General features: G+C 40.7%; 2 protein-coding genes across 2 annotated transcripts; both read left to right on the top strand.

The window, feature by feature from the left end:
- The first annotated feature begins 51,495 nt into the window (after nucleotides 1-51,495).
- On the top strand, nucleotides 51,496-68,038 carry b3gnt2b (UDP-GlcNAc:betaGal beta-1,3-N-acetylglucosaminyltransferase 2b). Its single transcript, XM_083898077.1, has 3 exons — nucleotides 51,496-51,582; nucleotides 64,266-64,390; nucleotides 66,653-68,038. Exon 3 carries the CDS (start codon nucleotides 66,679-66,681, stop codon nucleotides 67,870-67,872), a length of 1,194 nt encoding a protein of 397 aa, XP_083754203.1. The 5' UTR covers nucleotides 51,496-51,582; nucleotides 64,266-64,390; nucleotides 66,653-66,678; the 3' UTR covers nucleotides 67,873-68,038.
- A 24,285-nt stretch (nucleotides 68,039-92,323) lies between these two features.
- On the top strand, nucleotides 92,324-232,216 carry ehbp1 (EH domain binding protein 1; the record flags this gene model as incomplete). The annotated part of the gene is made up of 25 exons (XM_083898167.1): nucleotides 92,324-92,427; nucleotides 110,519-110,576; nucleotides 110,666-110,761; nucleotides 114,305-114,358; nucleotides 133,524-133,705; nucleotides 135,633-135,772; nucleotides 137,793-137,909; nucleotides 140,890-141,027; nucleotides 141,592-141,856; nucleotides 144,527-144,773; nucleotides 160,667-160,845; nucleotides 161,788-161,836; nucleotides 168,298-169,107; nucleotides 170,457-170,498; nucleotides 170,770-170,916; nucleotides 183,962-184,112; nucleotides 186,366-186,620; nucleotides 189,196-189,353; nucleotides 194,632-194,770; nucleotides 195,230-195,330; nucleotides 197,916-198,039; nucleotides 220,051-220,150; nucleotides 221,138-221,211; nucleotides 230,528-230,642; nucleotides 231,273-232,216. 25 exons carry the CDS (start codon nucleotides 92,324-92,326, stop codon nucleotides 231,361-231,363), a joined length of 3,936 nt encoding a protein of 1,311 aa, XP_083754293.1. The 3' UTR covers nucleotides 231,364-232,216.
- Between the last annotated feature and the right edge of the window lie 824 nt (nucleotides 232,217-233,040).

Here is a 233,040-nt window from a genome sequence, read left to right as displayed (position 1 = left end):
TATATCAATACCTCTCCTGCTATTCTATTGAGAAGTTTGACAAGGTGAAATGAGCAGATGCATTTTTGTTGATGCTGTTGTGATCTTTCTTTCTGAGTGAGTGAGTGAGTGAGTGAGTGAGTTTCCCCATGAAACAAATCAATTTAATGTCACTCACAATGAACATTTCTAATTTTATAAAAGTCTAAAAGATTTTTTCATCAAGCTTTTCTTTTCTACAGCCAAACATGTCTTACTGTATATTTTTTTTTTTGTTTGTTTGTTTTGTTTTGGTAGTGGGGGAAAGAAAAAGCGTATTCCAGTATATTCTACAAAATATTCCAGCGCATTTACTCTGCTGAAAAAAAAAAATCTTTTAATAAAAACACCACCAAGGTATTTATCTGAAAGGTCAAGGTATGAAAATGAGAAGATCATTTTGAGAACAACAGGTGATGGAGAGAGCACTGTTATGAAAATACTAATAAATATGATATATGAATAAAAACAAGTTGATGAGTTGCTCTTTGTCAGCACTGAAGAAGTTGTCGTCCCAGGTTTTGTTTTTCTCACTACTACACTATGACAACACATTTTAGTTTTATCAAAAAACACTTGTGTTCTGTGAAAATAAAATGCTTGTTTTTTTCTTTCCTGGAGTGTTTTCTTTTCCCTTTGAGTGGTCACTCACATGGCTGCAACGCATGGCTCCAAAAGCGCTCTGTGTAAAAGTCTTTGTGAAGTGGTACAAAGTAGACTTAGATTAATTAATATGATATTTTCAGTGGAGAGTGCAGCACTGCACTGGCTCTAAAAATGAATCCTGGCAATGTTAAAGTAAAACAAATAATAATCCAGTGCTCTTTGAGGATTGTGCATGTAGTCGATTAATTATTAAAAACAAACTGTCCTGTTTACTGTTTGAAGATTGCACTCGCTGTTATTCGACAGCCTGCTGAGAATATGAGTCGCTTTGATCCTGAGTTAAAAATCATTCATTCAGTTTAATTTGTTCATCTGTAATTGAATCTCTGTTAAACATGAAACAACAACTTTAATGCACACAATTTAATGGTTGTGGAAAAGGAGGCTAACAATGAATTAATTGTTCTTTGCCGTGAGGCATTTTTGATAAATATGAAGAGATAAAATCAACCTTTCTTCTACTTTCTGAAATGTTTAGGTGCTGGGGATGTCAAGCTAATTCCTGTCAAAGGCCGACAGACTCTTTCCAAGCTGGAGAGATAGTGTACGGACACACAGGTTCTGCCTGCCCTTGCAACAGCCCATTGTACACACACACAAACACACACATTCTTGTACTTGCTGCATACTGAGGACTGGGTTGCTGAAAAAGTGAGGACCAGCATTTCCACTTTATAAATCAACACAATTACAAATATCTACTTCATGAATGACATCTATATAGAACTACGGGTTGCAGTACCATAAAATGTCTGCAGGTGGAGCCCCAGAGCAAAAAGGGCTGGAAAACTTTTTTGATTTCTTTTAATTTTTGGTCCAAAATTTTACAAAAACATCATACTTATACTATTTCGACCAAAATTTAAAAAAAAATTGGGCCAAAAACGTCATACTATACTGTTGTCCAAAATTTGAAAAAAAAAATTTACCCAAAATTTTTGGTCCAAAATTTGACAAAAAAGTCATACTATACTATGTCATCCAAAATTTGAATTATTTTTTTGACAAATTGAGTATAGCATGATATAGCAACCTAAGGAAGTGATTTCAATGAAAACAAAGTGAGGACCGGCCAAAATGTCCTCACTCCGTAAAAATGACCTCACTTTGTTGGTTAAAAATCCTCACTGGTCCTCAGTATGCTGCAAGTACAAGAACACACACACACACACACACACACACACATCATCCCGATGACAGCAGCTGTGTTGCTGTCACTGGGTATTATTTACACAGAGACGCATCTGTGCATCTAATAACACCTCATTAGGGAGAACGAAAAGAGGACTTGTTGTAACGACACACGAGGGAGGGAAACAACACAGATCATGAGTCAACATCATCTTCACCTCACTTATTTGAAGTGAAGACAATAACCGTATATGATTATTACGTTCCTGCAACAAAACCCAGTGTGTGTGTGTGTGTGTGTGTGACGGCGTGCCACCATAAATTATGTTATTAAAATTTGATTATAAGGCGGAAAGAGACACCAAAAATGTGGGCTTCATTTGTTATGATTAATTGTGTTCAGTGTGACAGAAAGTCTGAGGTGAAGACAGGCACCGCTGCCACAGGGTTGTGGGTAAACAGTATTTACATTTAATAAAAAAAAAAAAAAAACACATTCATCTGCATTTTGATGCATTTGTGTTTGCATCATGCCAACATGAACCTGATGTACTGTCAATAATACCATAACTGAAGGAATCAATGCAATGAAATTGTAGAATAAAATATTAAAACATCTCAGACAAAGGTAATATTTGCCTAATTTGGACCAATATTCACATTCAAATCACTGTGTTTAAAATACATGTAGGTATAGGTGTGTGTTATTGTATGGGAGGACCAAGAAAAATATAAACCATGGAGAGTGAGGATATTTTGGCTGGTCCTTGTGTTCTGTCACCCCTTCAAAGAGCTTTCTGAGTGTCAGGACATGGGTTAGAGGGGTTAGAGTTAAGCATTTAGCTGTGATGGTTAAGGTTAATGTAAGGAGCTAAAGAATGTATTATGTCTATGAATGTCTCATGTTGTGTGTGTGTGAAGTCAAAAAAGATGAAGGTTAAAGGTTGTACCGAGAAGTTTAAGACTTTCTGCATCAGCCTGTGGTGCTCACAGTGAGCATTTCTTTCTTTCTTTACAGCCAAACATGACTTAGATTTTTTTTTTCTTCGTCTGGTTTCTTTTCTTTTTTGGTATTTAAAAGTGTAGACTACAAAGTATTCCAGCACTTTTGCTCCGATGAAGGCATTTTATCTTGTCTTTGTCTGAAAGGTCAGGGAAAGTGAGAGGCACATCATTATCACTTGAGAGAGAGAGCAGAGCATTGTAATGGGAAATGGCCACACTAATACATATAATATTGTAAGAATAAAAGCAATGTATAATAAAATGTTGTGTTGGCTCACTGAGGAGCCGCGTTGTACTGTGTGGATTGTTTACTCAAGAGGGTTCCATGTTTTTAGTGGAAGATTTGATGATAACAATGGTATTTAATACAAATACTGTTTGGTGACCAAAAAAAACGATGATGGTCTTTTTTTCTGAGGTGGTTTTGTTATTTATTTTTTGCCCCCTGTAAGTATATGTAATATGTAATATAACTTAGAAATATAATGTTTGTATGTCTCCAAAAAAAACGAGACAGAAATCCTGTCATTTGGCAAAGATATTGAGGTTTATGAATCTGCAGTTTATCATCACAATTTATCAGTTTATCCTTCTTATTGACATTTAAGCGGCAATATACCTTTAAGTGTTTCTCTTGGGATGACTGGTTAATTAAAGCTTTACTTTAGAAACATTATGACTTTTGAAAATATGCACTCACTTTACAGTTATCTTAATTATTAATGGTGATAAACTGAAAGCCAAGCCTGTGTGTGTGCATGCGTGTGCGTGTGAAAGAGTTCATCATAATAAACATTGACTTTGGGCTAAGGTTGAGATAGAAGGGCCCAGATTGGACTCAGTACGGCATCAGACAGGATTATGTGTTAATGAAATGTAAATCACAAAACAGCACAAATAATCCAAAATAAAAATCACTACAGCAAATGATAAAACATACCAGCAAATCAAAAAGCCACAGATTTATGTTGGCGTTGTTTTGTGATTTATTTTGCCTCTTTACATGCATAGGAATGACACTTTAGGTAAAATTATTTTCAGAAATGGAACATAATAATAATTACATGTATGTTTTCTGAAGTGTACAATCACCTAGTTGTTTGTATTGCTGTTTTTCATTGCCCCAGAATGAGCCTTAATGTTTATATCAGGAGCCAGGTCAACTCTACGACCACCATGTTTCTACAATAGTCCACAACAGACAGTTTTGATGCTACCTGAAGGCTACATAGATTATTCCCTGATGCAATTTGGACATTTTCAAAACTCTTACTATTTGATTAGAAATCTGCAGCACATCAAACAGAAACAGCTCTGAAAGTCACCAAGAGATCATAAACAACAGCAGAGGTCGCTGGGTCTGTAACGCCTGCACATCCATCATAATCATGCAGGCACTTGCATCCAGAATATGAATGTGATATTTATTGACTTTAAAAGACTTTTCACCCAAGTGCTGCTGCTCTTGACTGTGTTACGGTGAAGGCTCTGACCACCCCCAGCCTTTGCTTGACCGAGCTGTTAAAAAGCCCTGCTGACAACATGTGGACACCTCTGTGTGCAGCTGCCTACAGGCCACAGGTTGAGCCGCTCACACCACACTCCGGCCCGGTAAATTGCTGCCCATGGAACTAAAATGGGAAAGGTCATCGTAGCAGTTTTGCAATTTGGCCTGTGCCGTGTTGTTTTGTGTCTTTCTTTGAAGACTATATTTGCATGCGAAGAACGAACAATAGAGTGATCTTGGCGAGAAGTGACAGGATGGATCTTCATGAGAAACGGCAGGTCATAACGGGTGATAAGTGGCTACCCCTTAAGCTACACGTAAAACCTAAAGAGTCACTTTGATCCTGAGTTACTCTTGTTGTGCTTCTGCCCATTTCCTTCAAGTTTGTAACGTGTTGTGAGTCTTCTGCATACCGTGGTTGTAATAAGTGGCTATCTAAGTTACTGCTGCCTTTCTGAACTCTCAAACCAGTGTGTCCATTCTGTTCTCACCTCTTGCATCGACAAGGCAGAGAGCAGCTTTTAAGTGGATATTTTCCTGGAGATGTTTGTGCAGGAACAGATCAGCACTTTCTGAAGCACTTAGACCAGCGTCTGGCATCAACATAAACGCCACATTCAAAGTCACTTAACTCATCTTTCTGCCATTTTGTTATGCTCAGTTTGAACTCCCGCAGCTCATCTTGACCATGTCTGCGTGTCTACACATCTGTCTCTACCAAAATCTACAGACATCTGTCGTAAAACTTAATTGTAGGGCATTGTAAACCCCAGTTCACAGAGCATTTGAAGCCACAGAATTATAGTAACATATTTGCTGTGTTAAAGTGTTTAATACACTTCACTGACTCTAAATTACGGACTACAATTGTTGCAGGTGTGGTTTATCTCATAAAAATATTAACTGTGCAGTTTTAACCTAATTTACACATCCTGAAACCTTCGACGACAGAACATTATTCACTTCTGACCGAACATTCATCTTTCTCCGCTGCTGCTGTTTGTCTTTCTCACCAAAAGTTTTAGAGCAAAATGAAGTGCAGCTCCACAGCTCCGGTATTAAAATGATGTACGCTGAGTCTCTCTGCCTGTCCTCTCTCACTCAGCTCCATCACTGTGTCATACTCATTGACACACAATTCTTATTCAGGGTTAATTTAAATGGCCCTTCACGGAGAACTCCGCTTTCAATGGTCCCAGACTGCCACGGGTCTGTTGGGAATAATTATGAGGTCATTGCTGTCTCTGAAAACACTGTCTAAAGCTCCTAAACTGAGATAATACTGAGCCTGATGATGAACGAACACACCCAGAGGATACCGCGTTAATCTGTAACGCCTCATTATCAATTCTAGAGGGTGTCTTTTAAACCCACACTCCCTGGAGATGCTTAAGAGGCCTATTTTCTGTTTTCAACAGTTAAGTAGATTTGAGGTCTCTCATCAATTGTTGCACACAATATTAATTTCTTACAAAAATTAAATTGTCCATGTGATTACAGAGCTTTTCTTAAGTGTAGAAATTAATCTGTCGAATTTTTAATTACATTTAAAATATTCTTCAAGCATAGAGGATGCAGAAATAAGTCCAAACAAAAAAAGGTAGTGTCGTGTCGAGTGATTCGTTCGAAAGTACGAATCATTTGAGTGAACGAACTGACTGGGATCACTTCATGAACTGATTCGTTCCTTTCTTAGTTCAGTTGAGCTCAGCATCGATCGTGGCGGCCCGGGAGTGGAACTGACGCGTTCTGTGAATCACTCATGAAGTCGTTCGCCGACGCCGTCACTCACTCGTGAATCTTCGGCAAGCGACGCCAGTCAACGTGCGCCGAGCGGGGAGGGAGTGAATAGTAAGAAGAACTGGTGTCTGCCGTGCTGCTGTGATTCGTTCGCGCTGTCAGTGCACCGACTCAGTCATGATTCGCGAACGAACTGACACACAGAGAGCTGGTGAACTGTTTGCTGAGGAACGAACTGACACACAGATCATTTTAATGAATGGATTCTAGTGATTCGGTACACTCAAATGAACTTGCCGATCCCATCACTATTCTGAGGTGACATTCTATCACTTGTTAGAGCCTGAAGCCTGACCCCCGTCAGCTGAGGCGGTGTCACAAACTTCCCATTGTTGTTGTCAGCAGAACTTCAATTACAGAGACATTCACCTCACCTGCTGCAGCTGATGCACCTGACTTGCATCACCTATAACGATCTCAAACCTATAAATATCCCCCTCCATCACCGCAGCACCTCTCTGCTTTGTATGTGTAACAGAGCTTTGCTGTCATGACAAAAAACAAATGAAGAAAGTATTTTTCTGACGTTTGACTCGGGGTGTGTGTCATCAGACTGATGTTTAAATTAACTAATGTGAACCTCAAACATCATTAGAACAAAGGTGGTGAATATTGATTTGTAACGGCGCTTTAAAATTGTCTTTTTTATTCTGACTGCAAGGGGAAAATGTGCACACCCCACTTTCACGCTTATTACTGCAGCTTCTTAATACATTTTATGTAATGAATTAAAGATGGGGCTTGATTTATTTCTTAAAAGCTGTGGCACCTGGGGAATATGATTAATACATTTGCAAATGGATCAATGTGAGCTCAGATGGATTTTACGACTTTTGACAGCTTGCAGCAGACAAGTTTGATAGCTGCGGTGTGGATTTCTGTCTGCCCCTCCTGGTTTTGTGGCTTTGTGAGGACCAAAAATTGCATAAACCATGTGTTTTACAGTTACTTAAAGGGACACTGTGTAGTATTTATGAGTTTATATTACCCAAAATCCACTTTTTTATACATATTATGTGCTCCTGCATTGTCTAGTCGCTGTATAATATTCTTTGTTTCATTTTCGTAGTGTTTCAAAAAGTCATGTAAAATAACATGGTCGTGGGCTGCATTGCTACGACACCATGTTTCTACGGGAGCCTGTATAGACAAACGCGACAGAACAAATGAAGCATCGCTTTACTTGTAGCGGAAGTCCCGCCTCCACTACGACATTTGACCGGCTGAGGATACCGTAGCGCTCAGGGAAGGGAGGGGGTGAGCAGAGGAGCAGTTCTTTGTTGTAAATTTCAGCCTCTCCTCTAGATGGCAATATAAACTAGTTACTTCACCTTTAAGTCAAGTCTGTAGAGCACATTTAAAAACAACCAAGGTTGACCAAAGTGCTTTGAGTTACAGTTACATAAAAGGTATAAAACATAAAATCAGTGAAAATATTAAAATAAAACAGTAAAATAGTGACATAATAAAACAGTAAAAAGGTTAAATCTATATAGAAGTATCCAGATTGACTATTCTTATCTGAAGTGAAGGCCAAAGTAAAGAGGTGGTTCTGATTTAAAATGTTCAATAGTGGGGCCAGATTTAATTTACATAGGTAACTCGTTCTAAAGTTTAGGGGCAGCTACAGGACATTTGGAGGGTTAGGTCTTAAAGGGTTAATTCAAAGCCAGTCCATTACACATGTACAACCAGTGCCATCGAGTGAGAAATAATTCATTTCAGTGGTGTCCCTGTTCAGATTGTACTTCTCCATCCATATTTATACCCATCTAGTATCAGGCCAGGCCATGTGCTAAAGGTCCTCAACTTTCCTGTAATTATTCAGTCTCAGATGTTGTAATACATCAGCAATGCTGGTTTTGGCTCAAGGTCAAAGCCAAGGATCCAGAGAGTGGAGGCAATGATGGATTACTGTTTTCCAGAGCCTTGAAGTCAGCAAAACAGTGACAGATTTCAGCAAATCAAGAAAAATACCTTTTTCTCTGGGTCTTTATTGACACCTCAGAGTGCCGAAAGGAAAAATGGCCTCAGTTTTCCTGTGCGTGATGCTCTGATGTGGACCCTTATCATCCTGTGGGATAAATGAAGTGTCTCCCTCTGAGGATACAAACGGTGTCAAGAAGGAAACTTAGCTGTCAATGTTCAAGGAAAACTCCTTCACCCGCCTGCTCTTGCTTCCTCCTTATCACTCTGCTTTGCATTTAACTCATCAGTCCGAACTCAGCACTGATGACTTTGCTCACTGGTGTAGAAAATGGACGTCCAAATCACAATATACATGACTACTACGTTTTAGCCTCTTTTAGCTTGTTGTTTGGCTCACTAGTGAGTTATGGGCTAGAACAAACACCAGCCAAGGCTAAAGTGATTAAGAGTCTGACTTAAGAGAGAGAGATGTTTGCAGACTTTCAGACTATAATGGTCATTTTATTTTCTACAGCTCATCTGAGTAGCCTGAGTAGACATCCAGAGTTCTTGGTGGTGTCATTTTTGTCCATTCAAACAATTTGTCTTCTGATAGACAATTAAGTTACTATTAAATCATTAATCGCGATTAATAAACAACTAATAAATGTGTGTCAGAGATGTGTCACAGAGAAGTGTGTGTGTGTGTGTGCGAGCGTGTGCGTGTTTTTGTGTGCGTACGTGCATGAATGTGTGCATGTTAGGCAACATCCTCAATATTTGTTAATTACGGATGCTTGGCATATATACAGTTCTAGCAATTGTTTAAGCAATGCTATAGCGACAATAGAGGATAATTATTTCTATTTCACTTTACTGGAACACATCCAGAATATATGTATGCAGTTTTGTTGTTTAAAATTTTTTTATTTTTTTTTTTTTAAATCTAACCTTACACTTGAACAACAGCACAGTTCTGTTAATACTGGAGTGGAACCTTAATTAATGTTACTGGTAAATCCTGTGTTTGTCCTACTATTTCATTTAAAGAAATATCTGCTGTAAAAAACATCTATTACACCAGGTTTAGTCAAGACATGCTTGAGCATTACATACACATGTTGCTCGAGTTAAACTCATTGACAGCTCGCTCATATATAAGACCAGCTTTCAATCACATCACGTCATTCCAATTGCCAATGATCACAGAATTTGGCAGACAGAAAAAACAACAAAGCTAGTGGTGCCTGAAACTTTTACACAGTACTGTATGTGCAGTATTTCTGACAATGGTCAGAACTAAAACTACCCAGTGATTGAGAGTAGTTTAATATGCACCAAGATTTAGACAAAATGTCAACATTTCTCTGGAAATGTTCATACATAGTATGTGTAGTTTAAAAGTTTGAAGTTCTAGAAGTTCTACAAACCCACTTGGCTGTTTTCCAGTTGCTCTGATTGCACTGGGTTGATTGGATTAGGTTGATTACACTCTGATGAGTAGGTTAAAGTGGGGCAGATTTAAACTCACTGATCCAATCAGACATAAATATCACCCTTCAAGTCCTATATGAATCAGTGTGTTTCTCTGACTCTTGAGAACACACTTGTCGATTTGAACGTTCTCTTTTGTAACTTTCAACTCTCAACTAGATTAATGAATATGACATTTGGTTGAACCATTCAAATCGGTTTTACACGATGTAGACTTGATATGCCTCAACTTGAGCTGGAGTGGATGAATTGGTCTCTTGTTGAAGTGAGTAAACTCATCTCATCCAGAGTTTTTCTAACGCCCTAATTATTCTTAGCCTTGTGCATGTGATTGGCCCATTTTCCATCAAATGAATAAAGTGGTTAAGAAATGCCTTTCTATCAACTTTGAGCTTGGATGTGTGGACAAAAATTGTTACTACCTGCACAATTACTATCTGTGAAGTGGGTTGTGTGGGTTTGTGAACATGAATTAATTTGAACATAAAAGATTAGAGGAAGAAGGTTAGTGAGCTTTTTATGTGAAACTTTTAAAACAAGATTTAGAGACATCAGAATATTAAGGCAACCATGATTAAACATGTAGTATTGTTAGTTTCCTTTTTCATCGCTCTGATTACATCTTTAAAATAAGATTCAGACTGTCAATCATTTCATCTGAGCATCATTTGTTTATCTCTCGTCCGTCTCACTCGTTGGGCTTTTCATTATGTCATGAAATGCATCTCGACATGATCCTACAGCCCCCACCATTGTTGACATTATAGATTGCTGAATTTGGAACGGCTGTTTGTCCTGTAGAGCTCTGGTTACTGACGTCATGCAATCCTGTCAGAATCAAAACACCAGGCTGTTTAAATCCATATACTAGGCAATGTCAGGCACCTCACTGGCTGTTTTTACGATGATGACGATGATGGTGGTGGATAGCTGTTGGATACCAAAAGAAAACTTGAGGACAAGCAAAGGCTTAACAAATGTGAGCATAGAAGACGGAGCGATAGGAATCCACAGGCAATGGATTCCACTTGTTTAGTGATCACTTCATATCAGGTACAGAATCCACCACTGACATTAAAACGACTAACTCTTACTGTGATGTTAAAGCATTCTCCACAGTAGGATGAGGAATACTGGAGGTCTTTAATAATGTCCACTCCGGCTGTTTCTATACCTGTGAAAAACACCTTGGGGACATTAGAAGGGCCAGATATATTCAGTCTCTCAAATTCAGCGATATATAACTGGATGTTTGTGGATTTAAAGTGCAGTGAACTCTGACTTCTTGAAACCTGCACTGGTGCTCGGAGGCTTCTCCTGCCACCATGCAAGGGTAAACAACTGGAGTCACATGACATATGGAGCTCTATATACACTCCTCAACTGTAAAACTGTCAGTGTTAGCATGTTAATCTATTAAGATGAACATTTGTTAAAAACCAAAATGAACAGTTGGTAACCCCAATTCAAATTCCGAGTTTTCAGTTGTCCTTTGAACCCATCACACGTCTTGCGTTACGTGTTGCATCTTCCCGCCGCAAGGGAAAAAAATCTCACAGATTTTCAAGCGCAAGCTACCATATCAGCTATATTTTCATTCAGAATGGGCAATCGCAAATGGCTGAAAAAGCCAGAAACTACACCGTTAGCGTCCCTGGAGCCTGGCAGCAGCTGCAGGAGAACCGGAGAAGCCATCCATCGCTATCAATAAGAAAACTTATACGCTGCCGCTGCCGAGGAGCACCTGCCGAAGCTCGGCAGCATATCAGTTTTCTTATACTATGCCTCACGTCAGTCGACTGGCAACGTTTCCTCTCATCTTTTACCTTTTTCACACAGTCCTCTGCCGCTCAGAGAGGTTCAGAAACATTATGTGCTGGCTGTCAGTATTGAATAGCCTGCTCTGATTGAACCTATTTGATCATTTGATCATAACAAGATCATTAGATTTTAACAGTTTATGTATCATCCGTTAAGTTGCATCCATCACTATCAAGGGGGGTATTCCCCACCGGAGATCAAATTAATTTAGCAGAGATAGGGATAGGAAAACCAGAGGTGGGGAAATCCCCCCCATCCCTCCCTACAAATTGTACCCTAACTATAAGTATGCAGTGAATGACCCAAAATGACACTGTGCGTAAACTTTGACTTTGTTTTTATTGTGGACTCACTATCTGCTAACATGGAGTACAGGCGCTCAAGATGGTTTGGCTTCACTGTCATGGTTTCCATCCTGATATGCAGTCACTGGTGTGATGTGATACCATCACCCGAGCAGCTGTTCACTCATCAGTGTTTGGATTGTTGAGGTGTGTCCCTGGAACCCACTCAGCATTCAGTCCATCATGGCATCCTGCTCCCCCGAGGGCAACCAACTGAGAGCTTCCCACTTCGTCAAATCTGCAGACACTGCCATGGCATCTGCGATCCAGGGCCCAGTCCCAGAGGCTCATGGGCAATCTTCCATCCATTGACTCCATGTAAACACAAGTGTCATGATCTGACTCTTGATTTCTCGGCCTCAGCAGCGCAAACTTTGCTCCTCCGCTGTCTCTGTGTGACAGCTCGGCTGCAGTGCTCCACTTTTTATTTAAATGTCACACCAGTGTTGACTCCTGCAACAGTGAGAGACATACAGTTCACATCAAGAAGCGTATGACAATATGCATGAATATTCTGAGGGGAAGTGCTTGACCTGCTTAAATGGTACTGATTAGATTAATGTGAATATATTCTCACAAATGTAAGTTTGAAAGAGGACTCGGATGTTCATGTTTCAGTTGAAGATTTATCTGTGTTTTTTCTCATAACCTTTGGGCTTTTTCTTATGTTTGTACGGACCTTGGAATTTTAGTTATATTTTATATTGATTCCCTGTCTTTGTGCTCTTTTCCTGCTTCTGTTATTAGCTGTTGTGTTTCACCTGTGTTCCATTATCCCTGCCTCCCCCATGTATTTAGTCTCTGTGCTCCCCCTCTCCTTTGTTGGTTCATCTGTTTAGTTATCTGTTCTCCTGTGCTCCCAGTGTCCCAGCCTTTTCTTTGGGGTTTTTGCTTTGCCGTGTTCTGCCTTATGTTATATTTTGCTCACTGCAGGAGGGGAGCCCTGCATTTTGGTCCTGACCCGCCTGCACCGTGAAATTGGATAAGGTGTAAGTGTGATACTGGATACATTAATTCTCAGAGCCCTGAGACTGAAGCTGCTTTCAGACGGAATTCCAGGGATTCTCTGGAGTTCGAGCAAAGGAGTTGTATGTGTGAGTGTAAATGTCTGCAAAGAAAAGTCTCAGAGATCCTCCTGCGAGCTCTATAGTAAATAGACTGAGGGTAATAGGAGCTCATGCAAGAATGCAGAGAGGAAAAACTCCACAGCACGTGATTGAGAATCCTGCTTCATGCATGCTCAAGCTACATGCTCCTGCTGTTGTGAAAGTGTCTCCCACAGACACTATTTCCTCTAACTATCTTTGTTACTCGTTACTACCAAATAAAATCAGAAGAAGAGTTGGTAATGGTCTGTATTTATATAGAGCTTTTCTAGTCTTGATGAAATGGTTTACAGTATAGATTTGCCATTTACCCAGTCACTCTCTTCAACGTGGGGTTAAATGTCTTGCCCAAGGACACATACAGACTAGCAGGGCCAAGAATTGAACCTACAGCCTTCAACAACTTGCCCTACTGAGCTGCCATAGTTCAATCCTTACTCCTCACTTTTTTAATACTTCTACTTCTAAAACTGAGTCATTTTCAAGTCAAATCAAGTCATTTTCTGTTAAGATACTTTTACTTTTACCCAAGTATCCATTTAACGTACATTATACAAGACTTTGTATGTTGTGAAAGTGGAAAACTGAAAAATGCCCAACTTGTTAAATTTAGCTGAGAGGCCATGTCTTAGATCTGTATCATTGACCAAACATTCTAGCTGTTGGAATACAGAGTTATTTAAAGTGACAGCAGATTTACTATTTAGACTCAGTTACAAAGTAGTATTTGTATAAATGGTGTAACAAACAGGGTTTGATTTTGTGAAAATCTAAGGGACACAAATGAAAGAAGCCAAACCAACCACCAGTGCTATAGCATACTGTACATCATTTCCAGCCTATTTCACATTGATGTGTGACAGCAATAACGCAAAACACTGCCGTTGCTGTGCCACTGTGTGCTGAGTACATGGGCTTCTCCTGAGTATCAATGTGTGAAGTGAATCGCAGGGAGTTGTGCTTTTTCTGAAGAGAAAAAAGAAAAACAGGAAATGGGGCTGATCAACCGCAAACCATATGGCGCAATACGAGACACTAAACTTTAATATCAAATTATTTGAAACCTGCCTTCACCATTAGCATGAGGATCAAATAACCACTGTCTGTTTCCCAATAAGTGCTTGTTCCATTGCACATGTGGGGACCGTGTCACTCTTCAGCTCTGACTACAAATTAACGTAGGGAAGCTGATGTGTTGAGCAGAGTGTTGTCCATGCTACAATAGGCAACGAATTAAAGCAGCTATGATCAGACCGGAGCATGGTAATTATCCCGTGTCACTGTTTATTACAGTAACTTGACAACACTGCATTTAAGAAACTGCTGAAAGTTTGGCTCTTTGACAGCTTCTACAAAAGTTCTATTGTTGGCTAATGAATTGTGTTTTGCAAAGAGACAGCGGGATAAGTACAGCAGGGATACTCCACAGGCTGCTGTTAGAGATGCCATAAAGCCTGTGTGGCTCCCATCTGACTCTCAGAACCGATCAACAGATCAATAGATTTGGCAGCTGAGGCCATCCATCAAAATCCAGCCGTGTGTGAGCTGACTAGCAACGTTTCCTCTCATCTTTTATCTTTTTCACACAGTTCCCTTCCCTCTGAGAGAAACGGCCGATCAAACACATGATAAATCCCTGCTGGAAACACAAGCTCCGATTCCTGCACTCGTTCATGAACATCATGGACACAAACACTTTGGATACGTTGCTCACATTCCACAGATGTTTTTTTTTCCTCCGTTTGATGAGGATCAGATCTACTTTCAACAGCTAAACATCACTATCTTCACCCCCTTCTTCTCCTCGTCACTAAAACACTGAGCTTTACATGAGTTACCTGCTGCTTTACAATGATATAAGCAAAGACGAGACTCTGAAATAATCTAAAATACCTGATTAACTGATTCCTTAAAGACATGTTACATGATTGCTGTAATCCCGTTTTAATTAACTTATTATTATAATTATATAGCGGCTTTAAGCAAGTGCATATCTATAATTTTAAATCTTCTCTGTTTGCTGCAGTGGTGCATTTAATGTTATACACCATTATGTACTGAGCATATAAATACAGAAAGATGGTTTAACTGTAATTTTGTATTCAGACACTAAGCCGATCGTGCACAGTGTACAATAACCATTTGCAAGCTGTTTCATTAAAATCCATTGCACATTTTAATCAATTTTTCAAAACCTTTGTAAAAAAGAAATGCACACAAATGTGTGTGTCCATCAATTGCTGTTAAGTGCATACAATAGTTCACAGAGATAAGCAGTGAGTGGTGCAACACTTCAAGTCATGGTTACCACAGAAAATAAGAATTTGAAGGTGCAGCTTGACATAAAGGAGTCCAGTAAATGTTTATTTGTAGCTATTTATATGCAGTCAATTTTCTGTTTTGTTGCTGCTTCTGCATCTATTACATAATGTTTGCTTCTTGTACTAAGCTGAGGAATGTTCAGGCACATATTTAATAAACATCGTGCTTTTGGTCAGCTGGTTATCATGCACATGTATAATGTTGCATATGTTATGTTATAAAACCTGTAGCTGTGTCTGTGCTATTCATAATAAGACAATAAACTATATATAAGAAATGAAAATAGGTCTGTATAGTACAGCCAATGTGCATAAAAGTCTGTTCATATGTAAATCTGAATGAATGAATGAAAGAAGCTCAATTTTGATTTCCTTCAATCAGCAAATGATACTCAATACTAAATACTACACGTGTTCTTCAATAGAAATATGACGTTTATTTTGAAAATAATGGTCCCCTTCATTTTTAAAACGGTTGCTCGCCAGAGTTAATTAAGGTTTTGTGAGGAGGGGGCGTTAGAAACAATGCACCCCTCTCATCCAAATATGGTTTCTCCTGGTTTAAAAACAAAACAAACAAAAAAACACAATGTCGCTGGCCAAACTGGGAGAGTATTATTTAGGAATTGTTGTACAGTCAGAAAGAACTAAGGCAGTCTTAATCTTCCTCCCTCTGACTAAAAGTCTTTACATTGACATTTCAATGTTGGAGGAAATGTTAGTTGTATCTCAGCCTTTCATTTTATTTCTTTATACCTGTGCATGTGCCCTGTAGTGTGATTGGATACACAGACACAGTCGGCACAGTTTCCCACACAGCTGTTCCTGTAAAGCCTTGCGTTTTCCCTAATGTGTGTGCGTGTGTGTTTGTGTGTGTGTGTGTGCATCTTTTTTTCAGGATTATGCTTTAAAGTTGTTAAGCGCAGCAGTAATAAACTAAATGCAGACAGGTATGAACTGCTAAGTGAAAATAAATCAGTGTAATTGATGGGGATAAATTAGTTTTTCTCTTTGACTGACTCCGAGTATTCCATTTGTTTCCCTCCCATCCTTCATAAAGACATTACCAACTTAAAACTGCAGCACCCCATTCATTAAAGCCATTAATCAGCTGAGAACTGTTACTCCAGTGGGGATATAACAAAGTGGACGACTCATTGGTAATGTTGTGATGTTCAGGCTCTCCTGAAATGAAACTTTTTTCCTCTCCACTGAAGCTATTTGTAAATGTTTTCAACTTGTTCTGTTACATGCACCAACACATCATCAAAATTCATATACTGTACATAGCACACTCATACATAGTTATTTAAATGTAAATTCGTTTGAAGATGCCTTTGAATATTCAGACTTGGACAATGGGTTAAATTATTCTTCTATGCAACGAAATCTTTGCCAGCAAACATTATTATAGTTTAGTTGTATAGAAACGAGTAAATAAATTACTATAATCTTGCAGGGGGGAAAGAATGTGAGCTAAAGGGGAGTTTATGGGTGGTTGAAATGCTAAATAATAACCGTAATAAAAAAAAAATTATGAATATATTCTGGAAGCTTTCTAAATGGTGTCAGCGTTCACCTTTCTCATGATTTCAAAAGAAAGAGAAGAACACAGATAGACAGCAAAGGTGAAAGTAGAGACATTTGTTTAATCTTCTTGTCCTTTGTCTTCCACGACGACTCTGATCTTTTTCTTCATCTGTCACTTTCTCTCTGCCACTTTCTGCCTCTTCTTTCGTCTCACTACAGAGAGATTCCCTGGTGATGATTCAGTCCCATGATACTCAGTAATTCTTCTGCCTTTTGTGTCATCGCCAATGTGTCACGACCCCAGCTTTTTCCTTGTGTGTATGTGTCTGCATGCCAGAGTGAGATGGGTTGCAGGTGTGCAGGTTTTGAGTGAATGGCATTTGTTTGTGTGAGTGTTGAGGTGGACCCTGGGAGCCGATTGGCACAGAAGGTACCAGGACAAGAGGCCTGATCATCCCAGCTGCAGTGGACTTCCTTGAACCACTCACAGTCAGACCGCCAGCAGACAGTTTGATTTGTTCTTAATAAACCTTTAAAATGGTGGTTTCTTGAGGGTTGGGAAGTGGGAGTCTCATTATTCCTGTTGCGATCAGGTTTTCCCCTATAAGCCTGGTCTAACAGTGTGTGTGTGTCACTGTGAAGAAAGTGAGAAGAAGAAACACAAAGCTTTGCTGACATCTTGTGGCAGCAATACATACTCACTAAGGAGGGGTCAATAAAAAAGGTGCTGGTCTGTACTTGCAGTTAGTTTAACATGTTCATATAAATGTGTTCATATGAAATAAATAAATACTATGACGTGAGGATTATTGTCTCAAGAATTGTATCACTCACTCTTTTGGTTTAGGAGTAAAAGAAAATTGCAAAGATCAACTATCAAATCACAATACTTTACAAGAACCATGATACAATTTATGTGACAAAACAACATTATCCCAGCAACAACCAGCACTATCTTTCATGCAGACTTTTGTGGCCACAATGTGATTGTCTATATATATATATATATATATATATATTTTTTTTTTTCATCTGTAATGTTTCCTGAGTTGCAGAATAAAGTAAGTTTGTAGAATTTTATTTCAGAAAACATTGCAAGTTTTATTTCTGTGGCCAAAATAAGGGGGACCACAACAAAAGAAGCCCCAAGTTACAAGAACCTCAAAAACTGTACATACATACAAACCATCTGTGTTCACCCTAAACATGTAGTGAGGCTTGTTAAAGTTTAGCATACAGAAATAGCAAACCATGATGACAAAGTCACAGTCTAAAACACAAAACAGAGCAGTTGTATGTCCTGTTATTCTCTTATTGATTTTTTCAACACTGTACGGCTGATGCCGTCACCCCTGTTAGAAGGAAACAGAGGTGAGCAGTGGGTCAGTGTCACTACATCTCCTTCACCATCTCAACAGACAGCTCTACCTGCTTCTTCACTGGCTGAGAGGAATGGCATTTCTGAGGTGGACAGTAGAAGTGTCTGACTTGGACTGGAGCGAATCAGGCTCTTAGTCAGAGTTTGGATCACTTTCACCCTCAGTGGTCTCGCTCTCCTCTGTGCATGTGGATAGAGACAGGCGCTGGCGGTTTGTGGTCTTGGGTCCGGCTTTGTGTCTCGTACCATACACAGCGCTGGGCATGGGCCGAGCCTTAAAGGCCTGTCGCTTCTCTTTCTGACCAAGGTTCACAAACTCTGCCAGAATCTTTGCCTCCCTCTTCTTCTTCTCCCTCTCCAGGAAATGGAAAGGCTGGGGCAAGATGGCAGCAGAGTCCTGGGTGAGTTTGGAGCGGCGGTCACAGTTATTACCGCTGCTTCTGCTTTGGTTTGACCACTGATTAGTGCGACGGCTGATGATTTCATAGAGAGGCAGGTGAATGTGGGCCGGAGCAGGTGATGCTCTGAACTTTTTCTGGCATTCTCTGAGTTCCTCCAGCTCACGTCTCAGTAGCATGTTCTCCAGCTCGATCTCTGAGCGCGTCCGCACCTTGTGCCTCTTCCTCTCCTCCTCTCTCAGCATCATCTGGAATGGTTTGGGCACTGTGACTTTAAAGCCAGATCGAATTCTCATCCCAGTCTGATAGGACAGTCGTCTCTGGGGTTTTGAACACGGGGTCTTAGGCTGGAACGGAAACTGTTTCTGGATCGTCATTTCTTTCGGCCTCACCAGGATGGCTCTAGGAGAAAATAGCAGTTTGGTTGAGCTTCAATTAAACTTTCTCCTTGTGGGCTTCCCTCCAAAAATAACTAGATATTTTCTAAACTTCACCAACCTCCCAAAGGAACGACCCTGGGCAGATGTCCTGCATCGACTGTCCAGCTCACTGATGGTGTCCTCTGCACAGATCTCTGATTGGTCAGATCCACTGGACGTCTCATGGAAGTCCAGTTCCTCCTGAGAGTTAATCCTCTGCAGTGTCCTGGAAGGGCAATTATTGCAGATTTGAAAAGAGATTGTCAGGATGAGGGCAACATTAATGACAAAGCAATCATTGACACTTACTCACATGGACAAGGACAACTTTTTATCATCTAAAAATATATTACACACGTGACCTGCATTTCTGTCAACAACGGATTAACGACTGCAAAAGCTGAACAATTAATCGAAATTTGATCAAAATCGCAACATGGCCAACTGCAATTTTCAAATCTTAGGACGCGCAATATTTGTTCATGCCAAAATTTGTGTCAAAATATAATTTTTTCGATTAATTATTGTCTTGCCATATATACATCTTATCCTACAGACTGAAGGGATATTTGGTTCTCTTGCACAGATCTGTACAAATACCGCACACTAATCATTAATATGTTTTTTGAATGAAAATACAGAGATTAATAATATAAAAATGACCAAACCCTCTGATATCACAAATCATATCACAGTCGTAATGCCTGTCAAAATAATCTAATAAAGTTATTTATTCAAACTCATTCAGGCCTAATTTCCACTACAACACCAGCACGGTGGGCAATAACAATGGACGCAATGCTTTTGTCAAGGTTCCACCTGTGACTCCAGGTCACTTCCTTTTTAGTTCTTTTATTTTGGTGTATTTACCTGTTTTGTGTGCTCTCCCTGTTGTGTGCTTCATTACAGGGAGGCACGTGCAGTTTGCTGAGCAGCTGGCAGGGCTGCACACCTGACCTTCATTTTCACTCAGCCACAGAACTTAAGCCTAGTCCACTGCTCCACTTACTGCCAGATTATCCCTACCTTCCACACGTGGTAGAGCTCAGCCAATTCTACTGAGAACTATTGTGAGTCAAATTGAACAAGATTTTTTTTGATTCCTCTTCCAAAAGACTTTTCAAACCTCTGAAACTCCATAGTCCACGTCTGAATCAGCCACTCACAACAGCTTTATCAATACAACCAACACTTTTCTAACACTGCAGAGTTCATGATTGCAACAGTTGTCTATACAAGCATTAACGTCTTTAATTTCAGTGTGTGTTTTGCAGAGCTGATATGAGCACTTGTTTTTCTTTAAATGTATCATTATTATCCATATCATTATGTTGCAACCTCCAAAAGGTTATTTATTCATTTATTTATAATGACTCACCTCTGTATTACAACATACAACAGTGTGATTTTCTGCTTTATTTTTTATTTTTATAAATAAAACAATTATTTACTTATTACAAGATTGTGTATAATTCTAGATTTGTAACTCAAAAATCTGTGCATTAGATTTTAAACAACTGATTTGGAGCATGTACCAAGTTCTTTTCCCCTCCTCCTCGTATTACTGTAATTTAATGTAATGTAATCGCACCCTACCTGATTGACCGTCCGGCTTCTCTGTTTCTGCCTCGTGCCAGACCTCCATCATCTTCCTCTCCTCGCCACTCCATGCCCTCACTGATGTACATCCTCTCCAGCTCAGCCATGTTCCTCAGGTGGGTGTTCTTCAGCTCCTCCAGCCTCCTGTAGTACTCCTGGTTGGAGAAGTAGACCTGCTGCTCCCTCTGTAGGCCGTGGATCTCCAGGGACACAGAGCTGCAAATCCCTCTGTCCCTTTTACCTTCATCGCTGCCTTCTGAATCCAAGTCATACTCCTGAAATGTGAAATTGGCTCCATGTTAGGACTTTATTTAGACATAAAACAACAAGTAATATGATGTATGTGAACATTTTGCAACTTATTCAAGAAGCATTAGTGTCACATGATTTAATTCTTAGTTATAATCAAATGCAATTGTAACACTGTTTTGCCCACAGTGTTCTTTAGTCTCTGTTTTTCTTTTTTTTTGGTCATTATGGAGGCTACAGTCAATATGATAGTGCCGTGTATTGATAATAATAATGTCTACGTGTACAGTAACAAAGGTCACATAATCATTTGAATTGTCTTAAAATTGAAAAAACTTAATCAAGATGGATTTTTCACGTTTTGTAGTTAGTTTTAAATATAATTTGTTAACTTATTAACTATGGAGTCTCTGAAGTCTCACCTCACTGGAGCAGTCCTCCTCATCTCTGACAAAGCAGTGGTCTCTTTCTTCTCTGCAAAGATAAATTAAGTCCTTGTTTTCCAGAGACTGTGATCTATACATTGTTGACACCCCCCTTTACTTATTAACCAAGGAACAAAGTAGAGCAGAGCTGCCGTCTTCTGACACCTCAGTCTGCACACTGACCTGCAAAGCATGGCCGGAATAAGATACACTGAAACACGGAAGGAGAGAGGGGGAGAATCTTATCCTCTTATCACCACCAGTTGAAACTTTACAGCTGTCAGTGGTGTGTTTGAGCCAGATGGTCCATATGGTTGAGTGGATTTTCGCTTTCTGGAAAGGAGCCAATCTAATTTACAGATTAACTTTCTGATCCAGGTATTCCTGCACCTGTTGCACTTTACAAAAAAAAAATTGCAGCAGGAAAAACTATGAAATTCACATAATGAATGAATTAATACAGAATTATTTAACTACATTATATTCAATTGTATTCTAATTATTTTAAGATAAACTCCATACTAAAGGAATTCACATATTAGTGAGATTTATGCAAAAACTGTATTTATTATTGTTACCCATGCATGTTATATTATTTTAACATATATATTTGAAAAGTTTGTCAAAGATTGTGGACAAAAGCACGTCTCAGTCTGCACTGGACATAGGGTCAGTGTTGGCCGTCTGACACCCGCTCTTCCCTGACACTGTTCACCACCTCCCTCTTAAAATATTGACGTGATTTCCTCCGAGTGTCCAGCACAAACACTGCTGACCTCTGTGCTGCAGCGGTAGACATGGAGCACCTCTGCTCCTACGGGCTGAGGTCAAGTGAAACGAAGCCTGGCCTCAATTCAACTGTGAGATTGTTGGGATTAGAGAGATAGAGCTGTAGAAGAAGAACGTTACCAGAGCCAACTATTTTAATCTGTTTACTCTGGTTTCTCAGCCGAGTTTTCACCTCGCGCTGCCACGCCTCTCCCCATCTGTCCTCTGTCTTCTCCTATTACTTCTCCCATCCATCTACCTAAGGATTGAGAGACAGCAGACAGAGATAATATCTCACTTTGAGTGTTTCTTTAGTCTATCCTTATGTGACTTTTATCCAAAATATATATCATTATGTGAAGTATGGTATTTCATTCTTATCAATTCAATTACTTTGTGACCTCTCAGGTTTATCTTTCACATTAGATCAACACAGTTGTGTAAATTAATGAATATTTTCACTCGGATCAGTGAGAATGACCTTTTGAAGGATTAAGTTTCTTCATTTATATTGATTTAAAATCAGATCATGTATCCATTATAGAATATGCCGGATCAGATTTAGGCTTTTAAACAACCGAGATGGCATTAGACTTTTCATAAATTTAATTTATATCCAATTTCCTGCAGTTGTTTAGTAAAAATCCTCATTTAAATCTATTATTTATATAATTGTACTGGAAAATCCTTAGAGTTTTACTTAAGATGTGTTCAGACATAGGATATAAAACGAAGATAATAATAATAATTATAGTAATTATAATAATTATCGTTATTATTATCATTATTATTATTATTATTATATTATAGCATGATTATTGTTATTATATATGAATGTGACATGTATGTGTTCACACTCTTCAATGAAAAGATATGCAATCCTCGTCTCATGCCAGGACATCTGTCCACAAGATGGAGCTATTGTGCATTTTATTCCTACTTCTAGGCATCATGGTTTAATATGGATACACAAGTATGTATGAAATGTTCAGTCTGAGCATGTTTAACCTGAACAATATCACCTGGAGCAATTGCAATTTAAACATGCATGTATATAGTTTTAATGTAGTTCTTTTACTTTGGTGGGTTTTTGTTTTCCCCTTCTCACTCTGGATATGGTAATGGCAAACACAATTTCGCGGCACACCTCACTCACAGAACTTTGTGTGTGCGTGTGTGTGCGTGCGTGCGTGCGTGCGTGTGTGTGTGTGTGTGTGTGTGTGTGTGAGTCTAAAACAAGGGCCTTAATTACAGCTGTGAAAGGTCACTGCACAGATAGCGTATAATCTCAGCATGCACTGGGCAAAGGGGAAAACACCTATGCCAGGTAACCAGGGCTTATGTAATAGATATTTGTTTCACATTCATACAATCTTCCTTGGTGCCCAGTACTACTTGTGGACAATATATGGGACATTTGTGTACATTTGCTGTGTGTGAGCTCAGTGCGTTGGTGTGGGATGAATGGTGGCAGTGTTCAGCCAGAGAGGGGCAGAGTAAACAGTTATCACAAGCTTGGCCGCCTTGTGCAACACAGAGCAGCATGTGGCTGCACAAAGTCATGGTTCTGTTCTGCTTGTTGTGCAGCAAGTGGTGTTTATTAACCACCAGGGTTTTGTGATTTAACTCCCAGACAACATTGATATGATGTGATGCATTATCGGTGCCTAGTTTGCTCAGTCAGTGGCACTTGCATACTGAGTTTGAGCTTATTTAGAGTCAAGATTAAGTCTGTTTGCTATCTTATCATAAAAGTGAAAATTAAATGTTTGTGTTATTATTGTGCAAATTCCATTTAAAAATAAATAATTATATGTATAACCTGTGCATTTTCCACAGAAACGTAAAAACCCAGGGCTTATCAGACATTGGTGCAGACCTTTGACAACCAAGACACACACACACGTGCGCGCACACACACATACACATGCACACACTCAAACACATTCTGCTACACGTTACATATTATTTTTGATATTGTCATTGTGTTATATTGTCTCCAACATGTTCTCTCTTTGGTGCTTGTGCTTTTTGTCCCTCTCTCAGTTTCTCTGTCTTTCTCCTCCCTGGGGCTCATTCATGTCGGTGCTTTTTTAGCCACATCCTTTTTACATAGAAGTATGTGTGTATGAGGAAACCCCCCTCACCTCACCTCAAACGACACCTCACATATGATGACACCATAAGGTGGACATGATAGGAGAAAGACAGAGACATGTAGTCCTCGGCAGGAACAAACACTGGCGTGGATGTGTGGAGAGGCTCCCTCTTCTGCTGGTCTTCCACATTACAACCTGTTTGTTTTGTTTTTTTTGAGTGGGATACTCCACCCTCTTGTCATCAAGCCCTGCTCAGTAACTTAGTTCAACCCACTTCTCTTGCACAGTCTGGCCTTTGAATGGGAGGCTGATTGCAGCCTAAATATACAGTGAGACTCAGACAAACATGGCTACCACCCGTAAGACAGAAGTAATAGATGCAAACGCTGTATCTGGAATGAGCTGCTCAGTGTCGCAAATGAACATGTCGCTGTTGTGTAACAATTCCTGGTGTAATGTTTACGTTTCCTCTCATAGCTTATGTAAGAAAGTGAACCAAATACTATTTTGACAAAGTCTTTATTTAATCAGTGGGTATGTAATGTTGCCGTGTGATGGACCAGGTTGTACAAAATTCATGTATGTAGCAACTTTTACTCCACTACATTTCTTTCTTACTCCACTGCTTTTATAGTCTTGATGAACTGCTTTACACTAAAGTTTTGCCATGCACACGCGTCAACATGGGGTTGAGCGTCTTGCTCAAGGACCCATTTAGACTACCAGAGTCAGAAATTGAACCCACATCCTTCCAGTTGAAAGACATCTCGCCCTACCACTGAGCCACCATGGCTCCGTCCTAACTCCACAGTTTTTTAAATACTATTACTCAGTGTGCAGACTGAGGTGTTGGAACATTTCTTTTGATACTTAAGTACAGTAAATGTCATGCACGTTAAGACATTTACTCATGTAATATTATAAACTAGTGACTTCAACTTCTACCAAAGTAATTTTCATACTTGTACTTGACGGATACTCAAGTATCCCTGTATGGTACTTGGACTGGCGCCTCTCAGCCTGTGTCAGCTGGGATTGGCACCAGCACCCCCCACGACCCTCATGTGGATTAAGTGGGAGAAGATGACGAAGAAGTTGATGAAGATTTTTCCAGAGAGCTATATACATATATGTAAATATATTGTTTTTTAAATGGGATTACAAAGTGTGAGTAGATACACAGCATGTGTCAAAAAATCCTCACCTCATCCCCTGGGTTATCTTTCTATGTGGAAAAGAAACCCTTTCAGTCTCTTTTTGTTTTTTCATCAGATCAGATTGCAAATACTTCTAAAGCTTGAATCTGTGTTATAGCTTTTTTCAAACACACATAAATGTTGTGTGTGTGTGTGTGTGTGTGTGTGTGTGTGTGTGTGTGTGTGTGTGTGTGTGTGTGTGTGTGTGTGTGTGTGTGTGTGTGTGTGTGTGTGTGTGTGTGTGTGTGTGTGTGTGTTTTCACAATGTTCTTGTACTTGCAGCATACTGAGGACCAGTGAGGGTTTTTAACCAACAAAGTGAGGTCATTTTTACAGAGTGAGGACATTTTGGCCGTTCCTCACTTTGTTTTCATTGAAATCACTTCCTTAGGTTGCTATAACATGCTATACTAAATTTTTGGTAATTTTGGACCATAGTATGACGTTTAAGTAAAATTTTGGACGAACATTTTTGGGTCAATTTATTTTTTCAAATTTTGGACGACAGTATAGCATGACGTTTTTGTAAAATTTTAGACCAAAAATTAAAAAAATAAAATAAAACAAAAAAGTTTTCTATGAAGTAGATATTTGTAATTGTGTTGATTTATAAAGTGGAAATGCTGGTCCTCAGTATGCAACAAGTACAAGAATGTGTGTGTGTGCGTGCGTGTGTGTGTCCCTGACGCACAATTTTCTCATGTTCCCGTTTCCAGCAGCTTTGCCACAGGATCTGGTGAGGGTGCAGTCTGCGTCTGTGCGACAGATGTTAAACTTGCTCCTGCACTTTCGTGTCTGCAGCGAGATTCTCGAGCTACATGATTCATCTGACCTTTACCTCGACACAGTATGGGGAGGAGCTGCCGTGTTAGTGCATGGGCTGTATGTTCAGACTGTATCAATGACGAGATGGGGATACTTTCAGTTAATTTCTACATGTTTATGGGAAAAGGTCAGACAAACACAGACAATGTTAAAGGCGAGATTAAAAAGTCCATCAGTTCGCCAATATTCAATATTCTTATCTGTAGTGCTAAATGCATTCCATGAATTCTTCTCAGGACAAAATATCGAACATTTCTGATTTATCTCTGTTTCAACGGCTTTTTCCAATATCTCCCACAATGCACTTTAACAGCTCGAGAAGAACAAACACAACCCCTGTTGAAAAAAACCTTGTGGTTTCAGAGTGAAAGTGCTAATAATAGCAGAGAGAAATTCCAGTTGCAACATTCAACTGAATTATGAGTAACTGAAGTTTCGCTTCTCTTTTTCACAAACAGTAGATTTTTTTTTTGTAATTGTTACAATCTTTAAACATCATTATCCCAGCTTCAGCACTGTCTTCTGCTCTTAAATGAATGAACATCAGGGTGTATGTCAAGTTTACAGGCTCAAAATGTGCCTCTTATTCAGGGTTTCACACTGATCAGATATAACATTATGACCAACTCTTCTTTTCCCACAAAAACAGCTCTGACCTGTTGAAGCATGGACTCCACGGACTGTGTTGTGGTACGACATCCAGGGGCAATGCAACAGGGAAGGTAAAGTATGTACAAACAAGACAGCTGAGACCCCCATGCCACAAGCTGGTTATTAGATTTCAGATTGGTGACGTATGAACCATGAAGCACACATGCTAAGAGAATTTAAAAAGTGTTCCGGGGTCTGCTTCAGTTTGATTTGGCCAATAACATCATATCGAGCCCCAGTACGCAACTTCTATCGCCCTCTTAAGGAATTTTGTGTAATTTCCAAGGCGCTGTCCATGTAGTGTACTGTATACACCATACCACACCGTTTATTGGGCTGCATACAGCTCTACTCAGCAATCGAGTGTTGTTTTTCTCAACTTCTCTTTATGCTCGCTGTTATGGAGGAACAAGCACAGAGGAGGCTCGTGCTTCTGCTGCTGCAGTGGCTTCAGGCCAACGCACTGACTTTATGACTTAAAGGTATCAGATACACAGCTTTGGTCTCATTTCGTCTCACAACACTTCACTTTAATGCCTCATTATCCCGACTATCTGTGCTAACTGTGATGTTGGAGAGCGAGAGAGACGTCTTGCTCAGCAGTGATTAGAGTGTTGTTTCCAGGGTCTGTCATGTGTTGTATATCAGTCTTTTAATGTAACGTGACTCACCCAAACTGTACGACATGAAGTCGGGCGAAAGTTTGTTTTGCTTCGAGTTCTACTGACGGAGCACAGTCACTTTCATTTAACTGTGAGAAGCCAAAATTGTGCTGGTGATTAAAATGCAACTGCGCATCCAGGTTTCTTTGTGGCATTAGAGTCCACATCTGAAACTGAATCTGTGGGCACTTCTTGGCATTCCCAGCCATTGACCATCTGTATGTAGCTCTCTCACTTTGTTAGCTCATAGTAGCTGTTGTGCTTCCCCATTTCCTCCAGCAGGAGTGATAGAACACATCACTGTCTGTGTTCAGCACAGGCATGTCATTGGGCAATCCAACAACAAAACACTGCTATGCTGAGAAACACAGAGCAAGTCACATGGAGGGAGTAGGCTTATTCAGCATTGTGTGAACTAATTTGATTATAGTTTGAATGCAGCATATATTTGTAAAGGAGTCATACCTATTTTTCCAAGTTAACTTGGTTCCCTGGTGTCCTAATGAACATGTCTGTGACATGCTTTGGTCACAATACCATAAGAATGAAGCACCAGAGCAGCTGGTGGTTAGCATTTGGAATTTGCAGGCTCTTGCAGGTCATATATAACATGTATCCACTGGACAGATAAATCCTCTGAGGCTGGAAGTTTGTGTAGGACTCTGTGCTGCACTGTGGAGCCAAGAATAGAACATTTCGCAAACTTCCGGTACTGTTGACCTTGCCAGCACTCTTGCGTGTTTTATGGACAAAGCGGAGCTCCGCGAGACAACAATTCCAGGAATTTAGCGCACTGTGGCGTCCTCCAAGAGTGCGGAAGGCATCGCATGTTTTCTGATCTCCTGTACTGACTGAGGAGGACCACGAAAACATGAGTGAGTCATCTGTTTTCCACACTTTCTCGACTGATATGACCTCCAGAGTCCCAAATATAAGGATTTAAATGATTAAAAAGTTGATTTTGCATAATATCCTGTTGAATTGAGACTTAAAAACTTCCCATTGATGAATCATCACTATAAGCTCAGTAGATGTTTTCCTTCATCCACTTTTGGTAGATTCTTAACTGTTCACTTACTGCCATATATCCCAGCCACTGCTTGGTGCCACTGTTAGGGCTGGACCATACTAACGACATACACACATAAATTCATGGGTATTTTCATACTAAATGCCATACTCAGTTTCATGCTCCATCCCAGTTGCTGCAATTTCTCACCAAACCACCCTCATTTGTGCTTCCTCATATTCTTAGAGTGCTGACTTGTACATATTGTATGTCTTGTGGAAACTGCTCTTGTACTTTGTATGTTGCTGGGATGGTGTGAGAGTTGTTTTTTTTCTCACCCCTTCCCTGCTCAGAGCTCTCTCACTAGTGGAGAGTTTCACGACTTGTTGTATGGTACCTGTACTGTATAATGACAAATCCCCCCCCAGGGATTAATAAATATTCTGATTGGTGATTCTGATTCTGATATGTTACTGTCGGACTCTCTCATACCTTCAAGCAAGTTTCAATCTTCATCTTCGTTGTCTCAACTGACCAAAAACTGAGCACGCCACCACCTGGAAAGTATTGTGCCACAGGGCGTATGCACGTAATCAAAGAGACACATCACAAAATGTAAGAACCTCAGAAAGTTTTGCCTATTGGTCTATATTGTCCACAATAAAGGATCAGCAAAAATGATCAAGTGATCAATTTGAAGCAACAGAAAACCTCATTACATATTTAAAAAATCAACATGATTTGAAGCTGAAGTGTGACTTTTCTTCTTCTGGGGATCGGAAATCTAAAAGTGTGAGTTGCAGGGAGGCTGCACCTTCCTGTTTGTGGGTTGCAGGTTGTTTTTTTGCAGGTTAACCTACATTACAACGTCTGTTCTTTCGCAGCTTCACACGTCTTTAAGTCCACTTTCACCACCTGTGAAGTTTAAACCGTTCCAAATTAGTGTAGAAACTACATTTATGCCTTACACACCAATGATCTAGTAGAAGGAATGAAACCACTTGTACCGGCATCTACTTCAAGTGGGTGTGCGTATCTGTACCACAGGCTTTTTCACTATATCTTCCTCTTAAACATCTCCCACAAGACAAGAGGAAACCGATTAAGGCTTTTTGGACTGTCAGAGCTCTGATAAAACGGGTGATAAAAAAACACGAGGTCTGACGGGAAGAGACAGAGACACACAGACAGGCACACACACACACACACTGAAGAGGAAACACTGTCATCCAATAGAGAAGTGATACAAAGTGTACAGAACAATGTTGTAATGTATCTTGTGTGGGGAAAAAAACATGTTTGTGATACTCATTGTTTCATTATTATATTCTATCAAAGGTCCAGTGTATAACATTTAGCAGGGTCCACTGGCAGAAACGGAATATACTACTCGTGTGTTTGTGTAAGTGTAATGCATGCTTTCTCATCTTGAGCTGATGAGATTTCTACAGCAGCCCAGCGGAGGCTTACGACACAAATGAAGAAGAATGACATCCTCTCTGGTATGTGAAGGCCACTATATTTAACTGCAGGAAAGGGAGGGGCGAGCCGAGAAGTGCTCTGTTTTGTTACAATCTGCAGTCTCACCCTTAGATATCACTAATTCTCACACACTGCAATGGGCCTTTTCACACATTGAGATGAAAGATAACACTGTGAAATCTCAAAGCTTACATCATAGCTGTAATTGGTTGACGTGAATATGTTTATGCACCAAATTCCTACACTGACACAGCAGAGGCTCAGCAGAGCTCATGGGAGATACCATGAATCGTGATCTCTACATAAACTATAGCAACTTTAAGGCAACCAGAATACACTTCCTTCTTTATCACCTGATTTGCCACAAACACTCAAGTTTTATATAAAATACCCACACACCAAAGATATACATATTCAACATGTTCTGGTGCAAGTTATTGCTACTGTTATGTTATTTGGGCAGATTAAAACAAAGTATTAATTGTGTATCCCCTTACCCCACAGCAATCATTTGCATTTGACAGTATGACGTGCATCCCTCCATGACGCCTAAAGCAAGATCTTGCCAGGTTAAAGGAATAAAAAAGGTGGATCTGCTTGTTCATGTGAAGAAAATGTCAGACATTATGAGTCAGAGGGAGGTACAGGAAGAGCTCATTGCATATCTGCTTCTGCTTTTCATACTAGACTGAGCGGATTCCTCGTGTGAAGCAAGAAGATGAAGAGAAATGTAAATATGTTCTGCTGCAGTCCTGAGTCTTGGCTCAAACAGATCGTAAGTGTGAGACAAAGGCTTCTCTGTCACTCTGGTTGATTTGGCGGCGAGGAACCCTCTATGACCGTAGTTGGCTTTTACAGTGAGGGAAGAAAGTGATTTCCTCTTCCCTTTTACAGGCATTTGCAGTAGATTTTCCAAACAAGTTGGGGAGTCAGAGAGAAATGTATTATGCAGGAGCATTTGTGTCCACGCTTTTCTCCCTCTCACCATGAGAATGTTTGCTCTGCGCAGCATTTGTTTACATATCTCGGATTCACCTCAATCCACGAAATGCCCTCACAGTGTAACGACTGAGCAGCAAATCTGTTTTTTTTTTTTCCCCTAAACTCAAAATAAGACCATGTGAAAGTCACAATTGTTATTTTTAGTATCAAATTATCCAGAGATCAGGGATGATAATAACTCTGACATAAATGGTTCCTTTGTATGTTTGTTTTTACTTATTGTAGGTAAAAGTATTAAAAACAATGAACCAACAATACCAACAGTTCAGCATAGAAAAATGGAAACTAAAATATTCCTCAGTAAATGCAGTATTTAATCTTATATGGGATTTTCTAGGAACTACCAGCCATGAATAAAGATACTTTTAAGTCTTTATTCTTCATCCTCACGTATAATAGTGAAACACCTGTTTGCTGATTTGGAGCATTTACAGGAAGGAACTTACATAAAGTGGCTTGAACCCACTTTTAACCAGCTGCTGCCCATGTGATTAGTGTCCAGTCCTGTGACTGGAAATGTAGGCTAACAATGTCATTACAGATGCTATCGTGTCATGTCAAAGTCAGAACCAGACGGTTAGTTTAAACCAAATCAGTCATTTATATTACAGTATATGGATTGTTTGGTGTTGAGGACTGATCCCAGGTGACTGGGGATGAAAAGGAAAGGAAGGTTGCTAGTGGCCAACAAATAAAGATCAACAAGCTTTTCCTTCACATTCACACAAATGAGTTAATACAATTTGGTAACGCTTTCTTTTACAGTCCCCTAATTACCAGGTATTTACCTGGTAAATTCATAGTAACACAAAAGCGTTACTAGGTAATTACCAATGGTAATAAGAAAGTAAATACAGTGAAACCGTAGCCAAAATACTGGGTAATGCACGGTAATGTACTCGGTAAGTAAAGTAAAACTGTACTGTAAAAGAAAGTCAAGCTTGTTTCCATGTAATTACCATGTAATGAGTTTGGGTTAGGGTTAGGTTACCCCTAAGGTAAATAGCTAATAATTAGGGGACTGTAGGTACTTGCTTATTACCAGTTTATAACCCAATAATACACTAAAATTTACCATATAGATACCAGCATTTAGGCCATAGTTTCGCTGTACATACCTTCTTATTAACAGCAGTAGTTACACAATAACACACTATAATTTACTATATAGTTACCAGGTAAATGCCCAGTATTTTGGCAACAGTTTCACTGTATTTTCTTTCTTATTACCATTGGTAATTACCTAGTAACACTTTTGTGTTACCATGAATTTACCAGGTAAATACATGGTAATTACGGGACTGTAAAAGAAAGCGTTACCTACAATTTAAATCTGATCTGCACCTACTCAGTGTGAAAGAAGAGACTCCACACACACACACACACGGAGAACATTGAAATTGTAGTGTCTAACTTGTCTGTTTCATTCAAACCAATGTCAAATGAGTTCACACAGTCCTGGTTAAGTCTACAGTATCAGCTCCATATGACTCTCTCTCTGTCTATCTCTCTTTGTGTTTCTCTGTAAAGGAACTTTGCTCTGGAAGAGTCACGTCATGGAGCCACATGCATAGGTTTGTGTGGTTTGGTCAAAATCCAAGTGTACTGACACCATGGGAAACCTTGGCAGAGGTTTGTGCTCTCTTTATTTTATACTTTTATCTGCCCTATGTCATGTCTGTGTCTATGCCCTTTATGCATAGTACAAACATTCAAACTCATTATGACACACTTCACGTCATCAAAGCTTATGATGGTTCTGTCATCTACAATATCAGAAGCATCGTAACGGTGCAGGACGTCCTGGAGACCTGATACTGTGAGCGTGATGATGTCACTACATTAATACACACTCTCTGCTCAGATACACCCACAAACATGTTGATAACAGACTTGAGAGAGGAGGAAGTGGCTCATCATAGCAAGTTGTATGGTTTGAAATAGATTGTGCCTGCAGCTCTGTTTTGTGTGTGTGTGTGTGCGTGCGTGTGTGTTTTTTTTTTACTCTTGACAAAAAGACCTTGATGTTGTTCCAGCAGTGGTGTGCTCTGTGGTCCAGTCTCGCTGCTCCTCTCATCTCTTCCTCTAATCTCTAAAACACAACCTGACCATTCTGTTCCTTTTCTGATTAGACTGCCTGGCTCCTCGCTATGTGTCGCTGGCAGAGCCACAAAGTCTAGGCCAAGGCGCAGTGCATGGACATTTATTTATCTGTTACAGTGCAGTATCAACTGTGCCTGGCATGGGTCATCCTGCCTTCACAAACCATCTGTGGGTGAGTGGAGTCTGTCAGATGTATCAGAGGAGTCATGCTGTCTACTGTTTAATTGTATTTAAAATACATTTACACTTCATTCAACGGTCAAAGATGCATTCCCATGAATTGAAAAATTAGTTGTCCATGTAGTTTTAAGTGGGGCCATTTCCTTTTTCTGCTTATTATACACTGACTGTGCAGATTTGATATTCTGGCTTTGATGGAAACACTTTGGGGAAAAGGGGACACAACAACTGGTGAATGGATTAATCACATTTGTATTGTCATTCTTGTCTTTCCTCTGAGTAATATTCCCCAGTTCTAGTATTTCTGACGCCATGGAATTTACACTAACCTCTGTAGGAGCAAACATTTGCTCTCAAAGTCACATCACTGTCTCTTGGCCTCGTGTGATTGTCTTGGAAAGAGGTTGGTGGCTGAAATTGTCAGGTTTGCCTCAAAACAGGAAAGGTTCTCAGTTTGCATCCCAATTCAACTGCAGTTCAAAACCATTTCCCAGCTTAAGACATGAAGTGTGGGCTCAGGGTTATATACAAAATCTAATCTGTCTACATAGAAATATATAAATCTAAGCGTGAGACCATGTGGGCACTGTCAAATGGAAAGCAGGATGGATGTATGAACATTCTTTTTCATTGAGTCGAGATCTGTTTTGTGTCTGTGTGCCTGACAATATACATGCAAAATAACTTCAGATTACGTCATATATCAAATTAAAATGTGGTTCGATGATATTTATTGATTTAAAAGGTCAGTAGGATGAGCATTCATAATTGTGCCAGATTGTATCCATAAGCTAATTGTATAAATCACACAATGATATAAGTGTAATATAGAGTGCAATTGAGGATTGCACATTGCCCTGTGCAGTGCAGAGTATGTTATTTATATTGTACATTGTCCGTTTATCTAGTATAGATATGTTGTGTGTGCATTTCATGTGCATGAAATCAAGCACTCAAGTGAAATACATATATTATATGATTCATAAAAACCAAACTTCCCCTTTTCTATTGGGTCAATACAGAGTGCAGCAAAACCTTGGACACAAAAAAAGGAAGTGCTTCAAAAGAGCACATTTACATTTAGTTCAGTGTTTTTCAGTTAATGCAGTCGATTCCACAAATGATTTCGCCTTAGCCACTGATGTTGAGAAACGGGCATGAAATGTGTCAGCAGGGAAAGTGGCAGTGCAATATCCATTTGTAGTAAGCCCTCCATTATTAAATGTGCCTATGCTTTTATACTACTTGCACTTGGTTTAAGATATGTAGGCCCAGGTCTATATTTTATCCTATTTATCACATTTTGGCAACATTTATTGTTTCTTAGGCCCAGGTCATGTTTTCTGTGTTCAGCCACTTTGCATTTAGCATGTCCAAACATGCTTGCGGTTCCACGTTAGTCTAGCATTTCACGCAGATTTCAACCAATCGCACATTCCATTCCAGTAGTGGCAATTTCTCACCAGGAGTTTGCCCTCTTTAGTATGTCCTTGTGTTCCTTCCCATGCTAATGTGTACATTTGTGGGTACTGGCAGACCCCCTTGCATTACTTCAAGGAGTTTCCATAGTTGCCGTCCTCTTTGCCGTGTCTTTTCACCGCAACAACAGCATGCCACCAAAGTGTTACAGGGAGTGTGCACAGGTTCACATTCATCCCTGTAAGGTCCGTGCAGAGCAAAGTGGAAATGGATAGAAATTACATCACAATGGCCTTATTGGACTTCTGCTCACATGTGGAATGCAGAGAATATGACCCAGGCATTATATGCTGCATGCATTAGTTACATGTCACTACACAACAGTAGATGAAATTCATTGAACACCAGACAACTTTATCAGCTTTTCCAACACACCAACAGCCCAGTCACTTTCTAACTTTACACTTCACATAATAGTTTCAGATTAACTCATATCCACCAATATTGGAGTACCCCAGGGCTGTATAAGCTCCACTGTGCTGTTTACCCTGTACACATCACGTCATGATAGACAAACACCTCTCATGGACCCCTCATATCAAATTTACCTGTGAAAAGATACAAAAGCGTATCTATTTCCTACGGAGATTAAGATCCTTTGGAGCTAGCACCCACATAATCTCTCTGCTCTTTACATCAGTGGTCCAGAGTGTAATGCTTTGTTGTAGCACAACTTGTTCCGAGTAGCCTTTTAGTCAAAGATAAGGCAAAACTACATCATCAGATTAAAAATGTGTTCAAAGATCATTGTGATACCTGTAGCACACCACTTCCAGGAGGCCCACTGGCCAGATCCACTGACATCTCACATGTTACAAACAGAGAATATCAGCTGCTGCCCTCAATGTCCTTTATATACTGTATGCATAATGTTTGTCTATTGATGCTATATGTCTTACATGTATGTACTGTCTCCTCCTATCCTTAAACGAGTTGCCCAGGGATGCAAAAAGAATTTCAGCACAAACTGACAAATAAAGTTGTATTGTATATTGTATCGTGTCGTATATGCTGCAGTGAATCATCATTTTCCTGAAGAACATTCAGCACCTTTCTGCAGCATCACCCTCACATCACACTTGTGTCGGTTTCATGTTTCTGATTCAGTATCAGGCAGATATTGTTGCGAGAGGTCACCAGGAGGGCGTGCGGAAGGGGTGATAACGCTGTTTGATTTTGTCAGAGTTTTTCGTATAAATATCTGTCTGTTTCTTTCACGAAACACATTCCTTTATGGTGATCACACATTCCTCGGCCTCATAGTTGTTCCTGTTGCTCCTCATGTATGTAAGGGTATCTGCTTTACAACACGTCTCTTAGCTGTCACAATTTGTCCTCTTGTCCTTTCAGAGCTTGTGTTACCCAGGACGTCATTTACATGATTCAAATATGTTAAAACATGAGGAAGTTTCCAAACGTGAAGGGCTTCCATCTTTCTAGGTTCGACTGCGGTTTCAGTAAATGTGCAATAGTTTAAATGAGGGAAACAGGTCTGGTTCTAAGTTTTAAAAAAAATAAAATAAAAATAGCACATTTGTCTTGCAGCAAAAACAAGGGCCTGGACTTTTGCCCTGGTTCCCTCCCACAGTCCAAAAACATGCAGATTTGGGGATTAGTTGAATTGGTCACTCTAAATTGACCATAGGTGTGAAAGTGTCTCAAAAAGTCATGTAAAATAACATGGTCGCGGGCCGCTACTGCATTGCCACGACGCCATGTTTCTACGGGAGCCTGTAAGGACAAACGCGTGAGAACAAATCAAGCGTCTCTTTACTTGTAGCGGAAGTCCCGCCTCCTCTCTCTCCGCTTCGTCTGCTACGGCCGCGGTAGCTCCGCCCTCTCCCTCGCCTCACGAACCTCATCTGCTGACACGGAGAAAGACGACGAGGACGACATTTGACCGGCTGAGGACACCGTAGCGCTCAGGGAAGGGAGGGGGTGAGCAGAGGAGCAGTTCTTTGTTGTAAATTTCAGCCTCTCCTCTAGATGTCACTATAAACTACTTACTTCACCTTCAAGTATAGCTTCTGACATTTTATCCCATTATTTATCTTGTCAGCACAATGACATGACAGCACAGAGCAAAGATAAATGATTAAACTTGTGTGTATTTGGTTCTCTAATAGTGCCAAGTACACATATTATGTGAGCGAACATGGCCTTGGCGGTAGTCATGAGCTCTGAGCTGCCAAAATCCAAAAAACATATGTGATAACCACGCTGGAGGGCCCAGCAGGGATAATTGCAGCACTTTCAGGAAAGAAAAGAGACCGCAGATACAAACATTCGTCGTTCAGAGTGGTGGTCACAGTAGGTGGTGTCTGAGGAATTTTCCTCCATGAGGAGGAAACCTACTGGCAGCATAAAGATTGTCATTTATGGTACGATATGATAAAAGTGGAACTACTTCAAAGGTCTTAGGCCGTGGGAGTGATTCTTCTATTCACAGATCTGTTTGTTGACAGAATAAACCGTCTGAATGAAACAGCTTTTGTTGAGCTGCATGTTGTGTAGTGTGGGAACAATGACCAGTATTTGATTTCCCAATTTTGCATAATTCATGTTTTTTGTGTTTCTTTTTTTTTTTTTCCTTTTAAGGGGATGTAATTAGACTTGTTTTTCATGGAGATATTTGTGGAGTATATAATTACAAGTGTATTGGCTTTTTTTTTGTGGTAGCTTCACAAAAAGCCACGCTGTTTTTGTGTTGTTGTTTTTTTTATCCAGCTCTTAATGTGAAGGAGGAGCAGCAGTGGGAAACGTTTCAGTGCACATTAGCAGTAATCTAATACAACTATGTGAACAGAGGCTGTACTGAGACGCTCTTATCAGTGATATCAATCATCCTTTCCTGTAACTCACTCCAGTGTGTGTTTCTAAAAACAAGTTAGATCCTGCACAGGTAAACACTAAACAGTAACAATAATTATGACTGAATACTGACTTGTAGAAAAATAAATGTAAAAAGAATCAATAATAGGTTTTGGTTTAATATAGACAAGCCAGTTATTTTTAGAAGAAGACTTAAAATGTATCTTTTTACTCTTCAACTGGTTCCTTTTTATTCCACCCTGTGTTGTGTTTTCTTAGCATTTTTAAGTTTATTTCAAAGTTAAAGCAGGGTTTCTACTTTTTGACTTTAGACTTTTCCTTTCCATTCCACCTGTGTTGTTGGTGTTTTATTGTTGCATTTGCTTTTTAAATATTATTTTCCTTTTATTATGAAGCACTTTGAACTGAAATCCTTACGAAAGGTGCTATACAAAGTTGTTTATTATTTTATTATTATTATGATTATTATTATATACTGTAGATTAGTAGTAGTCGTATTGAATTACAACTTTAAAGACTTTGAATCATACATTAAATAACTGTAAATGATTACTAAATATGACAGGATCGATGTAACAAAGGGGAGGGGATTTGGAGTCCTGGAGCAGTTGTCTGGAGGATAAACTGATGAGAAAATTGTGTATATAAGCTTTATTTTTACAAGATAACTGACATACAAATTGAGCCAATAAAGAGAGGCCTTTGTAACTTGTTTGTGTGTGTTTGTTTGTTTGATGACTGTTACCATAACCTGGAGACAAAGTGCAGTCTGTCTGCACAGTAAAGAGGCAGCAGTTTGTCACCTAACACTGACACAGTGACCGTCCCTCAACCCTTGAGGAATAACTAAGTAACTATGGAAACTGTTTCCTCTTGCCTACCCATCAACAAAACATGAAAAGCTCTGACCTGATGAACACACACTCTGTTCTTTATAAATGGTGACATTTGAGGTCTCCAAATTGGTCCAGACATGCTTGACAGAGCTAGAGAGAGGGGTAGCTCAAGGACATGTATCTGCCACAAAACAAATTTACAAAGGCCTTTGTCTTAAAAACATTGTGTATTTTTCATTTAATGTCTTTAATGCTTTTATTTCATATGTTGTGTTTTGTGAGGACTTTTCTCGATGTAATATCGAGGCCCTGGCTGTTTTTATCTCTGTCTTTATTTGTCCGTCTTTGTAACGTGAGAACAGGCATCCTTTTAACAGCGTCACGTTCACAGTTAAAAGTGTCTCCCACATAATGGACTAACCGCAGTCTGAGAGGATGAGTCACTGCACATTAGTCGAGTTCAAATGGGAATGTGTCACGAGTATAGTGTAAAGTTTATGCAGATGACTCGAAACATGAGGGCGGTGAACTGAAATATTAATCAGCACACTCCACTGGCTATATATGTACATATGTGTAACAATTTATCTACACTTGTAATTAGGGTGTTGTTTTCCAGAATGTTGTATCCAATGTACATCAACACACCAGATGCAAAACACTAAAATCACACAAATGCATGAGGTGACACTGCAGACTTTTAGGTTTTGAACTAGTTGTTTTTATTAGAGGGCATATTGTGAGGAATATGAACACTTCCTGGTTCTATTTCATCCACCCACATTGCACACCTGAGCCTCATCAAATGATCACCATGTCTGTGACTCTGCTGCATTGCGGACCAGCCAGTGTAATCATCACAGGTAAAATGCACTTTGCCCCAAACCTCTGTTTACCCTGGTGTTTGTGTTACGTTGTGTGTGTCTCTGCCAGATCCTAACCTGTGTTGCCTTTGCGTGTTCACTGGATCATTTACCTGTGCAAACAAAAAAACAGTCATGCTCAGCCAGGCAGGCTCCTGCTTCTCATGCTCCTTTGCCTGGCTGGTTACTTTCTTTAAAAGCACAACATCAAACAGTGACAGCCAGACATGAGTAAATCCTCAAAGCAAGAGACTCTCGACCTCCTGCTTCTTGGCAATATCATTACCTTCTGTTGTAGATCATTCAAAACTGTCTATTTGCCTTATTCTGCCATGACAAACATTGTCAAAAATATAGATAAATGTGATTTTAATTATGATTTTCATCCCTAAAATCACATTTATGCAGCACCCAATGTCGTCTTCTGCTGGTTTCAATGTCTTTTTTGGTCTGAGATGGTCTTTTGTAACAAATGGTTATTGCCAGACTGCTTCATTTTGAAGGCAATTATCCTCTGACTTCTATCATCAATTAGGCATTTGAGAAATGTTGGCCACTGAATATTTATTTGACTTTATTTTTATCGATCAAACACTCAGTTTGAACTTCAGCAGGTTGTCTTGGCTGTGTTCACATGCCTAAATGCAAAGTTGCTGCATGTGAGTGGTTGATTGAACTGGTGCACTTAATAAAGTGGATGTTTACTGTACAAAGCTTACTGAAATGTTAGTCTTATGTATTTCTGTCTAAAATACAAGCAAACATAAATGCAATGGAATAGTTACACATAAAATTATTATATTCTCAAGGGGAATTGTGTAACTTTACATAATTTCAGGCAGCCGGCGAATCAACGCCTTTGTCACCAGAGCGGAAAGAGTTGGAAAAACGCCTGTACATAGTTTCCATTGGACATTGAGACAAAGACTCAAACAAATGTTATTTTAACTATGTGTTATACTGTTCAAATTTCAAATTTAACACAAAAAAATCTGGTGTTCATGTATGTTGTTTCTCAATAAAACTTTTTGTTTTTCTCCATTTTAAATTATTTTTGGAGTAAATTGTAAATAACTGCCAGATATTAAAAGTTATTCTGGAAAAATTGGCAAAAGCACTTACTCACAGGACACTTCCTGGCCCTTTCATAAATATTGCACGTTTCTAACGGTAAACTTATTTTCCAAAGTGTGTTACTATCTGTTTTATAAGTCAATTAAACACACAGGTGAAATATAATCATTGACTCATTGTGTGCAGTGTGCAATAAATCTTTGTTCCACCAGTTAAGTATTGCATTTTTATAAAGCTGCCAGAATCAATGCTGTGAAACCACCACCCACATTACCCACAATGCTACTCATTATCAAACTTGGTAATTTTCACTTTGCTTAGTTGTGCACAGGCTACAGACTAGGTCTAATATGCTAACTTGTAAGTGCAGCCACTGGTGCCAGCAATGATCTGCAGGGCATGAATTGAACGCATGGCTCTACTATTAACTTGACTTCCCTCTCTTTCATTTCTGCCTTGTCTGAGCTGCACCTGCCCCCCGACCAGACTGTGGTTTCAGCAAAAGGGATGTGTGCAACAGTGAGGCAAAAAACACCCTTGCATTGTGTGTGAACAAGCAGCATTTCAACACTTGTCAGAAGTCACACATCGGGTCATCTGATTCGTCCCATGACACTGTGGGTCAATGTGAGGCAAGAAACACTCCCAGTTTCATATTTAGCCTCAGCATTAAAGAAGTAAGATCACAACAGCAGATATGTCCAAACATCTTAATCCCTTGTGAAAATGATTCCAGTAACCATCTAAAGTTCCTCCAGTCATAGCTAATGTTTAACATTTTAATTGCTCTGGGAAGAGGTTTTTATGTCATATGTGGACCTTGGGTAATACTTTCCTCACCGTCTTTCACAGTGAGTGCACAGCTAAACAGCTCTGGTGAATACTGAACTACCTGCTCACTCAGTCTGAAAGGTCTATTATCGCAAAGCTTAAAATGATTAATAATGTATAGATGAGGAGTGTTGTCCTGACACACTTAGCCTAACTGAGCCATCCCAAAACTTAAGAAAGCTGTTGTTGTAAAGACCACAGGTGGAGGCAGAGTTTCAATTCAGAGTTATGAATTTAATGATCTTGAACAGAAAAAGAATTAAGATCACTCAGGTAGGTGAACTGATGGATTGGGCCATTGGAGGGAAGGCTGTGCTGGCTGGAAGATTAGAGGCAAAAGGCAAGATGGAGGCTTTGGTGTGGTGGACCGTGGGTATAGGGGAAAAACATGTTAGTCACAGAAAGAAAGAAGAGAAAGGAAGAGAAGGAAAACTCCCAGGGCCATGACAGCTGTGGCTTAATTTAAAATCTCAAAACGACAGTATCTGCAGTCCACAAAAACCCTAAATAAAGTCAATAACTTTCATGTATATATTTGTTCAATACAAATAACATTTGAACCTATAATTAGGCTTTTGCAATCAGACAACTTGTTTAAAGACTAAATGACTATTCATTTATTATTGGTGACATCTCACGCCCCAGCAGTAGTACCTTCACAGCCCACGAGGGAACCTTCGCACAAATTAGAGAACAAACAAGAAGAACCCAATAGATAATTCATTAATTATCTGTCCACATAAATGGAGCAATTTGCCAAACTACTTTTTAAAAGATAATTCCTTTTTTTTTTTTACGATTATCTGAAACTTGTTTATGTTCTCCACCAAACATTGCACCCAACTATGTTCTCGTTCTTCTTCTCATGATTTCTGGCAGTCTGCACACTGAGAGGTGCAATAAGGTTGCCCTCCATAGTTTAAAGTTCCCAATCCACAGTTCAAAGTTCTTCAACTGTTTCCACAGAAAAGTCCTTCAACACAGTTCAAAGTTCCTCAACACATGTCAGTAATTCTGATCAAGAATTGTTGAGGTAACTTAATTCAATTCCTGACAAAGCAAATAAAGAAGAATGGCATTTCAATGCTCTCCAAATCAAGTCTGGTCACTGTGGCAATTGATCTTCCTGTGCCTATTCTGGACCTTAAGTCACAGGACGAAAGGACATCACTGCCAGGATCTGGGCAACAAAGCTGCTATTGTTGTTGGAAGAGGACAAACAAATACACCAAATTTTAGCCTCCCCTCCTTTTATATCTGAATAAAGCTTTATTGTTAATACTGTAGCGGGGGTTGCCAGAGGTGTAGCTTTTTCTGTTAAACCGTTGCCTGAAGCCCAATTTATACTCCTGCGTAAAGTGCTCTGCGTAGGTTACGCAGAGACTCTGTGTTGACGTAGAGCCTGTCTTCGAGCCTCTGCGTCGTCTCCGACTGCACAAAATATTTTTTAAGTGTCCGTCACTCCGTCAATGGAGACGGCAAGAGCTGCGATTGGTCCTCAGGACAGGCCGAGCTAACGCTGCTCTGTGCCGGCTCACAGTGAGCACCGAGCGTCCACAGACGCGGAGCTGATCCCCGCCGACAACGTCGATGCCAAACTATAAATACGTCATATCTTAATACACAAACCACATGTTTAGACTCTAAATGGCCAATTTTTCGCCTCAAATTATCTTAAAACTGCGTTCCGGGACACAGAAAAGTGACAAACGGCCACTGTTTCAACAACAACAGTCTTTCTCTCTCTTTCTCTCTCGGACGCCATTGCTCACTGTAGCCAGAAGCACAACAACCTTGCGCAGCGACCCCTACTGATCGGGCGGGAAATTGCAGCGTGTATCCGTCACCACGACGCAGAAGTATGAAGGCTCGATTGGTCTCCGTGTTTACGCAGTCGGATAACGCATACGTAGTCGGAGAAGTATAATGTGGCCTTAAGGAGAGGGTTGTTATCAACTTAAATTACCCTCATCAGTGCAGTAATTTGTGAAGAGCCCCCGGTGTTTGTAAATGTCTAACATAAACACATCTGCTGGGGAATAATTAACTGTGAGGGTAGGACTTTATTTACAATTTATTTGGAAAACTGCCTGAACCAGTTTGTGGTGACACATTATCTATCCATCCATCCATTTTCTACCATTTTCATTAGTGGTGGGAACGGCAGTTCATTTGACTGTACTGAATCACTAGAATCAGTTCATTAAAATAATTTGTTCAAAAGATTCGTTCACCGAATCGTTCAGTGCTTAGAAGGAGCCCTGTCACGTCACTCACGTCCTCCCTGAGTGCAGATTGATTTTTTTTTGTTTGTCTGTTTGTGTCATTACGTCCGCGAGAATCACGTCCTCAGTCTCGCAGTTCAGTGTGTCAGTACGTTCGCGCGTGAGTGACTGCACGAACTCTCGTGCCCTGACAGACTTCACCTCCCTCCCTGCCCTCACGGTGGCGGCGTCATTTGCCAAAGATTCACACCGTCATTCGCTGAAGATTCCCGTGAGTGAGTCACAGGACGCGGCAGTTCCACTCCCGGCCACCACGCTCGCTGCTGAGCTCAACTGAACTAAGAAAGGAACGAATCAGTTCATGAAGTGATCCCAGTCAGTTCGTTCACTCAAAAGATCAGTTCGTTCGTGACCGACACAACACACATTTTCATTCCATTCCATTTTCTTTATCCTCCACATTCACACCTGTGACCAATTTACCTAATCCCCATTTTGCATGTTTTTGTACTGTGGGAGGAAGCCGGAGAAAACCCACACACACACACACACGGGGAGAACATGCAAACTCCTTGTTCCAACCGGGGCTCGAAGTTGTTCCAACTGGGGTTTGAACCCAGGAACTCGGGTCTTCTTGCTGCAAAGGCGTGAGTGCTAATCGCTACACCAACCGTGGGCCCAAACTTGCGAAGGATTCCAGAAAGATGCCAAAAATAATATCATTTATCATGGATCGAATATCAATAAATAATCAATATCACTAACATAATGTTTATTACATTATACTGATTCTGACATTATATGTTTCTTATTATATCAGTGAATAATTGAAGCATTAATCCCCCTAAATTACGAAGAAGACGGTGTCCTCACTGTCCAGATTTATTTACAGGCCTGTTAATCTGTCTCTGTCCATCAGACATTTTTTGGAGCTCAACACTTCAACACCCTCACCCTTGTGCTTTAATGCCAAAGTTAATAATAGAGTTTGTGCTCGTGGCCTGGTATGTTTGCACAATTATAGTTAATGCAGTGTGCCTGCTGACCTGATTGAATTAATGTGAAGATTTTTTTTTTTTTTTTTTTTTAAATCATGCAAAATTGATGCTGAAAATAAAAACACTATGATAGAATTTCAGTTTTAAATAATTATCACATTTCCTTATTCTAGTTGTTCGTTTGCAGAATGTAAGCATAAATAACTAGGCCTGAAATGAGCTTCGCCTGTTTCAAAGACCACTGGTACAAAGGCTCCTGTCTGTTGCCTCCTTGTCTGATTGATAACTAACAACATTTGAATGCATATCTAATTGGTCGTCATGGTAATAAATGAGGTCTGTACAAGACCCACTCAGACAGCATTATTCTGTAATTCTGCATTTCATAATTTGTTTGTTTACATTATATCTCATTATAACAGATGTTATGCACTGAACTGCATGTTGAGAGGCAGACACTTTCATTATGAATGAAATAAAAAGAGAAAGCACATGCTATTGTGAAAGACTATCAGAGCTGTCACAATGGAGAATTTTTTTTGGAGGAGGAGGTTCATGTCATTTTTTTTTTTTTTTTTTTTTATATTCAAATTATCAACCTTGCGTTTTCAGAAATGAAGTCAGGAAATGACTCATCTTTCACCCCCCTGCAACAAGGTTTAACATTCATTGTTATCATGTGTTGTCACAATAAGCATTTTATTTTGTAAACAAAGGGTTTCTGCTGCCATTGCACACATACTCTCTCTCTCTGACACACACACACCCACACACGCACACACACATAATTTATATTTATATTAGCTATTTAGCTAACTCAAGCATTTGTAATCAATAATTTACCAGTTTTGACCCTCATGTCAAGCCATCGTGAGATAAACAAGATACTGTAGGTCTGTTGTACTTTATCCCAGTGAAGCTGTTTGTATGTTTTGTCAATGAATAAAACCTTTGTACTTCTGTAATAGGGAGAAGAGTATAGTGCATTAATCATAGTGTGTTGTGTGTTTTTAAGGAAAGCAAAGTTAAAGTGGGTGTGGATGTGGGTGTGTACCTGGTATTCCTTATGTTGTGGGGACCTAAATCACGTCTTAAATTATTACATTTTAAGGTGAAGATGTGTTTTAAAGTTAGGCCAAGGTCAGGGTTAGGCTAAGGTTAAGGAGAGGATTAGGCCAGTAATTGTGGTGAAGGTTAGTAAGTCTCCAGGAAATTAATTTAAGTCATTACATGTAATGTACTCTGTAGTCATGGAAACCAGTGTGTGTGTGTGTGTGTGTGTGTGTGTGTGTGTGTGTGTGTGTGCGTGCGTGCGTGCGTGCTTGTGTGTGTGTAGGTGGGTGTGTGTATTGACATATTGACTGTGGTAGTAACGCACTAGTTTTAGGTTCAGTCTCCCTGGAGGATGGCAGCTGGGATCATTCATCTCATCTCAGACCGGCAGCATTACACTATATTTGCATATAAGATCTAGGTCAAATAGCCTAATTGTGTTTTATAACGCTGTGACATTTGGAAATGTTTTTGTTTGAGTGATGTGGGAGGGGAAATGTGGCTTTAATATCCGTGTGGCTACTAAAGTCAATTCCACTTCTTACTAACCATGTCATCAATCTCCATCACAGAATTATTCCCATTGTGTATCTCCTATGAGCAAAGAGCAAATCTGTCAGTTGGTGTTGTTGAGTTAGTAGACCATAAGCACACCCTGAACACACAAATGAAAGTTCAACTTATCAGAACTGTTAAACCAGTTGTTGTGTGTAGAAACCCTTTCATGCACTGTGTCTCTTTGGCGGTAGCATGTATTGGTCCTAGTTTGATTAAACCTGATGCATGAGCACCTGGGTGGCAACAGTGACTACAAGTGCCAACATGTGCTCCTCAGACACCCTTGGGTGATCACATACTCAGCAGACAATGCCCTGGTGACCACCTGAGACTCAGGGAGATGCATAAAATCGACATCTGAGTCCTGGCTCTGCTCCATGGTCATCCAATCCTTCCTTGCTAACGTAGTTAGCCAGCGAAAGCCTGTCCTCTCCAGTGATTGGTGGACGGCCCTGAAGTACATGTAGCAATTAATCCAAAGCCACAGCAGAGTGTGGGCCATGTGCATCCACCATGTGATGTCACAGTAACGTGAGATAATTATAGTCAGGAAAAGTATGAGCTGAAGGCAGCAGCTGGAATAATTTTCCATAGAGGAGAATGTCATTTGATTCCACAGTAAAACATCAAATCCTGAATCCTTAAAATATTCATATGATTCAGTCAACAGAGATGCAGCAGCCACGTGGATTAAATGCATTACTCTGCTTTTGTTGCCTATAACATTTATTAGAACAGGTTTTCTTCTAAGCAGGAAGTTGTCAATTCAAGCCATGGCTCATCCAGTCTGTGAATGATGTGTGAAATAAAATAGCACTGCTTAGAGATGCACTTTATGGGTGTGACTATGAATAGGTGAATGGCAAAAATGTAGTTTGCAAGAATGGAAAGTTGTACAAACATACCATTTACAATGAGCTAAATAGGAAGGGAAGAGTTGAATGGGGGGAAGGATAGAGGTAAAGGTTTGGTGGTCTAGAAATCTGAAATCTAAAAACAGTTGGGTTGTTGTGTGCTTGGTGTTCGGCCCTGCTCTCCAAGATAGCTGCGTTAACATTATTTGGTGTAATAGGGATTATTTCTTGTAAGACAGTGTGTGGAACTGACTCAAAACAGTGGCTTTGTTCAGGTTAATAAAGGAACATGTCCATGTCCGTGAATGTTCAGACCATAAAACACAGGGTCATGCACTGTTGCTATCAAGACAGTACCCTGCTCAATGAATGATTGGTCTAATCTGTGTCCTTTCATAGAATTTGTTTACAACAAGACTACAAGAAAAATGCTGAATATTACCAAGCAAATCATCTAAGCATTTTGATGATTGCGGCTATTTCATTTCAGCAAATGGAGCACTGGATTTATAGCTGAGGAAGATTTGCCTGAAGGAGCTGGTGATGGGATGGGAACAGACAGCACTTTCTGTCTTTGCCCACTGGCACAAGTACAGTTTCAGAAGGAAAAACACTTAACTTTTTCCCTGGAACTGTAACAAGAATATTATCAATCTCACCACGCCCTTTCTCTGCAAACAGACCAGATGTCTCAGTGAGTAAACACAGAATTGAGTTTATCTAAACTGGTTTAACTGTGTGTAAGAAGAGCAAATAAAGTACAGTAAATGGCCCTCAGATAGAGGAAAAACAATATCATGTCAAAGAGACAACTGCAAAGACAATGCTGAGTCAGGCTTGTGGGGTTGTACATGATGACCAGCATAATCAGATGCAAGTGTCGGCTGGTGTCCATTGTCTCCATGGGGGTCTCCAGTCCTCGTCACAGCAGACAGCCTTTGTCCTGGCCCACTCATTAGGGTCAGAGTATGGGGCTCCTGTTTGTTTACACACACTGCAGATGCACGCAGCGCGGTTGCAGAAGGGCTAGGTTCTAAGCTAGGTAGTTTGACTTAAACTTGAGTTTAATTACGCTGTTGCTCTCAAACATTGTTTTTTTTTTGGTTTTTTTTAATTGTTATGCATAGTAATAATAACTTCTTTCATGTTAGCTTGTTACCTGATGCCAAAAATGAACGTAAAGTTAACTGATATGGAGTGAGCACAGCACACTCTTGCTCCTTTTATCATTTGCTCGCTCCAGTCGCAACTCCTGATGTTTTGCAACCAAAGACGTCTCCGGTTAACCTTGAAAGGGCTGCAACTCGGTATCCGGTAAAACTTCAGGCTTTTGGCTTGTTTTGTTAAAACGATTAGTGCAACCGACAGAACAATAACAACATGTTGCAGTAGAGAGAAGGTGACACGCGTGACGTAGGCTGCCAAGGGGTCTATAGGCACTGACCCCCCCCCCCCCACCCCCTGTTTGGAGACGCCTCACACACTCACACATGCATCTAAATGCTATGTGGGTGCCTCGTGTCTGGTGAAACAAGTGAAAAAGTCAGTAAGGAAATAAGAAAAATACTGAGCATTTTGTCAGAATGAAATCGACCGGCCTAAATTCAAACCCACAGATTGGTGACAACACAACACATAAAAATCAGTTTGCGTTCAGCTTACTACAGCTTGTCTTTACTAATAGTAATGGTGATGGTGCTACTTGCAGAAGATTCTGTGTCAATCCGTTCATTTATGAGACGTAATTATTGTGTTAGTCTGACTAAAACTGGACTCTTAAGATACGTGTACGTGTCTTAGTCTGAATGAAATGTACTAAACTGACAAAGACACCCAGATAATGCAGTTGGGAGTCCAAGTGCCTACTGCATGTATACATTCAACTGAACTGAAAAAAATATTTAGATGAATTCAAGAAATTTTAAAGCAAAATGTTCCTCAATTCTCACCCATTTGGGCGTTGACCTTGAAATAATGGATGAAGGTGGTACACAGAGGAAGATGACAATTAATTAATTGAATTAAAGCGGAACTAGACCGGAAGTTCCTATTATCGCTGTTTTTTTTGGTGTGTATCTGCGTCATTACCTTGTTTATGAAGCCTGACGGTTCGAAACAAACAGTTCAGCCATTGCTGAGAACGTTGTGTTTTATTGTAATCTCGGGGCTCAACGAGATCACTGAAAATCCCGTTATAGTTACGTAAGCAGCGGTTCTCCTGAACAACCGATCGTCCTGCTCTGGGCGGTAGTCCGGGAACATCCGGTTGCGTACATTGAACCGCAGAAGAAGAATAACGTCCGTTGTGGAGGTGTTTCACGAGCAACAGTGTCTTCTGACTCTGGGTCTGACTCCGGTTTAAAGTCATAAAGGGACTGCGGCGGGGAGTCGTGAAGAAGCTATTTTTAAACACTGTTAAAACAATGTTTTGATAATGAGTAGCAATGCATCCACCGCTCCAGAGGGGGGAGCTGCGCTTCTGAGAGCTGACGTGATAGATTACGTCACTTCCAGATACCTGGCCAATCACAACACAGGTGGGAAGGCTCTACGCTGGCTGGCCAATCACAACACACTCTGTCTTCTCGGGCGAGATTTATGGCTGAAATAGCGCGAAAGACAAGCGCTTCGAAAAGGACAGATTTCAATCGGCTCGTTTACATCAACTAGGAGGATTTTGACCATAAAAACAACTTAATATATGTAAGTAGACCTCCATAACTCACATATATGTGCAACAGGACCACTCTATGTGACCTTTAATGCTCTGTCAGCTTAAAGAATAAAGATTGTGAAATGAATGAATGGTAGACAGGTGTGAAAAGGCATTGTATATGGAACTGACTAGCCATCAGCTAAAGTTGTTTTGCTCTTTGTATTTGGCTATAGGCTATAACCGTATCTTGAAGTAACTGTGTATGCAAATGTACCAAGTCACTCATCAGTGCGGGATGAGTGACTTTTCCTTCAGTTTAATTCACTTGTCCTGCACCTCTCCCAAACAAGAGTTATGGAAACTTACCAGCATTTACAAATGACTTACCAAGCTTTTTTTTTTTCTTGCAGAGCAGGAAAATGCTGTGTTGTCTTTCCAGTTCCTCTTCACTTCACACATGCTTTGGAACGGCATGTTTCTTTCAACATGCATCCAAAGTCAAAAATTAATTTGACTATTTTGTTTTGAAATTATGACATTCTCCATGTGTGTCTTTTTCATTACAGTATGCTTTTAGTGTGACCAGTAAGACATACAGCCTAAAGCTATTTGTTTTCTTCCTGTTGACAATTACTTAACTAAAGTTGTTTGTTTTCTAATGACAATAAAATGTTACTGAATGAAACACAAAAATTCAAAAATGATGTGTTTTCATTATAAAAAATATAGATTGGTACATGGATGGGAAAGGTGGCCTGAGAAGAAGTCAGACCCACTTTTTGGAGGTACATAGTGGCAGTGGTGTACCAGGGCTAAAACTCTTTAACGGGTTTCAACACGATTGTTTGTGCACACAATTTGCATGACGGTAATGGAATGTGTCAACATTTACCCCAAACCCCAACTGCCGCTTCGTGTTGTAACAATATTTGTACAAAGTACAAACACTTTTCCAGCAACTTTTACTTTTACTCCACTACATTTCCTTGAACTATCTTTGATACTTGTTATTACCAAATAAAATTAGAAAAAGAAGAGTTTTTCCAAGGTGTTGTATTTATATAGAGCTTTTCTAGTCTTGATGAGCTGTAGCCACACTACAGTTTTGCCATTCATCCATTCACACGTCTTTCCATTCCCACGAACTGAACCCAAACCCTTTCCTTTCATATTAGACAGGCCCCCTCACTGTCCATTTTTAAAACTCATCTTAAAACACATTTTTATTCTTCTGCGTTCAACTCAGCATGAGACTCTGCTCTTGTTTTAGTGTTTTATTGTTTAAACATTTTTATTGTTTTATAGTTTTATTGTTTTTTATTATTTAAACATTGTTACTGTTTTATAGTTTTATTGTTTTTATTTTGTCTCCTATGTTTTATGTGCCATGTTTTATTTATTGTACTGTTAAGCACTTTGTACCAGCTTTAGCTGCCTAAAGCGCTCTATAAATAAAGTTGAGTTGAGTTGAGTTGAGTTGAGTTGAGTTTCCGTTGAAAGACAACTCGCCCTACCACTGAGCAAGCATGGCTCAATCCTTACTCTGCACGTTTTAATCATTTTACTATATAATATTATATATTATATGTATCATACTTTTACTTATATTATTGTGTACAAGTGACTTCAACTTCAACCAAAGTAATGTTCTGGTAAGATACTTGTACTTTTACTGAAGTAGCCCTTGTAGGCATGTTTTATACAACACTGCTGTTACTCATAAAATCTTCATAATCCCAACTTCCTGACGTGTTTCAACAAATCTGCGTGCACAAACTTTAATTCCGAAAAAGAAAAGTTGTTTATAGCATCATTATTTTGTGTGTGTGTGTGTGTGTGCGCGCGCGAGTGAGCGTGTGCGTGTGCGCGTGTGGTGGAGGTGGAGTTGCTCCGCCTACAACTTCCGCGTCACCACTGGACCAACCCTTTCCACGGTGAGTTTCTGTGCGAGTCTCATTACTTACTGGTGTGTCCTCAGTCGTCAACGCTGGAGAAACGCAGGCGAAAAGACGACGTTTAGCTACCGGAAGTAAGTCGCATGGATTTATTTCGCGTCTCCGTCCACACTGGGACTCTGGGGTAAAGAGTGGGAAAAAAAACTGAAAGTGAGCTTAGCGGGGAGAGCTGCCCGGAGCTCGAAGGACGTTTTTGTGTTCGGTCAACACGTTAGAGGAGCAACAGCGTCCATATCAGGAGCGACCATCGAACCGCTGACTGAAGTAACCTTGTGAGTAGCCTCCATTTCTCCATCGCGTGCCACTTCCCGTCTCAACACAATGGCTTTAAATGAAGAGGAGTGTGTGGTTATACATTTCTTTTTTTTTTCACCCTTTTAGCTTAACAACAGTTTATGGATTAAAAACAGCCCCAAGTTCGGGCTACAACATCTGTCTTTATGTGGACTAATCATATCAGTCATTCATTGAGAAACCATTTCTAAAGAAAAATGGTTAATTAAAAATAATTATTGGGGTTTTGGACTTACCTGTCTGTTTACAAGCGTCTCATTGACACCTGTACTTATAAAAGCAGTCGATTTCTCTACGTATAGCTGCATTAATATTAGTTGGCGTCCTGTTGACGCCATACAAGATACAAAGTCACACACATCAAACACCTGATGTTAATCCACGAGATGAACGTGTTCTCCTGCTGCTCTGTCGAATTCTCCGTCTCTCTGATGTCATGTTTGCTCTACATCACCACGATAAAAGTTTTATCCACACGAGCAACATTTTCCAGAGCTGCAGTTCGGGAGGTGTGTGTGTGTGTGTGCGTGTGAGTGTCAGCTCATGGCTCTGCTATGTTTACTCATTCAAGGATGAGTAGCCTCCATCCCCAGAGTTCGTTAAATCCAGTCTTGCTGGTTACTATGACTACATAATGAAACACTGTTCAAACACACGATAACACGAGGAATGAAATCATAAACTTCACTCAAGGAAACGGCTTTAAGATGTATTAATTTCCTATCAACATCACCACATGTGCTTGTATTGGCACTTTGACTCTGCTTCTTGTATCACACATACCACAGATGGTGTCTTTAATTAAAGTAGTTTAGTGTGTTCATAAGTGTCTCATTGTATCGCAGAGGATCAAAACAGTAACACAAGACCTTGTTTGATGACATCGCAAAGAAACATGGGACAGGGAAGAAGCACAGCAATGGCAATGAGTATAGTCATGACCGATTGGTCACAAATACACAGTCAAATGCGTAAATAAAAGACAGCACACTTAGCCAATTTGTAGTATTGAATATTTCCTTACTGTGATTTCATGTGGTGTTTCCACCTGAAGTTATAGCTGTCATATATGGGGTACTGTGCATTGTAGTTGTGCATTTGCTACGTGCTTTACGGTAGACCTGTAGGTAACCAGAAGTCATGCAGAGAACTGTGAAATGCACAGGAGTGAGTCAGAGAGAGCAGGCTGGAGAGGTGAGAGTGTGTGTGTGTGCTGTACACGTTTGCTTGTTCTGGCACTGATTCAATTGAGTAAAAGTTCTGTAAATCATCCATGGTCATTTCACAATAATAAAGATAGGTGAAGTGAATGGTGTAACTAATATGTGATCCCTATTAAATGTGTTTCCTGGAATATAAATACAAATTTCTATAGAGGATTGGAAATATTTTGGCGTATGTAGGTACAAAATACCATATAAACATTATTAAAAAAAAGAACTGTAGTCTTGTTATTTTCTGGTGCATATATATTTGATAAGAATCAAGCTGCTATAGTAGAGATATTGGGTATTGATTTATTTTTACTTCCCATAAGGTCAAAGTAATAACCATGGCAGCAATTATTAGTCTTCCAATCTGGGTACATCAACAAAGCATTACATGATAGTCAATTCAGCAACAGTTGATGAGCAATAACCTGGTCCACTTTCCTACTAAGATCACCAACATAACCATCAGGCTGTTGACACTTGTTGATTACATCAAATTGGTGAAGTTTTTCAGAAGCCATTCAGGACCATTTCTTTACCACCTCTGTAAGATGTGGAGTGAACAGTGATTATGGTGTATTTACTTTTTTGTTCTTTCGTCAGTGGCTTTTCATTTCTATGGATGTGTGTGACTTTGCGGATTTTTTTTTGTACGCAAATGAATGTAATCCTTTCTTGTGCACCGCACTGCAGAGAAACATAATTATCTTAAGAGCATCCAAGACGTTACTTGCAAAATACATTTGGTTTTTCTGAAATGTTGAAAGAAGCACTCCAAATTTTGGCCGGATGGGTTCACTGACTCAATCTGATTTAAAGATCTGGCCCTTTGCCACTTTTATTTCAAGGATTTTAAGGTCAGTAATTCCAGCACATCCTAAATGGGAGGCTGCTGTTTCCCAGTGGTGCTGCTCGTAATGAGGACATCTCATCAGCTTTGCGTAGCCACACTGAGGCTCATTTAGTCATTTTGACACAGATATCTGCTCTGTCCTGTGTGGAGTAGGGATGTCAGATTCTAGTGTCACAATTACTTAATCCATCGCTGTCCTAAAAAACACAAAACCAAAACATGCTTTTTGCCAGGAGCATTAAAAACTGGTTTTCTCATTAACGCTGTAAAACACTGTATACTAGACGCATTAAAGACCCGAAATGAAAATCTATATTCAACATGTTTAATATTTAACATGGATATGTGCTTAGGGACACACAGAATAGGTAGTTTGAGATCTCTTTTTTTCCATTCAGACCGGTGTAAAAAACATTGGTCTGTTCACAAGACGAGAGTTGCACCGGCTGTGGACCTGGATACATTACGTCACTGTGTTTCATCATAATCTGTCCTTAACTTTTTTTTAAGGACAGACGGGAATTATGCCACATATTTAAAATTAAATACCAACACATTCCAGTTTATGCTTGAAACTACGCTACGAAAATGACTCCACCGTATACATGCGTTTTAACCTACCTGCGTCCGTGGGTTATTCAAAAGGTAAACATGGCTGTATTTTAAAAATCCTGCAGTTGTTCTGGAAAACAAATGGCTTTGACTAGCCTGAGGCGCATTTTACTGCTGCAAGGATACATCTTAGTACAACACGTCTCTTTAATTATCATGTTAATCTTTGAGCATGCAATATTAGACTGTGAATAATGTTGAACAATGATGACTAAATGAAGTGAAACTGGTTTAATCAACAGTATTAATTAATAAAATAAAAATGAATACATAAAAATGGTGTAAATAATCCACTTGCCATTCACATTAAATGCGATGTGATGAAGCAGTATCAGGACTAAAAAGTGGTGTCCAGACACTGACCACACTGGTATTTAGTCTATTCATGTTTAAGTGCACCGTAGAAGGCTTGGAAATCCTTTTGCAAACACTTCTTCAGCTCTTGTATGTGTTTGAACTAAAGCATTTTGATTTTTTTTTGGATGGATGTGTGGAGTGGGGTCAATGTGCTCACTCTCTTCATCTTCCTGAAAAATGAGGTAGGGTTCATTTGTCTGAGTGGAGAATCTCCTCTGTGCCATCCACGTTGTACAGAGTAGAAAGATAGATGATTGATGGATGGAGGGAAGTGTCATTTTTGTTTTGTTAGAGATTATGTTTAGAGATAAGATTCTATCACACATACTGCAAGGCTTTGTTTGCAGGACATTGTTATCATCTTCATATTTGTTCCAAATGTGTGATCTTATCAGATGCTAGTGTAGTACAGTTATTAAATGTAACGGCTTTAGGAAATCATCCATGTTTTTTTGTTTTTTTAATTCTTCTGGTCATATTTTAAATGATTTTACTCTATGTGGTATCTGAAAATTAGAGTCAATATCTGTTTGAGAATGTACAGTTATGTACATGACAAAGTACCTGATTGTTCTGAGGTAGGGCTGGGTTTTTAAATGGGATATGGAATTGGACCATATCGCATATATCGATATAGTTCCTTACGGAGCTTTGATTTCAAAAAAGGTACATTTTATTATTTGAACATCTGAGGGTTTATTCATGAACCAGGTGAAGAAACCTGTGTTTATTCTTTATTCACTTGATTTTCCAACTGTTCACTGAAATAGCCGGGTTCCGTAAAACTACTTGTGACATCTCATGTTTGGCTTTGACTTTGACTGAACATTTCATTTCACAGCTCTCACCTTGTGGAAAAAATATCGGGATATACATCTTACATTGATGATCAGCCTAAATATATTGGGATACACTTTTGTTCCATATCGCCCATCCCTACTCTGAGGTCATACACTGTACGATCTACAGAAGTTTGTCTGAGAAGTAGGTGAGGTCCACATACCTCACCTGGCATGTTCTGGTATTGGAGAAAGCCCTCCAGATCACTGAAGCATATTAAACCGGAACGCTGATGTCTCTGTTCCTCAGTCTTCTCTCTGTTACACTGTGCACTGAATTACTCTCCATTTGTGCTTGACCTTTCTCCAGATATTTCTGTGTCACTGGCTTCTGCTTTTCAATAGCAAACCTGAAAAGGATATTGCTTCAGAGCAGGTTTCAGTTCTGGTCACCACAGCCATCGCTCCACAGGATGTTCTCCTCATAATGTGGAGGTGCTTCAAGATAATCCACAATACATGAAGCAAACTCTTTGGCAGAAAGACCAGCTTCACACTCCTGCCATGGGTAATTGGTCACGTCATGCGATTTCATGTGAAAGAAGTTATGAACACAGTGCTTGGGTTTGTAGGAGAGGGCGGAGGCTTGCAGCTTGGGACAGATCCCATGCAGATCCATGCACACTAAAGGCCACATTATACTTATCCGACTGCGTAATGCGTTATCCGACCGCATAACCATGGAGACCCCTCGAGCCTTCATACTTCTCCCTCGTGGTGACGGATACGCACTGCAATTTCCCGCCCCGATCAGTAGGGGTCGCTACGCAAGATTGTTGTGCTTTTGGCTACAGTGAGCAATGGCGTCCGAGAGAGAAAGACTGTTGTTGTTGAAACAGTGGCCGTTTGTCACTTTTCTGTGTCACGGAACGCAGTTTTAAGATAATTTGAGTCTAAACATGTGGTTTGTGTATTAAGATATGACGTATTTATAGTTTGGCAGCGACTTTATCGTGGTGATCAGCTCCGTCTCTGTGGACGCTTGGTGCGTACTGTGGCCGGCACAGAGCAGCGTTAGCTCGGCCTGTCCTGAGGACCAATCGCAACCCTTGCCCTTTTTTTTAAGTGACGGACATTTAAAAAATATTTTGTGCAGTCGGAGACGACGCAGAGGCTCTCCGACAGGCTCTCCGTCAATGCAGAGGGCTCTGTGTAACCTACGTAGAGCACTTTACGCAGGAGTATAACGGGAGTATAAATTGGGCTTAACAAGGTCTTCTCACCTGCCTCTTATTTGTCCTGCTTCATGGCTTGTGCAGTGTCCTTTTTCAGGCAGTGCTCCTCCCATGTTGCAGCATCATTGTTCCCAGTCTTGAATGCACAACAGGTATCACATTGGTCTTTTGTGGGATGACAAAGAGACAGATTTAATTCATGGAAAACGCAGGTAAAAACTTGCCTTGACAAAGGCCAGGAACCATGTTCCATGGACTTTAGGTAGGTCCAGCAGGAACGTCTTCTGCACCCTCACTCTTTTTCTCACTCTGCCAGTCTGCTCAGGATTCTTCCATCTTCTCCCCAAAGACCACTTCAAAAGACACTACTATTCAATCCCCAATGTTGAAGGGAACATTCTGCTAATGGATGCTGACCTTTTGGACTCCTCTGCGTCCACCACCGCTTCACATCACTAACTTCCACTGAAGACTTGACATTTGACATGTTCCACTCTTTCCAGTCTAATTTCTCCCACAAGTATTTTAAGATCTCCTTTTTTTCTTGTCTACTTCAACTTGTGTTGCGACAACCAAAACTGGTTTATCCTGACATGCCTAGTGTAGAAAGAAAACACCTTGGACCGGTACAGTTTCCAGCCCGACTATGTTTGCTTGGCTGTTTGCCTTAGCTTCTTATTGTGTATGACTGGAAGCAAGCTCACTAAAGAAATGTGCAAAGAAAACAAGCACTTTCTGCTCATTAAAAATACAGAGGAGCATTAAAAGAAGTGCATTTCAAAGTGACAAACCTGGCTACATATCAAACACTTGACGTATATAGCATTTAGTAGTAACAATAGTTTGACAATATTTAGTCAAAATATATTAAATAAAATATAAAATACACATACACTTTTTCTCCGTCGTTGTCCCTGTGTCTCCACTAGTTAAGCTAGAGGAGAAAGTTAATTAAATTCACCTTAATTCAGCCCAGTTACAGTTGACATCAGTGGGAAATCACAGCAGAAATCCTGCAACTGTGTCACCACCACCTATCAGCCAGCCACGGAAGGGGGCGCAATTCCAGATTATGGACAATTATCCCAAACCCCTGTTTGTTTCTCTTTGGCTTCACTAACTCCACTCACGTTCATGTAATTTTCTTGGTGTTTTACCCAGATGTGTCTACATTAAATGATTGATAACAATAGAATTTAGTAATTCAGTGGAGTGATAATGTAACCTATGCTACCAACTGGAATCGGGTAAAAGAAATAATCAGTCAAAACTGCCTGCCTTATGCATTGCTTTCACTAGCTGAGTTTACTGTGTGAACTGCTCTACCGAGCGTGTGTTTACTCCAATCACAGCTGCTGTTGGTCAAGAAATGATTCCACTGCACACTAAATGGTACACCATGATACATGTGCTACATTTTATTTATGACAGCTATTTGAGTCGCAAAAATTCCGCTCCGTTTTCCCCCCTTCAAGTGTTTTTGTGCCGAGCTAGGCTAAACACATCCTAGATCTCCCAGGCACAGAGTGCATTAGTATAAGTACTGTATATTATCAATCTCTTCTGAATATAAACAAGTCAACAAACGCATATTTCTTAATAACAGGGACTATTTTGGACACCAATAGAGTGTTGACCTTATACTGAATAATACATTAATGATTGGGATGTTTGGATGAGAATGTTGCTGTGTGATGATGAGTATGAATTATGTCAACATTACCCCCTCTCTTGTGAAAACAATATGATATGTAAGGCATACAGGACTACATAATGCAACTACAGTCAGAGTTCTCCACAATGTCTTGTTGTGATTATTTATGATCATTAAGTATGACCATATTCACATTAAGATAATCACAAAATTCTGGTCACCCAGTAGTATCTTATCCAGACCATTGTCTCAATCCATTTAGAAGTAACAAAGGTGTAAATGAGATGATCATCAATGTAGAGTTCCATACCATATGTGTGGGATCTCTCCAGGTACTCTGGTTTTCTCCCATAGTGGATACTTTAAATTGACTGTAGTTGAGAATGTGAGAGTGAGTGGTCGTTCGTCTCGTGCGTTTTCCACTGCGATGGACTGGCGACCTCTTCCAAGGTGTACCCCACCTTTTGCCCTACGTCAGCTGGGATTGGCTCCAGCTCCCCCATGTCCCTGTGGAGGATAGGTCCAGCAGGAGGATAAAGCGTTTGACAATAAATTATTTAAAACTTTTATTTTAACCCCATACACAAAGAAAGACAATTTGATAACTGCAGTGTTCTAAAAACCCATGATCAAAATACAATATGTGATTGCCAGAAACAGAAGCAGCTGCTGTTATGTAAGTGCTTTGCTACATTTTTCCAAGATCCATTAAAAACAGCTTACAGGGATATACTGCTGCCTGTACACAGCTAATCCATATTGTTACAGCCATTTTACCGACATCAGTATCTCTTGACTCTGATAAATACATCAGAGGGTTTAATACCTTTAATGGCCAAGAGGAAAAATGAACTGACACCAGTGTTGTCTCTGATGGGCAACAAACAAAGCTTTTATTGTATATGATACCTTGCATGTAGACAGCACTTAGAGAAAATTCTCATGTACATTCAGACAATACAGGTCAGTGTGTGCTTAGTGGCTGTTGCTGCCTGGAATTAAAGTTGCGCATTGTATGATGTGACGCCAGCAGTAGGCTGATGTGTTTAACCATCACACATGAGCAAATAGTTGGTGGTGATGCCAGGCCTGTACTGCAGCCATCTGCGGCACTTTCTTAGTTTCAGTCTTGTCTTTGATGAATGACACGTACACGTGGTCAGTGCAACTAAGGTCAAATGAGCATTCAAGTGTTGAAGCTTTAAAAATAGACTTGTACTTGTCTTGCATTCGTAGCAACTATACTATGTACAATATAGTGGGCCTTTCACGCTTTACAAAAGTCAAAGTTCAAACTATTAATATTTGGATGACGTTAATTCCAGTTTTGCACTCTCTCTACCCTCTGCTGGACCATGTGATATTTACTTGGATGTTTTGATGGGCTGTATATTTTGAATGTGAAAAAGTTTTTAAATTAAATTTAAAAACTTTTTCACTGTATAATGTTCAAAAAGAGATTCAATAACAACAAAACCATGTGACAGCTAAATAGATTTTAGTTGTTGCATCTCATACATCTTAGATGTAGTGGGAGCTTTTATAATTCATCAAAGTTATATATTAACACCAAAGAATCATGTCATTAGTGTGATTCAGTGTTGTGCATTTGCTTTCCAGGAAAGGAAGTGTACTTGGGGATTAGAGTAGCTGGAGGAGGAGGAGGAATTTAATGAGGGGAAATGAGCTAGAGTGGTACATGACCATTAAAACAAGTTATCACTCAGAGCAAACTGGGAGAAGATAATGGCTACATCCAAGCATAACGGAGACGGATCTCTTTGCGTGCTAACTTTTTATCTTTTGTGAGGCCAACAGTTTTTCCTGCCTTTTCTAATGGTGGGACTTGACATGTGGTCATTGGCATGGACTCTGATATTGTTTCCATGGTTCTCCAACCACTTGAGTGACACGTTCCTGAGATTACATTTCAACAGTGTTTGGGAGGGAGTACTAAATCCGGTGTCTGTGTGCACCCTGAGGGTGGGAAGAGTATGACACATGTTTCATCTACAAAATTAATATTGTACTTTATGTACTGGCACTACAAGGACATTGGGATGCGTCTTTATACGTTTGTAATCCACTAATACACAGTTGAAATAAGAAGTTATACAGTTATAATTTATATTTAAAAGAAATAACCAATTAAAATTAATAACCATACCTCTTTCTTTTAAAAGGGTAGCTATGATGCATCTTTGTCTGAAGTTTTTTATTTTTTTATCCATGACAATGAAAGCAGCACACTGTGTGCTATGATCATGGGAGATAATCAAGACGATGTTTGCATTTCTCCTTTCTATAAACTGTTCGGCAGTGATGACACATGGGTTTGAGCAGCAGGATGTGAATTTTGGGGACATGTACGTCACGGTTCCTTTTATGGCATATATGTTCATGCACAGAAATTAGGTTTTATATTTGACAGAAGTTTTGAGAGTTGACTCTCTGTTAGCAGATTGAAACCTGGTGCACTATTGTATGCACTCTTCCTCCCTCTTGTTCTTCCTCCACACCGTCTTCCTGCTGTCACATCCTGAGGATGTGTAACATACTTATTTATCCTTTCATAGTTCATAAGAGGTAATCGGCGATAATACCGGAAATACCAGTTCCCAAAACAGGAATCAATCTGATTTCCTTAACCTGTTACCAAATTACTTCTTCTTTCGCAGTTTTTCTTAACACATTTGAATGCAAGTGTGAGAAAATCCTGAAGGCAAAAATGCTTTGCACCACAGTGGCGTTTGACTGTCGTTTTACCAGCGCACTGTGTTTTGCTCGGAGGATAGGTTGGCAGTAATGCTGCAACACATTGAATGGCACCCAAGGCACATATGGCGGAAGAAGAAGATGCAGAAACACTCAGTCAACTACGTTAATGTATCCTAAGGAATGTTCTTGGATTGAGTTTAGTGAAGACACTTTACCTCCTGTAGTCCGGTAAGGTAGGTTGGTATCTTCGAAAAGATATCACCCTCAGGAGTAGGTTCAAGATGCCAACTGTCAGCCATCTATGATGCTGTAATTGCTCCATTTACTGGATGTCGTAAAGTCTCACCTATTCCTGTAAAGGGCAAAATAAGGAATATCATTTTGCTGTATCTCATTATTTTGCACTGAATCTGAAAACTTTGTCAAACTGTATAAAATATTCTCGCGATTACAGTTTACTGAACATGGTTTTCAGTGTGTCACACTTTGAGTCATGGGTTAGAGTTACGCATGGCATGTGTCTTGCATTAATCAAACATTGACTTGGAGAGGGACAACACTTATCACTACACGTATACACACTCACTTAAAGTTTAGATTACGTTCTCTGTGAGTGATGTGGAGCATGTGGTGTCGGAGTGGAATGTGATGATAATGGGGAATTCCATTCTAAGTATCTGTCTGTGTGTGTGCCTCCAATGGAGTCAAACTTTCAAAATGATGAAACCAAAAATTTAATCAGGATATGATGCTTAATGGTTCTTAGAAGGTTGTATAACAAATCATGACCTTGGAAAAATAAATCATGGCTGTATGTCAAACTGAAACCAAGAATCACCAAACTGTTTGTTCTAATTGAGCACGAAAACAACTATAAGGACCAACTTAAAAAAAAAAAAAAGGAAATCTTCAGTTAAACCTGTGTCTGTTACTATCTCCAGCCTTTTTGAATACTGGTGACGACTGTTGATATTTGGTGGGCAGGCTCCAGTTCAGGAACCACCTTTCTCCCTTGCTGCCCTTGGGCTATTTTTGGTAAGTTTCTTTTCGCACCACGTCGCCATTAGGCCCAGATTCCCTCGTGCCGAAACATCCTCTTATGCATTTCTGACCTTGGTCGAGTTGTGCTCGGGCATGGCTGTTTTAACAACAAATTACTAGACACAAGTGGAACAAGTTGAACCTATTTGCATCGCACAGTTTATACGGACAGCATGTTGAAGGCGCTTTGTGTAATGCTTGAATGGCATGCAAATTGAAATGGAAATGGATGTAACATGTTGCAACGCAAAGCTCTGATGAACCAGAACAGCGAAACCTCTTTAGTGTTCCTGATCAGGGAAATGGATGTCAATTGTGTAGCCAAAGATTTATTCATGGTCCGTCTGTGGGAAATACATACGCTAAGCCTGTGACAATATTCCAAGCAGAAGCAGTTTTAGCTGGAGCACATGGCAAGTGGCTCCTGCACTTGATATTTCTCTCTGAAGACCCACCATTGGTCCAGCCTGTGGAGTTTAAAAAGAGAGAAGCATGTCAAATTTAATAGGGCTGTCTGACCTAAATCCTGATGATTAAACTATGATTGCTTGTAATTTGATTTTGGTTGTGTGACACCAATGTACACGAGAGACAAATAACATTGGCTAAATGTGTTGTACATAAGTGATGAAATAGTATTTATTTTCTGTATTCATGATTTAGTTGACAAAAAGTTATTGGAAAATGCTCTTGGATTCAAGGAGATGGCACTAAATGTCTATTGTTGTTTGATATATTTGCTTGGAATTTTCTTGTTCTCAACTGTCAGTTCCTCTTGTTTTATTGCACACCCCAGTAAAGCCTCACCTGCTGTAGTTCACTGTGACTCACTCTCTCGGCTTTCAGTGTGAGCTGAAAACCCGAACCCTCTCCCAATTCTCCCACTGCTTGTTAATACATGTTGTCAAGAGTAAGAGGCTGCAGAGGCATTTAATGCCACACACATCAATTTCACTCCATTTCCGTTATGTTCCCATTCAAACAAAAGTCGAGTCGAATCGCTGTGTCGTCACTCTGTCGCCGTTCTTCCTCCATACTGATTTGAGAACTGAACTTTGTCCATCGGACCTGGCTCCGCTGGTTGTCACTTGTCTGCTTTGTTGCCTCCTTATCTGCTCTCACATGCGCAAAGCCTGTCGTGTCTACACTGGTGACCTCTTTCACGCTAATGTCTCTGAAAAGGTCTTTTTTGCGGCACACTGTGTGCTAATGTGATAAACTGACTGCAAGATTTCTTGTAAGTTATTTACAAGCTTTATTGTAAATAACTTTTTGACATAAACATTTTTTTTAAAGATCATTATTCAGTTTGAATACAAACTAGTACACTACTAAACAACAGCTTTTTCATAATGATGCACTAATTGTGAGTGCTGGGTTTGCACTTAGATGGCTGTCCATACAATTCACTATTAAACTTCCCTTGACTGAATCTCTTGAGTTAAAATGGCTCTCGGGATTTTAGCCATATGCATTAAAGTAGGACAGGTATCGGCAAACCAAAATGTCTATGCAAACCACTAGTGTGTTAATTTCAATGATAATAACTAAGTATAACTTACTGCTAGGCTTATTGCTTCATTTATATCATCTTATATACCTCCCATATATAGCCTTCTTCTTCACAAACACAGCTGACCGTTAACTACCATCCACTCATCTGTTTTCCTGAGCTGCTTCTTTTCTTTTAATCCCTGCAAACATGGTGGAATTCAGAGTTTGCAGGTCATCTTTGAATCAGAACTGGTCCTGTTTGTTACCATCAAGTCGAGCTATGGTTCTGGCTCCTCTATGATGTTTAACTGGACAGCTGTCCTTGTCCCATTATACAAGTACTAACAGGGAATTTATTTATTTAATGAAGTGTGTCCACCTCAGCTACTTAAGGTGGCAATGTGCTCCCTTTCAGCTTGTGTAGTATTAGGAGGTTTCCAGTTTTCTGGTTGTATGCACAGAGCACCTAGTCCAGTTTGTGTCAGGTGCCAACAGTAGTACATGGATCTCTAAGGACAGATGTTTATAGCAGGTCTGAACGTGGCCTACCTTATCTGCTGAGTTGCATCTGTGGCTCATGTGTTAACTTGGACTCCTCTTTGTTCCCCATTGTTCCAATTTATTAGATTTCCAGAGAAAAAGGAAGTTTTTAGTACAAAGTTCCCCATCGTTGTTGTTGACACACTGGTTGTTTCATCTGTTCCCAGGTTCAAAACTCCTTCACATTTCAAGCTGGCTCCTCTTCCACAGAGGGCAGAGTTAAATATGGGGTAAGAGTGAACAGGAGACGCAAAGACAAGTCAAGTTGAGGGAGGCCCACTCACCTGCACAGGTAAGATTACAGTTTGAACTTGCACCTTCAGATCGACAATGGATCCATCATCAAATATTGCAATATGCCAAAAGAAACCTGCTGCTATTGTTTCTCTCACCCGCCAACCTCAACAAACTGAACATTTTATCAAAGACTGCCTTCAAGATCTAATCATTTTGCTACATGTCTGCTTTCTGTGCTGATTAGTGACTCTGCAAACAACAAAGTCCAAAGATCAGAGATCTGAGATCTACATTTTCATTTATTCTACCAGCCATTAAGCACTAAATGAGTTAAAGTAAGCCAGTCCTCCAGCTGGTGTGGGTAGGAAGAACATTCCCTATGTTGTCTGTCTGCTCTGTCATATATTTTGTGTCCTGTAACAAAGTGCCTTGTGATTGCCCCACAGGCATAATTAAGTTATCTAGTACTACTAAGCTCTAAGATCCACTCTGCACCAGCTATACATTTTAAAGATCCAACCAAGATGTTGTGCAAAATCATGCCCATGATAAATTAAATAAAACCCAATACAACAATGCATTTGCAGCAGTTATACAAACAAGATTGGTTCTGGTCATATTCCAAATGCACTCACTTCTTTCACCTTAGACAATGCTTTGTGGGATTATGCTTAATAACAATTTAATAAACAAATTTAATGCCATGAAGTCTAATGTGAAACCCTGCTGTTTGGCTTGATTGCAGGCTGTTTACAGGTCACTGCTTATGTAAACATGGTAAACCACACCTTTAGCTAAACTAATGACTCATTCAGAACTGGTATTAACATTCATCCAGAGTGATCCAATGTGCACATCACACAAAGTCTAAATCTAAATGTTCCTAGTCCACCCCGAACGCCTCCTCAGACCCAATAACAAAACCGAATTTGGACATACGATGGCCAATGATACGATATGATGGCTTCTAGACTTTGTTAAAAGGACATAGGGTGTCGTCAGAGGTCCGATTATGTTGCTGCCTTTCATCATTCTGTGTCAACTATGCTTGCTTTTAACGGCACAATTCAAGGGAGGGGACAAAACTACAAGGAACTGGACGAAGAACGGACAGTAAAAGTAGGAGAGGGAAAATGGTGTCAACAAAGGACGGAGAACAAACAGGAGTGCAGCAGTTGCTAGGATGCTGAGAAAGCAACATGATACAGAGGCAATGATACAGCCAATGGTTGAGAGGAAATAAAATAATTCATTGTATATCAGATTTAACTTGACAACTTTACTTTGCATACATTTTAATTTACAGTTTACACTTGTACAATGCCTTCCCTTAAATCTATATTGCTTTCTCTCGATGTCTCTCCAGTTTCATATTCATAAAACTTTATTTATCCCTATGGGTAATTCAGGGGGCAAAGAGCAGCCCCATTGAGGGATACAGTAGTTTGTATCTTTATAAACATCTGTCCAAAATCACTCAGCTGGACCCTAACTGCAATAATTGGTTGATTAATCAAGTTGTTAATGGGTGAAGTTCATTATTAACATAATGAAAACTCTCAATGTTGTACGGTTTATGTGGCTGCATCCCCGTCGTGCACAAAAATCAGGTAGATTTAATGAGATGCCCATAGACTGATGGAGGAAAACATTTTTTTTTAATCAATGAAAGGCGAGATGTGGTGAAGAGAATGTTATCAATGAGTATGTGTGAGTGTGCCAAAGCAGAAACCTGAGGTTGACTCAAACCTTCTGAAAGACTGCATTGTCTGTTCAAATCTACTCCTCGGAGGGATTAAGGTTCTCCATTGCTGTGACAGATTTCTGTCAGTTAGATACCAAAGTGGCCATATATGAGTCGTAAAAATGTGAAGGAGAAAAGGCAAAGGGAATCAAACATGTGCAGTTCCATGCTCCTGAGGAGACGGAGCCTTTTTTTTTTATTAGAAACAAACTCTGCCATCTTGTTAGTCTGCCACAGGTAATTCCTGGGGAGTTGGGCTGCAAAAAATAATAATAAAACCGATTAAAGACACTCGAGTTGTCCGCCGTACTTGTTCTGGTCGCCCTTTCCAGAGGGTAGTTTATTGAGCTGTAGGAAGCAGCCGGTAAAAATCTGGACACACATGTTGCACGAGTTAAACTCATTGACGGCTCGCTAATAAGACCAGCTTTAAGTCGCATCACTTCATTCCAAATTCACATGATCACAGAATTTGACAGACAGAAAAAACATCAAAGCTAGTGGTGCCTGAAACTTTTGCACAGTACTGTGTGTGTATATACATTATATGTCTTTTTTTGTGTGTCTGCTCAGGTGGTCACAGGTGCAGGACACTGGTCATGGCGATGCAGCGGAAGAGGATGAAGCTTGTGGCGACAGTGGTGATGGTCAACCTCTTTGTTTTCATCCTCATTTTTCGACACAGCAGTCAAAAGAAAAACGGACGTCATAAGGTGCTGATCCCCGCCAGCCCCTTCTGGAGCAAAATGGCTCCCGTTGCAGCCTACTGGAACCGCCAGCAGCAGATTGTGGACTTTCACAACAATCCAGTCTTGACTTTCAACGACAGCACCTCAGACCTGCCTAAGTGGCTGGCTGACACCCGCGTGTCCTCTAACGTCTGCGAGGCGAATGTCGGTGTTCCCACTCAGGTGAAAGACTACAATTCCCTACCAGACCGCTTCAAGGACTTTCTACTCTACATGCACTGTCGTTCCTATCCAATCGTGTTGGACGAGCCTGATATCTGTAAGGAAACACCGTTCCTACTCTTAGCTATCAAATCACAGGTATCACACTTTGACCGCCGCCAGGCTATCCGTCAGTCATGGGGACAGGCAGGTGTTATAGCCAATCAGACAGTAGTTACGGTCTTTCTTCTAGGCAGCGCCACAACCTGGGATTACCACCCAGATCTGTCCGAGAGTTTGCGCGATGAGAGCGCCCGCCACCGAGACATCATCCAGTGGGATTACCGGGATTCGTTCTTCAACTTGACTGTAAAAGAGGTTCTCTTCCTGGACTGGATCCAGAGTCGCTGCTCTGATGCCCGCTTCATCTTCAAAGGCGACGACGACGTGTTTGTCAACACCTACCACATTATGGATTTCCTCAAGGGCCTCTCGGAGTCCAAAGCAACCGACTTATTTGTCGGTGATGTGATCACTAACGCAGGGCCGCACAGAGACAAGAAGGTCAAGTACTTTATCCCAGAGAGCTTGTACGTCGGGAAGTACCCGCCATATGCAGGAGGTGGAGGGTACCTCATATCTGGTAACCTGGCAGCTCGTCTGCAAGGTGTGTCCCACCGTGTTCCACTCTACCCAATAGACGATGTGTACACAGGTATGTGTCTGAAGAAGCTAGGACTCGGCCCAGAGAAACACAAAGGCTTCAAAACATTTGATATAGAGGAGAAGTACAGGTCCAACCCCTGCGCCTATAAGAGCTTAATTCTTGTGCACTCAAGGAGCCCGCAGCAAATGATCCAGATCTGGTCCTGGCTCAGTAGCTCTGACCTGAACTGCCAGTGACGACTCCACCGCAGCCAGTTTGGCATCGAGTGAACCGTCATTTGTTGGGGGAACATTTAGGGAATGTTCCCAAAATGTCAGTGATGATTTACATAATCTTTCACATGGTTTAAAGGTTGGCAGCTTTAAGTTAAGATATTATTATAAAGGTCACTTGGAGCCTCTGCTTCGTTCAATTGATGCATTATACCTCTAAAAGTGAGGACCAGTTTAGTGTTGGCTCCGTTTCTTAAATTGACCACCATAGTATTTTGACTTGTTGTCAGACATCCATAGGCGAGCTAATCCTGCTTTTCTGTGTCAAACGAGCTTTACCCAAAGTGACCGCGACTTTCTCTGTGCGCACATATTTATATCACAACTATTTATGGCCTTTATAATGCTTTAACACTGTCTCAGCTCCGGGATGGAGTGTCTAAATGCTGTATTATATGTCTATGAACTGGGATGTGTCTATCTGCGATTCTGTTGCTTATGTAAGGGAAGAGGCTGTTTTTCAGCACGGACTGTCTAGAAACATGGAAATGTGGGTATTTGTTCAAAGACTGGTTCCCACGTACAGCAGATAAGCACGTCTAGCGTTAGGCCCAGCTTCCTGGTGAGCACATCCTGGTAATAGCTGCTGGAGGCTCTGTGTGTGCTGCTTTTCCCCTCCTTATTCCCAAAAGTATTCATTTTTGACTCAATCCAACTTGGTCTAAAGACTTTTCTCCTCACAACTTAAGGAAACTTTTTTTTATATATATATATATATAGTTTGCAGTTCTCAAACCGTTTAGTAACTCTCTTAAACGGGTTCATTTTGTTTCTAAAAAATTATACCAATGATGGTTTATCCGATTCCTGTAACTGGTGCTGTCTGAGGTTTTTTTTTTTCTTTTCTGTTCTTTTGATACTTTAAACAGTTTGAGTAATTTCATATGTTTAAATTGGGGAGTTTCGGTGGAGTAAATACACACTTTGTTTTTTAGGAAATACATGGAGTAGGAATCTTTTTTCTGAACAGCTCAGCAGGTCTGGGCTTGGCTTGACATGGGTGGAGAAATCTAAATGCTGTCTTATTCTGCTTCAGGTTATCGGCTTACATACAAAAAAGCTCTTTTGAACCCAAAGTGCATTTCTGACACACACACACACACACACACACACACACTTTGCGCTGCCACAGTAGAGTTTCAGTACGAAATGTTCACTATAACTTGAACTTGTTGTGATGTGTCTTTCCTGTGACGTCAGAGACTCGGAGTCGAGCGTGCTTTAAAATACAGGTGTCTAAACATGTTTAGTGCTTTCATTGTTTGACAAATTGGCTCTGTAATGTAGCCTCAATGAGGCTTCATTTCATTTGTTCAAGATCATGTTCGCAGGGAAAGAGCTGTTGGCTTCTTTAGTCCCTGTGAAATAAACTGCAAATTATTTCCTTATTCATTTCAGGACTTTTACTAATTCATATTCCACAATCTGAAGTTGTTTGTTTTTAGCTTCCTGAAAGGATGCGTTTGTTGGTGAGAGGTTCTAATCGGTCGGAAACTGATTGTGGGATTAATGTCCTCATTTTTTTATTTATTTATAAGAAGCTTGGCCCACATCTTTTTGGCTTTAGTTCACATGCTGTCTTTTACCTGCTGTACGAGAGAAGTGCTGCACATATTCACTTTTCCTTCTGTCTTTTATGACAATTCCTGTCTCGCAGAGGAGATGCTCTTTGTTTCTTTTTTACCCAGGTGAACGGTCAGTCCATCTCTGATTTATTTCACTAATGTCAATACAGAAAGTGGATTTCCTTCAGTATTTATATACAGTTTAACTGGCCTCGGTCCCATCAAGAATGATATAAAAAGACTCTGTTGACTTCACGAGTCCAAATGAGGGAACATGACTCGGGGAAAACCAGCTGATGTCACAGGACTGTGTAGAGACTCACAGCCCTTCCTTACAGTGGGGCGTGTTGGTTTAAAAAGAGGAGCCTGACCTCTGGTGGTGAAGTCATAAATGCACTCTTCCTCACAGCTCACCACCACAACTTTGCATTCAGGAATCCCCAGCACTAAATAAAAATATCAATAATGATTGGGTATCTATTGTAACGTTTAACAGTTGTCATCCCTAGTTTTCAGAAGCATTTATTACACTGTCCACAGTGAACACTCCACACACAGACTAAAATAAGTGCCCCTCCCATCCCCACCAAACGAAAGTAACATACTGAGCCAGTTAATACTCGTGATAACAGGACATTTTAGTGTCTGAATGAATGTATCAGCATGGGTTGCTACTTAAAATGAACGGGATAACTGTTGGTTTTGTTGGGTTAGGGATTAGACCCTTCTGATGTGAGTGAAAATGCCTCCCTGTTAGAGCTCCTCCTGCTGGTGTGATGGTGAAGTTCCGCTTGTTTGACTCAATGAACCCCCAAAAAAATACAATATGACGACTCGTTTTCTCGACCCTTGATGTTTCAGACACCTTCGGTTTGAAACTCAACAGCTTTACTGTTCGATCATTATTCGTAGCGTCCTCGTAGTCGTGTCAGAGATAGCTGGCAACAAAGACAATCAGGAAAAAGGTGATTAAACTACTAAAAGGTTGACTTTTTTATATATATATGTTTTCTTGCGATTACCAAATTACTAGACATTTTTGTTAAAAGGCATATATTAGAATCCCGGTCTCTGGAGCTAATTTATTTATTTATTATTGTTATTTTATTTTATTTTTGTAAGTCAAGTCTTCTCACCCGTTCACTTCCTCTCTGGGTCCTGTTGTCATCTTCACTTCCCGCTCTCCTTTTAACTTAAATTGCATTTATTTCTTTGCTGCACATCATTTGTGGCTTGTGGGTTTACATTTTATTAAAAGCCATCCCCTCACTTCTTTATTATTATTTCATTGTTGCTTCTGTCTGATGGTTGTTTCCCCCCCCCCCCCCCCCCCAGTTGTCCAGGCTGGTGTAACTTTCTTCATTTTTAATCGTCACGCGCTGTGTTTTCCGACGGTCAGTGTTTCTTCTGCTCTAGTTCTCTGATCTTTTTGTGTAGGATGGCTTCAGGATGCTAATACTCGGGCAGGGTGGCGTATTTGTCAATGAGGAAGAGATGTCAAGGAAAACCTTTCAAATTGCCTCAAGTCATTTTGCTTCAAGCTGATTAGGAAAGAGTAGAAGGCAGTTCTGTGATATTATGGCTGCTAGCTGCTGTAAAACACCAAGAACAAACCATGTGCTGTAAAATCTATGACTGTTTACTGCAGGTATTTCAATCACACAACCTTTGTCACCCAAAGAGTTTCATTAGCTCCCGTTATCAGTTCGGTTAACGCTGCAACTACATGGCTTCATTATTCTTCTACATTCCCAGACACCTGCCGTTATTGTTATACAACACATGCACCAGACAGAGATGGAAAAATAGATGAATAAATGAAAAATCTGTGCCTGATGTTTACGTACTGTATGTTTTAAGATTATCCTTCAGCCATAGTAAGTGTGATCGTGATGTTTTATGACCTAGAATGACTTGATTGTTTGAATAAAGTTATGTTTTGCTGTTTTTGTATATACTGTTCTATGCATTCTCACTGTTGTACAAATAAATTGTGTGGCCTAAGCATCATCGTTCATTTGTTTTGCTTCATGAGAAGTTTTGTTTTAAAGGTGTCGATGAATGTCTGTCGAGTTCAAACCACTGACGAATGGTTTTGCATCATCAGCTCTAGGACTGAACGACTTTAAATAGATATCCAATTGAAAATCGATGAATTGTTCAACTCTGTCTGTGTTTTTCAATGCAACATTTGTTGTTTGTTTTTTCGTGTCTGTGATGACATACAGTACCAGGCGAGTACAGCGTGAGCACCTCGTACACCGCTGCTATGGCTGAGAAAGAATCGGCCATGACAAGTCTCAGAATTTGATTTTGCAGCTAAAAAATAAACTTGGACATTCACTAAGGAGTTCTTAAGTGAATTTTAATCCTGATTTTCCATCCATCCATTATCTACCGCTTTATCCTCCACCATCGCAAATCGATGAATAATTTTGAGTGTTGTTTTTTCTATATGGTTTTAAAAAAATGTTAGCTTTTCTGGGGAGGGGGGTTGGAATAATATTGTTTGTGAACAACACTTAAATGGGATAAATCTTGGTTGTTAACACTCCGGATATGAGTGAAGGGCAATGGTCCTGCACCTCTGCCAGAGCTCCCCCTGCTGTTGAGATGGTGATGAGACTCTTTGACCAAATACTGCATAATTTTTTTTTTTTTTTTCACAATCTCTCCATTATTTCATCATATAATGTAATTTCAAATTTTTCAAACTGAACTGTTGTTTTTGACAGATTTATAACTTGGTGTCATTAAAACGACTTGTGTATATCACCAGCAGAGGGCAGCAGTGTATAAAGTCCCTGTTCATTCTGCTGCACTGCTCCATTTCTGTTTAGTTCAGCTGTATTTGCAGCCTTAAGGCCTTTTTTATAATGAAAATATAAAAACTCTATATCTGTGCAGCTGCAGAACTAGTAAACACTGGTGAACACTGATGAAAGCATAAAAATTCACTTATCCGGCTCATTCAACCAAAAGATTTGTGCATATGAAAGGATACAGCATAAATAAATGTTCTTTGTTAAATGCAAGTATTTTTGGCTATTTGTTTTTGATAACTGCGTATAACTCTAACATTATTACAGGATTACTGGGATTATTTGAAAGGCAAAATATCTTGCGAGTAGAGAAATTAGTCTAATGTGTTGTTTTCCAATCTTAGCATATTTGTCTCGTTTGAAACGACCACTGGGGATTAAAAATTCTAAAACGCTGCACGCTAAAAATACAACAAATGTATGTGAGCAATTAGGGTCAGACAAACAGATATCAGAAAACAGCTGCTGAACGGTTTGGGGGTTTTTTTTCACAGACAACTCACAGTCCTTCCCTCTCAAGGGTGTTTACTCTCCACACAAGGGTAAGGGATGCATGGGACAAGGTTGCCATGGTGACCATATTCCCAAGGTGGAGGCCATCATCCTCTTGGGCAGGATGTAGGTGCACAAATAAAAAAAAAAGGTGTGCATGAGGGATATGCAGCAGCAGTGTCTTTAGACATGGATTAGATATTAAACTAATGTTTGTTTTTACATCACTTGTGTTATAGCAGACAAAAATCAAATATTTGAAAACAGACCTTCCAGCCTTCCAGTGACACATTCATGTCATAGATACTGTAAGAACCTCACCAAAAACTCCTCAACCGTTTACAGTCACACATCAAGGCCCGAATCTTCTTTCTCAGTTGTCACGGTGACTTCAGTGGCGCTGTGGTGTTTTCGAGGCGTCCACGTTTGAAAATGGTTTCCTTTTCCTTTCAGACTTGACAGTTGCTTCCTGTCGACATTGGATGACCTTGGCGCTCAAAAACCACCTCGGTAAGTGAACCTGTGACGACTTTGAACAGTCTCTGTTTGTCTCACATCCTGCCACGACATCAACTCAGAGATGCATTCATTTACTGTAAAGGAGGCTTTACGTCATATATCAGGTCTCAAACTGAGTCATCGGTGTCATTGTGGCAGATGATGACATGTATATAAGATTTTATTAATCTGATTATGGCCATTTAGGGAGCATCTATGGGATGAGTATATTTTATACTTTGATATTCAATAAACTAATCCTATTAACAGGATCGATCAGTAAAAACTGTGAAGATGTAGACAAAGTGGATTAAATATAAATGTAGTGCAGATACTTTCAGTGCTGCTGACGTTCAGGTTTTGATGACGTGCTCAGTTTCTCTCTGCAGGATGTTCCAGATGAGAAAAGAGCTGGAAAATGAAGCCGTAGCCGATTTTCTGATCCAGGTTTAGATGAGACTGAATCAGAGAGCGAAAGCTGAGTCATTCTTCCCACTGAGCACTTTTCCACTCTGTTTCCAAGCGCTCTCTCTTTCGCCGTGTTTAACTTACGACTTCATTGAAACAGTTAAAAGGTCACATTAAATCTGATTATGTCTGATTGGTTGCTGTAAAGTGGATTCAAATTTAGAAAAATAGAAAGCTCATCTTAGCTGAGCCTGAAATACTAAAATACTATTATCACAACTGAGTGAAATCAAACCACTTCCCATTTCCCCATTCCATTTAATTGAATGTGATTCTTTAGAAGTCTTCTGTTACAACAGCACAGGGTAACGATCAAGTCTGAACGGAGGAGCGATGACTACATCCTGACTTATGGCTGACATAATCAGCGCGCTGCCAGGAAGCCGGGATGATAAACTGGGTCCTCAGTTCTCAGAAACGAGAATGGAAGCAGCAATTTTCTGCTTGTCATGTGCACTAATGAGCTGATCTGTACTCCAGGTGTCCCAGCAGGTTTTTACTGTCTTCATCTGTCATTCATATGAATGTAATCTCCCTGGGACTGAAGCAGCAGCAGCAGCAGCAGCCAAATCTCATTCATCTTCACACTTTAGCCACACTTTCATACAAATAAGAGTATTGTGCACTTGTGCGTGTTCCTGGTGCTGTATGTCAGATTTGAAATGTTTGACATAGGAACATTCTTAGTCTTATTACAGGATTCCTCCAACCAAAGACCTGTGGAAAGTTCCTTCTTTTCTTTTTTTTCCAAACGGATGCCAGCAGCCCAGTTGAGGAAACAGTTGTTCACAGTGAGTGTGGAGCTCTGCTGGGTGAAGGATGTGACACGGAGGGAGTGACTCATCACCCTGATCCAAATCTGCCCACTCTCCAGCTAAAGGAGCGACATGCAGGAAACGGTTGTTTGCTCGATGTTGAAATGGCACCGTACGACGTTCGACAGGTACGGGCTCGTCTGAGGGGAGCCTGTGTTTTAGGAACACCAGCTCGAATGAACGGATGAAATTAGAGTAACCTGTCTTTCTGTAAGCAGTGCGTGTTTGTTCATGCAACAGAAACCTTTGCTTTCTTATCAAGGGGCTTTGGGGGCAAAATGGACCCAGGGGGCCCCTGCATCAAAAGCAAGCGCGTACAGTTTCAACCCTGATCTGGCATTTCCTTCCACTAGATGTAAAGGCTGGATGGCGATAGCTGCTTCAGTTGAGTAAATAGTGGGACATTATATTGGGAACGCATAGATAAATTCAACAAGGAAGAAGAACGTGACATCGTAAACTGCTGTGCAGTGACATCATTCATTAAAAAAAAGAAACACGAACAGCTTTGAATCCTCTCTTTTGCAGTAACGCAAGGTATATTTGACAATTGAAATTGTAAAACTGAACAAGATTGTCGTTCAGCCAAAGTAGTCGCTCTCCAACCGTGTTGTCATTGAAGTATCCATCATAAAATTAGTTTGAGGTTGTCCCAGAATGTTTGTTTCTGTGGACGAAACATAATCAGCAGCTCTCTGCAGAGCCCACGCACACTTCAGGGCCTCAGGGAATTACCTTGCTTTGCATTCCCTTTGCATTCAAAACCCGCTGTATTTAGTGTTTACCGACAACTTATTTGGATACGAGCAAAACACGCTCTGTAAACAACACTGTTTTTCTGTGTCAGAGCGTATGAACATGCACAGGATAAAAATAAATATGCATGCAAATACACGGTGACACAAAAGCTTGTCCAGTAGGAAAATGTGGTTCTTTTGAAAAATATTTTAGGTTTCAGTAAACTGTGCCTAATGACATAATAGAGACCTAAATCATCACCAAGTTGCAGACAAACTCTGCTGTTGCTGGTTTAATGTTCAACCTTGGTGTTTATAGAATAAACCAAGGGGTTTGGTGCTTTTCTCTGCCCACGACTGCTCCCCTATCTGCAGCTGAGCACTGGTCTTTTCCACAGGACCACAGTGACCGACCAGGGAACACACTGATTACAGTAATAAAAATAATGATCCTGCTTTAACAGAAACCCCTGAGAGGTAGTGTTTACCCAAAAGAGTCGGTACCTGGCACTAAACATCAGCAGTCTCTGCACAAAGGGGGGAGGAGGAGGAGGCAATGCTGCAGAAAGGGTTGCAAGACAAGAGGGAATGATGGAGCCTTGGTGTGAGGAATGCAGAGACAAAAGAGAAGCAGTGGAGAAAACAAGAGAAAAATGATCTGAAACAGTCATTCGCAGCAATGCAGAGTCGAGAAGAAGATGTTTAAGGAGGAATGGAGCCTCTGGAGAATTGGAGCAGATGAAATAATTCAGTGAAAGGGCTGTGAAAATGCAACGCCAGCACACAGGAGAGGAAATACCTTGACCCAGCACATGTATGATGTATGCATAAAACCTCTTTTGAACATGTGTTAACGATCTATGATTCATTGTGTTCACCCAGAAACAATATAGAGGTGAAACTCTGAAAAGCATGTGGGCCTTTAATGGACCATAAATGTAAAATATGATGAAATGCCAGGATCCGTCACACCTTTAAGATACTGCGACTTCAGAGACAGACAGTGCTCCTATTGGCTGATCTACTCTGCAGCAGCAGCAGCAGCAGATATAGTCCAGCAACAATCGCAGACACTGCAAAGCAACCCAAATTAGATGCTGTAGAAGGCATCTCATCTGTCATATGTCCTTTTTCACAGCCCAAATTAAAATAATATCTATCTATCTATCTATCTATCTATCTATCTATCTATCTATCTATCTATCTATCTATCTATCTATCTATCTATCTATCTATCTATCTATCTATCTATCTATCTATCTATCTATCTATCTATCTAAGTTTGTGTCACAGTCACAGAGTCATTAAATTGAGCAAACTGTTAAATGAACTTACAGCGCAGCAGTGTGTTTGTTAGAGTAATGAATTGAATTATTCAGATTGAGTTACTCAGGAGGCTCCTGTTGTTTGACGGACATAATCGAGCCGTTTGGTTGTTTGCGTAACATCAAGTACTCAATTCCCAAAGGAGCGCGACCTGAGTTAGAGAAGTCATGCAGCTCGCTCACAAGTACCAGTTGAGAGGATTTGATTTCATCACGCTGTAAATGTCAAGAAGATGACGACATGAGCAGTAACATTAGAGCAATTCTGGTTCATTGATTGTGAAACTTTAATTTATGTTGTTCTGACTGACATGACATAAGCAAAAAGATAATGTTATAAAACAGCAGATAATTGTATGAAAGCTGTCCAAACGTCCAAATTAATGTCCAAAAACATTTGCAGTTTGTTCAGAGGAAGGAGAAATTGCTTCTATGATGAGCACAAATGACTAAATATTGTGGAGGTTGAACTAATAGAATATTCATTCTGAAGCACCAAAACGACAGAGAAAACTGTAATTAGTTCATGTTGATCCTTTGTGTCTCTTTATGTTTAGTTAAAGTCACTCATGTCCAGTCTCGTCATGCACTTCCTGTTTCATTCTGTACTCATCTTTTCCCTCTTTCTTCCGATCCTGACTTTCTCCCTTTGTGTGATTTTTCCCTCCATGGAGATTGCCAACCCCTCCCCTCATTGGCTTCACCTGTGTTACCCTATACCTCCATGTATCCATGCATCCATGTGTCAGTCTCTGTCTTGCGTCTCAGTCCTGTCGTCCAAGAACCACGTCATCGAGTATCAGTTAAGTTTTTGATCCTCATTATGTGCTTCTTTTGTTTGTGGGATAAATTCCTTTTACCCTACCTTGGAGTTGAGCCCTTGTTTGTGTTCAAAGACATTACATATATGGTCTGTGCATTGGTAAGCACATTGGTCAATTAAATGCTGTGTTATCCTGGGAGTGCATGCTTTTAAAATACAACCTGTTGTCCTGCAGGTTGATGAAAATCCTTATTTAGTAAAAGCACTACTATGATAGGAGGTAGGAATTCATTAACTCTGGGAACCAGATGTGAAATGTGTGCCCACAGTGACCCAAAGTCAAGCACCATCTGGTTTCAATTTCCTTTAGTTCACTTTACAAAAGTTAAGTAATTGTGTTCTTATCTGATTTGAGTCCAGTTGTGATTCCTCGTGCCTGAGTGACTTTGAATAGCAGAAATTACTTAAAGTATAGAGTTTGTCTTGTTAGTGCAGAGAGAAGCTGGAGAAAATCAGTGACAAAGAATAAAGATCCTCACATGCAGGAAGTGTTATTTATTACTGGACGCGTTAACCGACAAACAGGGATCCAAATAGACAGATAGTGTGTGTGCTACTGAAATGTTTCAAACTCCAAACTCTTAAATCTGACCTGTGATCTGAGATGAAAGAGGGAATTTCCCTCCCGACATCAATCAACGAGGAATTTATAACAGAGGAAAAACTCATATAACAAAACACGAGCGGAGGTTCTGTGTGTGATATCTGTGTCCTTATAACAACAGAGAGATGGCAACATGAGACACTTTTACTGGCTGACCTGCTTCGACTGCCTCACATTTACAGTGAGCTGCTGTTTTTCCAGGGGAGAGGGAAGAGAAGGGTGTAGAAGAATGCATTCACACAGAGCTGCAGCAACAGTCCATGTTATTACACCTGCAAGCAATAAGTGGGCCAACAAGATCCTCTACGCTGGAGATCAACGGCGAGGAATATTAGCCTCTCACTGCTGCTCCAAACTTCACTCTCTTTTTTCTTTCGTTTGCACACTGCCCGCTTAAATTTTTCTGCTTTTAATGCTAAACCTCATCAAAGGAAGTTAACTGAGCATGAATTCACAGTTCCCCGAATGTGTTATCACATGAGTTTGACAATAAAGAAGCCTCCACTTCCTACATTCCCCAACTTTTATTTCTAAACGTAATTTAAGATATCCTCCCTTTAATACTTCTTTCTTCTAATCTCTTCCCTTTCATGAATTCTTCAGTTTCAGCCCATGTGGAAACACTGCGAACGCAATTAAGTCTTATTGGCTTGAATTATGTTTGGACAGCCAGGCAGAGAAAGTCCTAATAATAAACTCTAGAACAGATCCATTATCCGTGCGACACAGAGCTGGGCTTTCACGAGAAGATCAGCAAACTTTGAAGTTTTCACACAGCAGAGATGCTGTTTCACACATGAACTGCATTAACAAGTTCAGCCACAACTTATTAAACAGCAGAAAGCACTCTGAGAGGGTGAACCTCTGCCAATGCTGCTCAGTTTCATGTCAACACACTCCACTATCTCGCAAGGTCAACTGTTTTTTTTTTTTAAATCCTGAAACTGGATCAGTATCCAGATCTCCACTCAAATATAATCATTTGTTCCCTTGGCCGTGACTTCTATTTACATAGAATTTTATCCAAATCCGTTCTTTTTCTCTTCACTGTTAGAGTTACGCTGCTCACTTACAGACAAATGCTGGTAAAATCTTACATCGGTGTGAGCACTGAGTATAACATGACTTATTGTTGTTGATTATTATCATCCCATATGTGGAATTCAAGCTTTGTTTTATATATATATTAGGGCCTAATTCGAAATTGTCTCTGTAAGTACTTAAGTGATCAAACGAGAGCTGAAATTGTAAGTGGATTCATTAGTATAAGTATATAGTCTGATTAATCCCTTTTATTAAATTTTTTCTCACTCACTTTGGTGCTTTTCTCACATCACTATTAACATGTGCACAGCAGTTAGTGCATTTCTCAATACAACGAGACAGAATCATCACATTTACAGCACAACCCCCTCCTGGTCTAAGCTGTCAGTGAGACCACACCTCTCTGAGCACAGATACTATTGTTGTGAGCTACACTGCTACACAAAACAACAACAATTGTTTTGTGTAGCAGTGTAGCTCACAACAATAGCAATAACAATATTGTATATTATACAATACATAAAAAACTGGACCTAATATCCTCTTAAGATCTGAAATGAAATAACCTAAAAAGAGCAAATATCATGTGGTGCGACCATTGCAGCTAGCTTTCAATGAGTTGTATACTTATTTTAAAGGGAGTTTTTGTGTTTTAATATCATTTTAATGGTTTATATATAATAAAGGTAGTAAATTGTTATATTATTTAAAAGATAAACGTGTGCTTTTTCTTCATTGTTTCGTGAATTGCGGAAACAATGCTTTATGTTAAATCCTTATTGATAACATTGAAGAAAAAAAAACGTATTTGGAGCATGTCAGTTTGCCATTATGTCCTCATTTCTAAAGTTTTTTTTTTGTTTTTTTTCTATTTCATCAGATGCCGCTCTCAAGCAAAGAAGTTTGTAAAACATTGTTTCGATGCTCTTGTATGATCATCAGGACCTATGTGCTTTATCGGTTTACAACTGTCCAGACTTTTACGGTGAGAACAACTCGAGTGTCTTTACAGGTTTTTATTTCTCACACTTCTTAGCAGGTTGTAAACCGATAAAGCGTAGGTTCTGATTGATCGTACAAATTTTGAGAATTTGATACCTAGTTCAACAGCTTTGTATGTAATGACTCAAGCAATGAAATAGAGACTATTAGTTTTATTGGGAACGACTATTCAGCATCTATAAGTATAGTTCATTTTGACTGACATGACATAAGCAAATGATAATGTTATAAAACAGCAGAGAATTGTATAAAAGCAACTGATTCATGTCCAAAAACATTTGCAGTTTGCTCAGAGGAAGGAGAAATTGCTTCTATGATGAACACAAATGGAAATGTTGTGGAGGTTGAACTAATAGTTATGAGAATGTTCATTCTGATCTGAGAAAAGCACCAAAGCAACTGAGAAAAATGTTAACTTTTCAAGAAAAACATGCCAAATATTTGAGGGACTGTTGAGTTAGCACGGTGTTGCAGTGAAGAAGGTTCCTGGTTTGAATCCCAGTTTGAGAGTAGCCTTACTTTGCAAACGTTGCATGTTCTCTCCTCATGAGGACAAAGTAACATATGACATGAACCTCCATCTAGAGGGATATTGCCATACTATGTCAACTATATGGTGATATTAGTATCACATACTGAATATAAAACATTCATAATAAACCTTATATATGTCGATAGAGTATATATAATATGTTTTATATTTTCCTCCTCCCACAGTCCAAAGACTTGCAGATTGTGTAAGTTAACTGGTATAACTGTGACTTGTTTGTCTCTGTATGCCAGGCCTTAGAATAGAATAGAATCCTGCCTCTCTCACCTCTCAGTCAAAAGACACTGGCATCACTGAAAAACCTTTGTTTTGCCAAACTCACATCTTCACATCTGGATGCAGTTACAGATTAACCCATAATAGCTGATAATGAGGTCAGACATTTGTCCAAATGTCAGTTTGTCCCACCACAAAATGCTGCCCTGTGCGGGAGAGGATCTGGCCTGTTGCAGATCAACACTGCAAACACACTGTCTCACAGACAATAACATCAATATAGGAAAAGAATGAGGGGGAAAAATCCCAGACACAGACTATGTTTAGCAATCTGACTGTTAATCTTGACATTTTTGAGATTATGGTATTTACATGACTTGCTAGAGGAATGTGACATTCATTTCTCACACGTTACAGAGCATAGTCTGGATTCTCACATTAGCCTACATAAATCTACTGCTCTGACAACTCTGAGTGGACAAATAATCTAAGATGTAATGTCTGCATAATGTGACCATAATTAAATATCCCAAGTCTTTTTCTTGCTTATTTAAAGACCAGAGAATCCTGAAGTGTCTAATTCAGACTGTTTTGTTGACTGGGTTATTTTTGGGAGGTGCCACCCTGCGCAGGTATAGCCTGAATTAAGATGATCAGATCACTCTCAGATCTGAAGGGGGTCATATGTTGTTCCCCTCCATTCGAATATGTATTGTACCTGTGGCATTGACTGTTTGTATGATTGGAAACGATTTGTTTAACACATGAATAGATGCACAGCCTTTCACCACTTAATCCAAATCAATACATTCAAACCATGGACGTAATAGTTAGGCCTTATCCAGAATGTGGGAGGGTGGAAAAAAAAAAGTCACTCTATAGTATTAAAGTGACTTTTTTATAAGTATATAAGTATTCTTCAAAAAGATGCTGGTGTGTGCACAAAATAATAATCTGTCCAATCACAATTGAGTCATTTTACCACACATGTCTGACTCATGATGATAGAACAAAGTACAGCTGGTGACTACAGTCATTAGTGTTTATCCTCTGGGGACCTTAAATCACATAAATATTGAGACATTCCCCTCTGGACTCTGTAAAACATTGGTTCTCAAAGTGCGGCCCGGGGGCCAATGGCGGCCCGCAGAAACATTTCTGGCGACCCGCAATAAATTACAGTTGATAGTTTTAATCCAGGAGGTACTAAGCTTGTAAAATGTTTATTGGACATTACTGGATACAGACCAATAAGTGTAAACAAAAATACTGGGTATTTACCTGGTTTCTATATGGTGAATTTTAGTGTATTATTGGGTTATAAGCTGGTAATAAGCAGGTAGCTACAGCCCCCAATTACTAGCTATTTACCCAGTAAATATATGGTAACAGAAATGTGTTACTTGGTATTAACCTGTAATTAGAAGGTAAGAACAATGGCCAAAATACTTGGTAATTACCCAAGTAAATTATAAAGTGTTATTATATTAATGCTTAAATTACATTATATTAACGCTTATATTACTTAACGCTAAACTGTAGAACTGCAATCTGGTCATTAAAATGTTTACAAATGGGATTTCTTTCTGGGTTTTTTTCTTTGGCGGCCCTCAGTCCAATGTTGGGTTCCTAAATTGGCCCTCAGGTATCAGAACTTTGAGAACCCCTGGTGTAGAACAACAGAATGAAAAACACTGGCATCGGAGAGTGAACAGCAGATCTGCTTCTGCATGTTACACGAGCAGGACAACATTTAAGGAACACCAAAGAAAGACAAAGACTGTATTGATTTCAGCATATTCAACTAGGGCCTGCGGTGTTGATTAATTACATCCTGCTGTGAACCCTTTAATGACTGTCTGTGCGGCCGCCCTGCAGCGAGTTAAAGAGGAAGGCAGTGGCAAATTTAGACTGGTGGAGGTAGAGCTCACAAAGAAGTCATTCTGCACTCAGTCTGTCTAAGTGAGCTCCCAAAAGCCCCCGAGAAACACATCCGAGCACTCATTTGGCCTTTGTTCAGGCTGTGTGAGTGGAAGTGGAGTCTGTCTCTCTGGAAGAGTGACCATTGAGCTGATAGTGGCTGACGCGTGTTCACTAATGATCTCGCAGCAGTGTGCTGATTCCATCTCTCTGGGTTGTTCCCTTTCTGTCTCGCTCTTCTTTTTTTTTGAACCAGCAGAATGAGGGTTTTACTGCTGCAGCAAGCACACAATTATATTTGAGGCATTTCTCTGACACTGTTTCGCATCCATGGTTTTCACAGGAAATTATAATTTGTAACTAAAAGCTCCATGCATTCTCCTATGTTTTCTTTTTTCAGTGTTACATCTCCATGTAATAAACGATCAATGTCCATACTAACGCACTTGTAAACGTACATAACATGACCAATTTTGATCAAAATTATGCATTATTCAATTAGAATGGAGTAATGTGGATCAAATGTTTAAGTTGTCAGTGTTCCTCTAAAATTTCAAATCTATACCATTTCTCTTTTCAGGGTCACAGGGAGAAGATGGAGCTAATCCCAGCTGACAATAGGTGAGAGGCAGAGTTCACCCAGGACAGACCACCAGTCCATGACAAGGCCAACATACAGATAGAAACAACCATTCACACTCACATTAACATCCATCCTCCTTCTACCACTTATCCTGTTCAGGGTCACGGAAGGAGCTGGATCCAATCCCAGCTGACTCCGGGTGAAAGGTGGGATTTGTTCTGGACAGGTTGCCAGTAAATCAGGGCCAGCGTACACTGACGTAACAACTATTCACACAAATCTACATTCGATTAAGGCTAGACAAGAAAGTTTAGATAAGTGAATATGCTGAGGGCTCCATTTCATTTTGAAACCCCTAAATCATGGCAGTGTTTTAGTCTGGATGAGCACAAATGAAGAACTTTCCTCTTCCTGACTTCATATCAGCCAAACTCCACAGTCACCTGTGAACAAAAGGCACCATCAACACTTAATTTCAGTTTCACCTCAGGAATTAGAAGTAAGAAAACTACAGAAAAGTAGTACTTTCTGAGACGAAGTATTCAAATCGCAGATTATGTCTGATATTCATCTTAAACGCGCCACATTCTGCAAATGCCATTTTCAAACTTAGTAGTACATACTGTATGTTGAGCCTCCAATTAACCTAACCTCAATCCGCATGTCGAAGGAAGCTGGAGAACCCAGAGAACACTCGAGCAAACATGAGGAGAACATTAATTATTACATAAATAACTATTACTAATTCCAATTTCCAAGCCAGGAATGCAGTTATTGTGCCTCTAGAGTGGTAATTATCTCGATTAATGTAAATGAGAACATTCACACTCAGCTTTGTGCAGAGTCATTACAGAAAATGTGTACCTTCATGGATTTCATCAGTATGTTTAATTCCTCATCACAGGTCGTTCAAATACTCAAATATACTCCTGATCCACTACACCGAGCAGATGATGGGATGTCGAACCATGACAGTTCGAGTGGACAATTATTTTTGTAACCACCCCTGCATATGTGTGTTGCCCTGACCCTGTACTGATCTCACCCTCGGCATAATATGGGAATGTGATGGCTTTTGCTATCAGCAGCTAGCAGGCTATAATGTATGTAATCGGGCCCCATGTTTCTCTGGGAGGAAAGTGATTCTTCAAACCAAGGATCCTTGTGCAGTCAGAGCACAATCCAAACTCTCTCGGGTTGAATGCGGGCTTAATTTCACGCAGACGGCGATCTGATGACCCGACAGATGAGTGTCAGTGGGTGAATTGCTTCCACTGAATCACAATTCTTTGGCAGTTGCGAACCAGTTTAATTTAATTCTAATTTCAGCACATACAGCAGAGCAAGCTGCTGTGACTAAGACTTTTGTAAGTACACTGTGTCTGTAGCAGATGCACTGGCTTCACACCTTAATAGACATTCTGGACATGAAACGCTATCCACTGTTGATTGCTTTTTCAGTAGCATCTGTTTTTTTGTAGCTTGCTGTTGCCCCTGTTTCTCTGCAGGCTCAGCATGGCTACTGGTCCAGTTCTTCTAAACACTCGCACCTGATCATCTTACTCACCATGCTGCTGAGATTAAGGACCAGATTTAACACTACTGCTCTAGCAGAATGTCATAATACAGAGTCACATTTCAGCTAACCTCTGCAATGCCTAGTGTTTCTAAGAAAACCTTCATTTTCTTCCTGCTACAATTATAAACTGCCCTTGTTTCACCTCTGCCCCAGGACCTGCACACCTTTAATTTCCAGTCACACTCCATTTCCCAGCCATGCAACCTCCTAACGCCAAGGTCAGACCACACATTTCAAGCATGATTATATGCTTTATCTGAAAGATGTAGGATGTCGGGACCCATTGGCCGCTAAAATCGATCATGTTATCAGGGAGACGCCTCACGACCTCCTGATAGAAAGTCTGGCCCGTTGACAGATGGGAACACAGAGCACTCTGCACATGCAAAAGTAACAGTGTTCTGTAACAGTGCCTCACAAAAAGTGTTCACAATGGAGTGATGAAGTTATTTCAAGTTCTCTTTGAAGAATTAAAGGGACACTGTGTAGTATTTATGGGTTTATATGACCCAAAATGCACTTTTTTATACATATTATGTGCTCCTGCATTGTCCAGTCGCTGTATAACAGTTTTTGTTTCATTTTCGTAGTGTTTCAAAAAGGCTTATAAAATAACATGGTCGCGGGCCGCTACTGCATAGCCACTTTTACCAGCGAGACGACATGTTTCTACCAGAGCCTGTAAGGACAAACGCGAGAGAACAAAACAAGCGTCTCTTTACTTGTAGCGGAAGTCCCGCCTCCTCTCTCTCCGCTTCGTCTGCTACGGCCGCGGTAGCTCCGCCCTCTCCCTCGCCTCACGAACCTCATCTGCTGACACGGAGAAAGACGACGAGGACGACATTTGACCGGCTGAGGATACCGTAGCGCTCAGGGAAGGGAGGGGGTGAGCAGAGGAGCAGTTCGTTTCAATTTCAGCCTCTCCTCTAGATGGCACTATAAACTACTTACTTCACCTTTAAGAGTCCAAACTCTGTTGCTCTTCGCTCAACCCAATACAGCAAGTATCACACACACACTTCAGACGACATTGTATTCTTTCCAGGTGTCATTTAGCCCCAAGGTCCAGCCCCTCATTCTCTTAAGGTCATTACATCAGGTGTGATGATTTGCCGAGTTGTGTATCACCGTATAATCACAAATGTATGGCTCTATATGGTCTCCTACTATAGCATATAGTGACCATTGTAACAGACTAAACATTGTCTAGTCTGACCTCAGACTCTGGCATCAGTTTGAGGGAAGATTGAGTGGGTGAGTTGTGAGCAGATGAGAGGGTGGTCGTGCCTGGCTTGACCATATTTGACTCTTCCTCTTCCTACTCAACCAATCACTCTGTATGGATTATCTGTAGTTTCACCTGCTGCCTTCTCACACAGCTGATTTGGAGATTAAAGATTGGCAATTAGACGGTTGATTAGAATGGTGAAAGTGATTCTATAGAGACATTTGCGTTTCATAGAACTTCTGGTCTGAATTGCATTGTCTTAAACCAGCTCTGGATCACCCTTCTTTCCCCTGAACTGGCGACCTTGTCCCTGCCTTTCGCCCAATGTCAGCTGAGATTGACAGAGCACCTCACCGTGACACTCATGTGGAGGATAAAGCAGAAGATGAGTGAGTGATTCTGGGAAGTCCCACCTCTGTGAATTCCTTAGACCATTGCTGACCTTTCCCCAGTCCTTGTCCCTGTGATTCCACTTTCTTTCCCCTCCAGTTATGTGCAACTTGTTATTTCGTCAACTTTTTTGTGTGAACAAACACACTGAAATCTGCCCTTGGGGGTAACCTCTGTGCTCTGCAAATTGATTCAAGAGCGTCACCATATTTCCCACCTTGTCCACTTCATGACTCTCATCACTAAACAATCTCTTGTTCACTCCTGGAGAATCTTATCGATGATTACATTGCTTTGTTCTCTATTTCCCTCCAGCTGACTCATCTGTGCGAAATCAAACCAGTTTCCCATGACTGATTTTGGCAGTTGCCACGGTGCAGGTGAGAACTTGTTGCTTTTTGGACGGTATTTTTGTTTTTATGACTGCACCTGTATCACTAACTCAAGTGCAACATGTCTTGTGGCTGCGTGGCATTTTGGTCTGTTGTTGAAGGAGAAGCTAATCTATCTGTGGATCAGTCAGTGTAAAAATGGCATCTCTAGAAATAACTCTTTGTTATTGATACTGAGAGACTGATGTTAATAAAAGTAATATATTTTCTTGACCCTTTGACTCATGGTCTCCAACAAAATGTATGAACATGTTTGTTTTTTCCTTATTAATTGTTATATATCAAAACAGCATATTCAATAACTTGAATCAACCAAATGCATGCTCTTTTTTAAAATTATTTGTCTGTTAATCAGTAAGTTGTTGCAGGTCTAGCTGGAATAATTATGGGTAACTGACCTACATGACAACCTATTTTAACAGTGAAACAAAAACAGACGTGGGTGGGCTACAGATAATTCAAACATTTCTTGAAAACAGATAATGGAAAAGAGATTAAACGGCCTGAATTAAATTTGCCATATCAGCCTGGAGCCATATCAAATACTGTATAAATCAAATCCATATTTAACCCAGTTGTAGCTCGGATGGCAGTGATCCAAGAAGTGATCGCACTCCTCGTCCATCTGAAGATCTACTCATCCTCCCAGAAACACTGAGGCTTCCTGTAACAGAGCGGAGGATACCATCAGACTCTCTGCCATGACTCAGGATTGTACAGTAAAAGATGCTTATCTGAAGCTGCAAGCATGGCACTCATGTTTGGACTGGGACCCAAGCACAAACTGAAGGGGGAAAAAATAGTATGACCCAGCTGCATTTGTGAAGATACAATCTGTTAGTTTTGTGTTTGTGTTTTGGGTTTGCCCTGTTTATAGATAGGAGCCACATACCCTGTATATTTGCCACTGTAGCACTTTGCAGCACAGGCCCAGGACTATGACGCCATGAGATTACAGCAGAATCCCTTGTGGTCTCTTCTCTTGGATGCATTAACTGTCACATGAATGTAGACGATCACCAGACACCAAAGTAATTTGCCAATAAACAATGGGCTTGGTCAAGAAGCTTTTGCACTTGAATACATGGAAAGTTTATTTGGTTTTATTTGACTAAAACAGTTGATAGCGATCAGAGACTTCAGAGTTTTTATATGGGCTCTTAAGAGGAACTAAATTAAACTTGAGTTAGTTATGTTGCATGCAAATAGAAGCACAGTGAAAATGTGTGGATTACATTGCTTCTTCCCTGAAGGAATAATGTTTTTCTGATCTTCCCACAACACAGGCGGTAGTGATACATTTGGCTATCTTTGCTGCACTGAAGTGGTTCAGACTCACTTGGCTTATATCTAAAGGACTGGCTTTGTTAACAGGTCTTTTCAAGTGGTTGAACACCAGAGACCATGGGCTTGAAAAGGCAGACTGGAGGATGTGTTTTCACTGCAGGAAAAAATAGGTGAGGGAGATTTTAGGTGTGAAACGAGTGCTGTTATAACTATATAAACTATAAAATATACTAATTCCATCTGTGTCACAGATGCTTCAGAAGCAAAGCTGCAATGTGATGTATGCAGGAGGTCACGATACAACCTGTGGAACAGGAAAACACAAATCATGAGTTGAATGTTCAGCAGGCAAGTTCACTCCTGAGCAGCAGACATGGCCTGATTTTAAATCAGGTAATCATTAGTGATCACAGTGTTCTTTGTGCAGCACATGTTTAAAACTCTATAACTCTTTGGTTTTTTCCTCTGGCTAGAAAAATGTCACTATTTATAAACAGAGCACACTGTGGACACATTTAGCTCTGTTGCAGTGTTGCTATGGGACTGCAGTTGCACATAAAAGCAATCCCTTTTGTTGTATTAAAGTTGTTATAGAGAGTAAGGGATGAATTGGCTTTTGATAAATAATATCATGTTTTTCCCTCAGTCTTTAAGCCATTACGCAGCAGAAATGTGAAACAGAACTCGTTGTTGGGCAATAGGGGGTGCACATTACCATTTCTTTTTGTTTTCATGAATCACACATGTAAAAAGGAAGGGGGTTGGGGGCTCTACAGGACTCTACTTGACCTTTGCCACTCTCGCTCACTGTCCTTCTATAATACACCCCATTCATTCACACAGACACACACACGCAGCCCCCCCCCCCCCCTTCGTGTTATGCATGAAATAAGGCCCTCGCTGACATGTGGGCAGACACACAAAGTGCCATTTAGCATGGGGTCATTTGTCACATCAAAGCATTCCTTGACACATGGAGGGAGACTCTCTGTATTCTGTCAGGGTAAAATGTAAACAGGCGACATGAGCAGCAGGATCAGCAGGCGCCCTGCTGCCAAATCAGCTCTGACCCTAAACCCCAAATTGTTCTCCATTACTGCACATATCTGGGCGAGAGCTGAAGTGAAATACAGCTTCCAGTCATGGTGGTAACAGAGTCATGAGGGTGTTGTATCATAAGTCACACAATCATAAATCCTCGTCCACACGTTTCCAGAATTCTAAAAGAAAAAATATATGTATTTATTGTTCAGTAATACAAACCACTCCATATCCAAACACACTTTGGCACAGCCTTACTGTGCATTGTAAAAGTGGCATTTTTTGACAGCAGGGTTTGAGAAACCAACACCTTTGTTATTATGAACCCAAATGAATCCAAACCTGATCAGCGATCCAGTTTCTTTTGAGGTTAAATTGTGGGTTCACTGTCGGGTGGAGATTTATCGGAATATAAATACTGTCACTGAGTTATTATTGTATTTTCTGTTGTATCACTCTGATGATTTGACTTCAACTTTTAAAGTATCTCAACCTCAGCAGTCCAACCCTTTCCCTCAAAAGAGAGAAAAAAAAAATCCACACTTTTTCAACTGATAATCTTGAGTGGCATAAAGTGGAGTCATATTATTTTTTATTTTATTTTTTAAATTGAATGAGCACATCCCTCTTTCTCTCTGTTCTCCTCTGTCTGCCCTTTTGCCTTCACAAGTCTGTGGTTAACAAGGAAGTGTAAAAGTCTGTCTGCCTGTCTATGTCTCTGTGTGTGTTAAGGAGGAACTGATGGATGTTAGGTGTTTTATTTCCCCTCGACATGTGAAAAAGACCCCCTGCATGCAGGAGTACAATGTTAACACTCACTTATTAATGTGACAGGACCAGGAAATGGAAGTGTTGTCCTCATCACAAACCTGAGACATACACTGCTATTAAGTCTTAAACTTTAAATAAGTTATTATTTCGTTTTAAATGCATTATTTTGGTAACTTTAAAACTGTTTAAGCATGTCATGGTAAAATTACATATGTTGATAATTAAACATATTTTACTTAACAGGCATAATCACTATGATTTATAGCATTTTATACTATATTATAATATTAGCTAAACATGCATCCAATAAAACACTGTAAAATATGCAAGCAGTCCAAACTCTTCAACACAACTGTATAATTATGAGATATTATTATCAATTTTATACTTCAGTCAACAGTTGGCTGGTGTATGTGGAGTCCTCAGGACAGTGGTGACCCTTTAAATAAAAAGGATCTGCACAGGATTAAATGCCCATGACGGATGTTGGATTTGACCTGTGTCATAATTACACAACAAGTCAGAAGTGGCTCATGAATCAGTAAACAATCTGAAAATGGCCCCAAAATTCCACCAATGGCTGACGCCCGGGGGCGTTTCTCTTCTCCAGCCTCTCACTTATCCAGGCGGTGGTGAAACGATGGAGAGGCGAAGCTGCATCAAGCTCACAATAATGGCCAGAACAAAACCGGAACACCAAAGATTTGCCTTCAAAATAAGATAACAGCTCTCGCACCGTCACAACGAGATTGAGTGCTTTTATGTTGCACTAGTCGTTGTGATAAAAGAGAAGTTACAACTATAATATATATAAATTGTAAGACAGTACATATTTGGACTGGTTTAGCAAGATTATCTATGGGTCAAAGTATTGGTTTGATTTAAATACCATTAACGGAAGTTGTTGAGAATCTCGGTTAACTTCACATAATTCAGTGAGGCAGAGCGGTCAAACTCTCGGTAACTACCACCGTACTTTGCAGTGGGAATCCCTGCCTGGTGGCTGGGATACTTTTGCTCAACTTAATTTTGCGACAAGCTCAAAGAAATAACGTATGTGACGCGGCGCTGGGTCCTAGAGCTGTAAGCATTAGCTCTGGGAACACTGTGTAAACTGGCAAGCCACGGTATCTACTCGTACGCGCTTGTGTTGTGATGGCTAGCCGTCGTCGCTATCAGGCTAGCTAGCCGAATGACTGGTGGTGGTACCGCCGTGGAGAAGGCGATAATTAGATAGCGGTTGCTGGGTTGTTCTGTATACTTCTCCGTCTCCTGACATTCCACATAAGGCCACCAAACGGATAATGCTTTGCGTGTCATGGTGAGGTAAGTGTCATCCATGCTGCACCGTTAACCTAGTTTCACATGTTAGCATCCTAGCAGCTGAATCACTCCGGTAGCGGAGCAGGCTGGGTCAGGCTATTCCCTGGATTTAGATACATTCCATCAGATATTAAATCATTTTTTGAAAGTCTTAAGGTTTTTTGCTAGTGTCTCTCAACGCTCATCCCCCTCCGACTGCCTCATGAAAACGACTGTTTTTTTCTCTCTAACGTCATAGCTTCTATGTCACCATTTGTATCTTATTTATTTTCAAACACCTCAAGATAGCTGGTATGGACACTAGTATAGCCTCAACCGGTACGCCGTGTTGGCAGCATGAGTAGAGAACCATAGTCTTCATCACTTTCTTACACACCAACATCGTTTTTATGATAGCGATGCAGAGAAAGTGTGTTGTCGCAACACATGCAGCGCGACAGCCAAAGGAAACAAAGCATCTCTGAGTTACTAGATGTTAAGTGTTGAAAATGCAAAGATCCTCAAAGAATGCATAAGTCTTACAGTCTGTTTATCTTCTGACTGTAGCTTTTTCTCTTTATTTTACAGGAAGCCTCTCGGATGGACGGGTGATGTTTAGACCCAGAGGATTACTCACCATGCATGTCAAAACAATGGAGCTCTTTACTGCATAAAATCATGCATCCTGTCAAAACTGATCTTGCTTGCTGCTGCAGAGATTGCTGTTCCTTACATGTGGACAAATCTGCCAGATTGTAAACATCAGCAGCTACAACTGGATGTGCACTCTTATCTTTTATATTTTTTAGTAGAGCTTCCAGTGAACTATCGATTGTGTGTCTATGTGGCTTGGATATGCTTGGATACATTTAAACATTAGCGTGAACGTTTGCAAAGGAAGCCGAAAGAAGGAAGTCCAGGACGGGATAGGCATACAGAAAATTCCTGCTCCCGCAGAAACATGGCCTCTGTTTGGAAGAGACTGCAACGTGTGGGGAAGCATGCCTCCAAATTCCAGTTTGTTGCCTCCTATCAGGAACTGATGGTGGAATGTACTAAGAAATGGTAAGTTTTTTTTTTGTATATAACCTGTGACCACAGTGTTGTCGTTTGACCCCCATGAAAACTGTGCGTCTCTGTCTGTGCTGGAATGCTGTGCTTGCTCCTGGTGGTTATAATTCACATACAGACACACTCACACACACAGTCTCTTGGTGTGTAGGCATGTCTGCGTGTTGGGAGGGGCCCGGCTGCCTTGTAAAATTACAGTTTTTTTCCTCTCTTGTGCACCAAGCTTGGATTTGTTTGGTTGGAGACTTCCAGAGGTTGGCAAGCGGATGGGGTTCCCTTCAACCTGATGGGCTGAAATGTCCTTGTTAAAACGACTTAATCCCAAGAAGCTCTATAGATGTTAAGAATCAGATTTTGACCTCTGACCCCACCATAAGAAGAGAAACTGAGGATATTGTATGTGGTGTACTTTCAAATTTGGATTACACCAGCAAACTGATAATGTCATGTACTTTTTGGAAAAATCACATTCTTGGCAGTTTAAAGAACGCAAATATCGTCATTGTTGACGTTAATTGAATGACCCTGATTTATGAAAGTTCAAATTTTGTTGAAAACAAATGCCATGAGCCCATTCCTTCCTCTTTTTCTCACAAGGATAGGACCCACACACGGACGTGCTACATTTTGGAGTCAAATATACTGTATTTATAAACATGCACATCTGTGTAGTCAACACTTGTTTTTAACAATATGTTTCAATCCTCTTCTTTACTCAACTAAATATCAGGACTCTTCAGTATGAAACTGCCCATCTGTTGGTCTTGGAATGCCTTGCAACACTGTGATGTGAGACGTTGAAACTGTGATGAAAGATGAAATGCGAGTGGTTTGCAATTAAAATAGACAGGAGCTCTAATACAAAACAAAGAGTGAGGTGTGGCTGCTGATACAATGTGACCTGAAAATTAAGCAAGCTGTTCAGTGATGGAGATGCTGCGGTTACGCATCCAGTTTACTGATATGATTGGCTGATTGTTGTCGTGTGGTAATTTACAGCACATCCTCAATGGTTTTTTGATTGTGAACTATATATCGTTCCATATAAAAACATTTTTATTTTGAAATTGAATATTTATCCAGATATGATTGATTTTTCTGCTCATATTTCCGACCCCCACTTAACAGAAACATTTGTTTTTTCACTTGACCAGCCTTGTCCTGACCAGACTAGATGCTCAGTGGCCCCCAGGTCATTTGAGTTTGAGATCCCTGCTGGAAAAGCTGCTCCAGTTAAAATACAACTGTCTGTCAAAACATGTCAGTTATCCATGATTTATGTTAATAGCTGCAGGTCTGGATAGTATAATGTCTGCTTCCAGACAGTGTCATAGAGTCCACAATAATATCATGCATTTTATGTTTTGTTTATTTATTTTGATTTAGTTTTGTAGCATTTCCTCTAGCTTCAGTGTTCATCCACATTTCTTTTCTGACAAATTAATGAATGGTATTCAGCAGAAGGAGAGCTACTAGCTGTGTTATCAGAGGTGAGGAAAGAGCACAGAGTTGGCTGTATACAGTATGTTACACTTCATCCTGCTGGTATGTGTCCTTTAATGAGTGATAAGAGGGCTCTTGTAAAGCATAGATGTAGCCTGCAGTCATTGGATTCTCAAGGAGATTGCTGTAGGCGTAACTAATACAGCCCTACAGAGCCTCAACCTGGGACAGATGTTAACGTGTTGGAGAATGGAATGAGAAAAATGTACATCTCCTCTCAGAGCTAAGGGTGGGTGGGCTCAGCACACAGTCGGTAATATGCTTTGTTTTGAGATCTGACCAGGGCTTATTTTTATTTTTCAATAAAACAAAAATGTGCACATGTACATTTTTTGTTACACATGTAATTCTCTTCTATAGTAGTTTGAGATGATAGTGACTTATTACGATGTAAAATCCAAATTCACCCAAACATGGAAATTATTCAGTTTTCCAATTTTCGTACGCCTCTGGGCTCAAGATGATTTCACAGCCTGTCTTTGTCTTTTACACCATTTCCATTTCATGTTGCCATTAGTGTTAAATAGTATTTAAATGACTTGTGGTGTAAGAAGTGTCTGCTTTAGCATCTCATGTATTGCATCTAGGTCTGTTTGTGTGTGTGTGTATGCATGGTTTGCTGAAAGTGTGGGAGAACGCATTGGCAGAGTTTCTTACTTTCTCAGACTTCATCGGTACGGTATGTTATTGTTGCAGTGGAAACTTTCCATCGACACAGATTGGAAATAGTCCACAAAGGTCAGATGGATCTCAAATCCTAAACCTCCTGATTTCTGGAATTAATAACGGGAAGAGAAACTTTCAACATTTATACGGTGTTCTTGTATACTGTATATGTATGCACATAGGAGTGCAGGTGCTTTCAATCTACATTGTGTAAAATGTAGAAACATACTGTAACACTTGGCTGACACTCGGGCTCAGTAGGACAATCTCAGGTGTTGAAAATTTAGGAGAATACTTCAAGATGCGCATGTGTCTGCTCTGCCTTGTGTTTGGTTCTCAGTCGGTATTTTGCCATGTGCAGTTGAACTTAGCTACAGTTGTAACGTTACCATTTAATTGGCAGCTTTCCTTGTCCCAGTATATGAACACTAGCAGAGAAGCCTTTTTTTGAATTAAGTGTGCGCAACTCTACTATGCTATGTTGAAATATGCTAAGATATATATATCTTTTTAGTAGCTGGTGGTTTCCAGTTGAGCCGTTACATCACAGCTGTAGCTGGTGTCTAATTGGTAGCATTTCAAGTGTCATTGCTTGTCTACCCTCCATTAACTTCAAAATATTTCAGTTTTTAAGCTGACCGACCATAAATCATTTTCCTCATCTGTCCAAAAATGCACTGGAGGTGCATGCTGGTGGGAACTGTGGAGCGTAGGTCCAACTAAATGAAAACATGTGATAATAAATTGATTCCCAACTTCAGGATCAGGGTGTGTTAGACTTCGAAAGATTTGATTCAGTAGAATTTTAGTCCTACTAACATGTATTTTAAAAGTCTGGTTTTAGTCAGAGCACGTTTATCTTTGCAGTAAGAAGACCGGAGTTCGCAACTCCATCAAAACAAGGGCCTTTCTGCATGGCGTTTGTATGTTCTCCCTTTGTGTGTGTGGGTTTCCTCCAAGTTCTCTGGTTTCCTCCCACAGTCCAAAAAAATGCAGATTTCTCCATTAGGCAATTTGGACACTCTAAATTGACCGTAGATGTGAATGTGGGAGTGAATGGTTGTTTGTCTCCATGTGGTCCTGTGATGGACTGGTGACCTTTCCAGGGTGTACCTCACCTTTCACCCTATGTCAGCTGGGATTGGCACTGGCGCCCCCCACAACCCTCATGTTGAGGATAAAGTGGTAGAAGAGGGATGGATGGGTTTAGTCAGGCTAACCCAATAACAGTAAAATAGGTGAGATCAGTTGCTTGATTCCTCATATGAAATGCACATTGAGTTTGCATGAGCATTTTCATCTGGCCACACTAAAGGATTTTGTACTTCAATCATAAATACTGTGGCTACCCACTCAAAACTGCTGCCTCTTATTATATTTGGTTGTTTTTGGTGGTCCTATTGCACATATTGTATGTTATGGAGGTTTACTTGCATACATTAACTTGTTTTTATGGTCAAAAACCTTCTAGTTGCTGCAAACGAGCCGATCGAAATCTCTCCTCACTGAGGCTCTAGTCAGCCGCGCCGTTACAGACCGAAAATCTCACCCCCAGAAGACAGAACTGTGTTGTGACTGGGCAGCCAACGCGAGCTTTCTCAATTGTCTTGTGGCCAGGTACCAGGAAGTGAATTAATTGGCACATCAGTTCTCAGAAGCGTAGCTCCCCCTTTGGAATGATGAATCCACTGCTACTCATTATCAAAACATTGTTTTAACAATGTTGAAAAAAATGGCTTCGTCATTACTCCCCGCCACAGTCCCTTTTACACCCTTTGACCCGGAGTCAACAGATGTTCTTCCTCTGTGGTTCGCATGTACACAACGACTTGTGCCCGGAGCAGGAGGATCTGCTGTTCAGAAGAAGTGATCCTTAAGTAATGATTCCAGGCTTTTTAAGACCCACTTGCAGAGCCCGAGAATACAGTAAAACCCAGCGTTCTCCAGTGGTGGAACTGTTTGTTTCGAAACTTTAGGGCTTCATAAATGAGCTAATTAGCTAAAACAGCGTTAAATGAAACTTCCAGTCTATGGGAGCTTTAAAGGAGTGCTGCTGGCAAAACATATTCTTATTTCAGAACCATGATAGTAGTAGTAGATAGAGTTTATTTATTTATGCCTATTAACTCTCCGAGGTGTTACACTGGACATTCAATGCAGAATGTACACATGATGCATAATGATGTAAATTACTGTGCAATCCTCCAAAGCATGCTTGTCATAAACCATTTTGTCGGAATGCAGTACCACCTGGGAATGTCACCTGTACATGTAAGTTTATGGAAATTTATGGGCCCTGAAACACAAGTCGACAGTCGCCCTTTGGAAATCGTTGGCCTGTTGTTCAGTGCCAGTTTTTGAATGTTAATCATAGTTTTTACCACTTGTAGCATTTGCCTGGTAACCGACATCGATGGCTGTTGCACTGAATAGGCCTGTTGAGCCTGTGATGGAGGCCGTCCATATTCTTGCCTTTTCTGTCTACTAACAAAATGATTGATTTCTACTAGCACCATGATTGATTTCACCTTTTCAGGGAGGTCTCACCTTATTTTCCCTTCTGCATGTTCTCTTACAAGCTTAGAGTCTTTTTTCCCTTGAGCAATTTGCATAACATTATTATTTCCTTTCATGAGACGAGGGGTCAAGGACTGGGGGAGTTTCCTGTCTTTTTCTTTATTCATAAAGTACAGTTTTGCTCTTTTTCTCTAGCATAGTTGACTCTTCTGGAGCAGAGGGCCTTAGCATTCCACTCACACACCCATTTCAGACTGCAGAATCACTTCAGACTAACCATTTAAACTTTAATGAGTTCCCCGTTTGTGTTTAGCAGTGAAATAAAGCACCATACATTTTGTCGAAGCATAGCCAATGTGAAAATCAATTTAAATTTCCTTTTCAAATTTATAGTATAGATTTGTGGTATAGCAGAAGTTTATTTGGTTTATCAGACACACCGGTGGGTAATTTTCACAGATGTGCAAGTTATTCCAGATGCTTAACTTTTCCGACATCTTTAAACATTGTCGTTTGTAACCTTTTCATGCGATCACGTTTCACTGTTCTGGTGTCACTGCTGGTAACGTTAGATGAGCGCTGTGACACAGAAAACTATCACAAAGATTGAATTTCCTTGTGTGGGAATAACTAAGAATCATTAATATCAATCCATAATTAATCACATTTCTAAAAAAAATATTTGGTATTATTTGAAGCCTCACTTCAAATGGTGACCATGTAAATAATCAAAGCTTCAAGGATTTAAGGAATTGGTGTCAGCCCTAATAAAATAGTTGTCTTATGTTTTATTGGCTTGTTGGCTTCTTCATTACATGACTGCGTAATAACTGAGATCTAGTTATTGGCTGTCATATCTGTCATTAATTGAGACAATTATGGATAATTATCTTTCCATAAATCCTTTCAAAAAAGGTAAAAAGAAAGAGGATGACAGTTCATAATGTAGAAGTCAAATTATCAGTAAATGAGAAAAGGAGTTAAGTGGCTGCGGGTATGTTCAATTCTGACCACCATAGCAAATTCATTGCTACAGCAGGTCATGTTGTGTAAAATCAAGTCTAGAACACCCCATCCCAATCCAACATTTCATCAACTCTCGCAAGTGTTGTCAAAGCACATGCATCTACAATCAGTTATAGGTTGTTCCAGTTTGACCCTCATGGGCGGTATGACAGGAGAAAGCCTTTTCGGTCCAAAGCAAACATCAGAGCGAGACCACAGTTTCCCAATAAACATGGAGACAGGGACTTGGCCTTTTAGGATGTGTTGGGACAAATAAAATGAAGGACTAAAAAGTTGGGCCACACAAACAGTCGATGTGTCTGATGCATACCAAAAACAGCCTTTCAGGTGAAGAGTGTGTTTGTTATGGGACACTTTGCAGTCCAGAGCATGGAGAAAGATGACTATCCACTAGTTCCTGTAGATCCCAGCATATATAGAAGCCAGTATAATACTCCTGCTCTTACAAATACTGCTTATAGATTTGGTATTGTTCAGAAGATGGTACGACCATTTTCACAATCAGAATTGGGTTTGTTGGCAGGTAAAGCTTAGCATGATACGAGGAATCTGTTCTGGACTTTGTTGCAAAAACAAGAGCAAAAACCAAGCATATATTAGTGCAAAATAAAATACAAATATAAGAAAATAAAGAGTAGCATACAATTATTTTATTTCAAAAGAGATAAATGACTAAAAATATCGTCCTGTGTCAGCTGAGATTGGCACATTACCCCCTGTGACTCGCCTGTGGAGGATAAAGTGGTAGACGATGGATGGATGGATGGATGGATGGATGAATATATGACTAAAAACAAACCAGTGCATTATTTTTACAAGTATTGCAATCTGAAATAGTGCAAAGTGGCAGTATAAAATGTCAGTGATACAACAGTCTGAGTCTTTATTCCTGATGGATGTGGGGTGTCTGCTAGTGATGGTGTCACACTCTGCACTGGTGACAGATTTTGCTGTCACCGTAACTGGTGTTGCATATGAACATGCACATGGTTTAAACACAACCACACGTAACACTGGCATCATATAATAATCAGATCTGATATATTCTTATGTGGTTGATTTTTCAGGTGCTAAGTCAACAGGTAGGTCTGCAGCAAAATCTGATCATTAAAGGCCACATTATACTTCTCCGACTGCGTATGCGTTATCCGTCTGCGTCACCACGGAGACGCCTCGAGCATTTATACTTCTGCGTCGTGGTGACGGACACTCGCTGCAATTTCCCGCCCGATCAGTAGGGGTCGCTGCGCAAGGTTGTTGTGCTTCTGGCTACAGTGAGCAATGGCGTCCGAGAAAGAAAGAGAGAGAAAGACTGTTGTTGTTGAAAAAGTGGCCGTTTCTCACTTTTCTGTGTCACGGAACGCAGTTTTAAGATAATTTGAGGCGAGAAATTGGCCATTTAGAGTCTAAACATGTGCTGTGTGTGTTAAGATATGACGTATTTATAGTTCGGCAGCGGCGTTATCGGCGGGGATCAGCTCCGCCTCTGTCAGGACGCCTGGAGCGCACTGAGAGCCGGCACAGAGCAGCTTAGCTCGGCCTGTCCTGAGGACCAATCGCAGCTCTTGCCGTCTCCGTAGTCCCTTGACGGAGTGACGGACACTTAAAAAATATTCCGTGCACCCGGAGACGACGCAGAGGCTCTTCGACAGGTTCTGCGTCGACGCAGAGGACTCTGCGTAGCTACGCAGAGCACTTTACGCAGGAGTATAAATTGGGCTTAAGAAACAGTCATGGGTTAAATGAGACGACAGCAGGCTGGCACATGGTGAAATAGTTCTGCCAGAACTACATGGGCTCATTGGGGGCTCATCCCCTCTGTTGTATTTGCCTCCTCTGTTTTAGCTTCATGCATATCTGGCAAAAATGTATTGGCTGAGATACACATGTTTAAATATTCAAATGTTGACATCATGAGACCAAGACAACATTACAATTGATCAAGTTATTGAGACATTGAGATTTGTTGTTGTGGTATTGCCACCACAGCTCTTGTTTGAGATAAAGAAATTACCATTGCATCCTTCTACTTAAAGGTGAAGTAAGTAGTTTATATTGACATCTAGAGAGGCTGACATTTACAACAACAAACTGCTCCTCTGCTCACCCCCTCCCTGACCTGAGCGCTACGGTATCCTCAGCCGGTCAAATGTCGTCCTCGTCGTCTTTCTCCGTTTCAGCAGATGAGGTTCTAGTATTTATTCAGACAACGAGAGGGAGGGGGAGAGGGCGAGGACGAGGGACAGCTCTTCGTAGCCGAGGTAGAGCTGTCAGAAGCCGGCGAGGGAGAGGGCGAGCTACCGCGGCCGTAGCAGACGAAGTGGAGAGAGTGGAGGCGGGACTTCCGCTACAAGTAAAGCGGCGCTTGATTTGTTCTCTCGCGTTTGTCCTTACAGGCTCCAGTAGAAACATGGCGTCTCGCTGCTAACAGTGGAAATGCAACAGCGGCCCGTGACCATGTTATTTTAAATGACTTTTTGAAACACTACGAAAATGAAACAAAAACTATTATACAGCGACTAGACAATGCAGGAGCACATAATATGTATAAAAAAGTGGATTTCTGGTCATATAAACCCATAAATACTACACAGTGTCCCTTTAAATGCCCTGCTTTCATGGTAGAATATCACTGTAGCATGAACTTTTCATAGGGATAATCTTGTTGAATATCCCTAACTTGGTGTGAGTAGTATATACAACCTGCCTCATATTATTGCAAGTTTTTCTATATTTCTTTGAAACTCTTGCTGCAGAAACCTGTTGTAAACAAAGTGTTCCTTTTCCCTTTTCCCCCTTACGGTGATTTAATACAGTTACCTTGGAATTTGAAAAAACAAACAAACAAAAAAAAAACATTATAGGTCTTATGCCCCACCATTTTACAATCCATGTTTGTTAGATCTAGTTTATCATTAAAGGTCCACTGTTAAAAAATTAGGTGAAGTAGGTTTCATTCAGCAGAAATCTAAGATAAAATAATTATACTTCATTTTCAAGTCTAAAATCATTGTCCCGGAATGAGCCCTGTATTTATACCAGGGGGTTGCAAATTTTAGACCACCATGTTTTTACAATAGCCCACAATGGACAGACTAACTATGTTTTGAGTGTTGATGCCAACTGGAGACTACATATGGTGCTTTCCCACTATACAGTTTTGGCACAGGTAGACTCCAGGCAGTTTAGGTTATTTCCATTACTATAGCATCCGCCCTAACGTTGGCGTGTGGCATGTGACGTCATTTTGTACACGACACAAATGCACAATAGTGACAAGCAAAGCAGTTGGATATTCAGACGGGTATTCAGCTGGAACATGCAACTTCACCAATAAATGATGCTAATTTTTACTCACTGTATTTGTATTAAATATTTTTTTCCGCTGCTGTTAAGCATAAAGCTACCAATTTATTTCACCACCTCCTTTTTTTGCATTATTTATAATGGTGTCCAATGACTGTGCTTGTTTATTTGCAGGCCCTCATTTGTTTTTACATTCACCAGTAGGTTGTACCTGCAGAAACACTGCCCATGCTAGCTATTCTGCATCGCTTTTCCATGTCATGTTTACTGTATTTTACACTTGGCTATATCTTTGAGTTAGAGTTGCCTGTTCAAACTCTAGTACAGAGAAAAACGTGGGTAAAATATAGTTGAAAAACATCATCAAAAGTCTTAGAGTGTCATTGCTGTTGACAGACATGTTGACTCTTGTGGCAAGGATATAAGTTTTACGATGGGAGCACAGAGGCTCTATTGATAACATGGTAATTCTATCTGTCCACATCCAAGTGTGACTAATCAAGACTGCTTCCCTCTCTGCCACATGGATCAAGATGTCATTCAAAGGCTGTACTGAAATCCTCGTAGCACACTGTTACACAGACATGACACCAGTCATTTTTCAGTCAAAACACACACTTTCACGATCGTGTCAAATGTGCAGATTTAAAGAACCAGTGTAGTTTAGTGGCTTACCAGCTGTATTTTTTAATGCCTCATTCTTCCAGTTCAAGTCTATATGAAAAACTATGTTGGCTCTCAAGTAGCATAAAAACAAAAAAGCCCTCTCTGTTGCCACTGTTAAATTTGTACATTTTGTGCTCCTGTACAAACATGGCGGTGCAACATGGCAGACTGTGTCCAACTGTTCTTCATTCTCAGGTGAATTTAAGTATGTCAGTATTTAGTACATTTCTTTTAGATTCTCTTTGAATTCTTCTCACCAGTCCGGTGAGTTAAAGCAGATGTATACTTCTTTTTCAGTTTTACAGCCTGGGGGCCAATTATCAAAGCACCGTGCCAGCACTCGACAGATGTGTCTTACATAATTGATCCACACGTATTCACTTATTCAATTTGGAAGATTCAATGAGAATTTTACCTTTGCTGATATTATATGAATGAATGGGAAGATGTGGTGTGATGCTCACTTATAAATCTGCTGTTTCTGTCTGCTCTCAGAAATAATAGCTGGTCAGTGACCCCACAAACGGTGATATGCCCGTGCAATGTGACGTGACGGTTGTTTTACTGAGAAGACACTGCCGGGCTCTGTCTTCACAGCTGCTATGTGTAGTTTGCTACATGCACTGCAAACTGCGCTGAGTGTTGTAAACAATGGAGTCAGCGTACTCTCTGCTTGGCAAACTATGTGATGTTATAATTTCTAAAAGACCCAAAGCAAACATGTTTTCATTGCTTTATTATTTTGCATTTAATTCTGATGCATGTTTGTTCTCTCATGTTTTTAACATGATGATTGACATAGTGAACCTTGAAGTTTTCGTGTCGGTGCATATGCAGATACTGAGATATCTAATGAATTAGTCAGGCTGTCAGTTGACTGGTGGCTCACTGTGTCAGTGAATGTGACCAGCATGTGGCAGGCTGTGACATGTTTTCTTCTGCTGAGCATGTGTGCGTTATGGCAAGCATTCATCGTGTCTCTGCCAGAGAAACATCTTCGTGCCAATTTGTCTGACGTGGCTCTCCATTCTATTCAAATCTGAAGTTCTCGACACGTTCCTGAGTATAAGGTTGGCACCAGGGGATGTTTTCTCTGCCAGGTGATCGTATGGACCCCTCATATCTGTTGTGCAGAAATTCTTTATTCCCGAATTGGGATTATCATTACAGCACAGTGTTGGAGAGAACATTTGTTTCACTGAGTTGAAAAGGTTCAGTCACAAAACTGACTTTCTATTATTCTTTCATGCGTTTTCGTGCAGTGGAAAGGTTGTGTGTTTAATTATCGTTTGTTTATTTCTTTGCTAATTTAACTCAGATTATTGATTTGTTGTCTCTTCTAGAGCTTGCAAATATTTATCTGCACATTTTGTGACTCTATATAATTATTTTCATGCACCACCCACTGCTTTCATCAAAGCTCGTCTTTCATTTTCTTACATCTGTCTCTGGACCCCTCTCCTCACTTTTCCCTTTTTTTTCTTCTTCTTCGTCTTTTTTGATTGCCCCACCTCTTTTCACTCTACCTCCCCTCACTTCATTCTCCTGTTCCGATAATGTCACTTTAACTGCTTAGTAGTGGAATCCACCCAAGTGTAATGGTCTGTGCTGCAGTTACGGTCACAAACAGGCTTTTAAACACAGCCCCCCCCCACACACACACCACCTAGAGCAGGGGTTCTCAAAGTTTTGATACCTGAGGGCCAATTTAGGAACCCAACATTGGACTGAGGGCCGCTAAAGAAAAAAACAGAAAAAAAAACCCAGGAAGAAATCCCATTCATACTAATTTTAATGACCAGATTGCAGTTCTACAGTTTAGCGTTAAGTAATATAAGCGTTAATATAATGTAATTTAAGCATTAATATAATAACACTTTATAATTTACTAGGGTAATTACCAAGTATTTTGGCCATTGTTCTTACCTTCTAATTACAGGTTAATACCAAGTAACACATTTCTTTTACCATATATATTATTGGGTAAATAGCTAGTAATTGGGGGCTGTAGCTACCTGCTTATTACCAGCTTATAACCCAATAATACACTAAAATTCACCATATAGAAACCAGGTAAATACCCAGTATTTTTGTTTACACTTATTGGTCTGTATCCAGTAATGTCCAATAAACAATTAACAAGCTTAGTCGCTCCTGGATTAAAACTATCAACTGTAATTCATTGCGGGCCGCCAGAAATGTTTCTGTGGGCCGCCATTGGCCCCCGGGCCGCACTTTGAGAACCAATGACCTAGAGAAATGAAACATTGCAGGATTATGAAGCAGTCAATGGGGTGTTAAATGTGATGAAATCTTGGCCGTGTCCTTCTCCCTGCTGTCAGGCCTTGGAGACTGCTCATCATTTATCAACCTGCAGCCCTAAAAAACACGGTGGTATAAAATGGTAAAATGGAAAAACAACATTTCATACTATCCAGGTTATTGTACAGTAATAAAAAAATGGATGCCATCATTTTATATTCAATATCAGTCAGAAAATACTTTCACCTCCATTTTACACACTAGACCTTTAATGTGGTGAAGTTGGAATTAAGGATGGGCAATGTGTAACAGCTGTTGAATACAATGTGCTTTCTTGTCTGATTTTATACATGACTGTGTTCAGTGACCCTTGTTGTGGTAAGAAATCACCGGTGTGGTGCTTGTTTTACCCGAGAGTGGTTTCTCTCAGGTAAGAGGAGCACAAACACTTTAGATCAGATCAGCTTCCGGCTTGATGATAAGAAAAAACAAAACAAAAACAGGAAATGAAATCATGCAAAAACACACTTTGATTTCCCAGCAAGTATGACTGTCATTGATAGCAGCCTAGAAAATGAACCTATACTTTCCTTTGCCTTAAGAAATAGATGTCCTCACCAGTGCTCCTTGTTTTTCTGCTTGCTGTCAGTGCTCTCAGTCACATGGTTCCTACTGTGTCACTCTCTCCCTTGGGTTGTTAGCAAGCTGGTAAATGAAGCGTTGCTAAGGGGAGATTAAGAAAAAGAAAAAAAAATCCTGAAAAACTCATAGAGATGCTTCCAAATGCATGATTTAACTTTTTCTAGGGTTGATCAGTATGGCAGAGCATTTTATTACGATCATCTGTGTTCCCATATTGATTAATATCTTATCATATCCCAGTTTACTTTTTTTTTTTTTTTAAAGTTTTTGCTGATACCGGCAGTTTGAAAAAGCAGTTTTACTATTGTAACCTTTATTTCTTAATTGTATTTACCTCTCATCAGTGTCACACATTCTTGAATAAAATGTGTCGAAATGTTAAGCCCAACACTGCTAACATCATTAGCTGTGTGTGTGAACTTTTGGCCTCATGGTGGCATTAATTCAGTAGGCTACAGTATGGTTTGGAATGGTAAAGCCCTTACTCAGGCTCGCTTTTTCACTGAAAACACAGTACCTTTACTTGGTAGGCGACATCAACCGAGACACAACGCAAAAGGAGTGGTTGGGGACAGTTGTTTTGGTACTGTTTCTAATGGAAACGCAAAAAAAAATGCATACTGAGCTGTTCCACTTGGCACAAAAATGACCTGAGGTTCATGTGGGCACTTTAAGAACAATTTAAGGTGGTGGAAAACATTTATTGTGTTTGGCACCAACCACTGATTGATTTTACAGATCGACTTTTATCTCCTCCTCGTCTTTATTGTACAAACCAATCTATTTCCACACAATTGACTTTGCATAACAAGTTGTTTTCAACTTGTTCTCTCTCTTCACCTTCTCCCCTCGCAACTCAGACAAACTCTGCTCTGCTCACAAAAAATACAAGGGCGAATCCTTCATGTAAGCTCATCTAGCAGAATCTGACTGACAGATGAAGCATTAATTTGTGCCACGTGTTAACGAGTGAATTTGTCCGAAGACTATCATCGTAATTCAACAAATTATTTTGACATATTGAGATAATTTTTCACCCAGTCCTGTGATTCCCTCTGGCTGAATGTACTGTATGCTGATTAATGTTTATACTTCTGGTAGTTCATCAGGAAAAAGACTCTGCAAGTTTTCATTGAGAGTGAATTTCTTTGACCTTGCCTGCTCAGTGCCTCAGGGGCTTTCTCACTTCTAAGTGGACTCCCCCAACTTTGCTGAAAACTGGTGGAAGTGATAAGAGAGGAATGCAATATTTGAGATCAGGGAGTGAAATAAAATAAGACCAAAAACACATCACACCCATTGAGTACACTTTTTGTAGCACCCAACACATGGACTTTGTGGGTTGTTTGCATCTCAGCTTGTCACAAACTGTCTCTAGTATCCATTTATGGTTTTATGAATATCATTTAGAATTTGGTCAACTCTTACAAAATCTTTCTGTGGAGATATCCACCAGGTCAACCCTAGCACTCCTGTCAGCAAAGAAATCAATTATTTTCTCCTCCTGGCTGTCCAGCATCTCATCATAGTACTCGCTTGTTCTGTCCTTCATGTCTGTGATCTCTCTGAGGGAGTTACATTTAAACAGCTTTCACCTGACTTCCATTCCTCTGGGCACACATAACCTCTGATCTTCACTTTCATCCTATCAACCCTCCTACTTAACTTCTTGTAAATTCCTCTCAACTAATCTCTTGTCAGTACCACATCTTTGACAGATACATAACTGGGCTCTAATATTCAAAGCACGCTTGTTCATTTTGTCTCCATGAGATAATATGCCAACCACTGGGTCAAACACGTGATGCCTAATGTTTTTGTCTATTCTAGGAAGTTGAATTTAGTTTTACAAAATTGTGCAGTCAAGGAAAGTAGTAATTCCAAAGAATTTGCAGCAGAAATTAACTAACATAGATATATGAATTGAGATATGAAAATACAAATAAAACATGCAGTACAAAGTGAAAAAGGTCAAGCAAGCAGATTAGTGTAAATGCCTTGGCTTTCAGTCCAGACACTACTTCTGATCATTTTCAGTTCCAAGTTCCTCCAGTTCAAAGTTCCTAAACACAGTTTTTCAGCACAGTACTTCAACACTGTTTTTTTTAAATTTTTTATCACTGTTCTTCTCATCCTCTCATCTCCTCAGTCTCTTCCTATTCTCATTCTCTCCTACTTTGTCGTCTTCTCTGGCGGTTTTTGTGGTTGGTTCTCTTCTTATTCTAATGGTGTGTTTTTCAGTTCTGGCACAACTATTATATTTTCTTGATCATACACTGAACACTGCTTCATACAGTTTTTCGTGTAAGTTTAAAATGCCACTCAGGCCCGTGTGTTTGTCTGATTTAGATGATAAGTCAGTCTGAATTATGACAATCATACATATTGTGCTTGTGCCATTTTGTCTGCTTTGACAGCAAAGGCCACAATCTGAGTGATGGCACAGCAATGTGGGATCAATCTTGCCTCTATTAATTTATCCATCTTTCTTCTTCTGCCTCTAAAGTTCATTCATCTACAGATAGTATGAATTTGAAAGTGGTGTGTGTACATGGCATATTTTTAGTTTTCAGTGATTTCTTTGATTTCCATCTAACATTCACAGAAGGCTTTCTGCACTGCAGATGTGTGTGTAAACGCGGCCATAGACACATTTTGGAAAGCTCACTGATACAGTTCTGTTTCTTGTGTGGCATTCCTCTCAGATGGATGCCGTATTAAGCGGTTCAATATTATATCAAGAACTGTGGCATCTCCATGGGCAAGACACCTAACCCCAAGTTCCTACCTACCCTTCATCCTGCTCACATTCTTCTTAGGGAAACTTTCTGTTCTTTTAAAATGCCTAATAGTTTGCTTGCCTGCTAAATTTCAGCACACATGTACACACTCATGCATTGCCCATAGTTTAATCCTTTGTTTTGATTTCATGTCTCTCTCTCTCTGTCTCCCTCTAAAATGCACACATTTAAAGTATGAGGCACAAAAAAGCTATAATTTCATAGAAAATTACTTTCATTTCCTCCAGTTCTATTATCAGTCTTACAAATAGTTATCCAAACTAAACATCAAACCCACTGTGAAATCCCTAATTATTAAAATAGTTGAGTGTGAAAGGGTTGATAAACACACACTTAAGATGCCGACATTCCTCTCAGATGGCTCATCGCTCATACTCGGAAGGAACATGCAGCAGTGGATTAAAGGCTGAAAACAAGAGACTCCAAAAAGTGTGCACAAGTCATGTAGCCTGCAGACAAATTGTTTACATTTTTCTCATAACGCAGCAAGTACTGTACAAAGGGGAAAAGTGTGGTGTGCTTGTGTGCATGCTCTCTGATATGGCCTGCGTTGTTGGACAATAGTTTCTCTGTGTGGCCTTGTCTCCAGACTGAAGTTGTTGCCTGTCATTCTCCTCCTCTCCTCTCTTCTCCTCTCACTTCACTGTTCCTTGTGTCTTTTTTCTCCGTGTCAAACAGTCAGGCTTTATTTTCCAAGAGCAGCTGCTCTGCTGTTCTTCCTCAAGTATCTTTTAACCTAAGGGCCAACATACTCAGCAGCCCCGATGTTAAACTTTCGCTGTTAAACAACAGAATCAGAATCTGCTTTATTGGCCAAGTATGTGTAGACATACAAGGAACCCTGACGCCAGTTTGACATGGCTCTTAATATACTTGCATGTACTGACATAAAGGTAGGAATGAGGAGTTGAAAGATGGCACGAAATAATAAATAAATATTATGAATATAGTGCAGTGAAATAGATGATAAATATTGAAAAAACAAAAAAACAAAAATAGAACCAAAGATGGAAGAAAAGAGGTTGTCATCCATGTTGCCATTGGGGAAAAATGTACTTGTCAGAGCTTCCTGGTGCAGAATTACGGCTGCTGAAAATAGAATAAAGTGTTTTTAAATGATCCTTGTTGCACATTTTGGTTTGTCTTCTCTTTGTACTAAGCTCAGAGGTAAGCAATGAACTGGAGAGCTGAAAAAGGCAGCATGTGGTATTTTCTTGCTACCCCTTGTGCTCCACATGACTCTGTGTTTTTAAGTATGGAGGTGTTTAGATCTTGTTACCTGTTGACCTACCTATGCTGCTCACAGGAAGTGTTGTTTTTTTTATATCAAGGCAAAGGGAAGCTACATTGAAGTGAGACAGCTGCAAACAGGAAGGTGTCTGAAAACTTTCAGTATTCAGTTCTACCGCTCGTAAAACTGTTGTTCAGCAGTTTTAATAAACACTTCTTTCTTCTGTGCCATTGGTGTATTATGCTCAAATGCGTCCTCAGTCAGGTCTGGTAGTATTTGCTAAGTTGACGGAGCCTTTTTTCAGATGAAGGACATATTTTCTGTTCAAGAAAACCAAACGTAGGCAGGAAATAACATAAATCACCAACACAATCATTACACACAGCAGCTTAAAATGCATTATTTTTCCAAATGTTTTTGTTTTTCATCAAGATGCATAATCTATTTATCATTGAATCATAGCCATCTGAATCGTGTGGTCCCTAGAGATGAGATTCTCTCCTTGATTGTGACACCAACTATCATTAAAGCGTCTTTTGATTCTAGTCTTGTCCTGTATTCTATATCTGGCAACCTCACTGCTACACAGGACATGGAACTGTTGAGGCTGTTTAACTTAAATGCAATGAAATATTGACTGCATTATATCTGCCTCCTGACTTTTACGAAACAGTTCCAGCAGAGTAGTTGTCACCCTCCACCACTCGAACATGTTTTACACGATACTCACACGAGGAGAGACAAACAAGCAGGTCCAGACTTGTCAAGTTGCCAGATAGGTTTCTGCTCAGGTCTTTGTTTCAAATTATTTCTCATACCAACTAAGTCCTGTGCACCTATATTTAACAGTCTCACAGTACTTGCATTGAAGTTTTAAGAGTATTATTATGTAAGTGTTTTTCATCCTCTATCATGTGTAGCATTCCTCCAACATTTTATCCCTCTTTCATAGTAAATTTAAAAATGATTAATGAGCCACAAGATATTCCATTGCAGTTATTTTCCTTTACCTGTCCCTTTCCATATATTTTAAAGTATTTCCGACTGTTGGATTAGTGTGTGCTGCTGGTGCAGTAGGACTCAATTTGGTTAAGTTGTTGTTTCTTAACCTCTCTTATTTACCGGCTTTTCCTGCCACACTAACCTCTAAATATGCTTGCACATGTATACCACTGCATTATTGTTTATCCTGAAGTCTATGCTGCACTCCACAGAGACACAACCAGGGTTTAGCTGTTTCTCATGATTTATTCATACTATAAGAAACTGTGCAGGTGTGTGTGTGTGTGTGTGTGTGTGCGTGAGCAGAAGGAGACTTATCAACTTATCAGGGTTTTAAAAATACAGGCATTTAGCTACAAGCTTTGATCAGTTTGACTGACAGATGATGCGAATAATGATGTGTTGGCTGAATTGATCTATCACTCACTTCTTACTCATCTTTTCTTTGTGTCTTTTCAACCAGGCAACCTGACAAACTGGTGGTGGTTTGGACACGCAGAAGTCGGCGGAAATCCTCTAAGGTTTGAAATAAAATTACATTTTAAAAGGTTTCGCACTTGCAGCTGTATTTTTTTTCTTTTAAACGTCTCATCTTTTGTCCCTCTTGCAGTCCCATGGTTGGCAGCCTGGTATCAAAAATCCCTACAGAGGTGTGGTGGTGTGGCCTGTACCAGAAAATGTTGAGATCACCGTCACTCTTTTCAAGGTAAGCAGCACCTGTTAAACTAGCACCAACACAAGCGTTGCCCTGTTTGAGTTGGACAAGGGTTGTTTTGACAACACAAGTGTATTTATGCATCTATGACATTCAACAGCAGTGACACTAACACATAAAGTAACCACAAGAAATGTCTGATTCACCTTGTTTTTATAATTTCAATAAATGGGTGACTACAAAAAGCAGCATACATGTTTTTTTTTTTAACTACATCAGAACCAAAGTTGGAAGGCAATATCAGAAATAATAGACAAAGGATTTTACTGCATTAAAGTATTAAAGACTAATGTTTTGTCGAGTAGTGACTTAACATTAGCTGAAATGCTTAGAACGTACCTGTACATACCTAACCCAAAGAAACCTACCATTTAATTTTGGTCGCCTTTTAATGACGCTATCCACTTTACTCCTTTCATGCGCAAGGAAATATGCAGTCCGACTATTTAGCCAGTGTCCATCTGATTTTAGAGTTGTTGGACAAGACACAAAGTTGTTGGTTGGACAAGACAAAATGTGGTGTAGACACGTTAGTCCAATTAAAATTAAGCTAGTCTTAGTTGGACAAACATACCTGGATAATGTGATTCATAGCTGATAGGTGAGATGCGATTACTCCTGCATGTATATTAGTCGGACTGGAGATGGACTTGGTGTTCTGCACATTCACCGAAATTTCCTCCCCGGTCTTTGACACGAAAGTAGAAGGAGATGATGTATAAACTGCATTGCTATTGCCGGAAATCATACGGCGGTGGCAGCGTCTTTCTTCGAATAACACAGAATCCGCAAGAGCTATGCTCGATCTCTCAACAGGAAACTGATTCAATATGCTCTTGTACTTCTAAACCTATATAAGCTATATACAGTGCCACCTATGGAGGCAGAGTCAGACTTACACAGCCAATAAATTTATTTTCTTATATTCAAGTTGTCCGTTTGCCTGTCTTAGTCCGACTACGGCTTTAGTCTGATTAAACTGTGCATGTAAACATACTGATTGTCATTTGCTGTAAGTTCTGCTGGAGAAACTCCCTGTAAACACACAGGGGGAACTAAACAAGATGGCAATTCCCATGATCCCACGCTTCCCAACATTATCAAACTAGATCTTATGTTATTGTTTTGATTGAGTGGCACCTGGTGACAGAAATGACATACAGTGTATTTAAGCATGTAACCTTATATAGGGTGAATAAGCAAAGTAGTTGTTTTTTTGCATACATTTTTGTTGGTCTTGATTAAAAAACTATAACATTACTATTTATGGGCTTTATGGTAACATCAGGGCAGCTCCACCGGCTGATTTTTTTTACTTTTTATAATTGATAATCAAACATAACAGTACATATGCATATAGGACTCTGTCTTTAAACAGCATACATGTGGAGACAGTATCTGTCCCTGTGCCTGGCTTATTTAAACATGCTGGGCCTTTGTGCTGACAGGCCAGCTCAAAGCTCAGTGTCCTGTTACCTCAAAGTCTCAATGTCTGAACCAGAGCTTCTGCTGCAAATGCCTTCATACCTGCCTCTGTTTGTAGAGGTGACTAAGGTAGCTTTTCACATTTCAGTCGGAACATGTGTACTTTAAATCATTCACTAAATAAAAACCACAGAGACAACTTTAAAAAGCTTTGTTGCTTTTATAAACAAAATACGTAAAAATAAAAAATATGCATGACTCGGTTTTCGAGGCCTTTTTCATGTTTCGCTGCACTTACAGTATACAGTATGAGTCTTTTTATTCTGGGCCCACATCCACTTCCTGTCCCAGAGGAAGTAATAAAGCTGTTTTTGTGATGAGACACAGAACAAATCCACTGACTATCAACTCACTCATTGCTGTTGAATTCAGACACGAAACGAATAGCAATGTGCTATCTGTGCAGGTTAATATCATGTCAAATTTATCTAAGTGAATCTTGACAGTGAGGAGACGAACTCTAAAACACAGCATTAATAAACCATCATCAGTATATTATGTTGTTCCAGCTGCAGTGTTAGCTTTCTTACATACTGTAAGCAGCAAGAGAAACAGTCTTACATCTGGATACCTGCCCAATATTGTATATGGAAGTAAAATGGTGATACTGACAATAATTTATTTTGTATACGTTATATCTCAGCTTCAAATCTATGACACAAAACATGTGCAACAAACCAGGGGAATGGGTTTTACAATACATGACCACTTCCTAGATGGGGAAGCGCTACTGTTATCTGTTGCGTTCTTGTTTATTTGTTATCAAGTTTGTTATTTTTATAAGATAGGAACAAAAACTAAACATGCTCTTAAACCTTGAACTCAAATGCAACAGTTTGTCTCAAACTTTAGTGGAAGAATATTAATAAACTGTGGGGAAATCCCATCAGTATTAAAGTTAATATCCAATAACTTCAGAAATATTGCCTCATGCATGTTAAATCTCTTTTAACCAATGTCTTAATAATTCAGATATTTTAGCAGTTGACTGTCCAGCAGTGATTTAAAGGTACTTGGATTCCTGTCTTGCCTGAAGCGCTGCAGTAAAAACAGATGTGCTCAGCAATATTGCAGCCTGTACTTCAGTCAGATTCTCAGCAGCAGATAGCCTCAGCTGAACTGTGTGGACAGTAACAAGATGCTCTAGACTATAGAGTGGACACTTAGTACTAGCTGGTCATTTGTGAAACACCCGGCCTGTGAAAGTTTATATAATAGATCTGTATTTAAACAAAAACAAAAACTGCAGAAGAGCAAAAAGTTATCTTGCACAAGTACAAGCATTTATAAGTGGGGCTTTCTGTTCATGAGGAAACACATTAATGAACATGCTTTATGACTTGCCGTGTGTGTATAAAAACATACATTATGTACATTATCTCAAGGTACTACATGGTTAAGCAGAGAAAAGAGAAAAGGTAGATGAAAGTTGCATGAGACAAAGTAGCTAAAAACACAATTATGTGTGTTTGTGTGCTCACCTGGGTGTGGTGTGCCAGACTGATGCAGGAATATTGATTTGCTGGGATTTGTCACAAGAGCAGTATTAGCCTGAAGTCATCGGTACATTTGTCACACACACACACACACACACACACACACACACACACACACACACACACACACACACACACACACACACACACACACACACACACACACACACACACACACACACACACACACACACACACACACACACACACACTGAGGCTCCAGCAACACTTTGACTCTGTGTTGATTTTATTGATGAATCGTTTAGGCTGTAAAAGGCAACAGCAAACGCAGACACCATGGCATGGATAACAGCAATACTAATTACAGATGACAACAAATCAAAGTTGAATTTACTGGCAGTGCTTTATAAAACTAATCAGTGTGACAAATGCAGGTCTTTTCCCCCCATATATGACTTGACAGTAAAAAGTGCCTTTTATCTTTTTTAATGACAGATCAGTGATTGTTTCAACGGTGTGATGAGATGCTTTACTGTGCTCTGTCACATACATGCACGTGTACTGAAGGATTTATTTTGTTCTGGCTTTGCAGGATCCACATGCAGAGGAGTTTGAAGATAAAGAGTGGACATTTGTCATTGAAAATGTGAGTTTTTACCTCCTTCTGTCTATATCCTTCTGCCTTGCTCATGCATTGACTCTGTCCATCTTACTGTGTCTATTTCTGCATAACATATGCATTTTAATTTTTTAATTCGAAGCCATATATACGAGTAGGATGTTTTTCACTTCAAGACTCATGCAGTGACATTTATATTGAATGGAATAAAACAAAGCAGAGAAAAACATGGAGGAAAATCCTCTTTACATTACATGGGTGAGCTCTACCACCTTGTGGCCAGCGCCTGCTATTACAATCTTATTTCCAAAGAACTACTTTTCAATAGTACAACAGTAATTCTCTTAACTTTTTCTTATTTGCCTAAGACAAAACTTAGGCAAAGTTAGATTAATTATAAGAATAAAACATGATCTTATTGTTACTAACAAAAACAGGGAGGTTGAAGGAATGGATCAAGTAATGCAGAGAGTGCAGGAGGAATTTAGTGAGAGAAGTGAGGGGTGGAAATTCTTTCAACATGTTTGAGCAGTCTGCCAGGAAACTAGAAACTTTTTTTGCGCTCTTTGCGTTCCACACTTGTGATGGTTTACCACCACGTAAAGCATACACATGGAACAAGTGAGGCCTTTTTTTTTTTGCTTTAAACGTTTTTATTGTTTTAGCTTTGAGAAGAATAGAGTATATAAAGTTATTCAGAAGCTCACAACTAATGCCTTCACTGTTATAGCCGCGGGAGCATTTCCTAACCTCATTTCTTTTCCTGTGTGCTGTCGTATACAGCACGGTATATGACGTAGAAAAAAAAGAAAAGAGAAGCATCTGACATAACCTGAATCTGATCCCGTCATTGTTTATTCCATGTTTAACACAAATCAGCCTTTGCTTTTAGTTTTTGATTCAACTGAATAGTTTAAATAAGAAAACAAGTGGAAATACAATTGGCCAAAATGATGGTACCCTTAACCTGACCTCTGTACCTCTCAAAGAGAAACCTGCATCTGCCACCAGGTAGTTTGGCCCACTCTTGGAATGGTGCTGTCTCTTTACTCTAGACTGTAAGAGAATCATTTCAGAATAGTCCAATGTCTTAATGAGCTATTCTTGGGTGTTTTGGGTCATCATCTTTTTGAAGCACCCATGACCTGTGACTGAGAGTGTTTCTGACACTGGGCAGTTATGTTCCCTCCAGGATGCCTTGATAGCCTTGAGATCTTTTCAAGGCCCACCATGGAGCTCCAAAACAAAACCAAGGCCCCCTCTGTGTTTCACAGAAGGTGTGGTATTCTTTACTCTGAGATTTTTTTCATGAACATAGAGGTGATGTGACTATGCCACTTAGCTCACTTTTTGTGTTATTAGTTTAAATAATAATTCCTGGAAATGATGTGAATAGTGGAGCCCTCCTTCTTCCATGGAGCCCATGCAGCTCCGCTTGAATGTCTTTAGATGTTTTCCTTAGCTCTTTGTCTAATAACTATTTGATTAATCAAGAAAATAATCAACATATTAATTTATTCTGAGCATAATTGTTACCTTCTTATCAACCTGGGTTGTGCTTTGTATTCACATGAACATGAAGTTACTGGATATGGTCTTATAGCCTTTACCTTTTACATGGTTGTCGATATGTTTCTCTATCCTTTGGTTTCTCTGCTCCATGTTTATTGTGGTGCACACAGTCATATCAAACCACAGTGGCAAGTTTTCTTCCTTTAAAAAGGCTGCATTTCTGATTAAATGACTGACGACACTGAGACACAATTAGTCATAGACGCAACAAATCTGTCCAGGCTATTTTGGATACATTTAGCAAATAAATCACTATTTTTTACAGTTGTATTCATTTACTTATCACACAGAAAAGGCATGCAGGTAGACATGAGACAGCTGCTTTTAATTACTTTTCAGGAAGAATCAAACATTACTTCTATGTGCTGCAATCTACATCTGTGTACGCACATAATCTGTTCACAGAACTCATACAAAAATGATCACTCTCTGTGTTCCTCAGTTTGTTTGGGTAGTTTAGGTTTGGGAAAAAAGATTAGATGTCTAATTTAGGCTCCAGGGTGTTAAATTTTGCCAACCTTGACTTTCTAGGAGGTACAAGTCTTTACAAGTGTAAGCATAAAACCCCCCAAGATGATGCCAACAAGTTCTTGCTGAATATTATTTTGCTGTCTTGGAAACAATTCATTGATTTTGGTAAGTGCTTAATAAACAAATCACTCATGCGTGTGATTTGAGATGATTGAACAAAGGGAGCATCATTAGTAATCAACAGGTACAAACCTCTGATGCTCCTTCAAGAATGTTGATTGAAGGAAAAAAAAAAGTGACTGAGAGCTTTGACTCTGTCACTTTCTGTACATCTCAAGCTCAAAGGAGCAACACCAGAGACTGCTCAACATTTTTGTCTTTGATTGGAAGCTGAGAAGACAAGCAGGTCAGCCGGTGTTCTCTGGCCAGAGCGTGGGAGAGAGCAAAAAGGCAGCAAGAAAGAGAGAGAAAAAGACAAGTTTGTGGGTTTGCCTGTGTCTCTGCATACCTGACTAATGACAGAGAGATCAAAGCAGGACTGGAGAGCACAGAAAAAAAACAAGAAAAAGGGGAAGGGAGGAGAGGGAGAAAGTAACATTTTCAAGGGAGAGAAGTGGAAAGTGAGACTTTATCTTGGAATTGATCTTTTTGTTTATTTAGAAAGTACTTGTTGTATGTTTTGTCACAGCCTTTAAAGCTTATGAATCTTTTTACTGTCATAAACGTTGACGCAAAATCCTAAAAAGCAGCAAGCAACATAAAAAAAAACTTTCATAGAGGACACCCACACATAATGCCTTTAGGACATTCAGATTATTGTATTAATGTTAATATTGCTCATGTATTTATCATTATGTCATGTATATCATGTCATTATATAATGTATATATCATGTATATTTATAGTATCATAATCAGAATCAGTATTTATTGCCAGGTACATTTACATAGACTAGGAAACGGACTTGGTGTTTTTGTGAATTTAAATAGAATGAAATTAAAAAAGATAGAGAAAAAACTAAGAAGTAAAAAGATGTATGCAAACATATATACAGGTGCAGTGAGTTAAATGGATGTTTTAATAACAATGATAACATGAATATATGAAGTGATAATGCTCTGCTTCATATGCATATGTATGGGTGTTTAATAAGATAAAATTGCCAGGTTATACTTTTATGTCATACCTAAAAGTCCATTGTGGCTCACAATTAGTCTATCATTTGTGTTTTTAACGGAGCAAATGAGCAGGCATGGAGCCAAAGTGACCACAAGAGGGCAGTCTATCCCAAGAGCAGTCTTAACCCCCTGTCTGATAGTTGCTACTTAATTTGATGGATCACCCACTTATGTCCGCTTTGTGTTTGACTGAGTATCTGTCAGTTGGGAAGACAAGCACGTGTTGATGTATGTGGCAGAAGGTGTAACATTAAATGTTCGTTTGTGTCTGATCACGTATGAACTCTGCATGTGTGTGAGCAGAGAGCGCACATCCCCCCTCCACCCTCCACCCTTCAGGTATCTAAGCTAATATGAGTCAGAAGAGCTGAATGAATGTGGTAGTGAGTGCTGCTCACAGAAGAAGAGGAGAGGTGAGCTCTCCTGACCCTTCATCAGACGGCAGAGGAGAAAAGGGAAGAATACACCATTGTGCCTGAGCGCTGGAGATGATGAAATTCAAGATCCCTGCGCTGAGGCTTCGTCTTAATCTGGGGGCCCAACCTCGCACTAGGTTAATCCCTCCCCGTCGAATTACTGGCCCTGGATAGATTGTATTTTGTCATTGAAAATGGCAGTGTCAAACACTACCTTTTCTCTCCTCTATTTGTTCGTCTGCCAAGGCAAATCGCATAATCAAAAGATGGCGAGAGAAAGAGGGAGAGGGAGGTAGGGCGAAGAAGAGAAAGTGACAGAGAGAGGGAGAGGTGGCAGGCTGAAAATGGCTACACAGTAATATCTCTAAATTGCATGCTACCCTTGCCTTTCACCCTGTTTCAAATAGGTGCGTATTATCAAAAAGGTGAGCAAATTGAGAGTCAAAAGATTGCGTGGCTGTATTTGAAGGCATTGTGATTACAGGTTCTTTAGTGTGTGTGTGTGTGTGCGTGTGTTCGCGTGTGTGTGTGTGTGTGCGTGCGTGCTTTATATGTGTGTATTGAACAGTGTGTCTGTGTTTGCATATCAACCAAAGCTGGAGATGGTAGACCAACTTCCCTCATCTCCAAAGCTTTGTGGGAGGATTTAAATAACACACACCCGTACACACAGCAGCACTGTCGTATTTAAAGTGAGAAGCTCTTATGCCTGAATACATTGAATTTACTGTGATACACACTCAAAACACACCCACTCACCCTGTCACCCCCCCCATGTCTTTCCCTCCAACTTATACTTCACCTATTTTCCTCTTGCGTTATATCAGTGTCACTCAGCAAAAAAGAGGGAATTTTTCCCCCCACATCTGCTCTAACAAAATCACTGCTCACACTGTCAGACAGCCTGTCTGCTGTATGTGCCACATGTTAAATATCGATTTTGCCACTTTAAGTACCGGTGATTTTTATTTTTTTTACCTGCCTCTTTAAATACTTTAAACCCTCAGTCACTGAAATCAGGGTGACTGTGTCTAACGGCTGCATAAAGGTAAAATGACATACCGCCCTAAAAAATTAAAATCACACAATAGATAATCTTTTCTTGGCTTCTACTGAAAGGTAATATTTTGATATTCAAAGGAAGAGTGTGTGGAGACAAGTCTGACACGTCTTTCACTGACGGAGCTGCATCAAGAAGTGTTTTTAACTTGGCCTCTGATGATGTTTTTGCCACTTCTTCATCCGTGTTGTTTCTGCTGGGGTTTTTTTCCCCCCTCTTTCTCGATCTCTGTTCCACTCTGTCTCTTCCTCTCTTTCTGTCCCCCTCTGAGATGATGTCCTGTCTATTGTGGACCAGATCCAACTCCATTAAGGCCATTTCCACACCACATACCACCCTCTTGGGCACAGTCATAGAGTCACACAATGTCACTAACTGACACACACACACACACACACTGGAAAACCATGACATGCACCGCTCCCATTTATACAGCCTGACCTGCCTCTATCATCTTTATACACACGCACACGCACACGCACACACCCACACACACACACACACACACACACACACACACACACCATCTCTCCGCATTGTACCCATAGCCACCGTGTGTACACGCCTCCTCCCCTCTCTGTCTAGAACACATTACGTAGGCCAGTGGCTTGTGAGCGCTGACTGGGCCTCGGGGAAAAAAAACACAATTATTTCTGCCCTCGGCTATTCACGCAAAGGTGACAAAAGCTGGTATGAAGTATGAAATCCTAAAAGTTTCCCCCCCGTGCCGAGGCCGACAAATTGGGATTAATTTGTGCTCGTGTGCACGTGTGTCTCCAAAGTTTTCACCTTTGCTCATTTCCCATTTCTTCAATAAATTGGAGAAACTCAAAAGGCGTCATTTATTGTGACAGGAAGGAGTGCGTCTGCTTCAAGTTAGTTCTGTGGTTATAGTTCTAATTTTAAGTATGAATACATTTTTAAAAAAGAATGTAAAATTAAATGTATAGCTATAAAAAGATTATCTTTTTGTCACACACAACTGCTGTGTGTGTGTGTGTGTCGGTGCAGGAAGGTGGGAGGCCTCCTAGAATAGGATCACACATTCTCACATGCTTTTCAAATTAATTTAATCTAATTAATCGCCCTGAGTAGAGGCAACAGATGCTGGTGATTACCCACCATGCCTGGACCCCTCCCAATGTGGGCACATTCACACAGCTTCAAACACATGGTAAGTGTGCACTGTACACATACACACATATTACAACATGAGATGCTGCCATTTTCTGCCAGGAAGCGGCGAACATGCATTTCCTTTGTGTCACTATCTCAGTGTGTGTCCATAGTTTTGTATGATTCGTCTTTGTGTGAAACTGTCTGGGGAGACGTGTGTGTGTGTGTGTGTGTGTAGGTGGCAGTGGAGGCCGGGTGGTCCCTCCTGTCGCCCTAATAGGCTTTAGTGGCCCCTAATCCACACCACACCACCCCGTCACATGGCTGGTCTGCTGACTTACTGCTTCCACCACCATGAGGTGTGCGTGTGTGTCGCTGTGTCTCCGTGCAGGTGTCACATTTTTGCATGTCTGAGCATGTGTGAGTTGGTGTCAGGTTGTCCATTTGTTTGCGAGCGTGAGTGACAGGATGTTTCTTGTGAGCATCCATATTTAGTGACACAATGTTAACTCAAATATGTTTCATACGCTGCTTCTCTTTTTGAACATGTGCTCTGTGTAGCCTTGGCTCGCTCTATCTTGGCGAGTGTGTTTTTGCTTACATGCATACATGCATGCCTGTTCATTAATTTAACTGATTAAACTGTTGCCCCTGATGATTTAAGGCTTTGCTTCTGTGCTTATGTCATCTTTTTCTTAATCGATGTGTGTGCGTGCGAGTAATTAAAGTTTATATCATTTTTTTTTTCAGTTTTACTTTTCAATGCCTCTTCACTCTCTAGTCTCTCACGTGCTTCTAAGCTACAGTGCACACTGTGTCTCTTTTGCAGTGTGTCTATTCTGTGTGTGTGCAGTTTTGTATGTTGTTTATTAGTCTGTGTGCATCATGTCTTTATGTTTGCAAGTGTGACTTTGTATTTGTGTGTACTGCGAACAAGTGTGTCTTATCCCACTGGTCCAGGTTGTGACCTCGGCTTTCATCTCCTTAGTCTGAGGCTCCTGCTGCCCGCTGCGCTCTGTTCCCAGCCAACAACACAGCAGATGTCACCAGACACTGCAGCACACACACACACACGCACGCACGCAAGCACACACACACACCATTTCATACACTGTGCCTTTCTTTCATATACACATGCAGACTCATTGTGTGTGTACACATACTGTACACCATATAATCTCACACATGCACACAAACAGACATGTATAGATACTTTTCCAACACATACTGTACATGCAGAGATTGTTTTGCCACATACAGTGTGACGTTTGACCCCCAAAATAAAACCCATGTCACCTGGGACACATTCGTCTTTTAACATGGATGGGCTTTATTCTTTGAAGGACCTTTTCCTTCATCAACAGTGACCTTGTCTGGACCAGTAGGTCCCCTGGGGACCAAAATCTAGTCCTAAAGAGGCAGAACCTCATTTTTGAGGAACTGGTTAAATTAGGTACGATTTGAATTGTGTTTAGGCATTAACAGGTTATGGTTGAGGTTAAGGATATTGCTTTGTTTAGGCTGTATAAATGAATCGAAAATACAGTTTGTGTTTACAGCACACACATATGTTTATACAGTATATACATTAGTTTGTGTTACTGTTTGCATACTACATGGTCAGTTCTTTTGTGTATCTTAGCAAACAGGACAAATACCATAATGCACTGCACATTACCTTACCAGGTATGTTTTATTCAAGATGAAGTGATACACAATATAATTGTGCATTGCTGACCATGGTGTATTTCTTATAAAATAAACCTAAAAAGTGAAAATTGTTCTTAACGATTATTTTCACAATCGTCATATTGTCTCGATTGATAGGTCAGGGGTTTGCTCCATGAAATGACAACAAAAACTATTTTTTCAGACCTTGAAATATTGAATAATTTTTTTTGATGTTTTCAATGTGGAGCAAAGATAATATTCACATGCTTTTTCTTCAAGTTGTGTTCTTGTGTTATAATCTCACTCTCTAAATATAGTTTTGTTGCAGATGTATTTATCAACAGTTTCTTCTTTCTGTGTCTAAGAGTTACACTATTAATTCCTACTACGGCTCTACTTTATTGGCTGCCACACCCTCTCTTATCAGTCATCTCTGAGGTCATCCTCTAGCACATCCTGGCAACACGTTGTGTCACCTGCCCTTCTCCTCAGTCACCTCTAATCTGACTTCTCTGTGCTCTTCCTCGTCTCCCCTTGTTTTCAGTATGATGTGTTTCATGGCGTTGATGGGTGGTCAGGCACTCGTGGTGTGACGTGAGGCAGGACGGGACAAAGACAGTTATTATCAGTCATTATCTCCATCTCTCGGTTATTTATTTTTTGTCTGTGCGAATTAAGATGGCTGCTCGCGATGGAGACAGGCCTGTGTAGCCCGCAAAAACAGAGGCTCGTCAAATCCCTCTGTTTATCCACAAGCTTGACCTGATGGGCATGCGTGGGCTGGTTGCCTTTTTGGTAGGTACATGTTTGGGTGGTGGCGGTGGTGTTAGAAGATGTGTGTCCATGCATGGCGACGCATGTGATGAACTTAGATTAAACTCATGTTTAAGGTGACTCATTTGACATTATCTCTTTAAGATATGCTCGTAGTGAGGACAAGCATGTGTGTGTGTTTGTGTACGAGCATTTTTAGGGTGGGAACACTCTTACACACACACCCACATAGTTTCAGGTGAACTTAGGCAAATGTTCTGCTACGTGGCAATGAATAGGGTCTACTGATGTGCTCTGATGCCAGTGCTAAGCCGGCCACTGACAGTTGGACTGATCCACAAACATGTCTCTGTTTATGTTTGGGATGTAAATCTGGTCACCAATGGCTGTTGAGGAGATGGTAGCAAAGGACACATTCACATTGTGACGGCGGTGTGCATGTCAGATGAGCCACTGAACTTAACAGTTTAGTCAAAAAATTTATTAAAGCCAATCGCTTTGCAGTTTTTGCACTGGTGGGCTTTGAGTTATGTAAAAGATCAAATTAGAACAAATTCCTTTTAAACTAATTTGATCACCACCATTACAGCATTGCTATATGGCATTGAACATGAGTAGTATCCTAGTTGAGTATAGTGGAGTTCATACAGCAGTAATGTATGACACTATAAATTAAATGGTATTTGCTTGTTTTTGGCTTTCCCGAGTCACTTTTAAAGCAACTACAGATTAAATGGCTCATCCTCAATTCACATATTAAAGATATCGGAGCAAATGGTTTGTGTCTTTTAGTTGACTGTGTGTGTAAATGCACAAATGCCCATAAACAGAATTAACATCAGCAGAATTAGGGAATTCTATTGTTATTTCGTGGAAAAGGAATTTGAAAGAGCAAGCACTCACCCATGCACACACACATGCACACACTCATACTCAGACACACCAGCTCCTTATCCAATCCCTCCACTAATTCCCCCTTGGTAGAAGGTGTTCATTGTTTCTCTTTCATTCTAATCTCTCCCTCTCCTTTTTTAAAATCCATATTAGATTCTCTTTTAGTTGGCCACAATCAGAGGCACTGAAGCAGAGCATCACCCTGCTAATGCTCTTTGTCTCCCAAGATTTGTCACTTAGCATGGAGAGTACACCTTTGTCATGGAGCAGGGTGGGAGAGAGGCAGACTCTCACTTGGGGCAATTGTTTCTTGTCACAGGCCATCTTAACCCCCCTTCCCCTCCCCTTAAGCAAATCAGCTTTGCTCTGGATTAGGGCCCTATCATAGCTCTGTCAGATCTCTGCAGTCTGCCTTAAATGGCTAAAACAAACGGATCCTTAAAGTGAAAATTAAGTGGATATCCTGATTGAAAAAATCAACAACAACAACAAAAAAAAACTAAAACTGTTGAGCTTCTTAGCTTCTTTTATCAGGTGGCGATGCTAAAAGCAGACTGTGGTCCAAAGTGTGATGGCATGTTTGGTATAGTGATTCTAAAATGGAAAATATAACTCTGCTGATTGGTGTCGTCCACTAGCTACCACTGACCATGCACATCTTAGTCAAGTCAGTAATACTACGGCTGCACTAAAACATAAGACAAGTTGGTAAATAAATATCCCCGAACAGAAGTGCCAACCACTAACACATGTCAGGATCTTTGTTCCTGCAATGAACATTGTCTGCTGTTGTCATACAAGACCACCACACTCCAGACTGTTTTCATACTTCAAGAACCTCTCGAAAGCTCATCTCTTCAAGCACCTCCACTCCTGACACCTCTTACACATAATACTATACAACTATACAGAGCAACACAGGGAGACTTGTGTGGAACTGATAGGCTTAATCGGTATTGTGTGAACTCATTTGGCAAAAGCTTAAATTCCATCCATTCATCAATCCATTGTCTTCTGCTTCATCCTCCACATGAGCATCACAGGGCTACTGGTGCCAATCCCAGCTGACATAGGGCGAAAGGCAGGGCACACCCAGGACAGGTCACCAGTACATTGCAGGGACAAGCTACCATTCGCTCATACCTACAGTCAACTTAGAGTGCCCAATCTGTAGACCAGGACCCAAACCACATGGGCGCAGTAGAAGCATGTGCGTCACTGTGTGGCGCATTGTCAATGATAAGATAATCTTTTCTATTGCTGTTGTTTCTATTGCTCTGTGATGGAAAGACAGTGTTGCTCTACTTGTAGATGCCAAAGGTCATGTTCCTGCTTTTAATAATAGACTAATTGAGCCAAATGTTGTTGGCAAAATATCAGTTCTGCTGTGTTAGCAAAGTTTTTTTATGTGTGATGTGTGTTTCTGTGGCGTCTAAAATTGGGAGAAAGCTTATAAGAGCACACAAACACACCTCGCCTCCTCTTCATTTATCTCAATTGGGTCAAACTTGATACACATACACATAGATTTACACTCGCATACCTGCACCATAGTGAATCTGGCCTCCTGCTATCTGAGCTCTTGCACAGGGAGTAATCAATCCCAGATAGAGAAGCAGACGGTATTGGCTCAGTGGTTGTCAGTGTGTGGTGATGTTATTGGCCATTTTAGGCCTTAATGATGTCCAGAGATGGTGAAATTGGGGAAAAGTGATGAGCAGACACTTCATAGACCAGAAATGAACTCTAGCTATATAATCCTGCTGGCCTATCTCTCTCTCTCCTCCTGTTTCTCCTTCCCTCCCTCGTCTTTCCTGGTTTCTTTTTCCATTACCTCCCCTTATTTTTCTCCATCTTTTTCCCTTCTCAACTTCTCTTTGTATCGGTCTCTTTGCCGTCCACCTCTCTGTCTTTCATTTCTGTCTTCTCCATCCTTCTCTCTTTCCACTCTCTCTCCTGACCACCCCCTTCTTCCCTAACCCCCATCATGTCCCTTTCTCTTTCTCCAGTAGAAGTGCAGAGCAAGGGCTTTTGCTGGCTGGTAATTTATTTTCCCATTAGCCCCCTCTCTGAAGTGCATGCTCTGGGTCTGAGTGTGTGTGGGGGGCACTGAGGGCCACCCAAAAGAAAGATCCAGAGAGTTGAAGAGAGGAGGGCACCCTGGACACGCTGATAAGACGACAGAGAGGGAGGCGGAGCGGGAGGGACAGAAATGAAGGGAGGGAGGGAGAGAGAGGACATGAGATACTGTGCTTGGTGTCCATCTAAGCATTTTTCAGTGGTTATGAGTTAGGATTCAGGTTAATTAGAAAAACGGGATTGAAAACGGCAGATATCAGTGGAAATGTTTTCATGTTAAATGATTCGCCTATTAATCAAATTACAGGAAATTGACAATTGTGATGCATGAATTCACTTATTTAGTAAGAAATCTCAAACGTCATCCACATTCTTAATAATGAGTATCTGCAACTTTTCTCACTTTTATACAACTTTAAAATAAAAGTGTTTTGTTTTAGGACTGATAGTCAGACAAATGAACCAATTTAAAGACACCACCTTTTATGTAACAGTTCCTCTGTGTAGATTAGATTTTATCCTGACAAGCATTGACAACGTGAAATATGGCATCAAAAGTTCTGTTTGTTCATCCATTCATTGTCTCCTGCTTAATCCTCCACATGAGTGATTGCAGGGTGCTGGAGCCAATCCCGCCCTGGACAGGTCACCAGTCCGTCGCAAGGCCAACACACAGAGACAAACCACCATTTGCTCTCACATTCACACCTATAGTCATATTTTGTCCAATTGTTGGAGGAAGACCCACGCGCACACACAGATGGAGAACATGCAAACTCCACACAGAAACTGGTTAAACTCTGTTTAACCAGGATTTGAACCTGCAACCTTCTTGTTGTGAGACAACAGTGCCAGCCACTATGCCGTCTGTGTGTTCATTTAAATCTCTTGTCCACATAAATCTGATTTTTACATGTCACTTAATATCAACAGTGACCTAACTGGGAAGGTGAGGGAAATCGGTTGATTTGTGCGCGTGTGTGTGTGCGCACGTGTTTGTGTGTGTGCGTGTGTCTCTGGTTCGGGGAACTGCTCTTCAGTCTGCTGACTTCTGCTGGGGCTGTTTAAAATAGAGACGATAGCTTTTAGAGGTTTCACTAATGCCGTTGAACCTTTGAAATTTTGCAATTATCCAGTTTTTATATGTGTTTGTGTGTGTGCTTTGCTGTGTGTTGCAAGCTCGCAATAGGTTACTCCCAAATTAAACGCTTCTGCTCTCCCAGTTCGGATTAGGGCTTTTTAAGGGCTGCTTGGTTTGTGACTCTCCTTCTTTCATCTGTTGCCATCAGAGGCAGCCCAGCATTAAAGGCATTCCTCTCTACCCTCTCTGTCTTCCCACTGCTCTCAAGCCCTGAACCCATCTCTCTCTTCTCTTTACGCTACACGCACACACACACACACACGCACACACACACACACGCACGCGCACACACACACGTTGCAGTGTTTTGTTCATTTTATTTGCAAAAATGTTGGAGAAATGCATGTTTCAACTGAAAATGAGATAATCGACAGATCTTCTTTTTCTTCCAACAAGTTCCACCATCTGAACTTTTTGGATAAAAGAAGAACATATGAAACAGTTTTTAAGTGGCCCTTTCCATAAGTATGTCATAGGTCAGGCTTGGCTACAAAATGGCTACTCCACCTGCAACTACTACTGTCAGTCTCTCTTAAGGAGAACTACAGAAGAGAGCCAGGAAATCTCACTGGAACAAGTTTTTCACAGTTTATGTGCAACAATTCATTTATCCACGCATGGTTATAGTCCTATTCCAGGCAGTCGGTCCAAATTCTATTGTCTTTCTTTTACACAGAAATGACTCTGTATCTTGAATAACATCATTATGAATCTATACATTTACAGCACACCCCCTTATTCCCTCAAATCGTCAATATTTTTTTCTTACAAAATGGTGATGCAGTGTACACAGTGGTGGCTAGTTAACACGTGCACGTGTTGACGTGCAGTCTGATCCACAAGGTGGTTTTAGTGAAGCACAATCCTGTGGTCCCCCTTTTCCTTGTGTGTCACTATGTCTGTGTCCACGTGACAATATGCATGAAAGCTATTTGCACGGTGCATTTCTATTATTAAGACCATTGTAATTGTAATTCACATAACTGCAGTGATAGTATTGCATGCCTTTTTATGTCCATTGTCGCATTTAAAATATACACACACAGCTTGGGGAAAAAAATAAATCCTCACCTATAATAGCAGATGAATAAATTGGTCTTAATCTGTTAGTGTGTATGTGTGTGTGTGTATAACACCTATAGTCCAGTATTCATAGGTGGTATGTAAAAAGGCCTGTCTTATCAGTTATCAGGGGAGTCCAAATTGACACAGAGGAATCGCTCCATTGTGTGTGGATTCAAAGAGAGATGTGAGCACATTGGATGTCTCCATTTCCAGTAACTGTGACCTTGAGGCGAGAGGAATATCGCTGTGTCCCCCCCCACCGCTACCACAACCTTCCAATCTGCTGACTGCTGAATTCAACCGCAGACAGCTGATTTTGGGTGTGCGGGTGGGGGGCAGGATAATCGGTGCTACCTCGGGGTTATTCTATAGCTTAAATTGAGTTTGGCTTTTATTTTTTCTTAACTGTGCAAATACAAATTACAAAGGCCAGTGTCCCGTTATGTGTGGACTTGAATATGTAAAGCCTCTGTGTCTGGATTATCCTCTATGAGGAAGTGGTTTTGTTTCATGTAGATTTTCACTATATTTAAACCTGGGCTAGGTAACATCATTTTGATCAATTATTCCATAATAATCCCTCTGCATGATGCAAATTATGTGATTTGATAAAATATGGGATCTTGATCAATCGCAGGACACTTCAGAGGAAGACGGTTCTCCTATTGGCTATTCTACTAAGCAGTGGCAAGTACATGTTTCGTCTGTGGAAAGGTTGTCCCTCGGCTGCTAGGGACAAAACCTAGAAAGCGGAGAAGACTTGGACAATGAATGCAGTAAAACGTGTATTATATGGATGAGACTCAGCAATCGGCTGTTGTTGTAGCGGTGTGACTATGGCGTCTTGAACAGTGACTTTTGAGTCGTACCTTGCTGTGACGGCAGTCATGCTTTGATCTTCCTCAATGACCCACTGAACGTCACCCCACTCACTCTCTTCACTGAATACAATGCGAATGTTTGCAGTCAAAATGTTAGTGGTTTGTTGTTAATTTGCATTGTTTCCACAATCACACCAGATATCGAAGAACATAGACAGTCCATAACAAACACTATGTTTGTTAAAATTAGAAACCCACTGTCTAGTGACCTGTTTTAAAAAGCCATTAGCTGATTGGTGTGTGTATGTGTGTGTCTCAGACCAGGGCCTATACAAAGAATCCAGGTTCTTTTTGCACTCAGTCTAATTAATCCATCTCACAGTGACAAAAGGATTCCCTCCCCTCCTTCCTCTTGCCTGTCCCATTGGCATTTTGGGGCAGAGGGATTCAGCAGGACCCCCGGGCACCCCTCGTGCCTTGACCCCTGCCCCCCCACCAGGGGAGCATCTGTGAATCGATCCTGGGCCAGCTGGCACCAGGGGAGAGGGGCAGGACTGGTACCCTAATACACACTCCTCTCTAATACAAAAACATAAAGCCGTTCATCATAATTAACAGCGAAAATTAGCAGTGCTTTTAATTTGAAGTCATTTTCCATTTTGTTATATGTGGCCTGTGTGGTTATAGACTTGTATTTGCTACCTCTTTAAAACCTTTTATGGCATAAACACTGATCTCATCGAGGCCTCATGGAGACCAAAACCGGGTCCTAATGAGGCAGAACCTAATTTCTGAGGAACTGGATGAGTTTCGGGTTGAGATGTGAATTAATGTTAGGCATTATTTTGGTGACGATTTAGGTTAGGAATAACGTTTTATTAAGGCTTTTCACCTAAATGCAAGTCAGTGTCAGTCCCTAAAGCCTGTACTGTTTGTATTTAAGTTCAATTTAACTGATTTAATTTGTCATTCAGTCCATCAAATAGCCAACATGTAGAGAACAACCATACACTCTCACATTCAGGCCTATGGGCAATTTAGTGTCCAATCACCTCTGCATGTTTTTGGACTGTGGGAAGAAACCAGAGAAAACCCATATACACATGGGGAGTTCATGCCTTGTTCCGACCAAGTTGCAAACTCCTGTGTTTTTTGCTGCAAGGCCACTGTGTGCCGTTAACTGATGATTTTTCACAGGTATAGTGCAGTTTTGCAGAGATTCAGCTAGGAGGTAGCATTTGCCATCACCCCTCCTTCCTCCCTTTGCATCCCTGTCTCTTTCTCTCTCTCTCTCTCTCCCCCACTGTGCTCCCTACACATGCACACACTCACACACATACTCTCAGGTATTTAGTTATTCTCAGGGCTCAGAGAAAATTGATAGTCCTATTCTCTGTGTAATAAATTAAACTTGTGTATTGTCCTTTCTTTTTCTTTAATACATTGTCACAACCTCCCAGTCACGCTAATCCTGACATCCCACCACTACCACCACCTTCTCTCTCACACACACACACACACACACACATTGATTGACAAGTAGCATCCGGGGAAATGGCGCAGATTTCCATTGTTTGCTGCCCCAACTCAAATCTGTTGAAATGGTTATTCCATTCTTTCATCGAGGTATTTGCATATCCTTAAGTATTTCCTATTTTTCAGAACCCTAACCCTCCCCGCTCTCATCCCCATCCTCCTTTTTGCTAAATCCCCTCTTCGTAAGTGTTTGGGTGCATTTGGCAAATTCATTCATAAAGTATCTACATGCGCTATTAGCCTAGTATAATAGCTGGAGTGTAATCTGCAGACAGATAAGAGGTGGAGAGGGAGAATTTTATTTCCTCCTTGTGATGGGCTGAGAAGAAGGGCTTGGTGGTTGAATGTCGTGATGATTCGTCATTGTGTTCCCCAGCCGAAGTGACAAGGTTCAGATGTCGGCACAAAATGTCAAGTGGCCTCGCTCGTCAGTTGGTCGGTTGATTTCTATTTGAAAGAGGACACAAAGACAGATGGAAGATGGAGTTTTAGATAAAGATGTACAGTGGGATCTCGACAGGAGATGAGCAAATTGAAAGGCAGGGTAGAAACAGAAGGATGAAGGTTGTAGAATCATAACTTGATCAGATTTTTGCCAGATTGGTTTTGGGCTTAATGTCTTGTCCAGTGCAGATACGGTGTCTGTGTTTAGTGGTCCGTCATGGTAATACCGCTTTGTTCTTTAGTTGTCTGAGAATTGAGCTTGGGATGTCATGTGACTTAGTTTGTTTACACCACCATGTTGACAGGATCTCCAAAGCTGAACGGAGCAAGTGCTGTAAGAGTTCTCTGTGCACTTTAAATGAGCAATATATCACAGAACTTAAAAGACCAAATTCATCTCACCATCACATAGTCCTTTTCACTAGTATAGAAGCATTAAGAGCGGAGCGTACATTATTCCTCAGCTACAGTGTTCCTGTTGTTTGTTTCTTCCTGACTGTTATGTATCCCGGGGCACAACAGCTATCCACTGTCTTCACTTTTTATGATCACAGATGCCAAAGAGACAAAGTTGCCTGTTATGTTGTCTGTTATATACACTGCAAGGTTATATACACTATATGTCTGTGGAATTGAGCAGCACAGCTTCCTTCCAAAATGACATCAATTTGTTCTGTGTTGTGTGACATCAGCTAGGGCTGATAAGTGGTTCTTAAAGTATTTTGTGGTATTCAAAAGTCAAGGTATCAAAACCACTAACAATTTCTGTCATACTTAAGGCTGTTGCAGTAAAGGTATTTACACCACGTTCAATGAAAAGCTTGTACAGGAAGCTCTTAAATATGTGATATTTTTGACTGTTATTGTTAGTTTATAGCAATACATTAGCAATTGCTGATATGCTGCTAAATGTGAGCACATTTTCCTACCAGTAATGTCGGGTGAATCCAGTGGAGTCTTGAACTGGCATACTAGAGTGTTACGTTTTGCGTCAGATTGTAGCTTTTTTGTTTGTTAGTGAGACACTGTACCATCAAACATTGATTAGCAACCATGCCAAATAATTAAACATATGCATATGATGGTATTGCTATGACTGATCCATATAGTGTCCAGTTTCTTGTTTGGAGCTGACATAGTTTCTTACAATTTTCCCAATAGCTTTACCATTTTGCACTGATTGGAAGTGTGTGTGTGTGTGCGTGCATGAATACCCTGCGGTCCTCAGCGATAAGGCAGAGATTGAGTTTTCCCCACTGAGCCAAAGCCCTCTGAGGTGTGTGTGTGTGTGTGTGTGTGTGTGTGTGTGTGCTTGTTTGTGTGTCTGTGTCAGGAAACGGGCAATGTAAAGAGCTTGTATCGCTTTATCTACGGCAGACGCCAGAGCGTATGTGTATTCTGTATGTATATGTGCTCTTAAACTGGTGTTGTGTGAAAGAGAGCTAGCTGCTCCGCTTTGTTCAGCGTTGTGCGCATGAGAGGATGAGTCCTCAGGGCTCGATTCACAGCTAAGACAAGAAGAAGGAATTTTTTTTGTGGTATAATAACATATGGGTGTGTGTCTGTGTGGAGGTGTGTGTACTGTACAGTTCATGCAGTGAAATAGGGACAAAAGCAGAAGCCAAGAGGAGTGGGACAGATGTAAAGACAAAAGGCTGGAACATCCCCAACTGTACAGTTTTTATATCTAACAGTCAGTGACAAGGCTTTCCCTGCAGTTCATATTTTCCACACACTGTCCTCTGGCAACCAGTTTACCTGTGTGCATGAACAAACACACTTTCACACACTTTCACACACTTTCACACTGATACGGCGATGCCATTGAATTCATCACTTCTGATCATCTGTGGCATATTCCCAAACACTACTTTGACTGCTATCCTCCAGGAAATATTTTTACAACCGCATGAAGAGTGCAGTTGGCCACCAATTTATTCTGAATTATGTTTTATCAGTGATTTTTTTTTTTGATAAAATTATCAAGCATTAGGTCAGTAAACTGCATGTGTGTTTACAGAAGTGATGACATTTATGAACTATCTTAAAGGGACATTATGTAGTATTTATGGGTTTATATAACCCAAAATCCACTTTTTTATACATATTATGTGCTCCTGCATTGTCTAGTCGATGTATAATAGTTTTTGTTTCATTTTCGTAGTGTTTCAAAAAGTCATGTAAAATAACACGGTCGCGGGCCGCGGTTGCATAGCCACTGTTAGCAGCGAGACGCCATGTTTCTACCGGAGCCTGTAAGGACAAACGCGAGAGAACAAGTGAAGCGTCTCTTTACTTGCAGAAGTCCCGCCTCCACTCTCTCCACTTCGTCTGCTATGGCCGCGGTAGCTCCGCCCTCTCCCCCGCCTCACGAACCTCATCTGCTGACACGGAGAAAGACGACGAGGACGACATTTGACCGGCTGCGGATACCGTAGCGCTCAGGGAAGGGAGGGGGTGAGCAGAGCAGCAGGTCTTTGTTGTAAATTTCAGCCTCTCCTCTAGATGGCACTATAAACTACTTACTTCACCTTTAAATGCATCTTGAAGCCACAACTCTCAACTCAACACTGTGGAACCTGCATAAGTTTACCAGGATCACTGAATGCATCTTGGGTATATTTCATTAGCTGCTCCTTTTCACAGCTTACAGCTCAACATGCTGTGAACCGCACATTAGACTTACTAGCTCATGTGTGGGAGTTTGATGATGTTTGTTTTCTTGCAGTGGAGAATTCCCCCCGACAAAATGATGTTTGAGCAAGAAACCCCATTAAAGTGTGTCTTGTAGCTTTGTCTGGAGCAATGACTCTTTCTTCCTCCCTCATGAATACAGTGAACTAAAACCCTTACACTTGGCATCCTCTTTGAACCCTGCATTGTCACTGCTGTGTACTGTCATATCAGGCCTGTACTCACCAGATTGTTTCTTGTTTCTTTCTCCACTTGTCCAGGAGTCCCCGTCAGGGCGGAGGAAGGCTTTGGCCACCAGCAGTATAAACATGAAACAGTATGCCAGTCCCATGCCCACACAGACGGATGTTAAACTCAAATTCAAGCCCCTGTCAAAGAAGGTGGTGTCAGCCACACTGCAGTTCTCCCTCTCCTGCATCTTCCTCCGTGAGGGAAAGGCTACGTAAGTCCTGATCTTTTCATTCAATATCTTCTCTGAGGAGAGTCAAAATTTAGGTTATTGACAAATCACATATGTGTGCAGACTAGGTCTACCCTAGCAGTTATAATAGGTGTGGTTGTGTGAGATACTGACATAATAGTGCGTGCTACCAGAGCTGAGATCAGTTAAAAAGCAGTTCTCAGCTTTGAGATGATAAAAGTCTAATTGATTGTAAATGCCATATTGCTCCACTTTTGTTGTCTTCTCTCTGATGTTTCCTTGTCCTGTTTGCCTTTTTGACCCCGCAGTATTATTTTATCTGTGCCACTCGACTTGTTGCTACTTAATTTTTGCTTTTGCCCAACAAGACAGATTGTCAACCAGCACATATGATAGTGAAGAGGGAGGGATTTGGAATAAACAGCATTGTTAAAGTATATTAAAAAGGTATTTTATAGAAGTTTTGATTTCACATCTGTTTAAACTGCGCCAAATGTGATGCGCTCAGCTCTGCAGTATAGTTTCATTACAATACATTAATTATAATACATTAATTACAATACATTTAGTATTGTAATCAACATGCACACACTATCACTCACTCTATTCATTGTCACATTTTGCTCTTTGATATCAACGCTCCACACTGTGAATCACGTGTTTACCATTTGTTATTCATTTTAATGTGATAGCAACAACTTTCATTTAAAGACACACACACACACACACACACAGAAAGAGAACAGAGCAGCGAGGTCTTTGTTGTGGCACGGATGGCGGGTCGATGGCGCGTAACCCTTGTTAACCCTTCGGGGAATGATGTCGGCCACACACAAACAAACTCCATCACACCAGTTCAAATGAGCCTGTGGGCCTGGGAAACACCAAACACAAAGAAGAGAGAGGAGAATACAGCGATTATGATGGAGCTGTGGTATCAAGGGACTGAAGGGGGAGCACATTAAAAAACTACAAGTAATATTGTTGAAATTTATGCATCTGTGAACAAAATGGTGTTTGGGAAACCATTAGAGACAAAGGGGGGATGGGGAAGGGTGAGAGAGGAGATACTGAGCGGGGAGAAGAGGCAAGGTTAAACATTTGAGACGGTTGAGAAGGTGACGTTATAGTCGTCCATGTTTGATCACTGTAATGACAAATATATCTATTTGTCATTACTCTATTACTCTATTATTTCTGTTTTCCAGTATCCATCCATCCGTATTCTACCGCTTTATCCTCCACATGAGCCATGCCAATCTCAGTTGACATAGGGCAAAAGGCAGGGTTCACCCTGGACAGATCGCCAGTCCATAGATTTTGAACGTTCTAGATATCACAAATGCTGTAGGAGTTAGAGTAATGAGAAGTACACATGCCAAATCCTGTCGGTTAGGGCAGGATTGGTAACAGAAGGGTTAAACCATAACCCTAATCAATTTTAGACTTGGGGTTTGGTCTAGGGCCGGGTATCACTGCTGATTTACTCGTCACCGACCCTAACAATTTGTGATCTATCGTAGTCAAGTCTTGCGTGATTGTGGTAGTCTTGCGAGAATTGGGCAGAGGATACAGGAATTGGCTGAATTTTATGAATTGATATTGGGTCTTCCTAATAAAAATCAATATCCATCCATTGTCTACCGCTTTATCCTCCACATGAGGGTGGCGGGGCTGCTGGTGTCAATCCCAGCTGACATAACGAATGAAAGACGGAGTACACCCTGGACAAGTCGTCAGTCCATCGAAGGGCCAACACAAAGAGACAACCACTCACTCTCACACCACACCACACTCACACCTACGGTTAACCACTCCACCAACATGTGGTCAAAATTGGAAAATTCAGTTCAGTTTCAAAGTCCATTCTACGCATAACCCACCCGTGTTCTATGTTTTGAGTACGAACTGGAGTTTCTCACTATGCTGTGTGTTTGTGTGTGTCCAGTGATGAGGACATGCAGAGCCTGGCCAGTCTGATGAGCATGAAACAGGCAGATATCGGCAACTTGGATGACTTTGAGGAGGAGAACGAGGAGGACGAGGAGAACAGGGTTAACCAGGAGGAGAAGGCTGCCAAGATCACAGGTGAGTGTGGGCCCAAAGCACTTATTTTCTTTATTACCGCATTGGTCAAAAGTTTTATAAGATTAGATAAACCAAGTTCACCCATACTGCTTTGCAGCCATCAACCACATCATAACAGCAGAGTGTTTTATGTGTGTATTTAATTAATTGGACTCAGTGAACAGTGCCTTTGTGTGTCAGCTCAGTTATTGCTGTTATACCAGCTAGTTTGGCATTTTAGCTGGAAGTATCTTCTTGAATTTTAACAAACTGACAACTTAACCCTCCCGAATAATCACCCTGCGCTGCACAAGACCCAGTCATCATGTTGGGCATCAGCACTGCTTCTTTATTGATATTGTTCCTTCTACGATGCGCAGGCATGCTCGCCCTGCAAGATCGGCTTGGGGCCGCACGTACACGTGACGTTGTGCATATTGGAGCAAAATAATATTCGAAATCACATGAAATAAACTCCAAAATCGTCAATACTTCGTCAAAGTGTTTCTTGTTGTTTATTTTCATAAACCTTGCCTTTGGAATAATTTATTCTTTCCAGCTTTGTTCATATATGGTTGTGCTCTATAGATTTAATTTCAAACTAAAGCTGTTTTGTAAGTTAAGTATGTGCTGCTGATTACAGCTTGAAGTGGTGATAAGGTCTTAAAATATTTTGAGAAGGTCTTGAAAGTCTTAAAAAGGTATTGAAATTAACTTCAGGATTCCTGCATATACCCTGTTCTAACTTTGTGCTTCTGTGAATGAGATCCTGTGTACATGGTTTTGTGCAATGGAGTGAGAACTTTGTCAATCCACAGGCTTCATTTTCAATATCTCCTGAGCCTCAGGTTGATTTTTGTTGTTTTGTTCCTCGCTTTTTCCCTCCCTCGTGTGTTGGTGGACTGGTGCACTGATGGTGGCTCGCCACCTTGAATATACACATGTGGAGAATTGAATCTATAGTTTATACATGGGCCCCACCACATCCTGCTTTGCTTAATCCAACTTTTCAAAAAGCTCCATCCCTTCATGTTAAGCTTCATGCTTTCTCTCCTTTCTCTTCCCTCCCCTGCTCTTTGTCTCATTTATATGTATATGCATTGAGCGCCTACAGCGATTCACTAGTGTGTGTCTCTGAATCAAAGGACTGGCCAAGCTGCCAAAACTACCCACTATCATGTTCCACACTGGGATACTACTACCTACTCAACAAGCCAGCGAGCCACCCCGGCAATATTAACATTAAGTTAACCAAAACATGGCCTGCAAAACATGTTTTCTTTTTACCTTTTCTTAGAAGGTGTGAAAGCGTTTAACTTGTTGGTGTGCACACAGTATAAAACTGGTCCAGCTCTGCAAGACCACAGGTTAACTCCTCTCATAATACCAGTCCAGACTAACGTTTCTTATTGGTTGCACCGATGCACATAACTTTATTCGTTTAGGAGCACCAGCACAAAATAAAAATGTTTTTGACTAGTTGCCTTCAGCGCCACAATTTTAATGGTTGCCTTTTTGTTATTTATTTCCCGTATACATTTATGTAAACAATTGTTAACAAGAATAAGGCATAGGTAAATGTTTGTTATCATTTGAAACACACATTTATACTATAGGGTGGTTTACTGTAGTGAGTATACCGTCGATGTCTTTTTGAAAGACTGTTATATGTTACTGCTGCCTTTCTATCATCTTGAACTATTCTGGCAATTCTCCTTTGACTTCTGACATCAATAAGGTATTTTTAACAAGAGAACGGCTGCTCACTGGATATTTTCTCTTTTTCGGACTATTCTGTGTAAACCCTAGAGAGGGTTGTGTGTGAAAATCCCCTTAGTTTCTGAAATATTCAGACCAACTAATCTGACACCAACAACCATGGCACATCCAAAGTTAGACAATTTTCTTACTAGGTGCATATAAAAGGAGTGTGTGTGTGTGTGTATGTATGTGTGCGTGCACGCTCTCCATGGAGTGTTATTTTGCCTTGTTCACTGCTATTCTTCCTTCCTCCCTTCCTGTATGGCCCTGTCGTTTACAGAGATAGTAAACCAGCTGAATGCCCTCAGCTGCTTACATGGAGATGATGATGATGATGATGATGGTCTCCCTAAGCGAGCAAGCAAAGCAACCGCTAAGCCTGCCGCTTCCTCCCAAGGTCTTTTTTTCATCTTTCTTTCACCTTCTGTTGACTCGTTCATCATCTTGTGATCATTGTGTCATCTCTACCTACAATTCCTTTACCAGTTTCTCTCTGCATATTTTATTTCTTGATTTTCTCTTTTCCTTGGTTCGTATCCTCCATCCCAGAGGCTCAATGACATTGATATTGTGAATGTGTTGTGGTCATGTGGTATTGCAGTGGGTTAGGGTTTTTTTTGGGTTCATGTGGTGGTGTGCTGTATATGGTGTTGTGAACACATCAGTTGGTGTTTATTTTAATTTTATTTTTTTTAAATCCTCCTCTTTGTGTTTTTTCCTGTGTGAACTTTCCCATTTGTTTGACTGCAATTGGAAGTGGAACCAGGCAAACTTACTTACACAATAAAATGTCTTTTCTGTGAGGCTAAATTTGTGATGTGATGCTGAGTAACTTGTGTGGTATTACTCTTCAATTGGCAGATAACAGCAGCACTGTAATAAAGACAGGCCAAACGGACTTCAGCTAAGTTTGCTCGCAAGTATGGTCTCAATTTTTCACGCCTCACAGTAAACTACAGTAACCACATTCGGATGATTTTCAAACTAGTTGTGCCACTGTGGTCAGCCAACTTCAGACGGAATTTTCAGCTCACTGCCTTCATCTTTTCGTGATTACATTAGGGTCCAAGCACAAGGCGTGTGAAGGACTCTGTTGAAACTGAGGGAGTTATTAAAAAGTTCCCACTCAGTTGAGGTTTTCACCATTTTGTTTCCCCCTGTCACCTTCTCTGTCATTTGTGAGCAGTCATGCACCACAATGTATGTAATAATATCATGTAACATGATGTAATAACAAAAAAGAAAAATCGGAATCTTCAAAATGTTTTAATTAATTTGAACAAAAGGACAAAAACGTATATTTGCATCTGGCCCTTGTCCTGCCAGTATCGATTATGGTCCATATCAATGTCCATGCTTAGCTGATTGGGTTTGTCCTGCTCCTGCAGAGTTGAGAGCAAAGAAACAGTGTTTAACTGGCTGCCAATGATGTCTGTAGACGTCAATTCAAATACAACCGTTCACTGATGACGTCTGATAAAAGAAGAGGGTCTGCTCTTTCTTTTGGTAGTTTTTAGTCAAAGAACACACTGTTTTGTGGGTCTTGGAAAAATACTGTAAAATGCTTGGCAGCTAATTAGTTCATTTAGGGCTGAACAATTAATCAAAATTGTATCAAAATCGTAATACGGCCTAGTGCAATTTTCAAAACGCAGGAGGTGCTAGAATTCTTATATTTATTATTCAGTGAACTTCCTTGGATGAACTTCCATCCATCCATCCATTATCTACTGCTTCATCCTCCACCAGAGGGTCGAGGGGGGTGCTGTGACATTGGGCGATAGGCGGGGTACACCCTGGACAGTTCGCCAGTCCATCGCAGGGTCAAACAAACAACCATTCACTCACACTCTCACACCTACGGTCAATTTAGAGTGACCAATTCACCTAATCCCCATATCGCATGTTTTTGGACTGTGGGAGGAAGCCGGAGAACCCGGAGAAAACCCACGCACACACGGGGAGAACATGCAAACTCCTTGCAGAAAGTTGAACCGAGGAACCTGGGTCTTCTTGCTGCAAAGGCAAGAGTGCTATCCACTACACCCACTGTGGGCCCCTTCAGTGAACTTATATTTCTATATTTTTTATAGCCAAAATCTCTGTCAAAAATATTGTCCTGACCTATACACATCATATTCTACAGATTGTTTCTCATGGATCTGGACAAATACCACTTTTAAGTTATTTTATTGTATGTATTTTAAATATTATTCAAATTAAAATGTGAATAATAATGTGAAAATTACCATTCCCTCATATCACAAATCATATCACACAGTCAAAATAATCACAATTAGATATTTATGTGAAATTGTTTGGACATAGTTTTATTTATTCATATTCACAAATTAACATAAATAATTATGTCTGCAGGATTTGGGAAAGATATCGACTTTTTTTTATACTATATTTAAACATTTTTTCAGACAAATATTGTGATTTGATTTGAGTTGACTAATTTCAACTCATGCTTCAATTCTATAATTTCTGTCTAATAGATAAGAAACGTGATGTAGCATTAAACCATCAAAAATATTAACCACTTTAAATTATAATGCAAGGACAAGGAGTCCAAGATATGAATCACCATTACTTTAAACCATTAACAGTAAAGTCTAATCCCTGAGTCTAACATAAATCCTAAATTGCAGCCTTTGCGATTTGCTGATTGCATTGATTAAAATTGCGATTTCATTTTAACTTGAACTTGAATAGGTTTTTAAGATTTGAAGTACCCAAACCATGTTCGAAAGGCTATCTGACTTTTGGATAAAAAGTGACAGCTCTACTAAAACACTGTGTTTGCCATACAGCACAGGTCTTTATGGCTTCATGAATGAATAATCTTATTATGGCCCTGGACTCCCATAGCTGCCCAGATTTCTTTGCCAGCTACACCATAACTTTTTGGAAAGCCATGTGACCCACACCCTGGCAGCATGAAGACCCTGAGCTACAGGGAGGATGATGAAGATAAAGTGGAGAAGTCTTAGCCTCTCTAGCCAGGATCTCCATAGTAACTCAGTGCTGCCTTCACTGTCTCCCACAGTAACCCTCAGTTTTCCCAGAATGCTGTTGTTGTAGTATATGCGTTGAAGTTGGCTGCGGTGGCAGAGAAGGACATAAAAGTAAAGGCAGCACTCTCAACAAGAGGGGATTACATACTGAGACTCAATGATCTGAATGCTCCTGGTTCACTCCAAAGTGCAGATTTGAGTATATTTGGGTTTGTGAGTGTTTTTCTTTTTTAAATTCATTTCACCCTGGGGAAAATCTAAGTTTATTTAATGTTGTTTTTGAGTCAGTGGCTGTCATTCTTCCTCATCATTGTCATTGTCATATATTTGACTTTACCTTGGAATCTGTGACCATAGAGCTGATCAACAAGCTGAACTTCTTGGAAGACGAGGATCTGGAAACAACTCCTGCCATGAGCAACAATCCTTTTGACGAGCCTGATGATGACCTTCATCCCAACCACCTCAACCCGTTTGACGATCCGGATGAGGAAGGTATGTTTGACCCGGTGACAACACGTGACACAACGGAAATATTGTCAATAGAGTTAGTTTGACTGGCTTTTACCCTTTGACCCCATTAAAAGAGTCAGAGGAAATCAATGTCTGGTTTAAATTCTGTTACACAAACATGCTGTAAATATGTATAACCATGTCTTACTATAGCAGGTGCGCCCCAGTGCTTTCAGTCAGTATTTCTGGCTGATCACCTGAGTAGCCAAGACTTGTAATGCTACTCCTGTTAAAACAATACACTCAGTTCTTGTAAAGCCCCTACTTGTTTAAGTTATTTTTAATCTTAAAACCAGGAATGTGCTTTTCTTTAGGACATGTTTTTTTTAACTTGTGTGACATCCAAATCATATTAAACTACTATCACTTGTATTTTGACAAATACACAATTTGAGAAGGCAAATAGTCAACTAATAGTCCATGATACATAACCAGCTCTCTGACCAGGTGGGACTGGAAAGTAACCAAATTAGATATTAATGAGTTAATATGACTGTTTTATTATAGTGTATTTTGTTTCTGCCCTCTCTCTTCTCCACCAAACAGTGTCTCCTGCCCAGCCTGTATCACAGAAGCGAGTAGATGATGAATCCTTCTATGACCAAGACTTCTCCAATCCATTCAATGAGCCAGAAGAACCAGAGACACACATTTCTGCGGGAAACCCATTCGAGGAGCCGGACCAGGACACAGATCCCCAGCCAGACCCTGAACCCCCAAAGCCCAGGCAGAGAAAGGGAGTTCGACCTGTTGACATGAGCAAATACTTGTATGCTGACACCGCTCACAATGAGGAGGAGGAGCTTGACGAGTAAGACTTAATATGTTCATAGCTTTTATCTTTTAATTTTCACATATGTTCTGCCAAATCATACGTTAAATGTGGAAATGTGTAATCCTTGACATGGGGAAAATAGCATGACGAATTCTGTGGTTTTTGTCTGCCGTGCATTATATATTTTTCACTTTAGCCCTACTTGGGGCAGTAGAAGAAGACCTACAGGAGCTTTCTTTGTGCATAACTTATTTGGTATGGTATTTTTACCAAGTTGGTTTCCAATATCCCACACTAGAAGAACTCTGGAAGGCTGCAGCATGCAGAGTTAGTTTTAGATAGCTGTTGGCGGGCCAAGTCCTCAGGACTCCTCCTTATTGAGGAGTACTTGTGGCCCCCCCATCGAGGCGGAGTGACGAGGCAGCTCTTTCAACAGGAACAAGGGCCCTGTTGTTCCACTGCATTCTTTAAACTTGTCTCCCTCCTTTCCCTCCTCGATCATTCCTTCCTGCCCTCCCTTCCATTAACTTGTTGCCCCATACTTTCCCTCCTCAACTTCCGCCTCAGACCTTCATTCCTCCCTCCCAATTCCTTTCCTCTTTCCCTTCTTCATCACATCCACTTTGCGGGTTATTTAATTCAGGAAATTTCATTCATTCATTCATTCATTCATTTACACAGTGGGAAATTACATCAATGCATGGATGACTCAGCTGGGTCTTTTTTTTTCTTATTTAATTGACAGCATATTTGCTTACTTTACAGGCGCTTGGATTTACTTTATAAAAAAAACATGCAGTCAAAGCCATTTCTAATGATAACATTATTCAGTGACTAAGAGTTGGAACAGAGTTTCACAGTGTGAGGATCATTTTGTCGTCTCCCTCAAGGAAGAATCTGTCACTGAACGTGTGTGACCTTTGCAGACGAGTGGCTGCACCTAAATTGTAAATATGAACTTATAGGTTTGGGCTGTTGAGTGAAGCGGTTACACAGATAGCCATGTGTTTTAGTCCTCTCAGCTGTCTAAAGACAGACAGCTTATTGACTGGCATGTTTCCTTTGCTCTGTCTCATACATCAGGAGCAGTTATCTGCAGAATAGAAAGTTCAAGAGGGCAGTGCAGTGTTTTGACTGCAGCCCTTTCACATGTCTTTTAGCCGGTGCTGGTCTGTTAAAGCTTCTCTAAAGGCCTGCCTGCTTTTCTTTTCTTTACCTCTTTTCTCCCCCCCTCTCTCTATCGCTCAGTGGTCAGAAAGATACTGAGTAGCTCTAACCTTCTCTTTCAGACAGATACCCAGTCAATCAGTTTTTTTTTCTTTCTCACTCTCGCTCTCACCCCCACCCTCCATCCAATTCTCTTGTTTGTTTAGAATTGCTTGTTGCATGTTGAGTGAATGTCTGAAGGCCATGCCCCTGCTTTCAGTACCACAAGCATGCCTGTATATTGATAACATTCTGGTATGTGTGTTAGAGTGCCTTTACGTGTATGTGTGAGTGGTTCAGTGTGTGCCAGTGCCTATGTGTGCGTGTATATGTCTGCGTGTCTCTGTCCATCTGTCAGTAGTCCACCTTGGCCAATAAGGATATGAGGTCACACAGACTTGACCTCAGTGCACCTGCGTCTTCTATTACCTTCCCACTTGTGTGCGTTGTTCATTGTATTGCATAAAACTCTCATTTCCATGTAGCAATTTCCTCATGTTTAATTAAACAATGGGCAGTTGTGATAGATCAGATATTTAAAATAGTGGTGATGAATTTTATCATTTTGAAGCTAAATCATTTATTGTTCAATCCACAGCATTTTATATGAGCAAATCATGTTCATTTCACTCTCCTAACTCTGCTTAAAGGGCTGATTACACACAAAGAGTGCATTGCTAAACAAAACAGATGTTCCGTGGTACAGCATGTGCTCCTTCCATATGACCAGTGTTGCATTTTTGTAGTGGTTGTAGTTAAATCTGGAACACACCGCCCTCACAGAAGGCCCCACCATGCCATTGATGAACATCCATAGCCTTCGTCGTTAGCGTTGTGTGCAGCACTGTTGGCCCTTGATGGTATTGACCGGAGCCCTGCTGATGGATTTACTACAGATTCAGTATGTTGACTCAGACCTTCTGTCTGTCAATGAGAAGACGAGAGGAGACGATGAAAAGACACAAACGGATCACTTGCAAATAAGAGGGCACTCACGATGCGATTCTTTGTCCATACCTTCCTTACTGGGCATTTGGACGTGAATACGTTGTGTACGAAACTACTACAGGGTTGTTTGGAGTGACGGGTTATATGCCACCCTTCAGGTTTGCCTTTGTTAATGATGAATACAGACGAACACACAAGCACAGAACATACATGGCGGTTGCTCATTGGCTGGAGTCAATGTGGCATGTGGGCAAGATTTGTGGGCAGGTTTTTCCTCCCCAACACATGCCAACATGAGGCAGCGTCATGGCTGGTTGTTGTTCTTTGCCATTGGCCAACTGGGGGGCAGTGTGTCCCAGGCCCCTGGCATTCATAAAAGTAAATAAAAATTTTAGCAAAAGCCATGTTTTCTAATGTTAAACTTGGCCCTTAACAGCCATCAACATCAAGCAATCACTGTGATCGGCGGCTAACTTCAGTGTGAGAAAAGAAATCAACCACTCTCTAACACAGCATCTTTCTGTCTCCGTTCATTTTTCCCTTCACACTCAGGTCCAACCCGTTCTATGAGCCAAGAGCATCGAGCCCTGTGCGGGCTCCCGCTGGCAGCCCCTCCCTCGATGTGGGCAGCAGCCAGAAGAGGAGGGCTCCACTGCCCCCAGGTCCAAGCCCTGGACTTGGCCCCAGTCCACCAGCTCCCAAACCCAGCTCTGGTCCAGAGAGGGAGAGAACCCAGCCTGTCGGGCCCAGCCCAGTGGCAGCAGTGATGGGGAGAGAGCTGGCCTCCTCCTCCCCCAAGGTAAACAGGCTTGACTTGAATTTAGTAAACTTTGATTAACCCCCTCAATGGACACACAGACACAAGTGAGAGCCAAATAACAAATGAGATAAATATAGTCTCAATAATGTGTCATTATGTGGTGTTAATTGTGTACTGGCCTGGGATGTTCTAGTAGCTGAAAACGGGTATTGCAAAAACACATTACAATGTTACAATATAGCATGAACAGCATAAGCTCTATATGAACTATGTTTGTGTACAGTTAAGAGTTAACATTTAATGTAGTTTTTGGCACCAGACTTAATCTGTACTTAATGCTATAAACACTAAACCTAAAGTTTGTCACTATCAAAAAAGGTATAATGTTCAGTACACAGTGCTCTTTGGCAGTGATAGTTGAATAAAGGCCAGAGTTTTATACCTTGAATATAACCTATTAAAATTGCACATCAAAATCAATCACATTCAAATACATGTAGTTAGCTTGATGTAGTTTTGGGGTAACTAGCTGGTTGGGTATCTCGAATATCGATGGAAAGACGTTTAAGTAGCACAGTCGATACATAAATGTAAACTGAGCCCAAAGTTCCCAGAATTCCTTCATTCTTTGTGTCATGTGTTATTAGAAGTAAGTGACTTGCAGCAGTGAATGTCTGTGTGTGGGTTAGGGCGCGTGCGTGCGTGCGTGTGCACTGGTGTGACGATGTCCAGTGGTCCCTACATTAGCTTTTTTTACGCCTGTACAATCCCATCTTCTGCCCATTCTCTATGCTCATGAAAGCCCCAATTCCTCATTTGAATATAGGTATTTGTTTATTGGGGTGTTTTCGTATGTTTATTTATTTATTTAAATTAGGTAATCATGTCTGGGTCTAATTAAATGCCTGATGGTCACACACTCTCACTGCAGGAGTCAGACCACTGGTGGGGAATGATTGGCTGGGGGTGTGGGGATGTGTGTGTGTTTGTGTTTGTGTGTATATAAGTAACTGTACGGAGTGTGTGTGTGTGTGTGTGTGTGTGTGTGTGTGTGTGCGCGTGCACATGCATGGGGGTGGGGGGGTCAACAGCTTCTTCTGATCGCTCTGCTGTAGTTAAGCCCCTGTGTTTAAGCCCCACACAGGCTCAATGGGCCCCTGCACACACAAACACACACACAGGTTTGTGCAGCTATTTTTCTTCGAACTCTACATTGACTTTCATTCATTTGGACGACCTAAGCAAAGTGTTATCCCTAGCCTTATCCATATCCAGGTTATGCCTAACCCCAACTTTAAAATAACTACAATGCAAATCTGAGCCCTAAACTTAACCGGTTCCTCAGAAATTAGGTTCTGTCTGATTCGGACCAGGTTTTGGACTACTGGTCCTGACGAGATCAGTTTTTATGTCAGAAAAGGTTCTAAAGAGGTAACAAAAACAAGATATACAGACACACACAAGTCCCTCCTCCCCATGCAGCTGGCTTGCTGACTGTTTTAGTGTAGCTGGGCGGTGATGCTGGCCGTCCATGTAATTATGGCACAGTGCCTTTATCACCCAGCTGCAGTTGCCTGTGACTGTGGGTGAGGGGGCCTAAACCACTTTAATTACCCAAAGCCAGTGGCCTGTGGTGGGCCACACTTCGCCAAGAGATGCCCCTGCCTCTGGAGCTCGGGGTGGTGGGAGGGCTGCAAAGAATGAACTGTGGGTGAGGATTGAAGGGGGTTGGGGGGCGGTGAAGGAGAATAGGTTGAAGATAGTGAAGGGTAGATGAAAGAGGGGGGGGAAAGAAGGAAGATGGCCAGGGAATAGTAGAAAGAGAGATAGGATGTTCCCAGTAAACAAGGATCGGCCTACAGGGTTTGTTGACATATACTGCTAGTGTGAATAGGTTTCTCTGTCTTATTCACACAAGGCACTATGACACGCACACGCATGCACACACGCATTCCTCAGCCATGTGTAGGCTGTGAGATGACCTTTGAATGTATGAAGTCAGAGAGGATTAAGAGGAGACATTCCCACTATGAGAGGCCGGGACTAAGACCAACACTTCATCACGCTATGAACGTGTGCAGAGTTTAGATGTGTGCTCGTGTCCACATGCATGTATTTGGTTTTGTATGCCTTGGGCTCGGTTTAGTGAATATGCACTTGGGCAGCTATAACCTTCCCCTAAAATCCAGCCAACCTCGACTTCTCTCGTATAAAAAGGTTTTGAGGTGTGTATTTTCCATCTTTTCCTACCAACTATTCGTGTTGGTTTTTAGGACCAAGAGAAAAACCAACACACATCCAGATCTAATCTCAGAATATGATTCGAATTTGACATTTTGAAGACCACTATAGGCTTTGAAATGTCTAATTTGTTCTACTTAGCACTTAGTATTTTACAAATGTATATCAGTATATACCAATATAAATTCAAAGTGATAAATTATGGATCATGTGGAAACTTAATACAAGTATATTAAGTGTTTTATCTCACACAATAAATGTCATATTTTGGCTTTATTAAACCATGTCCTTATCATGTGTAAAGTTACTTTGGCAGATTTAGCTTTGAACTGTGTTTTCGATGCACTTTTATCCTCCTTGTCATTGCATTAAAAACACCCTCGTCATTACCAGCTTGTGGAAAATCAGGACATGTAATGGACATGTGGTGTGCACCCACTTAGTCTGTTTGCAGGTATTGCACATATGGACGGGATTTACATTAAGCTTTAACAAGAGCTTGACGCTCTGTATGTTTTCCAGGGGAGAACACATTCAGCACGAGCAAATTTATAGACATGCAGATATAAAACCCATCTATAGAGTTTCCTGAAGTATTTTGTTTTCTTCTGCATTATGCTGAGAAGATGCATAGGGAGAAAGCCAGCTGTTATTGATATTTGTCATTTAGTGCAATCTCTGGCTCAGATGCATGTTGTTTACCTATTTCTTCAATGGCGATGGTCCTCTGTTACAGTCTCAGAGTGAGGTCAACTCCTGATGTTTCAGAAAGCAGTTTCTCCCTTAAATAGGTGATATTAGTGGTTCGTCTGAGCATCTTCATTCTTGTTTTTGCCACAATAAAACCTCTAAATATGGCATTTCACAGTTTGACATTGTGTTTTTGTTACCTTTTGCTGTTGTCATTCTCTACACGTGGTTTGATTGTTGGAAGTTCAGTTTTTCATTAGACGCTTCCAAGTGTTCGTTCCTACTTCCTGTCTGTGAGATATAGATCCTCGAAAGCGTCAAGTTTAAGTTTTGCATCTGTTGAAGGAGCTGGAAGGATGGAAATGTCTGTGGGATTAACTTAAATGAACAGAAAGAGTTCCTGTTGGGTGGCTTGTGAGCTCTGTCTGGTCTGATTCAGTCCATCTCTTCCCTGTGTGATCCCCTGCTCCTCCATTTGTTTCGTCTCCATCTCTATTTCGTAGGCAGACCACTCTACACTTAGATGCTCTGATCTTTGGATTTTCATCAGGTTTCCGCTCCATGAATTATTAGCCATATTTGCATATGGAGAAAAGTTGGAGCCTGGCATATGTCTGGAAGAAAGTTTGAGCAGAGAAGTGCTATGTTATGTTAATAGCTTCACAAAGAAACTTAAAAGAGGAAGACAACCTCAGCTTTCACTTGGTGGCACTTTATGGGTTATACTGTATATAAGTCTTTGTCTGTGCTCTATTTTATTCATGTAAAAGGAATAGTCAGGGAGTTTTGAAGGTAGATTGTAGGTTCTGAAACAGTGCTGTTTGTGCCATGGAAAAACAGATTTTAACCATGTTACAGAAGGCTCACCCAGTAAAATCTATTATTTATTTTGTTCTGCACTACCTTATAAATATGTTTGCCTTATCTGAACATTCAGTCAGTCTTTTCTGACTGAAAACTTGTCTTGAAAGTTTGTCTCTCACTCCCAGCACCAAAGTCCATAGACAAACATATGTGAGACTTATCCCCGCAAGCTAAAATAGCTGATTTCCTTTATGAACTTTGGTGAGCTGTGTAAAATCCTTCGTTGCCAGTTGAAAAAGGCTGTCTAGGGGTGAGATCTAAACTTTTTTTTTTTATTCTCGTCCCCACTGACAGCCAGTTCTTTTTTAGTGAGAACATACTTCCCATGTGTGATGCTGGTTCTCGGTGCAGACAAGCGCACCATGTAGACTTAAAGCAACACAAACTTTCACTTTAATCGGACATTAATAAGCTGTATCTTCAGTTGCTTGTTATTTATGCTAGTTTTCTCTTCCGTGGGTAATTTCTATACAAACTAGGCATAAATTACAGTCTCAACCATTATTCGCACAAAAACTCCATCTTTCCAAAGGTGAGAAACTAAACCAACACAGGAGATATGTTTTCTTTCTCCCCTTCAGTTGAAGGGCTTTGTGATTACTTATGTTAATCAAAGGGTTCAAATTAAATAGAGTTTTGCAGGTTGTGAGAGCTCCCATGCCGGGGGGAGGCAGAGGCCACAGCTCTCCTTCCTCTCCCAGACTTTGTTTTCACAGCCTTCAGTTCAGACTACCTCCGAATTGAAATTAGAATAAATTAACATTATTTAATTGAGTTCGCAGAAGGCTGCGATATTTCTTAATTAGCTTTCGCCGGGGTACACGGCAGGAGAGAACCACATCCACTCTGTGAGGTTGCCGTGACGACTGAGGGATGTTTTTGGAGGACAGAGGGGAGCCCAAGAGACAAGGACAGTCATCATTTGTCTTCTGATCCCTTGCCCTTTTCCAAGGTCTCTCATCTTGTTATCATTAAATCCACACAAAAGTTATTTCATTGTCTCTGATAAGTGTGACATACCTTTACACAAAGACTTTTAGATGGAGGACTTAAAGGAAGTAAGGCTCATGCTGGTGTTGTTAAATAGGCTAAAGGTATTGTAACTTTATTCTTGCCCTCATTGTTATCTTCTAGTTCCAAACACTGATGTTTAGAAACTATAACTTTGCATCTCATGATGTTTGATAAGGAAGTGAGATTATGAATTTGTGAATGAAGGAAGCATCAGATAAAAAGGATAACTAAAGACTGATCTAAACAGTCTGATTTGTATACATTAAGATGTGTTGTTTCATCGATCGGACAACGTGGAATCCATATCAGCAGTTAAACAGCCAAAGTCGTCCGTTTCTGTGACCAGGGTATTGAGGTCTCAGCGGCTCTTCTTGGCCACAGTAGCCTTTCCATAAGCTGTGTAATATTAGGAGAATAATCCTTGAGAGGAGTAAGACTAAGTCAGTACCTATCAATGTCTTCCTTTTCCCAGTGTAGACCCCTCCCCAACTGCTTTCTGCAGACTGAGTGGTTTGTCATTGGATCTTGTGGGAGAGAGGAGACCCAATTTCGACTCTCATGCTGTCTCGGGTCCGATCATTGGGCTTCCTGTTGTTGTTTCATGCCGTAGGGCATTGCTGTCATCAAGTTAGTTTGAAAGGTAGAAGGCATTTCTGACAACTGAGCAACATCAACTATTTCAGTCCTGCCTCAAAAACTGAAAAAAGTTTGAGGAAAGTTAAGTTAAATAAGTGATTTTCTGGATGGGATTGAAATGTGGTTAAAGACATGTCCACAAATCTTTTGATTTAACTCACTAAAAAGTTATACCAGACTTCAAGAAGTTGTCTTTTATTGTTGTGAATGTTGTGAAATTTTATTAGTAGAGATATTGATATGTTTAATAGTTTGAGCAAAAATAAAAACAAATTCAGTGACTATGCTTAATTCAATTTTATAGCCTGTTGCCATGAGAGGAGATGCTTGCAATCATGTGTGTGTTGTGAGGGATATATTTTGATCCAGTTACTGTAATGTGGCTATCAATTTCTACCTCCGCCTCTGTTGGGTATGTGTTGAGTTCACAAGTTAAGTACTGCGAAGAGCTCACTCTCCTCAATACCCACTCCGACTGGTGTAAAAGGGCCTTTTCGCAAAGCGCCGCTTGTAATCTGCCTTTGGTAAGTCCTCCTTAGTTTTATCTGCCAAGGATTACCTCACAAGCTGCAAGCAGGAGTGAAGGAAGGAGCCGCGGAGCAAGAGAGAGAGAAATGAAAAGCAAGTCAAACAGAAAACGATGAAGATGGAACAAAATGAAAACAAATCGCTGTGTAATCTCTGAAGGAGAGAGACCTGCTTTAGAGTTGAAGGGAAGTTTCCCTTGCCACTCATTTAGAGAGGGAATTGACTAATCCCTCCATGATTGATGTCTGCTATGAGAGGCTCTATAGCAGGCTAATAGGGCTTATGAGGATGACCAGAAAGTCCTTTGTGTGTGCGTGCCTGCGTGTGTGTGTGTATATGTGAATGAACCAAACCCTTTTTGTGTTTTTGTCTTGTGTGTCCCTCTATCCAGTGGCCATAGAGGCCAGGGGTTTGAATGACATAGCGGCCGAAGAAGGGGTAACTTTATCTTAATCTGGTCTTAATCTGCCCCAGTCCTCCAGGTGTGTGTGGGCTTAAACCCAGAATGATGCAGGGTTTTGGGGTGAGGTTAAGGGGGCTTCAAGTGAGGAGATAGAAGTCCATGCACTTGAAAACTCCTTGGTCCCTCAGAGGGTCTTAGACCCCCCGCACATTCTTGAAAACCACACTCATTTTTCATGCCATACCTTCCTCCTGTCATTCATGAGTAGGCCTTGCTACATTTTAATTGAATTAAACCAACCATTGTCCCTAATTCAGAAAGGATCTTTGAAGTACCTCATCAATTAGTTTGAGTGATTTGTCTTTCACATTTTGTGCATGTGTGTGTGTGTTTGTGCCTGTGTTTGAGGAAATGATAGTGAGCTCCGAAATGATAAGGCTGTAATTGCCTCCCTCCCTCAGTCGTTCTGTTATGGTATGCAGGTGCTACAGGAAATACTAATTTGTGTTTTCTGTGCTCAGCTCATTGGTTGCACGTGGGATCGATCTCTTAGCTTTCATTTTAGCATGCTTGTAGAAGCACTGTACATAAGAAAAAGAAAGTAAATGTTTTTAGTTTAGTTGGCTACTTTACTTTAATTCCCCTCTAGTGAACCCTATTAGTTAGTGGTCAGTGTTGGTTACAGTCAACACCGCAATAAAAGATGCCCAGTCAAGTTCAGTGAAATTTGTTGTTCAAACAGTTTAAGTTTGTCCATTAAAGAGTGGTTGTGTTGGTCCACATTGAAAAATATTGATAACTGTGAATGTTGGATTAACTGACAGTAATCAAAGTAATTGATGAAATGGTAGCTTTCATCAAGCAAGAGATGCAGGTCAAAGCTTCAGTTTATGCATGATTTGACTACATAACCATACACCTCATACGCTTATGAACAAGTGCCCTTGTGTACGGCCAATTAGGTGCTGCTAATGTTAACATGTTAACCAAAGAAATAAAAAAAAAATGATGTGTTCTCTGGTTTCAAAAGGTTGAAAAAGTGCCTGAAACCTGCATTCTCCTGAATGGCCATGAACGGGTGATTCCACTGATTAGTTGGTAAGTTAGTTAGTTCTGTACACACGGGTGTGGAAAACCTTACATCCATTTGCGATGTGACAGCGAAACAACACTCATGAAACACATTTGTGTTGATAGAATGTTTGAAATAAAACCAACCTTGCAATTTGAAGGATTTATGTCTCAGCAGCAACGCGTCATACATACGGAATCAGTCCGCCGCTGCCGGAAGTATAGTGCTGAGAAAGTAGCCCCTCAAAAATTAATGCGATGCGACGTTAGTTTTGTTTCAAATATTATTCTATCAACACAGATATGTACATCGATAGTCTGCCGTTACAATCGATTTGCCTCGGGTGCACTGTGGAGTCCGTATGAGTGTTTTTAATGCCATGCTAACTTGTATCATTGACTTGCGCTAGCCATAGCATCGGCGAACTCGGCAACTAGAAGAACTGAATGAAATTTCTTGAAAACGTCTCCATCACACCAGCTGAGTTGGAAAATAGTTCAAAATTCCGAACTATCCCTTTAAGGTCCTCAGGACCAGGTAGAAGAAAAGGTAGCTTCTTCCTCCACAATCTCATTCAAATATGGACTCTATTGGTTTTAAAGAACCAAGATGATGCTACGCAAACTGCTAAATTTAAGACTTCAAGTAGCAGTAGCATATTAATGGATGTTTGCAGGTGTCAAGCCCGTCAGGTATCTGAGCACCAGGGTCTCAATATTTTTCACTGATCATTTCAGTCATATACCATAAAGTAGTTGCTCACGTGTTCATTCACTCACACACTCACATAATCCTTTCCTTATTTTAAAGTCCTCATTGATTTCTCCTCCCACTCTTTCAGATTGCTCTTGTCTACTTCCTGCCTCTGTGTAGGATTTTCCCTCACCACACGCTTTCCCCTTCACTATGTGTGTGGATGCATGTGTATTCTGATCAGGAGTCAAAGGGGTGACTTTGTAATTATGTTCATTTTAATTGGCTGTGCTATCACCCCTCTCATCACTTTGGAGCCCATGCTGCACTGGACAATGGCAGTCTGTAGTGGGATGTGTGTGTGTTCAACTGCTGTGTCAAGATCCACTCACACACACCTTATACCCTCGCACGCATAGTCAGCCTCTTTTACTTGGAGAACATAATTCCTAATGTGGCCTCTTTAATGAGGTTTCCCTGCCCAGGCTTAGATTAATTGATAAATAGTGGTGTTATCAGAGTAGCCGATCTCTGAATCCATTGCAACACTAATTTGTTTGTTAAAGGAGATTAAAATGACATAGACTTAAAGCTGCCCCTCCTTTCTCTTCCTCCTCTGCCTCCTTCTCCAAAAGATTGTTTATCAGAGGAAGAAGAGAAGTTTGAAGAGGAGTCGAGAGGTGCCTGCACTTCGGATACTTTTGGAAAGTATACCTGTTAAAGGTGTATATTCATAACTTAAATGAAGTTGATTTTCTATTGTTTGATTCACTAGTGGGCCACATGGTTGGTGTAGTGGTTAGCACTCTTGCCTTTGCAACAAGAACACCCAGGTCAGAACACGGGCCTTTATGCATGGAGTTTGCATGTTCTCCGGATTCCTATCAAGGTAGAAAAAACATGCAATATGGGGATTAGGTAAATTGGACTAAATTGTGAGTGAGAGTGAATGGTTGTTTGTCTCTGTGGCCCTGTGATGAACTGGTGAACTGTCCCTGGCCTTTCATCCTATGTCAAACTGAGATTGGCGCCAGTGCCCCTCGCAACCCTCATGTGGAGGATAAAGCGGTAGAAGATGAGTGAGTGGTCAGTGCTGATCAGTCCAGTAATACAATAAATATAGTGTTGTACATATAGCTTGTAATACAGCTGCTGTTTGGAGAACATTAGCCACCAGGTACTACATTATAGAGACAAAATTAATATTTCCAAAAGTCCTCGTCCCTCTATCTACTTTTTTTTTGAGATCACAACCTGTACTCAGTGGGACATGTTGCAGTTGAGAATACCTTATCAGTGCTCTCATGTCATTACAGTGTGCCTTTTTTGAAGATACATCTCTATAGTGCTATATTGTTTGTTCTTGTGTTTTTTTTGCCATGGGTGAATGTGGCAACCCGTTCTTTAGTCTTGGAAGTCATCGAGCACCATGACAGTTGATGATACTGTTGCGTTTTTTGGATGCAACAACAAAAAGATAAAAGCGTAAACATATAGAATATCACTAATGCAAGTGTGACATCAGTGTGACAATATTAACATGTTAATAAGTAGATAAACTACATATATTGCAATTAATACATAGACAAATAGACACTTTGAAACTGTACTGGTATAATACTTTTGAGGCCTCATGTAGTGAGTGAGTGATGGATGTTGAGGAGGTGGGATTCATCCTCTTATCTCCTTCTGGATCTTTGTTATCCATAAGTGGGGAAAAAAAAGATGGAGATAGATTCATAAACGCGAGTGTTTATGTATGTATTTACTATGAACTGATGTTCTTTTTTTTCGTTGACTGATTTGCCACTTGTGTACCATCGACCCCCACTGCACTCACAGCTACACACCCTCTCAATCCCAAACCTTCCCACCATGTATGCCTTTTTTTTTTCTTCTCTCGCAGCCAAAGCTAATTTGCAGAGGCGTGAGTGTGGGTAATGCTACAGCTGTTTCCACGACAAGCTAAAGCCAGTGCTTACACCGCATTATGCCCCTGTGTTACATGTTAGACGAGCAAGCGGGCGGATGGGCACAGTGCAAGCTGGCACAATCGCTCCGTTGTCTCCTGCCTCCTCCAAACCGTGTTGCTTCATGATGTGTGTGTTTTTTTTATTTCGTTTTATTTTACAGTGCATCGTTTTTAATTCAATTTCAAGCCTTGTCTGTCCTTTCCTGTTCAGCCTTTTCCCCGCCTGCTGTTTTGCATGGTTATGCCTTTGGAGAAGAATAGGCCTTGGAAGCAAAATGATCCTGGAAGAGGAAACAGCTTTTCCTGATTTTTGCATTTTACATCTCGGCAGCCAACTGCTGAAAGGCCCTCTGTCTTTGCCTGCAGGTTCATTGCTACATGGGTAGCATATCTGTTTCTGAGCGAATCCTGACCATCGTTGTCATCATTTATGTGCAGCATGTGAAATTACATGAAGTCAAAATAATATGGACGAAACTGTTGGATGCCTTGCTCAAAAGAAGTAGGTTCAGAGCTCTGATGTGTGAAGGGTTGTCATTCTCTCTTTCTCTCCACACACATAAAACGAAGCCCGACGTAACGAAACAGTGTCTAAATGCACAGTCACACACGCATGCACACACACATGCACACACTCTTTGGATACAGCCCCTCCTCGGCGTGATTACAACAGTAATGTGATATTTCCTTTGTATGTTAATGTGTATTATTTTTCACGCTACATTCGCTTCCCCTCTCCTGATCCAGCCTTTTTCCACCCCGCTCCACCCTCATCCCCACCTTCCCCATTGTTCCATCCACTCTACGTCTCCATTTACATAATTGAACTTTTGATTGGACTTTGCTCCCTCCCCTCGACTCATGCAGGCAACGTTCAAAATCCAAAGCATAATTTCATGGGTAAGATGATGCACGGCTATCATCCTTCCGTTTTTTTTCACTCAGTCTTTTTCGAACGTGAAGCTGAGATTAAACAAATTGCCTGTTTTGATTGAAGGTACAATTAAATAATTGAGTGTGATGGTAGCTGGAGCCCAGCCAATCAGATGAGAGGTTTCTGAGTAGTAGGATGGACAGGCCACTTAAGTGCACTAACCTTTATCCTCTTAAATGTGAACAGGTATTAATGTTTTTCAAGTGTGTGTGTGTATCTTGGATAAGCCGAGTGTTACTGTGTGTTTGTTTTCCTTCTCTTAACCGTGTTCATTCTTTGGCTGAACGTTTATTGGGGATGTTATTAAAATCACCAAATCACCAGCAAAGTATCTGTCAAAAATAATTCTATTGCATTGTTCCCCTGTAGGTTAGTGACTCAGGATATAGTGTGAGGCTGCAGTGTATGCTTTAAGTTCAGTATGTGACTGCTGTTCAGAATCATTCTGTACATAAGAGCTTGAGTGATGTATATGCAGTGTCGGTGCTTTTTCTGTGTAGGTAGACACTGTTTTTCATGTGAAGTCAGTCTTACGTGTTTATGTATGATTTGCAGTGTGTGTGTGCACGCTTTTTTTCTTTCTTTTTTCTTCTTCTTATTTTTTGCCGTAGGCTCCTTGAGCGGATTACAAGTTTTAAAGAGTACGAGATTCAACACCTCCTCAAATCTGACACTCTCTGACACTGCTTTGAAGCCATGAAAGGGAGATTGGAAAGACATGGAAGCTCTTTTCTCTCCACAGAGTCGTGGGTTTATGTCATTGGGTTGAGGCCAGTTAAGTTTCCACTGAAGCGTTGCGCCCTGAAGTGAGAGACAAAGCTGCCACTTAAAGCTTTTGACTTGTATCTTTTTTATGACTAAGACTCGGACCGTTTTAATGGCATCTGTACTTCACAGTTGTTAAATGAAGTAAAATGACTTTGTTTGCTATTGTCCATCCTTATTTGGGACAACATGGTGACCCAGTTATATTCTATTTTTTTTTTTACTTTTTAGCCTGCCGTCTGAAATGTCCACAGTATTCAAGTGTCTCTGAGCCAAGGTACTTGTCATGAGCAGTGATCAGTCATTGACCTTTATCAAAACAGAATGAGTTGAACTAAAAAGAAAAGAAAACGTAAGACATATTTAAAACTTGTCTCACCCTGTCATGGCAATGTTAAATGTTGGCGAAGTAGGACTGACTGTTAGTATACTGTTGAACTCATTGTAAATAACTTATGTTTGCTAAGCTACTCTAAGTACTTAATGACTTCTGCCCTTTAAACAGTAAAGTAGATATTGGCTTTTCACCAAAACATAAAACCACCAGTCTCTAACGTCAACAGAATTGTTGCTTTGCTTAAGAAACAATTCTGCAACCTCGACCTGTGACAGTTTAACAATTTTCCATATGGTGATTCATCCGTTTTTTCGATTCCAGATCCCGTATCACATCCTGCCCTCCCAAAAAAACAAAAATCCCCCCCGACACCAGCACCAGCAGGAACCTGGATGCTTCCATTACCAGTTTTCTTTCTCCTATCTCATCATTCAGGCATTGTAGTGAGCTTAAACCCCGTTCTTTTTTTCTTACATCCTTTTCCCTGCTTCCACTTTTTTTTTTGCCCTGTTGGATGTATGTTGTTGACACTGAGGCATCTGGAATAATGGAATCTCTTGTCAGTGGCTTGTATTTTTTGCCCAGGCTGTTAGGGCTGTGTATAATAGTAGCAGAGGAGGAGGAAGAGGGGAGGTTATGTGCCACTGATAGTAATGAAGGTTGCCTTTTCATTTTTTAATATGGAATGTTTGTGGGCCGAGGCAATGCTCTCCGCTAATCCTACCCTCAAGCCGAGCCAGCTACATGGCTGTGTCACTGTAACACACACACACACACACACACACACACACACACAAGTGACATTCACACAGACAGATAAAACACACACACACAATACATACATGTGCACACCCTCCTCTAGGCAAGACGGCAAACTGTTTGATAAGTCAGGGTGAATTTCTGCTTCTCATAAAAAAAAAATCACTCCTATGTTTGTGTCTCAAGGAAACACAGCCAGTTTCTGTTGTAGAAGATATGCTATTTGTTCAATGTGTGATGGATATGAAAGCTGGAGCGCGTAGATGCATGTGTAAACCTTTATCAGGACAGAATATAATGGAACAGTCTGCCGATTGAGGGGAATTACATTAGTTTGTGTTGTGATGAATGTGTGGGTCACTGCGAGTCTCGTGCCACCATCATTGGACAAAAACATCACTGCTTCCATGAACTGGTTAATCGGGAACAAAGCAAAAAACGGTTACGTATGCCAACCAACATTATCTTCACCTTATGTCCTCATTAGTCAAGTGTTTCTCAGTGTTTTGTATTATTTTAAAGGGTTTTCTTTGAAGGCATTTTTAAGTGCCAATTATGGTTGCTGTTAATTTTTATGTATCTGTCATGTTTCCTGTTGGCTCACACACTTGTACAGAAGTAGGTGAGTTGGTGTGTATGAGTGAGAGAAAGAGAGAGAGAGGGAAACTTAATGTTTCCCCCCATTAGCTGTTTGTGTATGTGTTTCTTCTGGCTAAGGTTTAGGGTCTGCGGTGCTGGAGTGTGCTGTGTGTGTCTAATTGCTTTAATACCACCTGGTCTCTAATCCCAGGTAATTAGGGCACTCAAATTGGACAGCTACTTTCAACCATCATTTGAAAAAGGCAGAAAGGGAAGGCCTGGAGGAAGACCTCTCCACACTGCAACTCAACAAACACACACTCTTTTCTTAGTGACACAGAAACAGTAGCAAAAGCAGGAGGAACAAGTTTAGTGCAGTGTGTTGATGTGTTGGGGGAAATGCAGAGGAATGTATCATTTCTTCCCACGGCTTTTAGTCTGAATATTCACATGCTATTGGAGTAGTCAGTGTTATGTTTATTTCAGTTGTAACAGTGACTTCTCTGGTTACTTGGCATCCTTCATGTCCTCGTATAATAACTTCTAGCGTGCTATAATAACTGTTGACTTTATATAATGTTTCCCCTACTTCTTTTTTTTCTTTCATTTGTTTAAGTTGCTCAAAAGCATTGTCGAGTCCGCCTACAACGTGTCTGGAGAAGCTGTGAGGAAAAGGTTAAGGCCCTCTTTTAAAGATGAGCCGGAAATGTCAAGTGTCCATCCCTCAGGCTCCTGCTCCCGTCTCCCTGTGCTGAGATTGCCATAGGGGCCTGCATAACTCTCTCAAACGCACTGGTACAAAGGTTAGGAGCTGCTCTTCGAGATGGTCTCCAGACTCTTTCATCTGTTTTGGCCCTTGTGGCATCACGACAGGCTCCGGGCACACAGTCACAGGTTAAACTACAACATTAGATGAGCGAGAGGGCAGAATGGGCCAGGTGCTTATAGACTGCAGTGACTTACTGAGCCCTATAACCATCATGTTTTTGCATCTTAAAGTCTGTCATTAGCAGTGACGCATGTATCTAAAAGGTTGAATGGTTAGTACAAAGAACAAAAAGATAAACACATCCCTGTAAGTCCTGCAGCTTGTCATATGTTATGCAAAGGCTCTGTCATGTTCAAGTCAGGCAAGCATCAGATCACTCAGTGATTACGTCTGAGCAAGTTGAAATGACAAATTTACACTTAGTCAAATCTCCCATCACTTTCTGTCTTCATTCTTGTCCCTGCAGTAGCACAAATAAACCAACAGAGGGGGTTGGTTGGCCACTACAAGCTTCCTCACAGGGCTCAGACTCAGATTTTGCCGTGAGCTGTATTTCCTAAGGCCTTCACTGTGTCTCTTAAAAACTGGGTTAACTCGCTTTCGTGGTCAATATCACTTGTTGTAGAACCAACATCGCTTTCATTCACTTTGCACTTTCAAAGGGTAAGTAAAGGTTAGACTTTTAATCTTTCTATGTAACCATTTCGTGCCACGGAAATTAAACATCACCTGGCTGTGAGAGAAGTGTTGAGACCCAATTTGCATATTGCAACTATCATTGGGTAAAACTGAAGCCTGTGAATCATCTTACTTTATTTAATGATTTAGTGTTGAGCATTTTATTTGTATAACTATCAATGCCTTCATTATTGAAATTATGTTTAATAAAACTAGTGCTTCCTGTAATTAAAGCAATATGACTTATTAGTACTGTGTTAATGTTATTGTCTTGCACACAATGGTCATAATACCCTTGGATTTTTAAACATTTTTCATGGCCTTTTGATCTGCAGCCTCTGATGAATTTAATGAAATCTCAGTGACATTTCTGACATTAAATGATCAGAGAGAAGGAGCCCATATCTTTCAGCCCATAACCAGATTAGTGAATAGCCAGCTGAATAATCAGAATAGCGTTGGTTGAGCTGGCCATCAGAGGAAGACCAGCGTCTCCATTCCACCAAGGATTTGTGGGATTTGGAGTATGGGAAAGGAAAAAGGCCCCTAATGGTGAACGCTTTTCACCCAGATAAGACTTCAAAGGCAGAGCTAATTAATAATATGTTTACATTATCCACGGTCATACTCAGCTTTATGAATGACCCGTCATTAGAGTGCGTGTCTGCTTGTGTGTGTGTGAGTTCATTGTATGACAGTATGGTATGGTAATTGGGAGGGTGAAATTTGTTCAGTAACACATTTTTTGAGGAGAAGATAATAAACCAAACTCAGCTTTATATTTAAAACACATTTTTATGAACATTGAAAAAAAATGTAGTATGTGAAAAAATGCAAACCAACATCTTAGGTATCAATAGCTATGTTTTATTAACGCACATACTTGTTATAATGCAATAGAAACTATTCTTCACTTCCCACTCTATCTTCATGTCCAGTCGAACTGCCTTAATTCCTGCTCCTCATCATCTCTCTGTCTCTCCTCTCTGTGCCTACAGCCCAGTCCTGTCCCGAGTCCGATTCTCGGAGGGAAGCCGAACGCCAGCCAGTCTCTGCTGGCCTGGTGCCGCGAGGTCACCAAGAACTACCGTGGGGTCAAGATCACCAACTTCACCACCTCCTGGAGGAATGGACTGGCCTTCTGTGCCCTGCTGCACCACTTCAGACCTGACTCAATGTATGAAACACAAAGACACACACAGTTACTCCTCTTAAGTCACAACAGTGCCTTCCATTCACCAGGTCATCCGAAACATAGCTTTATTCCTAACCTTAACCAGAGCTAGTTATTATTTAAACCCTGATTTTAAGAGCCTCAGGAATTAAGTTCTGCCTTATTAGGACCAGGTTTTGTTCTCCATGAAAATACATACCAGGAAAGGTCCTAAACGGGGAACAAAAACAAGTACACACACACACAGAAACAACAAATGAATACCTCTTGTACAATAAAAGGGCTAAGGTTACAACCAGCAATTCAAAGTTGGGTGTCAGCCAGTTTTGAAGAAGACTCTGAGGTTTGCAAAAGGTCAGGTGACACTCTTGTATATTTATATTAGGCTCATTAGACTCATCACTTGCCTTATTTGATAACTTGGCCTCGTATTTGCACAGTTTGATCTATCACCGTTCCTGTTGGTGTGTTTTTATGAAGATGACAGATGTGTCCACAGGTTTTTGCATGCCGACTCAAAATCATGTTTGAATACAGAGTTGTATGCTTGCCGCCAGCGTTGCTCTCATCTTTGTGTGTGTGTGTGGTTATAACTGTGTCTAGTGTGTGTATGAAAACAAAATATTCCTCAGTTATTTTGTGTAAGTGTGTGTGTATGTAGCCCAGATGTACAGCATATAGAAAAGCTGAAGCCCCATAATCATAGCATCTCTTTGTGTGTGTGTTGTTTTGCCTTCACACAACGGTGTCTTTATTTTTTACATTGTTTCCACTTTATTGGTTCTGTTGATTGCACTGCTATAGCATTACATGTTAAAAGTCTAATGCAATTACATGTGATGCATATTTAAACACACTTCTTTCCCCTCTGCCTCCCTTTTTCTCTCTTTTTCCCTTCTCTTTCTCTACCTGCCTCCTCTCTGACCCTCCCCACTGTTCTTTCAGAGACTACAAGTCGCTCAATCCTCAGGATATTAAAGAAAACAACAAAAAGGTAAGAGGCAGCCACCGCTGGGCCCTTCACACCACTTAGCTTCCCCTCATCCACATCTCCATTTTGGTCTTATTAGAGAACTGCCATTAACCCCTTAGTGCGCATACACTGTTTAGTATATGTGCGTATGTTGTTTGGAGGGTAGAAATATAGATGAAGGCAGGCAAATGCACAAACACATGCACCACAGCCACAATGTTATATTAAGAGATGTGCCCCTGCTGTGATGTGTATACAAGGCTGTGTGTGAGTCACCAGGCAGAGGTGAGATAGTATCTTAAATCAGCAGCCAGCTGGGAGCTTACTAAACTGCTGTGTGGGTAAATAAAAATATATTTATCTCTTGTTGATTAGACTGTTTTGTTTGTAGCTATACGTACACAAGAGTGAAGGAGGGAGTTTTCATAGGAGCTGAAGAAATCTCAACCCACACACGTACCAAATTCCCACTGGTCAAAAAACGTTTACACAGGTTTTTGACCAGTGGGAATTTGTTTAAGCGGCATTCACTCTCAAGTCAAGTGATGCACACATGGTCTTCTATTGGCTTTATGGAAACAAAAGACGCACATTTCTTCTTCGCCTGCTTCATTTCTGGCAGCGATGCAAAGTCCTGCTTCATTTCTGGTGCAACGCTGTGATACGCATTCATCTTGCAGTCTTTAGTTTAGCCATTAACCATTAACGTCTTTGGCAAACCTTATTGTTTTTACAATTTGAGATAGTGTTTAATTTTTTTTTTTTACTTCTTGCTTTCATTCCTAATGTCACAAGTGATGCAGGATTGAATCAGAAAAAGCCTCATCCGGGTTCACTATCCCGGGTATAGCTCTTAATTTTAGTAAGAAAGAGGCTAAACAGTATGTACACACGTTGAACCCTTTGCTGAATAACCCATTCTCTTTAAAGGGTAAATGTACACACACCTATATCCCTCCTTGCCCTGTTATCGTATGTGTACATTCACAGTGTCAGGTGCACACATCACCATTTTCCTGTCGCACCCTCTGGCTCTTTGTGAGCTCATTCACTTTTTCATTACACATTTACAAAACACACACAAATGCACACTGCTGTTCTTCCCCCTTTTACTCTGTGACTACACACTCTCACACACACATATGTGTGTGCACACAGACACACAGGCGCCCTGTCCACTTTCTGGGCCTCAGGGCTACACAGAACGATATGCGTCAGGTTCCTGCAGCTTGATTTCCTCTTCTCATACACACTCTGGCTCTGTGATAACCTCTGGTGGCCCTGTTAGGCATGAATGCTACCCTGTTGACAATAACCATAGTGGAGGAAAAGGGAGCGACCCAATCCCATATCTGCTAACTGCCCCTCACCCCCCTCCAGGTGCTCGAGTAGCCCTGAAGAAATTGGTTAGATATATGTAATATGGGAATATGCCGTAGAAGGGTGATAGCTTGTGAATAGCTGCAGCACTGTACCATGTTGGTGTGGCTAGCTTTTCTGCAGAGATGGATGTACACCTTGTGCTGAGATACATTTGGCCAAGCAAGCCGTTTCTCTCCAGTGCTTATAGGAGGTCGCTACTAAATATGACCCCTGAGGGGTCTTATGTAGCAGTCAATAACCTGGATATACTATATACTGTGTATAAACAATATGAAGGATGTACCAAACATAGTGTTAAATGTGGAGAATAAGTATATATATATATATATAAACACACACACACACAGTGCTTAACAAATTTATTAGACCACCATCTAATTCAAGGTTTATGCCACAGCTATCCTACATTAACAGCATTTCTCAAAATATTTTTTTTTATGTTTCTGTAATGGTTAATACACTACTATGTAGAAGCTTGTATTGCTAAAATGTTTTACAGTAAAACAGAATATATATCTATATCTAAAGATATAGATATATACACACATATGGATGCACATTCAACAGGCCACAGCAGCACTGCGCTTGTTAAGTGAGATGGCTGCAAACAAATTGGACTATGGTTGAAAACAAGGAAGATCTCACGAAATGTTTCAGAAGTCAATTCTACTTCTCAATAAAAAAAATCCCTGGTCATTCAGCATTTTGACGGGATGAAAGCTCCTCTTCCTGACAAACACACAGCATACAACTTCTCCCTGACACGTCATCTGCATTTACTCCCAAGTGAAGGGGGTCGGTGAGGGGTAACGGCTGATATTGGTTACAACACTGTGTACTATTTATCAGTCTAATTATTTTTAGACTGAATCTAAAGGTAGTTAGCCCCACAGCATGAAGGGTCTCCGTTAAAATAATGGTTTGACCATGACCTCTGTCTGATATGCGTTGGTTTCCTCTGTGTACTCTGGCATCTTGCCACAGTCCGAAGACATACAGATTTGGGTTAGGATCATTGGAGACTCTAAATTTACCCGTTGGTGTGAATTGTTATCCTTGAATATTGTCCTTGTGATAGGCTGGTAACCTGTTCATGGTGAACCCTGCCTCTTGCCTTTTGTCAGCTGGGATTGGCTCCAGCTCCACCCACAGTCCTTTGAGGGATAAACAGTTTGATGTACTTTGGTTTTCCTAATCAGATTAGAGAACATCAGACGGGACTTAAAATAACTAAAAAAAAACTATTATTGGTTCATAAACACAGTGAAGTGCAGATAGTTTGTTTTAGTTCTTTGGTAAATCTTCATGTTCAGTGACAGAAAGTAAACTGATTTGCGCTTTATGTGACATGTTGGTGCCACGTAACTCTCACTGATGTGTGATTGTGGTTCCCTTTGAGCTCAGGCTAAAGGAAGAAGGCATAATGCATCGTATGGTGTCATGTAGCACCCTGAAGGTGTTGAACAGGAGAAGGGTGGCCTTGCCACTGCCTGCAAAGAAAGAGAGAAACACCACTCACACCAGGCTCAGGTGGGGATAGCATTGTGTGACTGGTGAGAGAACTCAGAGCAAGCAGGGAAAAAAGGGCTAAATAATAAAAAACAAACAAAAAAAAACAAGAATGTGTCTGTTTTCAGGGGAAATTAAAGTGTGTGAAGATTTGACTGAAGTGAATGATGAAAAGAGATGTGGTCACCATCCAGTGTTGCACAGAGATGCTTCTTAAGAATGTATAGAATTTATTGAATGGATGGCGGAAATGGAAATGCATAGAAACGACAACTATCTCTGCTTTTCATGGCTCGTTGATAGACATGCCACCTCCTCCTTTCACAGTCTATCTGTGACGAGTGATTGCAATGAGCTCAGACTGTGCTGCTGAATTATGACAGATAAGGACAATCAATATTGGGGTTGGGAAAAGGAGAGAAGAGGGGGGAAAAAAAGCAAAAGAATTGAATATTTAGAGGTGTTTCAGCCTTTGAAATGATCCATTATCAATGGATATGTGTAGCCTGTAGATGTATTTATACATCATCTGTGCATTTGAGGGTCCACTGCGTGATCAGAGCTGCGGTGTGTTTGGACGGCATGTGTGCGTATGTGTGTGTAATGAGGCCAAGGAGAAGTCATTTGTCATGCCATCTGATAGGGAAGCACCAAGCACCAGGCTAAAGCACCTCGAGCACAGCCGCGAGGGGCTGGGCTGAGGGGAGGGGTGTAGATGATTGACAGCGATAGATAGCTGTCAGTCAATGAGGGGGAGCAAGGAGCAGCGGCCCTGGGGCAGGCGACCGTGACATTTAGTCCCGACCAAAAGCTTTGGCATTTTCCAAAATCCACAAAAATGTTGCTCCAATTAAAGTGGTACTTGGAAATAATGAAAATGAACTTCTTTCACTGGCAATGAGTTGAAATCAGTGTTGTGTATAATTATTGTGAAGATATGAGGATTTTTTTCTTTTTTATCTCGTATTAATTTAATTATACATTAATAAAATAAAATAATCTATAATCAAGCCTTATATTAGTGCTGTTGTCTGGATTTAAAAAAAAAGTTGATACACAGCTGATACATGTCACCCCCTTCTGTCACAGGCTGCATCCCCTAAATCACTGGAAGTCATAGTTTGTCGGGCAATTTAGAATTTTGGATGCACGCTTTCCACCATTCGATGTGACTCACATGCCAACTTCTGTGAAACTTCTCCTGAGATCTGATTCAAATAAAACACAGTAGAACTCATGATGGCTATAGACACTGGCTTTGCTTATTGATGCTGTCAGAAAATGAGCAGAATTTCAAGAAAAGAGAGTGTTTCGGAAACAACCCTGTCTTTGATGTGACCCCATTTCATGGAAATATGCCAGAGTCTCGATACAGAGTGAAAACACACCAACAGTTAAACGTGTTGGCAAAAACAAATTCCAACCAACTATGGCATGCATTTACAAACACACTAAAACAACATGTTTTCTCTCAGCGGTCATCAGTGTCTCACTATCACATGACGGCACTAGTCAAGCTATGAGAGATGATATAGCAAGAATAAAGTTTGACACTCGGGTCAAAAAGACTGTAGCTCACAACAAGACTAACATTGGCCCTGAAACAAAATCCAGCTCGAGGGCTTCTTTCGTTCTCTCCCTCCCTCCTAGTACAGCGCTCACTTTCTCCCACTCTCGCTCTTTTCTCTCACTCATTCTTTCATTCTGTCCCTATTGAACCGCAAAGTTGTCGCTCTCTTTCACAGCCTGCACTGGGTGAGTGGGAAACAATGAAAGCACACTTTGCTCCCCTGAATACGTGTTAGAAACCCAATCAGGCCCTCTTATTCCCCATATTCTTTTCTGTCTTTCTTTTCTCTTTCACACTCCTTCTCCGCCAGGCAAAGGTGGGGGGAGTTAAACAGGCTCGCTGTAAAGGCAAACTCGTCTCTGTTCTCCCTTTTATTTTTTCCCCACCGGCACTTCTTTCTTCTTGCCTTGTCTTTGCAGGTATACGCACACTCGTTCGCTTGCTCTCTCTCTCTCCCGTGCAAGTATAAATGTACGCTCCGTCGTTACTATTTCCACCAATCGAAACAGACAAAAGAGGTGAGAGATTTGTCCCCACAAAGAACAACTTAATTGGTTGTAAAGAAATATCACCCACTTAAAAGCACTTCCTCCTTATTCTCCAGTTCTCCCCCTCTTCTCTCGTGTCTCAAGTTCCCTGTCTCTGTTACATAAACAAGTACAGTTGAAGAAATGAGATAAAGTCCATTCATCAGGTTATAACTGGATGTTCACAGGTTTGTTTTCCTGAGCTGTGTCCAAAATCGATTCCTTAGTCCTTCACTACATAATTACATGTTGACCTCTGTAATTTACTCTGTACTGACTCATAAATTGAGATTCCAGACACTTATATAGATGTTTTTCATCATTGTTGTGTGAATTTTACTGTACACTTTTATTCACAAAAAATGTTGATGAATAAAGAAGCTTATTTAATAATGTAGTGCACTGAAATACTTTTCTTGAGTTTGAAAAATTATAGCTTGCCATAAGCATATTTCTTTGCATCATATTCTGAAAACCCAAAAAGGTTACAAACCAGCCAATATTACAAATATACAACCTCTGATTAATTGTATATATATAACTTGGGTTTAGGAAATCAGACTTCATAAAGGATGCTGGATAAATAAAAGTAAGGAAAAGGGTTAGGGGAAAGAAAGGTAGTAAATGTCTTCAGAACAGTTGCCGGAATAAATTAAAGTTAAATACATGGAGGGGTGTTTGGAAGTCAGAGAGAGAGAGAGAGAGCGGGAAACTAAGAGACTGGAGATATCTGAGAAGTCAGTGAAACAAACGAGTGCTGCAACAGGTTGGAATGTGATCAACACTATCAAGCAGGCCAGATACAACCTGTGATACCTGGGAGAGATGGATGTGGTGTTTATGTGTGTGTGTTTGTGTGTGCACACGCATGAATGGAGGCAGTGTGTATGTGTGTGCGCGTGCCGTTAATCTATTTATTTACCTGTCATTGGCTGCGATAATGGTTTTCATCCCTTCTCTCTCTGTCTCTCTCAGTCTATCTGGTGATGGGGGATTGGGTTTCGTGTGTCGCTTGATAATCAAACCTGTATTTTCTCATCAAACTCTAATCAGACCAATTACACGCGTGACGGAGAGCGTGGGCAGGTTGATGTTGGGGAGCGATAAGCGCACACACACACACACACGTACACACACTCATGCACACACACTTTAGGATTAAGCGCTCTGTCTTGGGGTGTCTGCATCTCTTATCGGGGACATCCATCCCTGACATGACCTGTCAGCAGTCATGCCAAAGGTGCATCTCAAACACACACACACATGAACACCTACACACATGGATCATGTCAACAATGATTCTCCAAATACAACCAAAATCAGAAAAAGACCAGACTTTTAATTGCAACCCCCAAATTCATCCTCAGCTTTTGTATATAGGTTTTTTTTTTTTAACCAAATGTTATATGTAGGCTCTGCTTGTAACATGACTATTGTTCCATGGCTTATATGGATTTATAACACAGGGTTTCCTTTTTGAACTTTTTCTTTAGGCATATGATGTCTTTGCAGGCCTGGGCATCTCCCGTCTCTTGGAACCATCCGACATGGTGCTGCTCGCTATTCCTGACAAGCTTACGGTGATGACGTACCTGTACCAGATCCGGGCCCACTTCTCCGGCGAGGAGCTTAACGTGGTGCAGATTGAGGCCAACAGCAATCGCAGCACATACAAAGTGGGTGACTTTGAAACCGATACAAACGCCTCCATAGGTCAGGACAAGTTCTATGCTGAACTCGGTGATGTGCAGCAGCGTCAGGGTTCCTCTCAGCCTGCAGAATCTGATGATGGTGTCAACACGGAGGCTAACGGCGCTAAAGCCGCTGAAGAAGAGGCGACAGAGCTGGGCTCTGAAGTAGCAGCAGTTTCAACCAGCTTGCCAACAGCGGCATCCTCACCTCCTGTCCCGTCTCCACGTTCAGTATTACCTGCCTCTGCCACAGACTCATCCCATGTGACACCGCAAGGTTCTGAGGAAAGGGGGACTCTGCTCAAAGCCAACACTTTAGACATCAGCGAGTTACCACAGAGAGTGGAGAGAGCGATGGAGAAGGAGAGACAGCAAAAGGAGGCAGGAGAGGACAGAAAGGAGGGAAGTACAGATCCAGTGTCCCCCAACAGGAGAGGGATCTCCACGTCCCCCTTGTCTTCCTCACCACCGCACCAGAAACTTGGTTTTTCCTATAACAGGGACGCTGACCTCCTCAAGAAGAAAAGGGCCATCCTTCGTCACTCAGAGTCTGAGCCTGTCTCAGAGTCCAGCTCACCTCCCGTCAACCACACAGACACGCCTCCCAAACAGGTAAAACAAAAAACAAATCAAATCATCACCCAAAACAATCATAACAATAGAGAAAAGAAAAATGCTGCAAACAGGTACCCACTGTTCATTGCTGATCCAGAGTTTGAATATTCACAAGCAAGTCAGATATTTATCAAGATATTTTTCATGGAATTAGAAACACTGTACCTTAAATAACCTGTGACTCTGTCTGTGTTATGGAAGACTAATTCTCATCTTGCTACTTAAGTCAGGTATTAAGATTCTGACAGCGTTTACCTTCGAATAACAGCCTGTGCCCTACATGGATTGTTCAGTTTTTTTTATCCTGCACCCAGGCTTTGATTGAAACTTTCACAGGTACAGCAGTCATTAGACGGAGGATGTGGTGAACTTTCATTCCCTCCTGGCATTCGCTAAGCTTCAAATCCAGACCTTGTAGATGCGGTTGCGGAGATGACCGTTCCGAAATTCCCCCCGTTCTGCATTCGATGTTGTCATCGCATGTCTTGTTGCAGAGACCCAGACACATCAAGGCCGGGCCGTTAACCTGTGGCGACTATAGAAGGCACCGGGAAGAACCCCCTGCTTTGACATTTCATTATATTTTTCATTATATTTCTCATCCCTTCAGTTGATGGCAGTCGGCGCTGTGATTGCTCAGGCGTGGCGACGCTTTGCACGGAGCGCACCTCATCTCGTCTCTCACACGGCTCGGTGTGCACGCGCGTGCGTGCGTGTGCGCACACAGTCACGGGCAAACACACATTGAATACATCGCTGCCTGTGTTGGTTAACCACAGATTACAGCTTCCTGTTTACAAGTCAAAAGGTCACGGGGCAGGCGGGGGCCAGCAGGAGGGTTATGACAGCTATGACACCCCATTTTGATCTGCTGTTATCTCGTTAGCAGGACACATCCTCAGCTGCACCCCGTACAGTTTTCACTTGTTGAAAGGAAAAAAACATGTTTTGGTCTTATTAACAGTTTCGCTGTGATATTCCTCGGTCTAAACCAGAAGCTCTGTTTTCAAAAAGATTAAATTCTTGTTAAAGCTGCTCTCCACACAGTTGAGCCCAGAAAGAGTGGCTGTGCATGTCCTGTGTTTCCATCCACTATTGTATGAATCCTTTTCAGGTAAAATAAACCTGAAACCCGATTTTCTCAATAGAAAGGAAATATGCCAAATGGTGTTCAAGTCTGTGCTCGTCAAGCAGCGCGGCTGACGAACTTGCACAGGTTTGGTTCACCCAAGCAAGTAATGTTATTTATTGCATTGTTTTGACAAATACTTCATTTATACCTTCAGAGGTACCACAGGTATTTGGCTGCAAACTTGGAGTTCATTATGTTGTTTTCTCTTTTCAAGGAACCAACATCTGTTCCTGTATCAAGTCCCCCAGCTGAGAAGGTGGGTACAATTCTAAATTCTGATGAAAGACTATAATATAGGGTCACATTTTAATAATATGTGACCCTATATTATAGTCTTTCATCACGTTCATCACATTATGTGAACACATTTATCCTTGAAACTGCTTTCTCACAACATATGACAGTGTGGAAGTCAACAAGGACTCATTTCTGATCTCAAAATTGTGTATTTACTGATTATATTGAACAATGCATACCTTTTATTGTGGAAGAAAACCTGATTCGCTTTTATCTGATCCCACACACAGAAGGTGCTTTCTCGTCAAGAGGAGCTGAAGGAGAGAGCCAGGCTCCTCCTGGAACAGGCGCGCAGAGACGCTGCAATGAAAGCTGGCAACAAGAACGTCCCCAACTCAGCTGTGTCCGCACTCACCAGGACCACAAACGTCTGTGACGTAAGTCAAAGTAGTGTGTGCGTGTGAACTTGACTGAAAACCGGGCAAATATGTCGGTCAAATCTGAGGTCATTGCAAGAAACGACACAAGTGTATAAGAGGACGCAACCGTCTTTTTACTTTAGTCTGTCCCTTCTTCTTTACTGCGTTCACTGCTCAATGTGCAGGAACGGCTACTAAAGTGGCCTTCATCCTTTTCAGCACACTCACTCACTTCTGTATTTGCTGCTCACTACACCTGCAACATGGTGGAACAGCCTGTCCTAACTGTCTCATCCTCTGACAGTCCACTGTGGTAAATCCTTCATGAGAAGAAGAGGAGACATTTTATTAACTTGTCCTGAGACTTTCTTATGGACTGCTGAAAGTCCCAGCTAGAACATGTCAATTAGAAAACCCAAATATGTGGATGGACTCCCTCTTTCCCTCCTCTCTCCTAAGACATTCTTCTGCTCTTGCTCTCTCTTTGGTCATCTCGACTCTGCACAATTTTTATGACATCCCGACCAAATTTGCTGCTCCCTCACTTTCCCCAAATACTAAGTAAATGTTTTACGCAGACACCTGTCAGCAAAAAGTGCATTCATGGTAAAGGGTAGGGGGAGAATCACTGTACCGAAGCAAACTTGACTAGAGAAGATGCGAGTGAAATTGCCAGCTCTGAAGCTCTGAGCACGCTCCACTGAGCATAATATACTGGGTGTGGGAGGGGGGGCACACTGATGGACCAGGAGTTACACTGGGAAAGCTCTGTGGTCAAAACCTCGGTGACGTTTCCAAATGTTTCAGAGAAAGGAAAGGATGTGAAGAGAAAAAATATAGTCTTGTGAGAATTGTGGCGACAAGGGATTTAAGGGGTAAAATGAAATAAATACCTTTTGGTAATGAAATATCTAAAAGGCAGCAGCCGCCGCATGCCGCTGCATTCGCTGCCTGAATCCTAAAAGAGAAATATGCCCTTGAATTACACGTTTTTTTAAATGTGTGTGTGTGTGTGTTTTGTCTGTGTGCATGCATGCAAATGTGTGTTCATTTTTGCCTGCATTCCACGGGAATACTGTAACTATTCCGGCATAATCTAAAGAAATAAATGAGGCCCTTCCAAGGACTGGTGGCTTTAAAATTCTTCAGAGGCAGGAAGCAAATTAAAGGAGTTCTTTCAAGCTGTTGCATCGTCAATATATTTCCTTTGCGACATAAAGGTCCTCTTCTGTCCCTTTTGTGTGCGGCAAGATGGCTGACTTCACTTAGATTAGCTTCTTTAAGTAGCCAGAGCCTCCCTTTACTCTTTCCCTCACTCTCTCTCTCTCTCTCTTTCCTCCTGATTTCCTTACTCATTTCCAAGGACAATTGGTTAATAACCTCCTCACACACACACACACACACACACACACATGCATAAGGAAAGGAGGGATAGAAGGAGGGGGCAAGAGGGAGATATTGAATTGTTTACACTTTTTTTAATAGAAGACATTGATCAAAGGAATACGACTGGCCTTGAGGGCAATGTGCTGATAATTGTTAGTGATTCAGATTAGATTACTTGATGTCTTGTTTTGATTAGCATGAGTGTGTGTGTATGTGTCCTATGTTATCAGCTGGAGAGGCCCAAGCCTTTCCCATTTAACTCTCCATCCGTCTAAGTAGGTGCTTTGTGGTTTAGCATGCATAAGGTATAATTTAATTCAATTAAATCAGGCTACATTCTTCCAGGGAAGTGGCTAATGTGGGGGCAACACAATGATTTGGGCTGAGGGAGAAGGGGAGGGGGCCATGTTTGCTGTTGTAGGGATGCAGTGTTTAAAGCAACATAATTTGTTTTCTGTCTAATAACTAAAATCACGTCTAATGCAAAGCAGCACCACATTTAGTGTGTGCTGAAATGTTCAAATATTCATCATAAACTGTGATCACCAGTGTGTAATTTCCTCTCTACGCTGGTGGAAATTAATTTAAATCATGAACATGGTCACACAATGATATCATATTAAATATGGCTACATGGATTCATTAATATAAATGAACATGAGAATGAACAAAATTAACTATTTTGATAAACAGTTTGAATTTTTAGAACAATGTTCCCTCACTTTACAGGCACTTAAATCTAAATATGTAAATAGGTTTCTTGGCTCCATATTTCAAATAAATGATCAGAACTCTGTAATAATAATTTCTATAATTTATTATTTCACTTTCTAACCCTAACCACTAATTTAGATTTTTGATATTAATAAACTTAATAAACAAAAACTTTGAATGGTTAGATTTGTAGTCATAATGAAGTTACAGATATGTAGATAACTTCAGTACATGCATGATCTATTATGCAGCTGTGTATTAAAGGTCAACTTTATTTTTATTTCCCCTTTAGTGATAACAAATAACAAAACTTGCTTCACCTCAGTAACCAGTTATTTAACAACACTACTGGTCTCTGCAGTGCAATTATATTGTATTTACCATTAAATATTTATTAAATGGAAAAATAAAATAAGATAAACTTTTGGATGAAAAAATAAAATTGTAACGATTTATCAAGCTTCTGAAAAAACAAAATGCATAATTTGTAATCATAGGCTGATTAAGAAAATTATTTTCATTGAAGAATGGCAAATATTGGTCCAGAAATAACTCTACTGTACATTTCAGAATCCTGATGTTTTTGTTTTACACTGCTGGGCTTTCTCAAAACAAAAGGATATGAATTTTGCCATTTATTGTCCATCCCTAGTGTATACTGTATCTCTTTTGTGGTGTTTTGTGTCCTTGCAAAAATATATAACCTAGTTTCCCATCATGCACCTGCAGTTGCCTTTAATTGTGCTCTTCTGAAAGCTCCAAAACACCTTTTGACTTAACATATCCCATATAATAGTCCCCATAACAAACTGTTTCGATGACTGCATCACATAGAATAGAATAGTGAGTGTGTGAAGAGAGCCCTGTTCTCCTGACCTATGCTCTCCCTCCTGCCATCCCTAATTGTAGCCCACAGTGACTGGTTCTTTCATCTAAGGTCACAGGTTCACTTCTCTCTCTTCCTCTCCATCCCTGTCTTCTTAGTCACTTTCTCTCTCGGTCACTTTTTTTATTTTTTTATCCTCTACTCATCTTCTCTGTCTGTCCTGCTCTCTGTGGTCCATGTTGGACAGCCTGTGCTCCTAATTGTTTTGAGCCCCTCCGCCCCCTCCTTGTCCTCCTCATAGGTGGCCTTCGAAACATATCAGTAGTCACAGTGCTGATGTCTTGTAATGTTGTAATGTCACCACCCCCTACCCACACAGCAGCCACATGGGTAATTAATGAGCTTTTCCTCAAATATCTAGGCCAGGGACTCTAGTTTAACTCTCACAATTTTTGTTTTAGTCTTCCCCACTAGTATATTCTTCCTTTTTTTCCTTTCCTTTTTTTTTTTAAATGCATAAGTGTGTGCGCGCGTCTGTGTCTATTCGCTTCAGGTGTTTTCATCCATTAGCAGATGAGAACAGTAATTTCACACCGGCCTGGCCAGGCTAATTATTAGCATCCACACTAGGTTTGAGAGAGAAAAGTGTGTCTCTGTGCGTTTATGTGCATGTGGACTCACAAGTGCATGCTCCTGTAAGTGCATCTGTGTGTGTGTGTGTGTGTGTGTGTGTTTGTGTGTGTGTGTTCCTCTGCAAAAACCAGAATGCAAAAAACTATGTCTGTGCTCTTTTGCATTCCTTTGAACACTTCATGTGTGCGTGCATGTGTGTGTGCCCGTGCACACATGCCGCAGTGTTTTCCAGGTAAGAGAGTTTCCCTGCTCACTGACTCGTTGTGATTCCTATAATTGGGTCCTGTTTGATTTTTGCCGACCAGCACCCCAACCTCCTCCTCCTCCTTTATCACTCTCTCTTCCTCTCGGGAGAGGAGGGGTCTCCTGCGTCTCTGCTGTTGTGACCTGTGGGTGTTGTCATCTACTCACATCTGCTGTCTACCCTATGATCCTGACTTAACTGCATTCATGTTAAATTTCTTTGTTTCTTTCTTTCTTTTAAAGGCCTCTGGCTGAACCTTGACATTCCTAAAAGTTCTTAAAAAACAACAACTGTGTTTATAACATTTTTGAGTGATTATAAAATACATTTACTTGCCAGAGTCACATTTGACATACATATGTATATACTGTATATATGTGTGTGTGTGTGTGTGTCGGACTATTGTTGCAAACCCTGTGAACTTGTGAAAGGTGCCATGTAGACGGCAGCTGTCAGAGCTGGAACGCTGTGTAAACTTGCAAAGAGTGACATCTTCTCATTATAACTAATGCTGAGTTTCATTAGATCAAATTGCAGCAGTGACGTCTCTTCTTTTCTGCAGCAAATACCAGAACGCGGCGCCTGAACTTTTACTCCCTCGTTCGTGGAGGAGAAATAAATGCGATGTCTAATCTAAGATGGTTGTGTAATTATGCATCAACTTTAGGAGATTTTAAACTACTGTTTAGCCTCTCGTGGATTCAAACACCAGTAAAGGGCTGCAGCAGAAGTAGAAAGTGTCTATTTTGAAAATGCAAATATGGCCTTGTGCACTTTCCTTTTTGTGCACATTTTGTCCTTTACTCCCCTCCTCCTCTCTCTGTCCTCTCTCCTTTTCAACTTTGTCCCAGCAGTAATAGTCTTTCTCCAGGTCTCATTTTGATGTAGCTGCTGTTCCTTTCTTCTTCCAGCTCTCTCTTCCTTCAGTCCCCCCTCCCCTCCTTTTCTCTTGCTCTCACTTTTCTTTTTGAAGAATGTGCCCCTAATGAAACTAAATAGTTTGGTGAGGAGAGTTTCTTTGGGCTGTGTGTGTGTGTGTGTGTGTGTGTGTGTGTGTGTGTGTGTTCGTGCTTGTCTTGGAGTGTGTGATTATCTGTCGTGGCCGAATTGGCTTGAGTGGAGATCAAACGCAGCTTCTTAATTGTGTGTGTGTGCGTTTGTGTGTGCGCGAGTGTGTAAAACAATTGCATCACAAGAGCCGATCAAGCCATCACAGAGGAGAGCTGTAATACACACATGCCTGAACACATGTACCTCTCTTTCTTCCTCTTCTTTGTCTTCTTCGAGTTATGACATGCCTTGTGTTCACGTCTGACCAAGTGGAAGTGTCAAATGTTTTTTAAGTCTCTCTCTCGCTCTCTCTCCGTGTTCTTAAAGCCACCGTGCATGAATAAATATGAAGGCTGAAGAGAATATTGTACATTTATTTCACATGAAATTACAGTAATCCCACTACTTGACAAACTGCCTTATGACTTTAACTGGAATTTTAATTACTCTGCCATGTGTGTGCAGCGGTGTAAGAGAGTGGCCCACTTATTTATGGTTTAAACATGTTCAGATATTAGAAGAACATTGGTATAACTGGAATTATCAAGTTTTAAATCCTGCATTTTTTTAAACCTATTTTCTTAAAGTCATTTGTGGCGTTCTAATGGAAGATCTTTCAGTAGTTTTGTGCCATTGCTGCAGCAATGTTTAGTTATGTGTTGGTCATGTGAAGCCTCTGATTGGTTCTTTTGTCCTAATGTTAAGGGTCATTATCTTACTGTAGGATGAACTCCTCAAGTCAATTTGTTACCGTACTTACTTACGCAGCACTGCTTGTTGTCCTTACGATGCATCGGGCGTTGTAGTAACACCGTTTTAAACAAAGTTTATAGCTCTGTATAATATATCATTTAAGGCCATTTGTCAGATTTTTTACTACTAATCTAATAAATGCTTGACAAATTAGGTTGTGAGGATATTTTGTAGTCTTTATGTGGTTTTCTACTTCTATAATTTGTACCACATTATGCTTGAATTCAGAAAGAATGGTCCTTGGATGCATGATATGTAAGTGGGGTCGAACAATTACCCGACTGGCTGATTATTAGGGGCTGATATTAGGCAAGTCATTTCAAAGTGCTCTTAGAGTCGGTTAACAAACGTCCATATAAATGATAATAGCTCATTGGGGGGCAGTTCCAGAATTTCATAAAAAAAAGTGTTGAAGTTTGTAAACATTTTGACATATTTAAATTTTTACTGCAAGTGCATATCGGTTTTAAATCTTCATTATTGGCCTCATTAACTAGTAATTATTGGTATCGATATCAGCCCTGAAAACCCAATATTGGTCGCCCATTATTTAAAAGTTGACACATGGAATTGGAAGTGAGAGTCAAAAACATATGCTCAAAGTAAGTGAATTCAGTGTTAAACGTTATCTGTGTGTCCTTTTAATGTTATGATGATTAAAAGCAGTTTCTTTCCAGGGTTTATGTTAATTATATTAGCAAGGAGGTTTTTACTGCTTGAATGGATGCTTTAATGAATAATAATAATACTAATAATAATAAACTATAATTATACTGTTCAGAGCAGCAACTAACAATTATTTTCATAATTGATTCATCTGTCAATTATTTTCCACATTTATCGAGAACTTGTTTGCTCCGTAAAATGGTTCGGGGTTAGGGTATTGTCCACTTAACCAAATGATTCCGTTTAAATCATTTCTATGGTGGTTTCTGTGGTTATATGGTGCAAAGAAGCCCTGAAAATATTCACATTTAAGACAAATCAGAAAACTTGTTTAAATTCTTTAATTAAAAAAACAAACAAAAAAAAAATTGATTGGTTATCAATAACGGATTATCAAAAATAATGAATCGATTCATCTAATAATCATTGCAGCCCTATTATTGTTTAATATATTGCACATTTAGCTAAGCTGAGCGCTGTTGAGTAAAGTTCCTGATATTGTGTTTGAGTGTTCCAAACCATGTCCTGCCCATGTTTTGCTTGCACAGAATCTTGTGCAGTGACACGTTATTTTTGTCGCCCACCATCACAAGAGTTCAGCTCATGTTCTCTGTCTTTCTTTCGAGCTCTTTTTTCTCTCTCCCTTCCTCTCTCTGTCTCTCCACAGTAATTATCCTGTCTTTCTAAAGGGCAAAACCTTCCCATCTTACTCGCCTGTCAGTGACGAGCTCCTGTGTGTGTGTGTGTGTGTGCGTGCGTGCATGTCTGGTAGCCTCCACTTTACCTGCTCAACCCGTCCTACTGTATGAGTGCCCTTTGTTAAACACACAGAGACGCACACACACGCACACACACTGCTGGAGACAAACTGTTAATTCAGCGATTCAACTGTGTAACCACAGTTAAACAGAAGTTCACAAGTCAAACAAACATTTATTTGCTCAAAAAATATCAGCTTGATTTACACACACATACACATGCCCCCTTGTTCTTTGAATTTGCGACACACATAAAACACATGCGTTTATTTTCTTCCGGTTGCAAACACTGTTCTCCATACTAAACATTAATGATATTACAAACTTAAACAAAATGATGTCATTCATAACCGTATTAATCACAAGTAAACAAAAAAATGATTGAACTGAAGTTAGAAATGATCCACCATCACAAAAATGCATCCCACAAACAAATGAACCCCAAACACACTGACTAAAAAAGTTGCATGATCTCCTTTACATATTATCTTCCAGTTCACACATTTTTGATTTGATTCATGATTCATTTAGAGATATTTCAGTTTCCATATCAGTTTATGAAAGATATTTTCCCAAAACTAAACTTCTGCAAATTGTACATTTGCATTTCTCCAACCTGATGTATCATTAAGAAATGTATCCTAAGTAGTTGCATTAAAGTACTCTTTATTTAATATGACTGTTGCCTCACAGCAAGAAGGTTGCTGGTTCACGGGGAGTTTGCATGTTCTGCCTGTGTGTGTGATGTCCGGGTTCTCTGGTTTCCTCCCACAGTCCAAAAAACAAGCAGAGGTTATTTGGAAACTCTTAATTGCCCGTAGGTGTGAGTGTGTGAGTGAATGGTTCGTCTCTATTATGTTTCCCCTGCGATGGTCTGGCAACCTGTCCAGGGAGCGTCCCCCACCTTTAACCCTATGTCAGCTAGGATTGACACCAGCAGCCCAGCAAAGTGGTAGTCGATGAGGAATTAATGATCAGAACACTTTGGTACAGGCGTGATCGATGATAATTAAAACTCAAACCGGAAAAATCTGTTCATGTTAAAAATATTCAGCCCAGAAGGGCAACAGAAAGTTTGAAGTAATACCAACTTGTCCAGCAGAGAGTGCTGTGAACACAGTTGGGCCTGCATCCATGTCCTCTCAGCTCATCAGAAGAAGACAACAGTGATTTTATGTAGATTTGATGTGACAATGGAGGACACAAACAAACTAAACTGTCCTCTGAGTGGACAATAATGACACCAAAGCAGCCAAAAAGCAGCCTCAGCTGTTCACTACAGACTGTTGTGGTCACGCGAGACTATCAAGTCTCATGAGATATCTGCAGAGGATAGAGGAAGTGGCACATATTAAAAGATACATCTGAGGATTTATGAATCGAAGTTGGATCTTCCAAATAAATAAAAATCGTAAAATCGTTTTATGTGTCATTTCAAAAGCTGAATTTTACAACCACAATCCACGGCACCACACGTACACAAACTTGTGTACACTCACAGGTCACACAACCAGCCCTTCCGTACTCCTTTCCACACCGACATGTCACAGATTTGTATTTATGTACATGTAACACACTCACACAGAGCCCTATCATCGACACGCACCCGTCGAATCATAATTAGGCCGTGTCCTGGTTCTTTGATAGCCATGTACAGTGGCTCTTCTTTAATTCTTTATCAAATGCATTGATCACTGTGGGCCTCGCATGCTCATTGATCCGCGCACTCTGTCTGTGGCCAGACGATAAGCTCCCCCCTCGCTCTCTCTCTCTCCCTCCCTTCTTCCCTCCCTCCCTCTTTCCTCTCTTTTTCTCTCTTAACCAAAAATTGAGCAGTAAGAAGTGTTGAAAGTAATTACTGAATTTGGACCATTCATAACATTATGCAGTAATATTCTGCAATATTCTTGTATTGTTGTTGAATTAATTGATATAGGGTTTTGCGAAATGACTGTACATGAATTATTCCGCGTAATTTAAAGACTTTGCAGTGTTTTTAGAAGAAAAAAAGACCACACCTCCCATAAACCCCATATATTCCAATTCTTACCTCTTAGAAGGTTTAGCTGTGTGTTTTTCCTCTTCCACTTTTTACACCAGTCCTTCTTACAAACCTGACTCTGGTGCTTCATAGTACAACATACACCATTCTGTTTTTGTTTTGAAAACTATAACAGGATGTATGTTTCAATCAACTCAACTTCCATCTATAGTCTACCATTTTCTACCGGTTTATCCTCCCCAGGAGGGTCGAGGAGGTCAATCTCAGCGATAGGCGGGGTACACCCTGTACAGTCAACTCAACTTCTCACTTATTATTCTTAATAGTATTAAGAAGACACAAATAGATAATTTGTTACCCACCACTCCACCTCAATAATGTAGTAATCTGCAAAAAGAGGTAAAAGAGATTGTGTTAAAAATTGATAAAGCCCTTTTACGTTTACTTTGTGTATAATAGTGAATGCCAAGCGTGTAGTTGATAAAGTATCTGTCAACTGTGTGTGTTTTGTCCTGGTAGAATAACTTTAAATCACAGTAGCAACAACCACCTAGTTTAACCACTGACCAAATTCTTTCTGCATCGTGTCTGTATCATCATCATGAGTGTGTGTTGACACAGCTATGTGTACTGGTGTGTGTGTGTTTATGTGCTTTAGCATGTGTATATGTGTGTGTGTGCCTGGACCAGATAGAGACCTAAAGCACCTCTTGACTGTGAATTAGCCTGTCATGACAAATGTCTGGAGCTGCATGAGTGGCTGCCAGACTGGCTGGCTATCTGGGAGGTTGGCAAACCCTTTCAGATAGCGATTGTGTGTTCATCCCTGTGTGTAAGTGTGTGTGTGTGAGTGTGGCATCACTCGATGCCCACGCCAGGTCTCTGTACATGACCGGTGGTGCGTGCCCTCCCGCCCTCTTTCTTCTTGCCCAGAAAAGAGCAACCACGGCGACAACCTGCTCACCCGGCTCAAAAAAGAGCTTCCAGAATAGAGAGGGGTCCTCACCCCAACACCAAGCCCACAGAGGAGCCCTCTGTCTCAGCCCCGCACTCAACCGTTCAGCCTCTCTTCCCCTGGAGGTTCCAAGCAGTCAATGGAAGACACAGTCCACAATTGTTCTTGCTGTCTCCATTTAAAAAAAAGAATAGCCTCTTCCCTCCTGAGTCTCCATTCTCGAAGCTGTGCTACCCACTGACCACTGCCCGACACACTTTCACTCCTCCTTTTTTCTACTTCTTTTTCATACTGGCTTTGATCATGTAGCGACATGCCTGGTTGCGTTTTTGTGTTCTGCTGTTTTTCAAAGTTGTATCCTGGTGACTTTTTCAACCTCTGATTGTTTTGCCAAATAAAAGGCCCATGGATTTTTATTTTCCTGTTATGTACAATTTTCATCGATGACATTTGTACCTCTGATCATTACTTAGTCATTACCACTCGGTCGATAAGGCAATGACTTAAAAAAAAAATTCTGGCATATTGTGCTCCGAATGATCAATAAGTTATATTTGGGATATCAGTGTTAAACCCCATTCTCACTGGTCAAAATATCTGTTTAATCCTGGGTTTTAATGGGTTTTTAGCTAGTGGGAAGGTGTTTAATCTGCCTTCACTTCTGGGTCAAATGACAATGCATGCAGGTTTTTATTGGCATCAGTGGGTACAAACAACCTGGGTGAACATGGTCATTTCTTCTTTGTCTGCTCTACTTTTTTGCAGTGGTGTGACATTTCCAGCGCAATGCTATGACACACATTCATCTTTCAGCCATTAGCATTAGTTTTTGTAACAGTCCTTACTTTTTAAAACTTAAGACATTGCTTAATATCACTATATCGGATCACCTAAATGGTAGATTTTAAGAGAGATCGAAGTCAATTATGTAACATTTTTTCCGAGGGCTATGCTTTGTTTACTCATCTTATTAATAGTCCTTCCCTAAAGATCAATTTACATGATTACGTGCTCATTAGTTTACCTGTTTAGATTTGATCCTCAATGAAGTCACATTTTGTCCTCCAATGAAATGCCTCTCCCCTCCCAATCCCTTCTTTCCCCTATGAAACACATTCCTCTATTTTCTAATCAGTGCCTTTGTAGCCAGCAGAGCTAGGAGCCACTCAGTCTATAGTGTTAATCCTAGCCTCTGGATAGGCAAAGCCAGTTTCCTATTTCCTGTCCCCAAAATGGCCAACAACAATTATATAGAGGGACGTGTTGTTAATATGTATGTATACATAGGTCCACTCTAACTGGTAGTTCTATCCATATCTGTAAAGGCCAGATTAGATATTGGAACTATCCCAAAGCTGGAAGGCCATCAGTGACATTATTGTTTATCACATTAAACTGATGAAAACAAGGAGGGAAAAGAAAAACAATAAGACATATTGAAGAGAGGATGCGTCGAACAAAAGAAAAAAGAGGAAGACTAAAATATTGACCAGAGATTATGTGGCTCTTTTAAACTGTATTACACTTAGATCATTAAGTGTGCATCCCTGGTAATGAACTGCTTCTTCTTAATGGAAATTTTTTTTTATTATTTATTTACTTTGAATAAATATTGATCTCTCTGATTATTTCTACCACACTAAAGACTATGTAGTTGATGCCGCACATGTCAACAGTGCACATTATTCTTGGCCTTCCCTTCAAATGTTAGTTTCACCTGTTTATTCAGTGTACAAAACCTTCCGGTTTTACCAACTACCGTTTCCTATCGTTTGCCACTCCATTGCCAGGAACAGTGCTCACAGAGCGCTGGGAAACTAATACTGTTGTGTTTGACTCTCTGCTTTTCTACAAGCTGATTCTCGCTCATCTCCTCACTCTTTATCTCACTTTTTTTAACTCTCTATCTCATCTCTCTCTCCATCTACTTGTTTCTCTCTAAGGTGTGTTCCCCTCCCCTGTGGGCATCCCCTTGGGTTCTCTTACACACACACACACACACACACACACACACACACACACACACACACACACACACACACACACACACACACACAGGCACGCACATACACAAAGTGCATTAGGGTTGCTGTCATTTACAAAACAGCCCCATTGTCCCACCGTAACAATGGCTACAAGCAAACAATTGACATGGAAATGGAGAGATGTAGCTCATTAGCGGGTGCTGCTTGTTTTGTTAATGGATAAATGTGCGGCATCAGTAGGCCAGCCTTAAAACCCCTGCCTCAATATGGAGAATCCTGATTAACAGAAAACCACAGGGAGGAGGAACTGTGACAGAGAAATGCAACTTCTCTCTCCCTTGGGTGCTATACGCTTGTGTATATATGGGAGGGGCGGGGGTGCAAGGTGGAGTTTTCAGAGTTTGAAAGTGTCATGTAAGACAAGTTTTTCCTTAGTTTGTGTGGCTTGTAGCTTCTGTTGTTTTTGTCACAGAGGCTGGAGTCGTACGGACGACTACTCTTTCACACCCAGCATGAACCACTGAAGTGGTGTCTTTGGCTCATCTACTTTTCAAAATAGCTTTGGATTTATAATAATATAAAGTAATAATTTATTTGTTTCTCTCTCTTACTGTTTTTTGTGTCTTTTGTTGCCTGGTTACCATATGCACATAACGCCTGTAAACTGAGTGTGTTAATGTGTTTGTTTGGGTATTTATCGGTCAAGTGTTTGTCATTGACATCATCAAGGTATTTTGTGTGTGCATGTGGTAGCTTGTAGTATCAGTAGGATCAGATTGAATTGTCCTGAAAATGGCATTTCTGCCATTACTCTGATGCTGTCAGCTCAATACTGTATCTGCCATTTGCCAAGAGTGTGTTTGTGAGTGTGTGTTTGATGTGTAGTCTTTCTAACCCCATAATGCATCATGATGTGTGCATCCATTTTGATAACAAATGGATCATAAAATAGTATGCAACCCAAACTCCTTTGTGGCATTTTGAATTACGTATCACTTACTGTAATCCAAGATGAGAGATTTCCCTCTGTCCTCTGAATCTTGTAAGAAATTATTTTGCTCATGTTTTTGTGCATATTTGCGTGTTTGCAGGAGCGTGATGCAGAGCGGCGAAGACAGCTGAGAGAGCGGGCCAGACAGCTGATAGCTGAGGCTCGATCCGGAGTCAAGATGTCTGACATGAGCCTGCTGGATATGTCCAGCACTGAGAGAGGAAAGGGCAGCAGAGGAAGCCCTGCTGCTGGTCAGTGCACCAACACACACACACACACACGCACACCAGCACATGCCACACGTACAGGTGTGAATGCACCCTATATACAATGTGGACACAGATCCGGTCACAGCGTAACTTGGTCTAATTAATTAGGACAACATGAGTTCTGCTCACAAATGATCACTTGAGAAGCATATTCCAGGATCAAACTGAGAGCTGACCCCATTGTGATGAATGGATCACTAGAAACAGGTGGTAATACCAGGTCTAAACAGGGCCACATTCAAAAGTCAATTTAGCCTTCATGGGCACACAGTGTTTGTTGTTGTTCTTTATTTATTCTCATTTACATGCTTTCAGAATTTGATCATAAAAGGAATTAAAACACACATGCTCGCACATAATAATACTTGTTTTTTAAAAAGAAAAAAAAAGAAAAGTCACACTAGCATGCTTTGACACACTCACTTTTTTTTCATAATACACATGCTCACACATTTCCATTATGCACTCTGAAGGGGTTCTGCTTAATCCTCAGAAAAAAAACAAACAAAAAGTCATTTGACAACAGCTGCAGGTCTAAAAAGCACCTCCCTCATATTCAGAGCAGCAGTTCACCCTGCGACTTTCCCCCGCCTCGCCTCCTTTACCCAATTATTGTTAATCAACACAACATATTGTGAGGCCAAATTATGCACAAAATACCACACACTTCTACATTTAGAGGTGCACAAAACAACAACACAGCACTGGTGGCGGTGGTGGTGGTTGTAGTCCTTCTGGCACACAAGGTGTGGATTAAAAAAGTACAAGGTGAACGCATAAGATATTTTTCAACACACAATCAAAAAACACAAAAAAAGTCAATACAACGTGAAGTGAGATGAGCAACTTGTTAGGTAGAATGACAGAAAAAAGACGGTGAGGAGTAGGGAGGGTACCACTTGATTTACTTGCTCTTTCAGCTTTTCTGAATTGGACTAATTGTTGGTCTCATTAAAAATGGAGTTGGAGGAAAGAACGGAACGAAGGAGGAGGAGGAGGTAAAGAGAGGAGAGAAATGCTGTGGGCTGTGATACACAAGGCCTCCCGAGCAGAACGGCTAATCCTAGCCTCCATACTCCCTCTCTCTGTGTCTCTCTCTATCTCTCTCCCTCTCTCCCCTCAGCACCATTCACGGTCCTTTAATGCAGCTCAGACTGCCCCCTCCAAGTGTCTGCCCGCAAAGAAACTTTCCAAACTCCATCACCATGGCCTCCTATTAATTAGGCCTGAGCCAGCCACGCAGGAACGGTGCTTGCTAGCACGCTCCACATCGCAGCTAGCAAATTAGGAGGAGGAAAAAAAAAAAAAACAGGAAATGCTGTTAGTATGATTCTCTCGCCTTCTCTCTTTGTTCTCTCTCCTGCCTCCCCACCAAGTAGTAAATAGCAGAGAGGGGAGCTTGCATTGTCAGATGCTGTTTACTGATTGTTTTGTTTTAATCCGTGGTGGGTTATCCACGCAGCCAGAACTGCTCAGGTCTCCATTTGAGTTTCCTCTAACATGTTTCTTCTTTTGTTCCTAATATAGAGGCCCCTCAGAAAACTTTTATGACATCGTTTTCATAAAAACTTCCCTGTGGTTTTTATGATGACGTGTCATTACAGTGACTCTACACTGCAATGTTTGGTTTTAGACAAACATACCAGCATTGTGAGGTCAGAGGCGTGACTGGCTCTCCCTCATACACAGACATCATTTTAGCTTCATGACAACCTCCACATCTGTCAGAAGGATGAAACAATGCCCTCCCATCTGGTGTTCGCATTGTAGAACAGCAAGCCTTAAAAAGAAGCAATATTGCAACTGATCTTTGAATGATGCAAATGAATTTGTTTTAGTTTCTCTTACATGGTATGCATACACCAATCAATCAAATCCCACATTATCACTCAGATCTATGGCCTTTTAGAACCATGAGGTTGGTTAGATAATAGATTGATACATTTTCTGTTGAGTTGACTTAATAATTATTTTTTCAAACAATCCTGTATCTAAAATGAAAATGATTTTTTGATTCATGGTGACTTTTAGATGCAGGGGAAAATATATACCCTTTAAATCAGAACAACCTAACTAACTAACTAACTATCTATCTATCTGTATGTAAACTAACCAGGCTTTTCTATTCTCTATATTCGTCTCCATTTTTGTTTCTATTTTTCATTTCCTAACTCCTTGACTTCCACCCTTCTCTATTTTTTTCCATTATTCTCTCCCTCCACACCATCACCACAGATGTTTTGGATGGAGTGAGAGGTCATCACAAGGATAGTGATGAAAAGGGTAAGGAGGAGGAGGAGGAGGAGGAGAGAGCTGAGGAGGACAGGCTTCATTTTGCTGGTGCTGATGATGATGATGATGATGATGCTACTGTTGCTGCGTTTGCACTGGATACTAACCCACTGCCACTGGAGGCCTCAGTTCCAGCCACATCCAACACCCATGGGTCCCTGGAGCTTACTAACCCCAGCTCTGAGCTAACCTCTCTTGGTAAAATCAGCGACTGAAGTTGCATGGTTGAATGTGAAGTTTGACTTTTTCTGCCTGTGCCTTTTTTTGACACATTTACTTCACATTGATTTATTTTAAGAATTTCTTTCACATATTCCTTAATTATTTACAATTTGTCAATTAATCACTCGCTCCTTACTCACTTGCTAATGCACCAGAGAATTAATGTCTTAAGACCTAAGTGAAACTGGAAAGTGTAGTATAAAAATTATGTCCTTGTGTCATTCAGTACATTTACATTAAAAATTATTTTTTTACACAAAGGGCACTCAATATGCCAACTACCCACTAGCTAAAGTTGTTTTGGTCTGCGATGTAACGGCCAGTAACCCTAACCCATCACCATCTACTATATCGGAGGCAAATGCCCTTGTTTAACTAAATAACTAAACTCCCTGCAAGTTTTTGTATACCGTGACAAGGACAGTCGTCCAATTAAACGGTAGCTTGATTTAACTGTGCATGGAGTGTGATACTGCAGCTTATCTCCTCTAAGCATTCACAAAAGACCAGGCATGTAGACTGAACTGCCCTCATAAAAATTTAAAACCACTGATCTGATCTAAGCTTTACTTACCCACTTATTCACTTTGCAACTCACTTACGCTCTCATCTGTCACTCCTAACCTTGGTGCATGCTGTCCATTTCGTTTTTGTGAATTAACATCTGGTAACGTCCTATTGTCGCTATACCCATTAATGCTTCACAAGAAACCAGCGCCTGCCTACTACAGTGTTGTTTCATTCCCACTAACAACTTCTTTAAGTAGTAATTAATAAACTGTGAAAAGTGGTCCCCAGACAAATAAAATCATATCTTCAGGAAAGCATTTGCTCAAATCTTCAGAGGTAAACTAATTAATTTGTTTTGTTTTTAATTCGTTATTTGCGTCCTCACTTTCCTGCCGATGTGAGATAGGTGCGAGTACAGTGAGGGACCAGAAAAAAAACAAACATGAAAACAGACAATTGGTTCCTCCAGCTTTGAAGTGCATTATCTCCGCTATTTTTTTGTGTGTGTTTTTTCCTCACTCTCCGTGTTCCTTTTTTCTTCCTTTGGAGCTGGTAATTTTCATGTAGACTTGAAAGAAATGGAGGGTGGCGATTGTATCACTAAAGGAGCTGATACCACACTTAAACTCAACGAAAATGTTCAGTGTCAGTCATATTTTTCCAGCAGCTCAGGTCATTCACTCCTATACTCTGTGTTTGGTTTACGTGTGTTTTGGCACATATTCACATTATGTGCAGCATACGAGTCTGTTAATATGTTTCCTTATATAAGCCCAAGCGCAAGACATCAAGTGTTCGGCCTCTGCATGCATCATGATGTGCACGCCTGTGTGTGTGTGTGTGTGTGTGCGTGTGTTACAGGGCAAATGACACATGAAACGGTTGCCCTCCTGGTCTTTCATCTTCTTCAGTGCAGTGGTCTGACCTGGAAGGGAAGCGGTGGTTTCCAGTCCCTGGTTAAATAAACCTGTACACAACCACTGAAAAAACAGACGGAGGGAGACTGAGGGAAGGAACAAAGAAGGAGAAAGACAGGAGGGAGGGGTGTGGGTTTGACAGATAGAATAAGATGAGTCAATGGGAGGACTGCTCTTGTGAAAGATGGTAAAGTTTTACAGTGTCTAAGAGAGAGTTGTGTGGAGCTGATGGGCTTAATCAGCATTGTGTGAAATCACACATCACAGCTTTAAAAGCAGCATTTTAAAATATTTGCATCTGAAACTCACAGACTGTCATTTGGAAACAATATTATTATGTGCAGTCGGTCATGCTCAAGTTTTTATTTGCATACTATGAAAATATACATCATTTTGTAGTACCAAATCACAACATACATTATCTCAAGCACATAGTAAGGCAGAAATATTTGCAATGTTATATATTAATAATATAATATTATAGGGAGAAGAGAAAAGAGATGCAAGAGATGCACTAGGCATCAGTGGAGAGGAAAAACCTCCTTTTTAACAGGAACAAATCTCTGACACAACCAGACTCATCGATGTGCAGCATCTGCCTCGACCAGTTGGGTAGGAGGAAAAATGGGGAAAGAGGAGATCTGGGGGAGAGAAAAAGGAAGAGACCAGGAGCAGATATACTGTATAACAGTTGTATCAAGTTACAGGTTTAGACAAGACAGTTCTGAATCAGTTATGACATGTTGATAGTACTTCATTTATATCACAGTAGCATAGATGTGTTTCTAAATGAATTATTTAGAGGAAGATTGTGTTAAAAGAAGCACATAGTGAAAACTAATGCAGTGTAATACAACTTGTCAAAAGCTCTACTTTGAACATGCTTTTCTCAGTGGGAATAGACTTCCGAGGAGAAAGATTTTGAGTGAACCCACTGTTTGTCTTTGACTTCTCCTCCATCTTATCATTGTGTGTGTGTGCGTGCTGTATGTGACATTCAGTCTTTTTTCTGTTTGTTTGTTCATTTCAAAAGCCTGTGATTTAAACGGTTAAACAGTGTTTTTTTCTTGACACTTTTAAAGTTTTACTTTGTTCTCATTATCCCTCCTCCTGTCTCTCTCCAGGTACCAACAGTAAGCACGTGGACCTGAAGCTGAAGAAGCTGGTGGAAATCAGCCCAAGAGGAGTCACTTCTCCTTCTTCCCCGTCCTCCACCTCATCCTCATCTTCACCCACTGCTTCCTCCTCCTCCTCCACACTTAGCCCCACAGAAGGACAGGAGGTATGTATCTTACCACTTTTAAAATATTCGCAAGGTACAGTGTCTTTATTTTCCTTTTTTTCCCATGTGTGTGTTTTTTTTTGTTTACCCCTACATCTCTCTTTCCTTTCATCTGTCGCCCTCTCTTTTTGTTTTTATTTTTTTCTCTGCCCCCCTCCCCTTCACGCCACACCATCAAAGGGTCAGTCCAATCAATCGGGTCCGATTGACCCTGGTTGTCGACTGGCTGACCCTGTGTACACATCAGTCACTTGGACCACTTCATGTGAGACTATAGTTTATCCCTCTAGTGTTCATATAAGACTGTCTAAATCCATCACACACACACACAGTGGCATCATAATGCTCTACATAACATGGAGCTGTCTGCTCTATTGAATTTGACCTTTTCAGACAGTTGCCGTGTGTCTGAATAGGTGAGGAAAGGCGGGAGGAGGGGTGATGCTGCATGTGTCTATACCTTCTGATGTGAATATTGAGCCAACATCGCAGTCGACCAGTCTTAACATCTGTTTAATTGATTTTGAATGTCAAGAGGAATAAAGTGAGTGATTGTGTGTATGTGTGTGTGAGAGTGTGTGAGCATGTGTGTGGCTATCAGTATGAGCAAAACCCTCTGTGCTTATGGCAGCACAGGGTGTCTTTGATCATCAATTCACATAAACACCCTCTTGTGTTCAAAGCCTAAAAGGCTTAGACCTTCGTGGAGTGTGTATGTGTGCATGTGTTACCACTTGACCCTCACAAAAGTAGAATCACCATTTGGTTTGACACCAGACCAAATCAGAATCACTTCACCCACAAGTGAGCACATACGGTTCTTGCTCTGGCCATTAATTGACCTCTTGATTTACAACCACAGGTTTTAAGATTTCATCGGGTTATCATTAGTGCATATGTTGGACTTACTGTCAAGAATAACATTAGTATTTGTTAATGAACCTCATATCCTGATCACCATCAAATCAACTAATAATAAAGATTAGTTGTTAGAAGTAGTTGTTAGTGCAACAGATGTGATTTTCATGTCATGTATAATGACTAAGCTAAACTGCTGTATATATCTGCCTGCTATGGTGTGACTGACTATTCGATCAATACCAGTAGTTCATATTATATGATAGATGATGAGAATGAATCATTTCATTACCTTGATCAAGGAGGTTATGTTTTTGATCCACACCTGTCTGTGTTTCTGAGCAACATTTATTTGTTTGTTTATTTCGGGCATATCAGTTAGATCAACATCAGCACACATCATCAGTTTAATTCATACAAATGACCGAAAGGGAAAGCGGGAAAAGCAAACACTTATCTAGTCCCGCCCCCATTACCCACAGAATACACTTTTTTCTTTTCTTTTTTTACTTTTGACAGTTTGACGTAACATGTTTCAGCAACAGTAGCAATCAGGGCTGCAGTCCAGCTCAGGACAGTCAACAGTCTACGTGTATGTCCGTACATGTGTCCTTATTAATCCGTCCTGAGTGGCAACAGTCTCGACTTGTTGCCTGGGATGTCACAGCGTCACAAACTGGTCCAATCGACAGAGTTCCTTTCAGTAGTGTGAATATTAACTTGGATGGTGTGAGAGCCCGTTTCTGCCGTTTTTATTCATCCCTCTTCTGCAGCTTTCGCCATATATGTGTGTATATATATGTGTGTGTGTATATATATATATATATGTATATTAGTCAAGGAGTGTATTTCCTAGATGGACTTTGGAAGGCATCAGCCGTCGGCAGCAGGGTCAGCAGAGAAGTCATGTCTGTGTTAAGTCTCACCATTGTCAGTAATTCTTACGCACTGAACTTTTTTTCACCTTGCTAAAACTTGACTTTTTGAAATACATATAAACATGTTTGTGAAACTCAAATTGTTATAAATTGAATTTGTCAATGTCAGACTAAAAATTTGATATCTTTCATTTAATGGATGTCAAGAGGACTCTGAATTGTGCTTGACATGCAGACAAGTAGCCGCACGCTGTACCAGAAACCACCTTCTCACCTGCTGAATGGCGCATAGTTGCCTCTAGTGAAGTGGCGGTGGACACACTTCATTCAGTAAATCGATTCCGCACGAATGCTTGTACACTATCCTGGGACAATGGCAGTCGTCCAGTTACAAAGTCGAGTTGCAACCATGGCTCGAACTTGACTGTGCATGAAAACTTGCTGACTGTGCTCTCAGGTTGCGCTCTCTAGTTTTAAGTTCACCTCTGTCCTGTAGAAAGTGTTTTTTTAAGTAATTGTTCAAAAATCAGTTAATATCTGTTTCTATGTTGTCATTTAAAAAAAATTAAACTGCCTTGTCCCAGGAGGATTGAATATCCCCAGTCAGAGTGACCTGCAGGAACATTACACATGCACACACCCTCCCTCCCTCCCTCTCATTAGCAATTGTGTGTATGCGCAGCCTCGGTGGCACATGATAAGGGCATGCGATGCTCAGCAGACTGCAACATTAGTCACACAGCACCTTGCATGCACATTTAAAGACTCACACACACCCCAAAAGCACTGTATCACTGCTTACCTCTGCTTACCACAGCGATGATGGCAGCAGCGATAAGAGGAAGTGTGTGTGAGAGAAAAAGAGTAAGATGGAAGACGAGCGGGGGCGACCCAATATCTGCTTGTCCTCGGGCTTACAGGAGGGACAGTGGCAGCAGAGTGTGGAAAGTGTGTATCCTGTTTTTTAAAATGTCAAGTTTTTAGGTTGGACCATACATGTGAGCTGTTCATCTGGGTCTACTTGTAATGTGGCAGTAGTTTAACCCGTTGAAGCCGATCAACCTCTGGTTATAGTCAAGTTCACCTTAGTTAACAATCAGTAATAATTGGATCGGCAGCCTCAGTGTCCTAATCATTCTCAGGGATTTACACTTTAGTCAAATGAACAGTTTCCTGTAGATATTGCAAAGGTTTGCACTTCTTATCAGTCACTAAACTAAAACAAAGCCTCATCAGGAAAATATGACAAAGCACAACAGCATTAATCCAACAAATCCTCTGACATCCAATTACCACTGACTGTTCAACTTTTTTTTTAAACAAACATAGTGAATATTCATAAATATTCTTTTATCAGCCACTTGATGGATTCCTCTCCACAACAGCTTGTAGTTGTACATTAAGAGAGTTACTGAAGATGAAATTGTCAGTGCTCCAGCTGTGACATCTGTTTTACTCCCACTCAATTTTAGATTGTGTTAATTGTGTAAGTTGGCACATACACAAATACACTTTTGTTTCGAGATAATGAATGCCTTTTAAGGCCCTTAATGGTAGCTAATCACACACTCACTCAGTCACTCATCTTCTACTGTATTATCCTCCACATGAGGGTCTTGGTGGTGCGTTGGTGCCAATACCAGCTGACATAGGGCGAAAGGCGGGCTACACCCTGGACAGGTCGCCAGTCCATCACAGGACCACACATAGACCAACCACCATCTCTCACACTTACAGTCAATTTAGTTTCCAATTTGTCTAATTCAATCAAATTTCCTAAAATGTTTAGACTGTGGGAGGAAACCAGAGAACCCGGAGAAAAGCCACACACACCCGGGGAACGCTAACGACTGCACCAACCGCGTGACAGGCTTATATGCCGTTGTAGCTTAAGCAGAGTAATGTTTAGTTTAATTTTGGTTTAAAGCAATTTGTAGATGTTAAACCTGAGAGTGGATAAATTCTACAACGAAAATGTATATATCAAGTTTAACAATTGTATAATATGCAGAAAATATCCTGAAATCATTATATTTAATACAGAGACACAAGGTAATTACCATGTTGAAGATGCTGACTATTTAAACGTTAAGTTGACTGTTAAACATGAAGTAGTGAAGACTAATAAATGGTGCTGGGGGGCGTCTTGAATATATATATAGTATTGATTCTAGATTGAATATTGCTTGTTATAATTGGAGAATCATGAATGCAATTGATTTTTGGGATGTTGCGGAGTCAGCAGTGATTAAGCCGTTGCATCACTTCACAGTGAGTTTTTTATGTTATTGACAGAAGGTTTCAGTTGATGAAGACACTCTGTTCTCCTGCCTGAGTTATCCATTCCCGATGTGACTGTTGCTTCTTGTAGTAGATGGACAGATACATGTTCAGTGATGGCTGGAGAAAATCTGTTTCAATGTAGGAAGTTAAGTATTAAACTAGAATGCTACCCTCCTAGCAGTGAACTGAGATGAGGCCTTTACCTGCTACAGTTTTGCCGCAATCTACCCTCTGCTCTTTCACTGATTGTCAGTCTGATACACATACACAAACAATTCCTTCACACATCCAAGCGCTGGCCTAATGTATAAAAAAAAAAATAATTGGGCATTTTGTATACAACACTTCATAAATAAATTTGCTTAGATTTGACTTGACATGAGGTTTTAAGTGGCTGGTAAACACTGACAGACTAATAGACGAAACAAAGCAAGAACAAATTAATTGCTGACATTGTTTTTGAAAGTCAATAATCTGAAGCTAAACTAACAACTGCCTTTCTTCTGCTTGTTCCACACATCCACACTGTCTTTATTAGTCGGCCTTGCTCTGCCTGACTATCTCCCTCTGTCTCAAGCAGTGGAACACGCTTGCTCTAATTGTCGACTTTATTACACGTTTCGCCATCTTATTAGCGTTGCCACAACGTCAGTCTCACCCCGAGTCAGTTTCTTTTCCACTCGGCTTGGCATATTTGGAGGCCTGGTAATAAAACATTTCTGCATGCTGTTTCTTTGATATTGGGAGAAGCAAGCGTGCAGCTTTTTAACACATGTTCACTTTGAAAACAATAGCTTTTTTTTGCATTTTGCATAATCTGAATATATTTTCTGGCTCAGGGTTTGTTGAAAGTCAAGTTAATTGCCTCCTTTTTGTTTCTCTCATGAGTGTGTGTGTGTGTGTGTCTGTGTGTGTGTGTGGTGTGTGTGTGTGTTCAGATACAATGGAGCTTATATATCATATTCTACCACATTTATCTCATGGCCTGTTATGTGTTTTTGCGCATGAGCTGCCTAATTACTGACATTGTTTTTAAGTTAACAACTTGATGTTAAACCAACTAGTGTGAGTACATTGTTTTGTTTAAGTCTGTCTGTCTGTCTGATGTTATATTTTGTGAGGATCTGTCTTAATGTATTTACTAGTTGAATTTCCTCTTCAGCCATTGCATTTCTTCAGAAATCATTGAGTTTGCTTCAGATGCTTTGGACTGAATATGACACTCACTAAAAACAACATCTTGTTCCGTATCTTCACAGAATAACGCAGAGGAGCTGAGAGCAGAGAGGCTACGCAGAGCAACAGAAAGGTTGCGTAGCCCGGTAGTTTTCAACAAGGACTCTGCAGTCCGTAAAACACAGCTGAAGTCCTTCAGCCAGTATGTGGAGAGCAGACCAGGTTGGTGACAATGCTATACAAACACATGTGCAGTGTGTAAACAGAGTATTTACCCAAGGAGGTATGTTTGTATACATCTACCTCACACCTGATATCAGGTGAGCGACAGGGTGAGTGGCTCAAGTTCTGGTAGTTTGTTTTAACATGATAGTTTCCTCAGATATTTTTGCACATTTCGAGAGCAAATATGAAAACCACCTACACTATAAACATTGGTGAGTGACTCGGTCAGTGACAGGAAGGCATGAAGATAATGTTATTGTTAAGGAGCAAATAAAGTCTGGTCTCAGCATCTGCAGCACTAAACGAACTAAAAGCAGAAATAAACATTGTAATTATAAACAAAAAGGTCAGATCTTGAAGGGAACTCTGTATTATTGCACTTAGTTCAATGACTAATTGATTTATGTACATTTTGCTTTTACATCTGTGATCATATGTCGATTTTCTCTTTTTCAGAAGTGAAAAGACAGAGGTCTGTTCCTGAGGATCTGAAGAAGGCCGAGGAGGATCGGGGTTCGCCAACAGAGATCGATATTCGCAGACCATTTGAAGAGGAGGTTTGTTCTTTTCTCTCATGCTGAACTTTTCTTGCAGGAATACAGTTACATTTAACGTTATCCAATGGGTTACAAATGACTGTAAAAACATAGTTAGTTGTTAGTAGTTGTGATTTGATTTGTGACGTAAATCTTTTAGGTCAAGCTTCCATTTGTAATGGCACCATCAACATATTAATCCCTCTGTATTCTAAGGCAGACATTAGACGTGTGCATTTTTAAGTGGTATAAAACTGGAATCATCAAAAATAGCATAATACATTTTAGCCATTTCACATTCCTTTATATTAATTTTCAGCCCGATATAGTCCCGGAATATCCTAGGTCCCCTTTGGCATACTGTCTCTGACCCCTTGGCATAATAATGTCTATGATCAAGGTTAAGAAAAATCAAGCATTTAGGAGAGGGTCAAAGGTGAGGTCAGAGGTTGTGTCTTTTAATTGCTTCCTCTTGGCTTTTTATTTCCCAGTAGTTAGCTCTTGTTCTGTCTCTTCTATCTTGTCTTAGATAAATCTGTCTATGAACTCCTCACTCCTTCCTCTTTGCTTAAATTATCCTCCTCCTCTTCACCTTGTCCACCTCACACTTTCGCTCCACTGTCCTCTTTTCTCTGCGTAGACATCTAGGTATTGATCTAACACACTGCAACTTTAATTATAACAATAGTTGATATCAGCTGCTCTGCCATTTAGAGGTGCGTGTGTGTGTGTTAGCAGAGAAGTTGTGTGTCCTTCAAGTGAACACACACTCACTCTCTACTCAGCCTGTGTTAGAACTTGTGTGCACAAAGCCTCTGTCAATATGAGTGCTATTATTTCCATGAGTGTGTATGTGAGCGTGAGCGTGTGTGGGGGTGTGTGTATGTGTTTGTGTGTTCCACTGGAGACCATGGGGTGAATCTCTCTTTCCAAGCAGCCATCTCCTACCCTCGACCCTGCACCCTCCACCCCAGTCACACACACACACACACACTCTGACACACACCCTCCTCCTCCCAGAGCCTGGGCCCCAGGGTTAATGGGTGTTCAACCTTTCCATTATCCCGATCAGCCAAGAATTACCTGCTGAATGATGTTTGCATTAATATAATATATATGGTAATTTCCCTCCTCTTAATTACGGCTGGGCTGAGCGCGGCAAGGGGAGTGGGCTGATCATGTGTAAAATTGATTTGCCAAGGAAAAATATGGTGATAGAGCGAGAGCGCGCAAGGAGGAGGAGTAGGGCTTTAGAGCGGGAGGCTGCTGGGAATCAGCACACACACACACATACACACACACATGCACATAGTCACACAGATGCACATACTCACACACTGGAAAGAGTACAGGAAAAAGTGCTGGCCTGGGTGGAATAAAAAACTTTCTCTTTCTCTCTCCTGCTCAGTAGTTCTCCTTCCCATTAAGGAAAAACGGAGTGCATCAGCAATAAAATGGAGATATTTTTCGGATGCATCCTCAGTGGTGAATTTGAATAAACATTTTCCTCACTTGGAGGAGTTTTTCCTGGAGAATAGCAAGCAGCTTGGATACTGAGGTGGTGGTGAAGGGTCAGATATGGAGTGTATATTCAGTGCTTATGATATAGAAGGCCATGCGTGTGAGTGTGTGAGTGACCGCGTGTGTTGTGAAATTGCTGGTATTTGTGCATGGAAGTGTGAATGTGTGGGGTTTTATAGTTTGGTGACGTTTCTGGTCTGAGTTTAGAATGTTTCATATAGTCAGTATGAGATGTGAATCATCTTTTGTGTATTTATTCATATTCAGTGATTATTAGGTTGGGGTAATGGCATCACTGAGGTCACTGGAGGCATGGCATAATAAGTGGTTTGTTCTCATGAACCTGCCCGTCTGTCTCTCCTATCTCAACAGAATTGATTGATGATTTTTTTTACTTTTCCTTTTATCATCAACTCCGGCAAAACTGGTTTGCCACATTACATCAAAAAAGAGTTGAAGTGAAGTGATGATGAGTCGTGACAGACTCCTAAATAAATACACCCTTTTCATAATTAAAAACAAGCGGTGTTTCTTACTAATGATTTACGAACCTACTTTTCCTGTCGGGTAAAAAAAACCAAAAAAAATTGTATTCCTGAGTGTTACTTTGATAGTTCGAGGTGTGAATAAAGATTCATTTGAGTATAACTGCACGTGCAACTGTCTTTTTAACATGTAATTGAAGTAAATGACAGTAATGAGATGAGAGGAAGTGAGAGAAGCTAAACAAAGCGGAGAAATAAGAGGCAGCAACAGTTAGTTGCCCGATGGATGTATAGTCTGTTGTGAAATTAAACTCTCTTTCTGGGCAACTTCTATGTTGTTGGTTCGATCATTTCCACTTTCCCCCTTCTTCTGCTGTATTTCTTCCCTTTCTCATTCTCCTCCTTTATTTATTCTATCCCTTCATCACCCTTCAGTTCAGTCCATCTCATTTCATTTTACTTCTTTCCCAATATTCTTTTTCATCCCTCCGTCCTTTTTTATGCATTTCTGTTTAATGTTATATCGCACTACTCTTCTTTTCTCTCATAACCATTCTCCCTCCCTCTCTCTCTCTCTCTCCCTCTCTCTCTGGTTGACAGAAGGCGTTCAAAGACACCAGTCAGTATGTGGTTGGGGAGCTGTCTGCACTGGAGAGCGAGCAGAGGCACATAGACGCCCGAGCAGCTCGCGTGGAGAAGAGGCTGCGCTATCTCATGGACACAGGTACCCCAAGCCCAATTACACTGGAAAAACAGTTTTGGCAAATTGAGCGTACGCACGCACATACACACGCATGTGCACTTGGGGAGTTTGTGTGTGTATTTATGTGTGTGAGAGAATCTTTGAAGCCCCCCCTCCTCCTCTCTATCCCTCCCTCCCTCCCTCTCAGTTGAATGTTGAGCGATGGAGCGCTGGGTGGATATGAAAGGAGGGGATGAGGGAGGAGGTGGAGAGGGGAGGGGAAGGATGGATGGGGAGGGTGGGAGAGGGGGAGTGTGTCTCGGGGATGGGAGAAGAAGGGAGACCTCTCTGGGCTGGGGTGATAAGGGAGCCCTTCATGGGGGAAACGATAACTGGGTGCGATAGCGGAGCCCCAGCCGAAGTCTCCACTGCAGCCGTTTGCCAGCCGCGGCCCCAGCCAGCCAACCTCCACACTATTGAACAGTGCGCTCAGCCATGCACAGCTACACACATACACCCTCCTTCGCCTAGTACATATCTGGCCTTCATTGATATGCTGTATAAGGAAAGACGGGGGTGAGTTAAAGGGAGGAGAGTGGGGAGAGGCAAAGAAATGTTTAAAAAAAAAATAAAATAAAAAATGAGGCAACACAACATGAGCACTGACACAGTTCACAAATCCACGATAGATACACACAAATGTTTACACGCCCGTGCATACAAAGTGAAATCTGGTTTGGCGTATGGAGCTGGATTCGGAAGGTTTTTATTTAAGATTTGGCCGAGGGTAAAGCCTTGTTAAGACATGAGACAGAGTGCCGAGCCAAAAGAGGGGCCTTGGCTCTGTTAAGTCCCTAAGTGAAATTGGAGAATAGCATCACATTTGTGATACTAAACCATCCCATTCCTCACCAAAGAATGCTGTTGTAAAAAGAAAAAGTTGCGGGAAGTGTTGAATTCCGATATTTGCGAATGTTCAGAAAGTATCTGTGCAGTATTTGCTATAATAATTTAGTAGCAGCTCCCATGCTCTTTCTGATATATCGGCACCTAACTTGCTGGATTTAGCTCCAAAATCCTACAAGAGCGTCACAGGGGAGGAGAGAAGACGGGGCTTTTAGAAAAGCAAACTGGGGCGGTGGGATTTGTGCTCACCTTCTCCATCCCATTTAGGTGACGATATCAAGAATATCTCTCCTCTGTTTGTTGTGTTCGTTTTCCTCCTTTTTCGCTTCCCTCCCTCTGCCTCTGTGCCCTCTTCCCCTGTCGGAGCACATGCTATTGTGTCAATCTGAAGAGCTGTTTTTCCTTCCTCTTCTTCTTCTTCTTCTTCTTCAACCACATATAAAGCAGATGCTAGCCAGCAAGACACCGGGCTATATTTACTTCCAGATTCCTCACAAATAACAGGGAAGTTGAGGACATCATAATAAATAAAAGATAAGGTGATCTCAGAAAGTGAAATTCACCTCATGTGATTTACACCCCTGATTGTTAGCAAAATGTTGTGCCGGACAAAACACATAGTTTTGGGTTATGTTTATAGTTGTATAAATATTTAACTGTATTTGATGGATTATATGGTATGTTGTATTTTAGAAAAAAAAGGGCCACCAACTTAATGTCAACAACAGTAATATGGCTGTGATGCTCCCTCCATTTTGGCAACACTTCCTCTCTGGCACTGCAGTGCACCAAGAAAAACAAATTTCTCCCTGATGTTGAACACATCACTCACTTCGTGAAAGTGTTTCTATATCTCATTTTGCAGCACTTATTCCCAGAGACTCTTCCAGTAGGTTATGGATTGTACCTTTAGGCCGAGGTCCAGAGGCATTGGAGCGAGATGTGCCAGTGACAGGTGGTTACTTAAGTCACCTTTATTACCTCAGCTACTGAGGTCACCTTTCTTTAGGCTGTCATAGATGAAAGATATGTTTTTCTCTGAACCCGAATGTCTGATTGAACTATTGCCTGATTGGCTGTTACAGTATTGATCCATCACCGTTTTCTGCTGCTTCGACTTTACTCAGGGATATGGTGAGAAATGACCACCAGCTACAACAGCAAATGTTGATATTTATTTTTATAACTCTGCCGGCCATACTTTTGAACACTTGCCAATCTCTTTGGCCTCCAATTTTATTAATTAGATTACAAAACTTCAGAGACTTTTATTTTATTAGGGTTCTTCTTCTTCTTCTTCGAAATAAATCGCATTTTTGAGGGCCTGGACATGCCCAAAAACTCACAGATTTCTGCAACTGCATCAGAACTGGTGAAAATTTACGTCTGAAAGTGGTTAGGGGAATGTGCATAAAAAAATGGAAGTGGCCGGGGCTGAAGACTGATGTCGAAAACTTCTATTTCATGTTTTTATTTGCAGTTTTGTTGGCTACCAATCAATTCTCTGGGTAAATCTTCCTGCTGAGATAAATTGGCTATAAATCACCTTGATTGGGCTTTATGCACACAAAGCCAGGCTCTGTTAGACACAGTCAAATCTGTTAATTTCAACATGAGCCTTTGAGGCTACATCAATACGTGGCGATTGGACAGTGATATTTCAAATCTGCCACCAACATGTGTCCAATGCCTCAATTAGTCCTGTGTTTCAAACCAAAGTAATTAAAGACAATAAATCAAATAAAGGACCTAAAACAAAAGACTCTACCCAAACACACATCTCTTGTCTCCTTGTCTGTACTGGTGCTGTAGCCATTTAATAAGTCAATTATGACACGTCATATGTGACAGTTCTAACACTTCAGTAGAAGTTGAACGGTGTGTTTCAACTCACCTTCGAAGTCCCAAAAAGAAGTGTAGGCTCATCTCAGCCTGACTATGGATAACCTCTCACTCAAGCTGCCACCTGTACAGAACATTGACAAACATGACTCAGCAGAAATCTCAGAAAAAGATAATATAATAGGCAAATGAATAGGATTTGTTTTAACGTCACACTCAAAAAAGGAGTATTTTCTTTATTATTCTCATTTTCAGAGTTTTACATGAGCAGTGTTTTTATAAGGAGAGACTGTGTCTGTGCAGTTTATGTTCAGAACTGACGACGCAGAGTATTGGTAGCGATGCATATGATCACGTGACTCGGACCTGTTGAGGTATGTTTAGGTGAGCTCAGTGCGCTGTGGTGCTGTGGTAGATGCACAGTGCCGCAGGACTGATGGGCAGATGTGAACAGAGAGAGTGACTGACCCATGACTGATTGTTCATCTCTCCGCTCCACCAGCAGAAAGCCTGGGAAGATGCACTGTGCTCTGCTGGTCCTCAATATGCTTTTCTTTGATATCGCACGCTTTTGCTTTGTCATTCCTGCAACCTTTCCTTTCCTGCCACTCTCAATATGCACACTTTGTCTCATTTCCCTTAAGGAACCGGGACTTCAATGATCTTATGTCTTTAACCCTTATTATTTCTCACCTTTTTGTCCTGATCCTCTCAGCTTCCCTGCATCACTTCTTCACCTTTTTTTATGTTGTCTTATATTCCTGAATCACTCTCTCTCTCTCCTTCCTTTCTCTCACCCCTACTCCCCTATGTCTCCCTTATTTTTCACACGTTTCCTCTCCTCCCCCCTTCCGTCCCTCAGTTTGGGCACAATGCAGCTTTTCTGTGGCATTTTCTATTACGCCCCAGCCCTCCCCAGATGAATCCACAGTAATTGGGGTGGTTAATTTATTTACTCAGAGGCAGTTCACAGCACATTAAATAATAGAGATAATTGAACAAGAATTGTCAAGTGTCTTCTGATATCAGACACATTACAGGAGGGAGTGTGCATAAAACTCCATTTCTATGCCCCCATTGTTTATGGTAATTAAGTACACAGATTTATTCCTTGGTTGCCTTCCAAGCTTATGGCAAGCGCCATTGTTGTCTTCTATTAATATGTAATCAGTAAATAGTTTAATTTTCTAATCTGCGGTTGGAGAATTCACTTTCTAACAACTCTTAATTACTGCTGGGCTCTAATGAGTCTCACCATGCTGACACAGCCAGCCAATCGGAGGCTGGGCTCGAGTCGGGGGGGAATTTGAATTCCTGTGACGCCCCCCCCTCGACTAATGAACTTGTTATTCTTGCACCACTGGGAGAACTGTCCTTCACTTGTGTCATAGGAGAAGACTCCCCTCCTGCAGCAGACTTTATATATGGGAGTTCATTGATTTTATGAGAGGATTATTAGTGCGTTTATATACTCTTCATTTTTACTACAGTAGTGATTCATTGCTTTCTTTGCAGTGGAACGTTATCAATCTTTAAAGTGCTTCGTTTACATTGTGCTCATGAAGCATAGAATTTACACAAGACCGACTATTTGATTAGATCATCGACATTTCTCTTCTGCTATTCATCATTTGCGTGTTTCTGCCGATACATGTAATGCTTCTGACCTCGGCATTGTTGTTTCTCTGAAGGTATTGTTGCACAGAAAAACATATCAAACTCTCCTTATTGAAAATTCAGCTGGCGGTATGATGAGGCATTCAAATGCATCATGTAGCCTTTGCAGAAAATCCCCTTGCCCCTGTTTGAATATATCTCATCCAGCCCCCTACCTGGCCTCTGCACCTATTTACACATGCCTCCCATTTCAAATTGCCATATAACCTGTAACAATGGACGCAATTATCCAAATAATGGCACTTAGCCACACCGTAAAGCTGCCCCTCACCTACTGCGCATTTGATAAGAGATAAACAAGCAGAGAGAAGAGAGAATGAGTTTTAGCTCTCCCAGATTAACATATGTTTAAAAATTGCACTCAAAGCAGATAAGATTGACACAGGGTTTTTATGGTGCGCGTTCCTTTAATCTGCCTTTGTGTCTGCGAGTCGACAAGAGGAGAATGGCATGTGGAGGGATCCAGCAAAGGCTTAATGTACTTTGCACATGCGGCCTATCCTCCTCTGTATCTGAGAGAAGGGACACAACAGACTGTCAATGCCTTCACACCGGGAAGAGCCACTGGCCGCTCTGACTTGGTTTGCGATTGTACGCAGGATTGCAGAATGTGAATGGCTTAATGTCAAACCTATGGCGTTAAAACCAACAGGCAATGTTTTTGTGTGTTCGTAATTGTACTTGTTATTTTATAATGTCGGGATTAAGATTACCACTTCGTAATTCTGCCTTAAACTGCCTTCATAACAGCAAGTTTGAGTGACATGTCACCTTTTGTTAATAGCATGAACACTCGCATTTAGAAGTTTAAATTAGCACACGATTGTGCTTTAACTTTTTCTTTTCATCGTTTTCGTCACACGCTTGTAATGTTTTCACATTTCTCCCAAAATCATCTAACACTAATGGCAGCGGGGTGCAGGCATCATTGTCACTCAGTGTTATGTTTCTTTTCTTAGCATCAAGTGATCCGGCTTCTCACTCTCTTTTTTCCCACATCTGTCGTCCTAATCCAGCATTGTGGCAGCATCGGCTTATAGTTTGACTAAAGATTTAAGCTGGGCTACGCAAGTGTCGTAGGGATGCACGCACATACACACATGCACAACAAGCCCCGCCCTGTCTTGTTGCAGCAACACAAACAGCGTGTGCAGCTTTAAGTATATTATCAGGGCCAGTTCTTTTACAAACGTATTGCTAGAGAAGCTTAACATTAATTATTGTAACTTTGGGCAGATTACATCCGTGGCCGTCTTGTAAGCGCACGCAGACTCATCTTGACCTCCTCTACGAGAGCTTAAAGACACAAGAATGGCATTTTACCAACTTTAATGGGATAACCAGCCTAATCTTTCAGCACTGAGAGAAGAAAAAGTGTTTAGACTATAATACCCAACCCAGTTCTCACTCTGAAAGATGGAGTGACAGAAGTTCTTCACATCAATATTTACTTTGATTTTCAGGTACTACATTATGTAGTATGATGACACTTTTAACATCTTCTATTTTGATTATCAACATTACGTTTCACGTAGCACTCTCCTCGTGGCTCTGCCAATAAAAAGAGATTTAAGAAACACCAGCTGTGTCAAAGGCCTGGTTCTCTGTGAATTGTGATTGAAATAGTTGTGCAGAGAGATCACGACTTGTTTATCCATAATCACGGGCCCATTTCGTAAACTAAGCTCATGGCAACAGATAGACAACCTAAAGAAGATGCGTCCCTGTTTGAAGCCTTTGGTCATTTTCTTGTTGTTGTCAGGGTTACGAAAAGAGCACTCACTTTCAATCGAATGGTTTTGTATTAGACCACAGTGGAATGTGTTTGCAGTCATCTTGAATTCACTTCAGGAGCAAATGCACCGTTCTTCCCTATAGGGAAGGAACAAAATCTGGGGATCACTCCTTTAAAACCCATTGCCTTTTTCTTGCCTTTGAGGCGACAAAACAAAGGATTTGAGCTTTTTGTTTTGTGTGATATTGTGTGTGTGTGTGTATGTGTGTGCGCGTGTGTGTGTGCGCGTGTGTGTGAGCGTGTGTGTGTGTGTGTGTGTGAGAGACTCCAAGGTTCATGTGGGTCAGAACACAGATTAACTGCACCCCCCCACCATTGGCCTAGCACACACACATATAAACCAGACATTTATAGATTTGCCAGTCATTTTTTTACTGTTTGAACCGCAAAACAATTTAATTGTTCATCTTGCAAGTGACCAATACTGAGCTTCTGTCTCTTTTGTGCTTTTCTTACTCCCACCCCCAGTTGAGCATAGTGACACCCCACTCACTCCCAGATGTGCTCCGCTTCTTTTTTTTTTTCTTTTCTTTCTTTTTTCCACCTTCTTTTTGCTAGCTTGGTGTCAGCCTTTCATACATTCTTTAACAGTGGGGATGAAAGGGGGATTTTTAGGAAGATTAGGGAACGGGATCCTCTAGGCATTGTCTGAGAATCTTCAGATAAAACGAGCTGGGTGGATGGAGTCAACGGGAGGGAGCGAGGGAAGGGAGTTTGTTGCGATGAAGCGGAAGAGGGTTTAGCTGTCGACGCACCAGTAATTTTGTTTTGTAAATTAAAGCAGGAATTTTAATGGGAAATAAAAATAGTTTATAATAATAAACTCTTCCTTTATTGTTCTGTCTGACCTTATTTTTCAGATTATTTCCCTCACTTCAAGTAAATGTCATCATCTAAAGTCTCGATAAGAACAAACATGAGCTACAGAGGCTCAGACTGCACTTTGCTATAGTTCACAGACTCCAAGCAAACTCTAAAGTTGAATAATAAGAACAACTAAGTGTCTGTAATGTCCGCAGCTGTCCGTGTGCACGTCCATGAGGGAGTATAATTGAGGCCTTAGCCTGCCAACGATAGGGCCGATTAACATTTTCAGCAGAGGGTGAGTAAGTAGGGTTGGTGGGCAGGGGGGCTGTTGGAGAGAATTGGGAGGCGGACAATGGCCGCTTATGATAATCTGCTCTTTATTGGAGCATCCCGCCAAAGCTTTCATCAGCCGCCTTTCTACCAAGACCCCATGCAGCAGCCGGTCCAACAAACCCTGCTGCAAGCTGCCAAACACATCGTCTCACACACAAACACGAATTATACAAGTTCCACATTAACAAACAAACTCAATATGTTCATACAGAGAGCGAGAGAAAGAGGGGGGGGGGGGGTGGTATGTCCAACACACCCAGTGACAGAACTCACATTTTGCAGCACAGTGATGGACAACAAAGCTGCAATTTTATCTTTGTTATGTACCTTAACCAGTCTTTCATATAACTTTTGCTTAAATGTCACTTTTAAGGTTTGAAGTGAAGCTTCAAATGGTTTTATTCATCAGACTTGAAGCATTGAACAGAATTAAAACTGAAAATCACAAAGAAAAAAAAAACATCCTTTCCATTTATCTCATATTAACTGGGGATGTTTTTTGGTTTTTTTATCTGGTTGATTATTATTTATCTTACAAACTGCAGCCAAATGAGATAATTGAATTTCAACCTTGCAGTCAATTAATCAAGGCTTTCTTATGTTAACGTATGCGGTAGCACTCGACAGTGCAGGTTAATGACAGAGGTTTGGCCAGTAATTACACCATTCACTTGCTAACACAGCTGCTCGCCATGCTACTGTTGTCATCAACCCCCCCTCCCAACCCCCTCATACACACTCCTCCCTATTTCCCATTGTAATGAGCACTCCAGGCTACAAATACCAACAGCTGTCTTTCCCAATACATTTCCATTTAAATATCTATTTAAACACAGCAATTTTGCATGTGTGTATTGTGGCCCAGTGGCATTAACAGCCTGGTGTTGGTGTCACTTGTATGCTCTGCCAGATTAAAAGGGGAAATATTTGACACATTTTCAAAAATGATATAATAAATACATTATTCTTTATTTAATTTAATTTAGAATTTTTTTTTAACCTGAATAGTTGTATTGATATAGATAAGAGTGACAACTGGGCTGCTGTTCTTTTAGCAAATCTCTGAGAAGAAGGAAAGGATAGAGTGGTTGTGGGAAAGAGTGAGGAAGAATAGGGGAGAAAAGTAGTGAATCGCCGCACAGAGATGTAAGAAGGATGACTAATGTTGTTAGCAGAGCCATTACTGGTCCACAGATTAATTCATTAAGCAAATTCATCGTTCACCTCCCCTCGGCCTCCTGTTACAAGGCGTGTAATATGACACCCCTCAAATTTGTTCTAACATCTACCCCAAGGGGGGTCGACCTCCTTCTTACACACCCACACACACACACACACACACCCTCCTCCTTCTCTTTGCTAATGGAGCAGGCGGAGCCACTCATGCTAAAAAGATTTCAGCTGTCTGTCAGCACGTTAAAGGGGAGGGGGGGTGTCCTCCGCTGGGGGTTATCAGTGCTCTCTGTCTCTCTCCCTCTCTCTTCATTCAGAGGAAATACTTCCTTCCCTCCTTAAAAGCAACAGATTTTCTTATTAGCTAATGCCTCAAAATACTTTTAAATGTTAGATGCCTGAACTGCACAACGATCCGAAAGTGACAACACTGATTTCAATCATTAAGTATCTTATTGAAGAGTACGATGTCACATCTGCTCACACATGCACTCACTACTTGTCAGTTTTTGGTCCTTGTCGAAAAGTACTGCACATGCGATTCTCATCTCTACTATACCAGTGTGTGTGTGTTCCTCAAAACACATTCACTCTGCTCCTGTCAAGGATCACACTCCTGACAGATTTATGCTGATGTTTGTGTTTAGCTGTTTCCCCCCATTAACACCATCAACAGGTACTAACATTTACACTAGCACTAAATCAACTCGTGTTTCTCCGCCTCCCTTAAGCCCCACAAATGGTTCACACCTCAGTGTGTGTGTAAACACATACTCGGGGAACTAAACCACCTGGCTTAACCTAAGCTTAGCCCCACCGAGCCGCGGCTTATCTGCAAGTTTCAACAGTGATTTCATAATACTGCTTTTAGCTCTGGAGCTGCATGTGGCAGAGAGGAAGGTCTAGCTGTTTTGCTTTCAGTCGACGGTCGAAACAAATCACGATCCGTATTTGAGAGAAAGTCAGCATTTTATTTTAAGGACAGATGCTTAGGTTACAATGTTATAATAACATTTTCTTCAGTGTAATAACTTTGTTTGCAGTATGACCAGGGACATTTCTTTGGTTACCTATCTGGTTAGATTGTCACAAGTATGTCCAACAAAATATCTGTAATTCCTAGTATTACTGTGAAACTTTAAAAAATATATATATATATATTTAAATGGCTCTAGAAAACAGTGCCATCACTTTGCGTTGCCTTTTTTTTTTTTTTTTTTACCATTTTTGCTTTGCACACAGATTTTGAAATGGGAAAAAATAACCATAATTTGGACAATATGTTGGCTGGCTGGAAAGCATTTTGTTGCTCAAATGAAATATTCATGATTTTACTCATTCATAATTATCCCAATAATAAAAAATTTAATGGATGGTATAATCATAAATCATCCCACCTGTAGTCCCTGCTGCTTTTTTATTGACAAGTTAAGGTTAATGAGAGTCATAATGTTAACATCCTGCTTAATTTATCTTTTAACTATTCTTTTTTTAATTAATTTAGGTCTTTAGAAACAAGTAATGTTGTTCATCTTTGTTGTATGTACGGCCATGTTCACTGATGGTGAACTGTGACAGGAAGGAAGCATCACGTGATCTGTTTTTGATCAGAGCAGGAACGTGTTTTTTGCTCTGGCTTTTTTAGAAATACATTCTACTCTACATATACTTTTTTGGAAGCAAGCCAGCTAAGTTACAAATATTTAACGGCCTGAGTAGGCGATGGCAAGGTAGACCCCCTCTTTATGTTTGCCCAGCTTTCAGTAGTGATGATGTAACTCCCTCCTGCTCCCCAACAGCCTGGCCACACTCGAGCAGAGCAGTCAGAGGAGAAAACGAACCCAGGGCCTAACAAATACATGAGGGTTTGGTTTAACTAAATCCCACAGATAATGGCCACTGTGTCAAAGACTAAAGATAGCGGGAGGGGTGGTGGTTGTGGTGGATGGAGGGGGATTACTCTGGCGTTTTGCATCAGTTACTTTCTGCTGGGTGGCCCTGCTTGTCAAAAAAAGAAGGGAGAGAGATGGAGGGAAAGAGAGAAAAGCATTTAACGCAGCACATTGAGAAGAAGAGGGCTCTTAATTCCATCAAAGCAAGGGGAGAAATCAGCCATTAATTTATTCTGGCCTCTCTCTCACACACACACACACACACACACATGTACACACACATACACCATATACACCCCTTCTCTTGTGTGCTCCAACTGTTGATGATTTCAGAAACATCTGGTCCTCACCAATCTTGGAAGCCCACCTGGACCAAGGTTGACCAACTGTGATCCGTGTGTGTGTCTGTGTCTGTGTGTGCACTCCTTAAATGATTGGTGTGTGGATTGAATTATAGCTGACATGAAGAGAATTTTTTCACCCTCAGATTCAGGAGGAGGGGCAGATGACTGAGCTATTCATTGGCTGATAAGAACTGATGGAGAGGTTAATAAGCTACACACCCAGGTCATCATAGGCTTTCTACTGTGTTACAGAGGAGAGTGGAGGATGATGATGATGAGAGAAGGTGTGCGTGCGTGTGTGTGTGTGTGCTTGTATTTGTTACCTCTTTAAGACTATTTCTGACATAAACGGGTTTTGGTCTCAATGAGGCAGAACCTAATTTCTAAGGAACTGGTTAGGGCTAAGATTTGATTTGTGGTTAGGTTAAGGTTAGAGATATCGCTTTGGTTAGGACGTCTAAATGAAGTCAATGCATTGTCGGTTTCAACATATTGTTATAGGATCCCCCAACCATCTCTCTGTCTCACAGAATGTTTATCCGAGTGAGTGTGTATATGTTTAGTTTGTTGAAGTATAAAGTTGCCACTCGGCAACAACAGCAATTCCTACCTGCATGCATTTACATCTTCTAAACCTGAGACTTTAATGAGAATTGCTAAGTAAAATGGGTTCAGAATCCCATGAAAATGGGAAATAGACTAATTATCGTAAATAATTCAGTGTTAATTACACAGTATATACGGAACAACAAATAATCTCATCATTGCTTTGTCTAAGCCTCACTTATACTAAAACTTTCTGGCTTTTTTATGGTCCTTCAGTCCAATCATGCAGTGTCCCCACGGCTTGATTATAGATCGGGCACAAATATTTCCTCTTACTTACTTAGATTTTCTGATTCTGATTTCAATCAATCCAAAGCTGTCTTGCCCCCCACTGCGAGACTCCTTTTAAATTAGATTTTTCGGAGGTGCTCCAGTCATTGTATTATACTTTACTTGCAGTTTCATCATGTGGCTGTACAGACAAACCTCAGTATCTCTGGTCATCATTGCACAGACACTTTAGCCTGGTACAGTATTATGTCTGTTGTTGAAATGTTTTCTGACCAGAGTCATGAGCTTCAGTCTCTATGTAACATCCCAACATAAATCTGATACAGACATCCGGCAGATTTTCTCAAAGAGGAAAAACTTTTAGTTAGGAAGTTCAATTCAGTGTCAGAAGGTGAGAACTTATGTTTCCATTAGTTTTTTTTTAATTAGTTATTTCTATTGAGCACTTCACCGCTACAGCATTTTAACACCAAATCAGCCATGGCTGTAAGTCTAAAACAGTGCTATTTTCCCACAATTCTCCTGTGTAACCTGAGGCTAGAGGCAAGCACCCCATTGAGCAGAAAACAAAACACTCAAACAGAAAACTAATCTTTCTCCCCCTCCTCTCTCTCTCTCTCTCTCTCTCTCTCTCTCTCTCTCTCTCTCTCGCTCTCTCTCTCTCTCTCTCTCTCTCTCTCTCTTTCTCTCTTGTACACATAACTGTGTTTTAGCTGTGCTGCTGCTGCAAGTTTTTTTTCATCCAGGTTTTTATATTTCACACCTCTTCCCTTTACTTACATTTGTTGAAGAGATCCAAACGTTGACACTAGTAAATACCCCATTCCCACTGGTCAAAGAAATCCCAGGTTTAGACAGGTTTTTTACCTGAAGGAATGTGTTTGATCGGCATTCACTCCTGGGTCAAGTGACTCTGCAATGCATGCTGGGTTTTTTTTATCAGCTTTGGCGCCAATCGGCATTAGGCTTGGGTTAGAATGCTAATCTCTGTTTTTGCCAGAGATGTGCCGCTTCCGGTGCAACACTTTGACACATGTTCATCTTCTGGCTGTTAACATTAATATATGCAGTGATCCTTGCTTTCCAAAATTTGGGACTGCACTTAATATCATTTATTTTATCAATCAGAGCATCTACATGATGGATTTTAAGAGCGACCAGAGCAGAATATGCAAAATAGCAACCACTGTAACTGAGGACTATGATGGTGGTTGTTTTGGTGGTGATTTTCTTAAACCGATACACCAAAAACCAACAGATATTTTGACATTAACTTATTGGAACGTTCTGCTCAAACTGTGTAATTGATGTTCTTTACTTCAGTACATACACAACACAGAGCAGGTAGAACCGCAGCGTTCACTCCTATTTGTAGTGTGAGCTGAGGAGTGAGGAGAGCCATGTTTTCCCAGTGAGCATCACCGCTGGTGTTGAGGTGTTTGATTGAAGAAGCTCACTTTGTGTTGTAAGACTGAAGCCTAATAGAAACTAGCCCCCAAAGGTCCAAGCAAAGGCTCTCATTCTGGAAAATAGAAAAAAAGACTCCAAGCAGGACCCTAGCATGGGGTCTCTCCTCTCCCTCTTCATACCTCTTGTCCTAGAGCTAATAGGGAGGCACCGGGCGCCTTTCCTGCTCCCTATCACCCACTCACCTTAATAATAAAAGAGAGCCCCCTGTGGAAAGGAGCTTGCATGAGCTGGTGAAGATCACGCTGTTAATAGGATGATGCCTTTTTGCCTTTTGTCATGAGATTATGAACGGGGATAGCCTCTCCTCGCCTCTCCTCTCTGCTCCTCCACTCTTCTTTACTCCACAGCTACAGGCTTCCTGGAGGGCCCCGTTGAAATGGAGTGGAGACAGGCGTAACTGAGGCTTTGTTCCTCTGCTTGTATGGTAAAAGGCTCGCTAATGAAATACCTTTTAGGGGGTATCGGCAGGTGAGCTCCCCAATCAGGCATTTCTGCAAAAACACACACTGGCGCACATACACTCACATATACTCCGTCTCCTCTCATCTGCCCCCTCTTGCTATATTAATTACCTGAAGTGCTTTGGCCTTGCAAAAACCTCTCTCCCTTCTCTTCATCCAACACGACAGCCACAATGGCCTAAACTAGCCTAAAGTGGGGGATGCAACAGAAAAGGGAGGATGATAATGGCAGTAATGAACACGGGTGACAATAATGAGAAAGGTAATTGAGAAATGGTACATGGCAGGTCCTCTGATTTTCCTTTTCCAGCCTCAAGCTAAGTGGGGACAGGTTGAAAATCATCTTATTTAGAGCTCAGTTAAATGGTTCTTGTAGTGCGTTAGGGAGAGTGAGGATTTCTGACGCTGAAGCTAAAGCAAGCTGACAAGCATGGAGTGGTGATACAGCAGCCTAATGGGTTAGGGAGTGCTTAAAGTCACTGTTTGTGTCATAGACTGTGATTTTTCTTTTTTTCCCCCCTTTTCTTTTAATTTCTTATTGACGTTGAGTGGCATGGTCAAAACAGTCTGTGCTGTGCTGTTAGGATTATTGTTAAACACCTCAATGCTTCACTGCTATTCTTCTTTTCCAGCCTGCTCTCTTTGATTGTTCTCTTCTCTCTGTGTTTCTTTATATACTGTCTGGATGCGAGAAATCGCTCCCTCTAGGACTGTGCACGCACCACAGACTTTCTTTTTGATCATCAACCATGTCTCTATGTATTCTGCCTCCATCTTGTAAGTCGCTGTTACACATATTTTTGTGTTAGTCTTGTCTACCCCGCTCTTCTGTGCATGTGTGTGTGTTGCCTCCTGGCCTTCTCACCCAGCCTGTGATAGAGACAGGGCGGTCTGGGCTTTAACAGACAGAGGCTGCCTCCACCAGCCCTTAGTCTGCCACTCTCTGATAATGTTTATTGATTTGTAGCAAAAACACAATTTGATGGAGTGGGGAGGGGGGGTTAGAGGAGGGAGACAGGGGGGCTGTATTTGTGTGATTGTCACAGCTTGGCTGGCTCTGCTAAACAGAGGAGGACTGCAGGAATAGTGTTTGTTTTCCTCTATCTGACTTCGTTTTGTTGACAGTCCAGAAGAATCAAGAATCAAGTAGGGTTAGCAAAACTAGTGAACTTGCATTTTGTTGATTCAATAAAAATAAATTATGATAATTTGAAATAAACAGAAAGTGTGTGTGTGTGTGCGTGCACATGCGTGTGTGTGAAGCTCCCCATTATGATCATTTCATCTACAGCAGCAGTCTATTATGTTAACTCTGTTTGCCTGAGTCCCCATTTCCTCTTAACCTGCGAGGTGGAGGAAGGAGGACTGTGAGGGGAGATTGGTCTGCTGTTATAGCTATGAGGTCAAATATGTTTGCCCATGTGTATGAGAGTGTTTCTGTACACATAGGACAGTCAGCAGAGGAGTGAGGAGGAAACGTATTAGCATTACAAACTAAAATTGTCAGGGCAGGAGCTGCAGATGTACAATATCCTTCTCATTTAAAAGACTTTGACAATCCCACTTATTCACTTGACCACTCTGTACACTGTACAGCATAAAATATAGCATTAATACAGTGTGTTATTGAGTGGGGAGAGGGTGGTGGTGAAAATATGAGAAACAAAACTCGATCACTTGAGCCTTTGAGCTCTGGGAGGCATTACAGTGTTCCCTTGGCAACTCAAAATGTATATAAATCCTTCATTTCAAGTGCAATGTATATTCTTAACTCCACAAAGGACCAAGTATTTAATTCACAGCTGCAGTGAAGAGTAGTTTTTAGTGTAATTTAACCCGTGTCTGTGTCAGTTTCATTGGTTTGTTATAATTGTTTTTTTTCTCTTTCTGTCTTTTACAATTGTCTCTTATTTCTATCTGTTGTATCTTTTATCTTATCTTATAAGATAAAATCTTATTTTTATCTTATCTTATTTTAGCTTTGTGTTGTTTTTATGACTTCCTGTATGTCTCCTTTTATGATTTTATGTTGGTGAGCCAAAGGCAAATTTCCACCTTGGTGTACAATACAGTTCTATTCTACTATTCTTCTCTATCCTATCCTATAATTTATGAGAATCTGATGACATTAATCATGTTCAGTACATTTTTATGACTTCTGCACTAGATTTCAGTGTGTTCTCTGCTCATATTTGCTCACGGCAAAATGAAAGATAAAACACTGAAACGGATCATGGAGATCCAGTTGTTTTGTTTTTTTTGTTTTTTTTTTAATCATTACGTTATCTGGTGAAAAATATGCTTCACGTCCACATAACAAAGCTGAATGACTGCAGGCAGTGTGTTCAGTGACCAACGTGACCTGAATTTTAGGTAATAGAGGGCCCAACTTGTCTTTGCACAATACTTCCCCGACCACTGAGGATGATTAGCTTGTTTATCCAGATTTAATGGGCAAATGACACAGAAATGTATTTCCAACTCTAATTATCCTCTGTAGTTCTGTTGTGATTTCTCATTTCCCTTCATTATTACTTCCTTCACCAAAGAGGTTGCTTGTTTTTACCTGCGTCTGTGGTTTTGTCAGTGCTCAACTGATGTACACAAAAACATGTTAGGAGGATGAGGCACAGGGGAAACAATTCAATTTTGGAGCAGATCCAGATAAAGGGAGGATCAGAATTGTTCTCTACTTGTTCTAGTTCATTATGAAGTCATTATACAAAATGAAACATAATACATTCTGCATTTCTGTGTAATGTAATAGATTCCCTCTGTTAATACTTATATTAATTAGAAACAAATAATTATGTGCCACCCCTTATGATTATGGAAAAGGCCCATTTCCCCCCTCTGCCGCCAAAACTCAGTCACAGCCCACTCCTGCTGCTCACTCCACTACCTCCACCTCTTTTGTAAGTTGCAAAGCAAGCAGTGGTTGACAAATGACACCGGTGGAAAAGGCAGTCATTATGCCTCAGTGTGAGAGGAGATTTTTTTCCCTCTTTTCTTTCTTTTTTTTATTTTACTTTTCTTCTTTTGCCATCCAGGGGGAGGAAGGAGCTGAGTGTGAATCGGTTAATGTGTTCCATTCAGCAGACATTATACACAGGTTCAATAAAGCAGGAATCTGTTCTATATGCTGGCACTTTTGTGCCATTGAGAGCAGCTAAAAAGGCCTCGTACAAGTCTCCCTGGAAAAAATAGCCCTCAGCCCCACTCCAGGAGAGAGCCGAATAGAAAAGGAGAGAGAGGAGAGATTGCATGTGCAATGTAGAGTAAGGATCGGGGTATTTTAGAAAGGGGCTTTCATTCTTACAAATATCACAGGTGTTGTAATGTTGCTGATTTGGGAATTGTGGCGATTTCAGTCAGCATCAACACAGCTCCAAAATCTTTTTTTTTTTTTTTTTGTCAAGTCACGTTTCTGGCTAAATTCAAAAGCAGCATATCTTCTGACTCACTCGCTCTCATTCTTTATAACACACTCCTCCTCTCATGTTATTAAAATTCAAGCCTTTAGTAGGTTACCTTCACACACACACACAATCCTTGCCATCGACCTCTCTGATTAGGTCAGCCCCTGTCATGCATATTCACATCGCTGCAGTGACAGCCTTTTAACAAGCTCTTACCTAATCACAGGAAACAATGTTCTTCCTGTTCTTTTATTTCCTTCTTTTCTCATTTTCTTTTATGCCTCCCTCGGCTTTCATCTTCCCCGATCCCCGCTGATATCAGACGGACTTGATGGTCGGGGGGAGAGAGAGCGAGTTTAGAGACACAAGTGCGACTCATCCCTAAATAAACTGCAATTCAGAAAGTGACAGAAGAGAAGAGAAGTTCGGCTCTTGTTCCTCCCTTTCCCTCCCCTCGTTTTTCTCCTCCCCCTGGGTCTTTTTACATGTCTGATCAACAAATTGGATTAGCAGCTATTGGATTAAATGGCAAAATGGTGGGATAAGAAATGAGATGAATGTGCTGTGATCACAGCGTTTAATTTCCTACATATTCAGTTACCACGTTTTATAAAGAATCAAACAGATGGTTCTGATGGCCTATTGACCAGAGGTCTAAGCAGCAAACCCTGCAACACTTGGTGCCAAAAAATGGTTGAATCAATTAGTCAAATGACAGAAATGTTATTGCTATTACCTCGTAAAAACTGGAGTTATTTTCAGGCCAAAAATAATGAACATTTGTAGTAACCAGCTTTTCGATTGAGAGGATTTTATTGTTGTTCAGACCCAAAAAGCTTGTAAAACCTCAACCTTTTGGATTCACAAGGGGAATTTTCCCCTGCTTTCTGACATCTCGTAGATTAATATTCATTATATCACTGCAACATTGCACTTTTTGCTAGATTCTGAGGCTCCAGGCAACCATGACCACTCACACATTCTGTGCGCGCCTAAAATAAGGATCCATGTTAGTCTGTCATTCTACATATGTGAACTAGACATTACATTTCCGTATGTTGTCCTACCTGGAGCGAGCACAGTCAATGGTGGCACAGTTGACCTAGTGGTCAGCACTGTTGACTCACAGCAAGAAGGGGTTCGATTCCCGGTCTGGGACCTTTCTGCGTGGAGTTTGCTTGTTCTTCCCGTGTCTGCATTGGTTTCCTACGGGGTTTCCCCTTTTCTCCCATCATCAAAAAACATATGAATGTTAGAAACATTCGGTCAGGTTGGTTCCTTGTGGCGGCATGCTTATTCGCAGCGGCTCTGATCAACCCTCCATCTGACCTCACAATTTCAGTTGTAAAAAGAAGATTAAAGATTCTTTCCTTCCAACGTTTAGAGTCCACATGGTCACACGTTTATTGACTGCACATAGACTTCCATGATAGGGGCTGCACATACCGTTGGGAATGTGGACGACAACATTTATATCATGCAGACCGCTGCTAATTGTACTTGAAATTAAATAATTAATAGTGAAAAAAATTGACTGAACCGTTATTGTTATTGGTGGTTGCATACTTTCCAATCAATCAATATTAATATCAATATATATATAACAAGTACAACCAGTCCTTGCATGCATTCAGTGAGACCAAGCATAATAACAGTAGGTAGTTCATTTAAAACCAGCAGAGACTGCTGGCAGCAGCAGTTTAACCACCTCAGGGTGGGTTTCATAAAGCAGTGGCCACGATAACTATCTTAATCTTATTTGTCCACAGAGGTTCACTCCATCTCTTCCCTGTTTTATTTCCCCCATTTCTCTCTTTTCTCTGCTCCTCATATGAATGTATAGAAAGACACACCGACTCATCAAACCAGTGTTTCTGTTATCATTTTTTAACGCCTTAAGGGAAACGGTCTCCCTCAACACAGTTTATGTCATTGAATCCCGGTCATGTTCGTGTGTGTGAGACAGAGAGAGTGAAATAAGAGACGGAGATCAGATTGAGGGGTTGGTTGTCGGGATGTGTGTATCAGTTGTATCGTACCTGTGTGTGTGTATGTAAGTTGATTGTATCTTGTTTGTTTCCCTCCGCCGCAGCCACATTGATAGCTGTCGTAGCACTAAACATGACGTTAATAATGATAAAGGTTCCTGCAGGTAGAGAATGACCGTGTATCAGACATATTTCACTAATCCTTTGATGTCCTGATCAAGCATTCTGTCAATGCCAAATTTGTGACTTGGGTCTCAGTAGGTTTTGGCCTGTTCCTGCTCTGCCCCGCTCTGTGTCGAGCACGTAGAAATGGCGTGTAAGGCAAGCAGCAAGACCCAGAATGCAACCTGCCCATCTGCCAGATGCTTTGATCCAAGATGGCCCCCTGAGAGCCAGCATGGATCCACAGTGTCACAGAGCCAAGGCTGGATTCAGACACAGTGTTAAAGCTGCTTGCCAAGGATATTTACACCATTTGTCTTCACAAAAAAGCAGCAGTTTTTCTCTGTTGTTGTCACTCTCAGCATATGCCATTTGGTTCAGACAATATAGTGATAGGACATCTTTTTTTTTTGTCCCAGAGAGAAACAAACCCCAAAACATTTGAGCCTAAATGTATAAACTGCTTGTTCGATATTTGAAAGTGTCACCTCACTATTTTTAAGCAATTTAGAAACTGATTATATTTTCTATAGACGTCTTCTGGAATATTTATCTTTATTTAATTTTACTGGGTAGTGAATAGTCGTTAATTTTTAATGTACTTGGTAGGACAAAGTGCAGATACACCCCTGTCTCTTTAAGAGCCCGGTAGTATCTGTGGGTCAGAGTTCAACCCCCGGAGAGCTTGAATGAAGAGAGGAGGATGCTGAGCAGCTGTTATGTTTCATGCCTCCATCCTTCCATCTCTTCTTTTCCTCTTGCCTTGCCCTTATTCCCTCCTTCCCTCCTACATTTCCCTCCTCTGCCCATCTCTTATTCGTCTCCTCTTTTCTGCTTCCCTCCCTTCCTTTCAACCTCCCTCCCTCCTGTCCTTTATCCTTCTTACTCTACCTTTCCTATGACCTTCCTACCTTTGCATTCCCTCTCCTATCCTTTCCTCCTTCCTTTCACCTCCCCTCTCTCTCCTTTCATAAAATGTGGCTGGTGGTTGGCTGGTAGCTGCTGGTTTGCTAGCGGTGGGGGATAGAGCTTCATAATCCCCCTCGTCTTCTTGCCCGCCTCGCCACAATGTCACAGGAGCTTAATATTTGCCATTATTATTTGCTTGTTTTATTTGACTTCGAGGCAGCACAATGACCTGTCAGCGCCGGCTTTATCCCCCCTCCGAGTGTCGTCCATTTCAAAGTTGACTACAGTAATCCATGAGCCCCTGATTCCACTAAATCCTGAAGCTTTCTTTCATTCGCACATTCTTTTTTCCCATGTCTCTCTCTCCCTCCCTCCCCTTTTTCCCGCTCCACCCTCCTAAATGAAATTACATACATCTGCTGGCTCAGAGTATCACAAATGTCCACACACTTACCGGTGCTGGTGCACGCATCCACGCGCCTGCCTTTTGTCGTCAATGACGCAGTGGCCCAATACTTCCTCTCCTGTCGTGTGTGTGTGTGTGTGTGTGTGTGTGTGTGTCTGTGTGTCTGTGTCTGTGTGTGTGTGTGTGTGTGTTTGACAGGAAGAGACGCATTTCTCTTGCTCTTCTTTGGTCCTGAACAGATCAGTCAGATTTTGACCATATTCATCTGCTTTACTTTTGTTTGCCTTTGCACAATGAACTCAAAACACAACACCGCTGGTGTTCAAATTAAACAGAAAGACTAATAATCAAAGGATCAACACATGTTTACACTGCACTGTATGTACACCAGTGCTTTTCTAATTATTTAGTGAACCACCAGTCGATGAGCGGTATGACATGTCGTCTTAGTCCTAATTCCACTATGATGCCTGCTGTAGTGTCCCAGCTATTAAACCCCTCCTGTGAAAAGAAGAAAAATAACATGGAGAGATAATAACATAATCCGTGAGAAGATTTTTGTCCTGTTTTCATCCATTTCTGCTCCTCACAGTCGTAGTGAGTGTCAGATTAATGCTGCTGTGTCTGTTTAAGTAGCCTTTACTACCACAAAGCTCAGTTATCACATCTAGCCATTAACAGTGCCAGGTGAACTGATCTGAGAAAGCATTACTTTTTAATGTTTATTGCACCTCAGCTGCTCATAATAAGACTTATACATTATTTAACAATGTACATGTAGTATTTCAACATTGACATTTGTCTTTCCATCTCACACTACAGTCTTACAAAACGAATTAAATAAATATTTATATATAACATTAGCATTACAATACATGATTTTTTGCTGATTTTTACAATAAACTGTAATGTTTTGTTTGTTTGTTCATTTGTTGTTCATCAAACACATAGACATCAAATTAGTTTTGTCTTGTCATCCTCCAGCCACTCCTCAAATCACAGTTAAGAGTTTAAAACCAAATTTTACATTTCGATGTCACCGGCAGACGAGCGGCGATGTCAATCTGACAAACCCCTTCCTGGTCTTTGAGTGACCGATGTGACCGATGGAGGCTGTTCCCGTTGCTGTCATGTGGCTAACGTTTGAACTTTTCCATTCCATTTGTCAGTATCAGTTGTAAGTAAGTTACAGCATAGCTCTTAAGCCCCAGGCGTGGACGCGGCTTACATTAGCCATTCATCTGAGCCGTTGCTAGCGCTCTATGTGTTGAGCAGGTATTACACTAAGCATGGGAGAGCACCAGAGACATGTTTTTTGAAGGCCTGCTGAGTGATTGGTGGGATATGTATCGCCCTACAGTGAGAGGCTCCACTCTATAAAGGTGCTTGGCGGTAATCGCTGAGTTAATCCCACCTGGTGTAAGTTGTATTGACGTTGTAAAGACACAGTGTGAAATATGTGAATGTTTACACAAGGAATATACGCGAGGCAGTGTATTTACTCAGGATGTAGAGAATCTGCAGTGGCAAAAAAAGATTTATGTGACGCTCCAATTTTAACTAGTTCTATTTTTTGAAATAGTTTACTATCATTAACGTGACCGTGCTTATGTGTGTGTGTGTTTTCTCTAGGGAACAATAAGGAGGAGGAGGAAGCCATGATGCAGGAGTGGTTCATGTTGGTCAACAAGAAGAATGCACTCATCAGAAGACAGAACCAGCTTTCTCTGCTGTATGTATCTAACACATGCCTTTATTATTATACATCTCATGAAAGTATAATATGGTGTTGTATAGACGCAGCTCACCTGCACTGGCTCATTTTTCCCCCTTTAATTTTACACATTAAAACACTGGAAACCTTTGCTTATTTTCAAGCATTGAATCAAAACCATTGAACCTATCTATACACTGGGTGGGAGTGTACTTACCACTCCATTCACCCCCCTCTGTCTATCCACTCATTGATTTACATGTTGACGGAATATGAAATCGATAGAAATGTGGCGATCATCACTCCATCCCAAGTCTCTTTGTATGTGGTCAGCTGCGACAGGTGGAGTTATATATACACACACACACACACTTACAGGCTTCCTCTTTTTTTTTTTCTTCATTTGCAGCTGTTGGGATTTCAAAGTGTGCGAGGAGGAGAGATTGAAGTATTCATAATCACATTATATCGTGGGAAAGGGGACGCTTTTAAAGTGGCCAATTGACAGAAGGGCTGATTATTAGCCCTTTCTGTTCTCTCTTTGTGGAGGCCGAGAGAAAAGACGCCTGTGAAGGACAAATTCTATTAAGGACCGAATTAGCTCATTTTTTAATATAGCTGAAAGAGGAAAGAATTCAATTTGGCCCGCACACGCGCGCACGCACACACACACACACACTCGCACCACATATGCCCACGCATTCACACAAATACAGGGCCACACACACTCGTGGCATGTCCATAGCTATGCATTTATTTCTCATGTTCCCCTTTTTCCTTCGTCACACACAGAAACACACATATTCACCCAGGGCTGTGTGAGCGCAGTGTGTGTGTATCACTTATGTGCAGTAGATTAATGCGAAGCAGGAGAAGGTTCAGGCGAGTAGCTGAATCGATGTTTATTGCAGGTTTCTTTAAGTGCTTAATGATTTAGTCATTAACATATTGATGAACTTTGTTGTGTGTGTTTTTTCCTCTCACTCTCTCCCTCTCTTGCCACAGGGAGAAAGAGCATGATCTGGAGAGACGCTTCGAACTGCTGAACAGAGAGCTGAGAGCCATGCTGGCTATCGAGGGTAAGACTCACACACCCACACACACACACACACACACACACACTCACACTGTCAGGCAGGTGTCTGAGTCCACCGACTGGAATGTGTGTGCAGGTATCAGGCAGCAGGGATTGACACTTCTGATACTCTGTGCAACAAAATATTATTTTCACTATAAATGTTATGTAAATATCAGACTATTAATAATTTGCCATCAGCTGCGTTTCACACTTTAAAAATCTGGTCATTTTAAGAATGATCAATCAAATCAAACAGGATTTGTTTCTCCTTTCTTTGCACATACAAGAGTAGACCATAAGAGAGCGTGTTGAACCTTGAATTCAAGAAATTGAATCATTAAAAGACACAACATAAAAAACACTGTGACAAAAGCAATTCTTAAATATTATGCTTGGCAAAAAAAAAGATCATATATGGCTACTAGAGAAGATGTAGAGCAGTAACAGTAACATTTTATTTTCTCTTTATTGGTGATAAATTGAAGGTGAAGCCCTTGTAAGTTTTGTTTTAGATCAAGGAAAATTATTCATCTTTCATTCTCGACATGGCTTCGCTTACACTTTTCACGTGTGCACGTTGCGTTTCGTCCGGCTGCTGATCAGCCGCCATCGAGAGCCTAAAGCAGGATGATTTGAATTCTGTGTCGTCCTCCTGATAAGGATTAAGATGCAAGCTTGCTGGGGATTTCACTCCCTGCTACTTGATCAATGCTATCTGTTTCCCAGCTAGACCTGACTAGTTGATGCCTGAATTGAAATGTAGCCGCATCCGCACACAGAGACGGTTTGTGAGGATGAAAAAAAAAAAATGCAATTATATTATTGAAAGCTTGTTAACTATACCGCAGCCAGAAAAGCAGCCATTGTGTTGTATCAAAGTTGTCAGGGGGTCCGGGAAGTTTAATCCCCTTCGACTGCGTCCTCTTTGGCAAAATGAACCTTTTGCCAATCAATGCTAATTGATTTCACCATTCGACATTGACCACCCCCCCCACCACTGCCACCCCTTCCCCAACCTCCCTGTCCCCCCATCTCCTTACAGCCTTCAGACACCCATTGTAATTTCAGCGGGCACCTGATAAGCTACCTGCTCCATAATAAATCAATTGTAATTAGCAAGAATGGAGGTGGGTCAGGCAGGAGGGGGTTGCGGGAGAAGCAGACGTGCGTAGCCGAGCAGAAGCTGCAGATGTTGCCAGGTTGATTTCATCTGTCCGTTTTATTTATATATATTTATTGAGTCAAAAAGATGGCTTTTACTTTTTCTCTTTTAATATGTTGGTGTGCATAACATTTTTTTTTGTTGGTCTGCTTTTTTTTCTTTTTTTCATGTGTGTGTCAGAGTGGCCACAGCTGTGTGTATGTGTGGCAGCGAGAGCAGAGATAGTGTGCGAGGTGAGGTAGCGAGGTGGCGTGTGTCGTGTCACCTCGCCCCCTCTCTGCCTTCATGTGGACTTGTTGGATTTGCAGCTGACTAACTTATCAGTCAGCCTTATTTTTCTCCCTAAGGGAGGTACTTAACATTCACAGGCTCTACCTTTCTGTAGCAGCCACAGATAGTTCTGAGCTGCTGGAAAGAGACGTGTGCGTGCGTGCGTGCGTGCGTGCGTGCGTGCGTGCGTGCGTGCGTGCGTGCGTGCGTGCGTGCGTGCGTGCGTGCGTGCGTGCGTGCGTGCGTGCGTGTGCATGTGTGTAAGAGAGATGATCTGTTGGTCTCTCTCTGCATCTGTATGGTTAAATCTTACAGGTGTGTGTGTGTGTGTGTGTGTGTGTGTGTGTGTGTGTGTGTGTGTGTGTGTGTGTGTGTGTGTGTGTGTGTGTGTGTGTGTGTGTGTGTGTGTGTGTGTGTGTGTGTGTGTGTGTGTGTGTGTGTGTGTGTGTGTGTGAGTGTGTTTGGCGTCCATCTCTCCAGCTCTTATTTGGTGCTTGGGCAGGTCCATTGAGCGATGGGTGGGCGTGCGAGTAATTGCTGATTTGGTTGGCCAGTCGATGACAGAAAGAGAGAGAGAGAGAGAGTAGGAGAGATGCAATGTGTGTCAAAGCAGAGGGATGAAAATAACTGAGAGACACCTGCCTCATCTCACACTCACACACACACACACACACCTTGGTGAGAAAAATATATAGCAGCAATGATACACACACCACTCACCCTCTATCTGCTTCACTCTGTCAGCCACATATTGAGCCACAGTCTTGATTCTGTGCAGATATATACTGTTTAAATATATATATATATATATATTGTAGTGTCAGTGTGTCTCTTGCTGTCACTATACCAGGGGTCATACAGGTAGAGGTGCTTGAAATCATTCGGAGTGCTTGAATTTTGATGTTGCACTTGCCAGGATTGGAACATGCTTAAAGTACCTGTATTTATTTCACAACAAATAAAGTTATCTGACTGAATAGTTGACTCATTAAAAGAATAAATAAATATAAGTTGTAGAGCTGAAGTGGAAACTACTCGCTCTGGGCCTTGCTCTCTCTGAACGCCGACTTACAGATAGGTGACATATTTTAAAACATAAAATCTATGTGCCTCCATTTAATTTATTATGCTTTTTATTAGGAGGTACAATTTTGTTTGTATTTATTTGTATAAATAATTATAATTATAGTAATTTACCGCAGCTGTATGTAGGGATGGCACGATACCAATATCACAAAGTACTGTTACCAGTTTGTGCAACACATTTGTGCGGAGCCATTTCAGGCTATTTTAAAGACATTAGTCTCAACTGTAAAAACCCCACAACATGACATTTTTATTTACTTTTTCTTTGTATGATATCAGATCCAGTGATTTTGATCAGTATTGAACTGATACCTAGCTGTATGGTGCTTTACAATGGGCATTGAAATTGCTTGAATTTGACCTTAGAAAAGATGTGTGAACCCTGGTATACACAGTTAAAGTAAATCATAATAACAAAATACTCAAAATGTCAGTATGTCCTGGTTTAATATCTAAATCTAAAGGCACCACAGTTATTTTAGTGAAATAGAACAACATTATGATGAAATAGTTCCGTGCTGAAGAAAAACACTGGCCAAAAATCTTGCTCTTCAGATGTGGAAAAAAGTTTTGTTTGTTGACAGACACCAAACATTTTAGATTTTGATAATAAGTTAAGCTGTTCATGCTGCTGAACAGATAAATGACACAAACATGACTGGTGAGGTTTTCTAATTCATTTGTTCTGCTGAGTTGAGCTGTAGCACACTGACACATGAGCGAGGGGATGAGAGAGGAGAAAGAATGACGGAGAGCTTTGAGGTGGAAAAGACGAGTCAGGAGGAGAGGATCCCTCACAAATCACCTTTGAAGCTGAAGGACACATTTTTCTAAACTTCCCTTTGATTTTTTTTTTCCTTCTCGTGACTCCACCGACACGTCGTCACAGTCACCTTTGTGTCGTGATGTGTTTTATTTTTCTCTTTGTTGAAGGGATAAAAATCATTTTAAAGGCATTGATGCAGTAGTGGAATATATACACAAATAGATTCTTTTGCAATTATTATTTTGAAATGCTCTTTTTACTCCACTCTAGTTATTCAACTGTTACTTCACATATTATAAAGTTAAAGATTTACCACTGAGCGTTGAACCAATAACATTTGTTAATAGATGAATAAGTGAATACAAATAAGTAAATTAAAGTCAGAAAAAAGTAATAATGTTAAACTTTTGTAGTGCGTTAGGAAAATAAACACGTTCACAAAGATTGTGATGTGCAGACGCAGCAGCTCTACAATCTCCCTTCTGCTGCTTTTAATGTGATTTTTTTTTTTTATTGTTTATTTTAAGTATTTATTTGCAGTATGTGCAGCGACAGTAAAGGAATCTTAACTTAGTCAGATTTTAAGATTAACAATGAGATTATTGCGAGAGAGTGTGTCTGAGGCGCCACAGTGTCAGGCCCAGGAATAAACAATTTACATTTAACTATCACATAAACTCAAACACAAAAACTCACAGTGCACTGATCGTTGTACCCTCTCTTCAGACACCATGGTTTTAAAATGGTCAGATCAAATGTCCAGGTGGAGGTTGTGAGACTGTGATGTTGTTTCAGAGCGTGCACGGTGATAACCACCTCACTGTACCTTTTTTGTTGTTGTTGTTGTTGTTGGTTTGATGCCAGGCAGGAAAATACCATCTGTATGCCACACTCTCATCTCCTCGCCACAGAATTGATCCACTATGGCCTCTTTATCTGCTTACCCATTCACACCTATGTATGCACAAGCAGAACTGTGTCTCAGCTTGCGTTCAAGGGCCTCTGTTTCCCTGTGTGTGTGTGTTTTAAAGTGGACGCCCTCTCGCCATCTAAAAGGGATTTATGCATAGCCGGGTCCCAGAGTTTTTCCTGTTACGGTTTTATATGATAAGCTTTTTTATATGTTTAAAATCAATATGTAATCCTATGCAGGAGCTTATCCCTCTCCACACCCCTGACACACACACACACACACACACACACACTTTCCATTTGTAAATCTATTTGAGCTTTGTAACACATCGGGGCAGTGCGCTACAGACCCTGATTGATTAGGTTCACTGTGGAATCCTATCACATGGGCGACTTTTGATGATGTTGCCAACTCTTTCAGGATTGCTAGTTGACTGGAACCGCTGATACCAAATAACTTTGTTCTACAAGTTGTCGGACTTAAGTTTTTTTGGGACTCCAGTAGTAAATGTTTATTTGTTTATCTGCTGTGTTGTGTTGCTGGAGATAAAGTGTCTTAGATTACGTGCACAGAAATATTTGCTCATGTCCTCTGCAGCAGTTGTAACTTCATATGTTGGCCAGGATTTAGAAATACAAGTGCCCCCCTGTGGTGTGGCTAACATGACATCACATGCGACATACGGCAGAACAGATGATGTTTAGATTCATGCTTCGGTTTTAGGACCATTCAGTGCATTAGAAAAAGGACAACTAAATTAAATGTCTCTAAGTCGGACTAACGCGCCCAGATAATGTGAGTAGGAGAGTCGAGCTACTACTGCATGTACTGTACCCTCAGATGGACATGAGCAATTAGATTAAAGTACTGATTATCCCGTGTAATTATCAAAATAATGCATTAGTCCACCTCACATGTGTTTACAAAGGCTCTCCGCCTCGAGCAGAAATGATTCACAGAAGACAAAAGTCTGTAAAACCAGGTTAACAGTTGTCAGTCAACATACATGGTACAAAAACTACTTTCAGCCACAGATGAATACACATTGGTGTTGTTGTGAGGTTTTTTTTTCTGGCAGCAGGATAATGGACCGTATGTGTAGGGATGAGTGTTTGTTAAAAATGTTTTAATAGAGTATTGATTACTGGATACAAATCCTTTTTTTAAACCGATTAGACATGTTTTTAAGCAAAAAAATGACACAGCACATAATACAGTTCTTTGAACATGGAGTCAATTTCTTCCCTCATATTTACTCCGTGTACTTAAGATCTTCTCAACATTAACAAACACACATAAGTCCCTTCTTCTCTTCTCCATTGTGAGATCTTGGTCAAACAGCATTCTGCATGATTGATGCTGATGAGATAGTGTTTCCTTACTTACCAAAAATTGATATCCACTGACAACATCAGGCGATACAAAGAAAGTTCAATACCCGGCTCTGTGTTTTGGGGGATTAAGTCATCGTGTCACCCAGTGCAGGTCAGCTTTTAATCATTTTTTAGTCCAAATATAATGAGCTCTGTGACACAGAGGAAGAAAATATATTCACCTTCAGCTAAAAGATAATGTCAATTCATGTTTTTGTCATATTTACTAAAAAAAAAAAGAAGGAAATATGACCAGACTGATTCTTTAACGCTTTGGTCAGTAGTGGATCGTTGAGCCTTTAATGAAAAATTCTAACAAGCAAACTTTTATGTTCCATTCATTAACGTGCACACAAGACTGAAGGATTAACCTCCAGACATTTTCCTGGTATTTTCTCAGCTCTGTTCTTTCTCCTCCTCTGGTGACACTTTGTGTCTCTTGACACCACTTGGACAGTGGCCAAAACCAGCTTTTTCAGACCTTTGACACCAGAGGACGAGAGGAGGAGGAGGTGGAGGAACAACGCTTTAAGTTTATGGACCTGTGTTTGTTTGCAGTCGCACATGTCCTGGAAAAAAGTTGTCTCTGAACTCCTGAAGCGTTTGGAAATCTGATGTCACGATGTGTGAGACACACACAGAGAGATGTGTGCAAGAGTGCGTCTGCTCACTTTGGACCAGTTTTTGGTTCGTCTCTTGAATAAATTTAGCATTGGGGAGAGTGAGCGGGCAGGGAGGGGTTCATGGGGATTTGAACCAGCGCATTCTTGTGTGCCTTGTGCAGACTCACATGGTTACCATCGGCCTGCACGGAGAGGCTTATCTGAATACACACCCACCGTGTGAGTTGAATACAACTCTCTCTCTCCTCCTTATGAGGGAGGCGGGGCTTACATGAGGGGGGGGGGGGTCTGCTGGAGTGGCTGCAGGGTGTTTTGTTTGTTCTCGGGTGTCTGGTTACCCAGCCTGCTCTGCTCTGGTGTTGCCTGGTCACGTCTCTCATCGTCCCTCTTTATTGTTTACCTTCCTAATGAGGGGGGCGGGACTCTGTGACATGTGATTGACAGCCGTGCCCCCCCCTCCCCCCCTCCCACCGACCCAACCACCAGTGCTCCCTCCTCTGCCTGGTTCAAGCACGATATCAGGGTTTTGGTTGAGATGTACTGTGGAGGAGAAGGAGGACATTTTATATGGACCTCGCTGTGTTTTTGTGGCGAGGGTTGTTGTTGTTGTTGTGTTTTAACTCGTCCTCTTGATCCCGCCTCTTGTGGGCCGTCCTTGTTCAGAAAGGATTGTGGGAAAGACGGAGTCATGGCAGATACTGACGCACAATCCTGTCTAAAATCGATGACTCAAATGATGACTCGACAAGCTATTTATTTTCTCACCAATAATTTCTTCTTTAAAAAAAATAAATAAATAAAAGGAAGGGAACAGAAACACGGCTTGAACATACATGTCTGTTCAGAAGTCTCTGACCCTCCGCCTCCTCCTGACGAAGCCAGACCAGAGTAAATTTGCTCTTCTGGGGAAAAAAAGAGAAGAAGGGAGCGGGAGAAAGAAAGGAAGAGAGGAACGTAGAGAGCTAAATATTGGGACTGTGTTCATTTCGCTCTGTGGTCGACTTCAAAGGGACGGACGAGGCCAATGAAGAGAGCACAGACCTTTCAGGACAAACACACTGGGCCCAGCATGACACACACACACACACACACACACACAGTCTTACTGCTGCAGTTTGACTCAATGATGGGGGGTTATTTATTTTTAATAAAGCCACACTTATTTTGGTACTGACATTTTTCAACTTTCCTTTCATTCATGAATCAGTAGACGGTTAAATATTGATAGAGGGGTGAAGTTGCACACGGCTCAGCTGTGTTTGAATTCTCTCTGGGATGGAACAGATTAGGTTTTTTTTTTTTTGTTTTTTTTTATTAGAAAGGATTGCCGTGAGACGTCCTGTAGCTGTAGGATACAATAATCCACACAGTTTCTGTTTCAGAACACATTGCAGTGCAGAGATGAGTTTGTGCCTGTGATGCATGTGAACCTGTTGATACTGAAGTTTTCATATCAGTTGATATTGAGAATCATCGTGATACGTGTCACTTCATTTAAGATTGGTTTTTGCTCCTGCATGAGTTAAAGAAACCAGTTAATTATGTGGAGAAAACAACAAACAAATCTTTAACATAAAATATATAACATATATTATTGTTATTGAAGTTCAGTTCAGAGCTTTAGTGTACCTCAAGGGGAAATTGATTTTGCAGCTGTTAGAATAAAAACCTTACAAATGTTTAAAGACACAATAAACAAGGACACACTGTAGGACGCACACAAAACACAACTAAACTTGACTTAAAATAATCCCAATCAAATTTCAAGATTATATGAAATAGTGCAAATCCATTTTTATCTTTTAGTTCTGGGGGGGTTTGTGTCCTCGTCCTTCACAACTAGACTGAATTATTACACCGCCCTATGTTCGTGCTAAATTTAGTTTCGTTTAGAGCCAGTGCTTCTAAATGTGTGATAGCAGAGGTGAGTTTTGGGATGAGGGAGGAAGCAGAGCTGCTGGTGTCAGCTGAACGTGGAGCCGAGGGCACCAGGCGGATATTTGAGCCCCAGGGGGAGCGAGTGCTCTCCTGTGTGCAGCCCCCCCCCCCCCACACACACACACACACACACACACACACACACACACTGCTCCCTCCAGGGAGAGACTGAGGGGATTTGGCTAGGGGTCCCACCTGGAGCCTGTGGGGCCCCTTCCTGCAAAGACCCTGGAGAACTGAGAGAGAGAGTGAGGGGTTCACCTGTTTGTTTACAACAAACTGTTTGTCTATGTTTGGCTCTGAGGGGGATGTTTACATGTTTATTTTATAAACCTGGATGAATCTGTGGAGCTTTAATTATTGTAATTAATAGAAATGGAGGAGGGCTGGTTCAGAAATCAACAGGAAACGTTGCATAAAGAGACTTTTACTTACATGAAACACAGTTTACACCATTTAAATCTTGACGTTTGTATTTAAATGTTTGCCAGAAAAATGGATTTCCTTTTGACAAATCTTTTTTTTTATATATATATATCACAAATATTTGTCTTCTTGAAATGATGATGTCCATGTGTCCCTGCATATTAACATGACAATGTCCTTCAAGCGTGTTTGCTAACGTCGACACACCATCAGTGCATTCACACACACACACACACACAGAGACAACCTGATGCTCCAGCAGATTGATAAGAAAATAAACTCCCACTGAATCTTCTCAAGGGTTTGATCGGAGACTCTGCGTCGTGTCTTCAGGAGACGTCATCCATCCGACAGGATATTTTATATGTTTGACTTCAATTCATGAAAAATTGGAGCAAAAACAAAAGTGTTGCGTTTATATTTTTGTTGACTATATATTTTATTTTATTTTTAAAAGATGGCATGTTTGACAAGGATTTTTAAAATGACAAAAGCTTCATTGGAGATCAAGAGGAACAAGGTCTGATGTCAGTCAGCATTTACAATTTAAATGTCTGACATTCATCTCAACTTCTGCTCATGCGAATGTTCATGAACGTGTTCCCCAGGTTCAGGGGATTTTTAAAAAAAAAATAAAAAAAAAATCCATGACAAGAAGTGAGTGAAGGTTCTTCTAGAATAAGAAACATCATCGTGATCGTGGTTGTCCTGAGTGTGTCCTGTTTTGATCGACTTTTTTTCCTCTGGTGTGTGGTTGCAGACTGGCAGAAGACTGAGGCCCAGAAGAGACGAGAGCAGCTGCTGCTGGATGAGCTGGTCATACTGGTGAACAAACGGGACGCTCTGGTCAGAGACCTGGATGCCCAGGAGAAACAGTGAGTTACCTACAACAAACACACAATAACGTCCATGAATAATATTCATAAAAAGATGAAATAATTCATACAAATCAAATCAAGTAAAAGATACAAAAACAGTTGCCACTCTACATTATCACTGAGTTCCGTGGTGGTTTTTTTGATGGTGGTTAAAATGGTGTTTATGACCTTTTTGAGCGGCTTCACTCGGGTACAAACACCTGTAGTAAACCTGCTAATGTCTGTGTGAAAGTCCAAGCCTCCCACTGCTGAGTCTGTGCGAGCCTGTCTTTACATTTCCAGAGATTCCTTAGAAACTGTAGATTTAGCGAAAACACATTGCAGGGCAGGTTGCATTCCAACCTGCCTGCAGTCTTGCGGCGCTGCAGCAGCAGCAGCAGCAGCAGCAGCAGCAGCGGCAGCTCACCTGCATGGGCGGGATCTCATATTGACACAGCCGTCCGCCAACAGGGCGCCGCGTTGGTGAAAAGTCAAAGCTCGGCCCCTGGTGCTGGGCCAAGCCACATGTGGCAGAGGCGCCGATTCCCATGGTGGCAAACCATGGTACCTGTTCTCACACACACACACACACACACACACACACACGCCTTCTGACACATCTGACTTTGTAACCTTTGACCTCCGCAGGGCCGAGGAGGAGGACGAGCACCTGGAGAGAACGTTGGAGCAGAACAAAGGCAAGATGGCCAAGAAAGAGGAGAAGTGTGTGCTTCAGTGATCGTCATATCAGAGAAACACAACCAACAAATGTAGCCGATAAAAGAAATGTATTATTATAATTATTATTATTATTATTATTATTATATCATGATTTATATTATTTAATAGCAGCTTTTAGATATTTCAATCAATTCCTGAAATCTTTATCTGGTTGTTTCAGTCACATGAAAAACAGAGACTCGGCTGAATTTTTTTAAAAAAAGGTAAACTTTCCTATTATTGTTATTATTTTAATTCTCCTTTGCTTTACCATGGATGGTACATGTACGTAATATGAATCTGTGTGAGACGAGAGCAGACTGTATACAGTGTGTATGTACTGACACTGTGGCTCTGTGTGGAGAGCAGTCACTTTGAGGTACAGCAGTAACAACTGGGTGTTTTGTTTTTTTTCGTGTGTGTTCATCACGTCGAGACTGACGTCTCAGTTGGACTTTTAAAGGAAAATAATAATAACATCAGTCTTTTCAAGCTACTTCATTACTTGACTGTATCTTTTAATTCTCTTAAAGGTTTTTACTTGTAAAATATCTTAACGGGGTAAAGGGGGCGGGGGCACACTATGGTTCCTAAATCTTACTTAAATCTAAACTTTCCTATTGCTTTTTTTTATTATTGTCTTGGCTTGAAAGCAGTTTACCAAAAGAAAGATGTTTAAAAAAAATAAAAAATAAATCATGTGTTGTATATTTCTATCACTGCTCAAACCAATAGCTTCAAATACTCATCTTTATTTGTCATGCAGTCAAAAACAAAAAAAAGAGTACATATATATATATTATTTATTGTCGTTTGTCTTTTAAGCTGCTTGTTCCTGAATCTACATCACATTACATGTGCGTTTTGCTGCATCAACCCTTTTTCTTTTTTTTTCTGGTTTCTGTATTTATTGTATGTGAAGAGAACTTTGCTTCCACGTTAGAGCTCCACTCTGCTGTGTGAACATTTGATCTGTTTATTTATTCCAGTGTCATAACCCAAGTTCTTCAAATAATAAAGTCCTCATGATTTCATACTCCACAAAGCAGCGGAGTGTGTCTCTGTGTGTGTGAACGCAGCTGCTCGTGTTTATCTCCTCACATCTTTACACTCAAGTCAGTTCAATGGAGTAACGTCTGCTCTTATTCGTTCATATTTTTAGATTATTACTACATTATTTTTTTTACCTGCAATCCAACGATCACATTCCTGACATTCGCTGTTTTCCTTTCATATAGTAAAAAAGTTCTCTGGCCGCGGTCTCTGTGTTATTGTGCTCTGCTCTTTTCCCCTGTGACTTAGAAATTCAAATTTGGCGTTGCGTTGTTTTTTTGTTTTTTTTTCTTTGGGGTCGACGCAGAGCAGGTTCCTCTGAGGAGGATTAGAAAAATCACTTTGTTCCTAAAGCTGTTTTTTTTCTCTCTCTCTCTCTCTCTCCTTCCTTTGAGGCGATTCTGTGCGCGTTGGAGAAACTCGGTCACTGCCACTGCAGCCACGCAGGGACACAAATATGAATTATCGATGTAACATATTTGAAAATATATATATATTTATATATTAGAAAAACAAAATCCACTTTACTTTCCTTGGACGCGCCCTGAACTCAGAATAAAAACCAACACAAACTGTCCCTGTGTTTAAAAAGCAGGCAGAGGTTTGAGGTTCGTCTCCATCGCTGCAGGCAGTCTCTGTCCTC

Source organism: Microchirus variegatus, assembly GCF_963457635.1.
Source record: "Microchirus variegatus genome assembly, chromosome: 11".
In the NCBI taxonomy this organism is placed as follows: domain Eukaryota; kingdom Metazoa; phylum Chordata; class Actinopteri; order Pleuronectiformes; family Soleidae; genus Microchirus; species Microchirus variegatus.
The sequence above is the reverse complement of the archived record's forward strand: the minus strand, read 5'-3'. Positions and strand labels throughout refer to the sequence as shown.

What these genes read in the sequence shown, in the direction of transcription:
- b3gnt2b (XM_083898077.1), top strand. Translation starts at nt 66,679, where the DNA reads ATGGCGATGCAGCGGAAGAGGATGAAGCTTGTGGCGACAGTGGTGATG.